Genomic DNA, 260,654 nt, shown 5'->3' with positions numbered 1-260,654 from the left:
TTTGGTCACCTGTCTGGTCTGCTCCTCCCCACAGGAGGTCTCAGATGTGACCCTGTACTCCCTTCTGGTTCTGGAGCATAAGATGTTTAGCAGAACCAAGCAGTGGCCTTGGTTCTACATAACTGTATCTATAAACATGAAGTGCTATCAGGCCTAGGGGCAGACACTGGAAAACATGCTGTTAATTTCAGCAACTGCAGCTGCTTAGAAGGGACTTATTTGAAAAGTAAAATCACAAAAACTGAATTAGTTCTATCCTGGCTCAAACCAGGACAGTTACTCAACTGGCAAAGTTCACCATGTCTCATTGTCATTTTCACATGTTAGCTCATGTGAACTTAAAAATTACACCTTTTTACCCAACAAATGGAAGATCTAGTAGCAATCACTCTGGTCCAGGGTGTGCTTGAGGTGATAGAGGAGATGTTGGGCTCTCACAGGCTCTAGAGCAGATGAGAGCAGCGCACAAAGTGAGAAGAGAAAATTTTCCCCATCATAATGAAATGAGAAATGCTCATTTTCTGGGGTGCTAGTGTGGTCCTGAAAGCAGGGTCTGTTACCAGTGAGCAAGGAGCCAGTCCACACAGAGGGTTGAGATACTTGATTTAATATCCAGTTCTACACAGAAACGGGAGCAGGGTGGTACTCCACAAAGCAAGCTCAGTGTCCCAAAACACAAGTGCTACTTTTATACTCAAAAACGTGAGAAGTAGCTTTATCTCTACCATTATTCTATCACTAGCACACACGATCAGTCGGCTAATCCCTCACATCCATTTAAAGTGGCAATGCTCAGGAATTTCACTGTGCCTGCTCAAAGAGTGAGGGTCTTGTTGTTACTAGGGGTCCCGCTAGCCTGTGGGTGTGAATTTTACTATGCTAATGTCTCATTAATATATTAATAATTTAAATTACTCAGTGTTTTTCCCCCCCAGTGCTCAAGGCTGTAACCAAGATAAGCTGTGGGGATTGCTGCTTTCTATCCCTTCCATCTGTCTGGCAGGTGTCCTTCAGGCCTGTCTCAAGGCTGGGCTGTGACTACTTGGGGAGTGTTTTTCTCTAATTGGAATCTGGTTTTGTCCAGTTTACAGTGTTTTGCTGTTATCTAAGCCCCGTTTTTACTCTGCATGTCCCGTATGTTCTCTTCTATGTGTTTTTTTCCACTCAAATTTTACTTATTTCAATTAATAACTGACATCACTAGACCCATCCTTTTCCCCACAAAAGGGAAATTTAAAAATCTAACCACTCACTGCACAGTAATGTGAGATTCCTGCAGACATAGTGGGATAAATGGAGGAAAGCTGCCTGGATGGAGGCAAAAGCAGCGGCCCTCACCAGAGCAGCTGGTGCCTCTGGGAGGAGCAGGGTCTTGGGCATCTCTGCCTAACTCCAAGGCCTTTTATTCCCCCTTTTTCAACCCAGATTGCATTGCAGCACGTCAGCAGAGAGCCGTTCCTGCTACTTTGCTGAAAGTGGGACTTCAGCTTGATAGTACAGCCATGACCACAGGCAACGTAGCTATTCATAGCCTGCTGTTTCAGATGGGCTTGGGGGAGATGGTGATTTAGGGACGCTTTAATCGTTGGCTTGTTTGAGCCGTTTTTCAGAAATGACCAACAGCCTCTGGAGGAAAACAGAAGGCATTGCATGTATTTACCACCTGCTCTCAAAGTGCTCCCTCAGGTAAAGCACAGGAGGTAAATGAGAAAGAACAGAGAGCACAGTGCGTAATGTCTTGCCTGAAATATTAGCTATGAGGTGGAGTATGGGAGAGGCAGGACCATGGCAGCTGTGAGTGCACCTTGCAAATGATACTCAAACTCTTAAGACTTTTTTTTTAAGAATACACAACAATAAATGTTTTCTAGCTTATTTCAGCTAGAAGGTCAGTAGAAAAGGTCTTACTCACTTTCCTGAGCTTTCACAAAGGGTGATGCTGGGTTTCCAGAAGACACCTACCATACTGCAGAATGTCTCTAGACTTAGTTGTATCCCTTCACGTCAGCCCTGAAGGATTTTAGACCCAGATGTTCTGGCTGTGTTTTCCAGCAGGGTCTGGTCCCGCTGGACTCTGGGTTCCAGTTCACTCCCATGTGGCTTGTCTCATACCAGGTTAGTCATGAATACCATGCAACAGCTATTGCTCCTGCTGAAATAGGGTGGCTGGCCACAGACCATAGAAAATGCTGGAGGAGTCTAAGAAAAGCTGAAAAGCCTTTCTTGGCTTGGTTTCCCAGCCCTGCTGTGACCAGTGCCCCTCAGGACCGCTTGCATGTCCCTGCTCCCAGCTTCTTGTTCTCCACACACAGCTTTTCCCCAGGAGACCAACGCTGTGCCATATGTAGGTTCATGATCATGTCTTGTTGCCAGTGTCTGCCATGGCAGCTCTCAGAAAACCCTGGTGTTGAGGGGAGGGTGGGTTCACACGGCACTGCCACGCTGGCAGCCTGCTGGGCTCTGCTTCATGTCCCCAGCTGTTCTCACGTCAGCATGTGTGTGGGGAGCTGGGGGGTGCCTGAGCTCACGGATCTCCAGCGACTCTGTCCGCATCTCTCCTAAACCATCATTAAAACGTGCAGACCCCACAGCTTGTGTGGCTTCCTTGGGGCAGTGGGTCCTGGGGGTGTCGGATCCCCCAGGAAACCTTCCTGCGGATGCCAGTGGTGGAGGTTGCCTCCGTTGCCGTGCAGGATCTCAGAAGCTGGCCCGGCCCCGCAGCGGGGGTTCCCTCACAGTGGGCTCATGTGAGAAGCATCTGTCGCGCCGATGAACAGGCCCACACGGATCCTTCAGCAAAGCACAGTTCATTTATGCTCTTGCAAGAATGGGTGACCTAAACAAGTAGGCACACCCATAGGAAGGTGTGTAACGGGTTATATTCCCTATTCCCGACGCAAAGTTCCCACCCCTCTTTCCCCACTGACTGGGTACTCCAGGGTTTACCTTTCCTTTCCTTTACCTTTGCCTTTCCAAAGCTTCTAAGTATCCTACACATTTCCCACCCCTGTTTACACATTCCATTCTAGGGGTTCACTTCTTACCTTTTAAGGTTTAATTGTGACCTGTCTTGCCCCCTTGGCTGTCTTCCCAATTAACAAAATGATCTACACCTGCTGGTGCCATCCTGCCCCGAGGAGCAAGATAGAAGTGGCTTTGTTCTGTCTTCCCTTGGGCCATAAATCCTGCTCCATGTTCGGATCCCCCAGATGGAGCCCAGTTAAGTCCCTCAGTTTCTTGAGCTGTAAACCACTCCCGGTGTCCTTGGAATGTGCAGAGATCTCACCTCTCTCTTAAACTATTACATTCCTAACAGTAGGGTATCTATATATATAAAAAAAAACCCGCAGCCCAACTCTGCTCCCAGCACTAGGGCGCGAAAACACCGCTACATGTCACCTCTAACAGTTACCAACGCCAAGGCTCAGCGGGCACGAGGGGTGCCCTCCTCACCCCCGCGCTGTGCCCGCACCGCTGGGGCTCGGGGCTTCGGAGGCGGCGGGGAGCGGTGCGGGCGGGGGGGGGGGGGGGCTCTGGCGGGCAGGGCTGCAGGTTGCGGGGGGAGGGCAGGGGTGCGGACCGTGCTGGCGGGGTCGGGCAGGGGTGCAGGTTGCGGGGGGCGGGCAGGGGTGCGGGCGGCGCTGGCGGGGGCGGGCAGGGCTGCAGGTTGCGGGGGGCGGGCGGTCACCGCAGGGGGGCAGTGCGGGGCAGTGCGGGGCGCCGGCCCGGGAGCGGTTCCCCGCCGCCGGGGAGCGGCGCGCGGGCCGTGCGGGAGCGGCAGCGCCCCCCGGCGGCCCGGAGGGGGAGGGGGAGGGGGGGGGGGCAGGGCGGGCCCGGCGCCTCGTGCCCCGCCCCGGCCCGTTCCCGCGAGGCGGCGGCGCGCGGGCGGGCGGCATGGCGGGGCGCGGGGGGGACCCGCACAGGCTGCGGCCCCGGCCGCCGGTGCGGAGCCGGGCGCGGCGCGACCTGCCCGCCGCCCACATCGAGTCCTTCAACTACGCCGTCAGCGAGGGCGTCTACCGCGCCGTGCAGGTTTGCGGGGGGGAGGGGGTTGGGGTGCGGGTTGGGGTGCGGGGCCGGGCCCTCCCGCCGCGCTGTGACTCGTCCGGTGCCGTTGCAGGATCTGCTGCCGCTGGAGTTCGCGGTGAGGGACAGCCGGGTGTCGCTGGCCGTGGCGGGAGTGACCATCGCGCCGCCCGCCGTGCCCGCGGGGACGGTGTGCCAGGAGAGGAGGGTGTTCCCCGCCGAGTGCCGCGGCCTGCGCAGCACCTACCGCGGCCGCATCGCCGTGAGTGGCCGGGGGCGAGGCCGGGGGGCGAGGCCGGGGCCGGGGGGCGAGGCCGGGGGGAGCGCTGCCCCCCCGGGGGTCCCTGCGTGCGCTGCTGTGCGCCCCGTCGAAAGCCCCTTCCCGTCCCGCCTGCCTCGGGGGGGGAGGGGGGGCGGGTTTCTGGGGGGGCCCGGGGTGCCGGGGCGGGGCGGAGGTGCCGGGTCCCTGCCGCTCGCGGTTCCAGCTGCTCCCTGTCTCGGATCGCAGCGTTGCAGCCAGCAGGGGTAAGAAAGCAAGTGTAGGTGCAGTCCCTGAACTCGGGAGTGGCGGGGGGGGGGGTCCACAGCCATTTTCTCCCTGGCTCTTAGGTTTTTCCTGAGCTAGGGATGCTTTTATTTTTCACACCTGAGTTATTTCCCATCGTGTTTTTTTTCCAGTCTTTGCTTAGTTATATTTTGGACCTGTTTCAATTACTTGGAGCAATCGGAACAAAACGTTTTGCTGTGCCTTGTGCGAGAAGGTGGTTAGTACCTTGTGCTGGGACTTGGTTGGTTTGGTCTGTTTCCCCCCCTGCCGTGAGCAGCAGGCAGCAGTGTGTGACCATTCCCTGTCTCCGCCGTGGTGCCTTCACCCATGTGTCCCTCCGGCAGACCCTTCCCACAGCTCTTGCTTCCCCGAGGTGACAAGCGGGCCTGGTCTGCTGAGCAGCTGCTCTTTCAGGACCCACTTTGTACCCTTAGTTGTTCCTTGAGCTGGAAACCAGAGCTGTGCAGAGATCTCAGCGTAAGGCTGCACCATGGATTTACAGGGGCACAGTAACTTTTCTCTTTCCTAGTAATTTTTAAGGCTCGATTTACTCTTTTAACTGTTGCCAGGTGTTGAACCAGTGCATTGCAACGCTGATGTTTTTTACCTGCATTGTAGCAGCTCTTTCAAAGTCTGTCCTTCTGCATTGAAACTTGGGTTGTTTGCCCCCACCATGCACTTTATCACCTTGTTTCTTACAGTCAAGGGCTCCTTCTGCAGACCCACTGCCAGATCTCGTTATTGTAAATAAATTATTTTCTTTCACACGTGCCTTTCTGTCTTGCTTTTCAGATCACTTGTGAATGTGTTAATTGAGCTAGTCTTAGGAAAGGTCTCTGCAGGCTTGTAGCATGGATATCTTTTCATTGAGCAGTTTCTGTTTTCTTTTTCTTACAACTCTCTGTGAACTTCTGAGGTTTCCTTTCATGTCCTTTGGCAACCTTTTTTATGTAGCCTGCTTTATTGAAGGGTCTGAAAGGCAGAGTAGACTGCATTGATTTTGATTGCTCCACTAGCAGCTTCTTTAGTTTTCACCTAGACTTTTACAGTTTTCTTCTGTAAACTCATGTTGGCTGTATCCCAGAGTGTAATCTTTATGCTTGTATCTACTAGCTATTGCCATTTTACAGTGATACGATTTTGTTAAACAGGCTGTGGTTGTATTAAATGTACAGGTTATAGAGCAGGAAAGATGAAAAGCACAGCTTAATTTGCTCACTGTTTGCCTTGTGTCAATTTAGGCTGACATCAGCTGGTCGGTGAATGGCATGCCACAAGGGACTATCAAACAGCCCCTGGGGTATATCCCAATCATGGTAAAGTCAAAGTTGTGCAACCTCTACAATCTTTCTTCACAAGAGCTCATGCAGCACCATGAGGAGGAAGAGGTAACGAGGCTTTTGTGGGTCAGAAAAATCTGCACTTTGCATGAACAGTGTATCAGGCCAGCTTCTCTTTGCACGACTTGAGCATTAATGTTTTGTTTCAAGTTGGACTTGGCATCTTCTCTGCATGTTCTCCATTGATGGTGGTTCCGTACAGCATCTTGAAAAACTGCAGCTGTCTTTGAATACAGCAGTCAGTGTGGTGCTGATACCTACAGTTCCAATACACAACTACTCGACTGCTCACCAGCAGCTGAGGCTAGGTAGCTGTGGGTGGGCCTCTATGCAGACAACAACTTGAAAAACTGGCATTAAAAGAGATGTTTTCATTCTTGTCTTCTGCAGCTATTTCCTTGTCTCCCCAGTAGCATGTCAGCTGTTGGGAATAGAATACAGAGTTATTTACTGCTGTATTTTGTATTTGCAAAAAGTGAGCAAACTATGAGAGAAAGTCAACAATGGGATACTATTTCTGCCCCCCAGTATGCTGCTTATACCTTCGCTTATCTTATTCTTGCTAGAGAAACATTTTTTGTGGAATTGCATCCTATTTGGGGAGCTGTACATTTATCAGTCTTAAACCTGTATGTGACCAGAAAGAGGTTTTCTGCACTGAAGATCCCTCTGGTCTATGAACTCCAAGTGAGAACTTCAGAGCATTTATTGAAAAAACAGTATATGTTAGCTCTTCAGAGCTATTCAGTTGGCCAGATTCTTTGGTTTCTTTTCTTTTTTCCTTTAAATTGTGGAACATACATCCTGTTCCTCGCAGTGTATAATAATTTAGACTTCATAGCCACTGGCAAGGCGTGTAGCCTTTCCAAGTGCAGTGCTGAAACATTTTCGTTATGTGTATCATACTCAAAACAGTAAATGTCTGTGAATGTATAATACAGATGGTTTTTTATTTTATTTAAAATGCTGGGTTATTAATTTCTAAGCACATAAAAATTATTTTTCTTCTTCTGCCAGGAAATGGGAGGCTACTTTATAATTAACGGCTTAGAAAAAGTTATTAGGATGCTGATTATGCCCAGGCGAAATTTCCCTCTTGCAATGACAAGACACAAGTGGAAAAACAGAGGACCTGGTTTCACAGAGTATGGTAAGCTGGACAGCTTCCTGCAGCACCCTGCCAATAACTTCTTGGGGACAAACAGGAGTGACCATCTGTAGCTGACTTTTGGTAGTTTGTTTTGGTGTAGCTCTTGTAGAAGAGTCACCATCCCTGAAAGTGTTTTACAAAAAAAAAAGTGCCAAGGTGGTATTTCAGAATATGGCTTAGTTGGCATGGTAGTGTTGAGTTGACAGTTGGACTTGACCTTAGACATCTTTTCCAACCTTCATGACTCTATGATTCTATTATGTTTATATTTTTTACTACATATAAAAGTAGAGGATCAATACCACCATGAGGGTCCAATCCTGAGGCAGGTGCTGGCCTTGTGGGAGCAGTCTGAGCCACCTGTGCTGAGTAAGGAGATTGTATTCCAGGCCTTGCAGTACATGTAACCTTTTGTTATGTGTCAGGTGTAACTGAAACCTGACCCTACAGGTGATGAGTAGAAGCCAGCGTAAAGTGCTGAACTTGTTTCACTGAATTTTTTTAACCATACTTTGAGATGGCAGATTGAATTTATATGAAGAAGAGTAAGTAGATTCTTGGCTGCCCCATACCTTTGTCATGTTGTCACGGTCCACTCCTCGGTGAGCGCGTGGTGGTTCATTTCAGCTGTGATCCCAAAGTGCAAAAATGAAATGACAACAGCCCCGGGGATTTAAGTTATCAACACACAATAACTTTATTGGTCTTGACCGTAAAGCGGCTTGTGATAGAAAGGAAGAAAGAATAGGAAGGATGAGGTAAAAAGCGGGGGAAAGAGGGTAATAGCTACCACCACAGGTCCAAAGGTGTCCCTATGGTCCCGAATCCAGCAGGCATTCTGCTGCTTCTTTGATTGTCATGATCTCTCGGTGGGGAACATCTTTGAAGTTTGGTTACTAAGGAACCATCTTTTATCCTGGGTAGCACACCTTGCTCCTCCTTGGACCCACCTCCACTCCACCTCTGTCCCATGGAAAGGTGCCCATCTCCACCTCTCTGGAGCGAGGCTTCCACGCGTGCCCAGAGAGGAATGTCTGAGGCATGGCCAACTTTGGAGGCGGGTAGCTTCTTACCAGGAGGTGTGGTTTTGTATTATAATAACATTATAATGAGGAAAGTTCAGGTGAGGCTTCCTCGGTGTTGGCACAGCAAGTGTGATCCATCTTCCTCATCAGCAGTTCTTGGCTTTGCTGCTCCAGTAGAACGGACCCGTACCAGGTACCAGCACTGTCTGTACCTCAGTCCGTTCTCCGTGGTTTCTGCATCTGCAGCAAGCCACTGCCAACTCATGTTGAGATGTTAGTCCAGTTCTTGGGGTCTAGTCGCTGATGACAATGTTGAGACTATACCGATCTGATCGACTCTTAACATGTGTATACTCAGAAATACAAGTTTAACATACAGTTAAACCAGAGAAGTTACAGTTTTAAACTCAAGTGTTAGCAGCTGCTGATTTGACTGGACTGTGGTGCTTGTGCACACACATACATTGATTTTGAGGCAATGCCAGTTTAAATTATCCCATCGGTTTTATTTTTCTTTGTCCTGCAGTGGATAGCATGGGACAGGACCAGGAGACACTGCTGTAATGGTACCGCCCAAACACAAGAGATGTGGAAACTTGACCCAGGGTGCAGATAGGAAGAGTACTTGTGTGTTTCTGTATCTGACAACCTAAGGTTACAGTCAGCATAGTTGAGGACCTGGGCTTTCCTTTTCTTAAAAACTATGTGTCTTCCAAACCTCTCTGAAAGTGTGCTGGCTGTCCTGAGATATTTGTCCTTTAAGAACTGAATTGAGCTGGTGTATTGATTTGAAATGGGAGACTGATGCCAGAACTAGTGATCTGCCTCATGTTCTCAGCTGTGAAGTACCTGACAGCGATGCAGCCAGTTGGTTTTGCATAGCTCACGTTGGTCTTTGCTTTTGTTAATTTCCATAGGAGTAGTGATGCACTGCGTCAAGGATGAGCACACTGCCATAAACATGAACCTTCACTACTTGGAAAATGGTTGTGTCATGGTGAATTTCATTTTTCAGAAAGAGTTGTTCTTCCTTCCCTTGGGATTTGCTCTGAAGGTAAATAACTAATGCTCATGCTTTCTCTGTTGTGTATATACAAGAGTTTTGTTAAGGATTTGTATGTAAATAATGAGAAGAAGCTAATTCTATTTTAAGCATTTTCAGTCATTCTCCCTATGATGGCTGAAGAACTATAGTCCAAACTGTGCCTATGCCTGTAATGTAACAGCAGAGGAAGCACATGCAGAGTGAGGAAAAGGGGAAGAATTATAAAAGGATTTCATGGCTTTTTGCTAATGAGCGATCTAGATAAAAGGCTCTTGGAGGATGTAAGAATTTGCCACCTAATATAAAAGTTTTCAGGAATCTTGTTAAAACAGAATGACAGTTGAGTCTTCAGTGAGTGAACAACAAAGTCAGGTTGTTGCACCTAAAAGTACACCAATTAACTGGCTTTTTTTTTTTTTAAGGAGAAAAATAAAATGCTTTTTCTGGTTGGAGCTAGAAACAATGAAGATCTGGAATTATCTATTTGAGCACATTTGATGGATGTAAACTGTTCTTTGGGTAGTGAGCAAAAGTTTGACTTGAGCAAAGACTCTCTACATTCTCCTCTAAAGCATACTTCCTCTAGTAGCATAGCCAGAGTCCTTCAGCCATGTATTTTACCTACAGCAGCTATGTAAAGAATCTTCAGTGAATTTGTATCTTCTTTCAACCTGCTGTATCCACGTTGTTGTTGCACGGTGCATTTCACTTTTTCTTCAACACTTTTCTTCAACTTTTGTTTCAACAAAAGTAGTTACAAAAAGTAGCTCATTACCTGTTGTTTTCATGTGCAGAGTAATAGTACTGAGTTACGGGTAGCTCATGGTGAAATCTCAGGGTAAGCAGACTGTCTTGTCTGAAGTTTGGATACTTCCATAAGTGGTCACTCTAGGGGTTTGCATCCCCCTCTGCATCAATCAAGCCCAGTTCTGTACTGGATTCCTGTGGCCTGTTCAGGACCCTTTTGGGACAGACTGCTGCTTTTGCTGCCCCGCTGCACTTCTGTTCTGGCTGCAATTCTAGTTTCTTCTTGCTGTGTCATCTCCCCAGTTTGCTCAGTTGGACAAGAGGCAGCATGTGCTGGACAAGAGGCAGCATGTGCTCTGGCTGCTTCCAGATTGTGTGCAATGTGATTACCAAGCAGCAGAACTGAGCTTACATTGCCCCCTTTTGTAAAGGAAGTTGCCCTAGTGTCTTTTTCGTGCATCCTTCAATTTTTCATGAACTGTTTGAAGCCTGCCTAAATGTGATGAACAAGTAATTTCCTTAAAGAGGAGGCACATTTCTCAGTAAATACAGAAGCCATTGGTGGATTACACGTTTGCTTAACTCTAGTGTAAAGAAACAACCAGGAAGCTATGATAACACCACAAGCTAAGAGTATTTGGTTTAAGTAAGAGCTTTAGTGTATTGAGTGCTGAAACTAAAGTGAATTCTTTCTCATGGCCTTCATCAAAAGGCTATAAATTGCCTTTTGGTTTGCTTGAGGATAAGACCTAGCTTGTGACAATGGTGAATTAATGTTTCTAGATGAGCTTGCTCTGTCAAGGCATTGGCAAATCTTACCTAAACAAGACAAACCTGTTAATTTAGAAGGTGCAAGTTGTTTTTTTTCCAAGGGTCTCACTGAGTTTGGGAGTACTCAGGATGATCATCAGGGTATGAATATACCCTGAATTACTGTCTAAGCAACTCAACCCCATGGTATTTTTCAGTTATCATGGTGCAAGAGTATCCAGGGGACTGAAAACCTAAATCAGTGCTTTTGCTTTATGTTATGACCAGATGTTGCTATGACTGTTTTTCTAAACCAATACACTTCTGTCTTTCAGGCATTAGTAAATTTCTCAGACTACCAGATTTTTGAAGAGTTGGTCAAAGAAAAGGAAGGTGACACCTTTTATGTTAACTGCGTTACTGAGATGCTGAGAGCAGTAGTGAATGCAGGCTGTTATACACAGCAAAATGTCCTCGAATACCTGGGAAAGAGCTTCAGAATAAAACTTAACCTTCCTGAGTGGTACAGCAATGAACAGGCTGCAGATTTCATTTTGAAGTATGTATGTGTGCATGTAGGAGTGTGAGATGTGGTGTAATTGTATTGAATTTATGGGTAAATTTAAGAGTACTCTGGCATATGGCATCACACTTCGTTATGGCTTTCACATGTGTGATAGCCAGTTTTTGATGGGACTCTGGGACATTATGATAATCTGTTCAGAGATATGTATTTTGACAGATTGACTCAAGTATCCCTAAAATGGTTTCAGGAAAAGTTACCAGTTGTTATTTAAACATGATTTTCTGATGCGCTTGATTAAAAAGTAAATACTACAGATTAAGGAAGAGAATGTTAAAGCTGGGTCTGTGACTGCTTGAGGCTCTCTATTGTTGAACAGAAATACTGCAATTCATGACACTTTTATCCCTTTCACACAGTCCATGGCAACCACGATGAGAATTACATTTATCTTTTAAAGCATCTAATTCATACCATTTAAAAATCTTGCTTCTTCCATAGAATAAGGTACAAATGAATGGAGGAGCTGGCTTCGAGACTGCCAGTGTGAGAGACATTCTACTAAGTAATTTATTTTTCTGGTAAAGTAGATGTTTGCTCTTACAGAGGTTTTTTAGCAAATGAAAATAATCATCTGGGATGTCCAAGCCCTTGAGCACTTGTAAATAGGGGGTTGTCAGATGGCTGGAAACAGAAAGGCAGCCTACAAAAGTCCACAGACCAGCTGGAAGCACAGAACTTTGTACTCAGAAATGTGAATGGATAACATCGTGTTTTGTCTTCTGAAGTTGTGAAGGCTTCACTAGAGGGCAATGTAGCACCCAGTGAAAAGTTATAAAAAACCTTGGGTGCTGATGGCACACTATTGCACTTGCATCTTGGAGTGGCCTCAAGTGTCTTGGGAAGCAGATGATCAGCTTTAGTGGAAATTAAGTGTGGCTTTCCTTTTTGCCTGTGCTAGTGTTGTTCAGCCCACAGTTTTTCACATGTGGATTGACAGTGGTGGAGACTTGGACTTTCTGTGACAGGACACTACTAATGTTAACAGAAATACCTTGTGATTTGCTACTAGTTTCCAGCTCAGATTTGAGTTGGGGTCCAGGTATGTGGATATGTGCAGGTATACGATTGGTGTCATAGCTACTGTAAGAAAACATGCAGACCTCATCTGTTGACTGGTCCATATCTGTGTACACAGATGTCCTTATAAGTACACAGTTTAACATGGAAGTGTGAAAAAGCAGACTTTTAACAGGGTTCACCTTCATGTAATCAACCAGGTACGTCCTTAACAAAACTAGCCCCTTAGAAAGGCAAATTAATTATTTTTCAGCTCAGTCTCCATATTTTTTTTTATTATTATTATTCTTGGAATTTTCATGTAATGAAAATTACATGAGCAATGTAATGAAAATTACATGGGCAACTGGAGAAGCTTGTGCTTTGTTAGCCTTTTTATTAAAAAAAAAAATAGTGTCTGTGGTTATTAAGGAAAACCTGAAGAGCAGCTAACATGAAGAAATGGTGTTAGTCGTCCTCTTTTCTCTTCTTCCAGCAAGTGTATCTGCATACACCTGACAAACAGAACTGACAAGTTCTACCTGCTCTGTATGATGACTCGGAAGCTGTATGCTTTAGCCAAAGGGGAGTGCATGGAGGATAATCCAGACAGTCTCATGAATCAAGAAGTGCTTACCCCAGGACAGCTTTTCCTTATGTTCTTAAAGGTAAGCACTTAAACCCCTTAAGCCTGTGAATGTAATGATTGTCCATTCCAGACTGCACAGTGACTGTGGGGACAGAAGTGCTGGAGCCAGACTGAAGAGTGGTGAGCCTGGATATGCTCTGAGGGCTGAGAGAGTGCTGTAGTGTAGCCAGCAGTGTATATAAGTAAGGCTTGGCTGCCTCAGTATAGGGTACTAAGTAGCTGACCAAAAGCCTGTACAAAACTTTGAGTAAAGAGCTTCATAGCCTTCCAGAGCAAATGGAAGTGTGAGGAAGGAGGGATATTGATCCTTCTGGTGTTTGAGGGTTTTGAAACAGCATCCTGCTGTTATATCAGTTGATGTGGGAGTGTTTTGAAGGATCTGCCTTGTGGTGGTTTCACATGGCAAATATGCAAGACAATAACTGGTCGTTTCTCCACACCCCAGTCTTCCAAAAGTGTTGACTCGTGATATTGTCATCACTCTTCCCATCTTTAAATTCATTTATTGATCAGGAAGTTGATAGAATGCTTCTGACTTACACAGTTAACTTATTACTGGTGATAAAAAAAGCAGTCTCGTAATATATTCCAATTCAATATAAATTCAGTTTCTTTCTAGGCATTCCTCATTTTAGGATGCCAGAAGAAAAGTATTCTTGTTCAGAAGCTTGACTATCCCATTAAAATCATTGTGGAACAGTAGTTCCCATCCCCAAGTAACCATACTTCCCTCTTTTTACCCTTTTCCATTTTAGCCAAAATTTTCTTTAACATTGTTTTCTTGAAAGACTAAAACCTCTCTACCACTTGAGTGGTTTCAATAGCTTAGAAATAAAATAAAAAGTGGGTTCTGTGCAGCATTTTAATGCTGTATGAAACTGCCACCAGAAACAAGACAATGTTGCTGTGCCTGGCCCAGTCAGATCAGCAGGGGAGTGACTTAACAGCCCCTTCTTTGAATGCAAAGATCCTAAATGAGCTGGAGTGTGCAGTAGGCACAATGTGGCTTTATACAGTGGGTTTCTACTAAGAGTTCAGAGCCTGGTTGGGTATATTACATCCTTTCCCCTGTTTTTATGTATTATCAAAGATGACATCAGTGATAAAATTACAGCTAAAATGAAAATCCAGGCCACTATTTTAGATTGTCTCAGTGACATGTAAATATGGGGTGACCGTGTCCTTCAGCTTTTGGTATCTAAACTTACTTCACCATGTGGTTGTACTTCATCACTGTATTTAGCAGGCTAACCAGTGGAGTTACTCTTGTGGTCAGATTATAGGTACAATTTCTGCTTTGGGTTTTCTTTGTTTCTTATGAAATTTGGTTATTGTACTTTGTTTGCCAGGCTCATCACCAGTCTGGACATAAGTGATTACTTAGTATTTTAATTGCAGGTCTGCATATGTTGCTGCCATTAGTGTTTTAATAAAATGAAATCAGTGTGGAAAATATGGTTGTGAAACTGTCAATTCAATAAAAGTTGTCCATCCTGCTGATCTCAGAGGATTTCTGTAGCACCTGCAACTGATGCGAAGTTCTGATTTGAGCCTTTATTTTTCTGTTTTAACTCTCTCACTTAAACCCTAGGAGAGACTTGAAAGCTGGTTGCAATCTGTTAAATTTGTTTTGGAGAAGAGAACAGAAAGGGCAGATATCAGCATAAATGCAGACAGCCTGGTGAAGGCATTTGGCCTGGCAACAGATTTTACCAAGCCATTTGAATATCTCCTTGCAACTGGTAACCTGCGATCCAAAACAGGTAAATATTCAGGCTTAAGAAGCCTTTTTTTTTTTTTCTTTTCTTTCCTTTCCTGCTAAACAGAAGAAGAAACAACATAAAACTGAGCTCTTAACTGAAAGTAACTGCCTGTCTGCAGATCTTGTATGCTTTGACTGAATTAATGAAAGTGGTTTGAGGGAAGGGCATAGTTAAGGAAAAAGGCAAGAGTTCCCCTCAAGTGTAGACTTTATGCATGGTATAAAACAGTTAGTTATTAAAGCAAAGCCTCTGCCTGGATAAATAGTTGAAGCTGAATTTAGCATCATCCATAACAGCAACCACATTTTGATTTTTGTTTTCAGAAACATGATTTCTTCTTAGAAGGTACAGAGTAAGACAGAGAAGGGGCTTTTGTTTATCAGGGCTGCCCCATTGGTCACATGAGCTTAAATGGAGAGGAGCTGCTTCATTAATGTGTGATTTGAGTTTAAGAGGTGCTTCTCTGAAGTTTCTAGTATGATGGTGTTGTAGTAGGATGCCCACTAGAAAAAGAAATGAGATGAGAAGGCCACAGAATTTCAGGGAAAAGTAACAGCTGCAATTCCCCAAGTCACTTCACTGGGAATGGTTTACATGTGTTTTTAAAAGGAGTTGGGTTTTAAGCAATAGCTTAGAATTCAGAGTCTCTAGGCCTCTTAGAGGTCACCGAGTTTCCTGTGCACAGGCATCAGCATGTGTGCTTTCCCTTGTTGGGATCCTGTGTGAACATCTTTAGGCCCTGTCAGTGAAAAATCGGAAACTGCCTTGTAACATGATATTTTCTTTGTAAAAGCTGGGTGACGTCCTGACATGAATCTCTGTTTTGATCCAAAGGCCTGGGCATGTTACAGGACAGCGGTCTGTGTGTGGTGGGAGACAAGCTGAATTTCATCCGCTACCTTTCCCACTTCCGCTGCATACACAGAGGAGCAGCGTTTTCCCAGATGAGAACTACAACTGTCCGCAAGCTGCTGCCTGAATCCTGGGGGTTCCTGTGCCCTGTGGACACCCCTGATGGAGAACCCTGTGGTCTGATGAACCACATGACAGCTGTGTGTGAAATAGTGACAGAGATAGTGCCTGTGACAGAGATTCCACCTTTCTTATGCTCCCTAGGTATGTTTTACTAGCTTGGTCATTTAGTGAAGCAGTCTTTCCTTCTACCTTTCTGTCCTGCAAACCTGTATGTGGGAAGGGTTCTCCAAATACCATCACTGTACACTGTTAAATTGAGAGGGTGAAATTAAGGTAAACCTGTAATTAACTGCTTCTGTTTAGTGGCAAGCAGCACGTTCCTTTTGCAGGTGTGTCAACCTCTGGGAGAGTGTAAAACTCCATATAAGTGTCTCAGTTGTGTGCTGAGTGCAGAGTGAAGGTGTGCACTCAATTTAAACACAAGGAATTGCACAGTGCAAGCTCTAAGAAATTGGACCAAGTGGTGACTTTCTAGTGCTGCTTGTGACTTGAATCAAACTGCAGCTCGCTTGTGATTAGCACAATAACTGAAATGCTTGTTTTGATCAGAAAAATGGGGAGGAGAGGAGAACAACATTCTGAGTTGTGTGGTTTATCTTTTCCTCTAAATAAGCTACAGTTTTGTCCTGTTAGGTCTGTTTTTTAGTGTCTCTGAGGGTTGTGTTTTGGGGTTTTTTGTGTGGATTGAGGCTTCCTGCAGAAATAACTTGTGTATTGTTTTCTTCTTTGGCTGTTCCTTCCACCAACCCCCTCTCCTCACAGGTGTCACCCCCATTGATGGGACACCAAACAAGCCTTACACGGAGTGTTACAGTGTTGTGTTGGATGGCTCTGTGGTGGGCTGGATAGAGTGTGAGCTGGCTCCTGAGATTGCAGAAACCCTCCGGCGCTTCAAGGTTGTCTTGTTTAAGATGTGTCTTTGCTAAACTTGCTCAATATGCAGTGGTCAAAAATAGCCATGTTTGGAACTTTTTTTTAGCTTCCATTTATGTTTTTTTAATCTGACCCAGTAAAATTATCTTTGGCTATATGTTAGTATTGGAGTGGGCTTTTCTGTTTTCCTTATTATATCCATTTGTTTGATCTGTTGGTTTTTGAAGTCTTCAGTGTTAGAACTTTTTTTCTTGCAAAAGGTAAAATAGACATACTCTGTCCTTTTCTTGGTGGAGACTTTTCTAGAAGTATTTTTTAAAAATCTCTTCTCCACCACTTTATATTGGTAGCTGCACCTGTGGTTGGCATTTTCATTGTATAGCCTGTTGAATGCAGCTTAACTAAATCAATGTTGGTTTGTGTTTCTAAATTGGTATTTCTTTGCACAAACAGATAACACAAGAAAAGAGATTTCCTGCACGGGCAGAAGTGGTCCTTATCCCAAAGACAGGAAAACCCAGTCTGTATCCTGGGTTGTTCATTTTTACTACCCCCTGTCGGATGGTGCGGCCTGTCAGAAACCTGTTGTATGGGAGGAATGAATGGATTGGTACTCTGGAGCAGGTGGGGTTTGCATATTCCCTTTATAAAGCACTGACTGTTACAGAGGTACCTGTCATCAAAAAGAATGTTTTGGAAAATGTTTGTGAGAGGAGCTCAGAATGAGACATCAGGAGTTTGTGTTGTAGAGTTAGAACAGGGGGCAAAAGTGTTTTCTGATTTCCTGCTAGTTGGTTTCCAGTAAATGCCCTGGATGGACTGTAGGGGTCTTATCAAGATATTCAAATCTGTTCTCAGTATTAATTTAGTGAAGCTTTAGAGGTGAAGGATTGCTGTCTTGTGTCTACTGTCTTGTGTTAAATCACTGTCAGGGACTTGCCCATTTGGTAGAGTTAAAAAGAGAGACAGGAAGGAGGCCATGTTACTTCAGTGTTGTATTTCCAGACTTGTTTTCCTTGTCTGTGATTATGATAGGTAGCTCAACAGCTGTCTGATATTTTTCTTGCCTGCCAATACACACAATGGCCACAGCTGAAACTGAAATGGATAAAAAGACATCAGCAGCAGCTTTGTTTTGTTTCCTTCCCTGTAAAAGGAGGAAGCCAACAAACATTGTCTGATTTGATGCTTGCAGGTCTTCATGAATGTGGCCTCACTGGAGTCAGAGGTGGTGCCTGAAGTAACCACTCACCAGGAGCTCTTCCCTCACAGCATTCTGAGTGTGGTGGCCAACCTCATCCCCTTCTCCGACCACAACCAAAGTCCACGAAACATGTACCAGTGCCAGATGGGTAAGTGCTGTAGTACCTGATGCTGCAAGACCCTGGGTAAGGAAAGGAAAGGAGGAAAAAAATTTCTTGCATGTCCAGTGTATCTTCCTGCATTCCCAAATAACAGCTTTTCCCAGCTGTTGTTTTGACATTGAGGAGCCCTCTTATTTTATGGCAAAAAGTCAATTTTTATCATCCTGGCTGCCTTCCAGCAGGCAGTTCTAGGTTGTTGCACTCACATTGCCTTCTTTAAGCCTTTAAGTTTGGGTTTTTTCTTAGTTTGTTGTTGTCGATCACATAGACAAGTGAAGGACAACTGTTTGGTGGTGTTGGTGTCTCACAGCTGTGCTACCAACAGTCATCCTGTCCCCAAAACCCACAGAGGTTAACCTACTTCTGACTGGTAGCTACTGTGGATGCTCTGGAGTAGTTAGTGTGAGGTTTCCTTGCCACCTGTTTTCAGTATGCAACTGCTGTCTTGACACTGCACCTGCTGTGAGAGGACACTTGCTGTAGGCATCTGTTGCAAGAGAGTCATGCTCAGCACTGTGGCAACTGGGTTGATGTGTTTTCTGGCAGCTATTTGACAGAGATGTAAATTGATTTCTTTGGTTGCCTGAAATAAGTTGGGATAGGGTATGTTCGTGGCATTTTAATGAGCCAAGGTGCAACTGCTTTTTCATACTTTTCTGAAAGTACCTATGTGACTTATGTTCAAAAGTTGTTTACCATGCCAGTATATTTACACTGCAGAAGCAAATGCTTTGGGGCCTGGACATACGTAATGTGTGCCTTACTATGGGAAACTGGGGAGAGGAAACCAAACAAAACTAAAAGAACCACCACACTAACTCTGTAGATTTTGAAACTGTGGAAAAGACACAATTACAAATAGTCTTTGTGAAATGGTATGAAAGGAATCATTGCGGTTCATATAAACTTGTATAGCTCAACTTAGGGCAGTAATTAAATTCCAGCAGTTTTAAGGTTGATAATCCCTCCAGATTATAAGTATTTCCATCTTTCTTCTTAACAAGACACATGGAGGACGAGACATGGATTTATTCAGGATCAATTAAAACGGAATCTAACTTTTTCTTTATTTATAGGAAAGCAAACCATGGGGTTTCCAGTTTATAACTACAAGGACCGCTCAGATAACAAGCTGTACCACCTTCACACTCCCCAGAGCCCTCTGGTGCGGCCCAGCATGTATGACTACTATGGTATGGACAGCTATCCAGTTGGCACCAATGCAATTGTGGCTGTCATCTCCTACAGTGGCTATGACATGGAAGATGCAATGGTAAGCCGCCCAAAAGAGGAATCCTGCTGTCTCTATTAAACGAATTTGGTGAGAGGGACTGAGAAGGGTGGTACTTAGCTGATAAGAGCCTGTTATCTGCTTCTGCTAGTCCACAGACTGTTAGGGCAGATATAGGAGCACAGTGGTTACCAGAGATAATGCTGGAGGTACTGAGAAGTTATTAGCAAGTCTTTAACCAGGCCTTTGTTTTTTCTGCTTAGATTGTGAACAAATCTTCCTGGCAGAGAGGGTTTGCCTATGGAAGCGTTATCAAGATGGAGAGCATTGACCTTTCCCTTAAAGCCAGCAGGGCAGGTGATAATTTAGTATTTGGCATCAGGCCTGGTGATCCAAACGTTACGGAGAAGTTGGATGCCGATGGACTGCCTTTTGTTGGCTCTATCCTGCAGCCTGGGGACCCCTTCTACAGCTTCATGAACCTCAACACAGGGGAGACCTTCACTGTGTACTATCCGTAAGTACAGCTTGTTCCTCCTGGCTCCGCATAACCAGTGGTGAGCAGTGGGAGAGGGATTGCCCCTGATGAGCTGAAATATCTTTTATGTCAGGTGTTCCCTTTTGTCCTCATGTGATAGTGTCCATTTCTTGGCAGAGAGCATGAAGGTCACATTGTAGGTGACTCTTGTGTGTGTATTGTGGCTCTTCTCTAAGCCAATAGCCTGACTTATCCCAGGAGGAGAATCTGAAGCCAGTAAAGAGAGTTGCAGAAAGGTTTTTGTTCTCTCCCAAAGGCTGTTACTCTCCCCACCCCCCCCATCATTTTCTGTAGCTTTTTGGTAAGGTGTTCTGTCGAAAAAAACCCAAATACCAAACAGAAAAACAAAGTGCCTGGTCCCAGAGGCTGGCCAGAAAACCTTGTAAGCAAAGCTGTTACAGGATTAGGGATTCAGAGAGTGTTTTTGTTAACATTGCAGCTTCCAAACTGCTAGAATGTTTAGATGTGTCAACCACATCACTCCTTCCCCCTGGAATATTTTGGGATTAAGTTTTCTAAGATTTTTTTGTACTTCAGTTAAGAGAGAGAAGGCTGCTGAGGCTTTTATTAAAATCCTCTTGATTCTTTCAGGAAAGGGAAGCAAAAACATTGACAAAACCAGATATATTTAAATGCATCCTGCACTCCCAGTTGTTCGTAGAACTTCAGGCCTTACCTGTGTCTCTGCAGCATTGCTAGAGTGAGGATAATGCTGTGTGGTTATTCACATTGTGAGGGCAGACTGGGTTTTGAAGCACTTGGACAACACAGTGACTGTCATTACGGGGGAAACTATTCTTTATTGCTTTAGAACAGATGGTGCCCTTAGCTGCGCTGCAGAGACTGGGTTTTGGTAGTTGTTTTTTTTTTTTTAATGATGGCCTGTACTCTGGTTACATTTGGACATGGCTTTGAAACAGAAGCTGAACTTAGGTAGAGGCTTTCTGTGAACACTGTTCATTGGGTCTGTACAGGAGAAGAAAAGTAACTTTGTCCTAACAGCGGACTGAATGTATTTATTCTTTAGCTTTCATCTCCAAAATGAGTGGGCTGAGAGCTGTTAAGCCTGCAGCAGATGCCTGGCATGTGGAACATTAAGCTGAGGGTTCATCTGGAGAAGCAGCACATCCCTGAACGAGGCACTTGTTGGCAAAGCCCTCTCAGCTCACACCGCACCTTCCCTTTCTGTTCTTGAGATTTCCTTTCTGCTATGCACTGAAATCTGTTCTTTATTTTGGTATCCCACCAAGACAAGTGTGAATTTATTGGGGGCAGGGAGAGGAACTGCTGCATTATCATAAAACAAGTGGCACTGGAATGCAGTTTCTCAGATAGTGTGATGCAGATGAAGAAGGTTTAAATTATCTTTATTTTAAATCATAGTTGGCATATTACCTGATCACCTGAAAGCTGTAGCTGTGCTTCTAGTATGAGGAAAAAAAAAATGAATGGCCCTTGTGCAGTGCCTTTGCATTGCTTCCTTGCCCTAATTCTTGTGCAGTTTGTTTTCCCTCACTACCGAATGGTACTTTTCAAGAACAGTGTTGTTCCCCAGCTGTTTCAAGGCATTTTTTCAGACTTCCCTTTCCTAGCTAAATATCATGAGCACACCTGACAGTGGTTGTTTTTCCACCTACACAGGAATAAGGAAGTTGGCATTGTAGACAATGTCAGGTTATGCAGCAATGACCGTGGCACTGGGAAGTTCAAGAAGGCTTGCATCACTGTGAGGGTTCCCCGAAATCCAACTGTTGGGGACAAATTTGCCAGCCGTCACGGGCAGAAAGGCATCCTGAGCCAGCTCTGGCCAGTTGAGGATATGCCCTTCACGGAGAACGGGATGGTTCCAGACATCCTCTTCAACCCTCACGGCTTTCCCTCCCGGATGACCATTGGGATGTTAATTGAGAGCATGGCAGGGAAGTCGGCGGCGCTGCATGGTGTCTCCTATGATGCCACTCCCTTCACCTTCACGGAGAAGAATTCTGCCTTGAAATACTTCGGTGAGACCTTAGTGAGCGCAGGTTACAACTTCTTTGGGACAGAGAAGATGTACAGTGGCATCAGTGGCCTGGAGCTGGAGGCAGACATCTTTGTGGGAGTGGTGTACTATCAGCGCCTGCGCCACATGGTCTCCGACAAGTTCCAGGTGAGAACAACAGGGCCCCGAGATGCTGTCACCAACCAGCCCGTCAAGGGGAGGAATGTGGAAGGTGGGATTCGCTTCGGTGAGATGGAGCGTGACGCTTTGCTGGCCCACGGCACGTCGTTCTTGCTGCAGGACCGCCTGTTCAACTGCTCCGACGGTTCCGTCGCCTACGTCTGCATGAGCTGTGGCAGCCTGACATCTCCCGTGCTGGAGAAACCGCCACACTCCTCCTCTGTGACAAGCAACAGGAGGCACTGCTGCTCTGTCTGCACTGAGGTGGACACCATCGAGGTTGTCCCTGTGCCCCACGTCTTCCGTTACTTTGTGGCTGAGCTGGCAGCCATGAACATAAAGACAAAGCTCCAAGTGGAGTAGTTCTGTCCTCGGGCACAACAAGGATGCTGCTGCTGGGAGGAAGGAAGCACCTGTCAGTCCTGCCTTTGCCCCCTGCAGCTTTCAAGCGTTAAAGTCAGTTCTCAGGTTCTTTGAATGTTTGCAAGATTCATTTGATGTTTGCATTGAGGTGGGGCAGTCCCCAAGCTGTACAACGAGGAGACGCAGCGCTCCGCAGAAGTTGATTTGCACTTCCCGAAGGATCACTTGCTATTGAGATGTGGTGTTATGGAAATCAAGCAATATCACCCATCCCACCGGGCTGAAAGCGGTGGGTGTCTTTTGTTCTCCGAGCAGCGGCTGCAGCTGCAAAGATGAAGAGGTCATAAAACGGCATGAAGCAAATGCTGGAAATGACAAAGATACATTTTTGTTACTTGAAAAATCCTTGCAAAACGTATGCCTTAATGATGGGGACATGTCAAAAGCGATTGGACGTGTTCTGGTTTGCTTTATTACCGTACCTCTGCCTTGAAACTCGTGAAGAAGGCACCAGGTTCTACCGCACGAAGCTGCAGCCTTGACCGCAAGGGACCGAGGTGGCCAAGCCCAGCCTGTCCTGCTCCCACCACCGCCCCGGGCACCTGCCCAGCTTCGGCGGCAGCAGCAGCCGCCGCCCCCCCACTCCCCGAGGCTGGGGGCAGCCGGGCGGGTGCCCCGGCCGGCAGCCCTACCCTTCTTCTAAAGAAACCTTTTGTACGTTTCTACATCACCTGTCTGCAGAGCCGTGCTGGGGCGCGGGGGGGCCGGGGCTCAGGGCGCGGCGGGGCCGGGGCGGCTCTCCCAGGGCTTGGCGGGCGGCGGCAGGCGGGAGGCGGTGGGGCTGTCACCCGTGGGCGAGCTGTGGGGCCGCCGCACGCCCGGCGGTTCCCGCCCGCTCCGCACCATCCGCAGCACATCGGCGAAGGAGGGGGTGGGCGGCGGGGGCGGCGGCGGCGGCGGGGCCCGGGCCCGCTCCGGCTCCATGGCGCGGCGGGGCGTGCCAGGGGTGCGGGGAGGAGGGCGGGGTCTTTGCGGGGGGCGGTACGACGGGCGCTGGAGGGGGAAGGCGGGGCGGGGGCGGCGCCGGGGGGAAGCGGCAGCCGGGTGCTGGGCGAGGCGGCGGGGGGGGGGGCTGAGCCCCACTGCCATGGGGGTGCCCTGCGTGCTGCTGGCGGCCGCGCTGCTGCCGCTCCTGCCCCGTGAGTACCCCCGGGAGGGACGGGGGCAGCCCCGCGCTGGGAGAGCCGGCTGCCGCCCAGCCCGAGGGGGAAGGACGCGCAGGGGACGCGGTGCCGCTGACGCCCGTCCCCTCTCAGCCGGCAGGGCCGTCGGGCCGCTGCCCAGCCTGGCCCCGCCGCTCAGCATGCTGGTGGCCGGGCAGCGTCGGCGGCTGGTGGTCTGTGTGGTGAGCGACCTGGCCCCCGGCTCCGGCCACGCTGTCTGGATCTCCGTTGGGAACGGCAGCGTCCTGCAGTCCTTTACCTACGGGGTCTCTCAGGAGGAGGGCGGCACCGTCTGCACCGTCTCCCTCCTCCCCGATGACCCCCTGGCGGAGGGGGATCTCGCCTGCCACGTGGGGCCCAACAGGACGTCCCCGGCCCGCAGCTCCAGCCGCAGCCACAGCACGGGTACGGCCTTGCCGCCCCTCCTGCCTGCTGCTGCCCTGCCTGCCGGCCTCCGAGCATGGGGCCAGCAGGGAGCAGGCGCCAGCCCCCGGGGGCCAAGGCTGCTCCCCCACCTGGCAGGCACAGGAAGGGGTTTGCGGCTGGTCCTGCCCGCACACCTGGTGCTGGGCCCCTCCTGCCTGCCCAGCTGCACTCTCACCCCACAGGGAACGAGGAGGCAGCGGAGCTGTGTCCTGGCAGCAGGGATGGAGGTGAGTCTCCCAGCAGGGAGGAAAACCTGCTGGGGTCAGCCTGGCTGAGGACTTCCACAGTCCTCTGAGTCAGGAGGCTGGGGAAGAGGGGATGAGACTCCCGTCTCGGCGAGGGGAGGTGGGTCAGAGCTAGCCCCCTCTCGGGGACAGCACAGAGGTGAGGGGAGGTGGGTCAGGGACACGCGAGGGTGACAGAAGCTCATGACAGGCCCTGGGGAGCCTGTCGGGCCAGAAGCTTTAGAAACCCCCTCTCCTCGACCTGGCCCCGGTGCAGCCCCAGAAGGGAGGTGGGGGCAGGGGGGTGCCCACAGCAGGTGTCACCCCCTTTCCTCCGTCGCAGTGCCGCCAGACCGCGGTGTGGCCGTCCTGCTGGTGGCCATCCGCGTGGTGCTGCTGAAGGCCGTGCTCTCCGAGGCCCTCCTCACCGCCATCCTCCTTGCCCGGAGCTGAGGATCCCGGGGCGGGGGGGGGAAGCCCACCCCCGAGGGGTAAGTCTCTCACTTGGCCTGTGGGCGTGGAAGGCACCCAGACTATTCTGGAGGGTGGAGAGGGGAGGAACGAGGGGGGCTTGGGAGTGTTTGGGAGGTACAGGGGCCGGATCCCGTGTGGGTGGAGAAGAGACCGGGGGGGAGCTGCCGTTTTCGTGCCATTTTCGTGCCATTTCGGGGACCCTGAAGGACTTGCGGGGTAGGAAAAGACCACGGATTACTGGGGGGGGTGGGGAGGGGGCCCCGAATGGCCCAGGGTGAGGCAGGGCAGCACCTTTCCAGGGGCAGGGCGGGCTGCAGGGGGGGGGGGGGCGGCAGAGGGTCCCCCCGGACCGGGACCCGCGCGCGGCCGGGCGACCCGGGGACCCTTCGGCCGCCGCTCCGCTCCGCCCCGCCCCGCCGCGCGCGGCTGGCTGGGGGCGGGCGGGGATTGGCCGGGCTGCCGACGTGCGGCGCCGGGATTGGCTGTCGCCGCGCGGTTGCTAGGTGACGGGCGGGGGCGGGCGGGGCGCTCCCGGAAGCGCGGCCCCGGAAGCGGAGCCATGGCGGCGGCGGCGCTGCTGCTGCTGCTGCTGGCGGCGGGGGCGGCACTGGCGGCGGGCGACGACTCCGACTGGGTGCGCCTGCCCAGCAAGTGCGAGGGTAAGCGGGGCTGGGCTGGGTCGCTAAAAGCCCCGCCGGAGCGCCTGGGCCCGGCTTGCTGGCCGGCGCCGCGGCGGCCGCTGGAGGCGGGGGTGTACCGGTGCGGAGGCGGCACCCGCAGCCCCTCCGCCCGCCCTCGGACCCCCGGGGGGTTTGGCAGCGGCTGGTGGTCTCTGCTGCTCACGGTTTGGCCTCAGCGATGCTTCCTCACTGAGCAGCCCCTTGATTCGCAAGCAGTCAGAGGTCTCACCCAGGGCAGGGCATGACGACCCTTTGCTGTCTGCCTTGGTTTCCTCTGTCTTTGATGTACAGGGATGGGCGGAGCTTGACAGCAAAGAGAAAAGGAAGAAATGAAACTCTGGAGGTCTTTGCAAAGCCTTCTCTAGCAGGGAAGTGCTTCTGGAGACACTGGTACCCAGGCTGTGCTGTGGCACCTGCATAACTTCAGAGAAGCATCACAGCGAGAAATGGCCCCGTGGTGCTCCTCCTCCTGCCTAGGCTTGGAACCCGTGTCAGGGTGCAGAGATAGCTGTGGGCAGCACCTGGGTAACTGGACCCAACAGTGAGTGCTCGTGGGGTCACTGCAGCAGGTGTGGTGGGGAGAGGGACGTCATGGAGGCCCGAGTGGCTGCAGAAAGGAGCACTGTGACCGCCTGAGAAATGGCTGCAGTCCTGTCCGGCCTCTGGTGCCAGCAGAGAAAGTGCAGGAGGTGCACACAGGGCTTCTCAGCCTGTGAACAGCAGCCCTGGAGAAGCCACCTTGCTCTCTTCCTGCTTGCAGCACATCTCTCTACTCACCTCATTGCCTGGGGGAAGATGCAGTGGCTCATCACCCTCAGACTATTCCTGCTGGGCCTTGACCCTTGTCCCCAGGCAGGGCTTGAAGAAGAGGTGACTCCTGGCAAACAAGAACCTGCAGCACAGGAAAAGGTTTCACCAGCCTCCTGTGCCTTCAGGCACGGAAGGGCCACACCATGCCTGGCTTCCCCTCCACATTTCCACTTGTAAACCCCTGAGATATTTCTGTTCTCCTGCTCTCTGTTTCTACAGTTCTATTCATTTCTTTGTTACAGAATAAATAAACCTTTTGTTTTATTATTTTTTTTTCAGTTTTATAAAGGAAAACGTGCTGTGTTTATAAAGCTGTTAGTGCTGTGGTCTCTGCTGCAGGCAGTGCCCCGTGCAGTGTTGCTGGAGCTGACAGCCCCCAGGGCAGTGACACAGTCTGTATCCCCCCAGCCTGCTGGGCCCCTGCTTGTCTGAAGTGTAGCCCCTGTGTCCCCAGGGTGCTGAAGGGACTGTTACCAGTTGGGATATGCTTGTGTCATGAGGAAGAGCTGTGACCCACTTTGGAGCTTGTGTTGCAAATAGACCCTGTCCTCATCCAGGAGAAAGGGGGTGGCTCGTGGCATGGAGGCAGAGGCTTTGGTGGCTGCAAAGTAGAGCTGTGAGGAAACCTGCAGGTGGAACTGGTGGTGTCTCTCTTCCCAGCAGAGCTGTAGCAGCTATCTGCCTGGGTGCAGATAAAGCATTAATTTGGGTATTCCTGCTCCAAGGGATCTCCAGTAGAATCAGCTGAGCCATTACTGGTTATTTCATTGGATGGCTGAGGCATCTGTTTTCTGTTCATGGTGGATCTAGTGCTCCCAGCTCCCTGGCACCGGGTTCTGCTTCTAACCTGTCCCGAGGTGCTGTGTCACTGCCCACTGGAGCAGCAAAACTTCCTAATCTGCTCGTGCTTTCCTTCCCACAGTGTGCAAGTATGTGGCCGTGGAGCTGAAATCTGCTTTTGAGGAGACTGGCAGGACCAAGGAGGTGATTGACACCAAGTATGGCTTCCTGGATGGGAAGGGCTCTGCGGTCAAGTACACACAGTCGTAAGTGAGAGCGGGATGGGTGGTCTCCCATCTGCTGTCGCTGCCTGCGGGCTGCAGAGCTGGGTGTTTGGGAGCTGCTGGCTGTGCTGTGTCCCAAGCCCTCCCTCTCTCCTGGGCAGGGACATCCGGTTAATCGAGGTGACGGAGAACATCTGCAAGCGGCTGTTGGATTACAACCTGCACAAGGAGAGGAGCGGCAGCAACAGGTTTGCCAAGGTGAGGGCTTTCCTCCAGTCCCTGGCTCCCAAGCATCCCTCACTTGCCCTGCACTGCCAGCACAACAAAACAGGGTTCATTCTTCCCATACCTGGGTCCTCTGCCATCAGCCAGTATGCAAGGCTGCACTGCCCCCCAGGTCAGGTGTGGGTTGCTATCCGTGGGGGCAGTCAGGGGCTGTCTTGCCTGGCCTGTGTCTTCCTGTTGTTTTGGGAGTGGGTTTGCAGAGAGGGACTCGCTGCCGCTTGAGCTCCCTCCTGGTAGTGCTGACATCCTGGGGACTCTGGTGTTGGTGGGCTCACACGTACCTGTGTCCCTGGTGCTGGGAGGGGAGGGCGGGAGGAGCACCACTTCACCAGGCAGCACTGCTCCCCCAGGGCATGTCAGAGACGTTCGAGACCCTCCACAACTTGGTGCACAAGGGTGTCAAGGTGGTGATGGACATCCCCTACGAGCTGTGGAATGAGACCTCCGCCGAGGTGGCTGACCTCAAGAAGCAGGTACCCAGTCTTGGTGGATACTGTGGCCTTGTGGGCTGGAGCAGAGGGGAAGAGGGAGGCTGGAGGGATGCTGCTGGGAATGGGGGTGTGGGCAGGACCTGCTGCCCTGGTCCTGGCCCTGCCCCTGCCCTGGCAGCGCATAGCTGGAACTAGGCTCTCCTCTCTCCACCAGTGTGATGTCCTGGTAGAAGAGTATGAAGACGTGATTGAAGACTGGTACAGGCACCACCAGACAGAGGATCTCTCCCAGTTTCTCTGTGCCAACCACGTGCTTAAAGGGAAGGACACAAGTAAGTCCTGGCTGCTGCCCGCGGGGCGCAGTGTGGGCATGCTAGGGAGGGTGAGGAGACTTGCCGTGGGATGGGGAGTCCCATTTCTCACTCGGGACCCCCTCTGCCCCTCTCCTTCCCAGGCTGCCTGGCAGAGAAGTGGACCGGCAAGAAGGGTGACTTGGCAAGCGTGGGGACAAAGCAGAGCAAGAAGAGCGGGAAGAAGAAGAAGAAAGGCCGGAAGGATGAGAACGAGGAACCTGCCAGCCTCCCGCCCGCAGGGGAGGCTCTGGAGGAGAGCGGGGTCCAGGAGGAGGCTCCGCTCACCCACAGTCCGGCCGATGAGCTCTAGGGCACGGCCCCTGCTCGGGCGTCTCACCCCACCCTGCCCTGCGGGTACCAAAGGAAAAGGGACTTGCGTAGCGTTCGTGCCGGAGTGTCCGGCCCGGACTTGCCAGCCCGGGTGCGATCCCGCGAACAGAGGGGCGGCACGGAGCCACCGCCCCAGCCCTGCTGCCTCCCTGCTGGGGCTCCGGAGGCCGCGGGCGCTGCCCCGGGCCGGCTCCTCCCCGGCTGCGCGCTCTGCCACGACTGTAAATAAAGACGTTTTGCCCAGAGCTGCTGCCGCTCCTGCTTCCCCCGCGCTGCGAGGCGGGCGCAGCTGCTGTTGCGGGCGGGGGCGGTGCCGCAGCCGCCCGGGGGGGCGGGTGCGTGGCCCGCGGAACGGGGCGGTGCTGTCGGGGGGACCCGCCCCGTCGCAGCCGGAGGTCGGGAGGCGGTGCGGGGGGCGGTGACGGGGATTGGCGGCGGGGCGGGGGCGGGGCGGCGGAGGCGCGGCGCAGTGGGGCCGAAGCCGGGCCGGGCAGCGGGCGGGTGCTGGTCGGTGTCGGCGGGATGGTGGACAGCGTGTACCGGACGCGGTCGCTGGGGGTGGCGGCGGAAGGGCTGCCGGACCAGTACGCGGACGGGCAGGCGGCCCGCGTGTGGCAGCTGTACATCGGGGACACGCGGAGCCGCACGGCCGAGTACCGCAGCTGGCTCCTGGCGCTGCTCCGCCAGCACCGCTGCCGCTCCGTCCTCGACGTGGCCTGCGGCACCGGGTGAGGCCCCGCTCCCGCTCGCCTCCCAGGTTCCCCAACAGCCCCACCCCGCAGCTACCCCGGGCCCCGCTGCCCCGGCCGTCCCCAGCGCGGCCCCCACTCCCCCCAACTTCAGCCCCCCCCCCCCCCCCCCCCCCAGGCCCTGTCTGCTGCCCCGGGCTCCACTGACAGCTGTGTCCCCAGGGTGGACTCCATCATGCTGCTGGAGGAGGGCTTCCAGGTGACCAGCGTCGACGCCAGCGACAAGATGCTCAAGTACGCGCTGAAGGAGCGCTGGGAGCGGCGCAAGGAGGAGCCCTTCGACCGATGGGGTGCGGGGGCTGCGGGGGCGGGGAAGGGCACGAAGACACGGACACCTCACCCCGGCACAGGGCCCTCTGCCCTGAGCTGCCCCTGCGCGGGGCAGCAAGCCCGGGCCTGCTGTCCCCAGCCTCTTCTTCTGCTCGGGTCTCTGGCATGGGTGCTGCTGTCCCACCGGCCCTGCTGCAGGGACCTGCCAATGCCAGCTCCTTAGCAAGCCCAGGCCATGGCCCTCGCCTGCTGGCCCCAGGCCAGCATCTCCAGGGGCCAAGGAAGGGCTGGGTGATGCTGAGGTGGGGGCTTGCATGCAGGGGAGGCTGCTGGGCAGGTGGGGTGTCCCTGCCCTCACCCACTCCCCTCTCCTGCAGTCATCGAGGAGGCCAATTGGCTCACACTGGAGAAGGATCTGGAGAAGCCAGGGGACGGGTTTGATGCAGTCATTTGCCTGGGCAACTCCTTTGCACACCTGCCTGACTTCAAAGGTGAGGTGGTGGTGGTGGCGGGAGCAGGGGGAGTGGTATGTATGCATGTGTGCACAGCATCTCCCAGCAGGCTAAGAATGTGCCCTAAACTCATCCCCTAACTGGGGCAGTAAATTGTGCACAGTGGACTTGCTGTGTCATGGAGTGTCTCCCAGGAGGCTGAAAACATGCCCAGTTCATGGGATGAGCGGGTCCTTTGGGTCCCATGGGAGTGGAGCTGCATGCATCTTTGTCCAGCTCCAGTAAGCCTAGACACACACCCAGACTTGTGCCACAGGTGGGGCAGTGGGCTTCCCATGTGGCATGCTCTGCCCCAGTGAGGCTGAGAACATGCCTAAGCTAATACCATGGGTGGGGCTGTGGGTTTTCAAAGCTGAGACTGGGGGGTGGGGAAGGGTGGTGGGGGCAAGCTGTTTGTGTGCATATGGGCAAGATGGGGCCTCATGGGCTGTGCCATGGGGGACAACCAGTGCCTGGGTCCCTAGGGGACCAGAGTGACCACAAGCTGGCCCTGAGGAACATTGCCAGCATGGTGCGGCCAGGGGGTGTCCTGGTCATCGACCACCGCAACTATGATCACATCCTGGCCACAGGCTGTGCACCACCAGGCAAGAACATCTACTACAAGGTGGGTCACTGGCAGACCCTGCCCTATCCCACTCCCCTCTGCCCCAGTGCCAGCCCCCTGGCCTCAAGGGGGCCAGGCAGGGCAGGAAGCACGTCTGTGCCCCAGGCTGGGGGCCACTGAGTCCCTGCAGGACACAGACAACTTCCTGCGGTTCCCAGAGTGACTTAACCAAGGACATCACCACCTCAGTGCTGCTGGTAAACAACAAGGCACACATGGTGACCCTGGACTACACAGTGCAAGTCCCCCCCACTGAGGCGGGGGCAGCCCCGGAGCTGAGGTGAGAGGTCCCACACGGGGTGGCTCTCAGTCTGGGGATGGCTGGCACCATGCCCTGCTGCCCCCCTGCCTCACCCCCGTTGCCTCCTTGCAGCAAGTTTCGGCTCTCATACTACCCACACCGGCTGGAGGCGTTCACAGCCCTGCTGAAAGGTGCCTTCCAGGGGAAGTGCCAGCACAGCGTCCTGGGTGACTTCCAGCCCTACACGCCAGGACAGGCCCATGTCCCCTGCTACTTCATCCATGTTGTGAAGAAGATGGCCTGAGAAGGCCGTGGAGACAGAACTGTGACGGTTGAGAGCTGCGAGTAGCTCTGGGAACAAGCAGTGGGCTGGGGACATTGCTGAGAGCTGCCTGGAACCTTCCACCTTAATTAAGAGCACTCATGAGAGCTACTGGAGCCTGTGGTCCGTGTATCTGTGTATGGGCAGGGTACGTGGCGCCGGGGATGCCTGCAGCTGCCTCAGGACTCCCAGGGTATGAAATACCCAGCCTGGGAGTAGTGTGATGTGGGTGCAGGCAGAGCTTCACCTCTAAGCTCCCAGTTGTGGGTGCCAGTTATGCCTGTAGTGTGGGGTTTGGGGCTGCCCTTGAAGTCGAGGCAAAGGTGAGCAGGTCCTGGGTGGTTGCACATCCCTGCCGAGCTCACCACAGCACTGCACACACAGGCCTGCTGCAGCTGGTTTTCCCTTTCACACCACTCCCCCAGGTGCAGACCCCTTTTCTTGACACTCCTAAGCCCCATCCAGGGGTGCCCACCTCCCCCCCTGGAACTCCTAGGCTGGAGGGGCTTTGCACACCCCCCCCAGCACTTTTCCTGTGGCTGCAGCTTCTTCCCTCCTTGCCCATCCCCGGGGAAGAGGTGATGGCAGCTCCAGCAGCACTTTGTGGTCAGGGACAGCTCTGCCTGAACAGGCTCGGGTGCCAAAGCCAGAGCAGCAGGGCTTGTTGCACGGAACACCTGCAGCTGCTGGACAACCAGCCCTTTGGGGAGGAGCTGGTCCTCGACAGCTACGGTTGGCTCAGGAGTGTGACTGCCAGCATTCTGGGTGCTGGCAGCAGCGAGAGGCAAAAGATCTGGCAGCAGCAAAGCCTTGAGCTGTGGCATGCACAGGCCCCTGGCTGGCTGAAGGTGGGGCTGCCTGTGAGCCACACCAGCAGCTGCAGGGACCTGGTAGAGGCAGCTGCCAGCCAGCTCGCTGTCACACATGGCTTAAGTGCAGATTTATTTGGCATCCTTGGCAAAGGCCAGGAATTGCACATGCGATTGTTCTGATGGCTGCCAAAAGGCTGCAGAGGGAGGCAAGGCAGGACTTCAGGGGGTCTGGGCCAACTCCTGCTCAGCACGGGCAGGGCAGCTCTGGGCTACTCTGGCCAAGGGTTGAAGTATTTCCAAGACTGAAGCCTTTTCTCTCCCTGTGTCAAGTCTTTCCTAGTATCTGGAGGAACTTTCCCTTGCTGCCACTTGCCCCCACTGCTTCTTGTCCCATCATCCAGTGCCTCCAGGACGAGCTGAGCTCCCACAGTATAGGCAGCTCAGCTCCCAGGTGAGCAAACCCCACTCCCTCAGCCTCTCCCTCTGCTGTGGGCTCCAGCAGTTCTGATGCCCTTTCCCAGTTGAAGGTGGCCCCAGACCTGTTCACAGGTGTGCTCCCCCACTCTACCCACACGACACCTGTTTCTCTGCAACACCCAACATATCCAGGGGCTCACAGGGATCTTCCTGAGCCCACAGCCATCATCAGCAAGCAAAGACCTGAGGCCAAGCAGTGCATACCTAGTGCCCAAAACCTCTTATTTATTCAGAGAAACCATGTTGAGCCCAGGCCAGCTGCAGCAGCAGTGCCCTGTGTCCTGCTGCTCTCCAACCAGCATCCTTCATTGAGGGGCTGACACCTCAACAAGCAGCTGTCTCCAGCCCTCTTCTTGCTGCCAAACCAGGTGCAGTTTGGGCCTTGCTCCCCCACCAATGCTCTGTCACCCATGAAGACACTCCTTACGTTGCCCACAATCATGAGACTTGGCTTGCTCATCATAGGGAAGTCACCCCAGTATGCTCCCAGCAGCCACAAAGTGCTCCCTGAGACATGAGGGACTGTTACAGAACCCACCACTAGCTTGGCTGAGCAGAGCAGCACTTCCACCAGGCTTTGGCTCAAAAAATGGCACAGCCACTTTTTCACCCAAGCTCAGAAAAAGGGTGTCCAGGAGACATGAGAGAAGAGCAAGTGGGTACCTGTGTGTGCCTGTTCTCTCGCACCCTTAACACACCACCCCCATCGCTCCTTCAGTCCCAGCTCTGCTGAACATTAGCAGGCAACAAACTTCTGCTGGATGAGTCTGTACCTGAGCAGCTCCTGCTCGGAGACTGACGGCTGCAACCTTGCGGCAGCCTGCAGGAAGTCTTCCATGGTCAGGATCAGAGCAGAGCTCTCAGTATCCAGCCCTGCATAAGAGAGAACAGGAAAAGGCTGAGAGCCAAGCACAGGGGCAGCTGGTAAGCTCCAACAGCCTCCTCTCCAGACACTGGAGACAGAAGGAAAACCTGTGTCTCTCCCCTTCCCCCTGAGGCCAAGCACTGGAGGTGAAGATCAGAGAATGGTTTGAGCTTAAAGGAACCTTAAAGATCTTCTAGATCCAACTCCCTGCACAGGCAGAGACACCTCCCACGAGAGCCCCATCCAGCCTGGCCTTGAACACTGCCAAGGATGGGGCTGCCACAACTTCCCTGGGCAACCTGTTCCAGTGTTTCACCACCCTCACATTAAAGAATTTCCTCCTAATGTCTATTATAAATCTCCCCTCTTCCAGTTTTGATCTATTACCCTGTGTCCTATCACTAAAAGCCCTTGAAAAAAAAAAAAAAAAAGAAGCCCTAAAACCCCTCCCTAGCTTTCCTGTAGCCCCTTCAGGTACTGGAAGGCCACTATGAGGTCCTAGAACCTTCTCTTCTCCAGGCTGAACAGCCTCAACTCTCTCAGCCCGTCTTCACTGGAGAGATGCTCCAGCCCTCTGATGATCTTCTTGGTCTTCCTCTGGACTTTATTCAGGAGCTCCATGTCCTTCTTATGCTGGGGGCTCCAGAACTGGACACAATACTCTACTACTCTAAGTGCGGTCTTATGAGAGCCAAGTAAAGCGGGAAAGATGATCACATCCACAGAAACTGCCTGCCTGCCAGTAACCCAGAGCCTAGTATTTAGTCATGGTCCCAAAGCCATTGAGGGTCTTCTTACAAAGCCCAGTTACCCATAGCTGTAACTCTCCTCTCTGGCCCTGTGCTGGGCCACCCCCAGCATGTGAGACAGGTGAGGGCTGGATTCCTACCTTCCTCGATCCATTCCACCTTGCGTTTGACAGCGCACATCATGGTGTCTGAGCACAAGGCATAGATGTCTGCTCCTGTCAGCTGAGCCGGGCATTTTTCTAGGATGGTGGTGAGATTCACAGAAGGATCTAGTTTAAACCTGCCAAGAGAGAAAACTGCAGTGACTGGGCAGGAGGAATCAGAGGTCCCATGTTTAACCACTTCTGGTGTGCTCTGCATGCTCCAAAAAAATTTAAGGAGTGGGTTGCTTTGTTTTTCCAATGCAGTAACTTCTCTTCGAAACTTCCCTGCAACAAGGTCCTCTCTCCTGCTAAGTAGGTTCAAAGGCAACTTGGAGTTCTCACTCAGAGAAATTAAGTGTTCCACATGCCTGGGAACAGCCTACAGCCAGGGCTGGATAGAAACATGTTTAATTACAGGCAGTACAAACCACTGTAACACCAAACCACCCCACCAGAGCCACACTGCAGACAGTGAGCTGGCAGCATGGTGCTGGAGGGCATGGCTGCCAAGCCACATGGTGTCCAGGGATGCTCACAGCTGGCCCACCCTCTCGCCTCTCCTACTAGCTTGTTGTCAAAGGCAGCAGCAGTCACAGCTCTCCATGACAGAAACTCCCTGCCAAGGCAGATTCACAGCTTCTCACCCAGATGCCATGGATGGTACTTCTGCACCTGAATGGCAGGGCTTGCTTTCCTCCCTCCAGAGATGATCTCAGGAGCTTGGAGGAGCTGGGAAAGTAGCCAAACCCTGCTGCTTGGTGATCCCACACAACCAGTGTTTGGAAAGACATATCAAGCACACAGGCCTGAACTACCCTCAGCATTGCAAGAGGAGAGGCAGCAAGACAAACAAAAGCTGCCTTAACCCTTGGACCTGGAAAAAGCAGGTGATGTGCTACGTGAACTCTTGTAGGAAGCAAATGGGAGCTTCCTGCCATGTTGGTGTGCCACAGTCTCATCACACCATTAAGATCTGGCTGAGCTCCGCAAGAAGAGCATGTGGGTATGGTGACTGCAACTGCTGACTACCAACCCCTCTGCCTGGATATCCAGCTGAGCTGTTCCCATCTTGTAGGAAAACCAGCCCCAGTTCTGCTTCTGGAAGCTGCCCCATCTTCTTCCCCTACCTGCTAGCTTTGGGTTAGCGACTTAGGTGCTCTCCAGGGCTCAGACACAAAGCCAAGCTGGACCACACTATGCATCAACCCCAGGAAAGCTGTGACCCACCAGAAGGTGGTGGAAGGCTCCTGTGAAAGAACAGGGACACTCACTTCCTGGTGATGGCACTCAGCACCTGCAGCTGTGACTCCCGGTCTTCGTTTATGCCCACATAGACCAGCTTGTCAAACCTGTTAGCAGAGAGAACAGACAGTCAAGAACATGCCAAGACAAACGTGCCACTGGTGCTCAGCCCTGGGCAGCAGAAACTGAAGGGTGGCTCCTTTTGCTGCCCAGTTCACAGATGATGCAAAACCTGGGACAGAAGCAGTCAATGTACTGGAGTGCAAGGCTGCTCTTCAGAGCGACCAGGGATGGCTGGAGAAATGGGCTGACAGGAACTATCTGAGTCCAACAAGAACAAAGTCCTGACCAGGATGGGCAAGCCACAGGCATGAGGACAGGCTGTGGGGCAGCTCTGCAGAACAGGCCTTGAGGGACCAATCCCTCCCACCAGTGTGTTGCCATGGCTGGTCCCTTAGTGCCCTGCAATGCTGCTGGGACAATAATCAAAGTGGCAGGGTAACAGGCAGTGGTACCTTGTGTTGCTGCTACAGCCATAGCCACTGACCTCCTCTTGGCTTCCTATCTCCCCCACAAGCAAGGATTAGGGGGCTTTAAGAACAGTCTCTGTGAACGGAACATGCTGAGGACAAACTCCAGCTCCTTGCTGCCTGAGGAGCTCTGGGGAACTACCCTAGAGTGAGGCAGGGTATGATGAGACATACCTGCCTGGCCGAAGCAGAGCTGGGTCCAGGAGGTCAGGCCTGTTCGTAGCTCCAATGACAAATAACTCGCCGGTGGAATGAAGACCATCAAGTTCGGCCAGGAGCTGTGAGACAACTCTGCAGGGAGCAAGACAGGACACTCACTAGGCCTTGGCAAGTCACCCACTGTCAGCCTTAGCCAGGAATAACCAAGGCCACTGGCAGGTCCATGTCTTGAACTTCAGCTCCTATTTCCCTTCCCTGAAGTGCCCTGATACAGCCATCCAGACTTCTGTGAGCACAGCCAGTGAGACTGTGGGCTCATAGCAAAGTGAGTGCAAGCTCCTGGTACTGTGACAGTCCTTCAGGTTCGTGCTTGGCTCTGAACCCTTCCAGGATGGTCACATATGCTTATACTTGCTATCAGACACCGCAGACGCTGACCAAACATGGGCAGGTATGCGTGGCTGTGGCTCAGGTTCCCCTACTGGATGTGCTGGTTAGGATGTCCTCACTCTCCCTGCTACGTGGTACTGCCCAGCAAGTTCAGCTGCAAGACTTCCCTCTCAGTCCACACCAGGGACAGTTTTGCTGCCAACCAGTCCTCAGGGCAGTGAATGCCACATGTTGCAGATCTAGTTCTGCAGCTACAGGGCTTAAGCTGGTCTGGCTGCACAGTACTTCAGTGCTGCACAGATCTACTGGAATGGGGGTGTCTCCACCAAGTTCTGGGATCAACTGAGATGACCAATGGACACCATACGCAGCACCTTCCAAAGCTGCTGGTTTTTGTGTGTGAAGATGGATGTCAAGGGCACATTATGTCACTGGAAAAGTCTACAGAACTCCTCGTAGATGGAGAGGAAGGCTGGATGGGGACTATCAGCTCAGCAGAAGAGGCCTGGGGGAAACCTGCTTCTGGGTATCTCCAAGTTGTACATACTTTGGCTTCTACCAGTGGCAGCTGAAAGATTTCCCATCACAGAGAAAGAACAGCTAATAGTAGGGGAGCACGGCAGGGGTGTGAAGGATGGCCTTGGAGAGGCCAAAGGGAGCAGCTGACAGCCATAGAGGCAGCTGGAGGAGACTCTGTCTTAACCAAATGTTTGCACAACAAGCTTGGGCAATCAGGAATCTGCAGCAATGCAAACAGCAGTACTAATGTCCAGAGAGAGGAGACAAGCCACACAGAGAAGCTGAAGGGTGCAGGTGGGAAAAAGTAGAGAAAGAGTTAGGATGGACTAAGCCTTTCCGGGCAATCCTGTGCATCCCCTCAGTTGAGGCAGCTAGGCTGGTCTCCCAAGGATGCATGATGTTCACTCACCTGTCCATGACACCCCCTGAATCTCCACTCCACCCCCGACTGGGGGCCAGAGAATCCAGTTCATCAAAGAAGATAATGCAGGGAGCTGCTGCCCTGGCTCTGGCAAACACTGGGAGAAGACAGCACAAAGGTGAGAAAGACCTCGAGGAGCAGTCAACAGCAATAGAATCTTCTACATCACCAGCAGGGAAGAGCTGTGGATGAAAACCAGCTGCCCACTGCTTCACCACCACCAACTGCTCTGCCTCAGGGACCCAGTGGGAGCAGAGACAGGCAGCACCCAGTACAACAAGCCCAAGGCTCAGCTATGTCTTTGAGGAACTGCTGTCCCATCAGGAACACCAGGGGCAAGAGTGACAGAAGCAGAGAGAGCAGGAGGGGAAGCTGCTGTGAGGCATGGAGCTTCCCTCCAGCACCACAGAAAAGTCCCATCTTCCCACGTGCAGGGGCAGGATGCATCTGCTTACCATTACGCACGTTCTCCTCACTTTGCCCAACGTACATGTTGATGAGCTCTGGCCCTTTCACACTGTGGGGCAGCGAGAAAGGGGGTCAGTTAAAACATGCCCATCCACTGCCAGGAGAAAGTCAGTCCCACTGCATGACCCCCAACTTCACCTCAGGAACGTCAAGGCACACGTGGTTGCCACAGCTTTTGCCAGCAAGGTCTTCCCTGTCCCTGGAGGCCCATACAGCAGCAGACCAGAGCGGCACAGACCCAGTGACAGTAGCTCTGGGTGCTCCAGGGGCAGCTGGATAGTGTCCAGGATCTCCTTCTTCACCTCCTGGAGCCCACCAACATCCTGCCAGGACACAGAGGGGATCTGCCAAGAGAGGGAGAGTCCATTTCAACACTTATTCCTGAGCCCTGAGCAGGCCTGGGCAGCTCTTCCTCATCAGCCTCTTGTGCTCTCAGCTGTGTCTGGCTATGAAGGAAATCAGCCCCACACTGCACCCTGCTGTGGGAACCTCCAGCACCCACACTTCCCCTCTCTTGAACTTTTGCAATGGGGAAAACAAACCGCAGGTGTCCCCAGGCAAGCCGTGAGTCTCCAGTCCTCCTCTGCACCTCCTATCACCTGTCAGCAAAAATACCACACGGAAAGTACCTACCAGGGTTGTCTGCAGCTTTGTGGGGAGAGAGCCCTGCTGCAGACAGCCCTTGGGACACATCAAGGAAGGTAAAAATAAGAAAGAAAAAAACAACAACCCAAACCCCAGACCTAGCAATTATGAGCTGCTTGTGTTCAAGGGCACCTCGTCCAGGGTGGTGAGATGGTGCAAGGGCTTCACATCAGAGCAAAAAAACCTGGGCTGCTAGAAACCTCTGTCATGTGGAGGAGGATGTGAGAGGCAGATATCCTGGAGGACACTGTACAGAAAACTAGCTGCTTTTGAAAGGGGGGATCTAAGAATGAAGTCCAGGGATGCTTACAATAAATAGATAAGGATGGAGTCAACTGCAAAGAAGCAGGGGATCATTGTGGAGAAAGGAAAGACTGCAAACTTGAGAGGGGTGAGCCATGCCTCTTTTATTATCTTATGCTGAGCAAAGCAATCTCAGAGGCTACTGCTGCTCTTCTCACAGCTTTAGAAATAGCTGGAATGCCACAAGCTGCATGATAGATCCTCCACAGAGGCAGAGCAGCTCTCCTGGGAATGTGCAGAGAAAGCGAAGTGCCTAAACACTTCCCCCAGCTGCTGGCTGGTGGGAAACAGGTGTCAGCACAAACAGGGACCTTAAAAATAGACCAGAGCCTATTCGCCCTCAGCCAATGTGTCTCTCCTTCCTTCACTACTTGAGCTGATGTTATCTCATGCTATTTCTCCAGCTGTCCAGCAAGTCCACCAGGAAAATCTGGTCAGACAAGATAAGGATTAAAAAAAAAAATTAAAAAAAAAAATCTTTTAAAGCCAAAGGTCAGGGCATTCCTTCTTCAGAGCTGATGCCCTAGCACTACCTTGCTAGAAAAAGCTCTACAGACATCAGTAAGAGAGCTGGAAAACTGCAGCAAGGTTGTTTTCAAGGGAGAACATCTGAAGTCTAGGACATGCTGTAGACACAGCCAGCAATTGGAGGTTTGGAATTAGTTCTCTCTGGGAGACTCACACTGTAACTGCGAACAAATGTGTGACTAACCAGAAAATGCAAGCAGGGAATTAAAATTTATGCATGTTGATAGTATCTAGGGTTTTCTGAATGAGAGCCAATTACTAAGAAATTGATAAAGGACTGTAAAATATAAACAAAATTAGATCCCATTCACACAGCCTGCTGCTGAGCATGCTCTGTGGTTATTATTTGTCTTATAGCAAACTTGGCAGACACACCTAAAGCAGAGCTCATTTCAGTCTCTAGTAGATTTATGAATGAAATAACTCCCAGAGTAGTTTCCTGGATGATGACACCAGCAAGATGTCATCCTGCTGGGGCAGGACAGCACGTGGGCACTGGAGGAAGGCACTGGAATAACTGCTCAAAGGCCAGGGTTTCCTGTCATGTACTGAGCTCGGTCATTTGCACTCAAGGGCATGGAGAAGGGGCTCCAATCACTTCACTCAGTCCTAACACCATGTTACCCAGCCAAACCGATCATCCCAAATGCTGTTTCCCTGGGTGCTGAGCTGCCAGGGACAGATCACGCCCCTCCCTAGAAGCTGACTTTGCTGGTTTTCTGTGACACCCCATGTCCCGTTCCCTGAAGAATTGCCAGCCCTCCAAACTGCCGGGCTGATGGAAAAGGCCATGCCAGCTCAAGCAGCATCCAAGGCCAGGGATCAAGGATAAGGCTTCTCAAACGTGGGGAAACTGCCTCATCAGCTTATGCCCCAGCTTCTCTGTTTCCATACACCAGGTGGCTGGGAGGCCTCAGCAAGGCAGCCAGTTTGTGGCTGTCTTTGCCTCTCAAAAGGCTGAGCTATGCAGCTGGAATCCCTGTGGCAGTGCTCAGTGGAGCTGTGTCCAGTTAGAGCAGTTAGGGCTTCCCTGAACAAGTTCAAAGCCAAGAAGGTGAAAAGCACTTGTGGGGGAAAGCCCACAGTGGGACTGTTTCCCATCCAAGGCTGGGGGAATATGTGGAAAGACATAGCAGGAAATCTGCAAGCAGGATCTTGAGACACACAGCTCTAGAGAACCAAACTGCCCCCGCTCTGCCCAGCATCCTACCTTTGGGGCTCCCACTGCCTGTGAATGGGCATTGTGCAGCTGGTCCAGCGCAGCACTAAAATCCTCCTCAAGCACTGGGAACCCAGCAGTGCAAAAATCTCTCTCCGCTTCCTCGCTCAGTCCGCCTGGAAAGCTGGCAAGGAAAGAGAATGGAAGGACTCAGGCTCTCTTCCACTCCTGGCATGATCAGGGTGGCTTCAGCCCCTACCCTCCCCATCTCCTGTGCTACCTCAAGGCCTGGATGCGGGTACAAGCAGCCCGGCTGCTGTGGGACAATAAGGCACAGAAATCTCCAAGCACAAAACCCTGTGAATGCAGAAACAAACAGCATCAGTTCAGTGCCTGACTACAGCTCCAGCTAGGCCATAAAAGGTGTATTAGAAATCTGCAGTTAAATATGTCTGAGGACCATGTTTAACCACTGAAGTAGCTGACAGGGCTGTGGGAATTGCCCCCTTTCTCCATGGCCAGGTAGGGGAGGTTGGCCCAGCACTCCTGGCCTGCCCATCCCCACATGCTGCTGTAGTTTCACTCACTGCAGTCCTGCGGGCCAGCTTGGATAGGCTCACTTCTTTGCCCAGAGGCAGACTGGCAGTCAGCATGCTCAGCATCAATCTCCTTTGCTCTTCTGAAGGGGCTTCGATTTTCACCTCATAAAGAAAAGCAGTCTGCACGTCTGTAGGAACATCCTGGGGCTTGCAGGTTGTGCCAATCACCAGGACAGAGTGGCTGTTTGAGAAATGTGTAACAATTCATGGTCTCAGCTCTATCACAGAATCACAGAAGAGTTTGGTTTGGAAGGGACCTTTAAAGGTCACTTAGCCAAACTCTCCTGCAACAAGCAGGGACATCTTTAACTAGGCCAGGTTGCTCAGAGCCCCAGCCAACCTGACCTTGAACGCTGGAAGCTTCACTCTTACACTGTCATCACGCACACCAAGTCACTCTCCAAAGGCTAGCCTTTCCTCTGAGAAATGTGCACATACTGGTCAAGGTATCTTGCAGCCACTCTCCCCCAGCTTGCCCTTCAACTGCTTTTTGACCTCTAAGTCAAGGCCCTTCAAGTGACATCTTATTTCTTCACTTGACATCCCCCTTCTTGTGCCCTGGTACTTGTCCTCAGCCTCAAGATTCTCCTGGGGTCCAGCTCTCTTTGGGGTTCCCTGCAACCCTTGTCATGCCTCACAGCCAACATGCCAGGTTTGCTCATCTGAACAATCAGAAATCAGCTTCAAATCAGCTTTCTGATTCCCTTTGCTACTAAGCTGGAAGAACAAGGACTATCTGAAATAAACAAAGCAAGTCTGGGAGAGACTCCACCAGACTGAAAATACAAGGGCACATTTGCAATCAGTCACCTTGATGTAACAGTGACTGCTGACCTAGGAATGGCAGAAGCAAACAATCACCTCAGATGCCCACAGAAAACATGCAGGGTTCATACCGCAGTCCTGGGTCTCTGTCCAGAAGCTGCTGTCTCAGAGCAGTGATGACCCTGGGATCCTCTCCCAGCCTGTCCCGGTCTCTGCCAAGCACCTCAATGTCTTTCAGCAGGAGTACACATGGGTGATAGTGCTGGGCCTGGGCAAAGGCCATCTGTATTTTCTCCTCTGTGGCTCCACTGGTGTCACTGCACAAACTAACGCAATCAACCTGCAAGTCAAACCACACAACACACAGTTCACAGTAGCTGCAACATGGACAGCTGGGGGACCCAGGACAACGTTCAGCTCCACAAGTTTTCTATGGGCAATTCGCAGCCGAAAGGAGATCTAGGTGGATGTTTCCCAGAGATATAAAATGGACACATTCAGGGCATATTCAAAATTGACATGTTCAGGACACTCTGGTATGGAAAAATAGCAGTTTCTAGCTTTTCTGCAGGTGAAAGGAGCAGGAGGGTGTTGTCTGAAAGAGGTGAGGCCAAGGGACCACAGAAGCCAAAACAGTGGATGTCACAGCTCAGCAACCTAAGATAGAAAGGATCGGAGAGCTGTGGAAGAGGCCAAGACAGAGAGAACAGTGTGTCTCAGAGGAACAGTGCAAAGATCAGAGTGGGAGGCTCAGGAAAATGTTCAACCCAGTGCCGCACAGGCTCAAAGTGCAAGAGGAAGGTAGAAGGTAAAGGGGGAGCACGGGGGGGAGGAGGAAAGTTAGCTGTGGCCAGAAGCCCAGACGCTGTTTACAAAGCAAACACCTGATGAATTAAACCAAAAGGGAGAGGTGACCAGTGAGCCTTGAACAGCACCTTGAAAGCTGCTGGAAACAGGCAGTGCTGCCTCCTGGTGCTGCAAGATTGTGCTTCGAAAGGGTAACTTGGAGCAGGGACAATGCTACAGCCTCAAGAGCTGATATAAAAGGACCAGGACACAGAGCAGAGGAACTCCTGTGCTCCATAGAAAAAAAAAAAAACAGGAGTTAGGGTTGTGGGAGGCATGGCCCAATGGAAGCAGTATCTGTATGCAGGTATAGAAGAGCAGAGAAAAAGGACCAAAAAATGCTGATCAAGTGGTAGAGATTACAGTGTAGAAGAATGACCACGTCCTGGCAGGAGAGCAGGCAAAAGTCAAAAGAAGGGAAAGTGGAATGGTAATACAAGCATTGCATTAAGTGAGAAAATGTAGGGGAGAGTGTAAAAGCTAGGATAGGAGAATAAGATGGATACTGAATACCTCTGGCTTCAATAATAAGAGTGTTAGTCTTTAAAAGCAGTGCACAAAGCCAAAACCAGAGTTGTAGCCTTGCACATCACACTAGAACCTGAGGACACCTGCCAGGAGTGCCAAAGTGCTCCCAAACATATCCTATGCATGGATCTGAAGGAACTGTGAAGTGTGTGCAATCTTGTACTGGATCCCAAGTGCTATGGCACATCAGCAGAATAAGAGCTCAGCACCACTAAAGATCATGTGCAGAAGATGAGCTGCACAGCAGCTGGCCAAGGCTTTATCTACCTCTCCCATGGACCCACTGTTACAGCTTTCCTTGCATGGAAAAGAGCAGTTAAAGAGAGTAATGTCAGCTTCACCTACCTTCTATTTAGAAGAAAACCCCAATACTCAAAATGCTTAGCTTGTTTTCCATTAATTTACCCTAACAATACCCATAAAAAAGGAGCAAGACTATGTTTTCTTTCTGCAAAAATGAACCTTCCAGCTCTTTTCTTTCCATCCATCTTCTTCCAAGTCCTTTCAGAGTTTCAGAAACTCTTCTAGGAAAGTTACCATGTAACAAAGGAAAACAGCAGTGGAAACTGCCCTGGTGTCCAGAACCTTCGGTGCTAGACAGTCAGGGGCCAGACCTCATTTTGGCCATGAAGCCTCCCCAGTACAATCACAGCTGTAAGAAGATGGGAATGGCTGCACTGTTTCAGACTAAGAGATCATTTAAGCCCACTATTTTGTCTCCAAACATGACCACAAGTGGCTGCTTAAGAAAGAGTCTGATCATGGTAAACACATAGAACCTCCTCCCCTCAGTACTCCTCCAAGCACCTACTATTCCCACTGAAAGGGATTTTCCCAGTCAGATGTGCTTTCCTAACTGTAGATTTCTCCTCCAATTAAGTCTTACCTACACAGAGAACCACCTCCTTTAGCTTGCCTGCTCCCACTAGCTTCACCTGACAGCCCCAGGCCTCATGCTGGCACAGAGAAAAGTAAACACTTTCCACGATCTGCTGACCATTCAATATCTTGTAAACCTCTATCAAACCCCTGAAGTTCTCTATTTTTCAATCTGAAGAGCTTGTTCAGCTGTTCACCACACAGAAACTGACCTAGACCTCTGATTTTCTCCTCTGAATTTTCTAAGTTCAGCTTTATGCTTTTGTGATGCAGAACCAGAACTGTGTGGGACATGCAAGTTGTGGCAAGACACAGATCTGCATAGCAGCAGCAGCACCTGCTCTCAAGTTTGTTTCCTAAAATACTATCTGATTGTTTACATACATGGAGAACAGAGCCCAAGTCTTCATGGAATCACTGACATAAAACCAAATTCTTTATACTGACTGGTGACAGTCAGCTTGAAACACATAATTTTCCACGTAAAACGAACTAGCTGTGCTGGTTTGGTTCTGGCATGGTTTCGGTAGCAGGGCAGGGGCCACAGGAGTGACCCCTGTAAAAAGCTACTTAAAGTTCTCCCAGCACAGGTAGCCAAGGCTGTTAGAAAAGACAATGGATGCGCCTCCGCGATTATCATATAAAAGAACTTATATAAGACCTGAATACAGAGCAAGCAAGGGAGAAAGAGCTGTGTTGGACAGGTGAAAGCAGTGCCCAGGGTGAAGATCTGGAGGTTGGTGCGGAAGAAGGGGAAGAAGGTGCTCAAGCGGAAGCTTCTCTGCAGCCTGTGCTAAGATGCCAGGCTGCCCCCGCATGGAGGAACGTGGTGAAACATTCCCTGAAGGCGCCAGGAGGGCGAATGCGAACTTGCAGCCCGTCGACTTGGTTTATGCAGCTTTGGAAAACCCCGGCGCCAGGGGAGGTGACTGTTCCCGAACCAGCCCGTGACTCTGTGGGAAGCCCGGGCTGGAGCAGCTCCTGACCTCGTGGGAAGGACTCATGAAGGAGAGGTTCCTGGAGGACTCTCTGCCATGGGAGGGACCCCGTGGGGAAGCAGGGCAGGACCGTAAGGAATCCTTCTTCCTGAGGAGGAAGGAGCAGCAGGAACCACCAGCCTGTGACCTGACTCTAAACCCCATCCCCTGTCCCCCTGTTCCGCTGGGGGAAGGAGGGAGAGAAACCGGGAACAAAGGGATTTGGGCCCGGGAAGAAGGGAGGGGTGGGGTAACATATGCAAGCCCTGCTCTGTGTGTTGTCTGTGTCCTGTGTGTGTGTGTGATTAGTGTGAAATTAAATTATTATTTTTTCCCTGAGTTCAGTCTTTTTTGCCCAGGACCTTAACTGGTGAAGAACTCTCCTTGTCCTTGTCTCAACCCACAAGCTTCCAGCTGGCCTTTATCCTTCCCACAACATGGGGGCCAGGGGCCAAGGGATGAGTTGATTGAGCAGCGAGGTGGCTGGTTCTTTGTTGTCGCGTTAGGCCCAAACCACAACGACAATGTATTTTACCTGCCATTGTACTGCTCAGTCACTTCCTTGGTAACACCTTCAAGCAACTTTCTGAAGGTTTACAGGATGTGATTTCTGTTGTAAAAACTACATGGTGTGCCTCATTCACCTCCACAGCAGATGCAACACTTCCTCATCTTGGCTGAATCTTTCTAAAGGGTAGGCTCGTGTCATGGTTGCAGCAGGGGTGTTGGCATGGCTAACATAAAAGAACATTTCCATAATTCCTTGTATGTTGTAAATCCACCAATAAACTGACCACAGAAGGAATTACCTTGAAGAGGTGGAGGTTGAGGCAGCTACACACAGCTCTGACAGCCATCAGTTTCCCACTGCCACTTGGCCCTGAGAGGAGAACGCTGCCAGTCCCGCTCAGTGCACTTGCCCTGTAACACAGAGGCAGTTCTCTTGGTGACCAGGGAGCAGGGTCTTAGCTCTCCTGTGGCTTGCTGAAGGGAATTCTAACTCACTGATTGCTCAGGTGAGGCCGAAGGGCATCACAGAGCTGCTTCACAACATCAGAAAGTCCAGCAGGAGACAAACTGCTCCAAAACTCGTGGCTGTTATAGGCTGGAGCAGATGGGACAGGACTGTTTGTTGAACCCACCTGTGAGGAAGGGAAAACAGCACTCTGTGGAACACTGTCTGAGAAAAGACAGGTACCAAGTGGCAAAGTCTGTCCTGAAATGCCATTTTTCAATGGCAGCAGACACAAGCCTCCACAGGCACTTCTGTCACCCATCGTGCAACCTCAGATCTCCTGTACACCCTGCCTGCTCTCCACTGGTATCTTACCAGATAAAGAGAGGTGTTCTGGGTGTCCACCAGGTAACCCTCAGACTGCTCGCCTTCCACCGTACCCAAGATCTTCTTCACTTTGAAGTAAAGCTCTGGCCACCTAAGGGAAAAAAAAAAACAAGCAATCTAAATTGTTGAGTCAAGATCTTGAAGGCAGGAACAAAACTGTTGCCAACAGGAAGACAACTGAAAGGCACAGGTAAGCAGAGATACCCTTGCCCTCTCCCAGGACTCACACGGATCCTTTATGGACCCTGCTGCACTGTCTGGCCAGACAGACCAACAGGACTGTCAACAGTTACAGCTTCTGCTAGTGGCTTCAATCCATAAGTAGGGCTGTGCTAACCATATTTTGTCTATCTAAGAGCTCAAGACATTCTCTTTTCTGCCATTGCTTCATTCACTACAACTCTGCAGAGATTCACCTGCAGCATATAAAACCTTGCAGTGCAGAGTCCTCTAGGCTACAGCTACAGCCCTCCATAATCCAAAACAACACTTTCCTCTTCCTCCTAAGATAGTAAGTAAATAAGCTCTAAACTTCAGAGACAGATCAGAATGGAATAAACTCCCTCATCTCAAGAGAATCAATAGTGGAAAAGTATATTTTTATCTTTCAGTACCCATGTAATAGAGTCACAGTTTGTTGTCACATACCTTAGGAATTTGTCTGCATTTACTTCTAAAAACTCAGCATGTCCAAATGTTGAAACACAAAGGATGTCTCCCTCCTGGACAAGCCTACAAGAAAAACCAAAAAAAAACAAACAGGGAAACCAGTAAGAAAAAACTGTGGAAAAACCAGTGGAAGAGAATAAATCGTTCTCATCATGTGTCCTCCCTGTCCCACATCACACGTGTTTTTACAGAAAAGAATGTAGCTATTTACACCAACTCAGTCCTTTCCTGTAAATAAAGCTATAAACAGCCACTTAAAAGATTCAGCATGCACTGGATGGGAGTAGGTGCATTCAGACTACTACAGGGAACCTCCTGGGAATGGTATAGAAGATTAATGCCATTAACAATAATCTCTTCCAGAGAAAACAGCATCCTCATCCCCGGAACAGCTGAGTGTAGTTCCAACAGAAAGCCCGGACAGCCAAACAAAAGAGGCTCCTTGACAGGTGTCATAAGAGAAGGTGGCAACACATCCAGTTTCCCAATCACCCGGCTCCATTAAAGGTGAAATCTGAAGGATATGCTCCGGAGTGGAGATGTGCAGGCAGCACTTGGAGCACGGCCCCCTAACCGCAAGGCACCTCCCGGCCGCACCGCTCACCGGGGTGCTTCGAAGTGCTGGTAGAGGACGCGCCCGTAGCCTCCCCGGCTGCTGTAGGCGGGCGAGCAGACGATCTCCAGGTGCAGCTCCTTGGCGAAGGGAGGCACAAACAGCAGGGACCGGCTGCCTGTCCCGTCCGCGGCGCCGGGCCTTTCGTAGCGCTGCAGGGTGGGGAGGGGAAAGGCCGCACCGTCAGACCCCGCCGCCGCCACCCCCGGCCCCGCGACCCCTCCGAGCCCCCCGCGGGGCCGGTCCCGGCTCACCCGCAGGCGGAGCTGTGCGGCGGCGGCGGGGTCGCAGCCCAGGTTGAAGGCCAGGGCGGGGGCCAGCAGGGCGGCGCCGTCGCTCGGGCCCCGCCGGGCGGCCCGCGGGTACTCCCAGGGCGGGGGCCGGGCCAGCAGCGCCGCCAGGTGCTCGCGGGCCGCCCCCTCGGCGCCCACCCGCACCCACTCGCCCTGGAACAGCCCCAGCGCCAGCAGCCCGCGCCGGCTCACCCACACCTCCGCCCCGCCGCCGCAGCCCGCCCCGCCGGCGGGGCTCGCCCGCAGCCGCGGTGCCGCCGCCGCCCCCCCCCGCCCCGGCCCCGGCCCCGGCCTCGGCGGCGAAGCGGGAGACGAGGGGGGGGGCGGCGGGGCGGCGGGAGGCGGGGGGGGCGGCGGCGGCCTCGCGCGGCGGCGGCGGCGGGGGGGGGGGCGAGGGTGGTGCGCGTGCCGTTGCCCAGCAACCCCTGGAGCGCCGGCCGCGCCTCCAGCACCAGCGGGCCCGGGCCCGGGCCCGGCAGCGCCTCGCCCCGCCGCACCAGCACCGCGCCGGCCGCCGGCCGCCCCGCCCGCCCCGCCGCCCCCAGCAGCACCCAGGCCAGCGCCGGCGGGCGGCGCACCGGCCACACGGCCACCCTCCGGCCGGCCGCCAGCCCCAGCCGCCGCAGCAGCGCCCCGCGCAGCCACAGCTCCGCGCCCCGCCGGCCGCCCGCCTCCAGCGCCACGGCGCTCAGCAGCACGGCCTGCGCCCCGCCGCGCCCCGCCGGCCGCACCGCCAGCACCAGCCCGCCGCCCCGCCCGCGGAGCGCCGCGCACAGCGCCGGCGGCGCCAGCAGCAGCGCGCTGGCCGGAGCCAGCTCGGCTGGCGGGGCGTCCAGCGACCGCAGCACCGCCACCGCCATGGAGCCGAGCGGGGCGGGGCGGGGCGGCGTGGGCCGGCCCCGCCACCGTAGGGCCGCGGGGCCCGGGAGGGCGCGGCGCGCAGGCGCTGGGCGGCCCGCCGGGCCCCCGCGGGCGCCGGGGAGGCCGTGGAGCGGCGGGGACGGGCCGGGAGCGGCGGCTTTCCCGCGGCAGCGCCCCGGGGCGGCCCCGCGTGGAGCGGCGGCTCCGCCTCAGGTCACCTCGGCGTGTCCCTTCGGGACCGGGTGTGGGAAACGGTTCTTGTCTTCCCCACACAAGCCTGAGCAAAACGCCTTTTAAGCCAGCGAAGGCCTCTCCTGATTATTACCCCCAGCTAACGGACTAAAACAGACTTGCTTCTCCAGGACAACTGAACCCAAAACAACAGATGTGGCCCGGGACAGAAAGGATGGGCGACAAGCCATCCTGTGCCCCTGGCAGTGTTAGAAATGAAATGTAGTGTTGATTTTGCATTCTAGTGTGAGAAACTTAGTGTCGGGTTTGGTTCACACATATATATATATGTGTGTGTGTGTGTGTGTATATATGTGTATATATATGTGTGTGTGTATATATGTATATAACACTAGAGTGTTAGGAATATAATAGTTAGTTTAAGAGAGAGGTGAGATCTCTGCACATTCCAAGGACACCGGGAGTGGTTTACAGCTCAAGAAACTGAGGGACTTAACTGGGCTCCATCTGGGGGATCCGAACACGGAGCAGGATTTATGGCCCAAGATCAGACCCAACAAAGCCACTTTTATCTTGCTCCTAGGAGCAGGATGGCACCAGTAGGTATAGATCATTTTGGTAACTGGGAAGACAGCAAAGGGGGCAAGAAAGGTCAGAATTTTACCTTAAAAGGTAAAAAGTAAACTGCTAGAATGGAATGTGTAAACGGGTGGGAAATGCATAGGATAATTAGAAGTGTCGGATAGGCTGTAAACCCAGCCAGTGGGGAAAGAGGGGAGGGAACTTTGCGTCAGGAATAGGGAATATAAACCGTTATTCACCTTCCTATGGGTGTGCCTACTTGTTTAGGTCACCCATTCTTGCAAGAGTGTAAATAAACTGCTTTGCTGAAGGATCTGTGCGGGCCTGTTCATTGGCACGACAGACGCTTCTCACAGCAGTCACTGCCCTAACGTGGGGCTCATGGACGCTCATTGGCTCTGGACAGTGACACTGACTGGACCGGTGGGTCAGGGGGTATCAAAGGCGGCGAGGGCAGCAGGTGGGCCCTTCCCTCCTCCCTGAGGCCCGTTCGGACGCTTTCTGGGTGGGACACCCCCCTGCTGCAGACACTGGTGCTGGGACCCTGCCTGCCTGCCTGCCCCGGGTCCAGCCTGAGCCTCAGCGCCGAGCGTGCCGGGGTCCCCAGCCCAGATTAGAAAGAGGGGGAATGGGGACAAAATACTGGGTGAGGCCTTTGCTGCCCTGCCCTCCCTGCACCACGCGTTAGAATAACGGGGAATAGTAGGGAAATGGCACGTACCCGTCATGGAACAGGGCAAAATACAAGCACTGGGTTTGTAAGAATGTCCCCAAATTGTGAGAAACGTTTGTCATGCCAGTGAACAGGCCCAAAAAGATCCTTCAGCAAAGCACAGTTTATTTACACTCTTGCAAGAATGGGTGATCTAAACAAGGAGGTACACCTGACAGTAAGGTGTGTAACGGTTTATATTCCCTGTTCCCAGATGCAAAGTTCCCACCCCTCTTTCCCCACTGGCTGGGTACTCCAGGGTTTACAGCCTTTCCAAAGCTTCTAATTATCCTATACATTTCCCACCCCTGTTCACACATTCCATTCTAGGGGTTCACTTCTTACCTTCTAAGGCTTAATTCTGACCTTTCTTGCCCCCCTGGCTCATCTTCCCAACCACCAAAATGATCTATACCTACTGGTGTCCTGTCCCGAGGAGCAAGATAGAAGTGGCTTTTTTCTGTCTTATCTTGGGCCATAAATCCTGCTCCATGTACCTTGGAAGGTTCAGATATCTCACCTCCCCCACTTACTATGGATGGAGCTCAATTAAGCCCCTCAGTTTCTTGGACCATAAATCACCCCAGGTGTCCTTGGAGTGCCCGGATATCTTACTTTTCTCTTCAGTTGCCATAAAGTTTAATTAAGTTTTTCTCATTGTGGCCCAAACAAACTACTATCTTCCTAACATTAGGGTTTGAAAACAACTCCGTTTCTAACATTTGTATTGGTGGTGTGGAAAAATAACTCTGAAATTTAGAATGATGTGGTTATTTTGTGTAAGATGTACTAAAATTGCAGTCAGAGAGGCACACAATTAGTACCACAGCACTGAGCAAGGACATCCTGCAGTAACTAGGCCTTGAAGAAGGTAATTAATCAAGAGGTTTAGAGACTGTCTCATGTAAATCACCAACTTGGCAGAGAAGACGTAAGGTCTCTACAGATAATTTGACCTAACGAATGCAGGAGGTGATAAAGAAGAAACAAAATCAAGAAGATTGACAGCTAAACCAGTCGTGGGCAGTTGAAGAGGTAGAAGTTGTGATACTGTGTCCTTTAGGTGAGCTTCACTCATTATAATGTCATTATAATACTAAAAATCACACCTCCACATCAAAAAGACCCTTGCCCCATTGAAGACCCTTCCCCTGAGCAGGTGTGATAGCAGAAAAAGTGATGTAACTGTATGTAAATGACTAACCAATCAGTAGAAGGAGAATGGACTTGGAAACTTACTGATTCTATAGTTTTGTGTATAAACACGTCATGAAAAACCTGGTTTGGCGTGCTTGATTTGTGGGAAGGCACCGAGCACCCAGCTTTGCACAAACCTGCAATAAATAACAATGTTATTCCTAAATGTAGTTTCTTTATCTGCTTTTCGGAAGTTACCTAAAACGGTAGTAGTGTTAGTGCTGAACTCCTTGGAAAGGAGCAGGCTGGAGGACATCAGAGCCTCTCCGGTCAGTGCCTGTGCCCTCTGCCAGACTCTGGCTTGCTCTGGGGAAACAGCTGCTTGTACCCAGCGCCTGTTGGTACATCAAAAAGCAAGTAATGAAAAACAAACCCCCATAGGATTCTTTAATTCCGCATCCAGACGCCCCTGCACGTCACAGAAGCACAGAAGCACAGAATACTAGGGGTTGGAAGGGACCTCCGAAGATCATCGAGTCCAACCCCCCTGCCAGAGCAGGACCAAAAAAAACCTAGGACAGGTCACTAAAAAAGGCATTCAGACAGGTCTTGAAAGTCTCGAGAAAAAGAACCTCCACCACCTCTCTGGGCAGCCTGTCCCAGGGCTCTGTCACCCTCACAGGAAAGAAGTTCTTCCTCATGTTGAGGCAGAACTTCCTGTGCTCGAGTTGGAATCCATTGCCCCTTGTCCTATCACAGGGCACAAATGATGAGAGGTTGTCCCTGCCTTCTTGATGCCCAGCCCTCATGTATTTATAGACATTAATTAAATTCCCCCTCAGTCTTCTCCTCTCTAGACTGAAAAGCCGCCCCGCAGGTGGACAGGGGGCTGCTGAACTGAGGGGCAGGAGTGAGGTTTCCAGTTACACCTCAGGCTCCTTCCAGCGTTCCCCCTTTCCTCAGCTGCTCGCTCTGTCCCGTCGCCCAACTCCACAGGAGGGAGCACTCGCAAAACGCTCGTGCTCTCTTCCCAACCTCCCAGTCTGAACGTAGGGCCAGTGCCTGGGGAGGATCGGCCGAGGCGAAGTGCCAGTCAGAAATCAGTGTCACCGAGCTGTACAGACGTGGCACCGTGAAGATGCTTCCATGCATGCAGCCCTGCAGCCTTCCTTGTTCTGACCTCCTCTGCCCATCACCAGGACACCCCCACCACCTTCTTGTAACCCCCAGACTTGCATACCTGTCAGTCAGCCTCCAATCCCATAAAAGGTGAGAGGCACGCCAAAACAGTCTCATTTCATACTCTTTTCGATTTCCTCGGCCCTTTCTTCCTTGATTGGTTTAGCAGATCAGTTAAGTCCCTGGCCAGTGCTGTCCGTATGGCACTGCCAAAGATGCCCGGGTGCGGCAGCACTGGCTGCTGACAGTGTGATCATGGTGTTACTGGTTCTTCCTACCCAGGCTGCATCAGAGGGACCTTCCTCCTAAGTAAATCCAGCTGTTGTGGCTGAGAGACCCCCAGGGTCCCTTGCAGAGCAGATCTCATACCAGCCAGGCCCCGGGGCAGTCACAAAGGTGGCTGCTGGGCCCCGCCTGGGCAGCTCCACCACAGCAATGGAGATGTCAGCAAGTGGCCACCACTCCCACAGTGAGGGTGTCTGCTGTCACAGTGTCGTGACCAGCCCTGGCCTGAACTGGCACTGGCAGGAGCCATGGCTGGGTTAGACTACCACTAATCTCGGGATGGATCAAATCTGAAGCAAGAGTAAGAACGTGCTGCCGTGCTCTCACTGCCGCTGCAGCCGCAGTGACACATGGAGCACAGCAAGCACTTCCCCGCCGGGCTTAGCGCAGGCAGCTAAGAACCAAGTGACTGTTCCTGCTCTGAGGATTGCCCCACCAGTCCCTGGTGGCAACCAGGCACTGCATCTTGGGCTGTCACTGTTACCCACCACCACCTCCCTTCACTCGGCTTCCCGGGTGCCGCTTGAGGAAGTGCCTCAGGCCAGCAGCCCTCCCCATGACTCCCCCTTCACAGTGTGAGGTGAGAGCTGGGAGCCCACCCGGCCCTACCAGGAGAGCTGTTGGCCTCCTGCACAGGGCCAGGGCCGTGGTGTTTCCCCTTGCAGCAGGCTGCGGCAGTGACGTGCTTGCCTTCGCAGCGCAGTACCCAGCACAAGGCGAAAAGCCAGGCCATCTGCATGCAGGCAGCACACACAAAAAATGATTGCAGGCATCCAGTGCCAGCACTGCACGGCCCAAATAAAAGATTTGCAGATGCTGCTCAGGCAGGATTAGGCCTTCAATGTGCTAAGTCTCGGCTCTTGGCAAGCCTAATTGCTGCTGCAATAAGCCCTGGCTGGTCCTTCCCTGAACCATGCTCCCCATCCCACCCCCCTCTATCCCCCCCCGTCAAACATTAGATTTTTCTGCAAAGCTTGTATTTGCCATGCATATGTTCCCCCCTGCCCAGCAGGCCTGGCTGAGTGGAGGAGGGGGAGAAAGGCAGGAAATCTGCAGATGCCACTTTTATTGCTCTGCTCTTCCCAGCCTGTCCTCCCACCTCTCTCCCCCTGCCCAGCACTGCCTGTGGCTGCCTGTGTGCAGGGAGTGAGGCCCAGGTGACAGCATTGTTACATGGCTGCACACCCCCTGAGCTGTATTAGGAAACTTTCCAAATTGGAATTACTCAGATTTTAATAAAACCTTTTGATAATTTTCTGTTATGTTTTGGCCAGCAGATGAAACTGGAAGTGTTCCAGGAAAGCTGTTCTGGCGTGCGTGTGGGCCAGTTCAGCCCAGCCATGGGATGAGGACCTGTTGAATCAAGGAATCAGGCAGTTGGATGGCCACAATGTCCTTGTGCCATGCTGAGGGTGCCTGTGTGTTTGGGACCCCGCAGCTGCTCTGTGTGACTCCTGGGGCACAGAAGGCCCCCAGCAGTACCTCTCATCATGCAGTCACCTGCCCTAAGTGAGCAGGTTCTTCTTGTATTTAACAAGAGACGGGACATGGGGCCCAAATCTGTACCTTCCAAAGCAGCAGGAGGAGAACTATGCAGAGACTCTAAAGGCAGAATGCCTTTCCTGCCAGTCAGGGCAGGAGACATTTCAGTGAAGAACCTCACACTTGAGGTGTATCAAGAAGGATCACGCCTGGGAGAATGGAACAACTTTATCCTCATTACTTTCCTCAGGAACTGGCTGAGTGCTCCATTTGGGACCGTCTCCTAATCCATCAGCCATTGTTAGGCTCTCTGACTGGCAGAAATCAATCACCTCCTTGCATACAGAGGCCACTGGATGAGACTTCAGTTCTGGGGAGACACACAAGGGCTTCACTTCATCCCTTTGGAACAAGTACTTTGCCTCAGCAGAGCTCTTCAGCCCAGTTTAGGCATGACTATGCAGAGGATCTGCTCAAAGCTACCATGAGATGTACCGAAGGAAGGTACAGATTGCAATGTAGAGCATGAAAAGCAAAGATTTACCACAATTTTATTTATGGATATGTAATAAATAAATGGTGAACAAAACAGGAAGAGCTACATTCAAAAATCCAGGTCACTAAAGTGCTTGTAGACAAATATAGGACAACCAAGAAACAGTTCTGACATTAACACTGTTTACAGACAATTACAAAATAACTTCTTATGTCAATTCACAAAATTGTACAATTACTCTGGGGTACTATGGCTTGGTTTTCAAAAAGGTCTGTTCTATTATGCATAGTATGGCAGATAACATTCAAGAGCGTACAAAATCATTGCATAAACAAAAATTACTTTACCCCCTTCTCCCAAATATGAGTTAAGGAAGCTACACAGTGTAAATCCAGTGATAAGGCTGCATTGGCAGGCCAGCTCCTCAGGAGGTATAAACCAGCATGTCTGCCAGGTTACAACCAGCTTGAGGATGAACCCCACCATGTTTAAAAACCCTGCCGCTTCTCAAGGTGGAAGAACTGTGTGTTCAAAGTGGAGGGACTCACCTTGCGATTGCTGTGCAAGAGTGGAAGTGCTCAAAGAAGGCATCTACAAACTCCTGCACCTTCTTTGCACCCTCATGTTTGAGAAGGGAGCACCTCCCATTGCATTGCTGCTCCTGGCTGGCCATGGAAGCATTCAAAGCTCTTCCCCAGCAATGGTCCACACCAACCACAATGCAGTCTCCTTCTCAAACTGCTCTTGGCCCCACTGAGACACTTCTACCCTCCACCCTGGCTCTGCTGAGAAGTGAACAGCTTAAAAGTGAGGGGACAAGGGGATGTGTGTGCCCCGTTTTAAAATGCCCTGAATTCAGATAAAATTTCCATTATTTAAGAAAAAAAATAATTATATATATATATAAATAAATATTACTATCTGGCTAGGAAGCTGTGAGGTCTGGTGTCCTCTGGGGCAGCCCAAGCTCAGTAGTCCCTGTCCTTCTGTTCCATGGGGGGGGTCCCCATTGATGCACTGTCTCAGTACACCCCTCTTCTCGTGCTTGGCTGTCCTGGAGAGGTCGATGGCTGTGTCCTCTGAATCTTTTGCAGAGTCAAGCTTGTCAGAGCCCCTCTGGGAACTGGCCTGCTTCCCTTTGAGTTCCTCCTCCTCCTGCTCTGCTCGCCAGCCATCTGCCAGCTTCTCTTGCCTCTCCGCCTTCCTGCTCACCTCCATGGACTTTTTGTGCATGCCTTGCAGAGAGGAGAGAGCAAAGCCAAGGGTGCTGGTTGCTTTTTACTTCCCAGAACCACTCAGCATCACCTTCTGCCCTCCTGCTATCTCCTTCTGCTCTTGCTTGCATCCCAAGGAAAACTCATGTTAGCTACCAGCCTTTCCCAACCCAGAGCCCTGCCACCTGCTCTCTGCAGCCTGAGAGGATGGCTTGCAGCAGAATTGCTCCATACCTCCCCTATAGCAGGGCAGACTTACATGGAGAGGGATGCTGTGATGGCCCATCCTAGCCTGGATTTAGAGCACCACCCCAGTGTAGGACCCTCTATGAGCAGAGGGTAGCTCTGAGGCAGCATCATCTTCAGTTTTGGGGGAGGGTGATGACTTCCTAGATGCTCTACAACACCCACGCTGGTTGCTAGCACTTAGAAAGCAACACCTAACCAAGCTCAGACACCTGCCTGACACAGCAGTAAAATGTTTTCCCTTTCCCAGCTGTTCTTTGCAAGGAGAGAGTGGCAAAGTCGGGGCACTTGGCAGCCTGTGTACAGCTCATGGCCAAGGCCCCATTCTTTTCTGGGAAAAGGCAAGGATGGCCATACAAAACAGGAAGGGCCACTCGCTCCGCAGCTGCCCCCTGACCCCTCCAGCCCCAAGCTCCCACTCACCCAGTAGCCACGGGGCGCAGGATCCCACCAGCCCACTCTTGGCAGAGTTGATGATGGACTCGGGCAGAGGGATGGAGTGCCTCACCATGGCCCCATAGAGGCCATACTCAGCCATCACGCTGCTCCGGCCCCAGCATTTCTCCCGCTTCCGCCACTTGGCTCTTCGGTTCTGAAACCAAACCTTCAGGGGTAACAGCCAGGAGAGCATGGAGGGGCGGGATTGGGGAGGAGACAGCCCCCATGGCCGGCGTCCAGGGCCCATCGGGCACGGGGGAGCGTGCAGCCAGGGCAAAGGGGCAGCCAGGGGGGTGTGTGGAGGGGTTTGGGTGTGCGAGTGCAGGGTGTGGGTGTGCAGGCAGCAGGAGGAGGGCAGCCAGGGCAGCGCGTGGGGAGAGGGTTGAGGGAGGGCACACACGTGGGTTGTCAGTGAGAGAGGGGAGGAAGGGGGAAAGAGGGACCACACATTACACAGAGCTGATTCTGACACAGGAGGGTGATCCCAGCCAGTCTCTCTATGCTCTCTGCCTGTCCACAGGGCCCCTGTGCTGCCTCCTCACAGGGCACCAATCTCTCCAGAAACAGGGGTCCATAAGGCAGTGACAGATGATGGCAGAGGGTGCTCAGGTCCCTGTCCCCACTCCCTTTCCTGCATTTGAAGGTTCAAGGGATGGAGATACAACCTGACTGCTGCCCAGACTACCACCCCATTCTTAAGCCAATAAGCTTGTGGGGCAGATAAGGCTCTAAAATGCCATGTATGCCTCAAAGGGACAAGCTAGTGAGCACACCGGTGTGACACAGCTTGGCCTGGCAGCTCCTGAATTGCTCTCAGCTCCTGCCTCAGTGGGGTCTCTGAAGAACAGAGCTGAGCTGCTGATGGTGAGCAGCTGGGAGGGCCAGGTCTGTCCCCTGGTTCTGCATTTCCACTTGGAGCCTGTTCAGTGCCAGGGAGTGGAAGCTAAGCTACACCCCGTGTCTTGCAGCATTTTGGTGCCACAACATTCCCACAACCTGCAGTATTCGTTTCAGTGCCACCACATTCCCACTGCCTGCACTCACCGGCCATAGAGCAGAAGAGACAGCTGGGCACCAGCAGCCTGCAGACCCCATGGGGAGAGAGGACTGGCACAGCCACCTACCTGTATCCTGTCCTCCGGCAGCTCTGTCTTCACTGCCAGCATCTCCCGGGCATAGACATCAGGGTAGTGAGCTTCATTGAAAGCCTTCTCCAGTTCCTCTAGCTGGTGAGCTGTGAACACCGTTCTGCCGAGAGGACAGAGCATCCTGTGACACAGTCCAGACTCTTACAGCCAAGCAGTAGGGCTGGAAGCCCTCTCCCTGCTGAGTCTTCCTCCAGAAAATCCTCCCCCACCCAAGCTGCAGCCTATCTCTTTCTTTTCTCCGTCTGGGGCATCCGCTGCCCCAGCACAGGGACTGGAGGGACAGCGGGAGCCTGGTGGCAGCAGCGAGGAGGTGAGAATGGGGACAGCCCCGCTCTCGGGCTCTACCTGTGCCGGCGTTTCTTCCTCTTGATCTGGGAGGTGGACATCTTCAGGTCGCTGGCGTCCCCAGACAGGCTGTCCTCATCTGGCAGCAGCATGCGGGAGGGAAGAGTCACCTTTCCGCTGGGAGCAGGGGGACCAAACCCAACTCCCGAAACACAGCTCCAGCTGCCCGCGGGGAGCGGGGCCGGCGCCAGGGTCCCCTCCCACAGCAACCGGCGGCATCAGGGCCGCGGCCGAGCCCGGAGCACCGCACCGGTGACACTGCCCCGGGACAGAGTGCCAGAGCCCTCCCTTGCCGGGGGGCTGGAGAGGCGGCAGCCCGGCGGGACGAGAGGACGATGCTCTCTCTCCGCCGCCGCCGAGCGTGCCCGGGGCCGCAGGCGAGAGGCAGCCCCGGCAGCGGCTCCGGCCGGGGTCCCCTTGCCGGGGTGAGCCGCTCCCCCCCCCTGCCCCGGCCCCTCTCACCGGAGATGTTCTCCTTGTGGAGGCGGGCGGTGGGCGGCGGCCCGGGGAGCGGGCGGGGGCCGCGGGCGGGCAGCAGCGGCAGCGGGGCGGGCAGCAGGCACGGGGCACCCGCCCCCCCCAGGCCGCACAGCAGCCCCAGCCCCAGCCCCAGCGCCCCGCCGCCCTCGTAGCCACTGGCGGGGGGCGGCCCGGGGCTCAGCTGCAGCTCGGCCTCCAACCCCAGCAGGTCGGTAATGGCGAAGCCCTTGGCCCGCAGCCCCGCGCCGCCCGGACGCGCCGCCGCCCCCGGTGCCGCCGGGACGGGCACCGCCACAGGCCCCGCCGCCGCGCGTCCCCCCGACGGCTCCGCCCGGCCCGGCATCGCCGCCGCCGCCTGGCCTGGCCCGGAGCGGGCACCGCCGCCCGCCGCCCTTTTTATCGTCCCGCCGCCGGTCCCGGCTCCAATCACACCCCTGGCCGGCGGGGGGGCGCTCCCAATCCCCGGATTAACGGCCCCCGGCCCCCCCGCGCCCCTCCCCCAGCTACCCCCGGCCACCGCCCCTGAACCCTGCCGCCCCCTCCTGCCCGCCCTCCCTCCGCTCCGCTCGGCTCCTGCCTCTCGGTCCTCCCCATCCCCTCGCCGGGTGCTCTGCGGTCCCCGCGGCCCCTCGTCGGGTCCCCTTCGGTCCCCCTCGGTCACGCCCCAGGACCCCCTCAGCCCCCCGTCTCGGATGAAATATGGCGCAAGGTGGAGGTGGGGGGAAGGGGTTGCACCGTCACTCCTTCGTCCGGTCCCGGCCACTCAACACCCCCCCATAAACCCCCTTCCTATCACCGCAGGTTCCATCCCTAGGTCTTCTCCCAGGACACCACCGACTACACCCCCTTGTCGCCTCTTCCAGGGCCCTTCAGTGCCCTCCCCAGGCTCCCTCCCCAGTACCCCCATCCCACCCCGGAGCCCTTCATCCCCTCATCCCAGATGGGGCACCCCTCTAGGCTACTCTGTCCCTCTGTGCAGCACCCTGGGGATGGGGACAGCACCTTCCCTGAGCCCAGGTGTCCTGCCACTGGGGCTGGGGCCACCTCGAGGTGCCTGGCCTCCCCACTCCCTTTTGCTCCCAGATTCTTGCACCTGGGCTGCACTTTATTTTTTTTTTTTTCCCCCCTTTCCCTTCATCTGTTGATGGAAACGATTTACAACTGGCTTACATGGGCCGCCTGATCCAGGCCTTCACTGGACGGTCAGATTAACTGAGGGTCCTTCTGATAAAGATAATTACAAGGGGACTCCGCATTAACTTTGCATTATTAAAGAAAGACCCAAATCTCCCCTCGCAAGCTGTTCCCAGGATTAGCAGAACAATAACTTTCATTTAGGATAATTGCCGTGGCCGGCGCTGGGGGCTGGCGGGGGGGACTCCCTGGGCGATCGTGCTTCGCACCAAGAAAGGCGAGTGGGTGCGAGGCAAGTGGGAGGTGTGTGGGGGGGGTCACAGACCCGAAATCACCAAGCCATTGGGGGTCCCCGTGTGCTCAGAATGCAGGGATGCTTGGGGCATCTCCACCCAGGGCTGCCACCCACCTGGGGACTGGGCACTCTGGGGTCCTCTCGAGCACCTCTGCTTCTCCGGAATGGTTTTGCCACAGTTTTGGTGGAATTGGAGACTTTCACTACTAGGCAGGGAGGATCTGCCACAGTAATTAGAAGCCATAATCCGGCCACCACCCACAACAAATTTCCTGTCCGAGCAGATATTAGTGGATAAAACCCTAATTTTTGATGTTGTCCCAGAATCAGCTTGATTTCAGCAGTTTACATTCAGGCTGAGCTGTTGGGAGAGATGATGAAGCCTTTAAATATGCATATGGCCTAGGCATTTGGAAAGTTTGGGGATAAAGCACATATAATTGCTCCTAATCAGTTTATGAAACATAAAAGCTCAAACTCCCGAGAAAGCCGATAGATGCAGAAATGGAAAGAGCGATTAAATCTCCCCGCAGTGGGGAGGGAGGTGGCCTGGATACAGCGCTGCTGCGTGGGGCAGAGGGCAGGCGTGGGGGTGCTGGGGTGAAGGGGGTGAGACAGGCTGGGGACACACACGTGCTGTGTGTGCTGTGACACCACCAGCTCCCCCGGCTGTGGCGGAGAGGGGCATCTCCACCGGTCCTTTGGACAATAAATCAGTTAAAGGATATCTTGATATATGCTCATCAGATAGGATTAGCTGGGATTAGACTAATCAGTAAATGTTTCTCTGCTCATTATTTTCTAGGGAAGATTTTCAGCTGATTCTCCCGACGCCGAAAGATTATTAATCGCTCAAAGAGCAGAACATCAAACATCGCCCCTTGCTCTAATTTCCCTGGGGTTTCCCCCCCTCTGTGGGCACAGTGCCTGTGCCAGCCGGTCTGGCAGCCCTGAGGTGCCCCAGCACCCAGCCCCTCCATGAGGGCTCTGGCCAGTGCAGACAGAGGCCACTGGACCCAGGCCCAGGTCCCTGTCTGTCCAGAGGGGGATGCTGCAGCACCCGTGTGCTCTGCTTCCCACTGCCACTTAGCAGGACTGGGAGCACAGCAAGGTGAGACAGTGTCCGAGGTGTCCCCTTCTCCTGTGGTTGCTCCAGTGCCACATCAGGCATCCACTGTGCCCTGCAGCACCCTATGTGATGGCATTGTGTGGGCACATGGGATGGGAGGGGTGCTGGGGGCTGTGCCATTCAGACACACTGGGGATGAGACTTGCAAGTCCTTGGGGAGCTACAGATTATGTGCAACATTTTGGAAGACCCTCCTCAGCCAGTGATGGCTCACCAGCCAGTGGTTGATGGCTTTTTGGGGACTCTGTCTTTGCAGGGACCCGGAAGGTTGTGCACTCGCCTTGCAACCACCTGCTGTAGCCATGAGGAGGGGGAAGCAAGGAGAAGGTCCTGAAGGGCCTGGTTTAGGGGATTAGTAATGGGATAAGACAGCTTTCACCTTCCTGGCTTAGATATGAATCAGATCAAATAATAAAGGGCCATCTGACAGTTTCAGGCAGCTCAGGGTGGAAGAGGCTCCTGTATTCCAGGCTGGACTAAGAACCACTCTCTGAAAGTTCAGCTTCTACTGCACACCCACCCGCTGGACCCGCACCAGCGGTCACAGCCCCATGCTCCCTGCCAGCTCCATTCAATGCACCTGCATCATGGAAGGGAAGTTGGAGCCTGGTCCCCAGGGATGATGTCGAAGCCATAGCCCTCAGGTGCCTGCTCTGCACAGCAAGCTCAGCTACCCAGCTGGTGGCCATGGTGGCCCTTGCACGGGTGTTAGGTGGCCCAGAAGTGGAGGACAGCAGGGTGAGCAGCCAGTCGATTGCAACACAGGCAGTTTGGCAAGGATGGGAGCCTGGGGGGAAGGTCCCTGCCTCAGTAAGCATAGATAGAAGGAAAAGGGCTTTTCTTCCACCTCCTCCATGTCCTGTCAGGAGACCAGGGCTGCTGTGAAAATGCCTCTGACACACAGGTGAAAAGGAACTGAGAAATAGCCCATTGCTGGAGGTGAAGGCAGCAAAGAGAGGGGTTGCTGCAGTGAGGCACATCTGTATTTCGCAAGGCTAAATTACAGGAGTTACAGGAGGGCCTCCTCCTTGTGATGCAGGCCATGGGACTTTTCTTGGGTTGCAGCCAGGCTGAGTGGTGGGTTATGTGTGTGCTCTTGGCCAGTTATGAGTAGATACACGTATGGGTAAATATCCTCCATTTTTGGGTGATGGATTTGCAGGGGCAGGTGGCATGGCCAGGTTAAATGAACTGGAAATCTGTGCTCCCAGAAGTGCCTGGTTGAGGAAAGTGTTTCTAGTATTTCTAGCTTGAGTTTATGAGGGTGAAGCAAAGGGTTTGCAGGGTGAGCACAGCTGCAGCTTGGCCATGCATTCCACCTGCTTAGCGCTGTAGCATCACCAGCTGAGCTTACTACAAGTGCATCAGCAGCCCTAATTTGGCACCAAAGGGGATTCCCTTTCCATGTCCCACTCCACATGCCTCAGAGACATCCCTCCTAATTCCACTGCACAGATTTCTCTCTTAAGGCATTTGCCTTTGATTAAAACCAGAAGAGCAGTCACGGTTTAAGTGGAGTTTATATGCCTATGCACAGGGCTGTCACATCTGGACGGTGGCAGATTTAATCAAACTGCTGGGAAGTGCCGCACACAGACAGCTGTCACAGCAGCCTGGAGCCCATCTCCTAATTAATTCCTAGCCAAACAGGGCAAACAAATGACCATCAAGGTGCTGCACCTTCAAGCGTGACTGGAGGCATGACTGGCAATCACTGAGCAAGAAGAGCTCACCCCGTGTATCCCCAGGAGCTATAGATGATGTAGCCCATGGAAAGCCCTGTTGCTGCTCCTAAGGAGGAGAATAGAGCTTGCCCCAGAGGTGTAAACCTTTAGGTGGTATATGGGAACATGAGGGTCAGGGTGTTCAGGAAGAAAGGTAGGTGGAGCAGGCACAACAGGAGTAGCTCTGATTTCTGGCTGCTCCTTCAGCTGGTGCTTTTTTGCTTCCCCTCCACTTGGATGTTGTGTTCTAGGCCCATTTACCTGCCTATCTCACATTCCCATGGGCAATCCCCTCCTGTCCTATGCGGTGTGTGTGTGCTGGGACACAGTCCTCCCAGGGGATGCTCTGCCTGGCAGTGCCTTGAGCCCCATGCCTGCCCTAAGTCCTGGGCAAACACCCCTTCATACTTCTGCGTAACCTGGGCAATGGCAAAACAGGGCAGGTCCAGACTTGGTTCTCCTTGGTAATCATTCACAGCTCATTAAAGCTAATTAAAATTACTACTGGAGCTGGGTCTATGTGGGTGCTTGGAAGTCCTGGGCACATGGCACATCTAGGCTCAGAATACCCGACTGCGAGGAGCCCCAAACTAGCTGATGGACTGTCCACTCCAATTAGCCCCACAGAGGAGCTATTATTCCTCTGAACTATGCTTGTCTGATTACTTTATCTTATTATTTTTTGATCATTTCTCCAAAATGTGCTAATTAAACAGAAATCATCAAGTCAATTAGAGAAACACTCATTAAAGCAGAAAAGAAAAGAAAATATCACCAGAAGAAAAATGGCTATGAGGCTCCCAAGCACACACAATAGATGCCACATTCATTAAATCAGCATCTTCCAAATCTTCCATCTTCCATCTTCCAAAAGAGGGGAAGGCATTGTCCCACTCTGGTGCACACCGTGGAAATTAAACTTCTCAAACAGTGGAGTCAGATTATTATAATATTTTTTTTAATGGAAAGACAACATTTCAGTACCACCTCAGGTTTCTTTTACATTTTGAAGAGCAGACTGGAAGATTGCCAGCCAGTTTCTTCATTCAGATGTTTAGCCTTCAGTCAGATAATGGCATGATGTGAAAATAAGTTAAAAAAAGGTAAAGCCCACTGAGGTCTTTCAGAATATCTCCACTGACATCTACAGTTTTAGCGTTTGCCATCTTGATATGGAGGCTTGGGGAGCTCTCCTGGCTTTAGTCTGAAGGATGTCAGGAGCTGCCAGCAGCTGCTCTGTGTGCTACATTGAATGGGCAAGGGGAAGGGACCTGCCCATGGTCAGGCAGCAGAACAGGGGCAGAGCTGGGTGCCAAAAATTGCTGGATCCTAGTGCAAGGCCTCTTATCCAGGTGCCCTGGGCATTGCTTCTGCTCTGCGCTCACTCTGGGTGTAACATCATAAAATACCCCAGTCTGCAATGTACACACCAGTTGCTTCCATGGGAAACTTAGTCTTGTCTCCAGACCTCTGGTCTCCTGACCTGGCTGGCCTTCAGATACCCAGCAATGTGCTGGGGAATAGGGCACACCCCACCCACCCTGAGAGCCACGGCTGCAGCTTGCAACTGCAAGGATTGTTGGAAAACTCAGAGACAACTGGGTTGGTTTGGAAGCCACTGGTCCCAGGAGGTGAAGGAGTGATGGAGAAGTGTCTGGGCTTGCAAACAGTCCTTACGAGAACTGTCTGCTTCTCTAGTGACTTGAAGGCTGATTTTATTCTCTGCCTCACTTCTTCTCTTTGTGCCACCTGGTCTACTGGGAGGTGTTCCTGCTCATAGCATCGAGGTTGGAACCTGATGATCTTTAAGGTCCCTTCCAACCTATGATTCTCCACCTCACAGCCTTCTTTCCCTCCCAGACACCTCTATCCAGCCAGTCTCTAAGCCGCCCCTTTTTTTCCAAGTGTCCAGTGCTCACTGTCACAATATCTGAACCTCTGCACTTTCTTCTTTCTGCTGCCTCTCATGGCTTTCCCAGCTCCAAGCCCAGGAGCCTATGGTGAGCCCCCAGGCAGCACCTTCTCCACATTCAAAACCAGCACCTCACCAAGCAGAACAACTGCATCCCTCCCCAACTCCCTGCCTCAACCTGCAGCTAGCTGGAATCAAGTGGCTGTCCCCACAGACACAGGAAAACCCAGGAAAACATGTGAAACAGTGATTTAAATATCTCTAATACATCTCCACTGGGGGTAGAGAAAGGAGGATTTCATTCTATTCTGACCCCAAAGTGGTGAAGAGTGCAGCTCAGCTCTGAGTGAAGGTGTTGTCTAGCCTTTGCATTTCCAAACCAGTTCAGCCATGAACAGCCTAATCGTAGGCACTACACTATGAGATCTGACAGAATTACTTCTCCTTTAATTAATCTCCAAGTTTGCTATCTGAGTGCTATGCCATATGGTATTGATTTTTCAGCTCTGTATGACAGCACTTGCCATGAAAGAAGCTAACCTAATTAAAGCAGGGGACACCACATGTGCAGACAGCTACTCTCACTCTTCTCTTTAATACCTCTTTCTAAATTGGCTCCCCTGAATGCAAAGAGGTATCTAAATGTGGCCTCTGCTGTAAGGTGAGTTTTGGCTGTGCAAAGGGGTCTGGGTCCCATTCTCAGCAATGGCCTGGGCTTGCACCACAGCTCTGGGTCTGCCATGACAAGTGACACGCTGTGCTTTCCCAGCTCCCTGCACTCTGCAGCTGAATGGGGAAATGGCATTGGCAGAAAGGCCAGGAGATGTTAGAGCACAGCTTCCCAACACCAATGTCTCCATTTCTTCTCAGACAGAGCAGACAACTCATTAATTAACTTAATGGCCTCTTCCCCCGTTCTGGTTTGGTTTGGTGGGGTTTTTGGTAGCTGAGGAAGGGCCACAGGGGTGGCTCTGGTAAGAAGCTGAGAAGCTCCCCCTGCTCCAAAACCAGCCAAGGAGCCATCAGAGGGACAACAGATGTGCCTTGGCCATTAACATATGGAAGAATCATTATAACACCTGAGCAGAGAAGCACTTGAGGGGAGAATTGCTGTGCTGCAGGAGAAGAGCGGTGTTGGTGGCTGGTGAGGAAGAAGGGGAAGAAGATGCCCAAGCAGAAGTTTCCCTGCAACCCATGGTGAGATGGCAGCTGTGCCCCTGCACTCATAGAGGAACGTGGTGGAACATTCCCTGAAGGCGCCAGGAGGGGTGAACTTGGCCAGTGGACTTGGATTTTGTGGCCAGTGGATTTGCTGCCTGTGGACTCTGCACAGCTTTGCAAGACCCCAGGCCAGGGGAGTTTGTTTCCGAAGCAGCCCCTGACTCTGTGGGAAGCCCAGGCTGGAGCAGCTCCGGACCTCGTGGGAAGGACTCATGAAGGAGAGGTTTGTGAAGGACTCTCTCCCATGGGAGGGGCCCCATGGAAAGGCAGGGGGGGACTGTGAGGAATCCTTCTTCCTGAGGAGGAAGGAGCAGCAGAAACCACCAGCCTGTGAACTGACTCTAAACCCCATCCCCTGTCCCCCTGTGCTGCTGGGGGGAAGGAGGGAGAGAAACCGGGAACAAAGGGATTTGGGCCCGGGAAGAAGGGAGGGGTGGGGTAACATATGCAAGCCCTGCTCTGTGTTTTGCTGTGTCCTGTGTGTGTTTGATGAGTGTGAAATTAAATTATTATTTTTTCCCCAAGTCAAATCTGTTTTGCCCAGGGACCTTAACTGGTGAAGAACCCTCCTTGTCCTTTGTCTCAACCCATGAGCTTTGTCCTTCTCATCCCAGAGTGTCTGTGTGTGGGGAGTTGAGTGAGCAGCCATGGGGCTGTTTCTTTGTTGTGTTGGGCCCAAACCACAATATCCCCCCCACTTAAGGACTGGATTCCCAAGAAACATAAACTAGGATCTTTCAGCTAAACAGACTGACATGTGGCCATCTCACAGACCCCTCCTGGCATTACACAAGCAAATGACTCTTTACAGAAGCAACCCTGTCCCAAACAGACCATCTGAAGGACCTATACAAATAACACAAAAATGACATCAAATATATCCCCATGAATGGATCCTCCTTCTCATATGAGCAGAGGCACATGGACTTAGCTGTCTCACCTTTGCAATCACATTATTTGGTGTTAGAGATACACACCTAAGAGGTAAGATTCCCATAGCTCATTTCACCCATTTTACCTGACCTTGCAGGACCAGTGCTGTTTAACATTTGTTGGAGACATGGACAGTGGTATTAAGTTTATCCTCAGCAAGTTTGCTGAGGATACCAAGCTGTGTGGTGTGGTTGACACCCTAGGGGGAAGGGAGGCCATCCAGAGGGACCTTGGCAGGGTCCTGCACCTGGGTCGGTGCAACCCCAGGCACAAATACAGGCTGGGGGAAGAATGGCTGGAGAACAGCCCTGAGGAGAAGGTCTTGGGGGTGGTACTAGATGAGAAGCTGGACATGAGCCACCAGTGTGTGCTGGAGCCCAGAGAGCAACTGAATCCTGGGCTGCATCAAAATAAGTGTGGCCAGTAGGGCCAGGGAGGTGATTCTGCCCCTCTGCTCTGCTCTGGTCAGACCCCACCTGGAGTGCTGTGTACAGCTCTGGTGCTCTCAGCACAAGAAAGATATAGACCTGTTGGAGAGGGTCCAGAGAAGGGCCACCAAGATGATCAAAGGGCTGGAGCACCTCCGCTATGAAGACAGGCTGAGAGAATTGGGGCTGTTCAGCCTAGAGAAGAGAAGGCTTCCAGTACTTGAAAGGGGCCTACAGGAAAGCTGGGGAGGGGCTTTTCATCAGAGAAGATAGTGATAGGACAAGGGGTAATGGTTTTAAACTGAAAGAGGGGAGATTTAGGTTAGATATTAGAAGGAACTGGAATGGGTTTCCCAGGGAGGTTGTTGATGTCCCATCCCTGGAGGTTTTTAAGGCCAGGTTGGACAAGGTTTTGTGCAACCTGGTCTAGTGGTAGGGGTCCCTGCTCATGGCAGGGGGGTTGGAACTTGATGATCTTTAAGGTCCCTTCTGGCCTTAGTGATTCTATGATTCTCTGAAAGCTCTTCATACCCAGTTTCCCCCCATGCTCTCAGGGACGTGTTTTCTGTGCTCTGACACAGAATTGCATTCTGCAATTTTCTTTTCAGACGGAGAAAGAACAGCTATCAACAGGCATGGACTTCCCCCTGCCTGCTTCTCCCGACATAGCTCTGCCCGGCTCTCACCAATGTTACTCCTGAACAATCTTTCTCTCTTCCCTTCAGCTACTTCATTAGCAGCATCTATTTGTAAAATGTGTACAGTTTTCTCGTGAGATTAATACTTCCTATGATAAAGGACAGATTTTAGCACAAAGGGCTTTCCAGCTTTCCTGCTAAATCCTCATATTTGCTTTGACATGATTCCTCCCACATAGTCAAGGTGGATGCCAATAGGGAACATATTGTCCAAAATTAACAGTTTGAGTGTTGCAGACAATGAACAGTTACTTAACCACCTCAAATTATACTTGTACTATTGGTACCGTCACACTCTGGGAAAAGTGGAGGAGGAAACAAAGTGAGAGGAAGAAATAAACCTCTCCCTTGTGGGATCATTGTCTGCAGTCTTCCTTTTGGCTGGAGGTTTTGCTGGATTTTGAAGGTGGAATACATGTATTTTCTTCCTATTTGAAAATGGCAGCAAAGGCTCTCCTTTTCTTTTGCTTAATACATAGGAAGGTCCCAGTTTCACTAGAGAAGAGAGGCCTGGCTATTGGCTTCCTTCAGCATGCCCCTGCTTACCCCCCTTTGTGGCTCCTGCAGTGCTCAGCCAGCCAAAGTGCTCCCCAGCCTCCTGAGTGGTGAACTCATCGGGTGGTGGCAGAAACCCTGAGCCATACCCTTCTCTTGGCCTTAGCTGGTCTCCTCAGCCCAGGGCAGGAAACCTCTGCACCAGCCCCATTTTGGGGTGCTCACTGCCCTGGCCCAGCAGAGCACCTTTTGGGGCAGAAGCAGCCCATCTAGGAAAAGACCCACCACTGAGGGTGTCCTACCTCCACTTCCCCTGACTTTTGTTGGCCCAGCACCATAATGGTGCAGAGCAGAGGCAACCAGGTTACTGGCCTCTCCCTCCTAGCTGGAGCAGTTGGCCCATCTTTCTTTCTCTTTTTAAGTGACTCCCTTTGTTTTTTTTAGCTCATGAGGGGAGATGAAAGGAAGAGTCCTGTGGCTCCACACAGTGTCTGAGTGTTCATTTGTTTGGCAAAGGGTGGGGAAAGCCCTGAAAGTGCCAGTGAGAACTGTGGTTGGTGTGAGCTGCACAGCAGGGTGTGGGGCAGCCATCCCAAGGGGCAACCTGAGAAAAGAGGCAATTAGTCAGCCCCTCACTAGCACAGCAGGGGCAGTTCAAGGAGAAAGAAAAGCCGAGCCCTGGTGGGAATTACATTTTTCCACATGGGTAAATGCATTGATCTGTGATGAACAATACCAGGCTGTGCCTCTGCCCATGGTGCAGAGGAGGAGGGATGGGACAGCTTCCTCATGCAAGATGTTAGGAGCTTCCCTGCAAGAAGCTGGGTGTATGTGGAGGATGGGGCTCTAAGGATGTGCCTCCAGCCCCTGCTGAAAACACAGGCCAGGTCTTGCCCAGGGACCGGCTTCCTGGCAGGTGCCAAGAGCTTCTCCTTAAAGACAAGGGCAATGCAGGCAATCCTCATACACAATCTCACCCACATCCACAGAAAGTCCTGCAGAGCAGAAAAGAAGGGTAGAAAGCACTTGAGGAAAATCTTGTAACAGAGCTATCCTGGGGTAAAACATCTATTCATTGAGGCTAAAACAGTGACAATTAAATCTGCTTCTGTCCCTGATACCTAAATGTGGTATTTGCTACACCTTAACTCTCCACTGTAGCCTTAGCTGCCTTTTAGCCATCCCCTGCAGGGCTGTGGTTGCAGGCCAATCCCATGCTTGTAGAAAGAACATTGGGGTAACACCTCAACTTATGCCTGGACGGGGGTGTCTCTCCCAGGGCTATTCCCCTGGGAAAAGCCCAAGACATCTGAAAGCTGAACACTCTGCTTTTCTTGGAGCAGTTCCTCCTACTTCCCCACTTCCGAAAACAGCGTATACATACAACTGTTCAGACAGAATTGGTGGGATGTCCCAGGAACATCATACATTCTTACAGACTTGCCATCATGCATGTCTGGGGAGCAACATACAGGGGTGTATTATAAGTGTCTTATCATTGAGTGGACAAAGTGGTTTAGGAGAGCACAGGGCAAGGCACACATCCTGCCCAAAGAGCTTAACTTCTAAGCTTTAATCAGAAGAATTAGGGCTTTACTTTTGCTCTAATTTAATCAGAATGAATTGCAGAGGTGGTCATGCCATTTCGTGGGCAGGGAGCTATCTGCTTGGGGCATTCCCTTCTGCTTTTCATTCCTCAGGCAGCACCCTTGGGTGACCAGAGTCTGACTGCCAGTGACACCATTCTGATGGCCACAGCTCAGCCCTGAGTGCCTCAAGCAGGACAACAGCCCCCTCGGTGCAGGGGGAACTGTCAGGCTTGGGTTTTCCCTCCCATTTGAATTTTAGCTCTAGATGGGCCCCCATAAGGCTGTCTGAGGTCTCAGTTACCTGAAGACACGTGCATGCACTTGACGGTAGCTCCAGCAGGTCTCCTATATCTCTGCTCACTCAGCACTCTGATTTGGACAGAAGCCATCAGGAAATGGCCCCTGATGGTAATTTTATTGCCAGCTGGACTGTAGCCTGGGACCTGGTTTAGCCCAGGACCTGGTTTAGCCCAGCTTCCAGCACCCGTGTGGTCGTGTGGCTGTGCTGTGGGTGTAGAGGAGCTGGACTGGGCCTCCCAGCAGCAATAGCAACCATAAAGGAAATAAATTTGTTCTCTTTATGGCAGGCCTCTCCACCCGTGACATGAGGATCGCAGATGCCTTGGCAGGACAGGACTTGTGCACAGGGAAAGGATCTGGTGATAAATCTGAGGCAGGCATTGCTCTTCCCCCCAACTCAGCCCCTGTCTCACCCACTGCATCATCATGGGATCTCTTTTCCTTCCTTTTAGCTGCACAATGGCACATCAGAGAGTCACATTTCACCTGACAAGCTCCATTTCAAGGCAAAGAGTGCCAAACTGTGACTAGATAAAGCAAACCACCCCATCTTTCTGATGCAAGCTGCAACAGTTGGAGGGCATTTGTCACTCACCTCTTCCATCCTCATTTTTTGGCACTCTCTTCTTTTGCACAAAACCAAAATGCATCCTTTATTGCAAAGCCAGACCCCAGCTGCCCTGGGCCATGATGCCACCCCCCTGCTCTCCTCTCTGGCCAGACCAAATTCCCAACCGTGGCAGCAGGCAAATAGCAGGGACACGCACTGGATGTGACCCTCATCCTCGTGCCCCTCACTCCTCCTTGCTGCATTTCCAGCCCGCGGAAGTGGCCTGGATCTTCCTGAGTAAAATCTAATCAGGCCTGTGTAAAAAAAATGGAGGAGGAAAGAGAAGCTCTTACCATATTTTTAAGTAATACCAAAAAGCTGTAAGTATGTGGTTGGCCTGCTTGTTCTTACTGCCTGGGATCAGCCCGATTATTCAGGGATTCATTTTTATTTCTGTGTTTTATTTTTTCTCATTTAACAGCTGCACATTAATAAAAACTCCATTTATTGGAGGATTTGGCTTGGATTGCTATAATAAAATAGAAGGATTTGTGCTGGGCACTAAAAGAACTCTCTGTAAAAAGTAGTGTTTTTCCAGTGATTAGGAGAGCCAGAACATATTGTTTTGCTGTGTAGCCCCGTCACTGCCGAGGATGGTGACAGATGTCTTGTGTTAATGTTGAATGATTAAATGCCATTTCTGAAGCCACTCCCTAGCTGTGTAGCATGGTGCTACTTCACCCACACAATCTGCCTTCAATCTGTTCCCTTCACTGAGAGCATCCCGCCTCACTGACTGTCAGGAAGCCTTGATCAAAACCCAGGCTGCACGCTGTGCCTCAGGGCCAGCCTATCCCCAGGCAAGGTCTGGACATCAGCCTGTCAGTCACCTTGTAGGGACCAGACCAATCATCATTGCCACTCTAAAGATGGAGGAAGCAGCCTGTGGAAGTAGAGAGACAAGTACAGCTCTTGGGCTTCCCATCCTGTAGTGGTGTCCACTCGTATGACTAGTGAGGGCAGGTTTGGAGGAAACGTGTGGCCAGACCAAGATGTTACTACTTCCAGCTCTAACCACTGCTTTGCTGAAAGAGGCATGCCCCTGCATGCTTGCCTCTCTTCTACCCACAGGCCACTGCTTGTGTCAGCGAGGTTTTCCTTGATCTCATTTTTAACCATTGCCTTTGAGCATGGCAAAGAACATCCCAGTCAGGAGTGTCTATACAGCCATCTACAGTCCAGCTGCACCAGGGGCTCCACAAATCCTCTAGCATTCTTGTATTCCCATGTCCCCAGCACATTTCCTTTCACTTCCTTATTCTGCTAAACTACTGTGGCCCACAAACTGCATCCCGCCCTGTCCAAAACCAGGTAGGTAGCTCAGTTCTGGAGAAAAAAAAAAAGCCTCTGCCCAGGAGGAAAAGATGGGCAGGCCAGCAGAGAGGTAGAAATGGTGACTCAGTGCTGTCCACCTGACATTTAGGAAACAGCAATGCTCCTCTTCTAAAAGCCTGCTCTAGCCACCACAAACACATGCAGAAATACCCAGAGAGATGCGTGCACACGCAGGCACACACAGATCCTTGATCAGAACATCTGTATCCTCTGAAATTATGTTGTCTTCGCAAAACCATTATCTGTTTGGCATCTGTTGCCATGACCTACTCCAGCGACAAGTCGTGCACACACACACACACACACACACCCCACTTCTGACCCACACGTGCACATGCCACATCTGAGTCCCAACACAGCCCAGAGGACAAATAAGGTTGTTTCCCCAAATAGAGCTGGTGTGGTGGGGGGAAGGGAGGAGCTGGCTGTGGAAAATCTGGCCACTCACATGCATTCACACATGTCCTTACAAGTCCTGTCAGTCAAGCAGAAAACATGGTATGGGGTACTTTGGCAAGCTGGGAGGTGCAGAAAGGTGTTAAGGAGGGTTGGGAAGCCAAGCCAAGAGGGTGTGACTGCACTCTGTGCCATCTGTGCACCACTCTCAGCGTACCCCATGGACTGGGGGGGATGTGCCCCCTTGTCCCAGGACCAAGTCCCGCTGAAGACACCTGCCTCCAGGCTGCAGTGACCTGGCTGTGCAAGGCAGCTCTTCTGCAAAGCATGAGGAAGCAGGAGGGCAAGGTGGTGCCAAACAGCAAGAGGCCCAAATTGACTTATTTCTATACCTCTCCTTTAAAAAAATATGAAACCTGCTGTCACTCATTAATCCATCTGCCTGACAGGTCAAGTAAAAGCAGGTTGCCCACTCGCTTTCACTTCCCCAACTTAATCTCTGTGCTAAATTACAAGTTCATAATGGGTTCCCATTAATTATTGATTTTCCAGATAATACTTGTTAAAGTAGAATTAACGCTATTGTTTCTGAACAAATACTGCCCAAATACTGTGTTTAGCGGGCTTGTAATCAGCTTTACCCACTTCTCCTCTAATCTGATTGAAACAGATTTCCTACCAAATCTTTTTTATCATTTTGTTGATATTAAAAGGTCACATATTTATGTGTGCTGAAAAGTTTAATTTAAGTTTCTGCAGTTGATTATCTTTATGTGTTCATGTGCGAACAGCAGAATGCTGATGGATGCAAGTTTAATTTAGACTGGGAATGAAGAAGCAGAGCAAAAACTGAAGTAGTACACCTTCTGTGGCACTCACCAAGTGATGTCAGGCATTGTACATTTTAGCTTATTTTCCCAAGCCCTATATTATGATTCTGTTCATCGTAATGCCTTTTGACCCGCTGCATTTACTCCATCATAATTATCCTTTAATACTCTTATAAATGAACTTTTAGCTTATCTTCTGTTAATTCTCAGAACAAGCAAAGCACACACGTAACAAACAAAGCCATCTAAATAAAGTGTTTAACCCTTTTGGTGGTTTTCCCTGATTACTCAATGGCAGGCCGTGCATTTTAGAGGTAGGTGGCTTAATTACACTTCCTCTCATGAAGTGCAGAACACGTGATAGCATTTCAGCCCCTCTTCAAGCCAAGCCACATTGAACGTGCCTCTGAAAATCAAAAGCAATTAATTAAAACTAAAGAAAAACTAGTTGGAAAGAGTATCAGAGATCAGCCTGGGGATTGATTCTCCAGTGTTGAGCAGCTGCTCAAGCTGAATGACACAGAGGATCCAAGATGAGCCAGTCAGAAAGGGAAGGCAGAGGTGACTTGAGGCTTCCGTTTGATTTCCTGCTTGCTCCTGAGCTCTCTAGGACATGGAGGGAATACCCCTGCCAGCACTGTCCTGTGTACCTGCACCTTGGAGCAGAGACCATCTTTCACAACACAGCCATCTAAAAGCTCATAGTACTAAAACCAACGTCATCTTCCACCTTGCCCCTCCTCCACATTCTTGCACAAGCCATAGTGGGAAGTGAGTCCTTCTATTTCCTGTGTTTCGGAGTTTGGCACATAATCACATCTCGGTTAGGGTCTCAACAGAAGTTTCTATAGATACAAATATTCCAGGAATACACACAAAGGGGAGCACAAAGACCAGCACTGGTTTGCAGCTGTAGTTGGGTGCTGGCAAGATCCTGCAGTCTGGACTGGAGACACCATCTGCCTGCAAAGCCTTCCTTGTCCTTCATAACCCAAGAGGGACAACAATCTCTGATACTCCCAGTGCCTTGGACACCTGCCACTGACCCAGCATGTCAGATTCTCTCAAACTCTTCTGCAGATGGCAAAGCAGCATCCCATCTCTGCTGTGACCTGATTTCCTTGATCCACCTTGTGATGAGTGTGAGGTAACTGGCTCCGGTCAGCGCCTGTCTCCTGAGCCAGGGGACAGGTGCCCAGGCACCCACCACCCAGACAGCCCTGCTGCCCGTGCATTCCTGAACGTCCCAGATGGGGACAAGATCAGTGAGGGATCCATGGCACAATGAGAGGTCACCCACTTGGCAGAAGATACCTGCTGCTGCTAGTGATGCAATCACAGCTCCACTTGCCTTGGTCTCTGCAGTCTCCTTGCAAAGCACGAGAACTCTTTCCCAGAGTTTGCTAGACCTGGGCAGGTAACAGCAAAGAAAGGGAGCACTGTTTTCCTCAAAGGAGCTGAGACACAGAGGTTAAAGACCAGATCCAATACAGACTTTATCTTCTTGGGCCTCAGACTTCAGGTGTCTATGTGCAACCCTGCAAACCTTAAACACCTCAGCAGCTAGACAGTGGTCAGCCTGAGCAGCAGCACATTTTCCCAGGACACATGGCAATGAGGTCCTGAAGGCAGAGCAAGGAATGGAGATGGTTGACTGCTTCCACCAGCAGGCCATTGTCCTGAAATGGCTCCACATACAGCAGGGACTCATCTGCTTCAGCCTCTCCTTCCCCGCACGCATCCTGCATCTGCCTGCTCCAAAGGCAAAACTGATTTCACTTTCCATCAGTTCTTCAGAGAGTATCTCACCTGCATAATTCAGAGGTAGCTAGAGGACAACTCATTAGAGACCATTCTTAAGATCCTCTTTTATAGACTGGGTAAACTCTACAACTTGCCAGTAAAAATCAATTTTCATGGAAATGTGGTGATATTCAGTGAAAAACTATTAGCATTCATAATGAGAAAATACCTAATTCTCCTAAAGAAGGTTTTATGCCCCTAAGTGCATCTACAATAACCTGGAAGGGTTAGATTATAGCTAGTAATGCCATGCAGACCTCTAAAGGAGATTAACTCAGGAGTTTTGTTATTAAAGGTGTACTGCTCAGGAGTCTAACTCTACTACAGTGATAGATACTAAAAAGTAATAAAAAAGGTTATCAGCCTTGAGCAGCTCTATGAGACAACTTGCCCACACTCCAATAAAAAAAGATCTCAATAAATGACAAATGAAACAGCTGTCCAATTTGGGTCCCAGCCCACCTTATTTGTTCTCTAGTATTATTTGCCCTCACAAAATCCTGTTATAGTCCTTTCCCTGGTTTTGCCAGCAAAATGATGATTCTTTCAAAGTCATGGGACTGGATCCTCAGCTGCTGTGGACTGACCCAGCTTTTTCAGTTAATGGGACTATGTTGACTTACATCATGCTGACTGGGAATCTGTTTGCTCCTCTGCTTCACGTAGAAGGAACTCACAAAGATTATCAGTCAGCTTTAAGAGTATCATGTTTTTATTGTAAAGAAATCACTCTAAAAGCATTTTTCGCTATTCAGTTTTTAAGAATCCAATCCTCTGCTATAGCTTAGAGACAAACAATTTTACGATTACCACCAGCAGAGCCAAGGCCAACTTGAGATTTTTTTATTTATTTCCTAAGAACATAATCCATATTCCATAGAATTTGCCATGTGAAATATACTCCCATGTAATACCAAAGTGTTAATGGCACAGAGTAAAACCTCAAGCTGGTTTGAAATGCAGAGATTTTGAAGGAAAAGATATGAAATCACATAATGCAGCTCCATAATCATTTGACAATAAATGATCCTTTTATCCGATTATTATTTCAGTTGCATGTCTTTAATAAAATGCAGCAGCTACCCTTTCCCCAAAGGATTTGGACCACAGTTATAACCAAAGAGCAGTGCCCTGAACCAGGAAAGATGGATTCTGGTCCTTCATAACTCTATGCACAGCCTGAGCTCCTCAAATCTTAGGACCATCAATGGGATAAGACACAGGATTACATCATTAATTGTCTTAAACTGCAGTAGCTCCAATGAAATCGTTGCACTAATGGTTACCAAGTGTTGGGAAATGGTGAGGACTGGTACGAGAATATGAAGACAGCACGGAAAAAGATGGTGACTAATAGAGTCAAAGAAATTAAAAAGGAAGTCTCTACATTCACAAGAGCAAACCTATCTCCTGCTCATTAGCTAGCTTGTTCAGCTACAATATGCTGCTTGTTCAGCTACCATTCAGGGCTCACACTAATTTTCTTTTAGTCAATGAACTTTTGCAGTTTTAAACTAGGGAAGCGGCAGTGTTCACAGCTTTTGGTGATAGCTGCAGGAAACTACTATCTCCTTAACTTTTCAAGGGGAAATCCTCCAACAGTAATAGATTACTTAACTCATCAAGAATTTGGGAAAGCTAGTGCAGCACCAAGGAAATTAGAGCTTCAGAAAAGACAAATTAGCCTTTTCCATCAGATTAGGAGTTGGGTCAAAGAATGTAAGCATGTTGATAAAAGAATACTAAGGCTTCTCAGAAGAATTTTATTTCATTCTGGTTCAAAAAGAGAGTTATGCAATATGGCTATGCCCATATTGACCCGTTTTCAATCTTTTTATCTGCTAAATCCTCAAATAAACACCAGAGTTTTCTCAGTAGGGTTTGGTTAATGACCAGGCTGCAAATAAACATAAAATGTTACTGGGTTTTCATCACATTTACAGAGGATTCAAAAATGAGCACTAAGTAGCACAGAGTCAGGTCAGATATGCAGACAAATTTAACCACCTAGAGAAATATATAAATTTTATTTATTTATTTATTTACTTATTTCCCCAAAAAAAAGCTACAGCCAAGCTACATTCCTACATAAAAAGATGGTGACTTGAGACAGTCCTTTGGTATGATGACTAAAACAGTTGAAGAAAAGTTTGAATAAAATCCCACAGTTGGAACATGTTTTCTCTGATTTAAGATGAATCCAGATTAAAAACAAGGGACATATTTTTCACCACAGATTCCCCAATGTTTATTTACAGCAGCAACAAAAATAAGCTGTTCTATGAACTTGGCTGCTCATGCATGGCGTCATGTGTACCCGAGATACAGTAAAATTATTCATCCTCATAAAAGACATTCTCAGAAACAAGGACACAAAGATATGAGGCAGAGAGAGATTTTTCTTGTTTTATTTTGGTGTTCTTGTTTGGCCTCTGGGGATTGAGTGACAGAGATGTAAAGGGGGGATCTCCCATAGGTGACTCAATCAGTGTGCAAGAAAATCCATGCTGAATTTCTGGAGGAGAAGGTCAGGAAAGATGCGACTTCTTTTGCCTTCACAAATTCTGTAACTGGAAAGGAAGAGTCCTTGCATTTTGCCTTCCAAATAGTCTAGTGGGAAAAAAAAATAGTCCTACAAAATCGCAAAACCAGCATGGGAACCCTACTGCTTTGGTCACCCCTTGCTGGCCTCACTCAGCAAGATACCAGCTGTTTCGGAAAACACCAAGGACGCTTCACTGCTGGCTACAGACCAGTTACACGGATTTGTGACATGGGTCTGATTTTCACATGAGTCCCACTCTATCCAGTTCCCACTGAAGGCTATGAACACTGCAGGCTCACAGCACCCCAGCAAATCAGGCACCATGTATCTGGACAGCAATGCCTGTGGGCTTTTTCTGTATTCTTTTTCATAATGAACAATTAATGTAGTGAGAGAAGATGTGCCAGAACACTTATGTGTCAGAGAAGAAGCCACTAGAGCCATGCTGCACAGGAACCAAGTGACCGACCTAGTCCAAATGCACAGGCTCTCATTGAAGTCAGACACTGCGCCGAATAATTCAAGAACAAATTGTTGCTATAATCTGTCAGTCTGACCTCAGTACCAGGGAAGATCATGAAGCAGATCATCTTGAGTGTCATTAGAAGACATCTACAGGATAACCAGGGGCTCAGGCCCAGTCAGCATGGGTTTATGAAAGGCAGGTCCTGCCTGACGAACCTGATCTCCTTTTATAACCTGATAAGCCAACTATTGGACGAGGGAAAGGCTGTGGATATTGTCTATCTGGACCTCCAAAAAGCATTTTACACAGTTCCCCATAGAACTCTCATAAAAAACCTGGCTGCTCATGGCCTGGATGACCATACCATCTGTTGGATCAAGCACTGGCTGGACAGTCGGGCCCAAAGAGTGGTGGTCAGTGGAGTCAAACCCAGCTGGGGCCAGTCACAAGTGGTGTTCCTCAGGGCTCAGTGTTGGGACTGTTTCTATTTAACATCTTTACTGATGATCTCGATAAGGACATAGAGTGTATTATCAGTAGGTTTGCAGATGACACCAAGCTAGGCAGGGGTGTTGATCTGCATGAGGATAGGGAGGCTCTACAGAGAGACTTGGGTAGATTAAATCATTGGGCTAAAGTTAATGGTCTGGGCTTCAACAAGGCCAAGTGCTGGTTCCTGCACTTGGGCCACAACAACCCCAGACAACGCTACAGGCTGGGGAAGTGTGGCTGGAAAGTGTCTGGCAGAAAAGGACCGGGGGGTTCTCATTGACAAGGGGCTGAACATGAGCCAGCAGTGTGCCCAGGTGGCCAAGAAAGCCAATGGCATCCTGGCTAGTATTAGAAATACTGTGACCAGCAGAAGCAGAGAGGTGATTGTTCCCCTGTACTCAGCACTGGTGAGGCCACACCTGGAGTATTGTGTCCAGTTTTGGGCACCTCAATTTAGGAGAGATATTGAGGTGTTGGAGTGAGTACAGAGGAGGGCAACAAAGCTGGTGAAGGGCCTAGAGAATAAATCTTATGAAGAACGCTTGAAGGAGCTGGGAATGTTTAGTTTGGGGAAGAGGAGGCTGAGGGGGGACCTCATCAGTCTCTACAACTACCTGAAAGGTCATTGTAGAGAGGTTGGTGCTGGTCTCTTCTCACAGGTAATTAGCGACAGCACAAGAGGGAATGGCTTCAAGCTGCAACAGGGGAGATTTAGACTGGACATCAGGAACAATTTTTTTCACAGAAAGAGTGGTTGGATGCTGGAATAGGCTGCCCAGGGAGGCGGTTGAGTCACCATCCCTGGATGTGTTTAAGGGTCATTTGGATGTGGTGTTGGTGGATATGGTTTAGGGGAGAACTTTGTAGAGTAGGGATGATGGCTGGACTCGGTGATCCCAAGGGTCTTTTCCAACCTGAATAGCTCTATGATTCTATAATTCTATTTATCAAGGTCTGTACAGCTGCCAAAGATATTTGCAGAGCAGTAAGTTTTCCTTCTTTACCTTGATCAACCAATTGAAGTTAAAGATAGTCCTACAGAGAAACTTCAACAGCAGCCTCTGAGATTTCCCAGAAGAAATGCAGATGTCCATGTAGCACATTCATGCCTCCTGATCACAACTTGCTTTTTTTATAACTTTTCACAGCCCTGGCAGTAGCCCATGTACTGCCAGCTCAGAAGGGCCCTTCTCCTTCCTTCTGATGGTGGAGAAACAGCAGGTTTAGAGCTGAATAACTGAACCCTTGGACACCTGCAGAGATTATCAAAGGCGGTAAGAGCACATACACTTTCTTTGGCACATAAAGATTAATCAAAATGTCTGACCAAACTGTCCAGGTATGACAGATAGAGCTGCACCTCATCTATATTTTTCTTCTGCTGATTAGGTAGCAGTGACCAGGAGTCTGGCATTTTGAACTGGTGAACCATATGTTGTACAACCACTGAGCAGGCCTGTTGTTTCATGTAGACTCTTCTCCTTCCAACATGACTTTTCATCAGCTCCAGAAAATTCAGACCAGAATAAAACTGATGCTGTTAAATCAGGCTGAATATATTGGTGGCTCTGGTACTTTGGCTGTTGAAATTCCAATATGGGATTTCTCCAGAAATGAAGGAGCAGTTCAGTTTCAGGATTGGGGTCATATCTCCAAGCAAAACAGCATGTGCACCAGCAATGGCAGACAAGCTGACAGCTGTCGTATATTTTCTCTAACCAGGGAAAACAAAACAAAACAAAACAAAACGATAGTAAATGAGCAAAGAACTTTGCACAACACATGCCACCATTACACCAGCATCCACCCAAAGGCTTAAAAACACGCAGAGACACCATCCCTGGGAACCACTCTTTTCCTCCCAGGGATCCCACCCATTGCCTCTCTGAAGGAAGAGGCAGCAACTGTGTGAGAGTGGGGGGAGAAAGGCGTTTGTCCAAATTACCTTATTTATTCATGGCCCTTCTTCAACAGCAATGATAAGAATAATAAATCCCGTGGAAGCACTGGAACTAATTAATGTGCGGATGTGCAAATGGACAATTTGCAAACTAATTGCCCCCACACAATGCACAGTGCAGACAGGTTGCCCGAGCACTGGCTCTGCCTACTTTTTGTGAGCGGCGGCTGCCTGGTAAGAGGCGGTTGAAATGCTTTCTGGGCAGACAATGGGCTTGCTCAAGTGTGCAACTATTTCAGAGGGAAGCTATCCCGCCCACCCTGGACGGTGAAGGTTTGTTCTGCCTGTGTCCAGCTGCCGTGTCCTGCCAGGAAAATACAGGGGCCATGTGTGGGACAAAACAGTTTTACCTTATTGCCTCTGCCAGCTTGGAAGGACGCAGAGAGCATCAGCAGCATATGGGCCTCAAGGGATTTCAGCCATTTAACAAACATTATGTGCTCCGTAACAAAACAACAATATTTCGGTACTTAGATCAACCAAATAACTAAATTAAATTCCCTAGACGGTGAGGGCTGGTATGCTAATTGGCTTGCCTCGTGGATTTTCTATGCAGCTCCCCAAGAAACAGATTGGCCCATTTTTCAGGCAACTGTTTGTTAATTGGAGTAATGAATAGCAGGCTGGAGAAGCCGATCACTTTGCTTGGTAAATTCAAACCCGCCTTGTTCATGAGGACAAGCTAGAGGTGAAGTGGTTTTAATGGGCAATTGAGCAGACAGGCTGGTGCCAGGTCAACCCAAAGACGTTTTTCTTTTGCTTTACACTGGAAACACAAGGGAAGGTTTAGCACCTGATTCCCCTGTCCCTCTGGGATGCTGTGCTCTTCAAACAGCTGAATTGCCTTCAAGAAGGGCTTCCCCTGTTGACTGCAGAAGGCCAGCCAGCACCTTTACTGAGCAAGCTTCTCCATATCTGCTGCTCTGGCTCTGCGGTCCCTAACACAGGCAACCCTCTGCTGTCCCTGGGAAAGGTCTTGGTTTTGCTACACTTTGCTTCCCTGGCTGCTCTGATGGGCTGGACATAAGTACTCAAGAGTCAGGAACAGGGTAGTGCAGCCAGGTCAGCAGGACACAGCTCCAAGGTTTCTCACTTCATCATCTTAGCTTCTGTACCTACAGTGGGCCATGCTGCCACTGTTCCTTCCCCTTCCCACTCACTCACCAGCAGTGGTTCTGGTTCCCTACTATCCCAGCTAATTAGAGGAACATAACTGAAGTGTGGAGAAGGTGAAGCCTGGGGTCTTGTCTGCTCTTTGATCCAGAAGACCAGCCCTCAAACATGCACTTTGGGTAAGGATGAAGGCTATTGCCTTGTTTCTACACTGCTCTCCCCAGTGCCCAGCTTCAATTTCAAGGGGAGTATGAAAAGGCTGAGCCTTATCTGTTCCCGCAAACTTTGCTGTAAGCCAAGCTCTCAGCTTCTCCCTGGGGCTCAGCAGTCCTCTTCAGACCAAGCTCCTGGGGCAGCATGCAAGGACACCTGCGTGCTCTCCTGAGCAAGCTTCCTCTCAACTGCTTTCTGTGCCAAGACCCAAGGTAATGATTGCTTGAAAACCACAGCCAAACTAAACCACTGAAAATCAGTTTGCTTTTCCAAGGAAGCTTAGAAATACTGGAAAACGGTCCTGCAGCTCCTGAAGCATAAATGACTGAACACTAACAGCAGGCTGCCACTGATATTTATTTGTCAGTAGTTGGTACAAGACATGAAAAAACTATCTGAGAATACTTCTTTTCTTTCAAAGGTGCATGATGATTATTTTGCAGGCAAAACTTCAGGCATCTCCTCAGAAATGAGAGGTTCACAGCGTTTCAGAGTGAAAAAGTGACTTTCTGGATCCTTCTCCCTTATGAGACTCAGTGACACAGGTCAAAACAATATGGAGAATTAGGAGCAGTGAGCTTCTCCTCAAGGAACACTAGGACAGCAGAGCATCTCCAAAAATGGCTCTTAGGGCATGAGAAGCAACACTCAGCGAAGAAGAAAACAATGCTGCACTGGGATCTGATGCAGATGTTTAAGCTGGGCAGAGTCCTCTGGATACAATATCACATTTTTTTAAGGTACCCTAAATTAAATTGAAGGTTTGTTTCTGAAGTGTTCCTCTGCAGCTTCAGAGATAAACATAAGAACAGCTACTTACATCTCTCTCTGTAAAGATGATGTGGAAGTTTCATAGAGTGAAACCCACAGAGCTAGGAAGGCTATGTAAGAGAAGGCTGTGCTGCTTCAGACAGCACTATTACATTGAAATTGGCCCCTAAAGGAGGATTTTGCTCTTAATCTGTTCCAGTCACGTTTTTGTACAATGAAGAAATGTGCTAGTAACTCTTCAGGTCAGGTTTAATTTTAAGATTGGATACCTTGAGTTATATATGTAGCCAGACTTCATTCCATATTTCCACTTCTACACATAGGAAACAGTAGAATATTATCAATATTAAGGAAAGACAGACGCTTTCAGTTTTCTGTTCTTCATAGTTTTAAATTGCTTCTAATGTGCTTAATAAATAGTCATTTAAAATATATGACACATGCAAAAATTGTCACAAAACTAAACAGTGTGAAGACAAGTGATGGTGTGAAGACAAGTGATGGTGTGAAGATGCAAATCATCACGCAAAACCCACAACTACTGCCTATAGTTGGCAGTCTAACTGGCAGTTGATTACTCAGGGCATTTTGCAGAGATCAATACTATCTAGGTCTTCAGTAATGACCTGGAATTCAGGATGCAATGTACCCTCGGCAAGTTTTCACTCTGCACCAAGCTGGAGGGCAGGGCTGCTCTTCAGAGGGACCTGGACAGGCTGGAGAAGGGGGCTGACAGGGGCCTTACAATGTCCAGCAAAGGCACAGGCCAAGGCCTGCCCCAGGACAGACAGAAAACCTGAAACAATGGGACCAGCTAAGGGGTAGCCCCAAGGAAATGCCCTCAGGAGCCAAGCTGAGCAGGATCAGCAGGATGTCCTTCAGCAAAGGTGGCCAACCATGCTCTGGGCTGTGTTAGCAAAAGGGGAGCTAGGAGGAGAGGAGAGAGACCCTACTCCTCCATTCAGTACTTGTTTGTTGAACCTGGAGAAGGGAAGGCAATGGGGAGAGCTTATTGCTCTCTGCAGCTACATAAAGAGCCAGGCTCTTCCCAGAGATCTTCAGTGACAGCACAAGAAGTGATGGGTGCAAGCTGGAACATGGCAAGTTCCCATTAGATACCAGGAAATAAATTTCACCTTATGGGATGTTCAGTCCTCAGACAGGGCCCAGAGCCTCTATCCTTGGAGATACAAAAATCTTAACTGGACAAGACTTTGAGCAAACCAATCAAACACCAGTTTGGCCCTAGTTTGAGCATGACAACTTCAAGAGGTCTGTTTGAAGGTATATTATCCTAGATTTCAAATATCATGCCCAAAACATTTTTTTAAACCAGAGTATTTTACCAAAAAGCTGCATTTTTGAACCATAATGTCACACATAGCACAGTAATAGCTCTCAAAAGCTCTACAGAAGAGGCTGGGATCGATTTTCTGCAGCGGAAGCTAAATGATAAGGTGAGAAAGGTCCTCCTTCTTCCTCAGAATATTCATAATTGATGCCAAGATTACGACAAGATCATAGACATTTTTATCAGCAACAGCCTAGTCAAGGCACAGCCTGTTTACTCAGCTAGACAGATCTGTGCCACTTGACAACCAGTTTAGCTCATGAATACTATAGAAGAAGCGCTTAGTCCACACAGTCACAGGTAGAACATACATTTTTGACTGCCTGGAAACCCATCCCTAACAGGAGACATGGGGAAAAATTCCTGCAATAATGAACAGTTAAAAATGGTAGCAATTTGTTTTCACTTGATGCATTTTCCCCACTCGTTTTTTCTTCAAATAAAGTTTCTTGCAGGAGTTATGTATAACACTCAACACAATGCTATGTGACAGCCCACAGATGGATGCATTTCTAATGAATTTGGAGAAGTTAAAAACGCACTTGGACAAAAAAAACTGGCACAAGCAGACTTGGAAAAAAATCTGAAAAATTCTCCTTAATGAGATTACACTGTGCACACCCTGTCTGTCTAAGTGAGAGCACAGCAGTAGAAACTGCCTGATGGCATTGTTAATACAACTGCTAGGGTTTGTAGTAGCAGACATCTGTTTTCAAGCTGTGATCCTAGCCTGCCCCTAGAGGCCAATCAGCCAGGCTCTGGACCTCGGTCTAAAACGTTAAAAGCGACATTCATGCTGGCTGGGAGCAGATTCAATTCCATTCAACTCAAAGGTATTACTGCTCACCACATTTCAAAATCAGCCTAGATTTCAAACAGCTCCTACAGTCTGCAATTGAGGCACAAGTGCGAGGAGAAATAAACCTGTTCATTAGAAAACCTTCAAATATGAACAGGGTGTAGTAATGCTGACTCCCAGCCTGAAAACATGTCTCAACAGAGTGACCTCAGTGCAAAGCACACTCAGTCAAGCCCTTCAAGTCAAGGGCTTGAAAATTTTGCTGTATTTTCTCCCTCGTGCTTAATTTTCTGGCATACAGACATGCACAAGGATATATCTCCTTGCCCAGAAGACAAATAAAAACAATTTAACTTTTTTTTTTTTCTCTAAAAGTAGAACCTTTTATTGCAATAAATCAATGCACAGGTCAAATATTGAGGGGGCAGAGGGGGAAAATCTGGAAATTATCCTCCCATACATCACTGCAGACAGCAGGCACACACCTCAGAATAAATAAATCACTGCTAAGCCATCCCCATTCATGTTTCTAATTAGTGCAACCTATTTAACAAATAGACACATAATATAGGTCAATTATGTAGGTCATGATAAATTTGTGAACTTCAGCTTGTAGGGCACCAAAAAGGCCACGCTGAGGCAGCATTTTCAAAGTTACAGCTCATTCTGCACGACTTGCCAACAGCAGTGAGGAACAGCCGAGACATGATTGGCTTTTCTGTTTTGTGGTACTACAGCCACAAGCACTAATGAAAACATCAGTGACATCCCCAGGGAGACACCTTCTGTGACACGATCACAGAACATGGTGGAGCACGTCCAGCATTTATTCTAGACAAATCCAAGGCAAAGCCTCTAAGATCATCTATTACACTCTATTATAGAGCAAGAGCAAAAATGTACTTACTTCACCTGATTCTAGAGTGCCTCAGTGTTTGACCTACTGCCACACAATACCTTTAGCTCAAGAAAAGCTCAAGACAAAAGGAGGTATTGCTTCAGATCACATAAATTGTTGAAGCATCACTACAAAAGCCAAGACAGAGCTAGAAAGGCAAAGCAGTCAGTGGAGGGTTTACATGTGAATATGACAAAGGCATGTTTTGGTGCAAATTTATTCAGGATAGGAGGCTAATGTAATTGTTTTGCCCATCTGCTGTGCTTCCAAATCTTTTGAACCTGTTACTAGTTTCAGCCACAAGAGCTACCAAGCTGGTGAAGGGTCTAGAGAACAAGTCATACAAGGCTGAGGGAACTGGGGATGTTTAGTTTGGAGGAGACTGAGGGAAGACCTCATTGCTCTCTACAGCTACCTGAAAGGAGGTTGTAGGGAGGTGGGTGTGGGCCTCTTCTCTCAAGTGAATAATGACAGGACAAGAGGAAATGGCCTGAAGTTGCACCAGGGCAGGTTCAGACTGGATATTAGGAAGAATTTCTATACTGAAAGAGTGGACAGGCACTGGAACAGGCTGCCCAGGGAGGCAGTGGATTCACCATCCCTGGAGGTGTTCAAGAAACGTGTAGATGAGAAACTTCAGGGCGTGCTTGAGTGGCCGAGATTGCAGGTTGTATGTTGTGGGGTTTTTTGGGGTGTGGTTCGTGGAGTTTTGTGGTGTGTTTTTGTTGTTGTTTTCGTTGTTTTATGGTTGGACTCGGTGATCTCAGAGGTCCTTTCCAACCATGACTATTCTGTGTAATTGCCAGAAACGCAGAAGCCTCGAAGATGTTTGATTTCTATGAGTCTGTCGAAAACTGGTGGGTATCCAGAGGAGATGGAGAAATATATTCTTTATGCTTTCTCTGTAGGAAAAGAAACAGGAACTCAGCATTTGCCCAGTACATTTGACCATAGCCCTCTGACCAGGGACAGATACAGCCCTGAAGTAGCCACAGTATGTGCCAAGTCCTATCTTCCTAGAAATGTTGGGAAGGAACGATGAGGAACCACAGTGGAGGGCATCAGAGAGCAGCAGGTACCATGTGGGGTTTCAGGTAAGTGACAGGACTGCAGAGCTATCTATCCTGCTCAAGGACAGAGGGAGGACATGAGAATAGAATATCACAACAAATGCCACAGGTGTGTGGTTTGCAGCAGGAAGAGAAGGGAGTGGTGAGACTCATATCCATAAGGAAACAAGCTTTATGTTCACTGTTCAGTTTCTCCACTAAAGGTCATGTTGCTTGAAGGCAAAATCCATGTGTGTGTGTGTGTGTGTGTGTGTGAAACAGGCATGTTGCTGAACAGATCAGTGTGACATGGATGTGTGGTTGAGGGGGATCCTCCCATTGAAGCCACAGGATTTCAGACTACAGCCCCTTGCCATCCAACAAACCTCATATACCGGGGTGCTGGGGGTGGCTGAGCTGCAGTCTTACATCCCAGGTCTTCATTGACCATTTATGTCTAAAGGATCACGTGTGTTTAAATGTATGACCACTCACCAACATCGTGTGTCTCTCTGTCCTCAAGCGAGGCCTGCTGTGAGAACATGTTCCTGAAGTGGCAAATACAAAGTAGTTAGAGGTAAATGTAAGGTTATTTATGAAGGTGACAAACGTAACAAGCTTGAGATAGCCATTGATAAATGCACTGACGACAACAGCGCTGCTAATAGATGTTGACGTTGCTAGCAATAATAATGACACAAAGTACAGAATACATCTGGGGATGCTTTCACCCCTACCCAACAGGTGAAAGCTGTGATATCCTACCCAAGGAGGGGTGTCTGCCTGGGGGGAAGTGGGTCAGGCCCATCCAGGAAGGTGCTCTTCTTGTCCTGAACAAGGGATTCAAAGACTAATTTAACCCTTATTGATGAGGTAGGACTTAGGTCATAACTAGCATATTGATTGGTTCTTAACAGACTAATGATGTTTATTAATCCAGAAAAAGGTAAGGGAATTCCCAGTGCCCACTTCACATGCAAATTCAAGCTTTGTTAACACCCAGGGCTTGCTTGGCATGCAAATCACCAGATGAAGTCACAGAGGCTTTGATTCTGACTGTGGAGCCTTCGCTTCACTTCACCAGCCATACACAGTCCAGCCCTGGAGCCACCAGGCACCTGGGTTTGATGATAAGCAGACAAGTCAGGATGGATTTTTCCTAGCCAGTGAGCTAGAACTGTCACAGAATCACAGAATTGTCATGGCTGGAAAGGACCTCTAAGATCACTGAGTCCAACCATCAACCCAAAAACCAAACCAACCTTGGCCACTAGAGCATGTCCTGAAGTTCCAAATCTACACGGCTTTTAAATACCTCCAGGGATGGTGACTCAATCACCTCCCTGGGCAGCCTGTTCCAGTGCCTGTCCACTCTTTCAGTATAGAAATTCTTCCTAATATCCAGTCTGAACCTGCCCTGGTGCAACTTCAGGCCATTTCCTCTTGTCCTGTCATTATTCACTTGAGAGAAGAGGCCAACACCCACCTCCCTACAACCTCCTTTCAAGTAGCTGTAGAGAGCAATGAGGTCTCCCCTCAGCCTCCTTTTCTTCAGACTGAACAACCCCAGTTCTCTGCTCCCTACCTGACATAAATTAGCCTGCTTGTTGGGTCCGAGGCCGAATGCCCAATCAGGCACTGCTCATCTCAGACTGCTCTTCACAGGTCCTTCCAAGAAAGTGAAATCAAAGCATCATACAAGTTCCGTTTTCCCACAGGTCAGCACTAGTATAATTTGTTCTTTGAGATGAAGGGAGAAAATGTATCTTGGATGGAAATCTGAGCCGTAGGTTTAGTTGGTGTTACTTTCCCTTAGTATTTCCAGAATATTTTTCTTTGGGCAATCCCAGTTTGGCCTGCTGTGGGGCATGACTTCTGGCTTCCTGGACTGCTGTTAGCAGAGCAACTCCAAAATCTTCAAATGACATATCTCAGGGAATTACCTGAGGCACTCTATTGTACCTTAAACACGCAGTAGTATCAATAGCATTATTATTTAAGTGGCTGGGAAGCATCTGGGATCCAGGACACAGCTGGGAACTGAGACACAGAGCAACAGCAGTTGGGAGGCTGGTGCCTGAGCACCTGTGGGCTGCTACATCAGCTTCAATGGCACCAGCCCTAGCCACAGGCTGGGAATAGACTCCCTGTTGATTTCTGCAAACCTGCACTGCTGCCTGGAAGAGCCAGTCCCCAGGCAGGACATAGGTAGCAGCACCAAGGGAAACATGCTTTGCACAGGGAGCCTTCATTATCTGTGCAGCTCTCAGAGGGCAGATGTTCAAATCACAGATGTGCATCCAGGCCCACATAAGGCAGCTCGAACTTTATCCCAGGTTGAACTCCTGTGTGCCTCTCTGAGGATGTGAGGAGATGGAGCATTTTGTGTAATCTCACACGTTACTACCTGGCTTGCACAAAAGAACATACCAATCGTGCAGTTCCTGACTACAGTGTGCCAAAAATACTGACCTTGTATTCATATCTATAATGTACTCTTGTTACTGTTTGCAATAGTCATGGCCACACTGGTGAAACAACCTTTTAATCCTGCAGTTTCTCAGTTTTGCACAATTTGCCTTTGATCACTGTTTATTAATTCTCATCCAGACATCCAGCACAATTGTTCTTGTAAGACTGGAGTGACAGAGATGGTTTCACAAGTAACTGCTTCCCAATGACCTGCATTCTAGCTCAGGTATTATATATATAATACATCGAGCTGGGAATCTCAGTGTGCACATATAAGTAATGTACTTAAGATGTAGACATCATTCTTAGAAATGTGTTACAAACCTCAGACAATACGGCTTGGTTTAACCTTGAATGACCACAGTGCAATGTGTGAGAAAGCTTCAGGAACAAGTGCAAAACCTTTTAAACCATCTACAGTTCATCCCAGGGCCCCGAATGAGGCAAGGGGGTTTCCATGAACAGACTGAGAACTGTTCCACATGCACATAAATTATGCTTTTCACAAGAGGAAAAAAAACCCCAGCATTACATTTTCATTGTTTGGAGTCTCTACTCCTAACTGCAGAACTGTTGAGGAGCATATATACAAGATATTTCAACTATGAGGAATAAATACTCTACTATTTTGCCCCATCCCTGGGGAAATGGTGTTCCTGATAAAATACTGCACTCTGCTGACCTGGCCTTTTCCATGAGGACCTCGCTTCAAGCAGTCTTCTGTCTTCCCTAGTGAAAATGGGAAAGACCACCTCGTTTTGCTAGCTCTTTAATTGCATCTTTTAGCAATCAGTGACAGAAGCATCTTTCATTTAGGCTTGGAAAACATTAACATTGTATTGCTAATGAAATCAATACTGGCATCACATAAGTCTTTTGTCTTGCAGAAAAAATGCCTGAACTTTGGTGAGTCTCTAGAAGTATTCCTGTTTTCTTGCAACTTGAAAGAAGAAACAGGCTGTCCATGTAGCCAGCACCACATTGTTAAGAGCTCAGGCAAGAGTGGATTTGTAAACGTAAGGGACTGAAGTCCTGTTCTGAGTTTCAGGTGGGAATTTTCACAGCTCCTAGGTGGGAATTTTCACAGCCACACAAAATCCCAGTGACAACCACAGAATTTTAGATGGGGCTCCCTGGTCTTTTAATTTAAAGGACAACTCCAGGCCTGGGTAGTTCCCTGGCCCAAAACTTGTAGCATCTCCACTCCCTGTCCCCATTTTTTGTTGTTTTACCAAAAGAGGATCACTCAGACCAAAGCTAACTGAAAACTAGCTCGTTTGCATCGAGTTTGCCTTCACCCTGTCACGAGGTATCGCTGTGCCACAAACCACTTTAGCAACACCCCTAAAACAGTTTTCAATCTGCCAGCACCTCGGGTCAGATCAGGGTGATGCCATGCTGCAGACTCACCAAGACCAGCAACCCATGCCCAGCTGAAGTGCCATCCTCCTCTCAGTCCCAGGGATAAAGGGTATTTATTCAGCAGTCAGGCTGCATGTTTGCTGAGGTTATCCTGTCTAACTTCTTAGAGCTCCCGAGGTGCTGGGTCCAATAGGAGTGCTTCAGCAGCAGTTTTGGGATTGACACCAACAGGAATCACCAGAGCACTCTCAGCTTTTGTGCTTGTTTTTTTTTTTTCAAGCTGCCTGCAGACTCTAGCAGGTTTCTGTGGAGAAACCTCACCATGTGTCAGGCTGCCACTCAGGAACTAGGAGAGGTAGAAACTAAATACAGATCCTGTTGCAACCGCACCAAGGGGGAGCAACAAATCTTAAAGACTTTAAGCATTTGTGCCTTAATTTTCCTTTGCAGGATTCTCCCATTAACGGAACGATTCTTTTAAAACCTAATTAAACACCAGAAAAAGTTAGAAAAAACGGTTGGAAAGACCAGTTTAATTTACCTGGGTGAAACAGAACAGGGAGTCTGATTTGAACAGTAACCATCACTTGAAACTCCTCAATGCCTGCTGCTCACAGGGCTGGGGAAAAAAAAACAAAAACAACCCTAATTTACTTTCCAAACGCTGTTACAAAGGAGATAATTACTGGAACAAGTTAACAACCCTGGGAGATGCTGCGCTCACTCTTCCAGGGAGGTCTCTCCGCACCGACGCCCGCACCCGCCACAGCCGGGTTCCAGACATCAGCCTCCATCTCCTCGTGCCTCGCCGTGCTGGCCGCGGTGCCCCTCGCACATCCTCCCTCCCAAACCCTCCCAAACCTACTCCTGCCGCCGGGCTGGGCGGGGCCGCGAGCTGCCGCAGGAGTCCCTCCAGCTGACGGGAAAAAGCCTAAATCGCCCAGGTGGAGGAAGAGCCGTTAAGGAAGCGACTCCAGCAGGAGAACTGCTAGAGCAACGCGGGGCGTGGAGAGAGAAATAAAAGCAGCCAAGGATGTCCAGCGCTCCGGAGCTGGACCGCACCTGCAGGTGCAGGCGCAGGGCTGGACCTCACCGGGGGAGCCGGGGGTGTCTGGCAGCCCGGCTGCCCCTCCCTGCCGCTCCCTCCACGGGCACAGCTCCGGCCTCGCTGCACAGGCGCCCTCTCCCCGCACCGCCTCTCCCCGCACCGCCTCCCCCCGCTCCTTCTCTCGCCCAGGGCACCGTGTCTCTCGCACCTCTCCAGCTTCCGTGCCGCTTCGCCCCGTTCAAAGCGCGCCGTTCCCGGGGCGCCCCGCTGAGCAGGCCTTGCGGGAGGGGGGTGGGGTGGGTGCTGCGGGGACAGCCCCGCTCCTCCTCACGGACCAGCCCCGGGCGCAACCCCGCGCCCCCCGGGCTGCGGGGCCCCGGCGCGCCCCGCGCTTGCGCAAGGGGGAGCGGCCGCGGGGCAGCGGCGGGGCCGGCGGCGGCGTGAGTGCGGGTGCGGAGCGGGCGGGGAGCCGTGCCGGGGCGGGGGGTCCGGCCGTGCCCGGTGCCGGGGGGGCTGGGCGCGGGGGTCCGGGCGGGGCGGGAGGGCGGGCGGCCCCGGGCCGGGCCGAGAGGCCGGGCCGAGGCCCGCGCTGGCTGCCGGCCTGTGCCGCGGCCGGGCCCCGACCGACAGCCGGCTGCTGCGGCGTCCCCCGCCGCCCTCGGGAAAAGCTCTTCCCGTACGGCGGATCTGACAAAGGCAGGGAAGGGTTGATCCCGATCCTGTTCGGGAAGATGGGGGCGGGGGGGTTGTACGGGCAGACGGGTTCTCCTTCAGCCCCTGCTTCCATCCGGCCTCCCCTTTGCCGCGGCTGAGAGTTCTCTCTCCTCCGTGGATCGTCTGGTCCCTGCTGCTTTCCTCTCGGGATGTGTTTCTAGCTCTCCCGTGGCTGCCGTTGAGGCCTTTCTGGCTCCAGGAAGACAGGAGCAGTCCCCCTGTGTGTGTGCAGTAGTTGCCGGCTACGTCTGCCTCTGTGCCTGGGGACAGAAAGCTTTTTCATTTCTTTTGCAACGCCGACTTCCTGATTTCTGTTTCATGACGGCCTGCCTGGAGTCCCTTTTCCCCTACACTGATTTATTCTTAGTGTATATTTGTGCCTGTCGTTCTGCTTTCCTCCATTTTTGTAAAACGTTGTCTTACCTGGTTTTGGCAGTGCATGGTCATCACCTTGCATTTGTGTTTCTCCCTCTTACGCCTTCAATCTGCCTCTTGAGTTCATATCATGAACAGATTACATATGTGTCAAAACCATGTTTAAGTCAGCTTCATCAATTCCTTTGCTTCTTCTTCTTCATCACACGATCAGAAAAGGAAAGTATAGGGTAATTTGCTCTCCATAAATCACCACTGACTGGTTTTTAATTACCTGGATGATGACATGTGAGTGCTTGTAGATGTCTTGCATTGTTCTTTGCTGTGATTTCTTTTGTTGTGTTGGAGCTGGGGAGGCAACTCTAATTCCCTGGATCTTCCGTCTTGCCTTTTAAACACTGATTTTAAATTGTCCTTGTCCAGTCTTCTCCTACACCATCCAGGAACTAACAAAGGTGACTGCAAGTGATTCGGGTTGCCCAGAGAGCTTGTGGAATCTCTGTCCTTCGAGCTTTTCAACAGGGTGGGTCCCCATAGCAGCTCATGCTTTGGACAGGACATTCGATGAGAGACCTCTTGAGGTTCCTTCCCACCTCAGTTACTGTATTTAGCTTCTCTGAACTCTAGTCCTTCTTAGGCCTCAGTAGCAAAGGCAAAAAGAAGATTTACGTGACTTCGTGTCTTAAAATTAGCTGTAGATGTCAATGACATGCTGAAGGAGCATGGATGTGTTTCTTCTGAACCATTGGGAAAGTAGCCCCCCAATATCGGCTCGTGACAAGCATGCAGTTTCACAGGCATCCAGCAGCCACGTGAGCATCTGATGGTTAGGACAAGCAACATGGGAGAGAGGGAGTTTGCTTCTAGATCCAGTTTTACAAATGCTTTGCAGGTGATTCCCAGATTTTTGAATGCAGGGTTCTAAATTTTCCTACTGGAATAAATGTAAGCATTTAACTGCCTGTTTCCCTCTGTTAGTTGAGGTAGATTTTGAGCACTGGAGACAGGAGCTGATATTTCAGCCTTACTCCAGATGCTGAAGGAGCTGCAGGCATAAATAATCAATGGGCTGCAGTGATCATGCACTAGTGCAGTTCACTGTCCTAAGGGGTATAAGGCAGATGAGAAGCTTAGTCAGGACTCTAAATTTTAAGAAAGCAGACTTCCAACTCTCCAAGGAGTTAGTAAATAGGAGCCCCTGGGAAACAGCCCTCAGGGAGAAGGGAGCAGAACAGAGCTGGCAGATCTTTAAGGATGCTATCCATGGAGTGCAAGAGATCTCAATTCCTAGGTGTAGGAAATCGGGCAAGGAAGGCAAGAGACCAGCATGGCTGAGTTGAGACCTGCTGGTCAAACTAAAGGGCAGTGGAAGCAGGGACAGGTATCCTGGGAAGAGTATAGGGACATTGCCCATTTGTGTAGGAAGAGGTCAGGAAGGCCCAGGGTCAGCTGGAGCTGAACTTGGCAAGAGATGTAAAGAAAAACAAGAAGGGCTTCTACAGGTGTGTAAACCAGAAAAGGAAGGTTAAAGAAAGCTACCCCCCTGATGAGCCACAGTGGTGGACTAGTTACAGATGAGGAGAAGGCTGAGTTTCTCAACAACTGTTTTGCCTCAGTCTTCGCTGGCATCCCCTCTCCTCATGGCTCTCAAGTTGATGGCCCACAGGATAGAGACCAGGGAGACAAAGTCTCTCCCACCGTAAGCGAAGACAAGGTTCGTAACCATCTGAGGAACCTGAACATACACAAGTCCGTGGGACCTGATGAGATGCATCCCAGAGTCCTGAAGGAATTGCCTGATGCAGTTGCCAAGCCACTCTCCATGGTATTTGAAAAGCTGTGGCAGTCAGTCCCTGGTGATTGGAAGAAAGGAAACATTACACCCATTTTTAGAAAGGGTAGAAAGGAGGATCCTGGGAACTACTAACCTGTCAGGCTCACCTCTGTGCCTGGGAAGATCATGGAACACATCCCCCTAGGAGACATGCTAAGGCACGTGGAGGACAGGGATGTGATTCAGGACAGCCAGCATGGCTTTACTAGGGGAAAATCCTGCCTGACCAACCTACTGGCTTTCTACAGTGGAGTGACTGCATCAGTAGACAAGAGAAAGGCAGTGGATGTCATCTATCTTCTACAAGGCCTTTGACATGGTCCCCCACAACTTCCTTCTCTCTTAAGTTGAAGAGATATGGGTTTGATGGATGGACTGTTCAGTGCATAAGGAATTGGCTGAATGGTCACATCCAGAGGGTAGTGGTCTGTGGCTCGAGGTCCACATGGGAAACGGTGACAAGTGGTGTCCCTCAGGGGTCCATACTGGGACCAGTGTTGTTTAATATCTTCATTAATGATACTGACAGAGACACTGAGAGCACCCTCAGCAAGTTTGCTGATGACAGATGACACCAAGCTGGGTAGTGCAGTCGATATGCCAGAGGGACAGGATGCCATCCAGAGGGACCTGGACAAGCTGGAGAAGTGGGCCCAGGTGAACCTCATGAGGTTCAACAGGGCCAAGTGCAGGGTCCTGCACCTGGGCTGGGGCAACCAGAGATACCAGTACAGGCTGGGGGAAGACATGCTAGAGAACAGCCCTGTGGAAAAAAGCCTGGGTGTGCTAGTGGATCAAAAGCTGGACATGAGCCACCAATGTATAGTTGCAGCCTAGAAGGCCAACTGTATGCTGGGCTGTATCAAAAGAAATGTGGCCAGCAAATCAAGAGAGGAGATTCTGCCCCTCTGCTCTGCCCTGGTGAGACCTCAGCTGGAGTGCTGTGTCCAGCTCTGGAGCCCTCAACACAAGAAGAACGTGAACCTGTTGTAATGTGTCCGGAGGAGGGCAAGAAGAATGATCAGAGGGCTGGAGCACCTCTCTTATGATGACAGGCTGAGGGAGTTGGGTTGTTCAGCCTGGAGAAGAGAAGACTCCAGGGGGACCTTGAGTCAACATGGTTTTACCAAGGGGAAGTCATGTTTGACCAACCTTATAGCCTTCTATGAGGAAGTAACTAAGTGGATAGGTGATGGTAGAGCGGTAGATGTGGTTTATCTTGATTTCAGTAAAGCATTTGACACTGACTCCCACAGCATCCTTGCAGATAAACTGAGGAAGTGTGCTCTTGGTCGGGTAGTGAGGTGGATCATGAACTGGTTGAGAAGTCAGAGAGTTGTGGTCAATGGGGCAGAATCTAGTTGGAGGTCTGTGACTAGTGGAGTCCCTCAGGGGTCGGTACTGGGACCAGTACTATTCAATATTTTCATCAACGACCTGGATGAGGGAACAGAGTGTGTCCTCAGCAAGTTTGCTGATGACACTAAACCGGGAGGAGTGGCTGACACACCAGAAGGCTGTGCTGCCATTCAGTGAGACCTACACAGGCTGGAGAGTTGGGCGGGGAGAAACTTGATGAAATTCAACAAGGGCAAATGCAGAGTCTTGCATCTGGGGAAGAACAACCCCATCTGCCAGTACAGGTTGGGGGCTGATCTGCTGGAGAGCAGTGTAGGAGAAAGGGACCTGGGGGTCCTGGTGGACAGGAGGATGACCATGAGCCAGCAATGTGTCCTTATAGCCAAGAAGGCCAATGTCATCCTGGGGTAGTATTAGCATGTGGTTAGCAGGTCAAGGGAGGTTCTCCTCTCCCTCTATTCTGCATTGGTGAGGCCACATCTGGAATATTGTGTCCAGTTCTGGGCCCCTCAGTTCCAGAAGGACAGGGAAGTGCTTGAAAGAGTCCAGCACAGAGCCACAAAGATGATTAAGGGAGTGGAACATCTCCCTGATGAGGAAAGGCTGAGGGAGCTGGGTCTCTTTAGCTTGGAGAAAAGGAGACTGAGGGGCGACCTGATCAATGTTTACAAATACGTTAAGAATGAGCATCAGGAGGACAGAGCCAGGCTTTTTTCAGTGATGTCTAGTGATAGGACAAGGGGCAATGGATGCAAACTGGAACATAGGAGGTTCCACATAAAGATCAGAAAAAACTTCTTTCCTGTGAGAGTCACAGAGCACTGGAACAGGCTGCCAAGAAAGGTTGTGAGTCTCCTTTGCTGGAGACATTCAAAACCCGCCTGGACAGGTTCCTGTGTGATGTGTTCTAGGTGATCCTGCTCTGTCAGGGGGGTTGGACTAGATGATCTTTCAAGGTCTCTTCCAACCCCTAGGATTCTGTGATTCTGTGACCTTAAAATGACCTTCCAATACCTGAAAAGGGCCTACAAGAAGGCTGGGGAAGATCTGTTCACAAGGGCATGTAACAATAGGACAAGAGGTCATGGTTTCAAGCTAGAGAAGGGTAGATTCAGGTTGGACATTAAGAAAAAGTTTTTTAATATGAGGGTGGTGGATCACTGGAACAGGTTACCTAGAGAAGTGGTGGAGGTCCCATCCTTGAAGACATTGAAGGTCAGGCTTGATGGGGCTCTGAGCAATCTGTTCTAGTGAGAGATATCCCTGCTTATTGTAGGGGGGTTGGACTAGGTGATCTTTAGACCCTTCCAACCCAAGGCATTCTACAATTCTATGACAAATCCAGCTAGCAGAAGTCTGTCACTCCAAGTTTTTTTTACCAGGCTGTTGATTGCAGTGATTTTCTCCTTACTTTGACTGTCATGCCCAACTTTCTTATCACAGATCTAAACCTACTAAGTTAAGTGTTTAACTAATGCTCATGTCAAGTTTGCTTCTGTACACCCCTTAGCAGATAACATCATACTCTCCTTTCAGCAGGTTTAGAAAATAAAACATATTTTTTCTGTTGGATATAGGAGTGATGTGGGACCCACCTGTTCTGTGTGAAGGACACGAAAGGCAACATTTCATAAAGGGAAGAAACAAAACATCTGATAAATGGAAGCCATGAAGTTATCAAAGCGGTCCTTTGCTTTTGGGATTTTGGCATGCATAGCTATTTATGTTGCATACATAAAATGGCACTTGGACTCTAAACCAGCCATGGGAGCAACAGAAGGAGCTGCTGAACACAGGGGAGACAAACTGAACCGTCAGGCACCAACTGCAGATCTCTCAGTGTTTTATGGAATTATGTTTGATGCAGGAAGCACGGGAACTCGCATCCATATTTTTAAATTTACACAACAGCCAAAAGGTATGTCCTACTCATTGCACAATAGATTAGTTCTTCCATAACTTATGAAGCAGATTATTGATGATTTTTTTCTGGGATTACTTGAACAAATAAGCCTCAGCTCTTTCTAGAGAGCCATCAGGAAGTAGATTATGATTCAAGCATATGGGTTTGGATGAAATTATGAAAACAAGGAGAAAAGGCTGTGGTGTCAGAATGTGAACTAAATACTGTATCTTTAGGTCGGTGCCTTGCAGAAGAGCAGTTTTTCATCACAAGCATTCTGTTTGGAAAAGACCTGTAAGATTATTGAGTCCCACCGTAACTCTACCAACCATTAACCTAGCTCTACCAAGTCCCTGTTCTTTACAGTTAGCTCATTCTCTCTGCATTGTCTGGTTGAGTGGATCCTTGGCTTCAGTGTTGGATTTAAATTGCTGTATGTTGCATTTGGACAGAAAGTACTGCTGGGAACTGGACAGAGGTTTACAAAAAAGCTCCAGTTTTCCTCTGGAGTCATAAGCTTCATTTGTTTAGGTGTTCTCTTCTGTTAGGTGTAGGTTTCTATACGGGAAAGAATAAGAGTTGCGGGTGGTGAGACGTTAGAACGGGTTGCCCAGGGAGGTTGTGGTTGCCCCCACCCTGGAAGTGTTCAAGGCCAGGTTGGATGGAGCTCTGAGGAACCTGATCTAGTAGTGGGAGGTGTTCCTACCCATGCACGGAGGTGGAAATAGATGGTCTTTGAGGTCCTTTCTAACCCAAACATTCTATGAAAGAGCCCATGTGGATGCTGTTAATAGGTGATCTGAGGATGCTTTTAAGGATTAGCAGAGTGGTGTATGGTGTGATTAGCTTGTGGGAAGCACCCTATGTTTGCAAAATGGGCTTAGCCACCAAAGGCATTAAACAACAGTCCATAGATTTCCTTCTTTCAGTGTATTCCCGAATCTTTGCTTTTTCCTTGCCTGCTTCTCTTTAAACACAATTTCAAAATATATTGCAGGAAACCTTATGAAGTGAAGTTGGACACAGAAGGAGGGTGTTGTCAAGCTTGTGTTGTCTTTCCTGCAATTATATTGGCAATTAAATTGATAATTGCCTGAGAGTATAATTGCCTATGCTGCAGGTTTCCAGAATACACTAGGTCTGGCTCCCACTGCTGCCATTGAAAATGGTGGTAAAGCTTCCACTGAATTTTGCTGGAGTCAAGTTTAGCCAGAACAGAGCATGCTGAAATGTGAGGTCTTTGTTACCAGTGTAGTTTGGAAAGCTTCATGTGGCAGGTTCAAGGGCTCAGAGAGAACTCCCACCCGTCTGGTGTTTGCCTGATGTGCCTGACAAATATGTACATAGTGGACATCAGCACCCGAAAAACAGTCATGACTGAAAAATGGTTTTTGTGAGAGCTATTTCCATAGCAAGGGCAGTATTTAAATGTTGGGTGCCTGTTGATAGTTCATTAGACAGAGGCTTCACTTGATTTCCATTAGCATATAATGGTGTAATTTGTAAAATTATTTTGGTTTTGTGTATGCAAAATTATGTGTCCCATTTCTTGTTTTGGAATTTTGCTTTTGAACAGAGACTCCCAAATTAACCCATGAGACATTTAAAGCACTGAAGCCAGGTCTATCTGCATATGCTGATGATGTCGAAAAGGTAATTTTGTTTCTGTTACTGTAGAAGTATGTGCCCCAAAACCTCCTGTACTTGTTATGCCATGCAAATCAGATCTCACTGTGGTACAGTATACTGAACAGTTTCGGCGTCTCCAAATGTCAGAAGCGCACAGTACAAGTTGGTCACCGTGCAGGGAAGCAAGGAACAGACACATCTAGTTCCACTCACTGATGTTGCTGATAAAGCACAATGAATGTTTTTCCTGTGTCTGCCTTAGGAATTTCAATGCACTCAAGGAAATGGCAAAAGAGCTGTGCTGAATTGGAGGAGAGCCTTCTCCAACAGTGACTGGAACTGGAATCTCAGGAAAATAGACTAAAAAAACAGGCCAAGTACTAAGTGACTTCTGTGCTGTCTCCCTTGCCTTCTGGCTTGCCAGGATTTAGGGACTTCCTGAGTCAGATTTACACCCAGCTCATGGTGTTTCACTAGCTCCAAGATCCTTTTTTTCCCCCAAGGATTTGTGGTATTGCCACATTATCATTTGACACATTATCTGTGTCAGTGTCCAAAAAAGTGACTCTTCTTGTTTGTTCTTGACCTATTGCTAGATAATCCTCATTATATCTACCAGGTCTCAAGCTGTAGGAGTTGGTGAGTCCTCCACCTTCTCCTGACCCCTTGTGATATTCACTTGTCTCTGTTCCACATTTACAGCAATTCGTACCTCTGATCACCCCTTTGCACTTTCAAGAACATAAAATTTAAACAGTTTCTAAGATGCCTTTTGTTGTTCTTTCTCTGCTCACAGAGTAGCCAGGGAATAAAAGAGCTCCTGGAGGTGGCGAAGAAGGAAGTTCCTATGGAGCTGTGGAAGTTTACTCCTCTGGTCCTGAAAGCCACAGCTGGCCTACGGTTGCTGCCAGGAGAGAAAGCTCAGAAGTTGCTGGATAAGGTACTATTTCTCATCTTTTTATTTGCTTTCCAGACATTTTATAGCAAAATTTGGTCCCTTCTGTGTAAAGTAGGTACTCTTTGTCTTCACGTACATGAGCCATTGCTGTCATTGAGCCCCAAAAGCAGTGCAGGGCCACCTAATCTCAGATGGGGTTGGGGGCAGAAATTGCATGAGTACAAGCGCAGAGAAATGATGACAGCTCCAAATAAGTCTGGAGATGACATAAACATAATAAGTGTAATGAGATACTTTTGGCAGTCACGACAGGCTTTATCTTACTGGGCATGTATTAATTTTGACCAGGATACTGCTATTTTGAGAAAAGCTCTGTGCTGTTTGATTGGTCATGTAACTGGCCTGTTACTGCAAGTTTGCTCCTTTATAGTGATTGGAAATTATGTACATGGTATTTATAGGCATGTAAAATATGTTTAATATTTTAAAATACTATTAAAATTAACAACATGCATTCTAGACTAGAAAAATTTATTAACTGTGCACTAAGTGTACTCTTTTTCTAACCAATAATGGGAAGAAAGAAATGTAGTGTGATGGAAAGCAGTGTCTGCATTGTACTCTGATGCCTGCAAGCTCCCCCATTCTTTTCCCACTGGATTTCAGATGGAACTGCTGCAGTTATTACTTTGGAGGACTCTAGAAACTTAGAGCTTTGCTGCCTCGTGTAGATGTAGTGAAGAGGACCTGTAACAGCCAATGTGCTCCTATTGAGTATGTCATTCGCTGGGTCATTCCTGAAAGCCAGGGTGTCCCATCCCCTGCCTCTCCTGTGGGTCACCAGTTGCAGCAAAGGAAATTGAGTTCCCTTCCCTACCCACACCCATCCCTTGGTAGTGGCATTTATGAGCAGTCTTCGTGCTTGAAAACTCACACATCCATCGCTGTCTCTGCACCAAGCTGCAGAGCCAGTGTGTAAGTCACTGACCTCTTCTAGCAGAACACAGACTGATGCTTGTGGGACTCTTAAACTTCAAAGAAACTGGTTAGGAGCAGTCAGGATCTGGTCAAAGAAGAGAACCAGTTGTGTAAAACTGGAGTTTTTTAAAGAAAACAACTTGCTTTCCAGCTGAAAAAAAGATTTCTCTGAGTGTAGCTTTTATTTGAACTACAGGTGAAGGAGATATTTCAGGCCTCCCCCTTCTTTGTGAGGGACAACTGCGTGTCCATAATGAATGGAACCGATGAAGGTAGGCTTAACTTGTGGAGACTCTTTCTGCAGTCCTGGAGATTCCTGCTGCACTGTGACAAGTCCCCACTGACTCTAGTGGGGACCCACAAGCAGTGGGTTTGACACAGTTTTCACACTGCCTCAGGCAGTGCCTGCCAAAGAGATCTTGTGCTGTTTTCCAGTTTGAAGTCTCTCTTGATTTTCTAAGTTCTGAGTGCTGGGCAGTTCCTGTGGGATCACAAGGAAGCCACTGTGCAGTCAGCACTTCCAGAAAGATTTCCAAATATCTGCTTGTTGAGATGCTGTTCAGCAACTGGTTTTGCACACCTTGCTCTCGAAAATGCTCATCAGAGTTTTCTGGAAGTATTTGCTCATCATGTTGATTATAACTGATCTAATGAGGGTGATTGTTAGTTCAGTCTGAAAAAACATTATCTGGAAAAGAAAATACATGCTGAAGTAAGTTGATGCTCATCAAAAATGCTGAGTAAAAACCAGAATCAGTCTTGATTTTAAATGATTTGAAGAAACACGTCTAAATTCTAAGTAGCCAGGTTTTGAAATGTTTCTTAAATCTGCTTAGAAACCAAACTTAAAAACAGCTAGAGGTGTTGGGAGTTGTTTATGAGTTTCTTTTTTACTGCTTAATGGAAGAAAGACATTGTAATTCTTCTTTTTGTTTTGTTTTAAAATCATTAATAGCAGGGACAAGCCTTGGTTCAGCCAAGGGTTGAACTGGACTGTGCTCCTTAGCATGCCGTGAGTTTTAACCACAGGAATAAATATTTGAATTTGTTATCACAAGACCCACTGATTCATCTAGTTGATGGAGAAAAGTTTTATAAAACAAGAAGAGGACAGTAACAGTGCAGCTCACAAAAATGCTTAAAGGAATACAGGGAAAATTAGAACACTGAGAAGATGAAAATACTTGATATTCAAAAGGAAGATCGAGTGCCTGGCATCAAACAAAAGCCTACCAGTGGTTATTTTCCTAGAAAATGAACAAATGTCAGTGTTAGTGTTTTCCTTGTCTTTTAACTAAGGACTGAAACCTTTGTGACTTCTTGCCTAAGGTTTTGACCTGTGAAACCCAGAGTTCTCTAGGCATTTCATACATGGGGCTTCTCTTCCAAAAATTGCATAAGCTCTGATATAGAAGGTCATTCTCTTTGTTCAAGACATCTAATCTTGTTTTTTTGACAGCTGTTGACAGTTGTGGGAACACTGGCTTTGGGGCAGGGTGGGTCAGAGCCCTTTTTGGTGGTCCTTTTTGCTTAGCTCTCAGCTAAGAGACATGCTTTGGAGACTTTGTGTTAGAAGACCTCCATTTGTGAAAGAGGGACATGGGAGCTTGTGACAGTCTCTGGTGTCTCTGTTGTTGGATGACAAGCTCTGGTTGGCTGATTTTTTTGTTTAGACGGTGCAGTTAAACTCTTATGAGAAAACTTAAAAATGCCTCCAGCTAACCAGATCCTAAAGCGAGAGCACCTTGTAATACAGCTGATCTTCCTTATTACTGTGGTTTGATAGAATGAAGTGGTATGATCTGATCTGAATTCTTTTCCTTATTAGGTATTTCAGCCTGGATCACAATAAATTTTTTAACGGGTATGTATACATGAGCATGTGTAGAAAGATATGACTGATGCTGTGACATTCATGCTGTTTCCTGCCCCTGCATGGGATTTGCTCACTCGTTGGGATGGAGAGTGAGAAAGAAGGATCTGGGAATAAGTCAGCAATTGTTTTTGGCCTGGCCTATTTAAGTCATTAGGATTTTGGCCATTTACTTGACAGAGTGAGGAGTTTAATCACTTTTCCTAGATGTTCAATGTAGTCTTTCTTTCAGTTCTCTGCAGAGTACCAGAGCATTTAATTCCTTTTTGGAGTCTGCCACTAGCTCTGGCTACATTTTTATGTGGATATTCTAGATGTGCTTGGCATCTGCACAGAGTAAAAGAAAGTGCTGTGCTACTTCCTTACAGATTTATAACATAGAAATACCACCAGTGTTTACACTGCTGAGTTAGAAAAGGGTAGCTAAGAGTAAAGAAAAAGCTAAGCTGGAGCCCTCTCTGACAGTAAGTAAAGCAGTTTGCCATCTGAGGATTCTGTTCAGCACACACTGTATGTGGAGCACTACCAAGTGTTCTAAAGCTTTTTATGCTCACAGGAAGTATCAGAAAGGGTAGAGATCTTCAGACTTCAGCTATGATGAGATATACCAAGGTACTTGGCACAAATTGTTCCTGTCAGGAAGGTGTATTTGAAGGATCTAACTGAGAAGAACTGGATTTACATAAGAAGAGAGGTCTGGACTGGCAGCACAAAGAATTCCAAGAGAGGAGTCTCTTCAGCCAGCTCTTTTCAGTTTGTCATCCCCTTGGCCATAGGAATCTGCAAAATATCACTAAGGGATTGGGGAGAGGTGGCCAAGAAAACCACATTCCTCTGTGTTACAAAGTGGTTACCAGAGAAGAGTTTGCAAAAGGATCCTGAAAAATGTTTAGTAATTCAATAACCAAAGCTGCTGTAATTAGAGCATGAACAGCCACCAGAGAAATAAGAAAAACTGTCACTTGAAGATTTTCAGGTCACCCTGGTAAAGCCAAAATAAATGCCCTGTAGATGATGGTATAATGTAGTGCTGGTAGGAAGCTAATACATGGAGTTAGATTCTTATCTTCCTTTACCACTGTATGTTGGGCTTTTTTCCTAGCCAGCCACCATGGTTTTCTCTGTTCTGTCATGCATTTCAGGTAGCCTAAATGATCCACAGAAGAGAAGCGTAGGGATGTTGGATTTGGGTGGTGGATCAACACAGATCACCTTCCTTCCACGCACCAAGGTAACGTGAGCGTGCACACTGTTGGGAAATGCTGCTGCAGAAGTCAGTAACTGCTCAGATTTGTTTCCTGTGGAATCAGTGTGATGTGAGCTTGCACTTCTGACAGAAAAACCCAGGTCACTTGGTCATATCTGCCTTATTCTAGTCCTCTAACTCCAACTCCATGGGTCACTGGTGCACATGGTGAATCTGCCAGGGCTGTTTTATCTTGGGGAAAACACAGTGTTCACCAGAGCATCTTAATCCTTAACTCTCATTTTGTGCTGCTTATCACAGAATCACAGCATCACAGAATTTTTTGAGTTGGAAAGGACGTTAAAGATCAACTCCCCTGCATGGGCAGGGACACCTTCCACTAGAAGAACTCAATATATTTTTTTTATATGTATGTATATAATGAAGAACTCAAAGGCAACGCTGTTAATGAATTCAAGTCCAACATTTGGCCTGTCTTGGGTTTTAAGAACACAGTAAGGTGCCTTCGCAATCCTCATTTCTGGTTTTTCTGAGTTCACTCAGTTGCAAGTGAATGCTTTTGAAGGAGCAACTGTTATCATGCAGTAAAAAAATCCTGCTGATGTTTGTCATTTCAGCTTCCTGTTGTGGCATTTTTATAGATGATCTGTGAGCTGGAAGCCCTGAGGATGTGGACTCATAAGGCTCTGGCCTGAGTGGAGAGGAGAATAGCTTTACTGTTCACAGTAAAGCTGCACGAAAGCAGAGGGTTTGGGTGCTGTATCTAGTGTCCCAGCCTGGGCTAATCAAGACATTGTGCTTTTACAGCAGAATGACAGGGAATGTGAAGAGTCTGGGATGTGGAAATTCTGGAGATGGTATTAAGATATGAGCAACATGAATAGTTGCTCGTGGCCTGAGCTTTGCTCCCCACAAAATCACTGGCTGTGCTGGTGCTTTGTGAAGAGGCTTCAAAGTGCTTTAGATAATTACCCCTGCATTTCTTCAGACCATAGGCTGGTCCTCGCTCTGTTCTTTGGCAAGAACAGTGATGTGCTTTTCCTCTGGCTTGTGGAAGTTGACAGCTGAGTTCACTGGAGTAGGAAGGCAGTGTGTGCCTGGCTTTCATAGTATTTTACACACAGTTTTCCCTAGTAGGGTTCACGTGAAGAGGCGGTTGCTGAAGCCTCCTGACAAAAGCAGTAAAGAGCTGTAATAAGGATTCCTTTATAATTAAAATAATTATTTTATACATAAATTTGATGTGGATACAAATAGAAATGTAACCAGTTTAGACTGTCATGTGAAGATACTTATTTTAGGTCCAGGTTTTGTGGTTATCTTGTGTACCAGTGGACAAATCAAAATCCTTGCAAATTCATCATTTCTCTCTGAACTATGCTAGGTTTGTTTCATGTTTTTTGTAATATTTTGGAAGATTGTGTTGTTGATGTTTGCTGCTGCTGGCAGAAACCTTGCAGTAACATCTTTTTCTCTCTCCAGGCAACTCTCCAGACATCACCAGCTGGCCATACAACTTCATTTCAGATGTTTAACAACACCTACAAGCTGTATTCATACAGGTTAGTTGTGGGAAAGAGAGCTTACTGTACAGATAGAAGCTTTCCGTGAAGCCAGTGAGATCTAGGTGTTTTGCTGTAGTGGAGTTCTTTAAGTGAGTACTAGGAAGAAGTGGAGAAGCCCAAATTATGTCCTTGTGGTGGATTGACCCTGGCTGTCCGCCAGGTGCCCACCAAGCCACTTTATCACTCTCCTTCCATCAACAGGACAAGGGGAAAAAACTATGACCAAAAACTCGTGGGTTAGCAATACCAAAAAAAAAAAAAAAAAAATCTACCTTTTCCCCACCTCTCCCTTCTTCCCAGGCTCAGCTTCACTCCCAATTCTTCTACCTCCTCACCACCAAGTGGCATAGGAGAATGGAGAATGAGGGTTGCAGTCAGTTCATAGAGCTTTGTCTCTGCCATTCCTTCCTCCTCACTGTCTTGCCCGGCTCCCAGTGTTTTGGGCAGAGGGAAGCAGCTTCTTGCCACCTATGTTGGCTGTGGGGTGTGTTTGGGCCCAAAAAGAGTTTGTTCTGTGTGCTGGAGTATGTGCTGCCTTTGAGGAGGGTAGGAGAAAGGTTAGGGAAATGCCTTCAGCATTCCCGTTTCTCCAGGAGCCAGATTAACATCAACAGGTATTGCCTGTGCTTTTTCAAAGACAGGTTATCCTTTGGGATGAGAGTAATATGAGAGTGAGTTGTCACAGTGATCCCCATATGTGCATTAGCTATTGATTCAAGCTATTTTGCTGGGACCATGTAGAGGAGACTGGCATGTCCCAGCCAAGTTGTCAGTGGAGTATCAGAGGAAGGATGTTTGTTGTTCACAGAGGCTTTTATCCCTTTGCAGTTACCTGGGACTCGGGCTGATGTCAGCAAGGCTTGCCATTTTAGGAGGAGTTGAGGGAAAACCCTGTAAGTTACGAGCATTCCTCAAGTCTTGGCTCTGAGCGTAGGGTATGTTGTGGGGGAAGGAGTTGTCTGTCCTCTTCCCACTGGGCTCAAGGTTCCTGAGTGGTATGTGGACTCCTGTCACCATGACTGGGTGCATTTGAGACAAATGCATGGGGTGACACTGCTAGATCCCAGGAGGCCTGGATTCTTGCCAGTTGTGGGGGAGCATGGGACATCTGAGCCATGACTGGGGCATGGTGGTGCCTGGCTGAGGCCGTGGGATGGTGTGGAGCAGGGCTGGGGTTGAGGGATCTGAAATTAACTCCTTATGTTTTTCCCTAATGTGACTTTTTTTTTGCTTCTGCAGTAGGAGAAGGGGAGGAATTAATCAGCCCTTGTTTACCACCTGGCTTCAAATCTGAATGGCAACATGCTGAGATAGTGTACAAAATTAAAGGACAGAAGGCAGGTATAGTGATTTATCACGCTTCCTGCCTGGGCCAGCATGCTATTAGCAGGGTAGATGTTATACTGTCAGCCTCTTGCAAATACAGTAGGATTCTCTGTTTACCATTCTGTCTGGCTCCTCTTGACCTGCTGTTAAAGAGATTCTGCAGCTCTTTTTCCCCTTGTGCCATGGTGTGTCTGTCCAGTCAGTAAAGCTGCTCGTAGTTATGCAGATGGAGTTTAGCCAGCCCTGAACAGGTCATTGAAAATCCTTCTGCCTCAAATGATGTTGTCCATCTCTGATCCATTGCATACTTAGTCCCAATCTGAGGATGGTAAGTGTTGCCACTGGAAGAAGATACAGATTTCAGTTCCCTGTGAAGAGCTTACGAAGTGCTATTATGCGAAAAGGAGCCCAGTTTCCTGGCAGATCCTAAATAAATTCATAAAATCTATGCATATTTAACTCCCTGCCGTAATTTGCTGGCTTTCTTTGCCTTCTTTTAGGTGAGCCTCTGTACGAGTCTTGTTCTAACAAAGTGGCAAAGGTGCTCTACAAAAAAGTGCATAAAGCTGAGGAAGTGAAGGACTTGGATTTTTACACTTTCTCCTACTACTACGACCGTGCAGCGGAGGTTGGTCTCATAGGTACGTTTTCATTAAATGACAAGTTGTGGGAGAAATGGTGACACTTCTACACGTCACAATCCTTTACTAAGCTCTTCTGTAACTTAGTCTTTTGTTACACTGCTCTGCAGCATTGATCTCAGCTGGATGTTGAATGCTGTTTAATTTCTATAGAGAAGGAAAAGGGGCTGTGAAATAGCACCTGCAACTTCTGGTAATGGCCTTTAAACAAACTGCGTTTCAAAAATGGTTGTTGTCTGATTAACTCTACAACCCACAAGAGAAAAAAAAGCCCTCATAATGGGCAGTGTATTGGGCAGTAAAACAGTAATGTAATCCTGGGCTGTGTGTTTTTTCTTCACTGCCCTTTTTAGATGGAATGAAGGTTTTCAGATAATTCCACCTATATTCAGAATGCCTCCACCTCTTTCCCAGGGGTATGCTGGTCTGTAGAAGGCTGTCATGTTCGGTGGTAGAAAGCAGCTGATGAGATCTCAAGCTAATTTGGATAAACATACCCCCCTCCTCAGCCACTTTGTTCTACAAATAATTTCAGATTTAATGTGTTGCAGAGCACCACTGCCCTGTCAGATCTGGTCAAAGCTGCCAACTGTGTTCAGGCATTACAGGGCAGGGCAGCACAAATATGGGGACAAGATGAGAGAGTCTGTTTCTTTAAGCTATGTTTATTTAGGAAATGAAGGTAAAGTTCTTAAAAAATGAGGCTTTTCAATCTATATGAAGAATCTTTTAAAGGTTCTTCTACCTATGAAGCATCAGTTTTGTTACTGTTTTCAGTGGCTCATGTTTTGATTTAAAAAAAAATTTATTACTTTAATTTACAATTGCCTTTGTGCAAAACCCATAAAATACTACATTTTCTTCTCTTTTAGATAAAGAAAACGGAGGAAGCTTAACTGTTGAGGACTTTGAAATTGCAGCCAAATACAGTGAGTAAAATACAATTACACACTAGTAACTGTGTGTAAATTCATACCCAGGTGGCAAATGTGTGAGATGCTAAGAAGCCTGAGCTTTTAAGTAAATACTGAGCACCTCTTTCCATAGCATCTTGCCAAGATTTCTGCTTATTTCTGAAAATCCCAGCTGTTTTTATATTAATTATTGCTTTTACACACATCTTAAAATTCTTACATTTCAAGACTCTCTCAAGAATTCCTAATAAACTTGCTAGTCAACAGTTGTCCTGGAATCATGCTTTCAAAATAGTTGTGAGAGTTCTTGTCCTGTAATGTAACCTCTTCTAATCTGGTTTAATTTTTCTTTTTGTCTCAAGATTTGTTCATATGCTTGGCTGTTAATTGGAAAAGAAAAAAAAAACATTTCATAGCTTTTTGCTTCATCAGCTGCAGAGAAAATGATCTACACAGATTTACAAACGTAAATGTTATTTTCTTAATATCACAAACTCGGGCTTTGATCAAACTCACTTGGGGCTTCTTGGTAAGCTTGATGATTGACTGCAGAATTGTCGCATTTCTGATTTCTGGGCTACCATTTGTGCAATTCATCCTAAGAAAGGAAGTGGAGTTTATTTTGTCTTTCACTTTCCCTTCCTCTTCCTCTTTCCTTTTCCCTTTCTATTTCTCTTCCCTGTTCCCTTCCCCTTTTTCTTTCTTCTTCCTTTTTCTTTGGCTTTGTCAACATCTGTTGAGTGCTTACGCTCAAGAAACATAGCACACCTGAGGCTACTGAGATTTGTAAAGGCTTGAATTAGACAGAAGGAATGTTGAAGGCCCTTTTCATCCTTTTCCAGAGAGAGACAAGAAACTCAGCTGTCTTAGGGGAGAGACACAAGGCCTTAAACTTCCTTCCAGTGTGCCAAAGCTTTTGTACTTCTGCTAACACATGCATGTCATTTCAACCCCATTGTAATAGGTGGACAAGAGGTGTTTCATGGGTTCATCTGAGGTTTTTCAAAGCTGGGCTGAGCATGCAGTGTGCATTCAGACAGTTTTCTTTCTCCTTAGTATGTAAGACCATGGAAATCAGCCCTGGAAGCAGCCCTTTTCTTTGCATGGACCTCACCTATATCACCTTCCTCTTGCAAGAACTGGGCTTCCCCAAGAGCCAAGTCTTTAAGGTAAAGCACAAAATAGGGAGAGTGGGTAGGAGTGTGCCAAGGCAGTAGTTTGTCATGCTGGTAGCTCAGTCCTTGAGTTGCCTTCACACATGCTCTGTGATTGGGGGTAGAGGGACGTTGTCCCCACGACGGTGATTAACTGGTTGTGATAACCTTCAGCACTGTATTCGCCTTGCACGCTCTTCCTTCTCCCAAGCAATTGTGGTTTAACTTTGTTGCTTTGTGTTTGTTGTTTTTTTTCCAGCTTGCCCAGAAAATTGACAATGTTGAAACCAGCTGGGCATTGGGAGCCACTTTTCATTATATTGACTCACTCAATAGACTGCAGTACTAAAGCTCCTTGAAGGTGACTTTTGGGAATTGTTTTGTTTTGTTTTGGAAGCCAAACACAGAACCTGTTGGAAGGGTCTGCTTTTGGCTTCTGGAGTCCTTTGGGAGGTCATAAGGTCCCCTTTCCTCCCACCCCTTGCCAAGTCCCCTTGATGGCTAGCTCTTTTTTACAGTGAAGAGTGCAGTATCTGAAACATAAGCCTTGATTTGACAGCATCTGCATTCAACTTGACATAAAACTTCCTAATTGTTGAAGGAAAACCAAGACTCTGCAGGACAACTGTGATCTCTATGAGAAAAACAGCTTTTTGGAATATACCTGTACGATGTGCTTGTACTGTGCTAAAGTCACTGTAGGAAAGGGTCACTCCAGAAAGAACTCTTTACTGTCCTGATTTCAGGGTGTTTTTCCTGTTTGTCAGCTGTTTTCAGTGATTATTTTTATTTTACTACTGCTGTGTTTGAAAGTGAACTTGTGCATGTGCTTGCAAAGACAGTGCATTTATAGAGATGTGCTGCTGGCAGGCAGCAGCTTTGAAGTGCACTGTGGAAGTCAGCTCTGCTTTCCACTTGCTGAACTAGGAAAGCTCAGGAGCACTCTAGAAACTGGAGATGTATTTAAAGGCATGAGCTGGAGCCTATATGCCCTGTAGGGTTAAAGCCTGCAGCCTAATGTTGGTTCCCTGGCTGTTGAGAGATGGATGGATGGATGGATGGATGGATGGATGGATGGATGGATGGATGGTGACATCAGATTTGCTGGATGAGAAAGGCCTGGGAGCTGGGTACAGGGCTAATTATGGATCGGACAGTTCTAGCGTGGGTCAGGGTAAGATTGGTGAACGAGACAAAGCCACAAAAATAAACACCAAGTACTGTTCTTGGACCTCACAGACATCTGTGCCTCCATAAGGTTGATGTGGGGGCTGGGATGAACGCATTTACGTTGTGTTTTGGGTGCCGCTTCCTCCAGACACATCTCACTGATGGATGAATGTATGGTGGTCACACTGAGCCAGGGCAGAGTACCTGCACTGTACCACTCCAGCAGCCTTGTCCATGGGCTGGAAGCAATCTCGGAAGCAACAGAAGCTGGACAGGACACACTGTGGTATTTGTAATCTAACTGTGGAATTGTGTTATATTTGTATGGATGTTTAGAGCAGATGCAAGTGATCTTTTGGGGATGCAGAAGAGCCCAGCCTACCTGGGAGCTAGCAGTGTGTGCCCCCAACACGTGGGCTTGTGGCCACAGCCTCCTTTCCTGGGGGCAGAGACGTGGTGGGGCTGCCCGCGGTGCTGCACAGCTGCCGGCCCTGCAGCCGAGTGCGCAGGGGACACTCGCACCCCACTGCACTGACAATAAAACCCCAATTTAAAAGGAAAATGGCGTGGTGGTGGCAGTGTGGCTTCTAGCGCCAGAGCCTACAGGGTGGGTGGGTGGGTGGGCTGAGAAACGGGTGCCCTGACACCATCCCCCTGTGTCATCTCGCTCTACCCACGCCACCCTGCCCTTCATATCCCTGTCCCCGCAAGCCATTCCCATCTCCTCCCACCGCCGCAGCCGCAGATGCCATCCCTGCCCGCCACAAGCTATCCTGGTGGCCACGCACCATCCCAGCCCCCCATGCCGTCCTCGTCCCCTCCCTCCCTTCCCTCCGCTCCCCAGCCCATCCCATCCCATCCCCTCCGGCCTTCCCCCGTCGCGGGGCGGGGGGCAGCGCGGCGCAGTCCCGCCCCCGCCGCCGTGTCGGGACGCGGCTGCACGGACGGGGCGGGCCGGGCCGGGCGGGCCGCTCGGGGTCCCGCCTCGTGGCGGAGGCGCAGGCGCGGCAGCCCCGGCCCCGGTGCGGCGGAGGCGGCGGAGGAGGAGGGTGCGGGACGGAAGAGGAGGGTGCGGGACGGAGGAGGAGGGTGCGGGATGGCGGCGCCGCTGAGCGACGGGGAGCGGCGGAAGCAAATCAGCGTGCGGGGGATCGCGGGGCTGGGGGACGTGGCGGAGGTGCGGAAGAGCTTCAACCGGCACCTCCACTTCACCCTCGTCAAGGACCGCAACGTCGCCACGCCCCGCGACTACTACTTCGCTCTGGCCCACACGGTGCGCGACCACCTGGTGGGGCGCTGGATCCGCACCCAGCAGCACTACTACGAGCGGGACCCCAAGGTGAGCCCCGACCGGCCCCGCGGCGGGGGGAAGCCGAGCCTCGGGGGGACGGGGCCCCGCGGGTGTCCCCGAACAGATGTCACTGCGGCTGCGGCCCCACGGGCAGCCCCGCAGCCGTTTCCCTCTTGTGCACCTCGCCATGGCCACGTCCCCTTGGGCGTCTCCGCAGCCACGGCCGAGGCCGTGTCCCTCGGGCACCTCGCCATGGCTTGTTCCCTGTGAACATCCCCGCAGGCAGGTCCCTAGCTGCACCCTCCTGTGGCTGTGTCTCCACGGGCATCGCCGTGGCCACGCACCTCACCGTGGCTGTGGCCCTCACGTGTCACTGTTGCCACGTCCCTGCAGGCATCACCGTGGCCTTGTCTCTTGTATGTGCACCTCACTGTGGCTGTGTCCCCACAGGCCTTGCCCCAGCCGTGGCCCACACACACATCTTGACATGGCTGTGTCCCTCCCACATGCTGTTTGCCATAGTTCATGTCCCCTCAAGCTCCTTTGCAGCCCGGTCCTGATGAACTTGGCTGCAGGCACGTTCCATCTCACGTATCGCCAGGACTGTGACTCCCTGCGCCTTGTTGCAGCCGTGTCCCCTGTCATCCCCCTGTGAACGTGTCTTCACACGGGCCTCTCTGCTGCCAGCTCCTCTGCACGCTTCGCCACAGCCGTGTCCTGCACTCACACCACCGCGGTGGTGTCCTCTATGGGCGTCATCACCTCCAGGTCTCAGCTGTGCCTCAGCCATGTCCTGACTTGGCTCCTGCTCAGCCTGCAGGCAGCTCAGCTTTGAGGCTGGAGGGGAGTTTCTTGCCCTTTTCAAAGCAGATGAGCTCTCCCAGGTCACCAAACCCCAGGGAGTTGGTGGTGTATGGAGACTTGGCCAGCTCCCTCCTCTTCTCCCCACTTGTCAAGTCAGGATGGTGATGCTGGAGGTGTTGGGGACTGCAGGGTTCAGCCTTAATCCTTTTGAATTCAGACACCCGTCCAGCACTTAACTGGAGACCCCAGGGGGCAGGTGTGTAACTAGAAAAGGGACACACCTCTCCAGCATGCAGGCAGCTGCCTCCCTGAGTCAGCTTTTTTCTTGGGGTTGTGAGTGTTGCCTTGACACAAGAAACACTGCATTTTTCACACCAAGTGTGGCTGCACATGCACTGGGAGTAATGCTGGTGCCTGGAGCTCTCCCTTTGATCCTTACACAAATGCGCTCTGATCCGTATTGCTGCACTAGCAGAAGGGATTGTACAGATCCCATAAAGGCTGAGAGGAGCTCAGGGTGGGTCTGTGTGCTGTCCTGTGAACTTGTATTTTCACTAGAAACACGTCCCTGCGGGGAACTCAGAGGAGTTGAGTATTTATGGCACTGTGTGATGTTTTTAGTCTTACCAATGAGCCTGAAGGAACAGATGGAGCCTTTCAGACTCCCAGCAGAGGTCGCAGAGCGGGTAATCCTGCTGCTTAGTGGTGAAAGTTCCCAGACATGAAGGAAAGAGGTCCAAGGGGAAGCCCGATTTAACATCAGGCTATTGCTCTGTTAAAAAATCCTGTTTATTAGTAAGAGTACCTATAGCGGTCGATCTGAATGAGGGCGAAGGTTTGCACAGCAGTCTGCACTGCTTCTCATTCTACAGACAGGCTGTCATTAGTATTTGTGGCACAGGCACAGCTGCTCTGGAACTTGGAAGGTCACCGCAGAGCAGCCTGTCTTGCACAGTTGTCCCAGGAGTCCTGCCATCCATGGGACAGTTTATTTGTTCAACAGGGTGAAACGTGTGTGTGAAACTTGATGCGGGGAGAACAGAGAGACCCATGTGATGGAAAATTGCTAGCAGGAAGGGGCCTAGCCTGGTGGGGGGCTTGCTCTGTCTTTCGGCAGGCTCTGGATCAGCTTCAGCTCAGCATGGAAAGACTTTAAAAGCCCAGAGTAAGCACCACCTCAGCAGAGCTTGGCGGTGTATAAATATACCATTCAGCATCCTAGATAATTCTTGCCCTGAGTTAATTAAGGCAACACTTAACAGGCGACGAGATTTTTCTATAGAAGGCTGTTGGCAGGGAGGCCCACAGCAGAGGGTTGGCTGGCATCCCACGTGAGGTCCTTCTGACAAACAAACTGGTGCGTGGTGTTCAGGAGCAGTTGCCAAGAACCACTTGGGGAAGATGTCCCTACTCTGGAAAGCACTTCAGTCTGCTCCTAATTTTAAGCTACTTTGGTGAAAGCAAAGTGCTGTGCTGTGTGTAAGCATCTTGCTTTGCCTCCCCAGCGCATTTACTACCTGTCCCTGGAGTTCTACATGGGCCGCACTCTGCAGAACACCATGGTGAATCTGGGCCTGCAGAACGCTTGTGATGAAGCTATTTACCAGGTGAAGTCTTGGGGGTGCTGGGGTCCACCTGAAGCACTGGCCAAACTTTTCCACGCAAAGACTGGGCTGGGTATCTTTATTTCTCTAGGCTTCCTTACAAGAATGTGTTATTTTGACTAAATGAAGTGAGACTTGGCTCTCTGTTAGTGTTTTTCATCTCCTAGAAGAGACCATGGGAGGACCTTGGGGCTCCTTGAGAGTTGCAGTATGGTTTTCTTAAGCCACCATTTTCATGCAGTGACTGGGAAAATCCTGAAGACTATCCAGAAAGCAACACCCAATATCCCAAAAGACAAGAGAATCCCAGGCTGCAAGTAGCTTTCCATTGCTAGGAAACATGATGGCTCATCATGGGAGGTGCAGTCTCATAGTGGAGGTTGGGCTAGAAGGGGAAACTGGAGCACCAAACCACCAGATTACAGTTCATACATGCAGGTACACATGACACTGCAGCAGTGCTGCTGGATAGAAGTGAATTACTGCAGAAGAAGGGAGGGAGGGAGGGAGGAAGGGAGGTTTGGAAAGCATTTGCTTGAATTACAGTGTCATCAGATGAGTTCAAACTGGAAAAAACCACATCTGAGTGTTACCAAGGAAATCACAAACACAAGGCCATAGTTACTGAGGCTTGCAGCCACCTCTGCAGCAGGACAGTGACCTTTTTGACAGATAATGAGTTTTTGGTCTTTCTCACCCAAAAGCTTTCTTTCCTCCCCTCCTCCCTTGCCCCACCAGATTGATCCATGTTACACTTCCTAGCAGAAGTTGGCACTGCCATTGTTTCTCACAATGAGGTGCTATGGTTGCTGATGAAGCATCCTGGTGAGCACTTTCCCTGTCAAGGGATGGAAAGGGATTTCCAGGGCGGGACCTGACAGGTTTCCTCTCTGAGATATTGTGCCTCACACAGCAGGCTGATTTTTCTCAGGGAGGATCCTCAAGTACCTTTGCAAGGCATTTTCCATGTGCTGATTTGGCCTGATGTGTGAGAGGAGGCTTCCTGGGCTGTATCCTCTGATACATGGAGCTTGTCATGGCCAGTGGCCAGCTGGGATGGGAGGTCTCGTATTCCAGCATGGCTCTGTTGCTGAGAGAATTCGCCTTGGGCTTTGTGACCCTGTCACACTGTGCATGAGACTTTCCCAGCCTGTGGTTGCAGATCCCTGAAGTGCTGGGAGAGTGGTTCAGGGAGTAGCCGTGGTGTCAGCCTGAGTCCCCACTGTCCCTGAGGTGAGATACTACTGCCCTCCAAGAGGCAACATGTCTCAACTCCTAGATAGTCCCTTGCTGCTGGCATGCTTAGCCTTCATCTGGCAGCAGCCCCAGAGCCAGGGAACAAATGGCCTGATGGATGCAGCAGAGGAGACAACCACTTCCAGACATGGACTCCAGCCAGAGAGCCTGGCGGCGGGTTGGGCAGGATGCAGGAAGACATGGACTGAAACAGCAAGTGCTACAGTAACCAGCTGCTGGTGTGGTCATGCACTTCCTCAAGGAGCGGGTGGGCGCAGGCAGAGGGGCAGCCCACACACCTGGACAAGACTGGGAGGTCCTTTGCATGCTGACTTGGCTGTTTGCCCTCCTGTCTCCAACAGGGAGGTCAGTGGAAGGGCCTCCTGGCATGAGCAGCTGCCAGGAGATAAGTGTTATGTTTGAGCTCTCTAAGGAAACCTAGCTCATGGGAAGGTGGCATTTGATGATGGGCTAAGTTGGGTTTTAATTAATTGGGCTGCCCGGGGACCATAGGCTGGTGAGATGCTTTGTGGGGAGGGAAGGGTAGAGGGATGCAGAGACCTCAATGGGTTTAATTTCCTGTGGTGTGGATTGTTTTGGGATCTGTGGTTGCCCTCTTGGGAGAGCAGCCCCAGGGCATGGGCTTCGGGTGGTGACATGTTCTGCTGTGTCTCTTTCCCCAATAGCTGGGTTTGGACTTGGAGGAGCTGGAAGAAATCGAAGAAGATGCTGGGCTGGGAAATGGAGGCTTGGGCCGACTGGCAGGTAATCTGGGGAGAGGGGAGTCCCCTCCTTGTGCAGAGTGCATGGGGACTGAGGGTGGCCTGGCTGGAGGCTGTCACACCCTCGCCACCAGCACTGCAAGCAGGACAGCAGGCAGACCTCAGCCTGCATCCTTACTCCCTACTCCTTGTGAAATCTCTCACTTCTTGGAGGCACCCAAGCAGCTCACATGTAGGAAGATTGTTGGCTTCTCTTTTAGTCTGCCTGTCCCATGGGACTCCTGGAGACAAGAGCTGCCCAGTGCGGCGGAAACACCAGGGCTGATTTTTACCAGAGCTGTTTCAGACTGAGGGCTGAAAGGATTTGCTTTGAAGGCAGTAACAGTGAAGTAGCTGGTGGAGCAGCAAGTCGGGTCAGAAGCCCTGCTTTATCAAGCAGGCAGACTTAGAGCAAACCATGGGCAGCTTGGGCTAGAAGAGCTGTCACTGCGACAAGGCTGGATTAAGGGTTTTGGTGACCTGCCCTTGTCACCAACAAATTCGGGGTGTTCATGGTGGCTTGTCAGGACGTGCATGGGGTCCTGCTGCAGGCTGTCCCCTTCTGTCCCTTCTGCACGCAGATTTTCTCTGAGTAATAAACGTTTCCAATGGTGTTGGTTGCAGCAGCTCCTCACCCCCATGCACAGCACGCTGTAGCAGGTGCAGCAAGTGAGGGGTGAGGTTCCTCTCAACATGACCATGCTCTTCTGGTCTTCCAGCTTGCTTCCTAGACTCCATGGCCACGCTGGGGCTGGCGGCGTATGGCTACGGCATCCGCTACGAGTTCGGTATCTTCAATCAGAAGATTGTCAACGGCTGGCAGGTACACTGGCAAACTCAAGTCTCCCTTTCTCCTTCTATTTCATGCTGTGGTGGCCACCTCTGCCTGTCAACAATGCACTGTGGTACCTTGAGCTGCTCAAAAGCAGGGCATTTGAGCCAGTCACCTGGACTGTCACTTCCTACCACTTGTGCTGACCCTAGGGCTCTGACTGCCTGAGCGAAGAGAAGTGGTGAGGGTGGTGGGTGTGTGTGCAGCAGGTGCACATGAGGGCCCGGGGAGCAGGGGACACATTGTGAGCTCATCCATGCCTGTCAGCAACCCAGCAAGATGGTGTTGGGGCTGAACCCACAGGGCATGGCTGGGACCAGAGGTCTCCCTGCCCGGGTCTCCATGGCATGCCTGCAACAACCCGAGAGTCCCATCCAGCCTGGATGCCAGTGGGCGAGGAGTCAGGCTAAGGATAAAGATGTGGCTAAACACCTCATGAAGGTGCCTGGTGGAGGATGAATTTGAACATGATAGAACATATGCAAGTGCTTGAGGTGTTGCAACTCTTGTGGGTTCCCTGGGACACTGGCAGCAGGGGCTTCAACAGGGCCTCTTCTCTAGCGTTAATGATCATAACAGTTTGCAAGTGAAAATAGGCTATAAAACTGCCCTAACTGTTCGTTTTCCCTAGTGTATGTTTGGAAATGCTTTCCACTGGGAGACCTGCCTTGCTTCATAGCATAAAGGACCTTTTCTTCCCCTTAAAATAGCCCTCCAAAAGTCAGGGAGGGTGAGAGGTTTAAGGGGTTTTTTTTTTGCTCCTTCCCCACAAAGAATCTGCAATGCTAGGCCCTATAAATGGTGCAAGCAGAAAAAAGCACCCCCTATATTTGGCTTCATGTTACTTTAAAAAAACAGTAGTGGTGTTGGTGCTGGGTTGTTGTTCAGACCTGCTCCCCCACCTGGCAGAAAAATGCCTGCGGGCACTGAGCATCTCTCCAGGTGCCTCAGCCCCTCTGGTTTCTGGTGCACATCAGCCTTGGTGGCTCTGCTGAATTCACTTCACTATCGTTGGTGCTGTTATGAGCAGGGAGGAGAAATCCTCTCTGGCAGAGGGCAGAGCATTTAGCAAGGGGTTGGTTTGTGGCCAGGAACAGCACCAGTGGGCTTCCCACGTACCCACTGTCACGGTCAAACTGGATGTAAAGGCTTTGAGACAGACTCTGAGTGCAGCAGTCTGTGCAGCTTGGATCGCTTTGGCCTGTACAGCTCTGCAAAGCCCATAGATGCTGATTTATTTATACCAGCTGGGATGCTGTCATCCCTGTTTCAGAGAGCCCAGCTGCCCTCTAGAGGTCTCTGCTTACCTCTTTTGAAAGCCAGCTTACTAAAGCTTTCCTTCTCAGCTGACCTCCTTTTGGAGAGCCTAGTTTCGCCTTCCCGTGGGGACACACGAAGACATCCCTTGAACCCTCTGTGCCTCTTGCAGGTGGAGGAGGCCGATGACTGGCTGCGCTACGGCAATCCCTGGGAGAAGGCCCGCCCGGAGTACATGCTCCCCGTGCAGTTCTACGGCCGCGTGGAGCACACCCCTGAGGGGGTGAAGTGGGTCGACACCCAGGTACCAACATCTGCCTCCATCGTGGGCTGGGGGAAGACAGGCCAGGGTGGCTTGGGATTCTGTCCCTGAAGGTCATCAGACTTGGCTCTGTCCCAGCCTGGCAAAACTCTCTCTGCTGCCCTTGCCATTACAAAGGTGACTTTGTTGGCTACAGCTGCAGCAGAATTTGAGGAAAGAGTGATATGACTTGTGGTATTTAGTCACAGCTGTAACTTGAGATCAGTTGGGAGACCCTTCTCTGCTGGTCTTCCCCAACCAAAACAATGCTATGATTCTATGTCCAGGGTGAAGCCCCACAGTCTTGCCTGGATTTATGTCAAAGCAGGAGCATATCCCCAGCAGCTGTGCTAGGCTCCTTCCACACTGCTCCTGGCTACCACACACTCAAACCCAGTGGTTTTGCAGGTGGTTCTGGTGCTGCTGCTATGGATGGAGATTAATACTGTGGGGTGGGCATGGAACAATCCTGTAGGTATTTAACTCCCGTGGTCAGAGCAAGCTCCCCTTTCCCAGACCAGCCTGATAGGTAGAGTGCTGTCAGGGGAGGCTGGAGGCATGGTTTCAAGTCTCCAGTCTGCCTGGAGGACTCGTTTTGTGGCATTGTGGAGAGGAAATGCTTGTTGACCCTCCCAAAGGCTGATTAACTGGAAGGCAGTGCACCCATTCAGCAGGATTTGGACAGGTGGGAAAACTGAGCAAAAAGGAACTAAATGAGGTTCAACAAGAATAAGCGTAGAGTCCTGCACCTGGGGAGAAATATCACCATTCACCTATAGAGATGAGGGTTTGCCCTGCTAGAAAGCAAATCCATGGAAAAGGACCTTTGAGACCTGGTGGACAACAAGTTATCAGTGGGGCAGCAATGTGCCCTTGTGGCCAAGAAGGCCAATGGTATCCTGGGGTGCTTTAAGAAGAGTGTGTCCAGCAGGTTGAGGCAGGTTCTCCTTCCCTTCTACTCAGCCCTAGTGAAACCCCACCTGGAGTACTGTGTCCAGTTCGGGGCTCCCCAGTTCAAGAGGGACAGGGATTTACTTGAGGAAGTCCAACAGAGGGCTACGAGGATGATTAAGGGAGTGGAACACCTGCCTTATGAGGAGAGGCGGAGAGACCTGGGGCTGTTTAATCTAGAGAAGACTGAGAGAAGAGCTTATTAATGTTTATGAGTATCTGAAGGGTGAGTGTCAAGAGGGTCCAGTCTCTTTTCACTTGTGCCCTGAGACAGGGCAAGGGGCACTGGATGCAAACTAGAGCGCTGGAAGTTCCACCTCAACATGAGGAAAAACTTCTTTACTGTAAGGGTGACAGAGCACTGGAACAGGCTGCCCAGAGAGGTTGGGGAGTCTCCTTCTCTGGAGACTTTCAAGACCTGTCTGGATGCCTTTCTGTGTGACCTGCCCAAGGTGGTCCTATTCTAGCAGGGGGATTGGACTAGAGGATCTCCAGAGATCCCTTCCAACCCCTAATATTATATGATTCTATGGATGTTGGGAAGTAATCCTGTGCTTCAGGAATGCATTTCAGTCTTACAGTTGAGGAAGGCAGGCTTCAAAGATGCACGGGTTTATTAAGAGGACTGAAGATGTTTCAGTCTCTCCTGTCCAAGCACTGTCCAGGATGGAAGAAGGAATTAATTTCTCTGGGATTCAGGGACATGATCTAGCCTTGTTCCCATGACATTCAAGGGTGTGTCAGCCTGATGTGCCAGCTCTGTCCATTTGAGGAGTGCAGAGTCATAAAGCCAAGCCATTCTCCTCAGCACCAAGGGCTGAAGCTCATTTTTGGAGTTGCCTGGGCCCACTCAGAATAGGTCCTTTTCCAGGGGTCCTGATTGTTGATGTCTGTGCAATGACCTGGGCCATTCCCAGGACAAACACAGCGCAGAGGTTCAACACCACAGAGCATTGAACTGCACGGAGGCACCATGCCAGAGCTCTCTGGGGAAGGAGACATCCAGCTGGGGACTGAGTGCCACTGCCTTTCAATGTGCTCCTCTTCTGACCCTGGCAGTAGTCCTAGGTTTCAGGGATCCCAAGCAGTGCAGTGGAAACGTTGCTTCCTACAAAGAGGTCAATTTTCAGCTAGGGCTGTTAAGGGAACAAGTTGGAAAGGCTGAAAAAATGCAAAGACACGGTCTCCAAATATAGAATCACTCAGTTCACGTGATGTGTGGCCCAGTCCCATGGCTCAGGCAGAGCAGGCTTTCTGCTGGTTTCCATGTTTGGATCTGGTAATAGCAGCTGTGAGCCTGAGCTTTTGCTCATTCCCTCCAGAGGGAAGGTGTTGCTGACGCCAGCATGAAGATGCTGTTCAGGGCCAACATGCTGAGCTGCCTGGGTTTTCCCTGCCCTGTGAGCACAGCTGCTTCAGGTCTGTGCTGCCTCTCACCTCGTTGCTTGGGGACAGCCTCTGGCTGCCAGGGTGTCATGCCAGTACACACTGACTTGTTCAGGGGGGTGCTGGCTCCTTTTGCCAGTATCAGAGAGGCAGTCTGGGCTGCAGGGTCAGGGCCTTGATCTGCAAGCACCGTTCAGCTCTGCTGGCATAAGCCCTGAGCCTCTTTGTTCCAGGCTGAGGTTGGGATGCTTTGTCTTGCTGCTCAGCATATCTGGACGCATGCAGATGTTAGCACAGAAGTGAGCTGGAGCACACAAGCTTGGAAGCACACTCTTGCCTGGCTACTGTAATCTGAGCTGGAAGCCCCACTGTTAACTCCCTGTAGCCATGTGTGCAGCATCTGATGCTGGAGCATCATCCATAGGCTGCACTAACAGTTTCGCACTCTTGTTCAGTTTGGGTGCTGGACATCTCAGTGGATTTACCTGTGCACGTTCAACAAACTTTGAACATTGGGTGGATTGCTCTGGGGGAGTAAGGGTGGGCCCTGGCAGGCTGCAGAAGGCTAATAGGTGGGATTCAGGCTGTGGAGTTTATCCCAGATAAACACAAAGATGCCAGCTGCCATGGCCCTACACCAGCATAGAGAGAATCACAGTGGGCAGCTGAGGATGCTTGCAGTACTCTGGGAATAACTAATAGGTATGCCAGTTGATATGGGAAGGTCAGCAGGTTGCTTTCAGCTCTCTTCTCCATTTCATTGATGGGCTTGTAACTCCAGTTCATCAGCAAAGCTCCAAACAGCTCAGCTTCTGCTGTAAATGCTTCACCAGTAGGTGCTCGAAGTGCTCATGACGGCAGGGAAGTCTGTGAAGCTCAGCAGGTGTGTTGTAGTGAGGTGAGATTCTTACCATGAGCAGGAGTTTTCTGTGTCTTCTGGATTCTTCCTGTAGAGGTTTCAGCTGCTTTCCCACCTTCTCTGAGGCCACCATGCCGCTAATCAGAGGGGAATACTGTCCTTTTGCAGGTTGTCCTTGCTATGCCTTATGACACACCAGTGCCAGGATACAAGAACAACACTGTAAACACCATGAGGCTGTGGTCTGCAAAAGCACCCAATGACTTCAACCTCCAAGAGTGTAAGTGCTATCCCTCCACTGCCTCTCTTCTGGTGAGGCTGGGACATGGTTGTGCCTGTGTGCACAGCACTCCCCATCTGGCCTGCCTTATCCATATCTCCTGGCTACCTCCAAGACACAGTGCTGTGGTGCACATCTGTGCTACTTCCAACCACTTCCAGAGCTCTCCTGCACCAGGACACCCATCCATCCTTCTTCCATCCCTGTCACGCTTAAGTTCTCAAAACCTGCTCTGTGCCTTTCTCAAGTGGTAGACCACCTCCCGCTGCATTCTGCACATCATCAAATGAGCTGCAAACCCACACTTGCCATGGAGGGTCATTTCTCTCATCCCTTGGTGCTGAAGAAAAAGAACAGCACAGTCCACTTTACTGTTGGTTTGCTTTGGGTCTATGTGTGACCTTTCTAGTATTTTTTTCAGGCTCTAATTGTAGTGCTGAAGAGCAGACAGGACAACTAACATACCAAATGCAGTGCTACACTGTTACAGAAGGAGAAGGTTTTAGACAAGAATGATTTATTTATTCCTCCATACTGGCGGGCACAGAGATGTGTGTGTTCAAGCAGCCTTGCCAGGAGAACTTGTGTGGGACAATGGATGATGGCTCTCAAGTCCTCATCATGTCTCCTCTATTCTTGATTTGCAGCTGCGAGCTGGGTTTCAGCTTAGGAGTTGAGTGTGGCTGTGGTCTTTGTGCTTCTTTGCCCTGCCCCATTTCTCCTTAGTCCGTAAGCAAGATGGCTGGTCACTCACTTCCTTTCTTTTGCCTTCTCTGGCTGCTATCTGTCTTCCATTTCTATCTGTCCTTCCTGATAGGTGTGCCTTGAGAAACTGCATGGAGGTACACCTTTTTCCCATCTCCTCCTCTCTCTCTCTGGTGCCCTTCACACATGTACATTCCCATCTGTATTTCATTAATACCAGCCTGAATGTTCCTGTTACTAATCTCTCCACAAGAGAAGAGGGAAAAGTGCCATGTCAGGGACCAGGCTGAACCTCTCCAGATGCTGCAGTGCTGTGTGTATTTCTGTCTTGCTGCAGTCAACGTGGGTGACTACATCGAGGCGGTGTTGGACAGAAACCTGGCCGAAAACATATCCCGAGTTCTGTACCCAAATGACAACGTGAGTGACTCTTTTGCATCACCTGGGGGTCCTGGTGGACAGGAGGATGACCATGAACCAGCAATGTGCCCTTGTGGCCAAGAAGGCCAGTGGCATCCTGGGGTGCATGAGATAGGGTGTGGTTAGTCGGTCAAGAGAGGTTCTCCTCCCCCTCTATTCTGCATTGGTGAGGCCACATCTGGAGTATTGTGTCCAGTTCTGGGCCCCTCAGTTCAGGAAGGACAGGGAACTGCTTGAAAGAGTCCAGTGCAGAGCCACAGAGATGATGAAGGGGGTGGAACATCTCCCTGATGAGGAAAGGCTGAAGGAGCTGGGTCTCTTTAGCTTGGAGAAAAGGAGACTGAGGGGTGACCTCATCAACGTTTACAAATATGTAAAGGGTGAGTGTCAGGACAATGGAGCCAGGCTTTTTTCAGTGATGACCAGTGATAGGACAAGGGGCAATGGGTGCAAACTGGAGCATAGGAGGTTCCATGTGATTATCAGGAAGAACTTTTTTACTGTGAGAGTGACAGAGCACTGGAACAGGCTGCCCAGAGAGGTTGTGGAGTCTCCTTCGCTGGAGACATTCAAAACCTGCCTGTACATGTTCCTGTGTAGTGTGCTCTGGGTGATCCGGCTCTGTCAAGGGGGGTTGGACTAGATGATCTTTCAAGGTCCCTTCCAACCCCTAGGATTCTGTGATTCTTTGATTCTGTGATTTCTTCCCTGCTGCTCAGGATCATCCTTCCTATAGTTGTATCACCTTGTTTGCAAGCATTGTGGAAGGTCATGGCCACCTGATGTTTATGGTTCTGGTTTGAGGATTTGCAGTACAATAGGTTGGCCTCGCAATGCTCAGGGAAAAGACAGAGTTCTGCTGGCTCCAGAGGGTCTCTGCTGACTGATGGCAGCTGAGAGTTTGGCCCATCTGGTATAGCTGCTTTGTTACCTCTTCAGATTCAAGGCAGTTGCCAATTTACACGGCTGACGCTTTGCAAAAGTTGTCATTTCAGAGGCGGCCATGAGGGGGGACACGTTTCCATCTCCAGTTCAAGGCGTTTCTCACTGCAGGGACTGTCCCAGGCCGTGCACTCACTGGGCAATGGAGCCAAAAGGAAAGAGTCCTCACCGTTTAGTCACGGATTAGCATCAGTGCGGGAAAAGCTCATCTCCTGCACTTTACCCCCAGTCTCTCATTCCTGCTGGTGTTTTAAAATAGACCAGCATGAAGTGTAGCATGCATGGGGAACAGCTAGTGTGTCCAGACACTATCTCCTGGCTCTTGCTGCGAGTCCAAAAACCCTTGGTCCAAAAGCCCTGCAAAGGGTCTTGCAGTGAGGGAGGGAGCTGCACCTCCTCTGTAGGAGTAGCACGGATGTGGCAGGTTCTGTTGTCCTCTGGAGGCAGATGTCTGGGATGCCGAGCCCCTTGTCAGTCCCCACAGATGCTGCCCCAACAGAAGCAGTATGAGAAACACCCATATTTGCCCTTGATGAGGTTCTGAACCTGTGAGACCTGTTGGGAATTCCATCAGAGTGTACAGGAGCATCTCCAGGGGGTTGGCTGGCAACTGGGGATGGCAGCTGCAGCACTGATGGCTGTGATCCCCTCGCTTGCAGTTCTTTGAAGGCAAGGAGCTGCGGCTGAAGCAGGAGTACTTTGTGGTGGCTGCCACCCTCCAAGACATCATCCGCCGCTTTAAGTCCTCCAAATTTGGCTGTCGAGACCCTGTGAGAACATGTTTTGAAACCTTCCCAGACAAGGTGAGTTTGTGGGCAGAGAGGGTATGGGGGCATTTCAGCCAGACCTGCCTATCGTGAGGGAGAGCAGGATGCTAGCGACCAAGTAGGAGCATGTTTACAAAGACCCTGGCAATTTGGGTTGGAAAAAAGGTCATCTCTCAGCCTATTATCCCAGGGCATATTTTACAATTTGGAGCAAAACTTGCAAATGTTGAGTAGCTCCTTGTCTGGGAGCAATGTGTGTTTCTGCAGTGTGTGCCCTGAGAACGGGCTTGGGATCGACCCTCACCCCAACCCCTGTGCGTCTGGGACACTGTCACAGTCTTCTCGTTGTCAGATCTGAGCCCAGCAAGTCTGTGTTGCAGGTGGCTATTCAGCTAAATGACACCCACCCTGCCCTGTCCATCCCAGAGCTCATGCGGATTTTGGTGGATGTGGAGAAAGTGGACTGGGACAAGGTAAGCCGAGCTGGGAGGTCCATGCTGAACCTTTCAGGGGATAGAGCTGTTGTCCTGTCCTCACACAGATGGGGTTTCCTTTCCCCGCCTGGTCTGGGCACGTATGTATTAACCTGCTGTCTGCAATGCAGGCCTGGGAGATCACGAAACGGACCTGTGCCTACACCAACCACACCGTGCTGCCTGAAGCCCTGGAGCGCTGGCCCGTCTCTATGTTTGAAAAGCTGCTGCCACGTCACCTAGAGATCATTTACGCCCTCAACCAAATGCATCTGGACGTAAGGGAACTGGGCTGGCCACGGGCTGTGGGAACGCTGGGGGTCTTGATCTGGCTGCCTTGGATGGGAATGTTCCTGGGTCCTGTGGTGGGGTTGCTGATGTCCCTCCTCCTGCCTGCAGCGGGTGGCAGCTCTCTACCCAGGGGACATTGACCGTCTCCGGAGGATGTCGGTGATCGAGGAAGGAGACTGCAAACGTATCAACATGGCGCACCTCTGTGTGATCGGCTCCCATGCAGTCAACGGCGTGGCCCGCATCCACTCGGACATCGTGAAGAACTCCGTGTGAGTTGGGGAGGCCCAAGGCACACACCCACGCGCTGGGCTTTGCCTGCAAGCCTGGGGGGCTAGCTGGAGGGATCAGGTGTCAAGGCCTGCTGGTCACGGCAGGCTGGGGAGATCATCTCACGGGCACGTGTGCAAGGTCTAACTCATCTGCCTCTTGAGCTGTGGAAACCCTCCACATTATGGCTGAGGAAAGGGGCGAGAGGCAGCAGAGAGAGTTCATGCTTGTTGCAGGGAGATCTGCAGAGACTGCACTGAGGCAGGAGTACATACAGTGGGGGACCAGCTCTGGGGTGTGGGAGCTGGCTTAGAGCTCCCTGGTATTCCAGGTTCAAGGATTTCTATGAGCTGGAGCCTGAGAAGTTTCAGAACAAGACAAACGGGATCACGCCAAGGCGCTGGCTCCTGCTGTGCAACCCAGGACTGGCTGATGTGATTGCTGAGGTGAGTTGCAGGCATCTGAAGTGAGGGGCTGAGTGCGACCCATTTGCTTCTGATCACCTCTTTTGGTGGTCTGATCACACCTGAGGCCAACACCTGGTGGGAGTGAAGACAGCTTGGGAGGAGCACGCCTGTTGTACATGTAGGTGTGACTTTAAAGTTGGTGATGAAGATTTGGCCCAAAACATTGCAGAAATCTGGATCTGGTTTCCTGCCCTTGCAGTGGCTACACACAACCTGCCAGGCAGCACCAGAGTGTGTGAAATGGGGTGTCTGCAAAAGTGCTCTGCCTCACAGGCACACAGGAGCTGCTTTGGAGCTCCAGCCCCACTTCTGTCTCCTCTGTTGAGCAAGCTCTTTAGCACAGGTTTTTGCTTCACACTGTGACATGTCATAGCTGAATAATGTCCTGCAATTAAATGTCTCTTTATGTCCTGCCCATCTGTTTCTCCAGGTGCCAGAGGGCCCTGGTACAAGTGCACCCATCCTCCTTCTAAATCTCCTTGAGAGAGAGGGACTTGTTCAGGTTTTTTGCAAGTGCCCTGTTTCCCCTGCACCTTTGGGCTCCCTGATGACATAGAGAACTAACCTTGCCATAAAAAACTGTGCCTGTTTTTCTGTCCAAAGTGCCTCTTCCAATTCCAAATTGAATTGTGGCATCTCTGTTGGGTAGGCAGAGTTTTGGACTGGGTGAGGTATCTCATGGTAGGACATCCCTCTCTTGCTTTGTCCTTTTAGAAAATTGGGGAAGGCTTTATCACAGATCTGAGCCAGCTGAAGAAGCTACTGGACTTCATCAATAATGAGGCTTTTATCAGGGATGTGGCAAAAGTCAAACAGGTAATGTGAACTGGAGGTGGAGTTGGGGGGGGAGAAGGCTAAAGGCACCCTGCTTCCAGGAACACCGCTCAGCAGCGAACGCTTGCTTCTGACACAAATCCTGGGAACCCATGCTTGTTCCTCATCAGATTGTCTTGCCAGGAGAACAAGCTGAAGTTTGCAGCCTACCTGGAGGAGCAGTACAAGGTCAAGATCAACCCCTCATCCATGTTCGATGTTCAGGTCAAGCGAATCCATGAGTACAAGCGGCAGCTGCTGAACTGCCTGCATGCCATCACCCTCTACAACCGTAAGTCCTGCCTGGGCTGGTAGGCAAGAGCTGTCTCCCCAGCCTCTCACTTCCAGGTTTCCCATGTAAAAGTATGGCAGCTGGTGACCAGGGTCTCCTGAGCCTAGCTCTGCCTACCTGTCACAAAGAGCTTCTTCCCAGGAAGGAAAAGAGAGTGTCTGAAGGGCTGTACAGAGCTCTGAGGAAAAGCTCACAGCCCAGGTCTCTGGCCCAGCTGGGTCCCAGGGCCCAGGTAACCCCCACACCTGTACTGCAGGTGTGAGGACTGACCTGGTACAAGTTAAAACCCCACTCCCAAGTGTATGCTTTAGGCGTTTTCCTAAAGGGAGGCAAGTCATCGCAGCTCTGCATCGTGATGATATGAGTAGTTCTCCAAGGACTCTGCAGCCTCTTTTCTCCCAGCACAGCCCTGGCAGGTGTCTGGTTGGGCTTCAGGTCCTGCAGGTTTGCTGGGTCCACATGACATGGGCTGGCATCCCAGCCCACCTCTGATGCAAGCTGTAAGCTCTGTCCAGTTTATCTTCACTTCAGTTGTGTTATGCCATGCTCTTTCAGGCATCAGAAGTGATCCATCCAAATCCTTTGTGCCCAGGACTATTATGATCGGAGGAAAGGTAACGTGCATTCCAGACTTGATGCATGCATGGCTCATGGGGGATGTGGGAAAGGTGCTGTCCCCTTTTTGTGGCTTTGCCAGGCCTGCCATAGGCTACCCAGCATGTGTCTGCTGGTGGGCTCTTCAGGAAATACCTTCACAAACTCATCAGACTGAACAGGGCCCCATTACCTTTCCCTGTGGCTCAGGGCTCCTCCCAGTAGGGTCTTTGTGCTGATCTATGTGAACAGCAGAGGTGCAGGGGCCCAGATTCTCCCCATGGTGAGGACCCACAGTGACACGGGTCATACTCTCCCATCCTTAAGAGCCTTCACATTTCTGGGCTGCTTTTCTCCAGGCGGCCCCTGGCTACCACATGGCCAAGATGATCATCAAACTCATCACGTCCATCGGCGAGGTCATCAACAATGATCCTTACGTGGGGGACAGGCTCAAGGTCATCTTCCTGGAGAACTACCGAGTATCCTTGGCTGAGAAGGGTATGTCTGGTCTTGTGTAAGCACGTAGCAGGAGCTGGGCATGTCCCAGCCAAGCCCAGAAGCTGGCTGGCCTGAGAGGCTGTAATGGCAGGTCACCAGGCTCTCCCTTAGGAAGGGCCTGAGGGCTCTGTGCAGGGCAGGAAGCCAGCTTCATGCAGCAATGACAGTAGCTGCATGAGGTTGAAACAGGGCTGAGCCTGGCTCTGGCCACAGAGCCACCCGTTTGGGCTGAGGTTGAGGTCGGCAGACCCACTAGCAGATGCTCAGGGTTGTTTTGCTGTCCTGGGCACAGGTCATGGATTGGAGCTGCAGCATGCCAAGGATTAATTTCTACCTCTCTTGCACCCGGCAGTGATCCCAGCAGCAGATCTCTCCCAGCAGATCTCCACAGCTGGCACAGAGGCCTCTGGTACTGGCAACATGAAGTTCATGGTGAACGGGGCCCTCACCATTGGTACTATGGATGGGGCCAATGTGGAGATGGCTGAGGAGGCCGGCGAGGAAAACCTCTTCATCTTTGGCATGCGGGTGGAGGACGTGGAGGCCCTGGATCGCCAAGGGTTGGTGCTGGGGAGAACCCAATGCATGCCAGGACGTGTCCGATGGGGATACAGGTCTCAGCCGTGGGAGGGAGAGCCATGATCTCTGGGAGGGACACCCTCCTCCCTGGGCAGCTTTGGAGCAGAAAAAAGCAGGGGGCTGGAGGCAGCCTCTGTCCTGGGCTGATCAGCGGAGGCATCGCTGTGGATGCAGCCAAGCAGCTCACCCAGAGCACAGTGGCTGTGAATTGTGAGCCTGGGCAGAAAGTATTTCAGGTCTCAGAGCCAGCAGCAGGGTGCTCTGATGGGACACGGCCCCTCACTTAGGAGCCATGTGACATCCTTGCCTGCTCTCCCTGCCCCAGACGTGTCAGGTCCTGCTCTCCAGGTGCTGGGCCTCAGGGGAGAGCATCAGTCCCTACAGCCTGTCTCTGCTGGGTGCAGGTACAAAGCGCAGGAGTACTACGAGCGCCTGCCGGAGCTACGACAGGCTATCGACCAGATCAGCAGTGGGTTTTTCTCCCCTCGAGACCCCGGTTGCTTCAAGGATGTTGTGAACATGCTCATGAACCACGACAGGTGAGGCCTGGCCAGCATCCCCTTTGGTGGGCTGCTCTCAGCCTGCCCAGGCTGCCTCCCCCACTTGCCTGGGTGCTCCTGCCCAAGGGCTAAGCCCTGCCTGAAGATGTTTGTGCTGCCCTGTCCTGCCAGGCTGGCACCCTACAGCAGGTGCACCCTCACCTTACTCTGCTTTGGGTTTCAGGTTTAAGGTGTTTGCTGACTATGAGGCCTACATTAAATGCCAAGGCGAAGTGGACCAGCTGTTCATGGTAAGAGCTGCCCACCACCAGGGGTGAGGGATGGGATCCTTGGCCACTGAGATGCAGTGGGGAGACCGCAGGGAGCTGGGATGAATGTGCTCCTGTGGGGCCCTTCTCACAGACACCACATTGTCTGGGCATGGTGAGGCAGGTTTTGCTGCTTTAGCAGCTCCACACCATGGTGTTTAAACCAGCCAAGTGCATGTAGCCAGGGCCCTGCAAGGCTGGGAGCTAGGACAGAGCTGGGTCTGACTGCTAACATTGTCTCCTCTTCCCAGGACCCCCGAGAGTGGACTAAGAAAGTCATCAGGAACATTGCATGCTCGGGCAAGTTCTCCAGTGACAGGACCATCACGGAGTATGCCCGGGATATCTGGGATGTGGAGCCATCTGCCACAAAAATCCCCCCACCCAACCTCCCCCGGGATTGATGCAAGCACAGAGGGAAGGAAAGAGGGATGGGTTCCCAGTCCAGGAGGCCTCACCTGCATTTCACCACCAATCAGATGGGCTTGGCTCTGCAGAAACAAGGCCTTTCCCTCAGTGGGGGGGCTTGGAAGGATACTCTGAGAAGGAGCCCTGACTGAGGAACAGAACTGGGGGGGAGAAAGGACCCTGTGTTTGTACCCATGTATCCAGCCTGCATGTGCTGCATAGTGCTTTTAGTGAGATGATGACAGAGAAGTCTTCCACAGCTGTGCTCCATGCTTAACAAGGGTTTTCCCACTAAATCCTCCTCTCTCCCCCTGCATGAAGCCTGATCTGGCCTCCTTGACCCTGGCCCACAAGCAGGTTTAGCCAGCAGAGAGCATCTTGCCTCCTTCTCCAGTGGGTCTGCCAGCCCCAAAGCTAGGGGAAGGAGAGGCCACCATCTGCTCCTCTGGTCCCCCTCATTCCCCAGTAACGCCTAGAGAAGTTGGGGCTGGCTGGCAAAGCAGCTGGCCCCAGTGCAAGCACCAATGTCAAATGCTACGTGCCACATGAAGAAGAGAGAGCCTGAGATCAGCAACTTCCTTGCCACAGAGCTTGCTGTAGCCACCTTCTACACTTCTTTGTTAACCAAAAGCCCAGTAACCGAGCCACTTTAGTGATGTTTAACGTCCATGTCTACATAGAGAGGGTTGTACCTGCCACTGCCATCTGAGTGGCTGACTGTGCTGGGCCCATGGGCCCCAAGCATACTCTTGGCTCTCCAGACACAGCTGTATGCTGGGTGCAACCCAAGGGGTGAACATATGTCACATCCTTTGTGTCCTTCCACAGCTGGGTCACACTGTTGTCGCTGTGTCCCTCCCAGTGCTGGGGTCAGAGTTTAACACCCATAGTGCTCTGTAGTGCACCAGTACTCCCCTGTGTGACACCAACTCATTAAAACAAGTACACATACTGGTTTGACTTTGGGTTGACTGGTGACTTACTCACATCTGGGGGTTTCAGGTTGGCACAAGTTCAGGCCATGCCACCTGAAGGCATGCTGGCCTTCCCCAGCTGTGGTTTCATGGGATCTGGGCCCCTGCAGCTGGCAGGGTGCTGGCACTGTCCTAGAGGCAACACACCCATGGCAGAAAGGTCAGTCTTGCCAGTAAATGGGGTGTGCAGGAGGGTGCTGGTACCAGAGGTTGCAATGGGCTAGCTAGGGCCAAAGCCATTTACCTGCACCCCTGGCATATCGACTATATGCACTGGGGTGGGGGTTATAGTGTTGGGTTTGCCCTGCAAATGGCACACATGGCTCCTATGCTAGAAATCCCATGGGCAGCTCCCATTTCCCCCATCCCCAGTGGGGAAGCAGAACCTTGGCTGATGTTGGACTACAGGGACAGAACCACTGGGCTCCAAGAGAACTGCTCCCTCAGCACTGGCAGCAGCCACAATGATTTGCCCGGTGCCAGCAGCAAGCTCATCTCCTCTGCACAACCCTACTGCAGCCCTGCCACACACCCAGCTAACCTGCCCATCTGGGGAAAAAAATCCCAAAAACTGCCAGGTAAAACAGGTGAAGCTGAAGTGATCAGCAGACAACGCCTTTATTAAAACAACACCACTTTTAGATAAACATTTCAGATTAAATTTCCAAGCGTATCACTGGCCTACTTAACAGGAATGACAGTGTTGGTATCACCAACACCAGCAGTTCATGTGCTGGACCCTCAGATCCATCACACAGGAGGAAGGCAGCCAGCAGCCTCTGGCTGAGCTTTGCCCCAAGCCAGCTGCCAGCAGCAGCATTAGCTGGAATGTGCACATCACTCTCCAGAGCCAAGTCAGTGTTTCTCTTCTGTCAGTGCAATAAATACAAGAGCATCAAACAATTTAAGTGGCACAGCTTACAAGTATCATGGGTCAGAAATCTCAGGGACAACCACACTATGGCAGGAGAATCTCAGTACAAGAACAAGCTACTGTCTGCTTTGCAACTAGTATGAGCCTGCAGATATAACCTGGATGCATGCTGAGCAGTTTCTACTACGCTGTACATCCTTGAACAGACCTTAAGGCAGGACAATTCACTCTGAGCACTAGAGACTAAACCTACAGCACCTGGTATTGTCCATATAGACTGATGGGGGCCAGGTCCCCAGCCAGAAACCCCAGAGTCAGCATATTACCCTCTCCCATCTCAGTGCAGAGCTTGTCAGTGGCATGAAACAGTCCTGATTCTAGCCCCAGGCAGGGCAAGGACATCTGAACCTCTCCCGGTGGAAGAGGCTCATTTTCACTTCTGCCTCCTGGACAATGTGCTCTGACCATGGCTGTGAGATGGGCCGAAACATGCTGCTGGAAATGCCTGGGATTCCCAGAGCACAGAAGGGAGGGAGAGATGGGGAAGGACACCCCAGACTTATTTTTGCATCCAGAACTGCATACCACTCACTGCCTGCTTTTAACTACAGCAGAACAGCTGAGCCACAAGGAACAGGAAAACCTGGCCTAAGGAGTTAAAAGGTAGTTGAGGAAAAAAACCTGCCCTTCCCACCCAAAGAAAGCCCATGTCTGTCTGGGTGTGTCCGAGGAGAATGGAAGACATCCCCTCCCACATTGTGGGCCCACATTGTTCATGGAAGGGGGAGACCAAGCAAAAAAGTAATCTCACTCTTTCCAGCTTAAACTCCCAAGTTTGCAATGCATCTACAGAAGTCACTTCAGTCTTAACAGAAAGTGCATGTGAAGAAGTGGAAGAGCTCCACAGAGGATAGCAGGGATGGGAGCAGAAACTATGTTCAGAAGGAAAAGGGTACAAAAAAGATAAAAGGGCACTAACCTTTTCCATTAAATAGATGTTTGAAAAGGAATTTTTTTAAAAAAAACAAAACCAAAACCCTTTCATTTTATTTCCAAATGTGTGCAGTTAGCCCAACACTTGCAATACATTGTGACTGAAGAGCTAAATAAAAATCTCTCACCGCCTGGATCTTCTGTGCATTTGTAATTGTAGCCACTTATCAAAAAGTAAAGGCAAAACATGTATTTCCTAGAAGGAGAACACTTCAAACTCAAGCAAGACAACTGTGGTATGGAGACACAGCAAAAGCCATTTGCCTATGAATGAGTCTCTACATGATCCAAAAAACAGCAGCAGTGTTTAGAAGCGGAAAGAAACACTCTTGGTCGTGACACATGTCCTAGGAATGTCTGTCCTCAGCAGTAAAATGCTGGATTGGCCAGGCTTTGTTGTGCTTACATTTTTCATGGTGTGGTACTGGCTCCTGGGCTGTTATCACCCCTCCATCCTGCCAAAAAATGCGCCAACATACTTCTTTCTTCTACCATCATGGACACTGATGCTGGGAGCTGGAGTTGTTGAGGGTACACATCAGGACTGCAGTGGGAATCCCTGACCTCCTCTAGTGCCAGGGATGGAAGAATTGCAGACTGAACCACAGGGAAGGGGGAAGAAAAGGAGAAAGAGGAGGGAAAGAAAGGAAAATCTCTGTGCTGCCAAGAAGCCAGTCTTCAGTGATGATGCTCATGTTCAGATTTTCCCAGGAATTCCCTAGGAAAGGAAACAAAACAGCAGTGACACTCAGCTCTCCTACACTCTGGTACAAGCTGCAGCCTGCAGATCTTCCCATTTCCTCTGCAAATACTTGGGCTTGAGCACTCACAGCTACAGCAAACAGCACTGAGCTCTTCTCTCACCAGTGGCTCCCTGTAGAAGAGTTAAGCAGAAGTATCTGCTCTGCAAACAACTGCTCCAGCTCACAGCAGAGATAAGCCAGGGAGAAGTGGTCCCAGGTTTCTAAGGCTCCCCCTTCCCAAAGCCTGCTTTGGAGGGAGGTGGAGAGCTCTGACTTTGCATTAAGCCAGCCCAGTATCGCCCCCACTCTGGAGACCATGGGGGTTTTCAGAAGAGCTGCGTAACACAGGGAGGTGCCTGTTACACACCCCTCTTGCTCCTGGGCATTGTCACCGTGTGCCCCAAAGCTCCATGTCCCAGCCCCCCACCCCCTCCAAGTGAGAGAAGACCCTGGTTAGCTGGGCTGTTACCGCAGTATTCGAGGTAGCTCTGGACTCCTGTAGATGTACTTGTGCCTGTAGCCAAGGTCTGTGTGGAACGGAACAAACTGCACCTTGTAGTCTCGGAAACTCCGTGATGTCGCAGCGATGTTGTAGAGCTGAGTTCAAGGGGAGGCAGGTGAGGGACATGTGTTACTCCAAACTAGCTGCCCTGACAAACGGGCAACCCTCTCAGGGGTAGGTTATGGGCTCTGGCTTGACCAGCTCTGCTCTGTTCCGCTATTGATTTGTCACCTCCAACATCACAGAGTTTGTACTCCCTTCGGGCTATGCATTTCTACATACACCTTCCTGTTGCTGACTTTTTGCCTGGCTCAGATATCATTCTATCCCCAACAGTTCCTCCCATCAGATCAGTTGGAGAACCACATATGTACCTTCTTTCCCAGATGAAATGGTACCACCGGGTCATCCTCAGCATGAAGGATAAGCAGAGAGCAGGAAATGTATTTCACACTGTGAAAGAGACAACACTGTCACAAAGGCTCAGAGCAATCCCATCACTCTCTACCACCTATACACTTGGATTTGCAAGGTAACTGTGATGACAAGCATGTCCTGTAGGTCATTATCTGCAGTTCAGATCTTGAAAACATTATTATGTAGACACCATTCATTCAATCTACAGAAAACTCACTATTGAAAGGCATCCTTCTAAAAGCTATTTGCTGCTTAGACCAGAGAAAAGTGACTCTTCCCACTGCAAAGGATCATCCCCCAAGGTCTGGTTTGGTTTCAGTACTCAAAACCAAACTTACAAAGTCTCAGGCTCTTGAATGAAAGGCTCAGTGAAAAGAGATGATCTTATTACACACAGGGTGGCTTCTGCAAATGCACAGCAGAGAAATTTCCCAAACCTTTAATGTCCTAAAGCTATTGTGTATGTGTAACATGCACTTGAAAAGCATAAATCCCATGGACCAATTAGGATATCCCCAAGTAGTCTCTGTGCTTTTTTTTGCATCTGTCCTTATTAAGAACAACTAATCCCTTAAGCAAGTGCAATGCTTCAACAACAACAAAAAAAACACAACAAAAACAAAATAACAGAGTGCAGTCTGATGTCTACCCTCCTCAATGCTTGCTGTGGCTCACTGCAGCCACAACTGAAACCCCAGGAAAGAGGGAACTCACTTCTCATCGTTTGCAAATTTAATTCCACTTGTCGTGATGGGGTCAAGGAAGAACCAGTCAAATCCAGGGAAGTATCTGTATATCTGAGAGGCAAAACTCACATTAGTGACAGGCACCAGCAGGACAGTTATACAAACAGCAGTAAAAGGGCAGGCCACTGCCACCCCAGTAGCATCCTTTGGCTGCTGGCTGTGCTCTCTGCATTGAGATGGTCCATGTTTCCACCAGCATTATTTTTCTTCTCCTGTTTCAGGCCCATCTCATCAGCCAGCTTAGGAGCAGGCTCTCTGGGCACTTGTATGGTCAGGGTCTCCAGGTATCATGCTGCTGCTAGCAATGCTCTTTATGGAAGAGAGTTTTATCCCAGGGCACGTCACCAGCCTAGCTGCATCCAACACTGTCTGGGTGTCTGCTCAGTTCAGAGCCAACTCACAGTCATGCTGGGTGGAAGAGATGGCCACATCAGAGCAAACTGTACAGAAAAGTCACACAAATGCAAAGGGGCCACATGGATGGGGTAGTGACCAAGCAAAGCCCACCTTTGCTATTGGTTTGCACACAGCCCAAAAAATAGCTTCCTGCAGCAGAGAAGCTACAACACAAGAACAGGCTGTTCACTGCTGACAGCAGTGTCTATCTGCCCCCCTACATTTACTGCCCTTTCTGATCCATTTCTGCTTTTTTTAGGCAAGCTCCACACATGGCTCTGGCACTGCTTAGTGCTCCCAGGAGTTGCCTTAAGTGTTGATCTTTACCTCTGATGCCACTGCTGCCCCACAAGTCATGCAGTTAGCTTAATTCCTAAGCATGCAATGACATGTCAGTAGTGTGAGAGCCACTGTGTACTTGCCACAGAAAAAGGGTGACTCCGTGCCTCCTCCCGTATGTTGGTGAATGGAGATTCCAGTATCAGGGCATCTGGGGGCGTTTCTGAAAAGCCAAAGGCAATGTGCTGAAATGCAGGGGTGCAGATAGCCAGCAAGTACAGGGTCTCCCTTATGAAAGCAGCTATCACCATGGTACACCAAGGACAGCCTTGTCACAACTGCAAACATATGCAGAAATCTGGTATGCCAGCAGGACCCGAGCTGGGTGGGAAGAGCATCCACCCACCAGACTTACCTCTCTCGCAAAGGCGCCTCACTAGATTTGTTGCGACCCTAGAAAGAACAACAATGAACATTTAATCTGGCACAGGCCCTCTGCAAAGCACCAGGCTCAAGAGATAGCAGGTGGAAGAGGTACAACTCCACTGCCATTAACATCAACCCCTCACACTGTCTGAGGCCTGGGCAGCCAGCCCACAACCACTTGGCTTCCCACAGGTCTCCCATACCCAACTGTCTCAAATCACATCAGGTGCCTGCATTTAGGTAAGTGAACAAGTCCAAGAAAGCACCACACCATTTAGTCACTTGGAAGGACCTTCTTTAAGCTGGCTCTCAGGCTCCCAGCATATCTGCAGCTGTATGACAAAGGCTCTTACCCCGAGACCACAAGGGCTAAGCAAGAATGATGGAAATGCAGGTGTTTGGGCAGGGAGAGCTGGTGCACAGGGCTCCATGATCACACTGCAAGGAGTTTCCATAGCTGGGTCAGAAAGCAGCAAAGTCTCCTCCATGCATCTCCCCATTGTGACAGGGATATTGCCAAAGTTGCTGATTCCTCGCAGTGTAGCATATTTCAAAAACCTCAAACTCCAGGCTGGCAATGGTCGCCAGGGAACTCAGCTTAGGACCACAGTTCCAGGCCACTCAGACTAGAGTGCATTGGGAAATGTCACAAGCATGCTCTGACCTAGAGAGGTTTCCTGAAGATGGGAAAAATTTAGAGGAAGAGTCGAAGGAAAAGCCTCTGCCTTCTCTCAAACAAAGCAGGATGTTTAGTATCACAGCAATGAAGGGACACCATCCTGAAATAGACCCCTGTCCCAGCAACACATTTGGTGAACAGCAAGGCAAGCTGTTGTGGTCTCCAACAGTTGAATCTGTACACAGCTGAACTCAAAAGTAACTCTTATGTTTGCCCTCTGTGCCTTTGCAAACCAAGGGGGTAAGAGCACTTGCTGCTTGCTGAACACAACCCACCTCCAGATAGCAATGGAAAGGGAGGAAGAAAAAGTTAAAAACATGGAGGCAAAGGCACTTGACACTTTGGACTTCCCTGTGCCAAGTATTACCAGAGAGATGTCACAGGTAGCCAGCAGTGTAGTCATGCAGGTATCTGCATAAGTACTGATGACATGCAACACGTTTGTAAGGGCAAGGCACATGCACATGCAACTGTTTGTGTGGTACTCTGAAAGAGTATCAGAGATCTTCTGCTTCAAAGGACATACAGGCTCACCACAGGGAGAGATGAGAACAGTCTCAGTTATCACCCCTAGGACAAACTGCATATATTATTCTAAGTGTCTTTTTTTCCATTGTTGCCCTCTGGGCAACAGAAGTTCAGGATCGAGTCCTGCATAGCCACCCACTGTAGCCCTTCTCACTCCATAAAGTGCAAAGGGGAAACCACCCTGCAGCAGTTATGCCACAGACCCCAAGCCAAGCTAGCCTGGGGGTTATGGCAAATAGCACCATCACCCAAGGTCAGTGTTTAACATTTTTCCAAAGCTGCTAAGTCACACTGAGATGAGATGCTTACCCCGTGCCCAAGGAGTGTCCCCATATATAGACGGGGTTGTCGCCGCTTCTTGCTTTTATCCAGTCGAAGACATGAAGGGCATCGTAGGTCATTCCTCTCTCTGATGGGCTGCCTATTGAATCACCCCAGCCTGAAACACAAACAGTCCTCTGGAAATGGCACAACCTGGTCAGCAAAGCCAGCCAGCTTTTCCCATTCAGCCCATCTGACGCTGCAAAGGGAGCTGGGATATGGACAGTTTGTGTATTTCACTGCCCACCTCTACATTTTGGGGCTGAAATTCCCCACCGATTTGCAGCCATTGAAACAAGGTAGCTGCTGGCTGCCAGGGAGTTTTATATGGATCTAGTCAAACAAAAGCAAGAGCTGGATCTCAGACACTACCACACCGTGTTCTTGCACAACTCACCTCCAACAGCCCAGCTCCCAGAGCTTAGCTGCTTGTGCATGCATGTAACCAATTTGTAACTGGAACATCTAACAGCATAAGAATTAAATGCTTAGGGTCAAAAACGAAGCACATTTCACAGAACTGTTGTGACATCACTGTGTCCATGCTGTTCAATCAATGCCCTCAAGCAATTTTCCACCCTCCTGATTGTTTTGGCTCTTGCAATTGCAGCATATCTACACATCTGCTAAGCAGCAAGCCTCCTACACCCCTTCAGATACTTAATAACCAGCCAGAGAAAGCAGCTGCCAGCAGGACTGAAAAACAGGGCAAGCTCCTACAAATAAACCTCTCCCAAATGTCTTCTTGATAAAAATACAATGGATTAATTTCTTTCCTGTATCTCCAGTGGCGTAACACTGCAGTCATGGCTTAAATACTAAGATGGGAAAAGAAGAGCAGCAGATGCTTAACTGCTGGTGGCATGGAGTTACAAAATGGTCATGGCTTCTGCTAAGGATGTTACCAATTGTTAGCAAATAATTTACTGTCTTATCTCACCTTTTAAAAAGAAATGTAAGTTCAGTTCCCCATGTGACTCCAGGGAAGTCAATTAGGTCATAACCAAAAGACTACATCTAGGCAAGCTTAGTAGCTTCCAGATGGGCACCTGAAGGATACCTGCACTGGACAGTGGGACAGCATATGTGCCTGAGTCACCCTCTTCTTCTTAGCTCCCAAATCAACAAGCCCTGCGCATGAGGACAGACAGGAACCTGAGTCCACTGAGCTGGACATCAGGAAGCAGTGCTATACAGGAAAGCACTGGAAAGCAATTTCTTAAAGTTCACGAGGAAAAAAGAAGCAGTAACCACATCTGATTAGCTGGCAGCAAGCATTTAAAAAACAACATGTCCCTGAGATCTAACAAAAAGAGCAACTTCTTTGTTGCTTCTACAGAAAGATACATCCTAAAGTCTTTAATAATAGTAGAAGCCCACGTACCTCGATAATCAAATGTCACCACGTGGTACCCAAGGGAGCTGAGAACCTGGAGAGGAGAGAAACATGCAGAAACCCATCACAGAGACTTGAACAGCTCTTGCCTCAGGCCACGTGCAGGGATCTAATTTATAACCTTATCAGCCTGACATGGTAAAGCAACAATTTATAGCTTTTTGGTGTAGCAGGCTCAGAGCTTTTCAAACACTAATCATTTCAGCCCACTGTTTTTACTGCATTTATTTTTTGGACCTCGTATCAGGCTATCTTAGATTTTGATTCTCCCTTTAACAGTTTTGTCCTTAAGATCCACAAATAGCCTATGACTGTTGCCTCTACCCTCTTCAAGGATTTCCAGAGAAATAGTACAACTGCTTCATTTATACTATTCAAATTGCCATAAATGTTAGCATAACATATAGGAGCCTGTTTCAGGTTTCAGAAGGGTTAAATGGATATCCAAAACATGTAATTGCTCTACCACAAAGATTTATGTTGCAGCCAATGGTAATCCTAACAAAATCTGTTAAAAGCAAGGAAAAATACCCAGTATTATATTAACTTGCTTGGAAAAGTGCCTTGGCTAGTATTCCAGGCTACCATTGTTCAGTATGAACCTAACAGTTCCAGAGTAGATAAAAATCAACAAAAAGTCACAAAAAGATTAAGATGAGGTTGCTCTCATCGTCTATGTGTGATACATGATTTTAAAAAGCAACCTGTTACACTGTACTTTAAGCCTTCTAACAGACTAAAGGAAATCACCTCATATGTAAAACCAACACTATTTTTAGTGTAATTGAAATCTTTAGAGCCTGAAAAATTACTGTTACTAGTTCAGAGCTCATTAGCACACAAAAAAAGAGAAAAAGGACAACATAGAAAAGTGGGGTGTTCAGGTAAGCTGGCAACTCAGCTCCATTGCTGGGAGGACTATGATGTTAATGGTTTCTCTCACTTCCCTCTAGAATCCATTTGGGGCTAATTTTAATGCATTTCAGACATTCACTGGGTGTTTGTTTCTCTTCACTGGTCTATGATTCCATGTTACATCCCGAATTACCTTATGGGGAGTGTTCAACACACATTGGACACATTCTCTCTGTGACCTCTAAACACACTTCTGCCCAGCTCCCAGGTCTGCATCTCTTTAGCTGGCCACCAGCAGGCTGTGCACAGCCCAGGGGTCCCTGGGGTCAGCCTGTGCCACCCCATGCACACTCATACCTGCAATACCTGCACTCCCTCTTCTGCCATGCCCTCCGTGTTCCCACCTCTGGAGGTCCCTGCTGTCACACCAGGCCTGTAACTCCTCTACACTGTATCACTATGCTGGCTGTCATCCGTGTTCCACCTGACACAGAGTAACTGCAGTTGTAACTTGTACAAAAAAACATTACAGCGGTTTTCTCTGCAATACCATCTGTATGAGCATTGTTACTAGTTGTGTTACAGGTATAGCCATGACATGTAATTATACAAGCTTAGCAAAAGTAACACAAGCTAACCAGTGGCTACCTGGTTGTTAGACAATTGCTTTTATGGCTAAACGAGCTCAAAACAGTACTCCAGAGAGCTCCAAGACACGGCCAGAAGAAGCCTTATAACCCTCGCCCATGTTACTAGCATGGCAATACCACATGCACTGGGTTACAAGGCTGCAGTTTCCCTTTCTGACAGCCCACCAACTGCAGGCTGTCGCTCACACATCTACCAAGGATGCCACAGCCCCTCCTGTGGCTCAAGGCTTCCCACCATGACCAAGCAGTGGGTTTTCTCAGAGGCATTTACCCTTTCAGCTGGCCTCAGGACAGCCTGCACAGGGCTGCGGGCAGCACGTGCCTCTGTGTTGTAATGTGCTGACAATACTTGGTTGCTGTTCGATTTTATAGCCAACACAGCTTGCACAACAGGTAAAACTGCTATTAAGACAGCAAGTACAGGATGCAAAGCCACGTTCAGAACTCCTGTAAGTGGCAGGACACCTTTCTCTGGGGGACTACAGGCAGGAGCTGTGCTGGATGGCCTGGACTGCACAGCACTGTGGCAGATCAGGTATTTGCTTGGTGCACAACATTTGCCTTCAGGGCTCGTTGCACCACCAGCTGGACTTCCAGCATTAACAGCTGGCTTAGCATTTGTTGCAACATTTTAAATAACACATCAGTATTATAATACTAATTAGTGGTAGAGGGACTATAATACCATGCAACTGAAATGATACCTGTAAGCTGAGTGTTACTTCTAAGGAACACTAAAATTTTAACTGTAACAGGTTACATACACAGATATCGGAAAGAGTTATAAAAAATTAGACTATTTACAACAATTTGGGGACACACAGTATGCATACAAGTACAACTGGAGCTTACACAGACAACTGGAGCCTGATTGGAAATGGAGAGATAATTTCCAGTGTCCCACTAGGATCTAAAGGGTCATCTGAAGACAGAAAGCCCGTAACTTCATATATGTATCACACAGTTTGCCCTGCTGCTTGCTGGCATCCTCACACCCCATCCTCCCCCTGTCCCTCAAGACTAACATATTATATTGCACTGGCCCTTGCTGCACCTGGAGTGCACTGTGTGCATTGCCAGGGCAAAGGCCCTTTACAGCAGAGGTATTAAATATCACAGAGTCATCAGAATAATTTAGAAGTACAGGAACAGGCAATCCTGTTGTGTTCTGATTCAAGCAAGCAGGGCAGAAGACTAGCTTGGCTGAACAGGGAACTCCTTATGGAGCTCAAAAGAAGAAAGCATTTAAGTGTTTAAGAGTCATTTGGAGAATGCCCTTAACATGGTTTAACTTTTTCCCAACCCTTAAGTGCTCAGGCAGTTGGACTGGGCAATCATTGTAGGCTCCTCCAACTGAAAACATTCTCTTCTATGATGCTGAGTATATTGAGACTGGTACCTTATGAAAGAACACTCTCAAATGGTACCTTACATTAGTATGCTAGTATAATTAATCAAATTAAGGCTGTGATTAAATAAAACATTTTTTTCCTATAAACTGTGTTGGGAAAGTATTCCTAGCAAAGAACCTGGCTAGCTCAGTTGGAGCTGACAGTTTATAACAGTAAGTATTAAAAGCTATTTGAAAGGTCTTTTAGGAAAAGGTCTGTTCACAGCTTACAGACCCCTTTCCCTATACGTGCTTCCTATCCAGAGGCAACTATAAGCCCGAAACTATCTGCCTGTTGGCAGTGGGCTGTAATGAGCTGTCTTCTGAAGTCTGTGCACATCTGATGTGTTAATGGAACTGCTTGGACAACACGAGCAGCCACTTACCTTGTAAAGTTCCACACGGTGATCCCCTCCTCTGGCAAGAGTAATTTATGAAGAGGAGAAAAAAACAACCAAACAAAAAAAAACACGTGAGCATTTAAGCTTCCAGAAACAGATTTTCCCAACTGCCTCAGGCTTCCAGTTTAACACAAACATTAACAAACAATGTAACTGCTTTGTCACAGACTTCTAGGAGAGGGCAAAGCTTTGCTGAGCTATGCAAGATACAGCTTTGAAGTCAACTTCTTCCCATTAATGTCTTATCACAGCAAGTAAAGATGAACTTTTCAATCTATCCTCCTATCTGCCTTTTCCAAAGCCTGTAATACATCCAAAACAGCCTGTCCTTGTGGGCTTGGCAGTCCCTGTGCTCCTGCCACCAGTGCTGCCCGAGTCAGTAACCACTGCTCTCCAAGACGTGATGCTCTCAGCAGAACCCACATTAACCCAAGTAGCTGGGCCCTGGATTTTCTCACCTTGTTCCAAGCACAGGGATAGAAAGGACACGTGCAAAAGACTGAGCAGAGAAAACCAGAGTTGCACAGTATAAATAAGTCCAGGGGAAGAACCTGGTTTAATGTTTTTTTCATAAATTGAAATCAAGAGACAATAAAGCAACAAGGAGAGTGAATCTGCCATTACATGCTTTAAATATATCACAACATGACATGGCTAATCCACACTCAAACTCTAGTATAGGATTTATGTAAGCGTAGATTTACTTCTGCAATCATACTAAAACTCTAAAATGTTCACACTATGATTGGTTTGATCAGTGCAGCCTCTAAACCAAAATGCCGCTTTCCAGACCTCTAAGAACACATGAACTTGCTGGTCAAAAGCTGTCAGTTCCAATTGTACTGCAAAATACCTAGGGCAGCCAAAAAACTCAGGGCAAAATGCAAGATGTTGCTTGTAGTTGATTTTGAATCATACAAGTCTGAAGAAGAAATACTCGTTGAAAAGTCATCCTTGACATGCACACACTGGTGCCTTTCATGCATTCCTCAAAATGCAACAGAGGAATGTTTTCCAAGGGGATCAAGTAAATAGAACCTCTTTGCTTCAGGTCCAGACCACTCAAGCAAACCAGAAATCCAAGGCAGTGCCTTTTACTTATGGCTAATGCAGCCTGCATCAATAAAGCAGCCCTTTGACAAGAGACCGAATGGGCAGTGTAGAAACATACAGCAATATATATTAAAAGCTGAAATAGCAAAGCCAATACACCTCTAGCTTCTGCAATACACAGAGTAAAGTGCAATGTGAAGTATGTAATTGATCCATAGCTCAGTAATTTATCTCAGCAGCTCTTGGGGGAGCCAAGTAGTAAATGTAATCAATATGCACATAAGAGAGATACTGGTCCTGAAATGCCACCATTAAGCTGCAGAATAGCTTCCATTAGTATAATTTGCTAAATCAAATGAAGGGAAGAAAACAAGTGAAGTAGCATTTGAAAAATAATGCAACAATTTGATTAAACCTTGTAATACATCAGCACAAGAAGACTAGGTCAGTTTCTAAAAATCCATCTGCTCATGTGTTTCCTGGCTCCCAGCATGCATCTCCCACACCACGCCCTTGTACCAAAAAAGTACACTGCTAAGACAATAACTTAGGTGAAAAAGGGGCAAAGTTCCTGTGATGTAAAGTCTACTGAACCTTCACTATCAGCACAATTACAACAGATTTTCTTTTCTTTATATCATGAAACTTGTATTTCTGCAATCCTCCTGCTCTTGCAGAGTATCTGTGAGCAGACATTCAGCTTCCAAAGAACAGGCACTGGCACTCAAAACTCAAAGGAGCTGATACTCATTGTAAGATGCATATTAAGTAAGGAAAAAGACTGTTCCAATAAACGAACTAAAGCACCCTATCATGCAAAAATATGGAAGTCAGAACATAATTCTGAGAAACATCCAGAAAGTTTCACACTATGCTAATGGTTTTCAGCATCCAGAAACAAAGTATAGAGAACCAACCTACTTCTTTAGGTGATACACATGGTCAACTATAAAATTACAAATTTTAGAAATGCTCCTGTTCCAGACAAGTATCCTGAACACATGAAGTGACGAAACAAGACCAGCACGTTACCTTCCTCTTTCCTTCTTCAAAATGTGTTAATTACTAAAATAATCTCACAAAAGGAACTGGAAAGTTTATTTGATGCATGTAAATCACATATACCGAAACACTAATACTATGCCATGTCTTGATTCAAACATCACTACACTGAACGGAAGTACTTCTCCCTACCTGATCACAGCCTTCTGGCTTCTAGCAGAGGATACAAGGTCAGACAGGACAAGAGGATACAACATCACATCTCTCTGATAACTGCAATAAGTCTATTCCCACATTCAATAAATGGAAAGGCATAATTTCTTAAAACATGCTTTCCTTTTAAAAAATGGGAGAAGTGCCAAACTGCGTTTAGATTTTATCTTGTTTTCAGTTATAGAATCATAGGTTGGGTTGGAATGGTTCTTTAAAGTTCACCTAGTACGACTCTCTCTGCAGTGATCAGGGACATCTCCAACTAGATCATGTTGCTCAGAGCCCTGTCCAACCTGACCTTGAATGTTTCCAGGGATGGGGCATCTACTCTCTGGGCAATTTGTTCCACTGTTTCATCACCCTCACCGTAAAAAATTTCTTCCTTTTATGTAGTCTAAATATACCCTCTTTCAGTTTAAAGCCATTAACCACTTGTCCTATCACTACAGACTCTACTGAAAAGTTTGTCCCCATTTTGTTATAAAATGTATTGAAGCTGAGGCAAGCCAGGAAAACACAACATAAAGCAAAGCCAACACTGCATATGCCTCACCTTGTTCCCGCGTTGCCATGCAAGTAAAGGATTACAGGATGGCTGGAACCCAAAGCATCTTCAAACCACAACTGGTCCTTCCCTCGGGCATTCTTCCATAAGGCTGCAGGGACAGTGTGCCTGTATACAGAAGGAAATACTACATTGTCCTGTTGCTACCCAGAGTCTGCCACTCCAAGCGTTATTTCTATATTTTCACCTCCATCACTATTGCCTTCAAAACTCAGGGCTGTGCAAGCCATCAAACCTCACAGGCATACCCAAAGCCCAATTACTGAACTTCCCACCATTCTGGAGAAAGAATCTCCATTCCTCAGCTTTTATGGAACTTAACTACTTCCATTAACATACTTAGAACACCATAAACAAGAGTCACAGCGAGGTCAGCTGATAGTCAGAATAATCTAAGGTTTAGCAAAGATTGTTCAGTGAGTAAAAGGCATATCTGACTCCACAGTCAATTCAAGGAAAAAAAGAGGCTCAGGGTCTGATGAGAAAATGAAGTATTCTGTTTTCAGATAACAGGTTCTTGAAGGTATAACATTTTAGCTGGAAAAGCTACTAGCTAGAAGAGCCAGAAATTTTCAAATCACAGCTGTTTTTCTGTAGATAATATAGATGAGCAGCCTGTTAGAAATAATTCAACACTGGTGGCACAAAGAGGAACGACAGACTGAAAAGAAGGTAGGTGTTTACACTGGATAAGTACTCTACAAAACAAACACTGAAAGCAAGTACATGCCCACAACCATCTCAAATTGTTGAAAAGGGGGAGAGTGGGTAGCTAACAGCTGTCAGATGTAACTTAAGTACTTACATGCCTTTCTTCTTGGAGAAATAGACTCCACCTACCACACCTTACCCCCAGCTGTAAAGCTCAGAGGGAAAAACAACACAGGGGGAAACAACGTAAATAGTCTACTTGCACGCAGCCAGCAGACATGGAGTTCTTGAAGAGGAAAAAAGCCCCAGTAACTGTAGGACTCTACTTCTCTCAACTGTTCTGCCTCAAGACTTTTGCAAGTTCATAAACAAAGCACAGAACCAAAATTAATGGCCCTTGCCTGGGACCAGAAAGCCTTCTTTGTGAGGGAGGGATTGAAAAGCAAGCTCTGACACTGTCACTCTCCAAACCTTACTTATGTTTTACACACAAAATACTCCTCCTCATACTCTGAACACTTTGATCCCACTTTCCTATCTTCTCCCACATTTATGTTGCAAAACAGAATATGAACAGCAGTTGAATGACAAAACTTCTAACTCCTTGGGTCTCATCTGATATGGAGCCATGATCTTTGTAGCAATGCAGGCATCTGTAACCTTTACAATTCCAAATTATGAAGTTTCTCTGAATGCACAGGTTATCCAGTTGAGTTTCATGCATTACTGATCTGAGTTCAGATGAGCTCCAGAGATCTGCATAGTTTTCAGGATTAACTCAGCCACTTGGCAGAGGAAAACACAAACATCCACAAATCAGAGCAGGCAATGGTTGTCACACACACAGCAAAAATACTAGCGTAACATCACTGAGAACAAAAAGAATGACAGAGATGCACAGCACAAAACAGGCTTTCTTACCAGACTCCAATGGTTACATCCTCCTCTGGCTGCAGGTAATAATTACAGGTGTGGTTTAAACCTTGATCCTGTGGTCTTTTCAAGTCAATGAAATATGGGACCCTCACTGAAAAACAAATCAAGGAAAAAACAACAACAACAACAAACAAACAGAATATGAAACCTTTTAATTCATACCTTTATTTTCTTACAAAACTGCCTTATCAAGATACTGGAGAGTTGTACAAACTGGTCCACTGTACTAGGAAAAACTTACTATTTTTGTGTGAAAGGATGAACTGGCTACAGCTGTGACTTAAGTATGAACATCAAAGAGAGCAAGGTAAGAAGACACAAGCAATCATCCAAATACAGGGAACAGGCTAAAATTAAGAGGTGGGGGAGACAAACAATGCAGACAGACACACATTTAACTATCTCTGCTTTGTAAATCTCCTAGACACAAGATTGTTGCTCCTGCTGGGTCAGTGGGGTGGGTTAGCTGGTTTGGCAAACCTTTTAGTATTTGTAGCTGTAATGGAAGTTACTTATGGGACAAAATCCCTGGGACAAACAGTGCATCCCAGTGCTGCAACATGTTTCAGGATGACGTGTGGTTTCAGCATCAATTATACAACAAGATACTGCATTACAGTAGCAGATACCACATTGCTCTTGTCCTGTAAGAACAAGATAAATTGTGTTAAACTCTTCTCCTGAGCCTTTGGGGAGGATATGGAGTTCATTAGCCCACTCTCCAAACACCATCAAATAATTGCCGTATCTCCCAGGCATTGCAGCACTTAAAATATACCATGTTAGGCCAGAAGCTTCATCTGTTCAGGAAGAGATACCCAATTATTACATCTCAGTTCACTCTTCCCAATATTTTATGTTCCCCAACTTCCACAACACACAGGTGTTCATTGTTTGGTATACTCAATGATTCAAACACAAGCAATATCAGGAAAGAAAAACTTCAAACATTTTCAGCATTTAGACAATCTACATCTTATAGACACTGTGCATTGTGCTAAATGAGGGGATGCACTTAGTCTAAATGTTTCCTTTTCCATCACCAATGCTGTACGGCCTCTCTAGGCAGTCTCTGACACACTCAATACCACGAGAAATGCTACAGAGATCTAGTGACAGCATCAAGCAGTTTTAAGGACTCTCTTCTCCCAATGATTCAGGCTATTCCCCTAAACTTGAGCTCCACTCCAGCAGAAACAGGAAGTCTGTCTCCTTGAAATTTAATAGCATAAAAATTAACATATCAAAGTTTTTGTGCTTTTGACACACAAAGATGCAATGATAACGGTGACAGCCAGATCTCACTTTACTTACCCCCAAAAACATCACTAAACATTCCACAAACATGAAAGCTAAGGCAGACAACAGGTAACGTTAACCTGACCAATCTAGCCCCTTAAAGCTGCAAATCTATACCTATGGTATGTCTGCTTGCTCTTAGGCAAAAGCATGTGAAAGAGTGACAGACAAATCGTGCATGCCAGCAGAGACCAGCTGGGACACTGCACTGTCACCACAGAACTAAAATGCTTTCAGGTGAAGAGCCATCACCTGGAAGAAAACTCCCAAGATTTAGTTTCACTTGCTTGCTGTCTATTCGTGCAACTTTGTTGAACCCTTCAGAAAAATGCATTCGACAGTGCCCATTTTTCCTGAAGGAGACCCTTCAGGAAAGTTGACTTCAATTTGGTCACTGCGTTTATACAAAGACATAGTACAAAGACCACTAGTGCCACAGAGAATGCTTTCCAAACAATACTCCAGAGAATTTAAAAACTCTGAAAGCTCATATCCTTCACGAGCTGTACACATGTAAGGTGAAAGTGAAGCAGACAAATGAAAGGAAGATATTCTTTCCCCTCACCCAGGCCAACAAATTTCTCACTTACCAAAGTTTAGGAAGACCAGCTTTGCCTGAATAGCAGGGCAAAGTTTGACTAGAAATGGAATGGCTATGTACACTCCCAGCAACCAGATTATTATCTTCCGCAATCGAAACCACAATCCGTATCGCCTGTATAAAAGGGGGGGACAAAAAGAAGGAAAAAGAGAAAGACAGATCTGAATACAGCAGGAATTTTATTAAGCAAGTTTCACAATGATCTGTGTGCTTGGTCTATTTGAAAACCCAGTCATGTACTCTTTAAATAAAACTAAGTTTCAACAGTTTAGGTAGTCTCAGATGTTTGAGAGAAGCAGAAGTAGCCAAACTGTCAGCTGATGATATGCAGCTTAGAAAAAGGGAATAGAAACTCCCCACACTGATTACATTTCATAACACTCTGTAAGAAGAACATTTCTGCTGATTTCATAGACTTCAGGATCTCTAGAAACGCACAACACGTGTTTGTGTACAAAAAGCAGCCTGACTGCACTTCCCATATGTGTCACTATCAGCAAGAATTTTTTGTAGTTGTATATGCACATATATTGAGGAACTATGTGTAATGAGGCTGATAAAATTACACGTGATCTTGGGTGCAGACTGGAGCAGACATTCTGTCCTGCCAGTCAAGAAAGTTCATACTCGTCAACACCCTGGAAAGCAAATCTTTCTAAGTTATAAAATGTTAAGACATTTCTTATCTGCAGAATCATTCTCTGTGAGTACAGACTGAGTTTGGAACAATTGCCCGAACACTTGATTTTTTATTTCTCCCAAGTATTCTGATTCAGAAGAGTAAGATAGAAAAAAATCTAAACCAACAGCACCAAACCCCACCCCCAAAAAAACCCCAAGCAACCCAGAAATCTTAAGGATCACACAGCAGCTAGTCAAGCAATTATTCTCAAAATACACTTTACTGTCTCAGAATAATTACTGCATACACGCTTATATGCATGTGTGTATATATATATATACACACACACACACATATGTATAATGTGTACATCTAATGATCTGGCTAATTAACCTCTTATGGGCAGAAATGCTGAGACCCTCAACTACCATCACAATCAAGAACTAAAATGTATGTAAACCCTTCAGGCAACACAACTTCCTTTGCTTTCCAGCACACAGTGTTGAGCAGGAATAAGGCTGCACGCCAGTAAGCAACCAGTGCTTGGTGTCAGGAACTGCCAGCAGCTGAAAGCAGAGATCAATTTTTCTCATTTCGCAGTTTTTGGAGCTGACACAGTAAACCTGCTCCACACTTGCGCTAAAAGGGTTTGAACACTGTCAGCTAGTTGAAACTATCAAATAGAGAGTCCAAAGACCTCTTTTTAAAGCATTTCTACAAGAAATATGAGTGCACAGACAAAACTGGGATGGAAATATTTCAATTATGCACCAAAACCTTCAAGATCTCAACATCTTTAGTAGCCCTAGGCTAAAGCCAAGGCTCTCAGAAACAGTTTTTCAGCACAGTGAAAAAAGAGACACCCCAATCCCTAAACACACACACAAAGCCCACAGCTCTGGAAAACAAACAGACAAAATTTTGCTTGGGCTAATGGCAAATGATCACAGCTCTTTACTCTCAAATTAAAATCAGCTTTCCACAACCACCCCCACATTAGCACTACTGCCTATTTCCATTGCTTGAAAGGGTTTGCGGGAAAAGGAAGGAGAGATTACTGAAGGGTAGCTGACATTTAGCTGCTGAACAATCATGGTATAATGTAGCTCTCTTCAATGAGAAAAGTGTGTATTTTTGTTAAAACTTTTTATCTCATTTGCTCAGAGTTAACACAACTTTGCAGCTTCCTCTTGCCTCACACTTAAGAGGTAACTCTGCCATCACCACCTTCCCACTAAGAAGGGTAACTCAGGTAAGCAACTAAGAAGGATGGGGCTTTTCAGCAAGCTGTCCTGCCTGAGGCCAAACTCCTTCTGCATCCAAACAGCGCTCACCTGGGGGACTTTTGCATACACCAGGATTTCAGTCCTACAGAAAAAAACCCACACTGGCTGAAAGTTAGAGTCAAGTCTGAACTTCTCCAGGCACAACCAGAGCACATCAATACACTTTTCAGTCTCTTCAAATGTCTGGGTTGCAAAAGCACTTAGCATGGTGGAGCTTCAAGCTGGAACCAGGAACAAGAAACACTAAAGAAGATATTGTTCAAGGAAAGCTGTCAGAGCTCAGGAATGCTTTTGTTTTCTCTTTTTCAGAGACTGAACTGAGACATCTCTTCCTTTGCTCTGGTACCCCACACCAAATGCTAATCTGTAATGTGACATCTACATGTCATCTCCAGGGAGATGTCTACTTAAAATGTAACCAGAGCAAAGCTGTCAACAAACAGCTTCTCTTCTCTTGATAAATCCAAGACAACATGCCAAAGTACTGACACTGCAAAATTATCAGATAAGGCTTTAGTGAGCAATTTAGATAAATTAAACTGCTCTCTATCTGCAGAAAAGCTATTTCAGGAAATAAATTGCCCTGCACAGGGAGCTTTTGGTGTGCTCAAGCAAAAGCAGCAGCAACATACTTTTCACCTGGAAACTCAGTCAGTCTTAGTTGGAAAATACAAGTGAGAGAGTAAGAAGCTTCAAACTGAAGACAGTGGAGGGTATCATAAACAGACTTCTGGAAACAATAAAAGTAGGGTCTAAAAAAAACCAGAACAATAAAACAAAATAACAGAATGAACCCACATCAACTCAAAAGACTCAGCCCAAAATCTCTGCAAGAAAATTTAAGAAGTCCCCATTGACATCATGTTTTCTCCCTTCATTCATCTGAAAAAATAAAGTATTTCTGCAAGAGTGACATCAGAAATAGAAAACCTTCCTGGTAATTTATACCTGGATGAAGGTCCTGTATTCAGTCATTAGTAACATATTTTGCATCTGAGCAGGCGATAAGATTATGTGGCTGACGAGGAGGAGCTGGGGCTCCTCTGATGGCAGCTTCCCCTGAAGGTGCTATCTTTACTCTAGCAAGAGAACTGCAGGCACGAACGTCCCTTATGTCACCATGGAAAACAATCACAAACCAAAATTTAAGTACTGCACACTCATACAACAGGAGTTACAACTTGTGGTCCACAATCACAGTGCATCTGCAAAGAGCAACTGAAGCAAGCAATTTCACTATGGGCATCTTTCAATTCATGGTACTTATGTTCCTCCCTTCCTTCCAGCAAACTCAAGAGGTTTTGTGAACAGAGAGTGCTTGATAACCACATTACTGTGACACATTTTGCACACAGATTCAGATTAAAATAATTTCCCCTGGAGAGCACCTGAATCACTTCTGCATCAGAAGTACATCATAGGGGTTTCCATTAGGATCAGCTTTTCAGCTATTCTGTAAGGGTAAAAGGGCAGGCCAAGGGTGAAACAAGAGACTGATATCATCAGACCTGCAGTCAAGTAAGAACAAAATTAATCAGAAATACACACATGCTGGGCTAGCAGTCCCAAACCGACCTATAGACAAACACACATATGGACCACGAGGCCTTTGTCATCTAGCATAGGCAACAGTAAAACACAATGCTCACAGACACCTGTGTATGAGACTACACTTGTTCAGTGAATGCTGTTCTCTGGCTTGCTCTGCTGTCCCTCAAATCATCAGCTGTTCAAACTACAAACTAGCAACCCCTTCCTGGTAGGAATTCAGAGCATGGAATGTGGAGAGCCAAAAAATTTCTCCCCACAGAAAAGGATCAAGAGCAGCTGTGAAGGACCCCAGCACCAGGAGAGGCGACTGCTCCTGAACCAGCCCCTGACTCTGTGGGAAGCCCAGGCTGGAGCAGCTCCGGACCTCGTGGGAAGGACTCATGAAGGAGAGGTTCGTGGAGGACTCTCTCCCATGGGAGGGACCCCGTGGGGAAGCAGGGAGGACTGTGAAGAATCCTTCTTCCTGAGGAGGAAGGAGCAGCAGGAACCACCAGCCTGTGACCTGACTCTAAACCCCAACCCCTGTCCCCCTGTGCTGCTGGGGGGAAGGAGGCAGAGAAACTGGGAACAAAGTGATTTGGGCCCGGGAAGAAGGGAGGGGTGGGGTAACATATGCAAGCCCTGCTCTCTGTGTTGTCTGTGTCCTGTGTGTGTTTGATTACCCTTAAATTAAGTTGGTATTCTTCCCCAAGTTGAGTCTGTTTCACCCAGAACTGTAAATGGTGAGAGAACCCTCCTTGTCCTTTGTCCTGAACCATGAGCTTCTAGTTGGCCTTTGTCCCCCCATCCCACTGTGTGTGTTTTCTGGAGGGGGGAGGTGAGCGAGCAGCCGCATGGCTGGTTTTTTGTTGTTGTGTTGGGCCCAAACCAGGACAGAGGTAGACTGGGCTGGGTTTTGATAGGCTGGAGTTAGTTTTCTTCACAGTAGCTGACATGGGGCTGTGTTTTGGTTTTGTCCTGAAAACTGTGTTGATAATGTTTGAAAATAACTCAAATTTAGAATGATGTGGTTATTTTGTGTAAGATGCACTCTGTATATACTTACTCAAATTGCAGTCAGAGAGGCACACAATTAGTACCACAGCACTGAGCAAGGACATCCTGCAGTAACTAGGCCTTGCAGAAGGCAATTAAGAGGTTTAGAGAGTGTCTCCTGGAAATCACCAACTTGAGGTCTCTACAGATAATTGGACCTAAGGAATGCAGGAGGTGATAAAGAAGAAACAAAATCAAGAAGATTGACAGCTAAACCAGTCTTGGACAGTTGAAGCTGAAGGACTTGTGATATTGCGTCCTTTAGGTGAACTTAGCTCATTATAATGTCATTGTAAGACTAAAAATCACATGCCCTGTCCAGGTGAAGACTTCCCCTGAGCATGTGTGGTTGCAGAAATACTGATGTAACCATATGATAACTACGTTAATCACTAACCAGTCACTATAAGGAGAATGGACTTCGAAACTTACTGACTTTATAGTTTTGTGTATAAACATGTCATGAAAAATCTCCCTTGGTGTGCAGGATTTGTGGGAAGGCACTAAGCACCCAGCTTTGTACAAACCTGCAATAAATAACAATGTCTCCTTCCTAAATATAGTCTCTTTGTCTGCATTTAGGGAGCTATCTTAAAACAGTAACAATAATACAAGGATGTTTTCATCATTGCTGAGCAGTGTTTACATGGTGTCAAGACCTTTTCTGCTTCTGACACCACCCCAGCAGCAAGCAGGTTTGGGCGCACAAGAAGTTGGGCAGGGACAGAGCTGGGACAGCTGACCACAACTGACCAAAGGGATATGCCACACCATCTGATGTCATGCTTAGCATATAAAGCTGGGGGAAGGAGGAGGAAGGGGGGACATTTGGCCAAATGGTGTCTGTCTTCCCAAGTAACCATAACATGTGATGGTGCCCCATTCTCATGGAGGTGGCTGAACACCTGCCTGCCAATGGGAAGATCCGTTTTGCTCGTGTACAGTTTTTGCTTTATCTCAACCCACAAGTTCTCTCACTTTTATTTCTTACTTACTTTACTTACCAAAACCAGTACATAGACAAAGACATGGGCAAAAGCCTAAAACAAACCATCAGAGGACCAAAGGGAATTTAAAGGATTGGGATTAATTTCTTTGGCTAAACAGGGTTGTACCTAGAATGACCTATTCTACAACCTGGAAACTGCAACCGAGCCTTCAGGCACACAGCAGTGTACAGAAACAACACAGCAGCCACACACAGGGCAGGACAGCCCACACATCAAGTCACTGGCAAGAATTCCAGCCTTCCTTGTTAGCCTTGCTTTAGACAAAAGATGGTTTCCAGCCCAGGTAGAATCTTCGAGAGCATTCACCTTCCCTTCCTACAGGAAAGTCTGGTAGCAGCACTGCACAGGTTCTTACAGGTCCTGATGGGTAGAAGGATCACCCAATCTTTCTTCTCCCTCCACACATGCCATCTGAGCCACCCAAGCTGATTAATGTTTTATTTCACTTGTTTCCTGCCAAATAAAAAATAAAAATAATAAAAACAAAATAAAATTTAAAAAAAGAAAAAAGAAAAAAAAATGCCCCATCAGCCTTTGAACTGTGTGAAAACACATTCGGAGAGAGCACCTCAGCTCCTGAATGGGAGCTGGCAGGCAGGGAGCAGGTCTCATCTCTACACCAAAAGGTTACCAGCAGCTTTTGGACAGCTCGTGCAGTGACATGCAACAAAGTCATTTTCCACTACAAGATTAATATAGGTCTTTTTCTCCTCTGGTTTGCTGCAAAACCTGCTATACGTGCAGCCAAATGCAAACTGAGAAGATGCTCATATCAAAGGGTTTATCCCTTTCTGGTTTCTGTGCACAGTGAATGAAGCTGCATGGGCAAACAGGCAACCACGTGATTCTTTTATTTCGAGCCCAGCTATGCAGAATTCTCCTCAATGAAAAGGTCTGCAGCCAAGCCTTAATGCTGCATCACTGTAGGCACTGTACAGAGAGCCTACAGGAATATAGAAAATATTCTAGAGGTTGGAATATAGAAAATTCATCCAATCCTGAAAACAGATCTTCTCAAATCCATGAAAGCCAGTGGGAAGACAGCAATACTAGCCAGAACTCTAAGCATCTGAGTGACTGATCCTACCCTTTGGTGTTACGATTCTTTTTAACAGGATCAGCTCACTGCAATACAACTCAAAAAAGAAAAGTCAAATGCCCCAAACTGATCTTGCAATTCTAGGGATTAAGCAATTATCTAAAATATCAAAAACCACAATCCTGGAAACAAGACAAATGTAAAGGCTTTATTTTTATATTTTTTTTTCCATAGATTGTTTCATAAAACAACCCTCAAAAATAATTCACATAAACTGCATGGGTATCTGCATCCTCAGAGACTTCCAGTTTGAACCAATTCCTAAGAGTCTTTACTCTTGGAAAGATTTGAAAAAAACAAAAGAAAATTAGCTCCAAGTCCTTTGTCACCTCCTACAAAAAAATTCCTTAGTATCTTGAGCCTTTGGTTTTGCTGAAGAAATGCTCTAGTCTCTCTCTCCAAAACTGAAGTGCAGTATAGTATCATCACTTCAGCACTTCTTCAAAAGAACGAACATACTACATTGCAAAGAGCCATGCAGAGCATGTTTTTGCAAGGGTAAAGGATTTAATGATTTTCCAAGCATCCAGTAGCAGAATAAATTGTTACTGACACATGCCATGACTGTGAAGGACACAATTTACTTTTTGATGTTGCCACAGACAACCCAATCTTTCAGCTCTTAGGACACGGCAGAAAGGGTTGGGTATCTATTCTTTGACAGTCACTATAATTCAAGTACAAATCCATCAGCACATAAAACCAAGCATTAACAGCAAGAGTTGTTAGATCTGTTACTAGGAAGTAACAGTCAATTAATACAAGGTAAATTTCCATTCTGTCCCATCAAAGGTACAGAATGTGAAACAGGCAAATTTGTACCTGATCCTATGGCTTTCATTACTGTAGCATTTAAAAGAATAATAATTCAACTTAAGCATGTGAAGTCACATGCTTATGACATTTTAGTCATGCCATAGATACATGAACAGCAAAGAGGTTGTAAGAGATCTATAGAAGTCACCCAGTCCATTCCCTCATCCTACAGAGGACACCACCTAAAACAGGCATTTTGATTAATTCCTCCCAGGACCCCTTGCAAAGTGCAACAGCCCTGAATATCCTTTCATGAATGTCCCTCTGGCAATGAAGAGATGAGCTAGATGGACTAAAGTTTGCCAGGTTCACACAACAAATTAAGCTAGCTGACTTGTCACTGAACAGTGATTTTTCCTAGAAGAAGAGAAGGATACCATAGTACTCCAGAAGATGAAGAAAGATCTATACAGTAGGCAGAGATAGGAAAAGCTATCCAAACCTCAAAATCCAGCTAAGCTAATAAATGGTCCTATTTACACCAATGAGAAAGTTGGAGAGGGATATGAATAAAACACTAAGCACACCTTCTTAAATATTTGCCTTAAAAAGCCAGGCTGGAGCAAGGTACTCAAGACTTCACTGGCAGAGACCCAGCTCAGGAAAAGCTACTCCATCACTTAGTTCCCACCAGCCAACTTAGTTCATACTCGGGAGCAAAGAGTTATTTTTATTGTCCTATTAAAAGACAGATTAACAGGAATAATGGGCTTAATAAGGCAGCAGAAAGGCCACTAATTTAAAGCCTGCTGGTTTTCATTAAAAAAAAAATCACAACAAAAACAAAACAACAAAAACACCACACCAAACAGGAAAGAAATGCAAGCTGAGTTTTTTAAGAATGTCTTTGAGCACACAAACTCCACCTTCAGATTCCTCAGAATACATGACAGCTTATTTTTTAAACAGACACGCCACCAGGGATGGAAAGTGAAGGTGTTCCAACAGAGACAGAAGGTCAAAAACCAGCACTGATAAGACGTCAGTAAACCCCTAAAAACTTCTGAGCTAGCATTTGGCAGGAAATTCAAACTATTCTAAACATAGAAAAACACCACCAGCTACTGAAATGCATTATTTTCTTTGCTGCTACTGTAGTAACAAATGTTTTTGGTCTTTTGTTTGGTTTTTTTTGCTGAATAGTATGTTGTATTTCTAAAGCACAGCAGAAAGCCACCATAAGCACTAGCTTATTTCTCTGTTCATAGCAGTATCACAGAAACACAGTGAAAGTTGCAGACACAGCTCCAGAGAAGTGCTGCATGTCAGCAAACAGAACCAGAATATTTTGTCTATATGCTAACCAGCTCTTCTGGCATCCCACCCCTTATTTTCCATTAATGTCCCATATAACAGCAAGTTAGCATACTATGTTAATGAACAGCAATAATGGAGCAGCCTGGAGGTAATGTATGGGTCTTTGGCAACAAAATATGTTTGCAGAAAGCAGAGCAAATGAAGCAAGGTAGGGAAAGGCTCACACAAGCATTTACACACCCCACAGGTTAGCTACAGCTAACTTTTTCCCTTCCCAATGCCATACTTTGGGCTCTCCTCTTCACACCACTTCACACAAGGGTGACCACCCTTGAAAGGTAGTAACAACACTGCTTGTCTAATTAAACCACTGTGAGTATCGGCACTTCCTTTGAAGGACACGAGTTTGGAACATCAGTCCTAATAACTGAAATTCTAATTGTGTGAAATCTATATATGTATCACAGACTAGGAGTCATGAACAAACTGAACATTCAGCAATATAGCACTGATTTATTTAAAATGTATACTGATAGCATGGCCTAAGCAACAGCTATGTTCCTTCTCAATTCTGAGGTAAAAAGGTATCAGCATTAGCGTGAATTGTGTATGACAAGATTAACTTGAAAGCTGTGTTTGAAGAAGAAAGGAGAAGAAGCTTCTGCTATTTTTAAGCAGGTAGCAAACAATGAATAGTTATACCCTAGGCAACTGAACAATTGACTTTTGGGACAGAAAAGCAGGCTTGGGACTTAGGGTTTTAAGGTTGTTGACCTGCCTTGAATGCATATTCTGCAACAGCCATTTTGCTTGTGCCAGAACCTTTCAAGTATGAACCATTTGTTTCAATTCTAAGAATGTTTTCTCCAGAGCTCCACAACAATGCTGCTGACACGACTCAATCTGAAGTCACCCACACTAGATTTTAGTTGAGCTTAGCACTGACATACTACAGTGGTACACTCCCTTCACAGTGTTTACTGAATTCTCAGGTTTTCCACTCATTTCACAGCTGACAGCTGGTTCATATTAAAGGCACAGTCCTCTCATTAGTCCATGAGCTGCGCAACACAAACACGTCTGCAAAGGAAAGAGGAAAAAGCAGAACAAAAATGCAAAAAGACTGAAACAGTGCTGCAAGTGCAGAACAGGAGCTGGAGACCCGCTGAGTGGGATTCTTCTTGAAGCATTTCTGAATGCACAGCATTCTGTTCTTCTGAAGTTCATTTCTCTCTACCACACCCTCTTTCATGAGGAGGAATATCAAGGTGCACAAGCAAAGGTTCAAAAGCAGAACAATTTAGACATGCAATATTCCACCACAGTTCCTAACTGCTGTTTTACATAAAGCCACTTGACAGCTGAATGCACAGCATAACCAAAAAAGCACACCGTGCAGCCAGTCCAGTTCCCCTACTTAAAACTTGTTAACATACTGTGTGTGACCTGCCAGACTTGCATTGTCTGTGTTAGCCTTGCAGCAATAACAGGAATCCATAGATCGAGACTTTGTTCCTATAGATACACATGCATGAACAGGTCTGTATTTCCAAGCTGCACAACTTTGTGAACAGGAAATCTTCTCTTCACACATTAGTTTTCCTGAGACAAGTCACCAGCCACCCAGCTTGAAAATTACCACTACTCACAGGCTCTGTAGCTCCGGCTCTCTTTTAAACCACCTGAGCAAAAGTTTCATTTGTGTATTGTAGGCCTTTTTCCTTTTAAATGCATGAAGATACTAGTCTTGCATTTGTCCAACTGCGATGGTTCTGCTTTTGCTGGCAGAGATCAGAAGCCATTCCTCTTTGGAAGCCTGAAGAAAGAAAATGCTTTTGTGCTAGGAGCGATACTGCCATCTTTTAGATGCAGAATGCATCATTAGTAAGACAATTTGATTACAACGAATCAACAGTTCCCTGTTAGAGGCCTACAAACAAACAAGAACATTAAACTATGCCAAAACATTACATATGCTGGCTGTCAGCTGAGCACAGTTAGATACAGCTGGCAGTCACAGTGCCCTCTGTAATTGTGACCTGTTTAAAAAAGGCAGGCTTAACAAACAGTGCATGTTCATAAAGCAACAGCCATGGTTACAGAACAGATGTATGAGCAGACAGAACCACTGGCAGCCTCTGACATACCTTGAACAGAGGGTTATTTTGCCTACAGCCAGGAAAATTAATCTGTTCCTGCTTCTATCTGTGCTTTATTCAGGGATTCCAGCTTTATCTATCATCTTGTTGAAGAAACAACTTCAAAAGGGCAAAGCCTTGAAAAAAATAATGACAAAACCAGTATTTGCTAATACTACAAAACTCCGAAGACCAAGGAAGAAAACATATATTCAAATAAAGTGAAAAGCAGGTGTCAGAGCTTCTACTTAACTGCTTGGAAATGGAACATTCTGTAGCTCTGCACATCAGCCTGTCACCTAGTTTCAAGTAAAATGTGGTCCCTACCCTGGCAGTCAAAAGGGGAGAAGAATGCTTTCTTAAGAGACAGCACAAAGCTATCGGAAACTGAAATAAAAGGTTATTCACTGCATTTCTGCTGGATTTGCAAGGACAAGAGAATGAAGTATTTCCAACAATTGTGTCCAATTCACAGTTTTCATATTCAGCAGTATAAAACTGACATTGTCAGCTTTACTCCTGCTTCCTAAAGCTGCTCTGAAACAAATCAGAACTTTACAAAAAGACAGGATTACTTTAGGGTAGAAAACAGTTAGGCTTCCCTTCCCAGGGATTCCAAGGAAGTCTAAAAATCTACTTGATTCTTAAGTACCTTGCACACACTTTCCTCCACAAGCAAGGATGCTGCAACCTGGATGCCCTGACTCCAAAGGTCCAGTTACATCACCCTCATTTGCACAGGTTTTGCTGTCTCAGAAAGTCACACCAGGGAAAGCTTTACTGTCAGGGAAAGGCAGACTAGTCTCTAGACAGTGCAAATGCATTTATTGTTCTCTACTCTGAGCTTAACACTTATCCTGCTGAAAAGTACCTTCCAAGAGGGGCGGGGGTTTTTTTCAGTTATTCCACACACCTTTGGTAACAAGAAATACGAGGCTCCACATGACCTCATCTTACTTATTGTTCAATACAAACCTCCTTTGCAAGAAGAATTATCTAGCATTTTCAGAGGGTTCAAAGTTGATTTTAATAGAACTGTTCAGGTTCAGAACAGCAGCGCAGATAGGAAAGTATATTAGAAATCTCAGCTACGCTTCTTCGTTCTGGGCCTGATGTACAAGAAGTGTACTATAAGCGAAAGAAGCCCCATTTAAGCACACCCATTGGTTCTTCTTCACTGGGGCGGAGAAGGAACACCTGCTCTTGCTATTCATGTCACCCCTACTGAAACGCAAGAGGGAGGTAACCAAAGAATGCCTTTATCTCTTCCCAAACATGATACGAGAGAAAAACTCTGGGCTCTAAGAGATGTTCAAATATAAAATCTATATTCTGTTATCTGTGCTTACAGCCATTCAGCATTGATTCAGACATGGCCAGTTACTGAATAAAACAGCAACACTGGCCAGTCTATCAGGGGGAGGATTTTTATTTAAAAAATAAACTCCACAAAGATTTGACTACTTGCACTAGTCAATCCTATATGCCCTCCACTGGAAGGTTTTGTTTCAGCTTTTTGCTAGCTTCAGAACACAACCTCCAATGCCTGGAGTTTTCCTGTTTTTTTTGATTTCTAAAATTCTCTTTCTGTGGTTTGATAGATTGTTTTGAACGAGGAGAGGGCAGCTGTACAACATCTCAGATATTTTCAAGTGTTTGTGCTTTAAAAGTTACTTTTCTAGTCTAGCAATCTTTTTTATTGTTCTACCACTCAGTAAGAGTTACAATGTTGAAATAAATCTGGGTTAAACAAATACTTCACTTTGGAAAGTAAACACAGACATCCCTCAGTTCAACAGTCACACTTAAGTGATCAAGGCACTTTAATCCAGTGTAAAATCAGGAGATTCTGCTTCCAAGTTTAAACTGTGCTCAGTAAGGAAGAGGCAGATTTCTGAAGCTCAGTACTGTGCTGTCTTACCAACACTTCCTTTGAGAAAGAGGTGTGTGCCAACAAGGCAAAAGTGCAAAGCCTGGATTGCAGCCTTACTCCTGGAGAGGCAGTACTCGTGCCAGGCCTGTGCGAGAGGACACCACAGCTCAGAGAAGTGTTTACCTACACCAGCTTCACTCTTTGCCACAGTTCCCATCCCACAGTCACAAACCTCTACATTCTCCCCAGCTACATTTAACTTGTCTTTTGGTGACCTTTTCACTATTTCACCAGCTGCCCCAGACTGCCAACTACCCTGATCGACCCTCTCCCCCTCCCAGTATCACTAACAGCAATTGTCTAATCTTTGGGATGGTTGATATAAAAAATAATGCAGCCTTGAACGCAAGCATCAATCCCAAGATAACTCCCCAGTTGTTTCTCTCTCCACTCAGCTGGTTTTCAATGCAGAGAATAAGCTCACCATTAGCAATACAAGCCCTTTCAGTAAAATACACTAAAGTACAAAATCAAGTGCTTTGGAGAAAAAATTTTACCACTGATGCCCTCATCAGCCAGGCTGGGATTGCAACAAACTTGTGATATTTTACACTTAGACCTGCCTTCCACAGGGCAGATCTATTTTAATTAGTGCTTGTATATTTAGTTGCTAAATCTTCTTCCACTGAATTTCAAATTAACTCTTACCATTAAAACCACAGAGACTCCATCTCAGGCTAATGACTCCTAGGTCTCCTGTTACCATTTTAATACACCAGAAGTACTTTCTTTTAATCTTCTTGTGGTACCGGTTCAGTCACAGCTACATTGACAGTCCTCTCACATTACAGCCCTAGTGAATCTCCCCTGCTTGCAATCACTCACTCTTGATGTCAGAAGTTGTCCACTACTGTAACACCAATAACACAGCACGTACAGCTCAGCTATCCACCAAGTTTCCAAAACCCAGGGTTTTACAGGGGAATTGCTGAAGAAGCCTATTTACTAATTTCATATCCCGGCATGATTACCAAAATAACCTACTCCATCAGGACTGGAAGGATAAAGTAACTTAGTTGCAGCCTCCTAAGAGGACATCAAGGTGACTTTTGAAGGAAACTAGACTCAGCAGGCAGGACTCTTCATCTAAAGAGGAAGTGCTGCTTGGGTATACCATGCCTCCTGCATGCTCTGCAGCAGCAGATCCTGGAGAGGAAATAATGCTACCATCACTAGTTTTCATTAAAACACCACAACATTTTTTTCACCAAAAAGAAACAAACACCTGCAGACTCGCTGTGATGAGCTGGGACTGCACTTGCAGATTACTAGATGCCTGGCTGAGCAGCTACAAGTCATTTACAGCATGAAAGCAAGTTATCCTCTGTTTAAGCAAAAGCAGGCTGGAAATAGACATGGAGATACCAGAGGAAACATACCAGAGGCAAAAACGGTATCTAAAGGAAAAGAGCATATGGGAACCTAGGACTTGTGCTGATGTTAGAAGCTCAGTTTAGCTGGTCATCCTAACACACAGTATCACGCTGACTGACAACCCAGCCCATAACTGTACTCATTGATATGCCCAAAGGAAGGCTGTTGAGAAGACAGGACAGAAAAGATTGTGACAACACTGAGAAGACTCTGGTCTCCACAGACTTCTTCACTCCAGAGGCCATTAGAAAGTCCTCTCAGTCCCAGAAGTTACCCAGAACCACCCATATGTTCAGAACTTTGGGTACACTGAAACAAGCAGAGGTCTGCACTTCATACAGCTCTGAAGTAGAAAACTACTTTACAGGAATTACAAAGTAGAAACAATTAATAATACTGCAGTAATTAATAATTCAGGCATAAGCCATCAAAGCAGAGCAACTAAACCCAGGGGCACACATGGTGTCAGAAGTATGGCACCACAATGAAACGGGGAGTTCAAGGAGACCAACACAAAAGACAGGGACTCAAGCAGTTTTGCTCAGACACTACGAGACTGTAGGATGACATAACACAGAGCAGATGCAGCAAAAAAATGCTGTGCTCTTCCATGAAAAATCCAGAGAGACTCATGGGAAAGCTGGATCCAAGGAAAGATGTTTCAGATCATACAGACAGGCCCACAGGAGGATGCTAGGAGTCTCAAAGAGATGCTTGAGAGCATAAACCCTGCCTACTTAACACTAAAAACAAAGTCAGTGATTAACATAGCAAAAGAAGATAGGTTTTAACAGTAACACACTGAGGCCCAGAACTTTCAGCTACACATCAATATGATGGCTGCTCACATCAGTAAGGCCTTAAAAAAAAATATTAAATCCCAGATTAAAAAAAAAACAACACACCAATAAAACTATTAACTCCTCACATTACAGGGAGTCTTCCCATTTTTGCTGGATGAATTATATGGCTTTAAGAAAGAGGGAGAAGAAGATGAGCACATGGAAAGAGAATTATAATGGCTGCAAAGGGTAGATAAATTGGAAAGATGATGCAGAGACCAAAAACCTAATACTCCAAACTGGGTAACTTGGGAGCATTCAGAGGAACTCACTTAGCCATAAGCTGCCAAAATGGCTAACAATGTATAAGACAAACCAAGATTTAGACACAGCCACCAAGTTCCCATTCATAAAAGAGTCAGATATATATGGAAGTAATCACACAATCCTATTTTTGACAGATTTGAGCAAAAAATTACTGTGCATTCTCTTCAAGATAATTGTAACAAAATAACAAAACCAAAACCCACACTACAAAAAAATCCTCACACAGAGCAAGCTGCTTTTACGTATTTTACAGAAGTGAGGAACTGTGATTCAACCTGTACTTGCTATGGAAGAAAGCACTGGCAAATGCAGTAATGGCATTACTGAAGATACTTAGTTACTAGAAGATCATAATTTAGGTTAGACATTAGAAAGAAATTCTTCCCTTTGAGGGTGGTGAGACACCAGAACAGGTTGTCCATGGAAGCTGTGGATGCCCTCCACCCTGGCAGTGTTCAAGGCCAGGTTGGATGGGACTTTGAGCAACCTGGTCTGGTGGGAGGTGTCCCTGCCCATGCAAGGGAGTTGGAACTAGATGGTCTTAAAATCCCTTTCAAGCCAAATCATTCTATGATAAGTAAGTGGAAACCATTTCACAGCTCCTTTGTGAACTTTGCTCATGAACAACTATCAACAACAACTGAGATGTGGGCAGCTACCCAGTAGGAAGATGGGATTGGTGAAAAAGCTGCATGATTGAGGAATTGTCTCTATACAAGCAGCACCTTTCCTCCCTGAAGAGCACCAACATGTAAGTGGTTTAACCTGAAGACAACCATTAAGACAGACAATAGCACAAAACTCACCTGAGAGGGGGAAAAAAAAAAAAGCTTATGGAAGATACTGATGAAAACTTGTAGGAAAACTATTTAAAAATTTGTCATCTCTGCTACAACGTCCACACCGGAATAATGATAAAATATTGTGCAAATGCTTCTAGACAAAGATCAGGAAAAAAGAGACTAGGCCTGGCGATAGAAGAGGTGGGGGAGATAGATAACAGAGATGGCCACATTTTCAAGTTTTCTGTCAGAGGAAAAATACTGCTGATTAAATCCAAAGAGACAGGGGAAGGTATGGAGCATTTTGGCTGCTGGGGCAGGATTGCACTAATGGTCACCACATGCTGCATTCGACATGCCTGGACACACTCACCATTCCAGTAAAACTCAGCTGCATCAGGGTGAAAGATACCAGCTGCAGCCTTTTGTCTTCAGCACCTCATTGTATTTTCATAAAATACCCAAGAAAGGATCTTGTAAAAGCAACCTTCCACCTTTCAAGAGAAAGCTGCACACAACAAAGAAGGTGGCAAACACAGGTGACTACAATGTAACCAAGACTACACCAAATTGTAATATATTGAGACAAAAAAAAAAAAGATCTAGTTTGTGGGATACAGAGGCTGGACAGCCAGTGGAAGGGCACCAAAAATTGCAACTTGCAGGGACTTGTGCCAGGAACAGGGGGTCGCTAGGAGAGAAGATAGTTGAGATAACTGAAGAGACAGCCTGAGGGACAGCAGGCTTCTCCACAAAGGCAGAAAGACAAAAGTATCAAGGTATACAGCTTACACACATGGGATTCACAGCTCTTCAATGCTTCACAGCACAGAGACAGACATAAGTTTTAACATTTGCAGCAAACTACTGTTTATAGGAGAACAGAGAACAGCAAAATTAATACTTCAAGTCTATAGTCTGATTACTGATTTGGATTAGTGAGGCACAGATAAAGACGAGGTCACAGAAGTGAAAGGCAATACACATCTGACTTTGCCACCAGGATTAGAGTCCAGCAGAAATGAGATAGAGGAATTTGCTTAGATATCAATTCCAGTATTAAGCTAATTTGATTTTCTTTACTCTCTGTGCTCCCACAAAGCTTTTCTCTATCTAAGGCTGCTCAAACACATTTTCTCAGAACACTGCAGCCAGTGGTCACAAAAATTAATCTGAGCAACCACCCGAAACACAATGCTACCTTAGTAAGCATCTAGCACTTAAACACTGTCACCTGGAAAATGCATCATAACACAAATCTGAGAGGAATGGCCATCCACACAAAAAAAACGCATACTAGGAAAATCAAGCACTGCATGCTGCTTTCTTTAGTTCTGCATTATTGCATTAAACAGTTTCAGAAAGCACCACAGTTGCTTTAAAAAATTTATATGGACTTTTATAACAGTGAATGGTAAAGTTCTTAGATAACGACCTGTTATACTGTATTTCACTACTACCTATGGAAAAAAAAAAAAACAAACAAGAAATACCTGTATTTGTTCCTTTCTGTTGGTAAACCACTTAAGAAATGCCACACAGGCTGCAGCACACACTAACCAAAGCCACATAAATATGATTTATCAGGTATCTATCTCCATTACACACACATGCACACACACATTCTGTAACAGAGTAGTTCAAAGGCATGGCCACCTCTTCAGAATGAGTTTCAGCTACCAGCTGATTTGAGCACAGCGTGATACGACTGAACCAAAACAGAGGGTCAAATACAGTGCTAGTTAAATCCAAAACAGTGCTGCAAGAATAAGCTGCTGCTGGTGGTAAGTCATACTGTATTCTACAAACACCACCAGCGCACACACAAGCTCTGCTGCTGTTCTACAGCCCTGGTTCCCTGCTGCAGTTACAAACATCACTGCCTCTGCAGCCCCCCTGCGCTCCTGACCCACGGGATCTGCCACATGATCAGCCCTTGGCTGCAGAGCTACGCAGCCACTTCCAGCTACCGTGGGGTCAGTTTGCTTTTCTAACCAGTGGTTTGTATCGTATACAAAGAAAAGATGGAAACCCACACACTGAAGCCAAACGTGCTGCTTTTGCAGTTCTGCAGAGACTAAACAACAGGAGTACGAAACGCAGACAGCACCACTTCCCCAAACACAGAATTCACAGCCAGTAAAAGTGCTGATTTTAACTATTCCATAAATAAGCATGTTGCTAAGAACAGTTGGCTGTGGTACAAATCCCTAATTCCAGATTTTATGCCACCTCCACCATCCCAGCAACCTTCACCTGCTCACAGTTTCTGCGAGCTGCGGAGTAAAACTGATGTAACACGCTGAAAACAACAACATGATCAAACACTAATTTTATATACAGTGGTACCAAGGAATGCTGAAATAAGAACATGACTTTGTATATTAAAATATTACTATCTAGACAATCATACAGCAACTTTAAGTCCAAAATGCATGTAGGACTTCAGGCAGTCAAAGGCCTCAGGGTGGAAAAAAGTGAGGAAAATTTGCTTGCTGACCATTTTTTAATGTGCAAATGGCGAACCAAATACAAGAAAACCTTCCACAGACGGGATGTGCTTTCCCTGCTTTTAGCTTGGCTTTTATAATACTGTGTATCTAATAGCTGTGCTGTGTCTGGTTTCCACAAATACCTCCCTGCCAGACCAAGCTAATAGCTTGCACTATGTGCTCTTAGGGCTTTTGCTCAGTGCTCAACACTGAAAGAGGATTTCCACTTAAGTGAAAAGTACTTAAAAGTCATTCATAGTGTTGGAGAAGTTAATAAGCCATCATTTGATTACCACTTGTCTTAGAAGTTAACCACTCAAGAGAAGCTGAATAAATATGCTGAATTTTTAAAACGTTACAAGAACAAGGCACTCACAGAGTCTGAACTATTGCACAGTCATTGAAATTGAGAGATCAACCCAGCGCCATTTTCAGTTACCAAGAGCTTGTATGAACAGAGTGCTGACAACATCCCAAAGGTTTACCTCCAGGGCATACAATTGAAAAGCTATTACCCAATTAAAGTAGTAACATTTTAAATCCTATCTCTTCGAATATGACACAAATCCATGTCATTAACAGGAAAAAAAACCCCTCTTTTCAAATGTCAATCTTGTCTGAGAATAGAAAAAAAACGCAGAAAATCTACCAGAGAAACAGCCACATTGGCTCATTTTCTAGAAACCCACTGATGAGCACCTTTTTTTTTTTTTTTTTTTTTAATAGGCTGCTGTATTCCCGAAACACAGTAATTTGCCTTTATCTACTTAAACCACACAGCTATTTGATCGTTATTCTTCAGACTTAAACACAAAGCACTATACCAGTGTAGATGAAACCAAGAGGTTGCACCTTTTCCTCCCTAGCCCTTTGCAACTCTGGGTCAGTCTTCATCGTGTATCACATCCCCTTGAAATCCTGCACGAGGCAGGTTACAGCTTATAAACTGAATAATAAATTCTCTGGTTACAGATGTATATATATTTATATATATAGAGAGAGAGAGGAACACCAACATTTTCCCAATGTAAACACGGACAAAACGTTAACACAGCGAGCAAAAAGCAGCAGCTAAACTCTTTTCAGCAGAGCTACACAGCAGAGCTTCTCCTAATGACACCTAAATTCGATTATTTTATAGAAAAAGAGATCACTTTGACAGGCTTCGGCTTCTTCCATTTAAAAAAGAGAAAGGAAGAAAGAAAGACATCCTACCTGCAGGCCCCTGCTCCTCCACATACCATCCCTGACGGAGAGGATTTTGTGCTAGCCATTTTTTGTCGGGCAAACGCCTGCCTTTATCAGAGGGGGCTGGACGAAGCAACGCTCAGGTATGAAAATCAAATCCTTTGCTGGCCAGATCTCGGTCCGCAGGACCTGCTACCACCCCATTCTCTCCTTAGTTATTTGCACCGAGAACCCGGCGGCATCCGAGGCGGCACCTGCTCACCCGGCACGCAAAACACAAGGGCAACCGAGGCGGGAAACGCGCCGAACTCCCGCATCCCTGCCCGCCCCGGGGGGCTGCTCGGCCGCTCCGCTGCTGGCCAGGTTGGCCGGAAAGGCCCTCTTCCCCCTCCTCGCAAAACCCCGTCCCGCTGCCCCCGCCTCTCCCGCCGCCCTCCCAAGCAGGGCTGAGGGGCAGCCCGGAGGGGCCGCGCTGAGGAGGGGGCGGGCGGTGCTGCAGCCGCAAGGAGGGCCCGGCACGGGGGTCTCTCCAGCCCGGAGCGGCTGGGGGACAACGCAGCCCTGCGGCCGGCGGCTCGGCTCGGCTCGGCTCGGCACGGCTCGGCTCGGCACGGCTCACCTGCCCAGCGGCCGCTTCATGCCCGCGCCGGCGGCGGGCAGGCGCAGGCTGTGCCTCAGGCTGCAGCCCTCGTCCCGGGGCGCGGCGGCGGCGGCGGCGCGCTCATGCTCCACCGTCACCGACTCGTTGCGCTTCCTCATGCCGGGGCGGCGGCGGCGGCCGGAGGCGGCGGGGACGGCAGGAGCGGAGCGGCTCGGCGCCGCACCGCACCGGGCCCCGCACCGCGCCGGGCCCCGCCCCGCCGGGCCCCGCCCGCACGGCCGCCAGTCCCCGCCCCCGCAAAGGGCTCCCGCCCGGCAAGGCCGCCGCTTGCCAGCAGTTCGGAGGGGCCGCGGCGCCATCTTTGGTGCGGGCAAAAGCGCCGGGCGCCATTTTGTTGGCGGCGGGAGGCGGAGCCCCCCCCCGCCTCCCGCCGGGGCGGTGCGGGGTGTCCCTGTGCGGGGTGTCCCTGTGCGGCACACGGAGCCTCGGGGCTGCGGTGGTGGGCTGCGCTGGGCTGGGCCCTGGCAGCCGCGGCGGTGCCGTCAGATGGCCCCAGCGGCTCCGGGAGCGGGGCTTCAGCCCTCCGTGCCGGGGCTGTCGGGGCACGACGGGTGTGGCCGTCGCGGTGTGCGGGGCCCTGCGGTGAGGTGTGAGGTGTGAGGTGTGAGGTGTGAGGAGGCTCCTTGCTGGCCTGCGTCCCAGCGCAGAGACCTGCGCTGGGGTCATGGAAGCCTGCGGGTGACTGGGAACGCTGGCAGCCCAACACCGGGGGGAAACAAAGGTTCGGAGCCCCCTTGCTTCCTCACGCTCCTCAGCGCAGTGGGAGGCTGGTGCGGCTGGGTAAGGCTTCCGAGATCGGGACCCAATAACAACAAACAAGCTGTTATTGAGCAGGCATCCTTTATTGCAGCGCTGGGGATTCTTCACCGTGCGTGCTCCGACGAGTCAGTGAAACACCCCGACTAATATACACCAAAAACATGCATATTCAGTTCCATGTCAATGAGTTCCCAGAATTCTTTTACATAGTCATTGGCTTATCTTTGCAATTATGCGTGCTCGAGGCTCTCCTGTGGGGTCTTTGTTGATTCTAGTCCTTTGTCGTCTTTGTCCTGGTCTCTCCTCCTGGTCCTGTCTCCAGTCTCCCACTGGTAGATTGCCCAGGTGGGTCAGAGTCTACATAACTTGTCTGTAGGCAGCACAGGTTCTTAGGAGACTTGCTGTTATCACAGCCTGCAGGATGCTTGGCATAATTGACTGATAGTTTCATTTGTACAACGAATTCATTATTTTAGTAAATTTTTATTAGGCTATATTTCTATTGAATTTACTAACGAGTATCCTATGACTGTCATGGATTCAACTGGAATGGCTTGCTGACCTGCTGCTCAGAAGGGGCGGCGGGAGGGGGATGAGCCTGGCATTGTTGGAAAATAACTCAGAAATTTAGAATGACATGGTTATTTTGTGTAAGATGCACTCTTTATATATATACAGGTTCAAATTGCAGTCTAGGCACACAATTAGTACCACAGCCAGCCCGGAGCAAGGACATCCTGCAGTAACTAGGCCTTGAAGAAGGCAATTAATCAAGAGGTTTAGAGACTGTCTCATGGAAATCACCAACTTGGCAGAGAAGACTTCAGGTCTATATGGATGATTGGACCTAAGGAATGGAGGAGGTGGTAAAGAAGAAACAAAATCAAGAAGAATGAAGGCTAAACCAGTCTTGGGCAGTTGAAGCTGTGAAAGTTGTGATATTGTGTCCTTTAGGTGAACTTAGCTCATTATAATGTCACTATAATACTAAAAATCACACTCCCAGGTCAAAAAGACCCCTGTCCAGGTGAAGACTGGTTGCAAACTGACAATGTCACTAGCAGGCCGCTGGCATCAGGATTTAGTCTTATGTGGTGGGAGAAGATGGGCCGTCCTCCACATGACCCTTCCCCTGAGCATGTGTGATAGCAGAAACACTGATGTAGCTGTATGATAACTGTGTTAATCACTAACCAATCACTATAAGGAGGATGGACTTGAAAGCTTACTGAGTCTATAGTTTTGTGTATAAATATGTTGTGGAAAATCTCTTGATGTGCTTGATTTGTGGGAAGGCACCAAGAACCCAGCTTTGCACAAACCTGCAATAAATAGCAACATCTCCTTCCTAAATGTAGTCTCTTTGTCTGCATTTTGGGAGCTATCTTAAAATGGTAGCAGTTTTCTGGCAACCCAGATGGGACCCCCGATTCGGATTGGACCTTGATGCTCACCAGGGGGGTGCTCTCACTGCCTGGTCTCCAGAGTGCACCTGAGGATTTCCCGGTGACTCCACCCATGAACTTGCTGCCAGAGGCCGAGTAACAGACCAAGGCCCTTCAGAGACATTGTGATCAGGAAACTTCCATGTAACTGGGATTTGAAAATCTCCTCATACACTTGTACAGTGATGACTGGAGTATGGGGAGTGTGATTAAGTGTTTGGTTTGGGGATAGAGTTCCCTGTCTGGTTCCCTGCCTGTAAATTTGGTTTGCCACCTTCCTGGAGGTCTTCAAGATCAGGTTGGATGGGGCCTTGAGCAACCTGATCTAGCGGGAGGTGTCCCTGTCCATGCAGAGGGGCTGGAACTAGATGATCTTTAAGGTCCCTTCCAACTTTAGCCATTCTATCATTCTATTATATTATTTTATTAATCGCTGGGAGAGCCTTGTGAGTGTGGACTATAAGGGTACCCATGGGATCAAGTCTCCTTTTGAGTAAGTTCTGCTGGATGAAAGTTCAGAGAACACCCAGGTCTGGTTTGGTGTTTGAGCCCCCAGTTAGATTTGGTAACTCGGTTTCTTGAAATTTCTGCTTTGTTTACTGGATTACGGTTTCTGTCTCTCTGTATAGATTGTGATTTGATTAAAATGGGTATGAGACAGCGTAAAGGTGGAATTCTGAAAAAGTATCATTGTTTTACTGGTGTTTGGTAATTGTTAAAAGTCTCCTTGTCTCACTTGTGTCTGTTATGGCTTTTTTGTTTCACTTATGTCTATTAATGTCTCTTTGTTTCACTTGTATCATGTCTTTGTTATTAAAATGGATAATATATCCTCAGCGGGAGGTGACATTACAAAATGTTCACCTCTAGGATGTAATCTGGGAAATTGGAATAATTTTCAGAGTTTTCTCTTTCCTTACCTGGAAAAATTTGATAATGTATGGTAATGATTGGTGGCCACTTTATACCCTGAAAGATGGGGGGAAATGGCCACAGCTTGGAACTATTATTTATAATAGCATTATATTGCAGTTAATGTTTTGTAAATGTGAAGGGAAGTGAGATTCAGTACTGTATGTGGATGCTTTTAAGATATTATGGCACTAGAAGGAAATATTCAGAAAAAGAGGGCAGAACTAGTAAGAAAGGTTAAGTCAGTGAAAAGGGGTGAGAATGTAGAAGATGTGCAGTTGTTGGAACCCTCAGCTCTCCTCCTCCACCCTGGTAACACAGGGTGGGGGGTAGAGAAAGGGGAATGACTGGGTGAGTAGAGGATACAGATTTCAGTCTGGTGGCTGGGAAAGTGGGGAGCAGTGTCCTGCTGTTCGTGCCCCTTTAAGACAAGCAGTCGGGGTGGAGGGAAAACTTGTTGATGTGCATCTCCCTTTTAAAGCATCGGACCTGTAACATTGGAAACAGTCTCTGTGGCTGATCTAGAGAAAGTGTTGGAGCTACTCGAAACAATCCTGAGAATATATAACCCCACCTGGGGGAATATCCAGGTATTTTTAGAAATCCTCTTCACTAATGAGGATAAGTGAATAGTTGGAAAAAGTGAAACGTAAATACCCACAAGATTATATTAATAAGGTTATGCCCTGAGACAACCTGAACTGGGATCCTAACTCCAGGAAGGACCTAGACAGACTTAAGTGATGTCAGCAATTAATCTTGTCTGGGGTTCAGCATGGGACACAAACTGAAAAACAAACAAACCTGTATATGAGGCTGGACAGGGGTCTGACAAGGAACCTTCAATATCTTTTGAGAGACTCTGTGAGCCTGCTAGAAAATTATTATATTTGGACTCTGAAGCCTACTAGAAAATGTTCAACATGCTGTTTTATATGTCAGTCAGCCCTGGATAACAGAATGCATTGCAAGCAAAGAGCAGAGGCCAGGGCAGAGTGATACGTGTGAGATCATTGTCTATGAGGGATTGCCGAAATCTAGCCCCATTAGGGCTAAATCACTGTGCATATTGTAAATAAAAAGGGCATTGGAAAAGGATCCCCAGATCCCTGAAAGAAAGGGCACCTCTAGGTCTAAATTAGATCCTATCTCTGAAATACTGGTAATAAATCAAGATAGGGACTCAGATTGATGGGGACCAGGGTCAGAATTAAACTCCCCAGCAGAGCTCCTGGTTACAATAAAGCTGGGGAAGGAATCGGTTAAATTTTTGGTGGATACAGGAAATACTTATTCTGTTCTAAATTCTTGCAAGGGACTTCAGTAAGTTTTCTATGCCAGTTGTTGGTGTGACAGGGAAAAGAGAAGTTAAGCCCTTTTTCCAGCCCCTCTGGTGTGAGTTGGGAAAATGGACCTTCACTCACAAGTTTTTATACATACCCGAATGCCCATTGCCACTTCTAGGGAAGGATCTATCGACCAAATTAATGGCTCAGGTTATTTTTCAAAAGGGAAGACATGTGTTCACGTTCCTGAAGATAATGCCTTGGAAGTGCAAGGATTTGTTTTACAGAATCAGGAACAAGAGGAGAACCTGAACTCGGTCCCCAGGGATGCGATGAATGCTGTTAACCCCCTCGTGTACAGGCCACTGACATCCCTGGGAGAGCAAAGGTTGGGCAACCAGGTTTGAAATAACTGAGCAAAAAGATCGAGTAAGTAGGGGGTGGCCTGCTTGCTCTCCAGCAGCGGCAGCAGCAGTGATGCTAATACAAGAGGCAGGAAAACTAACTTTGGGTCAACATGTATCTGGGCATGTGCCTCACGCAGGAACTGCTCTACAGGAACAAAAAGGACACCACTGGCTGTCACCCATGATACAGTATCTAGCTGTTCTTACAGAACAGGAGGACATGGAACTGAAAGTTACTAATAACCTTAAACCTGACAACTTTGTTTCCAGCGGCAGGGGAAGAAAAGTGAACTCATGCCTGTCTGCAAACAACTGAGCAGGTATATTCTAGCCAGACAGACCTGCAGGATAGACTTTTGGAAAAGGCTGAGATAGAGCTATTTGTGGATGGCAGCAGCTTTAGGTCAGAAGGACACCAAAAAGCAGGAGATGCCATTGTGACTGCAGAGTCAGAGATGGAAGCTACGCCTTTTCCAACAAACGTGTCAGCCCAGAAAGCAGAACTGATAGCCTTAATCTGGGCATTGGAGCTGGCTGAAGGAAAAAAAAATGAATATTTGGACTGACTAAATATGCATTTGGAGTGGTACATGTATACGGAGCCATTTGGAAAGAAAGAGAACTTTTATCATCACAAGGTGCCCTTAGAAAATATGGGGAGCTTGTTTTGAGATTGCTACTAGTAATAAACTTGCCAAAGCAGGTGGCAGTCATGCATTGTAAGGCACTCCTGATCCATCCTTGGCTGTAGCTAAGCTGGTTTCTGAATGCCCCATGTTGAAATGAGCACTGCTTTTTATATTAGAGTTGTCAGTTAAGAAGTAAAGCACCTGGGAAACATTTCTATTCACCTGCTGGCCAGGGTGATTCTTCACCAGTGTGTCTGAAGGTGTCCAACAGGCATCTCTCCACAGTGTTCTCCGTGCTGACCATCTTGCATGACAGTGACAGTGGTCAGTGACAGATGGTCATGAGGTGCGGGCATGTCACTCAAACCCCTTTTGGTCACCTCTGTTTTCCATTGACTTTCTCCAGATGCTGCATATCTGGTGACTTCATCTCTAGGAATTTGAGAGTCTGTGCAGAATCATAGAGTGGTGTAGGTTGTCTAGGACCTTAAAGATAATCTAGCCCAACATTTCTGCTATGGGCAGGGACATAAGTCACTCGATCCAGGTGCTCTAAATCTTGTCCAAACTGACTTTGAACAACTCCAGTGGTGGGACATCCACAGCTTCTTTGAGCAACCTGCTCCAAGGGCCAGTGCTCCTTCTCCTCTTCATTAATGACCTGGATGATGGGTCAGAGTTCACCCTCAGCAAGTCTACAGATAATAAAAAACTGAGAGGATTGGCTGATACGCCAGAGAGTTGTGCTGCTGTTCAGAGGTGGCTGGCCAGGCTGGAGAAATGAGTCTCATGAAGTTCAACACAGGGACATGCAAGATCCTGCACATGGGTAAGCTAAACTCCAGGGACCAGTACATGCTGGAGGTATGCACTTTCTGGCCTTGCTACCTTCAGGAATCACAGGCCCCTATGGCCAAAGGGAGTGCCTAGGGTGAGGAGGAGTTTCCCTTGGGAAAGGAGAACTGGTTCGAGGAACATTTAAACAAATGGGAGAGACACAAATCCCTGGGAGCAGATAGGAAGCCCCTGGAGTGCTGAGGGAGCTGGGTGAAGTTTTTTTAAGACCACTCTCCATCACCTGTGTAAATTACGGCCATGGTGATGGGGACAGGTTCCTGGGGGCTGACAGAAAGCAAGTGTTGCTGCTGACAAGCAGCAGGATGCAGGGAATTACAGGCCAGCCAGCCTCACCTTGATCCCTCAAAAGGTGATGGAGCAAGTAATCCTGGAAACTGTTCCCAGACACATGGAGAACAAGGTGGCCATCAGGGGTAGTAGATCAGCATGGCTTTATGAAGGGGAGATAGTGCTGAAGCAACCCGATACAGAACATGCTGACGGCTGACCAACCAGCTGAAAAGCAACTAGGTAGAGAAGGCCCATGAGGTCTCCTGTGGACACCCAAGTTGGACATGAGGCAGCTGTGCATCCTTGGGGCAAAAAGGCCAAGAGCCTCCTGGGCTGCTTTATGGGAGTGTTGCCAGTGCGTGGAGGGAAGTGGTCCTTCCCCTCTCCTCAACCCTGGTGAGGCCATCTCCAGAGTGCTGAATCCAGCTCTGAGCTGCCCAGTGTGAGAGAGATGCAGACATACTGGAACAAGTGTTGCAAAGGGCCACAGAGATGAAGGGACTGGAGAAATGGTCCTGGGAGCCTGAGGGTGGCTCTGCTCATGGTGGGAACTTCGAGATTCCTGGGGCCTGACAACTCCTGCGGTCACAGAAGCTTTGAATGAAGAGATGTCCCCAGATGGGGAGGCTGCTTTGTGGGCTGGAAGGTGATGACAGTCGGGGAGGGAGGCTCCTTGCAGGGGCTCTCCATGATGGGACCTCCACCAGAAAAGAAGGAGCCAAAACAGGGTTCAAGGCTTTTATTGGTGGCCTCCTGAAGATGAAGGGACCCCAACACTGCATGTGGGTGTCAAGTGCTTGGAGGCCTAGGTGTCCAAAGGCAGGAGCCCCGGGAGCAGGAACTGAGAGACCCGGTAGGTCTGGAGGAGCTTGGCAGCTGAGAGGTGCTGGTGGGCTGGGCACAGCAGGCACGAGATCACTTCCTGGGGAGACACAGGGGTCAGTCTGGGAGACTGTCAAAACCCAGGCTGGGCAACCCAGGGAGATTCAGATTGGACCCACTTGCTTTCTGAGCTCTCTCAGAAAGAAGCCTGGGTGCAGCTGGATCTAATCTTCCTCTCAGACCTGGCCCCTCCAGGGAGAGTCGTAATAGGGGCATCCCACATGGTGGGTACAGGTAGGGTTAACCTTTTTAACAGACCTGTCCCACTCGGTGGGCACAGGGCAAGGTTAACCTTTTTAATTCTTTCTGCGGTACCGAGGAGTAAGGACAATTACCCAGGAGTTTTAAGCAAAACGCTACTTAAAATTGAGTAAGATTATAAAGTTTGTCAAAAAATACCCCACACACAAGGATATTACTCTCAAAGCATCTGGTTACAACTAGCAAAACTGGAAACAATGTTACCCTTATGTGCCAGGAATAAGGTTAGAGAGAGAGAGAAAGAGAGTGATATGAAGGGGATAGAGGAGATATCACCACCCTTGGGTCCAGTGATGATCTCAGCACAAACTTTTGGTCCTTGGATAGTGGGCATGCACTCAACAAGTGTTTCAAAGCTGCTTCTTTTATCTGCCTCTCAGTGTTGAGTTTTAGCACGAGTTGTGTGCTGATTGGTTCCTAGCAGGCTAAAGGTGCTTCATAATTAAGGAAAACGGGGGGGAAGAACCAATCTTCACCACAGCTGGCTTTGTTGATACAGCCTCTGGCTATGAGGTCTTGCCTCCAGCTTTGTTAATGCAGCCTCTGGCCATGGAGCTTTTGCTCCATTCCAGCAGTCTCACCAAAAAATTGCCTGGTCCTGTCACCGTAGTTGTCAGGTCATAAAACTTATTGTCAGGTCCTGTCGCTGTAGTTGTCAGGCCATGAAACTTCCAACATTCGTGCTATGTCTTAGCCAGATAAGCAAGTTGCTCACCCTCCCACCCCTACTCCGTGTCCAGTAAAGTAGACACGCACACAAAATTAGCAAGCACAGTAAAACAAATCAATCTGTATTTTTGTGAAGGTGGCTGTTTTGAGTCCCTTATTTCAGGGCTCTACAGAGGCCCCTGCACACTCTCACTTCAATGTCCCTGGCTCCTGTTGCCCCAGCTGCCCCCAGCGCTCCTCAATATGCCCTAGCTCCTCTAATGCCCCTATGGCCCCCACAATACTCCCAGCTCTCCCTTCGTGACACCCAGCTTCCCCTAGCTGGCCTCCAGCACCTTCCCCTTGGCCCTCAAAACTCCCCATGCCCTCTCATGGCCCTAGCTCTCTCTTAATGCTTCCTAGGTTTCCCCCAAAAGCCCCATAGGTGCTCCCCATTCCCCTGACCCCATCTTCTGCTCTCCCACCTCCCAGTGCCCTCAATGCCCCCTAGTGCACCTCCCATGCACCCCCAGCTCCAGCACTGCCCCCAGCCCCTCACCTTGCAGTCTTGGAGCAGGGGCTGCCTTTGGAGGAAGTTGGGGGGGGGTCACTGGGTCTGGCACCAGAGCTGCCACAGGTTGGTGGCATTGAAGGACATACAGCCTAGGAGCAAGGTGTGGTGCATGACCCCAGAGCTCCAGGTGTCTGCCAGGAAGGGGTCATGGGGCTGCACCTGCAGGATCGTGGGACAGGTGTAAGCACAGGACCTGCAAAAGGTCTGTCTCAGCACCACCTTGGTGGGCAGCCTCACAGGTGGGGAAGCCCTGAGGGACCCCCCAGTGACATACTGCAGGGCCACCCTCCCAAAGAAGCTGGAGATTGAGACCTCGTGTTCTCTTTGCTGGCCAGTAGAAGGTTTTCCAGCTTCAAATCCCTGTGGAAGACTGACAGCACATGTTGGGGGCAGACAAGAACAGATGGCAGGTGTGGGGACAGGGAGATCATGGGTCAAGGAGGGAGCTGTGGGTAGGGGCTCATCTGGGAGGAGGAAGACTTGGACTGGGAGCTGTGGAGCAGGTGGCTGTGTGGAGGTAGGGTAGGTAAGGGTATGGTGAGGCAGGCAGAGGTGTAGATAAAAAGAGAAACTTCCAGGAGGCCCTTCATTGCTTGGGCTGAGCGGAACGATCCAACAAGCAGCATGGCCTAGGCCCTGCAGAGCCCTCATTGCATCGGGGAACTCCGTCTCCCAGACACCAGAGCAGGGACCCTGTGCCCCCACGCTCACCCACTGATGGGCAACGACCCTGCTGTGCAGCTAGGCCTGAGTGAGCAGCAGCTGGGAGAACCGGAGTCCTGCCAGCTCCCTGGGAGCAGAGTCCTGGCTCTGCTCCTGCTCCAGGACACTCCCCATGGGGGCCAGCTCGATGAGGAGGTAGAAGCCGTCCCCCTTTCCATGCCCCTGTACAGCGTGAGGAGGTACTTGTGGTGCAAGCTCTTCAAAACCTGTGGGCAGCAGGGACTTGACGTGGAACAGGTCTGCCCCCCTCTGGCCCCCTTTGCCTTTCACCTCCTGCATCCCCGCCCCTTTTGCCACCAACGCTTCCCCGACCCCTGGCAGCTCCCCACAAAGTGCCCACCACGGCTGCCATCCTCCTGGAGGTCCCTCTGCCAATAGCTCCCTGTCCCTCTGAAGCCCCCGGGTGCCCCCAGTGCTCCCCTACACCACGGACTTCCCCGACCACTCTCTGCTCCTTCAACCCCTTCAATGTCCCTGCCATGTTGAGCCTCCCAGTAGCACTGCTCTTCAACATGCTCCCCAAAGAGTGCTCCCCCTGCCCCCTTAACCCCTGATGCCCAAGAGACCCTCCGATGCCCCCTCTTGCCCTGCAGCATTTCATGATGCTTAAGGGGCCCTCCTGCTACCCCCTGCCAATGCCTCCTGCTTGCCCTGCCTGCATCTGACAGGGCAGGACCTTCCTGAGGTCTTCCTCCAGCACCTTCCTTTTGGAAATGGACCTTGATGGCCACCTCGTGCCACAGTGGGTAGGCTGCAGCCTCATACACCTCCCAGTAGGCACCAGTGAGCCAGCAGCAGCCCTAGCTGGAAGCCCATCCTACCCAACCTCAGGACAGTTCCAGGGTCAGAGGGTACCTCCACCATGCCTGTGGGCAGCACAGTTTAGAGGAGGTCAAGCAAGGTTGAGGGGACACTGGCTGGAACCAGGTGCCCCCAGATCCTTGTGCCCCTCCCAGCATCCAGCACCACTCCCCTCCCCTGGCTGTTCTCTCCATTCCTGCTCAGGTTTTGGCCTCTGGCACAGCTCCTGCCAAGGGCCAGCAACAGCCAGCCAGCCACCAATGACCCACTGAGGTGACAGGGAGAGCAGCTGGGATGGCTGCAGAGCACAGTGGGCAGAAGCATACAAGGTCTCTCCCATCCAGCAGCTTTTCAGCAGTAGCTGGCCAGGCAGGAATGCTACCAGCAGCCCCAGCTGATGGGATGCAGAGCTTGCTCGTCGGGGTTTACTGCCAGGGCTGGACCCTGCTGTGTCCTCTGCTGAGATGCTGAGCAGGTAGCAGCAAAGGGTCTAGCGGTGAAACCTCTTCCAGAGCTTTTGGCAAGTTTGGAAAACTGCAATTTTGCTCTTTGCAACACTCCTTCCTCTGGGCAAGCACATCCTTCACAAGAAATACTAGGCAAGAAACCGAGACTGGCACAGGGAGGGTGGAAAAGGCAGCTGCTGAGCAGCTGGGGCAGCAGGATGCAACTCCTCTGCTGGCAGATTCAGGAAAACCAGGCCCAAACACCAAGCTGCTTGGCACTGGGAAGAACTCAGGGGTCCGACAGCAGCTTGGTGAAGCTGAGCTCCTGCAGCACCAGTCACCAAAGGAACTGCAAGGAAAGCCAATCCAGAACTCAGTGTGGTAACTTACGAGAGGGAGCAATGATAAGCATGAACTCTTCAAGAAAGCTCTTTTTACCTACTCACAAGTATCCAGATAGTTGTGCCAGTGCTATGGCTGCATGACACAGTAGAGGGACAACAGCAACCAGGGCCTTGCTCTGCTTCTGGGAAGCCTCTTGAGTGCCAATGATGATGACAAACATGCTGACAACAAGATGCTGGACCAATCTTTTATAACAGTCTCAGAGAATTTTTTTCCCCCATGTGCCATGCCAGATTTGTTTACCTGATGACTTTGAAAAGATTGTGCTCCAGGTGAAGCACCTCTTACACAGTCACCCTCCACTCCTTGCTGGTGTGGCACATCTCATCCAAGAGTGCACCCCCATGCAGAGTGGCCGCACAGGGCTGAGGAGACTCAGTACAGGTTTCCCAGTAACAAGCCCACAGTGCACACAATGCAGGCTGCAGCCAGAAGCTTCACAACTGGAAGTCAGAGGGATCCTTAGCAATAGCTTGGCTAAAGTGAATGCTCTTGCCACAGGCCAGCAGCCACCACTGACAATAAGCCTTTGGACTGACCTTAGAACCTGTAGGCATCACGAGCCCTAAGAGGGTGGCCCTTTGCCAGCACGTCCTGCTCTGCTCAGATCCATGAACTTGAGGGCAGCTTGCTGCCTGCAGGTTGCTCTTCCCCACGCTTGACTTCAGCCTGAAGGCAATGTCTGCAGACTGCTAGAGGCTGTCCTCCCAGCCGCCAGGACGCAGTGACATCTGCCAGGGAGCTGTCCGAGCTGCCAGCTGCCATGTGTCCTGGCACCCGCGCCCCAGGAGCAGCCTTCTAGAGGCGCTGCCCTGGCCGTGCTGGGCCTTGCAGTGCTGACACACACACGCACACCCCTGTCCTTCCACCCTTGGATCCACCCACCAGCCCGCGCTGACCCCGCCACTTCCACCAACAGCCTCCGAGCACCAACACGGGGGGGCGGGGCACGGCCCCTGGGGCCAGCGCAGGCCGTCGGGGCTCCTCCCCGCCCCAAGCGCTGCGGGGCAGCGCGGGGCAGGGCGGGGCAGGGCGGGGCAGGGCGGGGCAGGGCGGGGCGGCAGCAGCGGAATCCCCGCCGCTCTCACTCGCTCCCGCCCTCCGGGAGGCACGTGCGCGCCGCGGGGACCCAACCCCGCTGGGCGCTGCCCCCCGCCCAGCCGGCGGAGCCCAGCCTCTGCTCACACGCCCCTATCTCCGCTTCCCTAATGGGGGGGGGGCACCGCGCCGGGCCCGTCCCGCCCGGAGCCGCCGGGGCCGGGCCCCGACCGGCGCTGCCCCGGAAGTGCCGCTGCCCGCAGCCCCGCCCCGCCCCCGGGGGCGTGCCCGGCGCCGCAGGGCGCTCGGCTGAACCAATGAGAAAAATCAGCTGCGCTTGCGTCAGCGCCGCGCGGCGCCGGCGGCGGCTGTTGCTAGGCAGGCCGGCCCGGCTGGCCCAATGGGAGCGGGGCGCTGCGGCCGGGCCCGGGCGCAGGCGGCGGCGGCGGCGGGCGCGGAGCGGCTGGGGCCCGGCGCTCACCATGCCCTACAAGCTGAAGAAGGAGAAGGTGCGGCCGGCGCCGGGCTGCGCCCGCTCCCGTGCGGCCCCCGGCTGCCCGCTCCCCGCCCGCCCCGGCCCCCGCAGCCTGTCTCGGCGCGGCCCTCGGGCGGGGGCGCGCGCGGGGCTGCGGCCGGCGGGGGGTGGGGGCGCGCGCCCGGGGCGGGCGGGGCGGGTGGTGCAGGAGGGCGGCGGGGGCGCGCGGGGGGAGGGGCGGGGGCGCGCGGGGGGAGGGGCGGGGCCGGGCCCGGTGCCGGTGCCGGTGCCGGTGCCCCCGCGCCAGCCCGGCAGGGGCAGCGGGGACTTGCGGCCCGCCCCGCTTCGCTCGGGAGGCGGCGGGGCCCGAGGGGCACGGCCGCCCCGCTATGGCCCCCCCCCCGCTGGGGGAGGTGCGGCCCCACCCGCGTCCCGGCCCCGCCGCGGGGCCGCCGGCCCCGGTTACCGATGCCCCGCTGCCCGCTCTGCCCGGCGCTGCCCGCGGGCGGGGCGGGGGCCCGGAGCCGCCTCTGCCGCCGCCCGGTGCGGGCCGGGCCGTGCCCGCCGGGGCTGTGGCCTCCGCGTGCCTTGCAGCGCCGGTATGCGGCGGCGGGGCCGTGCCCCGGGGAAGGGCTGGGTGGGCGCCCGGCAGGGTCAGCCTGCGGGGGCCGGGGAGGGATGTGCCAGCAGCGCTGCTGCTTGCGGTGTGTGCTGCTGCTTGCGGTGTGTGCTGCTGCTTGCGGGAGCCATCCAGGAATGCCGTTCTCTGGGGTGGAGGGCTGGGAAGGACCCCCCGGAGCGGGGCGTGCTGCGGGCTGGGCTGGGTCTGTGGCAGCGCTCCGCTGAGCTCTGCGGAGGGGTGCTGGAATTCTGCACAGGGGGGACATTTTCTCCGAACACGTTTTCATTGTTTCAGGAGTCGCCGAAGTCTACCAAGAGCGCCACAAAGCCTGGCAGCAGCAGCAGCAGCAGCAGCAGCGGGAAGGATGGCGGGGCAGAGAACTCGGAAGAGGTAAGGCTTCCCCCCTGGGGACAGCAGCGTGCGCCTGCAACTCGTCCCTGGGGAGGGACAACATCTTTCATTCTAGCCAGTTCAGGCGGCTCTGCCAGGTTGTGTATGTCACTGCGATCGTAAGGAGTCGGAGAAGACGGTAGCAAAGACTTGAAGTTGAGATGAAGTTAGCTCCCCTTGAAAGTTGGCCCAAAGGCAGCGATGACTATGGAAGAGACAGGGTGAGTTTCATACCCCTACAGCCCTGCAGAAAGGCTTGGCAGGAAGCTGAGGGCGAGCACTGCTCACAGAGGTGGGCAGAGCACAGTAAAGCTGGCTGCAGAGAAGGAAGAGCCACGGTTATCAAGGAGGAGGAAGCTGGACAGACAGGAGCAGCTCCCTTCCATCAGAGCTAAGCACAAAAAACCCTGTTGTCACCTTGTGTCAGAGTGGGAGAGCAGTGAGAAGTAACAGAAAAGGGATTATGTTTTTTTGAGGCATTTTCTGAGGGAGCGAGGTTAGGAAGGACACCTGAAAGGAAAGAAGTAAGCTGCTCGAGATGAAATGGCTCTCCATTGGTGTAACAGCCTTGTTGCTGAACTCCACATTACTCACAAGAAGGCACAGTCTGTATTCCTAGCTCTCCGGAGTCTCTTTCACTCTTAATTTTGATGTTCCAAGATGTGTTAGAATGGCCTCAGAAGAATGTGATAATAAGATAAGCTGTGCTTTGAATTAGAAAAAAATTGGGTAAACTGGAACTTTTCCTGGTAGACTTGATTTTGTCCAGCACTCCAACAGTGTGGTTGTGGATATTGCCGTTCAGCTTAGAACAGCATTGTACACATGTCCAAGGAAGCATGCATATGTGTGTGGTCAGTTTTTACATCCTATCCTGGTCTGAGCCTCTGCCCCTTTTATTTTGTGCATACAGCTGGAAACAGCTTTCTGGGAGTGCTGTCTGCCAGCTCCAAGGGAGCGAGAGAACTCCTGCCTTGGCACCACGGGGTCAGGCTTACCTTTTATTTGTTTGGTACTCTTTGTCTGCTGAGTTCACAGCTCTGAGGAGAGGAAGGGAAAGCCAGGGTCTTGTGGTTCAAGGGTGATGGGTAGCCATCAAAGCAGGGCACTCTGATGACCCTGACCGAATCAGTGGTGCTGTTCTCCTGGTTGCAAGTGGTGCGGTAAGAAAGGAGGAATAGCCCAGGCTACAAGCTTCCTTCTGTGACCTGAAACAGCATGTATAATGTCTGGTTTTGCCTGGGTGCAGATGAAATTTAGAACTGATGCGTCTACCCTTACCTCCCACAAAACATACCCAGCCACTTCCTCATACTCCAAACAAAATCCAGCCCTCTTTAAGATGGAGGGCTGGGTCTCCTTTGATCACAGGAACAGAGAGCTGAGTAGAAAGGAGGCACCTCTGCGGCGTGCCCTGCCACAGGTCTCTTCTCCCTTTCCCTGTTGAGTTTTCAGTGAAGTTTGTTCTCCCTTGCTGCTTTCCTGTCTCTGGACTGTGTTGCTCTGCAGAATGGAAGAGAGCTCTTTGCTTGCTAAGAAGAAATGTATGCCAGTTTGAATGCGATTTTCCTGCTCTTCAAGAAGCACAGAAAGGTATTTTGACTTTCACATTGGGGGATCATGAGGAATTAGGTAACGTGCACTGGGCGTGAGACTTCTTCCTCATGTCAAAAACAGGAGGTGGTTTGACTTGTGAAACACTAGAAGTGGTGTTGCCTGGTGGGGTTTGATGGACTGAGTCTAGCCCAGATGCTTCTGCTGCCATAGTGAGAGTTTTATGCCCTGTAAATTCCTATATGGAGTTACGGTTGTTTGGTTGCCTTTTCTTGGTTGAAAATTGTGTGCACCAAAAGAGAATTTTATTTTTTTCTTTATTTCTCAATAAATCCTTAGTGGGCTTGCAGCAGAAGAGAGCAGCTTTTGGGCAGCCCTCTTGCAGTGTGCACTTTCCTCCTCCAAGGAGCCGGGGAGGACTCAGCCCTAATTTTTCCTGTTACCAGAAAGTTGTGACTTGTTTTGCGGGCAAGCTGTCTGGCTGGTGGAATGAGTAAAGCTTGTTGAAGAGCAGCTCTGGTTTGACAGATCTGAGCAAGTGCAGCAGACAGGGACCTCCTATGGGGATCCCTGTGACGGGAGATGAAGAGAGTAGGAGTCAGTCCAGACACCCTTGAGCATAATGCTTTGTTTTCTGCAGCAAAGGAGCTTTTAGAGGAGCTGATCTGAAAGGACAGATATATTCAAAAGTAGGCACATCCCCACAAGGGAAAAAAAAGTGTTTGAGCTCCCTCATAAGTACAGGGATAGTGCAGTGCTCTTTCAGATGTCCATCTCAGGGTGAAGCTCTCTGAGGTGAAAAGCTAGCAGAGCTTGGCCAGACCCTGGCTTTGGGGGGGCAGTTTTCTCAGGAGGTGACAGCAGCAGTGGAGGAAATCATGAGAGCAGGGAATGGCAAATAAAAGGTTTGTTTAGTTCATTCCCTCTGGAACATGATGAAAATAGGAACAGAACAAATTTCTGCCTGGCTGTTTTAAGGAGGAAAAAAAGAAAAAATGTCAGAGATCCAAGGCAGTGTGGAATGAGAGGATGAGAAGGAGTTACTCCTGGCCAGAAAGACTGGGAGAGGCAGCTGGGTGGGGAAAAGAGTTAATGACCTGGAAGTGGGAGCAGGGATTAGCAGCAGCAGTAAAGAGGAGTTGCTCTGCAGCCTCAAGGGCAGCCTGGAGCTTCGCTGATGAGATTTGCAGCTCTGGGAGGGGGTGCTCCTTTTCACTGAGCTGCTGTATTACGTGTTTTGCAGATATCACCATGGGGCTTGTTACTGCAGTACCTGGAGTTCATTATTCAGAGACAGGCATTACAGTGTGTTGATGTAACTTCTGAGGCAGAGAGCTTGATTTTAGTGGGGAAGCTGTGTAACAGCAGACAAAGAGAGCAGGTACTGACTTGAGGGATGGGAAGAGTCATCTGAGGAGGAGGAGCTGAGAGCAGATTTGGGCTGAGAAGCTTAGCAAGCGGGGGATGCTCAAGGGACCAGTGAGGCAGAAGGGCTTTCAGAGTGTCGATGCACCCAGCTGCAGTAGGAGTGACTGCAGAGGTGAGGTCATGCATGGGTAGGAGAGCAGAGGAGAAGCTGGCACAGCTCATGGTGGCTGAGGGAAGAGGGTCTCTTGTCTCTGGGAGCCTGGGGTGAAGAGAAGTGGCGCAAGAACAAGCCCAGGGTCTGGGGCTCATTGACTTGTGCGGGCAAGTTCCCAGCAAGGAGGAGAGGTGGTGGGAACCAGTGGGGAGGAAGCGCCGTGAAGCAGGGGAGCTTGTGCTTGGAGGAGTTTGAACGCGGCTGCAGTCTGGGCTGAAGGCACAAGTAGCTGCTCCACCACAGCAGGAAAGGTGGGGCTGCCGCGCTGTGTTTGGGCAAACAGCTTTGTGCTCCTCTCCGTCCCTTCAGCGCTGCCGTGGTGGTGTGAGCCCTGCCAGCCGGGAAGGGGCTGAGCTTGTGCAGGTAGATGTGTGCCTGCAGCCATGAAGTGGTCAGCTGGTGGTGATGTCAGGGAAAGGATCAGTGAGGTTGATACCTGTGCATTAAGAGAAAGGCTTTCAGTTTTAGCAGTCTGCTGTGTTTTCAGGGATGGCAACTTCAGAGAAAGAGGTGTTAAGAAGCTTAGCCTCTTCCTGGTTCATGTGGCCAGTGTAGGAGGTGTTAAAGGCAGGAGGACATCAGGCTTGACACAGGAAGCACCTCCTGAAAGCAAGTATTCAGCTTGATGCCAGCAAGTCCATATAGAAGCAGTCCATCCTAAAATCCTCTGAGCACTGCAGTGTAACAATTTATCTGACCTCCCCCATCACTGGATTTTCTCTAGCAAACTTGGTTGTGTGATTTTTGCATGCATATGTCTGTTTCGTAAATAACTAGCAGCTAAAGCTGAAGTTCTGTTCTGTCTCTCTTCATGCCAGTTGTTCAAGACTGTAGAAGCCAGTAGCAAGGACTTTCCAGACCCTGGTGAAGGCAGTGTGGCCACAGCCTGTTAGTGTGCAGTACACTTGCCATGCTCAGAACATTAGTCTGTGGCATTTCTAGGTGGGTGGGATGTGCACAGACATGTCCTGTCAGCTAAGAGGAGGACCCATGTGTCCTGCTTCCCTCAGTGTTACGTGTGAGGCTGCTGATGCATCACCTGTTTCTCTCCGTACCATCTTCTCTTCACAATGGCTCAGCATTCAGATTTTGCCCTTCTCCCCTGTGGAAGGACAGTGAGGTAGAGTAGGCGACTAGCCTTCCCAAAAGCATCTGGACAACATCTCATGTTACCCTGATACCCAAATATTCAGGGTGAGGAATTAACTTCTCACTCTTGGAAGGTTGCTTGAAAGGATTCGGCCTGGTTCAGCTGAGGAGAGACTGTTGTTCAGGATAAGTTGCCTCCAGTAGTCTGGGCCTGCTTTGTCTGGCAGACACAACTGTTTTCATCACAAGCTCATCTTGCTCTCTCTTCTCATCATGGGACAGTGCTGCTCAATGAAAGGAATCAGATCAAATCTAGATTGAATATATTTCAAATCTTGTCTCCACCCACCTTGGCTTGGATCTGAGCTTGAAACAGAACCATTTAAGATTTCCTTCAAGCAGAGCCAGAGCACAACCAAAATATTTCTGATTTCTGGTTCAAAGTAATAGCTTGGCAAAACAATTGGTGTTTTCATGTTTGATGCTGTTTTTCACAGGGGGTCTCTGCATTTGCTCTATAGAACCTAATCTATAGAAGAGTGTCTCTTTGTAGGCAGCTTTCCCTATTCCTCCTCGCTACCTACCCCCATGCTGCAGCTGCAGTAACTCTTGCACCATGGTACTGTGCTGCACCTCTTTGGAAACCAACAGGAATCAGTTCAGGGTAAAGGCTGTGCAGGTTAAGCTGCAGCTGAACTGTTCCTCACAAGAAGAGACTGACCATATTTCATTTGGAGTAGAGGTCTGTTGAGCTTCTGCAGTGCTGGTGCCTTCCCTCAAAATCCTGCTGGTTGGTGGTCTGGGGTGGTATATGTTTATACCACTATGCTGTATGTGGCAGCTGAAGTTTATGGGGGAAGGAGGGAGTGATATCCAAGGATTTCACATATTTCTGCTTCCCATCCATTGTGCTATCCCTTTTGTCCCCTAAACAGGTTCACCCAGCAGCTCTTGGGCTTCATGTGCCAGCAAGGAGGAGGTGGCAGAGCTGAGGAAGGGACAGTTGCTAGGCTCACACAGCAGAGCCAGAGTAGAATGGGTGCTGTCTCCAGCCAAGCCTTCTGCTATAGACTTGCTGGTGGAATGTTGCCCTCTTCCATATTTCATTTTCTATTAGTTGGGTCAGTTAAAGGGTCAGTTATTGAGCTGCTATGGCCCAATTTTGAACGAGCAAAACTTCAATAAGGTCAGAATAGAGCTGAGCTAACACTGCCTTGGGTTCCTGGTGTCCTGCTAAAAATAAGAAAGTGCCTCTGTAGGTGCTGTTTAACAAGCTTGAAGTGGAGAGGATATCTGCTGGAGGAAAGCGCAGGCAAAGGGTTGGTGTGCTTAGAAGAGGTGATGTGGAAAAAGCAAAATGACAGGAGAAGTCCAGACAGGTGTGAGGGTGAGACAAGGTGGAGATGGAAAGAGCAGCCAAGATGGGTTGGGAAAGCTCACAGCCTGGGACCTAAGGTTTGGGTATGGCCTGTGTTGTTCATAGACTAGCAGCTCCTGGTCTATGGATGCAGCAGTGATTTAGTGGTCTTCACTATTGCTTTTTCAGGGCTGTCAGTGTCTGCTTGGTACTACACCCTGCTTTGCTTTTTCCCAGGTGGTTCCCTGCACAAGGATAAGGAAGCGACCTGCTGGTTTTCAAAACTTGCTTGCTGCATGTTTTACCAAGTACTGTGATCAGAGGTGGGGGTTCATTGAGATTTCTGTTTGGATCACGGAAAGTTCTTATTTCTGCTTTTTTGTGCCAACAAACTCCTGTAATCTGTTGCGAACGTGACTTTGCTTTCCACATCGTTAGCGCCCTGTGTGCCAAGACTCTCTGGTGTCTTTGTGGCACCTTCCAGATATGAGTAAAACTGATGTTCGCTTTGCAGGTATGCTGCAAATGCAACCAGCAGGTCTAGTAGAAGCCTGCCCTGAACTGCAAGTGCAACAGTGAAAACCATGCCTGGTTTCTTCAGTCCAAGAAGCTGCTGAAGGTGTCCGATCGCTTGTGAAGCTTGTAGGCAAAAGCTTATGAGTTGTTTTACTCTCCCTCCTCAGGCCCAGCAGCCGCAGCAGCAGCAGCCACAGCAGCAGCAGCCAACTTCAAATAAGCGGCCCAGTAACAGTGCTCCCCCACCAACCCAGCTGAATAAGATTAAGTATTCAGGGGGACCCCAGATTGTAAAGAAGGAGCGCCGGCACAGCTCTTCTCGCTTCAACCTGAGCAAAAACCGGGAACTGCAAAAGCTCCCAGCCCTTAAAGGTAAGGAAGCTGTGGGGTGGGGCTGACCTGCATGACAAGCTGCACCTTCTCTGGGCAGACTGTGGTGGTGTAAGGGCTCTACCAAAAGCAACCCTGGCAGAGACACTGGTTCAGACTGCTCTTGGTTCCTACAGCCACCCATTCCTAGGAGAGGACCAGGCCTCCTCCTCCTTTTGTTTCCAGTTCAAATTGTGGTAGTGCTGTTGAACTTGTCCAAATTGCCCAGCATTAGCAGTTAGTGTACATAATGATGCAATGAAACGTGTCTTAAGTGCAGACAAGGAGAAAGCATTTTCAGCAGTCACTCCACCAGACCCATTCCTGACGTTGCTTACAGAAACAGGCAGTCCTTTTAGGAAAGGTGACCGCCTTGCAGTTCCGCAGCCGTTCTGCAAGCAAGAGGAAAGTTTGCCTGATTGACCTTAGTAGTGTGTAATTTCCAGTGTCGACGTATCAAAAAGAGAGTGCTGTTAATATAGGGCCTCTGCCACCTTGGCCCCTCTATTCTGTGCTGCTTACTGGGAGCAGGGTTAGCTTACAGTGTGCTCTGCCCTTTGTGACTGTGTGGCATGGGGTATGGAGCATGGGTGTTGCTGGTCTGTGATGGGAGCTAGTTGAGTTCCTTTTCCAATGTACTTTGTCCTGAGAAGGGATTGCTGTCTGTCAGATCAGAAACTGCTACTGCGTTTGAAATCACCTTATGGGATTGTTCCAGAGACCTTGAAATTCCTCTGCCTCCACTGTGCCATCTCCATAGCAGGAATAATACTGCCTATCCCTCTTCCCCCACCAGCTGAAGGGGGACTGTTACAGGTGTTGGGGGAATGTAGGACAGGGAGCAAACCACACTGATACCTGGGCCTGAAACCAGGAAGATGTTCTGCCTATCTGTAAGGACAGACATGCCTGCTTTCTCTGACAGATGCTCCTCCACACGAACGAGAAGAGCTTTTCATCCAGAAGCTGCGGCAGTGCTGCGTGCTTTTTGACTTCATCTCTGACCCCCTCAGTGACCTGAAGTTCAAGGAGGTGAAACGAGCAGGTCTCAACGAGATGGTGGAATACATCACACACAACCGTGATGTTGTCACTGAGGCCATCTATCCTGAGGCTGTTATCATGGTAGGGCATGGGGCCAGTATGTGCTTGTGTGCCAAAGAAGTAGGGACTCTTCAGAAGCATGAGGGGGAGGAGGAAACAGGGATTGGTCAGAGAGGAGTGTGACCCAAATCCTACCCATTCCTTATTACAAGAAAGCAAGGAAGGGAGAAGGGGGTGACAGTGTCTGCTGCAGAGAGAGGTGGAACCTATTGTCTCTGGCATTGCACTTGTGGGGTTCCCATGCACACTTTAAGCCTGTAGCCTGTAGGGAGGGATCTGTTGGTGGATACAACTATGGCAAACCACAGTATGTTGCTCTGCAGTGAAGGATTTGTTAGGGAGAGGACCACTGTGAGGTGCAGAAATGTGTCATTCATACACCTTTTCACTCACCTCAGTTTTCAGTGAACCTCTTCCGGACGCTGCCACCATCATCCAATCCCACAGGCGCGGAGTTTGACCCTGAGGAAGATGAGCCTACATTAGAGGCTGCCTGGCCACACCTTCAGGTGAGGAGAAGAAAGGTCTACAGATCTGGTGAATTTATCTCCTGGAAATCGAGAATCCATGCAGTGCTGAAGCCTGCCAGCCCTGCTTCTGGCTGCTTCCCGAGGTGTTACTGGTGTGGGGAAGGGGAGAGACCAGGCCTGCCACCTATGGGTCAGAGGTGACTTGTAGGTGATGCAGGCAGCAGGGATGTGGTGGAAGCAGGGTGATGACTGTGTGCAGCGTTCATCTGCAGATGGCTGTAGTCCCATGTGGTCTTGAGGCAGGTTGAGAGTGAACACTTTTCTGGGAGGGAGGGAGTTGTGCTGTATTGCCTGTGTAAGAAGCAATTTCTGGCAGTGTTGATGTCCCTCCCAAAGGCTCAGGAGCCCTCATCCTTTGGGCTTCAGCAGCACTGGAGATAGCACTTTTGTCTGCTTCAGCACTCTTCTCCTTGCCCAGCTTCCTGGGACACACATGGAGGAAGAGGACTGCATGGTGTCAAAGCAAAACCTGTGGTGGCACCCATTAACATGTCCTGTATGCTGGGTGTAATTCAGTTAGGGTAACTAGGAGTAAACGTTTGACCAGAAAAGATAGGGTAGGAAGAGGGAAGGGGAGCCAAGGATATTTTCATTAGGCTGTGTGCTCTGGGAAATGGACTTTAAGACAAACTAGATTAAAAGGTTATGAAAGCAACAGTGAGCATGATTTAGCAGAGTTCAGCAGTGGAAGTCAGGAGGCAAGCTTATGGGGGTCTCCTCAGGCACTTGCACAGGCACGTGTTGTCAAGCAAAAGCAGAGCAAGAGCCAGGCACTGCAGAATGAAGCAGGAAATATAGAGAGGAAATCAGGTGCAGTTCTGCAGCGATGGTTCATCACTTCTCACTGCTGCAGTGGACATACGAATGTGAGTGTTGATAGAAATGGTGTGTCCTCAGCACCACAGTGCTATGAATATTAGGAAGCATTTGTTTCTCAGAGTTAAGTCAGCAGCAGCCAGTATGGATTTGTGGCAAGTGTGTGCTGAGTTTTTTCAGTTGTCACCTCAGTTTTTTCTGTGCTGCTGTCCTTGGCAGCTGGGCCCTACCTGTGGATGGGTGCCTCTATACCTCCTTGAACTCCATAGTCAGACATTTGGGATGCAGCACTCTTGTTTGGCCTAGTGGTCCCTCAGAAGGAGCCCTTGAATGGACTTGTCCCTCTAGGAGGACAGCAGGATCAGAAGTTGCTGTCTGAGCACTGGTAGCCATCTTAAAGCAAGCTGCCCTTTTTTGTCCAAGTGGGACACAGTATGCAGCTCACATGGCTTAGTGGGGCCAAGTAAATCTGGAGTGAGTCCCCAAGAGGCAGAAGTCACAATGTGTTTTCTTGGGGTCCATTTAATTTCTCTGCTTTTCTGTTCTTCCTTGGTGTGTCTTGGGCTTCCAATGAGGCCTGAGTCTTTGCCACCTTTTCTGGAGGTTTTTGTTCTCTGTAGAGATGTGGGCTAAAGGTGGGAGAAGAGTTTCCCAGGCCTAGTGTCTGCATCTGTGTAGGTGGTTGTTGTCTTTGGTGGGACCTGAATTGAGATCTCATGCACATGTGGGTGGGCATGTGCTACCAGCCCCCTGCCCATCAGAGTAAGGGCAGCTGAGTTGATCCCACTGGGTGGGGCAAGAGAGGTTCTTCTCAGTGCTTCTATTCAGGCTTCTCAGCCTTTCCCTGAATCTTTAAGGAGAACGTGTAAAATCTGAAGCAAACACTGGTGAGAAGTCAGGGAGGGGATTTCTAAATGGTCTCCTTCTCCCTCCACAGCTGGTGTATGAGTTCTTCCTCCGGTTCCTGGAATCACCTGACTTTCAACCAAACGTAGCCAAGAAATACATTGACCAGAAGTTTGTACTATCTGTAAGTAATCATTGTCCCTGCCCCTGTGCACCACCTTTATGAAGGACATGCAGCAGATTTTGGTGTTACACAAACAGTCTGGCTTTGTCAGCAGGTGCTTGACGATGTGGGTTTTCTTTTTTCCTTTGTCTAGTCTTGAACGAGCAGCCTGAATTCTCTGTGCAGGGGAACAGCGTGTGCAAGCTGTAGTCCCTGGAACTCATCGCTCATTGTACAGGTGGAGAGGGACATGGGGCTTTGCAGGGGAAATCTGGGAACACACAGCTTTGTAGAGCATGTAGGCAATTGTTGTGCTTCCAAAGACCAAAGAAGTGCTGATGGTTCCAGCTTGTGACTAGGAGGCTGCATGTTTCGGGGAAGGCACCACTGTGCTCAGGGTGCTGAAGGCATCACTCGACTGAAAGAGCCACTTCCGCTGAGCAAGAGCAGTGTTGTTGGTAGCTTTGTCCAGACGAGCAGTATGGAGACACTGACTGAATTTCTCTCCCCACAGCTGCTGGATCTCTTTGACAGTGAAGACCCCAGAGAGCGAGACTTCCTAAAGACTATTCTGCACAGGATCTATGGGAAGTTCCTGGGTCTGCGAGCGTATGTGAGGCGGCAGATCAACAATATATTTTACAGGTGAGATGTTTCTTAGTGCCAGTGGCCTAGTGAGTGGGACAATCCAGTGAGGTGAATTCAGGCCACGAGGCTGTGATTCTCTCTAATCCAGACAGTGATTAGCTAATTGACTCAGTTATTTCATGCTACTTAGATAGGGACAGCATTCACCTGTTCTTAGAGCAATGAGGACTTTACAGCGGTGCCTTTAGCAGACAGCAAATGTTGGGACCTGTGAGCTTTAGCTGATCTGGGGGCCATGAATTTGTTTGCTTCTGTCTCAAACTGTGCCCTGTCATCTTGGAGTTCTGTTATTTGCTAGGGAACTCTCCATCTCCAGTGTTTTCTCTTTCTTTTGCTTATCAAACTATATCCAGTGTTTGGCAACGACCTCTCATTCTTCTGTTCTCTTAAGGTTCATTTATGAAACAGAGCACCACAATGGGATTGCAGAGCTTCTGGAGATCCTGGGAAGGTAAGGGCACTTTTTGAAGTCCCAGAGGGCCTACAGTGAGTGCGACCTCCCAGCCTAGTGTGTTGCATGTGCTGGCAGTGCCTTTCCTTCAGCAGTTCTTGCAGGAGCTACCTCTTCCAGAGGTTCTCAGTCTGATGAAACACACAGTGAAAATAGGCTCCAGCCTGGCAATAAATGCAGTGGTAGCCTTCTCCTCCTCAGATTTGTCTCCTGTTGTTTTGAGCCCCGTCACACTTGCTGTCTTGCCCCAGCAAGCGGTAGAAGAGTAGAGTTCCTCACAGCCCTGAGAAACTGCAGCAGTGGGCAGCCTTCTTCATGGCTTCCAATGCCCTTTGGTTTGCAGCCCTCTCTTACTGCATCATCCTCCTGCCTGTTCTGCAGTGTACAAGCTTTGAGGACTGGGTTGCCTCTGCTGGCCTTCCCCAGAGGTTCTTTTTAAGTGGGTGTGGGGGCTTCAGCCTGGAACAGGGCAGAGCAGAGCCCAGGCCCCATCAGAGGTATTTCCCTGCTGCATCTGCTGAGGAAGCACTCTCACTGAGCATGGCATGCAGCAGCCACACTTCTCCTGGTGGGTGCTTGCTCAAGTTACTAATGAGAGTTAGGGCATGCCACCGATTCTTTTGAAGTGAGAGATACTGTATTTCTCCTGGATAAAGTTGTTAATGAGACTTTTGTTTCTTCTCAGCATAATCAATGGGTTTGCTTTGCCTCTGAAGGAAGAGCACAAGATGTTCCTCATCAGGGTCTTGTTACCACTGCACAAGGTGAAGTCTCTCAGTGTCTACCACCCACAGGTGAGAAGTGCTTCAAGTTGCCAGGAGAGAATGTGATTCTTGCAAAAGCCTTTGTTCAGGCTTGCTTATAGCTATTCCCTGGGCTGCATTACTGTGTTGTACAAAGTTCTTGCTCTGAGATGTTTCGGACTCAGTAGTAGCCTGTTAGTGTGGTGGTTTGCCCCAGATTTGTGGTGCCTGGGTCTGCATGTGCATGTATATGTGTGTGCTTTTTGCCACTGGCTGATAGGACAGTATTTTGCCATTGCCTGTTGACTGAATGCTGTGGCCTTCTTTGTCTTTCTGTGCTGAAAGTATGTGAGATATTGGGGCCCTGCTGAAACCAGAGATGTAAAAATCCGAATTGCCATCATTAGCCCATGCATGTCAGCTGTTAGTCACTGCTGAGATATGTGGTGAAATCAGTGTCTTGGGTTGCTAGGCTGGTATAGAGATTAATTTTTTGCTATTTAGAATACATAATAGAAGAGGGGAGAAGATCAGGACTCAAACTAGGAAGTAAACAAACAAACAAAAAAAAGTATGGGTACTGAGCAGTGATTTCTGTTCTCTCAGCCTGGTTTTTATGGGGCAGGGAGTTGTAATAGTCAGGTTTGTTCCTTCCTGTGTGTGCAGCTGTGCTTGCATTTGAATGTGTTAACTGCAGACTGCTCTAGGTGGCTGAAGTTTTGTCCTTCATGCTACACTAATGTCCTGAGCTCAGGCTCTGCCTGCTTGGTCTTAGAGCCTTCACTTACCATTGGAAGAACTGGATACATTTGGAGGTGCAACTGTCTGCTCATCACATACAGTACAGAGGACATAATGTGACCTCCAGCCTAGGGTGGTGGTGGCACTTTAATCTCAGGTACACTTGAGGAAGCTCTAATCTTGTTGCATTGTTTCCCTGCAGCTGGCGTACTGTGTTGTACAGTTCTTGGAGAAAGACAGCAGCTTGACAGAGCCAGTGAGTAACCTTGCTTAACCTCTGTGTGTCAGTCAAGTCACAAAAAACTTCATGGCTTCCTTAGAATACAGCAAGGGTGAAAAAAGGCTAGAGAGGCTGGACGTCAGCTGGATTGTTTACTGGGTTTGCCTAGTATGCTGTGAGCAGAAGGGGCTGTGCTGCTCACGTGCAAGCCTTTAGCATTCTCTCCTGAAAGCTTCAGGAAGGTGGGCTATAGTCTTCCTTTCTGCTTCAGATCTTAGTGTAGCAGAAGGAACACTATACCAAGCTGTCCTTTCAGGGCAGAGCTTTCAGCCAGTGACAGATGCTGCAGAGAGAAAATACATGGCCCTCTGGTGCGGAACCAGGGTGAGCTCATGCAGGCTCTGAAATAGGAAGAGTTCACTCCAGACTGCCGGCGTTGTCTGGAAAACTGTGGGAATAAGATTAGAAGCCTGGGACACAAAGGTCTACTAAGGCCAGCCACTATTCCATGCTGAAAGTATTCTCCCTTCTGCTCTAGCATCAGTTTGCTACCTCCACAGTGTTAAGTCACGCTGTAGACACATTTGCCTTCAGGATGTAGCACTGGGAAACAGGTTCTGAAACGCGTGAGCAGCGTAGATGGGGACCTCACATATTGCAGATACTGGCTGTGCAGACCTGCAGCGTTAGGCTGTGTGCTGGCTTGGCAGGGGATGCAAGCAGACACAAGTGATTCTCCTCCACCCACTGCAGGCCAGGAAATGTCTTCTAGAGAGCTGAGCTTCACAGCCTCAAAACAGCAGATGGCAAAAGAACACGTACTTGTGTCAGTATAGCAGCGAGCACCAGAAAGTGTGAGCGTTCTAATGAGTAACACTAGCTGAGGTCGTGCTGTTCTCTAGCTGAAGTGTGTGTTCATGGTGAGCCTGACTGTGCTCGTTGGAAGCTGGTCAGCTGTTGTCAGCTTTCCATCAGCTCTGACACCAGCAGTGCTGAAGCAGACCTCCCAGCTTTTCCTTAAGTTTGGGTTCTCCATTTCCTGTGCTCCCAAAAGCCTGCTGTGAAACAAACTGTGTAGCTTCCTGATGAGTACTTCCTGTGGCTGACATCCAGCTCAGCAGCCTCCTGCCAAAGCACTTACTGTAAGGTAAGGGAGAAGAGAGAAACAGAATTCTGTCAATATTTCCAGGATTCATTTTGCAGCTTATTTAGATAGTAAAGCTCCATAAGTCATCACTGCTTCCTGGGAATGGGTTATTGGGCCCCTGAAGTAAAGACCCAGGTCTGGTGCTTGGGGAAAGTGGTGGGGTGGCCCAATTTCATTACCTTCAGTTGATGTTGCACTGAGTCTCAACCAGACGTACCAAGGCTGCATTGCCACAGGTTGTGTCCTGTTGAAGGATTCTGCTTGTGAAGGTTTGGAATAGACTCCTGAGATGACTAGAGTTACTGGACTCTTGAAGAATTAGAGGGCTTGTGCATCAGCAAGGCACTGAATGCGCTAGTGCTGGAGGAAGCCAGATCACTTACTAGGTCCACAGTCACTTGGAGCAGGCCTCCCAGATGCTTTCTCAGCCAGGCTTGACATGGTAGCTCTTGCAGTAACAGCAGTCTGAATGACTGCCAGGTGAGCAAGGCCTCAGATGTGCTCAGTAATAGCAAGGACAGACTCGACACTCCTTGCACCACCTTAGCTGTAGGAGAAATTATGTCTGAGTCACTGAAGCTGACTCTTGCCTGAGTGGCAGACCTGAGTAGTGGCAAGCACTGGGGATACCAAACTGTTGGCTTCTCAAGTCTCGAGTGGGTGGAAACCGTGCTCAGATGTTTCTAATCTTGCTGTGGCATTGTTCATCCACTGCTGTGAACTTCCTCTCAAGTGCTGCCTTCAAGATCAGGTAGCTGAAGTACACAGTTTGAAAGAGCAACTGCTTGTGTGTGAATCTCGTGTCCACAGAGCTGGCGTTGCTGCAAATGCAGAACCAATGCCTCCAACAGAGTGAAGGTCTGCAGGTCTCTGCCTTTGACCATGTCTAGAAGCAGATAGGTAGGGAAGGAAGCAATATTAAAAATAAATAACATTAAATGGGATATAGGCCTTCCCCTGGTATATTCTTCCACTATCTTGTAAGGAATAGTTTACTCAGCTAGAAGTTGTATCTGCATTGTCGTATTTAATTATCACGATTAGGTGTAACCTCTATGAACTTGTCTGCTCCCTTCTGGAGTCTGTTTGGACTTTGAGACTCCAAAAAGTCTTGCAAGAATAAGCTCTGTGATCTAATTACTTTTGTGTGAAATGGTACTTCCTTTTCCTTGTCCCAAACCCATCCATTGCTTTTTTTTTTTAATACTTGTTGTGTTCTGCTGTGTATTGAATAATGATTCCTCAGTGACCCTCTTCATAGCATTTCCAGTATTATTCATTGCTCTTCCATAGTTGCTCTGCCAGCCACTGCTCACTCTGGTTTGAGCCTTCCATGTTAAGCTGAAAAAAGTGGTTCTAAGCTTTGTGCATGTAGTACAGACTCATATCAGTCTGGACAGTGCTGCTGTCCTGTGTCTTAACTTTGCAGAAGTTGGGCTTTTCTTTCTTCCCCAGTAATCCACCCTGACGTTCTGAGAAAGCCTCTTCTGCTACTTCCTCCACTCTGCTGTTGTGACCAGAGCCTTAAAAATGTGTTTTGCAGCTGGTGTTAACTTTCAGCTTCTAACGCTGTTTCTTTATCCTCTGTAGGTGATTGTGGGCTTGCTGAAGTTCTGGCCAAAAACTCACAGTCCCAAGGAGGTGATGTTTTTAAATGAGCTGGAGGAGATCCTGGACGTGATTGAGCCATCTGAGTTTGTCAAAGTTATGGAACCCTTGTTCAGGCAGTTGGCCAAGTGTGTCTCCAGCCCACACTTCCAGGTGGGATGCAGCTCAGGGCAGGGGTAGGGGGCGTAGGGCACTGTCTTGTGAGGGTGACAACACAGCTTTTGGATTTGTCTTTGTGGATCAGTGGCACATGGAGGTCTGACCAGGGTGAGTATTGGGGTGATGTGGTGGGAGGCAGTGAGAATCCTCTCTACAATCACAGAGCAAACTCATACAAAGGGAAAGCAAAGTGGATTGGTGGAGCCCCTCCTGCTGCACTGTACTGTTCAGCACCACGTATTGCAGCAGGGTGGAGCAGGAGCAGAGGTGCTTTGCTATCTCCTGTTTTGGCTAGCAAAGGTAGAGGAGATCTATCCAGTATCACCCTGTTATAATAAAACCAGGATGGCTGCAGTGTTGGAAGGAGGCCAGCTGAAGAGACAGTGTGCAGAGAAGGTACTTTGTATTATTCTGGTGTAGGTTGTAAAGAGTGAGGGGTATGGAAAAAGTGCTAGAATCTGCTTCTTTCTTGTTCCCACTGAAGTGAAGCTGGCTATAATAACAGGTTAAAACAACCTCTGTGGCTAGTTCTTGTAAGGTTTAAAATGTTCAGGGTTGTAGGACCTGCTAGTAGATCCTGCTAGTAGATCTTGGCTCACTGGTTTAGGTTGCCATGAAGAGTGCCCAGGAGGAAGATAGCTTGCTGGTGAAGCATATGGCTGACCCTGGTAAGGGTGGGGTGTTAAACAGTGACATAGCCCTACCTCAGAGTGAGTGTGACTGCACAGTGAGGCAGACTGGCTTCAGTCTGTCTTTTGGGACAGAGAGGTACAAAATCATGTGGTTACAAGCCAAAGATGAGGTCAGTCAAGATCACATGTGTATGTAAAAGATCACTGTTTCCTGGAAAGGACTGCAGGAACCTGATGGAAACCAGCTGGACATGGATTACTGGTGTGGTGATGGGAACCAAAGGACTAACATGAGCTCTGGGTGTGGAAGGGGAGCTACCATAGGTAACTAAGGAGCTTGAATAAAGTAGAGTAAAGGCTGGAGGAAGGGCGTCCTGTACTTGATAGCAGCCTTCATCTGCTGCCAACTCTTTGAAAAACAAGATTGAAAAACCTGGAGAAGGTGCAAACATTTTACAGCCTAAGAAAACTATCTCCAAAAGTGTCCTATACATTCAGGTTGAACAGTCTGTGTCTGCAGCTTGTCTAAGAGCAAAAATAGGAATTGAGTTCTTGTTAAGTCTGACCACTTTGGTGGGGCAGAGTTTTCTTTGAATGGATTGTGTGTTAATCTAGCAGAAAAAGGCTTAAAAAGATCTAATAACTGGAAACCAAAGCTAGGTAAGTGAAATACAAGGTGAGTTTCACTTTGTTTACTCATGTTTAACAATACACTAGGGGGATATAGTGAGTTCTCCATCACCTGAAATACAAAACTGAGAGTGGATGCTTGTCTTCCTAGGCTTTTAAGCCATTCTCAAGCTAGTGCTAAATGCAGAAATTAGCCTGGTGATCTGCATTGCCCAGATTTGTGGTTAAATATAAAGAATTGTGGTGGAATCTATCACTAAGTAGAAACCTGTTTGTCTTGTTTGTCTTGTTAGAGCAGGATGACTGCCCCAAGATTTTCCATATTTTCACCCTTACTAAATCAGGGGGATGAATTGTGGGCCTGGTGACTGAAGCATACTCCAAAGCCCGGAGGCACTTTTGTCAGGAAGGCCAGGGAGGAATGGAAGGAATGGAGCTCTACAGATGACAGTCTGAGGGAATGAAAGAGGCTTGGAGCTAGTCTGAGCTGGGACCTGGAGTGGATGACATCACTGTCCTCAAGTGTTGTGTAAAGGGTGTCGGAGTCATCAGTATATCAATGGTAGGCTTGCCTAGTGAAGAACATAAGGTTTTCCCCAGGGAAGTGAGAAGTGTCTGGCAGATGCTAAGGGAAAGAAAGCTGGGCAGCAGGAATGAATGGCCTTGCAGAAGTTGGCAAAGGTCAGCCCTGCTGCTGGAGCTGTGGCAGGAAGCATGTGCTCCTCGGCTGGGTGGTGGCAAGCTCTGGTCTCAGTACTCCACAGTTTCCCTGTGCACCACAGGTGTTACTGGAAGGAGCCTCTCCAAAGGTGGCTTTCTCTCCCACTGCAGGTGGCAGAACGGGCGCTGTACTATTGGAACAATGAATATATCATGAGCCTGATCAGCGATAACGCAGCCAAAATTCTCCCGATCATGTTTCCAGCACTCTACAAGAACTCCAAGAGTCACTGGAACAAGTAGGTCTTTCTGCATGCCCTGGCACTTGCTGTGCACCCAGGATTGCTCGACCTACTAGCCATCTTGGGGCATGCTGCTGCAGTGCAGTGATGCATGGTGCTCTGTGACACCAGGTGCTGAGCCAGAGGGGTTGTTAATAGTATCAACACGGAAAAGTACCACTGCAGACCTCAGTGGCCTTCTTCTCAAGGGGTAAGGCACCTGCAGTGACCCACCTTGGGGCCGTTGAGTCTACCCAGAGTTTGATACCTGCCTACCACTAGTGCTGCTGATCTCTTGGAGATGTGCATTTGGTTTTCCAGCAGGCTTCTGGCTGCTTTTTAACTAACAATCACTCATATGCTCTTCATGACCAGAGACCTTAGCTAATGCGTTGCCTGACTCATTGGGTACAGGAAGAAGGAAGACAGCAGAACTAACCAGGCACATGTCCCATGTCAGATTACTGTCCTCTGATTCCTTGATACTGGTCTGTTTTGTGGTTCTCCCCTTGAATTCCTGTCTTCCAACTGCTTCTCCAGTTGATTCTTTACCTGTTTAATTCAAGTTGTAAAGCTCACTTCCTTTTAATGGATTAGTTAAAAAAGTACTTAGTGCACATCCAAGATAGTAAAATCTTCCAGCAAAAAAACACAAAATTAAAAAAAGTAATTTTTCTCTATTCTAGAGGGTGGAAAAAAAGCAAAATAATTAATTCTAGGGAAGCTGGGTGAGGCCACAGCTTAGGAATATACTGTGGTACTAAAGACAGGGTTGTGAGGTGGAACTTGTTTCCAGGGAACCACCAGTTGGATGTGCTCTAAAGACTGTGGTGGACTCAGATGCACAGACATAAATGCACACAGACACACCCAGATACACACACTCCAGCAGGCACATGTATGTGCAGATGGGCACATACACACATGCACACATGTATGATGTGTGTGCGCACATGCACCTGTGTGTGCAGAAAGGTACACACTGACACACTCAGTGTTTCTGCCCTTCCTGACCAAAGTTCAGAAAAGGACTTTATATTCCTGTCTGAAACCCTTCACCAGTTCTGTTTCCTTTTCGCAGCAGTTAAGATTCATGATTCTTCTGTTTCTGTCTGTTCTTCTTGTCTCTTTCCCAATGGTATGGCAGAAGAAGTCCTGAAGGAGTTTTTCTTTTATCTCTCATTGCCTTTGTTTTAGCACTAGCTGCATCTTCTCAGGGCAGGTTGAATACCTCAGATTCTTTTTTTCCTTCCCACAGCTTGTCTACTCTAGCACTTTGTCAGACAGCCTGCGTAACTCCAGCAGGGTTGTATCTCTCTTCCTTATTCCATCTGTAAAGCTTGTGAGGCACAGAGCTCAGCCTATTGAGTCTTTTGCCCCTGGGTCAGGTATTTGAGAGACAGCTTCAATACTTACTTTTATTCCCCTGGAGAGTCCTTGTCCCAGAGAGAGTTCACACACAGCACAACCTATCCATAAACTGCTTATACAAAGTCAGATTTTCTTCTCTGGTATTCTTTGTGCTGGTTCCCAGCCCTACAGGGCTGCTGAATGTCTGTGTTTTGGGTTCCCCAGTGACAAGGTTCATGACTGAATACTGGGCAGCCCAAGAAAAGTTGTGAAACCAAGGTGAACTGTGGGATGCCCAGAGATTAGGTAAATCCCCCTTGGGAACAGCCCTAAGCAGGTCCCTAGCAGCCTTCCTTTCCAGTTTCTAACTACAAAGAATAAATGTGTGAATGCATATTTTTGCACTCAATAGTCTTGCTCCGTGGTGGAGCAGCACTGTCCCAGTGATCTTCTCTTGTCTCATCTTTTCATCCCTGTGCAATAGTCACTGCTGTGTTTGTGAAGGGAGATTTCATGTGTTAAGCGCTAAGACAATGGGAAAATCTTTTGTCACATTTCTGTAGGATGCGAGTTGCTGCTGGTGCTAACTCAGGGCTGAAAAACCTGGAGAATACCACCATGACTTGTTCTCCTTTCCTCATTCCTTTGCAGGACAATCCATGGGCTGATCTACAATGCACTGAAGCTGTTCATGGAGATGAACCAAAAGCTTTTTGATGACTGCACGCAGCAATACAAGGCAGAGAAGCAGAAGTAAGTAACAGGTTCTTGCCAAGTAACTTGAGCTCATCCTAGAGTTTCCTTGGTGTACAGTAACAGATGGTAGATACCAGTAGGCAGAGAGGAAATGGAAAGGTTGTGCAAATAATTTTGTCAAAAAGTAGGATTCCTCAGTGTAGGATGGGAAGAGGCAAAGTGTGTGCCCCAACAAAAATCCTTGCAGTTCTGCTGAAGCGGGTACCTTGGAAAAGAGTAACAGTTTGCTGGGTAATGGGGAAGTAAATTGCAATGTAGAGGATACTCAGCTTTGCAGAAGTGCCTGGTGCTCTGCCTTGGAAACATTTACCAGGTTGTATGTGTCGTAGTGAAGCCAGTGGAATATTGCTGCTTTAGAAATATTTTTCTGAAGAGCTTTCATGCCACAGGATGCTTCCAGTTTTCCAGTAATAATTCAATAATATTTGAAATTTCAAATGGCAGATGGTGGGGATAAAATCTGAGCTCAGCAAGTACCTGTGCCGTGATGTTGTAAAGAGGAAAAAAACTCTACATTTTCTGCTTCCTTGTGCTGGTTATGGTGCTTGTATTACTTTCATTGGTGAGCTGAGTCACTTCAGTAAGCTAGAAGGAAAGGTTTGTGTGTTTTTGTTTTTTTTCCCTGGTTCTGTTTTTTGCTGACTCACTGACATAAAATAGTGCCTTTCATTCTTGGATGAGCTGGGACTGCCACAAGGTTGGTGGTGGGGAGAGCAGGACTAACCTTTGCTGGCAGTGGGGAGCTCTGGGATACATTCAGTTGTTTTGTGAAATAGTAATAAATAACACAATTGTGATATGAATCAGAGCTTGGGGATGGGCAACCTGCATCTGGAGAAATTAAAGTTTTGTTGATATCTAAACTGTGAACAAGCAAAATATTTTTGTTCCACATTCTAGGGAATTTGTGAAGCCCACAAATTTCTGCCCTTATATTTTACATCACACTGACAGCACATTTACTACAAGATCTACCTGGTGTTTCCATCAGGAGCTTTTTCTACCTGTTTCTACCTTCTATGCATGCTGACTTGCTGAGTGTGACTGCTCCAGCATTGGTTTGTGGCTGATGTAGGATTTTTCTGGAAAAGGTCAACAGAGCAGCTACAAGCTGTAATAGTCAGTTAAGTCAACGTATCAAAATAATGCATCAAATGCTAATCAAAATAAGTCAATGCATCAAAATAAAAATGAAACTTTGTTTCATTCTTTTGAAATACTTGTTGGGCAGAAGAGAGTTATCGGAGTTGTAAAGCTTTCGGATTTTTAGAAGCACTGTTTTTAGATTGTGTTTTCTCTTTGCAAGATACAGCATCAGCTGTATTTTTTGCAGTAACAGCTGAGCACATGATGGATAAACTGGTGGATCTCGAAGCACAATGAGGAGCTGAGTGCTTCCCTGATTCTATTCAGACTGCTTTGGTGATCTGAAAGGAAAGAACTGGTGATAGAGATGCATGGATCTGAATGAATGGACAAGTTCCCTTGCTCACTGTGTAACAGACCAGTGAAATTATGTAGTCTGGCCAAAAAAAAAATGAGCTGTTACACCATGACATGGCATAGTGGTAGACAAAAATACCAGCAAGGTAGACATTGCTTTGGAAGGGCAATGGCCTTCAAGATAGGAGGCCTTTGTGGACACACATGTTGGTCTACATTTCCAGTGGCAAGGCTGAAGTAATATGTTTATTTCTGTTTGCCATACACTTAAAAGTATTCTGGAGAAATGGGGGATGAGGCAGGAAAGAACTAGGGAAGATCAGTGTTAACTCCTGGTCGCAGTCCCCTGCAGAGTTCTCCAGAGCTCTGTCAGAAAATGAGGTGTGGGGTTTTTTGTTTGGGGTTTGGTTTTGTTTTTTGCTTTTTGTTTTTCTCTGTTCTCTCATTAAGTAGTCTGCTGCTTGAATGCTTGGCAGCTTCATTCTCAGCTTTAGCCTCCTTTCTTACATGTATTTCAAGAGTGTGAGATGATTAGAGAGTATAAGAACTTCCTTAGAATGGATAGATAGGACATTAGAGAAACCAATAGCTGAGATGAAAGTCAGATAGTTAAAATCAGAAAAAAGGAGAAATTTTAGTGCAGATGTTTAAAATGTAGAAAAGAATAACAAGAGTGGTGGTTGCTCACCTCTTTTTGCAGGGAATGTTCATTGTCCTGGGATTTACAGGTGGCCCAGCTGAATGGTCACTTAAGGTCTGTGCCAAAATCTGCCAAATTCAAGAGCTGTGCCTGGGCATTTGGGCAGCTCTCTTGTGTGTTATGGCCAGAGAGAGGGGGAGCTGTGGGCAGTTGAGCCCCAGCTCTATTGGAAATGACAGTTTGACCCTCTGCATCTGTGGGGCACCAGGAAAATGTGTGTTTGACATCCAAGCTGGTGTAATTGCTTTACTCCAGAAACCAGTCGCTCTGGTCCCCTCCCGCAGTGCAAAGCCAGGGAGAAAGTACCTGTGCAGCCCACTGCTGCCACCCTGTGCTCTGAGGTGAGTGAGGACTGTGCCTGCCTGCCTCCTGCTAGCTGCACTGTGTCCTGTCTTCTTGCTCATAGCAACTGTAGATAGAATGAGGGGTCTCTGGAGGACAGAGCAGCTCTTCCCCTTGCCTGCATCTTTCTGCTGTCTCTTGCTTTTGTCTTCCTGTGAGTGAAAGCTGCTCTTCCCCCGGGAGTTCACACTTGCACTCTCTCTGTCTCTGCAGGGGAAGGTTCAGGATGAAGGAACGGGAAGAAATGTGGCAGAAAATAGAGGAGCTGGCCCGGCTGAACCCCCAGGTGGATAACAGCAGGATCTAGAAGGAATGAGACAAGCATGTGCTTGGGGGTCTTGACCTGGTTTCTCAGCTCATGAGAGCAGGCTCTAGCACCTGATCACAGTCCTGTGCACACAGCTGCAGTGGTGGTCTCTCCCTCCCAAACCCCTGTCTTGGGGACTCTGGCAGTGTTTTACCAGCCTGGCCCTCTGTAGCACTGACCTCTAGGTCATGCTGTATAGAGAGCATATATGTGTTTGTGGACTCCTCTGTCATCTGTGGCTGCACAGGCAGTGTGCTGTGGCTGAGAGGACACAGATAGGAATGGGTAGGAGAAAATGCTCCTTTCCTGTCTGTGTATCTGCTGCTACTTCTGCGGGTGCCAGAGAGGGCAGCTGGAAGAAGTGTGCTATTCTGTGGTGGGATGCTGGTGGAGGAGGCTTTGTGTTGGGTGGTGTGCTGACTCTCCAGCTATCTTTCTTGTCTGCAGTACCCCATGTATTATGCACCTCCATCATTGCCCTCTGTCTGCTGTATGGAAACGGAGACCCCAACTGCAGAGGATATACAGCTACTGAAGAAAACAGTGGAGACAGAGGCTGTGCAGGTATGTAGGTGACTACGGTCCTTCCACAATTACTCTCAGAGCAACCAGCACATCAGCATGGTCAGTCCAGGGTCCAGCAGCCATCCAGGTGTTCTGAGGGTAAATGCCCCTACTCTCATCCCTGATTGTTAGAGATCAACCTGTAGTTTGAAGTGTGGAGTTTATCTAGCCTTCACACTTTGGAAAAAGTGCAAGTGGGACTTGTCTATGTCCTTTTGATCTGTGTTTGGCTCCCAGCCTGTTCTGCAGCATGCTGCAGTGTCACCCAGCGTATCCTAGAGCAGTTGTAGTCAGAGAATGTGGAGGCTGCAGGGGTGAAGGGGTTTACTACTGATCCCTGACTCGTTTGGTTTGTCTGTAGATGCTGAAAGAGATTAAGAAGGATAAAGTTTTGCTGCGCCGGAAATCTGAGCTTCCTCAGGACGTCTACACTATAAAAGCCCTGGAGGCCCACAAGAGAGCAGAAGAATTTCTCACCTCAAGCCAGGAGGCTCTCTGACGGGCTCAGGAGCTGGCCCAGGAAGCTCTGCCCCATCCCTTTCCCCCAGGGGTCATGGAAATGCACTCGGTTCTCATGTATAAATTAAGGAATGAACATGGTGAGCTGTGCCTGTCCTCCACTCCATCCGCATCCCTCCAGGGTAGATCTGTTTTTACGTTATAACTTGTATCTCACCACTGTCATGTCCTCCTGCATTTCCTTCTTTCCTCCTGCTTTTCCACCTTGGATATGCATGTGTGAAGGAAGCCTGCCTGACCTGCAGTTGCATCAGTCCAGGCAGGAGTTGCTTCATTTCCAGATTCTGCCTGGGAGCCAGAGCCTGGCTGCCCTGCAGTGCAGGCTCTGTGTAGCCGTAGGCTACCGCGTGTGGCACAGTGTGCTGCTGCAAGCCCCAAGTGCCCATCTCTGCCATGCCTGTGCCCATGCTGCCTGTGCAGCCAAGCCCTGCAGTGGTCAGAGATCAGGCTGAGCTGGGGGCAGGAGCCTGTGACAGAGTTTCTGGGGGCTCTGCTGCCTCTCCGCCCTGCCTTGGGGTGCTGCTTCGCAGCCGGAGGGTCTCGCATACAGCGGAGGAGACGTTTACTTCCACCTTTCTTTTGCTTCAAGCCCCTTGTTCTGTTCCCCTGTCAGCGGAGAGGGGGTTCAGTGCTTCACCACCCCTAGTAAAGCTGGGTGCAAGCACTAGATACTATTGCAGCCCTTCCTTTAGAGCATCCTTGGAAGCTCTCTTGGGGGAAAGTTAATTCCTTCAGCTGTTTGTGTTGATCCATGCTGACTTGTCTCCATCCCGGTGTCTTGGGTTAATTGTGGGCCCAGAATTAACTTCCTTGTTTGTAGCAGGTGTCAGCCACTGACTTCTGCTTTCTTCCTCTAGCTGCTCTATTAAAATACTCCTGCAGCTCTCCATTTGTCGCTGTATCCCACCCCTAGCTCTGCAGTGGCCAGGGTTTTTAAGAAGCTTGTGCTGCTAAAGTAATTTCTGCAAACTAGTGGAAGCAATGGATACAAATCGTAGGGCCAGGCTGTTTCTGAGTGTTGTCTTCTCTTCATGGTCAATGGCTAGGTGCTACTGCTGAGTTGCTTCCATGGGTGCTCTGAGCAAAAGTTTGCCTCTCTCTGTTACTTTGGCACCTGCTGTGGCTGAAGGCTCTTCTTAGTTACCATCAGGGACTTGTGCTAATTTAGCATTTTAGAGCGCCCTTGCTGATAGCCCAGGGGCTTGTGCAGCATTTGGGTTCTACTGTGATCCCAGCTTTCTCCCCTAACTTTTGTGGTGCAGATTCAGTGCCAGGCCAAGGTGCCACCTCAGAGAAGCTGGCTTGTGATAGAAAAGGGAGTCTTCCTTGCTTCTTACCTGCTGTGCTTGCTTTCTTGACACCAAAGCTTAAGCGGGCTTGCAATAGTGCAGGGAGCTTATGGGGTCACTGCTAGTCTGACACTGCTTTGCAGCATCATGGGATGTTGCAGAGGGTCCTGGTGTTTCTGCTCATCCTCACCAGTAAAGCATCCCCAGGTCAGACATTCATCCTCTCTAATCTTACTGCCGGTGTACAGCACATCTTTTCTCCAGCCCAGACAGAGCTGGTTTTGTCCCGTGTATCCTGAACCCCCTGCCCTATTTAGCTCTTTCAGTTTGGCCTTCGTTAGGCATGCCACCATCTCTTAGGAGCAGCTGGAAAGTGTGACTGTGTGAGATCACCCACGGTCACGAAGGACCCTGTCTCCCCTCTGCTTCATGCAATGGCCCAGTTCATCAGGAGACTTACGAAACACCTCAGGGAGGTTATTGCTTATTTTGAACATTAGTCCAAGCTCATGGTCAGCTGCCAATCAATTACCTCATGCCTGGCACAGCATGTAGATGTGCACTGGGTGATGCCAGCTGGCACGCAGGAGTGGCAGGTGTCTTGGGGCACAGCGGAAACGAGGACTGCCGAGCGACACCCACAGCAGAGCTTGGGAGGATGTTTCTTCCCCTGGCAGTACAGGGAACAGTACAACTCTTCCAGTACAACTTGTCTGCTTAGAGTTGCCTTATAAGCTGCCACCTCATTCTCAAGAGTGCTACAGTGTGTGTGCCCTCACTCAAACCTGCTTGCTGCTGGGCAGCGGCTGCCTGCAGAAGGAAGAGAGACTGGTGGTTCGCAGAGGCTGCTGCTGTCCTGCAGATGATCTGTCTCTGCCGGCAGTCACCTGGCGTGGCCGGAGGAACGTCGCTGGGGTTGTGCCACCTGCAGGGGCAGGGCTGTAACGGGTCACAACTACGTGCTGTACAGCTTCGGTGTTCTCATAGCTTTTTGTGTCTTGTTCCAAGTCAGGGATCCGATGCTTAGTACTCTCACATTGCCATTAGTTTGCTGCCTATTCATTCCAGTGTCCTGGACATGTAAGAAGGGGACCATGCGAGAAGGGGGAACGTATTCACCCTCTCCGCCACACCTACTGCTCGTCTGCAGACCTGTGTCTGCCACGCTACAACTGCCCCTTGTTCAACACTCAGTTTCTGGCATTAGTGCTGCTCATTTCTGCCTATGCCTTTCCCCACATCAGCCAAATGGACAGAACTGGAGCTGCCTCTTCCACTTCACCTGGTTCCCTCCTCCGGAGGGAACAAGCAAAACTAAGTACTGCATTCACCCCCTGGACACAAGTATTAAGCTGCTTACAGTTCATATGTACATATGGTGTACTTTATTTTCAGTAGAGCATTACATAGTATGAAAGTGTTGGATTTTGTACAGATGTCCCTGTATGTACAGAACTAAATAAAACTGACCTCTTGGAAAGACAAGCTGGACTCCACCTCTGCTATTCCAACACACAGCTCCTGGGAGGAGCCCTGGTGTGGAGAGGGACTTCTCTGACACTCTTGCACAGGGACAAATCCAGTGTTTTTCCCAAGGGAATCTGGGCAAAGCTAAACAAGCTCCCTCCACACACACACACACAAGTATGGAAACTGGTAGGGCTCCTCAGAGGCAGAGGAAGCCAGCAAAAGGACATCCCAGCAGCTTATGTGCCAGCCAGAACCACAAAAGAGGAGCAGGAAAGGAAGCCTGACAAAGGTCAGGGGGAGAAACTGGGAGGTCGCTGGCAGCAAGTCCTGTCAGCAGCCAGCCGCGGGGCAGTGGAAGCCTGCCGGGCCTGTGCGGTGGAGGGGAGGCCTGGGTTAGCAGCCCCGGCACCGCAGCTCGGCCCTCACTGCCACTCGGGCCTGGGGACGCCCAGGCTCTGCCGGGCCTGCAGCGTGCGCTGCACCACGTCCTTCCACTGCTCCTCCGAGATCTGGCTGGCCCAGGCAGGGATGCCCAGGGTAGGCAGCTTCACGCTGGCCATCGTCCTCTTCACCAGCTCCACATGCTCTGCGAACAGAGAGGGCGTTGAGGCCGCGGCCGAGCGGGGCGGCCCGGACGGCGCGGCCGGGGACGCCGTTACCTGCATCCATGGGGATGGAGCTGCGGCTGCTCTGAGCCGCCGCGCCTTCCGCCCCCTCCTCCTCCTCCTCCTCCTCCTCGCTGTCCGCCGGCGGGTCGGGAAGGTGCAGCCTCAGCATCTGCGGAGAAAGGCGGGCAGCAGGGGCTGGGGCCCGACCCCCGCCAGCGGGGCCGTGCCGCTGGGCCTCCCCGGCCCGGCGGGCGCTGGGCGGTACCTGCAGCCGCTCCTGGAGGCCGGGGCCCGTCTCGGCGAAGCCCGCTGGGGCGGAGGAAGGGCCCGCCTCGCCGGGGCCCTGCTCCGGCTCCTGCCTCAGCGGCTGGTACAAGTACCCCCCGCCGCCGCCGCCCTCCTCTTCTCCTTCCTCCTCCTCCTCCTCCTCTTCTTCTTCTTCGTCGCCGCTCCAGCCCGCCGCTCCGTCGGGGGCCTCCGGCGGCCCCGGCTCCTCGGGACACACCCGCTCCGGCCCCATGCTCCGCGCCACCGCCATCCGCCGGGCGCGGCGCCGTCGTTGCGGGGCGCTCTGGGTGCTGTAGTCCCGGGGCGGGGGAAGGGGCCGGCACGCCCCGTCACCGCCCTCCCCGGCCGCTCCGGGCGCCGTCACCGCGGGGCGGGGGCGGTGCGGCGGGCCCGCGGCCGGGCGCGGCATGGCAGGGCAGGGCAGGAGCGAAGGCAGCAGCCCAGAGGGAGGGCCCGGGCCCGGCACCCTCAGGAGGGCTCCGGGGGGGCCGCGCCAGCCCCTGGCTTCCCGGCGGGGCCGGGCGGGGCGGGGCCGGACTACAAGTCCCAGGGAGCGGCGGGGGCGGCCGTCGGAGCGGGGCTGTTGTTGGGCCGCCTTTCCGCCGTCAGGTACGGGGCTGGGGCTGCGGGGGAGCGGCTGCTCGGTGCCCCGCTCTCCCGGGGAGTTTTGCTGGGGCCGGCGGCGGGGCGGGCCGGGCCGGGCCGCGACGGGCTGGGGCTGCTGCCGAGCCTCTCCGTGGGGGCTGGGTGCGGGGGCTGGGCGCGGGGCCCGGTGCCGCCGCCCTCCCCGGTTGCCACAGGGGGGGCAGGGCAGGGCGAGGTCCCCGCACAGCGTTCGGAGGTGCGGGGCGGCCCTGCGGGGCCCGTGTCGGGGGTGGCCCCCAACCGCCCTCCCCGGCGGGGCCCTGCCGGGGGGGGCTGCGCTGCTGCCCCTGCCGCTGCTGCAACACCCGCTGGGTCTCCCCTCTCCGTCCCCGGGGCCTTGTGCCGTCTCAGCCCGGCGATGCTTTCAGCCGGGCTCGGCCGCCTGGGCACGCTTGGCGCTGCACGCCTTGCTGCCCCCCGGCCCGGTGGGCCAAGGCAGGGCAAGGACCGACACGGGGGAGGCACAGGCGGCCGCCCCCTCGGCCCCCCCCGAAGGCGCTGGTGTCGGTGTGACAGCGGGTGCGGGGGGGAGAAAACGGCGCGGCTTTGTGTCAAGCAAAACCCGCCGCGGTCGCTGTCACCTCGGCCTTCCTGAGCCTGCTCCCTCCCGAAGGCTGCGCTTGGCATGGCAGAAACAGCTTGGCTGTAGCCAGGGGCTGAGTTAAATTCCTGGCAGGGAGCAGGGGGTCAAGGAATACCTCCCGAGCTTACACTCGCTCTGTAGACAAGCAGCAGCGGGGCTTGGGAGGCCAGGTGAGGGAGAACTAAGCTCAGTAGGGGCAGAATCTTAGCTGAGCTTTGGGCAAAAGTAAGTCGACAGTGGGCAAAATATTTGGGCAAAAATAGGGAGGCCGTGCTGCTGTCTGCAGGGAGGGACGCTGGAATAAATGTCTGCCTGTGCAGTGTGATCTGTGTGATTCCTGTGTCTAACATGAACTTCCAGATGGGTCTCAGTTAACAAGCTCAGGGGCTATTCTAGCTTCATCTAGTTTACTGGTGCTGGAATTGTGTTCTGGGTGTCCAAGCTGCTGAATGTGCAAGCTTGCAGTTTCACACTGCATTAGCATAAATGGTCAAAGCATCAGTTAAATGTCAAGCGTGAGTGAAGAAAGTGGGTTGTTCTCATGCTACCTCTAACAGTAAGTTGGATGTGCTTGAAATAGAACTGTCTATATGATGGCTATGAGCTGGCTGGGCTATTTTAAGTGTTACTAAACCTTGTGGCTGGGATCTTTTGGGACACAGTACTGAGGCAGCCACACGGTAGGATTTGCTCTCCGGAGCAACTTTGCAGGGATGATAGGCTGCTCTGCTTGGGGTGGTGCTGTAATTCTGGGGGTGACGGAGTGAGCCCTTGAAAATCTAGGCCACTTTCTGCTGTGTTTCTCTCTCTAGCTCTGGGAATTGACTGCAGCAAGGTTAATCTGAGCAGCTTTCAGGAATGGCTCTAGGTTTCTTTCTCTGTGCACGGAGGAATGAGGCAGCCCAGTGAACTCTCTTCACAGAAGGAGGTGGATCCAAGGTTATATATTTTTGTTCTGAGATTATAATCTGGGTGCTGTATTTGGAGATAGTCAATAGCTTTCTGTCTCAAATGTTTTCATAGTTAATTGTAGGGATTTTTTCACTGTCTGTGGCATTTTGCTAAAATCACTCCAACAGTTTGGAAGGTATGCTAGTGAGAAATTATTGAGTGATATTTCTGGTGATCTCAGATGACTTTGTGCAGTGCTGGTAAGCTCTTGTTAAGTGTAAGGTGGGGCAGTTAGGATAAAGGTTGTGACTATCTTCAGACAAGACCACAGCCAGAGGTGTGAGAGTGTTGTCTGTAGGTGCTGTATTTGAAGAATGCGGAACTGCCTTAAAGTCTGGTTGTTCCCTTGCTTAGCAGTGGAATGCCCCAGGTGAACTGCTGTGCTCCCTTTTCTGGGTGTCAGCATTGACGAAGAAGAGGGGAGGTGTTGAAGGGCATCCATAGCTGTGTCTCTGCTGGCAGACTTGTGAGCTTCCACTTCAGGTGTCACACCTGACTTCAGCCACAGAGCCAGTTTGCAGTCACCCCACAGCAGCTGTTGCACCACTTAGTCTGGAAGTGTGGAGCTGGGCTTATGGTGCTGTGTGCCAGTCAGTGGAGGACTTCAGGCATTTCTGTGGAGTCACGGAGGGTTATTTTGTGCACTTTTTAATTTTAGCCTCCCTGTGCTTAGAGGGACAGGAACAACTCGTTGTTGTGCTCACTCATTCCTGGCAATTAGTGACAGGACCTACCAGGGTTTCAAGCCAGTTTTCTCTGAGTTCTTTGTGCTTGACTCTAACTCTGGATAGATTATGTCAGGCCAGAAAAAATGGGGAGTTGTGAAGATTGCATGATTGCTGCCTATGTGAGTGCAAAATGAAGTGAAAAGAACTGTTGGTTTTTGGAGAGGTGGAGTGGGACCTGATGTGTGTGTCAAGCAAGTGGTGCCTTGAACATGTGCCCTGCTGCAAAGGAGACCCTGAGTGCACAAGTGCTCAGCATATTGTCAGAAAGCTCAGCACATCACTTCTCCCAACTGAGGCTAGGGGAAGAGGCAGCCAGAGCTTCCTGATCTAAGGTGAGCTGAGCTAGCAGAGCATGTGGGAATGCAGTTTCTTTGGTTTTGTTTCATTCATAAAATATCTTCTTTTGCTGTGTAAGAAAATGGTGCTTGTTTTGATTGAGCTTTTTGAGCTCCCTATAAGTATATAGTCATAGTTCCTGGGGATGTTGGGGCACAATTTATCTGGATGTGTTGAATCGGTCAAAAGAAATTTCTCAGACCTTCAGCCAACTTCTGTGGGTGCAGATGACCTGTGGAGGCTGCTCTAAAAGAGTTACAGCTCTGGGGAAGATTGGGATGGCTCAGGAGGATCCAGAAAAGAGGATCACACTTAGATCAGTATCTGCACAAATCCTTGTAGAAGTCAACCCTCTTGTTATCCTGCTGGCTTTTGTCAATAGCAATAGCTTCTGTGATTTAAACCATTCAAGATTAATTTTTCTGTGGTGTGAAAGCCCTTCCTCTGATCCTTAATGAATGTTAGTATTGCTAACTGTTCCTTTGATGTGCAGTGAAGAGTTACAAAGCATCTGGTTTGCCTGAGCTTGGATGTGTACCCTCCTGCAGCCAGTGCCCTCTCTGTGCTCTGGCACAGTTTGCCTCTGTTCTATCAGTATTTCTGTGTTTTATAACCTATACCCTAGTTGCTGGTGTCCTACATGAGAAGTCACAGAATGTATTTTGCATAACTTACTATTGTACAGTTGGGGGAAATTGTTACTAAATTGTTTAATATTGATTTTGCTGTTCCCCTCTTCCCCAAGCTGTGCCTGGTGTTATCTTTGAAGATATCTTAGGCACACTGCCTACTGTGAAGTGTATTATGTAGTAAGAAATCCTCATAGGGATTAGGTTGGAAAATTGTGTATTTATGTCTTCATATAATATAAATCATATAAATTATCATTGGAAATCAAAACCTGAAATGGAACTTAACATCATACATAGTTGTAGGACAGAAAATAACATTTAAAAAAATAAATGTGTTTAATTTCTATTTGCAGATAGGGCAGAGAGGGGAATGGGAGGAGGAAAATTGACTTTGGGGCAGAAGACTGCTCTAATGACAACATTCCAGAAAAAGGCAGGAGAGGAGAGAGGCTGGAGCTGGATGCAGAAAGCATGGGGAGGAGTGAGGGGTCCTTGGGAGACAGGGCTGCGTGGCTGTGCAGGAAGGAGAGGGGGAAGGACCTGTGTGTGGCAAAAAAGGGGAGAACAAGTGCTTGGCAAAGGCAGGAAGAGGTGATAATTTTGGGTTAGGGTTGTGGCTAGTGGCAGAAGAGGAAGATGGAGTCTGGCTGGATGTTTTTGTTATAGTGCAGAAAAGCACACTTGGGTTTGGAAAAACCCTGGCAGCTTGTTAAATCCTTTGTTTTCCTTTGTGTTTTAATGCATGATCCTGTAAGGATCACTTCATGTTTCCGATTGTTTTCTTTTCATAAAGTGAATGAGTGTTCGTGCATGCCCTGGGTCTGATGAGAGGCAGCAAGAGGCTGTGCTGGCTAAGGTTTGTGTTTGCTCTGAAGGGGTATCACTGTCCCCAGCCAAGGTGAAGTGCAGCTGTCTTCAAACTCATCACTCCCCTCACCACCCCCCAGCCCGGGGTACAACCGCCTGCCTCCTGATAAAGCCTGATCTTTGGAAAAACCTTTCCCAGTAATTTTAAATTTTGGAAACAGCATTGCAATGTTGTTGCTACATCAACATCTGTTTCCTTCAGTGCAACCAGCTGAGCCCTGAGCTGCCACCTCTCAGTTGACCAGATTTACTTCTTAGGATGTGTAGCCCTTGTTTCCTGTGTTCCTATGACTGATCTTAATTATGAAACTGTTCAGGCAGGGTAGTCAGCTCCTGTTGGAGTGAAAGGACTAGCGTCCTGCTCTGGTAGCAGCATGCTTCTCAGTACACAACTACAGTGAATTCCCAAGAGTGAAGAAGAGTTTTTCCAGCCTTGCTGTCAAAAAAGACAAAGCAGCTTGGTATGATGTCTGCCTGCCACAACAGGCTGCATGCTCCTCTACCCCAGGAGGAACCCCATGGAGAATATGGAAGTAAGATTAATCCTCTTAATCTTCCAGGATCAGGCCCAGTCTGAAGGATGTTGAAAATACTGACACTGGCATGAAAGTCTAGTTAAGCTCCTTGAGGAGTCTCCTACAGAATCACTTAATCAAGAAGCAATTTTGAGGAAAATGTTGGTTAGATTTTTTCAGTGATAACTCATGACTGTGGCAGGAAACAGATTTAGATATCTGAAGCCTTCAAAATTGCCTGAAAGATGACTTTGGTGGTCTCCATGGAAACCCATCTATTCTGTAGCTTTGTGGAGGACTTACACAAGAGTTGCTGCCTGGCTTAAAAAAACCCCAAAAACCAAACAAAACAAAAACAAAAAATCAAACCACAACAACAGCAAAAAAAACCCACAACACCCTAAAACCAAAACCAGACCTGCTAGATCTGAATTTGGGGTGGTCCCAGGCATAAAGAGAAGCGTGGCCTGTAGCAGTGGGGAGCTGTTCCTGGGCCCTTCTGGAGCAGCTCTGCTGCAGAAAAACTTGACGTGACTTTCTGGGTTGCTGACTGCAATGTAGGCTATAGTGGTTGCTGCAGCAAGAAGTGGCTTTGCAGGAGGGACTCCTTGGTCTGTACTTATCTGTTACAAGTGAGACTGCAAAATGCTCTCTGGACTTTGCACATGTCCTGTTGCTGTAACTTTCAGGTACAGAGCATGCTCTGGCTGCCAGTCTCTATTTGGGGAACAACTTGAAAAATAAATAACTTTTAAAAGAAATAACTCAAATTTTGCTGACATTTAGGAGTTCTGGAATAAGGGAACTGGTTTCTGTATACTTTTGAACTGTCTGTAGTATGTATGGCTGGAGCTGGAAGCCTGAGCTCTTCTCCATGTCACGAGTGCCCTGTTGGGTGGCATCTCTGACTTCCCCCAGGTGGGAATAAAATCGGAGTGTGCAGGTGGGCCAGATGCTGCAGTGACCGGGTTGCTGATGTGCTGTACAGGTGGCCAGTTGTGAACAGTGGTTCTGCTTGGCTGAGGGGCTGGGAGAGGCCAAGTGGAGCAAAGCACCATGGTACTGGCCCTTCTTGCTGTTCTCCAGCTACCTCAGAAATCTTAAACAGAAGGAAACTTCTCCATGAGAAAACACACTACTTTCCAAAAAGAAAAGGAGCAGAGAAAATGTGTAGGAATTTTAGTTCTCATTCTAAGGCATCTATAAATTTCTTTTGAGTTCTGCAAATGCAAAAACTAGGTGTGGGGTGGGAGCACTCTGACTGCATCTTCCAAGAAGCTGGAACCAAGCAATAAAAAAGAAAATTTTCTTTGGGCTGTCTGGAACAGTAACGTCTTCTCTTAGGGCTGTTTTTCAGCTGGGGGAAAGCTGTTAAGGAATTGAACTGACCTGCTTTTTCAGAAGCACCCAGGCAAGAGTGTGTTCCTGATCCTTAGATCCAAAGGAGATTCTCTGCAAAAATCAGCTGTGGTGACTTCTCTAAGAGCTGATCTAAGCCATCTGTTTGAAGTGTGAAGCATATTGGTTTTATAACTGAGATATTATGTTGCAAAATTTTTGCAGTTATGCCTGGATTCATTGCTGTAGAAAAAGGCCTTATTTTGATCATTAGCAATGAACTTTCTCCCCAGACTAGGGGGCTTCTGTTTGCTGGTGTTTAATTAAGCTGGACCGTGGTGCCCAAAATAAATAAGTCCATATTGTGTTGTTGTCTCAGGGACTCTGTTGCTTTATGTGGGGGGTGGTTCTTTGGGGGGTTTTGTTGTGTTGGTTTTTTTTTTTAACATTCCTCATGGCTGACCTGGAGAGCATGCTCTTTTCCCTCTGACCCGGTTCTCCTCACCTTCACCATTTGCTCTCGCTGTATGTTTTCATTCATGTAGACAAATTGTTCCAGCATGTTCCTTATGTGTACGTGACTAGGGCACAGCTGGGCATGCAGCACTTGGCTACCTTTGCCGAAGATGCTTGGCTTGGGTGGTCTGTATGACTGCCCTGAGGTTTTTTGTATGTGAGGCCATCTCTGTTTGCTCTTCTGAACCTTGCTCAGGTTACAGTACCTGCCTTGCGTCTCCTCCCCTAGGGCAGAATAAAACCATCTCCAGTTGGGAGGCAGATGAGTGAGGATACAGCAATGTGACCTTTGTAGTTGGCATTCAAGGAAGAGAGGAAGACCTTCAAGATGGGTCATGTTATTTTAGCGTTCTGTCTGTGTTGCAGAGCCAGGTGACATCGTGGTGGCCCAGGAAGCATGCAACTGTGGCTCTGGGGGCCCTGAAGACAGTCTGGCTTGCAGGGAGGAATGCTACGGTGGGCAGTGCATTTGGAAGGTGGGCCCCGGAGAGTGAACCACGCGGCTGTGGCTGTCGGGCATAAGGTCTATTCCTTTGGTGGATATTGTTCTGGGGAAGACTATGAGACTCTGCGACAGATTGATGTCCATGTTTTTAATGCAGGTAAGCGTGTCCTGCGGTGCACAAAAGACTGGCTTGCTGGGCTTGGTTATTAGTTTTCTCACCTGCTGCTGTTTAACATGTTACACCCTACCAGGCTGGCTGGCTCCGATCTCCAGAAAAGTTTCCAGTCCAGGTGGGAGCCTCTTGCCTTGTGCAGCCCTGTATTTTCAACTTCAGGGGCACTTCTTCAATACACTGCTTCAGTACACTGCTAGGATAAAGACTCTCTGGGAGTAAACACATAGCCAATGGCTTGTTTTGTTCTCGTTTTCTGTCAACACTGGCTTAACTAGGTGCAAAGAGGCAATGTTTATCTTGGTTCATGTCCCCCATCCAGTTTGCAGCATGGCCAAGCTCAGCTGCACCGGTGTGGAAGTGATAGGGGTGGGGGCTAGTACACTCAGTTAAGCTTCCAGGTTTAGACTCCTGTGTTGTTTCCCTGTGGGGGCAGCTGAGAACTGCTGCCAGCATGATGGAGTCAACAGGGATATGTGGATAGAATGGAGACCTGCCTGTTTTGGTAGCAGCTATCATGCAGATTCACAATGTGGCTTAGCAAAGCAACTGGAGCTGGAGCCATTTGTCTAGAGTAGCCAGTATCTGTCAGAAGGTTAAGCTGAAGCTGTGACTTTGCTGGTAGAGGCTGTATTTCTTCATTTGGTGCTCTTTGAACTGAAGAGGTTACTGAACTGGTCCATGAAGTATTTTCCTATAATTAGACAGGTGACTGAAAAACTGCACAGATTCTTGGATGGTTCCAGCTGAACAGAGAGTTTTGCAGACTAGACAGCATGCTGAATGCTCTCCTTACACACAGGTGCCTTGTAGATAAAACTAGTTTGTATGTAAGACTCAATGAATGCTCTCCTCTAAATCTAACTGTGGAGAAGCTTGATATGTGCAGTGGTGGATAAAGGCATTGGTTACACAGGGCTGCCAAGGTGACCTCCTCACAGTGTAGAGAGGAGCGTCGCTGAGGATCTTGTGAACAAAGACATTAATCTCTATCCGTTCAGACTGGGCTCCAACAGTCAAGACAGTTGAACATTGTAGCTTGTAAAACATGCCAGTAGAGCACCATTATTACTGTGGAAGCATAATTACTGTGCCCGAAGGAATGCTCTTGCATTGTCTTCCCTTCTTACCACTCTCAAATATTAAAGGGTGATGATGCTGCAGCCACCATGTGAGAGTTGATACTGGCTTGCCAAGCCCTTGCTCAGTTATCATTGCCAGGTTCCAGTGCTAAAGCTAAGATAGCAGATTTTGAATTATTTCTTTCAATCTTCCAACAAGGCATACTGTGTTTTAGGTAGGGAACATGCCATCTAGCTTGAGTTTAGCATTTAGTGTCCTTTCTGCCTCTGGGGTGGATGCTCACTTTTTAATATGCCTGACCCTTTCCATTAGTATTTCAGGAGAACTGCAAACTCTCTTCTACTATATTTTGTGTTGTCTCTGTGTTAAACAAAACTAGAGCTGTATGTGTGGTGGGTGCCTGGGTGCTGTTATATAATGGCCATGTAACAAGTGGCGTCTGTATTCTTTAACCTCTGTGTTTGTTCCTTTTTCTTTCTCTTTTTTTTTTTTGTCTGTGTGGGTTTGCTGTACCTTCACTCACAGTCTAGGATGAGCCAGAGTAGAAACCTCTTCAGTGTAACTGATGCAGAATACAGCCTATTTCTGTAGAAAGCTTCTTCAGCTCCTCCAGTGCTTGCTCTAGTCTCCCCTGTGGCACGGGTCTGTGGAAAACTGTGCTTCCCTGTTTCTTAACTGGCTATTACTTGGGGTCAGACACAGCTTTGTCATGCTTACTAGACTGCTTCTGCATCTTGTCATAGGGGGAAAAAGAGATATGCAGGATGGGTTGTGAGACTGTGAGAACATGTGGTGGGCTTAGCGTGTGTCTTGGGCTCAAACTTGTTCTTTCAGTGTCTCTGCGCTGGATCAAGCTGCCTCCAGTGTGGACAAACAGCCGAGACCATGTGAGAGAGGTGCCCTACATGAGGTATGGGCACTCAGCAGTGCTCATAGATGACACCGTCTACATATGGGGAGGTCGCAACGACACTGAGGGAGCCTGCAACGTGCTCTATGCCTTTGATGTCAGTAAGTTCCAGCTTCTCAGTCTTCCTTGTCAAAACTGTTCTTGATGAGACCTTCTCTCTGGACCACAACACTGCTCCCTAACTTGTTTTCCAGTCTGTCAGGCTCTCTACAAAGTGACAATCTGGAGGAAAAGGTGCAAATGAGCAGCTGGTGTCACTGGCTGTTTCAGCAGGTTTAGAAGGGGAGTAGGGTGGCCAGTGTGTGTCTGCATACTTGACTTTCTGTAAAAAACCTTTGACCAGAGACTACTGAGTTTGTCTAATAGTCAGACTAGTTTTAATTTTTCAATCAGCTTTGTGTGCTCTCTTTGATGGTAGCTACAGCTGAAACACTTTCTGTATAATGTATTATTCCTTAACTGTGGCTGCAGGTTGCAGTGAGAAGGGTCTAGAGCTCTCCAGAATTACAGTTCCTCTCCAGGGTGATCCTTCTTTCTGAAAGCATGAAGCAGAGTAAGGAATAAAACACAGAAGTATTCAGGGACAGGATGGCAACATAAGGGAAGGCTGAGACATGTTAGATAAACCTGAAAGATAAACTCTTTGAGAGTTTTGGTTGACTTCTTCATGGTGCTGCTGGAGCACGTGGGGAGAACAGAACCATCAGGAACTAGATGAATGGGAGTGTCAGGAGAGCAAGGGAGTAAGTACATCTGGATTCTGGAGGAAAGTCCTTTTAATTACTGACCAGTAAGTGGCTTGCTGGACTTGCAAGGAAACTGCTTGCTCTAGTGCTTGGTCACAGGTTCCCTTCTTCAGCGGAAAATGTCTCACAGCTTGGAGCTGCTCTCTGGGCACAGGGTTTCCCCATTCCTCTGACACGTGCAGCTGGGAAGCCACCAGTAAACCTCTGCCTACACAGAGGCGTTGTAATGGGAGCTGCCTGGTCTCCCTGCCAACTTCAGCACTTTAGCATTAAGTGAAAATTAGCAGCAAGGCCAGACTTCAATCCTGATCTGAACTCTCTGCAGCTGTCTGTATCTGCTGTGCCTGTCCCCTGCCAATCCTGGAAAGTGAGGCTGGCAGTCACAGTTCTGCAAGTCCCACTCTAGGAATCACATCAGGCTGGATAAAGTCCTGTCTGAGTGCAGTTTTGTCCCCTGGGCTGCCAAGCAGATTACAAGTCGAGGTCTTTTCCGTCTCTAATTTGACGTGTTGCAGTTGGGTGAGCTCTTGTTGCTACTGTGTAACTGAGTTCAGAAGCAGCCCCAGGACGAAAAATAGTTTGATAGCTACTGCAGCTTTCTCAGTAGAGGCTGTGCAGGATTCTTTTGACCTTGCAAGCCCCTTTGTGTGGTTCCAGCTGGAGTCTAGGTGGGTAGCTGTGGCCACTGGCCAAGTTCAGAGTAGTTATCCTTGTGAAGAGTATTGCTTTGGCTCCAAGGTTACCACTTCCTGAAATAAGCACCGCTCTTGGCATCTTGTAGCAGTTAAGGAGGGTGGGGGGAATGTCTCCTGCTGCCTTGAGGCTTATCTGTGCCTCTCTAGGCTCTTGGGACAGGTGCCTGTTAGTGCTTGGCAGCAAGTCACTGGCTTGGCTCCATGTTGATCTGGTATGGGGAGCAGCTCTGGCTGGATTAGAGTGCTCCTCTAAATTAAGCCAACCCGTGGAGCATGTAGGCTAAGGGGCAGAATCTGGCTGGTGCAGGCTCATGAGGAGCAGTGTGAAGAGAATTGTGAAGGGTGGAGAGTGGGAAAGGCTCCCCTCGAAGAGAGGTTAAGAAGGCAACAAGAGAAGCAGATAAGATAGGAAGGGCTGCACTACAGAGATGGGGATGTGCACAGTAGCTTTGTTGACATGGTGAGCTTAAGTGACTTCTGCCTGGATTTGAGAGCTGTTTTTCCTCAGTAGGTTAGCCAGCATCTCCACACCCTGAGGTCGGTTGGGCTAGTTAGCATCATTGCTTCATTTTAGTTGCAACTGTAAAAGCAGAGTTGATGAGTGACTGACAAATAGTCTTTGCAAGAGATTGAATACAAATACGATTGCTCAAGCAGTGTTGTACTACTCACTTGAAATGTGACCTGTTTGTCAGGTCAGGCAGAGTCAGCAGCCATGCCCAGGATCTGAGACCTCTGTCACCATTCCCCTCTGTGGAGGCTCAAGCAGGTATATAACCCTGCCTGAAGAAGCCTGCAGCCTCTCCAGAGAACTAGGTGCTGTGTGTGAAAGAGAAAAGGATTTCTGTATTAGAAGTGAAGAACAGTAGTAAAGAGCAATCCTATCCCAAGATCTACTGTATTTTTAATTAGTACTGCCTCCTGTTTTGTTGCAGACACACACAAGTGGTTCACACCAAAGGTGTCTGGAATGGTCCCAGGAGCGAGAGATGGGCACTCAGCTTGTGTCCTGGCAAAAAGCATGTTTATTTTTGGAGGCTACGAACAGCTGGTGAGTTAGTCTCTGTAACTGTTATTTGCCTATCCCTTGGGAAAGAGGGTGTTCCTATCCAGGACACTGGTAGAGGCAGGATACAGGGGCATGTGTGTATGCATAATTGCTTTTGTTTTATAACTCAGTAAAGTTATGACATTAATTACCCAAGTTATACTCATTGTTTTGCAAAGAAGGTGGTTGGGAAAGTGGGCCTAAAAGAATAATGGTTTTCTTTGTTTCTTCCCCAAAACATATAGATATAGAGGTAAACCCAAATATTTTCATATATATTTTTTTTTTCTGGCTCATTCTTCAGCTAAATTTAGATAGATAAATACATAACATTTTTAGTATTTAAAAATATATATTGATGTACATATATTTTAATTTGGCTGAGAAATGAGCCACAAAAACCACTTTCCAATGTCTGCAGTGTAGGTGTGAGGTTTTGTCCTAATCTGCTGCATGTTCCCTGTATTCTGTACCTGCTCTCACTTCTTGCTGATCCACTCCAGCAAACAATGACTTGCCCTCCCCTGAAGTATAACTTGAGCTGATGATCATCCTGCACTAGCTGTCAATGTGCCTAATGCTCCTTTGAGCAAATCTTTATTTGCTCAAGCCTTCACTTCAGCCTATCACCAGGCTCTAGAAAAGCTGGGCAAAGTCACATCTGTTTACCTGGAAGAAAGGTGGGTTCTGTTGCAGCAGTCCTTGGGTTATTCCCCTCTTCTGAGGACATCAGCATGCCAAATCCATGATTTTGATTACAGTAGTAGGAGCAGATCAAATACGGCTTTTTTTTTTACCAAGGCCAAACAAGCCTGTAGCTGTCTCATTGCTGTCTCACCTGCCTGGAGGAGCAGGAGTCTGTGCTGTTTGTGTGAATGCAGGCTCTTCCAGGCAACTTGCTGCAGATGAGTTTTGTGGAATACTCAGAATCCTGACTGTATTTGTTCCTGGATGTTTAGCTTCCTAGAAGTAATCTTAGCTTCTACCTTTCCTCAGGTGGCCTTAGCAGAACCAGTTTGTCTGTCCCCTTAGAGCCCCTTTCTTCTGTAGCTGCATGAAGTGGAGGGAGGGTTGTGCTGTGAATGTATCTATTGTGTGCAGGGCAGCCTTGGGGAGACCAACTGGGCACCAAACAAATGGGAGAGCTGCAGGAAGAGACAGGACACCTTTAAGGAGAAATGGGCTTTGCTTCCCTTTTGTTAAGTGATAAATGTGCTGCCTACCCTGACATTTTGGAGCAATCACCATGTAGGATGTACTGACTGCAAAGGGATTCTCCAGGTCTGTAGGACAGTGTCCTTCCTAGGGCCAAATGTGACCAGGCTTCTCAGTCCCTTTTTGACCAGGGTGCCATGTTGTCTTCCAGGCTGACTGCTTTTCAAATGACATCCATAAATTGGACACCACAAACATGATGTGGACCTTAATCTCTGCCAAGGTCAGTGTCTGCTTTTCACTCTAGTTTGCGGAAGAAGTCTCAAATCTGCTATTCTCTGGGGCAGCTGCCGATGCTGATCTCACAGATTCTGTCTGGTGTGCTTGGGATCTGCAGGAGGGGAAGTTCTCCAGGAGAAGACAGGCCCCCAATTTCCCCATCAAGATGTGTCATCTCCCTGTGTCATCTGCATTCTTTCCCTTTTTCTGTTTGACCTTGTCCCTGCAGGGTACACCAGCTCGCTGGAGAGACTTCCATTCAGCTACCATCATTGGGACAAAGATGTACGTATTTGGTGGCAGAGCTGATCGTTTTGGGCCATTTCACTCCAACAATGAGATCTACTGCAACCGCATTAAAGTATTTGATACAGAAACAAACTCCTGGCTGGACTGTCCTCCAACTCCAGTACTTCCTGAAGGCCGGCGGAGCCATTCAGCCTGTGAGTGTGGGTCTGCTGAGGGAGGAGGACAGTGGAAGGAAGTTCCCAGCTGCCTCAGAGGGGATGTCTGGTCTGCTGGGTGGAGACGTGGGTTAGCATGGGGTTCATAGAGCCTGGCTTCTGTGGAAAGCTGCCACCCACCAAGAAGCCTCACACAGCCCTGCACATGAAGGTGACAAAAGCAACAGGGGACAATCCATGCCACCTTGCTTTGTGTTTGATGCTGGGACAGGGACCTGCTGGGCAGTACCTTGGGTGGCATACTGATATCTATGCTTACTCCCCACAGTCAGCTACAATGGAGAGCTATATGTGTTTGGTGGCTACAATGCACGCCTGAACAGACACTTCCATGATCTCTGGAAATTCAATCCAGGTATTTATGCCTTTAACTTGGGGTGTTAGTGCTCAAGGCCCTCAACTGAGCGAGTGCTCAGATGAGCTTACTCTCCAAGGACAAGGAGCCTGTGTGGAGGGAAATGGCTCTTCTGGCAGCATTGACAGGAACTTGTTACTCTGTTTGGGACCCTTGTGCCTCCTCAGACTGTCTCCGACTCTCAGTTAGAAAGTGGAAAAGGAAATATTGTTGAAAGACACAGCTAATCAAAGGGTGGTTAGCAGAGCATTGTCCTGTTTTTAAATATGCAGAAGTGTTGGCAGAAAAGAAGATATGGGGAAGAAATGGAGTTACGGGAGCAAGAGACCATAGCTGAGCAAACAGCTCAACCATAACCATAGCACACTCTCTTGATACCAAATCAAACTGTGCAGCAGAAGGGGTGGTTCTTGAGCTGATATCCTGAATATCAGTCAACTGTGAGCTGTTTTGGGGTCCTCGGTCCTCAGGCACTTTTCACACTCCATTAGACTCATTTTGTTTTGTTTGTTACTTTGCATAGTAAAGTTACCTGAGAGCAGCCAACTGTGTGCTCCCCAGGCTGATCTGAGCTAGTGTGAGAGAGCTCCTGAAGGTTTCCGTGCTGTGCATTAGTGTTTAATCATCCCCCAGCATCCTTGTCACAGAGAGCAGCGAGGACAAAGGCTGCTGTTTTCTCTGCCTGGTTCAGTTCCCCATGCTCCCACAACTAGGCTGTCCCAGCAGTCTTTGTTCTGCGAGGATGCTCTGCATTCAGCGTGGCTGCCAGCAGATGGAGCTTGTTCCTGGATCTCCTTCCAGATCTGGATCGCAACAGGGCGCTGAGGAAAGGAGGCTGCCTGCCCTGTCCTGGAGCTCTGCCCTGTACGAGCTCCCTGTGATGTCCAACCTGCTGCCGTGGCAGCCCGTGGATCCTGGCACTCAGGCTATGCACGTGAAATGCCTTGTCCTGCAGTCAGAGCTCCAGGGCTGTGCCTGTCATTTAAGTGACACTTCAGCAGCAACCTCACAGAAGTATCTGATTTTGTTGCTAGCTAGAAGAGATGGGCAGGGAGGATGGATGTTGGCCAGTTGGTGGCTGTGGGGCAGTGGGCCTCTGGTTTTGCTGTGATCTGTTTAAATCTATAGCCTGCTTATACCTGGATCTTGGCCAGGCTCTTGCAACAAGCTGGTGCACTCTTTTTCCACCCCTTAGTTTCTTTTTCTTGGAGGAAGATTGAGCCCAAGGGGAAAGGCCCATGTCCTCGACGCCGGCAGTGCTGCTGCAGAGTGGGGGACAGAATTATTCTTTTTGGAGGCACCAGGTGAGTTGTGTGGGGTGGCTCTGTGACAGGGTTTGTCATTTCCTTCAACAGAGTGACTTCCATGCCTTGGCACATGCTGTAGCCATATGCACTTTAGAGGCACATGGCAAATATCCATCTACCTTAGAAGTGCAAGAAGTCATTGTAGAACAGGGCTCTTCTGGAAAAAGGCCAAGGAAGAGACTGAAGATGTCATGTAAGCTTGTAAAGCACCTGGTGACAAGCCTTCTTGTACAAGTAAAGGCAGAAGTATGTAACGCAGTTCAGGAGGGGTTGTGCAGCAGTTAAGCTTTCTGTGAAATAGGTGGTGGGGAGGGAGGAGGAGATCCTGCCATCAGAAGGATAAGTCTCTAGTGTGCTGTGCTGCAGCATATCTCAGACTGACCCAACCTCCCCTACATGCTGCTCTGCTTCTCCCACCAGAGTTTTTCTTTCACTGACAGAACATCTCCCTTATGAGGAAAGGCTGAGGAAGCTGTGTCTCTTTAGTTTGGAGAAAAGGAGACTGAGGGGTGACCTCATCAATGTTTACAAATACGTAAAGGGTGAGTGTCAAGAAGATGGAGTTAAGCTTTTTTCAGTGATGACCAGTGATAGGACAAGGAGTAATGGATACAAATTGGAGCATAGAAGGTTTAAGGTGAATATCAGAAAAATTTTTTTTACTGTGAGAGTGACAGAGCACTGGAACAGGCTGCCCAGAGAGGTTGTGGAGTCTCCTTCTCTGGAGACATTCAAAACCCTCCTGGACGCCTTCCTGTGTGATGTACTCTAGGTGACCCTGCTCTGGCATGGGGGTTGGACTAGATGATCTTTCGAGGTCCCTTCCAATCCCTATGATTCTATGATTCTATGACAGGTGTGGTGTCCAAACCTGCAGTGGCATGTCAGCTCAGCTGGGAGCTGTTTGAGGAGCCCATACATATGTCAAAGCAACATTTCCTTCCATGCCAGTATTCCTTAGGAAAATCACAAAAGGGACCTGGTGCAGGGCAGCTGGATGTGGCCTTAATAGCTGCTAAAAGAAAGGAAGTGGCCCATCAACAGGACATGCTCTCTGCTGTCTGGAATGACAAATTGCAGCTCTGGAGCACAGGCCTGTTTGCCAGCATCTACCTTGCAGACATCTGAAGAACTTTCAGCCCTCCACGTGATTTGGAAAGCTTGGGGGCATTCTGTGGGACCCTGCCAGTGGCTTTTTGTTGATACTTCTGGAGACAGAGGGCTGGGGGCAGAAGGCAAGGCAGGGCAGGTTCTGCTAATGAGCTGACCATACCAGAGTGTGATGGAGAGAAGGGCCTTCTGGCCTCTGGAGTGCTGGGTGTGTGTGCTTAGTTGTAGGAGGTCTGTGTGGACATGAAGGAGTGCTTAGTGCAGGTGAGTTATGCTGAAGGCTTTGTAGGACTTGAAGGTAGTATTGGATGATCTCAGATGCTGACATGTGGATTTGTGTTACAGCAGCAGCTGAACTCTGATGTTAAACCTATGCACCCCTAGGAAATGCTAGCAAACCACAACAAATTTGACACCAGCTTTTTGGAGTTTGGTCCACCTCTGCCAGACAGTGCAGCAGTGCCTTGTCTTGTCCACCAAAAAACTTCAGTATTCAGCTTATTCCTTAGTCCAGGCTCAACCCCAGTCCAGGCCACTTCATCAGCACTAGTTTGGGATAGGAAGAGCTACTGGCAGCCAGGAGTGCAGCTTGCTTGGACTGGATAGAGGGTCTTGCAGGCTGGGGAAGGGAGAGACAGACACGATGGTGGGGACCGTCCTCACTTCCTGTAACAGTTATCAGGTGTTTTCTGGAGCTGCCTGGCGAGATAACAAGTTTTCCAGGAAGTTGTTGTAATGGAGAATTCCCTGTGGTCTGTCTTCTGACCTGTGACCCCCTGCCTGGGAAGGAAGGGGGGGAAGCACAAAGTGCAGGGATCCATCAAGGCTCCTTGGAGGATGAGCCAGCAGGCTCAGCTTGCGAGGCTGCAGCACCTGGGGATGTGTCCTCCCTTCCCTTGCAGAATTCACTGTAGACTTTTCAAAAGGCACATCTACAGGTTGCCTGCTGCTGAGGCATCCACATGTTTAGTTTCTTTGTAGTCCTGCACAGAGCATGGTCTTTTTCCCCAGCCGTTGTTTCTCACCACGGCCAGCAGCAATCCAGTCACTTGTGTCCCATTTAAGTGACCAGTAAGTCCTATGCTGCTAAGCTCAGTGTTCCCATTACCTGTGTCATGGTCCGGTTTCTGCCCACACCCACCAGCACTTCAGCTTTCAGAGACCATCCACAAAGGAGAATGAGAGGGAGAGGGAATGATATAAAATAGTTTAGCTGAACAGATGCTAGTCTGGGTTTGGCTTGAAGGCATGTTTTCCATGACAAGGCTTAGAAATGCCAGGCTCTGATGAGGAAGTAGGGGCTCTCACTGGGTGCTTGGTGCAGGGACCAGGAGCATTCACCAACACGACAAGTTGTGATTGCTGGAATGTAGTTTTGCTGGGCTCTGGCTGGAAAAAGAGTGCCCTGCACCCTGCTGTCTGGGAGTTGTAACTCCTCTGGTCTTGACCTCCAGGCTTTCCTTAGCTGCTTGCACTTTGGTGATTAACACCACAGACATGGTGCCTGCTGGCTTTTCTTTGAAAGATAAGGGATGGTCTGGGGTTTCCTGTGACGTGGATGTGAGATTAGATTGTGGTGTGGTGAGCACACAGGGATGGAATTAAAGGGGCTCTTGCCTGTATCTGGGCAGATGGGACCAATCAGCAACAGGTCTTATCTGCCAGTTGTGAGCTATGCCCTGCAGTTTGTGCTGGCTTTATGGGAACCTGGAGGGGTCAGGTACTGTCTCATGTCCTATGAGGTGTGAAGCTTAGTGGGTCACAGATGGGGAAGCAAGTGACCCTGGGGTGAGAATTCACTGCATAAGGTCCCAGTTAAGCAGTGAGGACATGCTGAGTTGCCTTGTCACAAACCAAACTGGGACTTAAAACACCTTTCTGTTCTTTCAAATTACCTAAACAACCATCAGCTATTGGAGTGCTTTCCCCTGGTCCAAGCACAGACTGGCCTCTCTGTGCTAGGGGATGTGGTGACCAGTCTCTCAGGTGCTTTGGCTGTTCCATCAAGACCACAGACCATAGGTGAAGATGTCTGTTCCCTAAAAATGCCTGAAGTCATAGCTACTCACTAGCATTCCAGGACCAACATCAGATAGGAGTATCAGTGAATTTGGATTGGCTTAAAATTTTGCTGCACTGATCAGTGCCTGACATGTATCCAGTTATAGTCTTCTGAAATGCTGTCCCCCTTTTGGCACTGCCAGGGAGCTTTGGCTGGAGCCCACAGTGATTCCTGCAGTCAGAGGAACGTCTGTACTTGCACTGCCATGCAGATGTTTCCTAGCAGCTTTCTCTACACTTCTCTTATAACATCTCAATGGCCATGCTGAAATAATTTTAATAGATCTTACCTGCAGTTATTCAGTGTGTGGCTGGGCAGAATCTGTTTTAAACCTTGTGCTTTGTGCTTGGTACACAACTTCAGCTCATGCAGCAGAACTCAAAAGCAGTCCAGCTGCTGGCCTAGTCTAAGGAATGTGACCTAAGAAAATACAGAGTTCTCTGGCCTACAGGTTGCTAACCTGTGAGCTTTTGCTGGGGAGTTTGTGCTAATGCAGCAGGTACATCTGGCTGTTGCAGAGAAAGAGGGGAAAAAACTGCCACTAAGCCAGGTGAAGATCTCAGTGTCTGCTTCAGGTGCTTATTCTCTGCTGCTGCCTTCACTCCTCTATAAAAAAAAGTTCTGAACTTCTGAAAAGCACCTTCCATATTGTCCTCAGAGGAAACAGCTTGGCTTATCACACCCTGGTCTGCTGCACTGCCAAGGCAATGTGGTGTGGGGTGGTGTAATGCGTGCTGCCTCTGTGCCTGCAGCATCAGGGCTCCTGAGAGCTTACAGACAAGAGAATCTAGCTCACAGGTTCCCATGGCATGGCTCATGAGTCACATATGGCAGTCTGCAGGTGTTTCATGCAGCCCTGGGAAGCTAGAGCTGAGGTGAGCTGGGAGAGTACAGCAGTTGCCTGTAGGATGTGGCTCCTTTTATTGTCTCTCCAGGTTGCAGAAAATTTGGATGGTCACTAGCTACTTGCTGAGTGTGCTCTGGAGACAGGTCATGGCTCCTGTGACCTGCAGCCCTCCAGCACAACTGGAGCACCTTGCAAAAAGTCCTCTTGGGTCTCCAGCTTCCCTCGCCTACCTCACTGGGGACACCAGCACAGCTTTTTGAACATTGTGTTGTGCAATTCTTTGCTGCCTGATTCTTTCTAGACAGCTGACTGTCCCATCTGATGTTCTCCCAAATCCTTGTACTTCCTATTTTGTGCCTTCCCACTTGGCTGTGAGGTGAAGCTGGCCTGAGGTCTGTAAAACACAGTGTGGACTGTGTCATGCTGCTCCATGCAGTGTTTGGGGCCAGGTAGGGATGAGCTGACCCTTTGCCTGCCCAGGCAGTTTGATCTGTATGTGTTCCCTAACGTGTTACTAGGGCAGCTTTCCATGATGCAGCATTGCTGTGAAGCTGGCTAGTGTCCAGCCCTGCACTGGGTTCTCCAGGTGATGCCAGCCTGCCTGGCCCCACCTGCTGTGGGGCAGCCTGTGGGGCCTGTTTATCACACAAAAAACAGGACAGATGCTTGCCCAAACACATCTGCCTTCAGGAGCTGCTGTAACATCACTTCTTTAGCCTGCTCAGAGTCATCCTCAGCATTGTTGCAGGGCTCAGCTTTGCCTTTCTAAGTGGAGCTCTTTGGAGGAGCTGAACCACTGGAATTGCTGAGCGAATAGAGCCCTGAAACAAGCATCAGCTGTTTGCCAACACCCTCCTCGTGCCCAGAGGGTGGGTGCCACAGTTCTAGGGGATGCCCAGTTGTTGGAAAGCAGTTTGGGAGGTACCTGGAGAAGGAGGAGTGTGAAAGAGCCAGAGGCTGGTCGATGTACAAGAAGGGAAAAGATGTCCTCTGCAGAGTGAGACCTGTAATTGGAGGTACAGCAAAGTAACAGAGGCAGGTGAGGTGAGAGGGAGGCTCACAGCTGGAGTCACTGTGGCCACGTGTGAGAATGAAGCAGCTCCCCCATTCCCCTGCTATGTCTTGCTAGGAGATGGTGTATTTCTGTCCAGCTGCTGGAGCTGGGCCAGCCAGGTGGCCCTGGCTCTGTGCATCTCTGCCTACTTTCTGAGGAGCCAGGAGAGCAATGGCTTTGGGTGCTGCTGGGGGAAGCAAAAGGACAGGAGGAATCAGAAGGTCCCGGCATGGGGCAGGCAGGCCAGGAACTGTCTTGACCTTGCTCAACCCTTGGGAGCCCAAGGGACCATAACTGATGTACAAGCATTTTGACACTGACTGACACGCTTTCCTTGGCTTCTGCAGCCCATCTCCAGAGGAGGGAATGGGTGATGAATTCGACCTGATGGATCACTCAGATCTCTACATCCTTGACTTCAGTACGTGAGCATCCCCTGCCCAGCTGGTACCACTAACCACAAGGTGCTCTGTGAGCAGGCCCTGCTGTGAAGTGCCATACTGTGTCCTACATGGCTCCAGGTGCCTGCCTCTTTTGAGTCAGGCACCTGTCTCTGGCTGGCTCTGCTTGAGGTGGACTAGCCAGAGATGCAGTTGTGCTTGCAGGCCTGAGCTGAGCTCATGGCTCTTCATGCTCTCCTTTCATATAGACTTCTGCTTTCTGTGGCACTGATTGCATGATGTCTGGGCCCCCAAACCCTGTAGAGCCCAGTTGAGGACTGCTGTGGTTAACTGCCCTCTTTCCACAGGCCCCAGTCTAAAGACGCTGTGTAAACTAGCAGTGATTCAGTACAGCCTGGACCAGTCTGGCCTTCCCCACGACATCAGGTACTGCCTTGCTGGGAGGTCACCCCATGGGTGCACCCTGTCCTTGGGATGCTTCAGCCCTGGCTGAGGGCTGCCTGGGGCCCTCCCTAGCACTGTGCAGCTTCAGGGTGGCCTGGAGACCACAGCAGAGGCTGGCATTGTGTTTGTGCTTTCTCTCAGTGTATCCTATTGGTGTATTACAGATGGGAGCTCTCGGCCATGACAACAAACAGCACCATCAGCCGCCCCATTGTCTCTTCTCAGGGCTGACACCGGCTCATCCCTCTACCAGCCTGTCCTCACCCCTCCATATACTGATCTCTTGCTCTATTACCTGCATGAGTTTTTAACCCTTTCAAAAAAGGAACATGTGAACTCAGTTTATCTTGCCCAAGCCAGGTCTCCTTCTGCCCTTGTCATGCTTTGGGCAGCATAAGTGTGAAGGCAGAGCAGGCTGCCAGGGAAGAAATTGGCTTGCCCTAGCAGCACAACGGTGAATCCTCTTTGCTGGTGGCTCCAGTGTTTCTGCGTTCCTTCCCTGTGCCTGTGGAGCTGCAGCTATGCTGACCTGGTCTCCAGACATCTTCCAAGGGCCTGAATCAAATCCTACCACCAGCCACTGCCCTGGGATTGCCTTGGGCTATGAACTGTTCCTGTGCTGCCTAGAGAGAGCAGGGACCTCCATGCCTGCACCCACCAGCGCTGACCAGCTTCCTGGCACTGGATGGCAGGCTCCAGCCTGAGCTGAGCTTCATATGGGGGCCTGGGCCTAGCTGGACTCTCTGCCCAGCTCCCATTGTAAAACAGCAACTGGCAGGAGTTTTATAAATGCTGAGGAAGTCATGGCTTCTGCTGCTTTGTGTGTCCTGGCAGGCAAACTGGGGGAAGAGGAGGTGTGGGAGGGGTTTGTGGTGGCAGTGGCTGGTGTGAGCTGCAGCCGTGGCTGGGGTGGGAGAAGGGGAGCTGGACCCCGGAGCCTGCCCCTGGCTTGGGTTGTGCTGTCCTGCGAGAGGGCAGAAGGGAGGATGGTACATGTCTTCTGGGCTGTGCTGCCTCAGGAAGGCAGGAGCCCCACAGCTCCCTGCCCCAGGGAGGAATGTCTGGAGCAGCCTTCCCAGGTGGTGCTGAGGGCTGTGCCCAAGCCCTTTTCTGTGAAAAAGAAGTGTCCAATGAGAAGAGGAGCTCTGGTGGCAACTGTAGCAGAGCTAACATAGGGAAAGCTAGGGAGCTGCTCAGGATATTTCCTGGGATGTAGTCACAGGGTAACCACCAAAATATGGTGGTGGCTGTGTGCTGGGAATGGGTGGCAGAGGGCCCTGGCTGGCATCTAGCCAGGGTCAAGTACTAGTGCTCATACAGCAGCATGGGTTTGCAGAGATGCTTGGGTTCCTCAGTCTGTGGGAGGTGGACAACATGGGTGCAACAGACCAGCCTGGAGTGGCATGAGAGCCTGGAAAACCCCATGGCAAGAGAACAGAAGGCAACTTGATTGTGGCAAGAGCTTGTTCTTTGCATACTGGCAGCACCTTGCTGTGGCGGGTAATGAGCCTCAAGGGCAGGGCTGAGGCCTGAAGGCAGCCAGGGTGTGCTGACAGCACATCTGCCGTAGGGAAAGCACCCGCAGCCTTAGCTCCCACCTGTGACTGCTGACTCCTGCAGGTTACCTGTGAGGACCGTGTGGGCATCTCCCATGCATTGTCCATCAGCTCCAGCTCCCCTGCTCAACCAGCTGCCCCACCCACAGGCGCACTCTCAAGCCATGCTGCGAATGGGTGAAGTTTTTGCTATGGCATTCCCTTCCCCAGCGCTGAAGCACCAAGCTTACTCTCCTTGTAGGATGCCAGACACCAGGAAACACCTACAGGCCACCCAGGCTCACTGTGCTGCGCAGCATGGCGCTGAGCACAGAAGCTCCGCAAGATGCTGCTGGCTCTGACTATGACTGGCTGTTACTGGGGCTTCTTTGGGGAGAATCACCATCTCTGAAACACTGGGTGGAGACAACAAGCCCTAGAAAGGGTCAGTGCCCCATGCCAGCTGCCTTGAGGAGAGCAAACCTTTAGTAGGGAGCGGGCTTCTCTGGGAAGAAAGGAGGAGGCTCACCAGGGAGAGGGTCACAGGCACCCCATTCCCCTTCAAGGGTTCCTTCTGGTTCAGGGGTACTGTGGCCCTGACATCCCTCTGCAAGGACCCTCCTGTAGACTCAGGGATGTGCATTTTCTTGGCATATCAGCTCCCTCTCCCAGCAACCAGCCCAGTCATCAGTGATGCTGGAGAGCAGCTGCCAGACAGGCAGACTAGCCACAGGTCTTCAGTCCATCATGGACCTTCTGCTGGGCTGGCAACAATGTGGGCCAGGAGCTGGGCGGATGTGTGCCCCACAGGGAGATCCCTGCTACCTTCATCATCACCCCCTCCTGAGAGGACAGGTTTGTTTTAAAGACCCTGGCTTCCTTTTATTGCTTCCCCTCTCAGATTGCAGCCAGCTGCAAGGGCTATTTTTAGCGGCCTGCCTTCTAAAAATAGCCCCGAGCTGTTTGGAGTTGCGTCACAAGAGGTAACTCTCTCCATCTGCGGCTTGGCCTCTGTGCCCTGGCAGGGTACAAAAGGAGACTGGGAGCAGCAGGGTCAGCAGGTTTAGACGGCAGCCAGACAGAGACAGGAAAGGCAGCGGAGTGCTGCTGTCAGCTTCAGGCATCCTAGCGCCGGCATCATGACCATCTTCTGCAGCCACTGCCACAGGCCACTGCAGGCAGAGATGAGCTACCTGCCCAGAAGGGGCAAGCAGGCACCCGCTACCTTGAAGCCATTCAGGTGAGCTCCCCTCTGCCTCCCACCTATGGGGCTGTGATGGCACCCTGGCTGGGGAGAGCCCCAGGCCGGCTTGCCTAGTGGCCAATGGCCCTTGCAAGGGGCTATGGCACTAGCTTGGAAGAGTGAGGCTGCCAGCTGGTGCCTGGGGAGGAGGTGTGGGAGCTTGGAGGGGCAGAGGGATTTCAGGTGGTTCAAGAGTTTCCAGTCTTGTGGGGTTTGGTGGGGAGCTTGTGTCACTCATGTTCCCCCCAAACCACAAGTCATTGTCCAACTTTGCCCCCAGCAAGAGGGTCACCAGCCCTACCAGCAGTGTTCCTCTCTGGGTGGCCACGAGCACCTATGCCTGCTGCACCAAAAAGCCACTAGAGGTTTGCTCTCCGAGACGCAGCTGGCACGGGCACTAAGCCTCTCTGGGGAAGCGTGTCCACTCCATGTCCCTGAAATTGCAGTTCCCCCGTAGGGGTGGGCAGGGAATGCTGTCCCTCTCCCAGCCCCTGGACAGGTCTCCCTAGCAGCTGCCTTTGCAGGTCAACCAAGAGTGCCTCCAAGGCTCGCCGGGACCAGATCAATGTGGAGCTGCAGGCACTGCGCTCCCTGCTGCCCATCTCCACATGGGAGAAGGAGCGGCTCTCCTACCTCCACACCATGGCCCTGGTGTGCCTCTGGCTGCGAGGAGCTCAGCTTTTCCCTCCAGGTACCCATGGTGCTGCTGTACCCCATGCTGGCTTGGCTCTGCATGGGACACTGCTCCTGCCCCAAGACAGCACTTCACTCCATGCTCACCCAGCAGACTCTCTTCATCCTGTGGGACCAGTCCTCAGTGTGGAGCTGCTCTCCCTGCTGCCAGGGTTTCTGCTTGTGCTCTCAGCCAATGGCAAGCTGGTCTATATCTCGGAGAATGTGGCCGAGGTCCTGGGCCTCTCCATGGTAAGGCCTGCCCACCGGGCATTTTACAGTCACTCTTCCCATACCTGTCCTGGTGCCCTTATTGTGTGCACAGTATGCTCCCCCAGCAGATCCTGGCCTGTAGCACCAGTGGTCTGGCATTCACAGTGACAGTGCATGGCCCACCAGGGTAGGCACAGTCCATGAAGACAGCCCTGTCTTTATCAGGTAGAGCTGCTTGCCCAGGGGGACACGGTCTTTGACATCCTAGTTGGGGGAGCGCACGAGGATGTTCGCAAGAAGCTCCTCTTTGCCCAGGAGCATCCCAGCAGGGGTAAGGAAGGCCTCAGCTGGAGTCTCAGAGGTGCTGCCACCCTACTCTGACCCTTGGCAGCTGCGGTTAGAGAGCCAGGGCCAGCCACCCCTGCAGGGAATGAAGCAAAGGAGCTCCTGACCCGCTCCGGCTGGTTTGTTTCCCCACAGAAGTCACGTTTGTCAGCGAGATGCGCACATCCAAGGCTTTCCGGCTGCAGCACGGAGGCAACCGGGCTGTGGCAGTGCGTGGGCACTTCACAGCCCTGCACGGGCCAGCCACCCCCTCCACAGCAGCCTTCCTGGCCCTCTGCACGCCGGTCACGCAGTTCCCTGCTGATGGCAATGCTGGTTTCCAAGACGACCTCTTCCAGAGCATGCACATCCTAGACATGACATTTGCTGATGTCACGGAAAGGTGAGGGGTGCCTGCTTGCCTCGCAGCCCCAGCTGTACAGCTCTGACAGCAAAGGTCCTTTCCCTTCACCCAGCCCGTGTGTGGGACACTGCCTGAGCAGTGAGACTCTCTGAAACACTTCCCAAGCCTCCTTCCCCTCTGGTTTGCAACCCATTCCTGTGGCCCTGTTGTTTCGCTCTCTCCTCCATCGTGCCACAGCTGCTCCTTGCTGACGCAGTGCAGACCCTGCAAAGCTTTCAGTCCCCACTCCCCTTGCTTCCCCCAGTGTCATCTACCACCTCGGCTACCGCAGGGAGGAACTGATCGGTCAGTCCTGGTACAGCCTCCTGCACCCTGAGGACACTGACCGAGCAGCGGCCCAGCACAGGGCTGTGGGTGAGTGTGAGGCCTGGGAACAGCTCTGTCTTTCTTCAGCTACGTGCTCTGGCTATGCCTGAAAGGGGGCTGTCCAGGACAACAGAAAAGTTAATTTAGTCTTGCCTGCTGTGGCTCCCTGCTTGAAAAGGACAAAGCAGAGAAGCGTTCACATGCCCTACACACTGTCTATAAGGTCACAGGTAGCTTCTAAGCTGGAGAACGTGGGCACGCTGCTTTGCCTCTGTGCAGAGACAAGCCTGCCCGAGCTCCCGCTTTCTCAGAGGGCAGGACCGTGACAGACCCGGCTCTGCCACCCGTGGCTGGGGCCAGAGCCGCAGGCTGCCCGCAGCCCCCTCGGGGTGCCACGCAGGGGCGAGCCCGGCGCTTCGCCCTGGCCACCCGGGGGTGCCGCGGGCTCACGCCGCCGCTTGCCCGCAGCGCTCGGGACCGGGGCGGCGACAGGGCCAGCAGTGCTGCGGGTGCTGCGCAGCGACCGGACCTGGGCCTGGCTCCGCGTGTGGGCGCGGCGGGACAGCGGCGGCCGCGCCATCACCTGCACCAGCCGCTGCCTCAGGTGAGGGCTCCAGCGGGGCGAGGGGCGGGGCCGCGCCCCCGGGGCCGCCCCTCACCCCCGTCTCCGCCGCAGGGAGGAGGAGGCGGCCTATCTGCGCGCCCGGGAGCACCGCCCCGCGCCCCGCTCCGCGGCACCGCCCGCCATCCCGCCGCCGCCGCCGGGGCGGGAGCTCAGCCTGCTGGCCGCGCAGCTCCGCGCCCTGGCCGACAGCCTCTCGCCGCCCGCCGCTGCTCCCGCCGGGCCCGGGGCTCCCCCGTTCTCCCCCCGCTTCCCGGGAGAGGCTCCGCCGGGGGCGGGGCCCCCCGCCGCGCACGCGCTCGGCCGGTCCCGCGCGCCCCAATAAACGCCCCTTCCTTTCCCGCCCGCTTCCGCCTGGCTCCGTCTGCGCGCGCCGCCGGCACCGGGAGCGGGCGGGACATGCGGCGGCTTCGGGGGGGCCCGGGGGGCCGGGCGGCGGGACGAGGAAGAGCAGCAGCAGCCGCCGCCGCCGCGGAGGAGGAGGAGGAGGAGGCGGTAGGGCGGGCGCTGCGCCGGAGCGCGCGGGAGGCCGCGGGGCAGCCCCTCGGGGGGCCGGAGGCAGCGGGGGGCGAGAGCTCCGGCAGCGGCAGCAGCGACGACGGCGACAGCGACAGCTCCCCGGGGGCGGAGGGCAGGGAGGAGGAATGTGGCGAGAGAGGTGAGGGCCGCGCGGCCCCGCGGGCCCGGAGCGGGAGCCGCCCCGTGGCGGGGTGCGGGCAGCGCCGTCGGCGCGGGGCTCCGGGCGGGGCGGGGCGCGGGCGGCAGCGCCTCTGCCGGGGCGTCGGGGCAGCCCCGTCGGTGGGTGACGGACCGGCTGGGGCTGGGGCGGGGGCGGGGGCCGCTCCGGCTCCTTCGTGCTCCCGCTCTCCGCGCCTTGCGCAGGGGACGAGCTCGGGGTGAAGCGCAGGGTTCCGGCCGGAGCAGTTTGAGAGCCCCGGGACAAAACCTTGCAGGGGCCTCTTTCCATTCATCCCAAGTCGCCTTCGCCCTGCGTGGAGATCCCTTACGTCTCGCGAAGGACAGTTGCTCTGTGCGAATTTAGATGTGCAGTGGCTTGGAAGGTCCCGGCGGGGCAGGTGCCCACGGGGGGAGCCGGGCAGGGCCCACGGGGGGGGCCGGGCAGTCACAGCTGTGGCAGTGGCGGGGGTGCTCGGGCTCAGCGTGTTGCGGTAGTTGTTGGCATCCGCAGCAGCACGCACAGCGTCATTTCCTTGTCTTTAAAATGGTCAAGGTGAGAACGAAAGCTGTCTCCGATAAATAAGGCCCTTGAAGGCAATTGTGAGGGAATGTGCACAGCTGGGTGTGAATGGAAACAGTAGTTTTGCTTTTACCTCCTGTCTGGGCCCTCTGTAATCTTGTTTCTGGAACAGAAGCAGCTTTATTTGAGTCCAGCACTAAGTTTGTCTCTGGGACTGTTCACTTCTGCCCCAAAACAGGCTTCTTTTCTTGTGCTGATGTCACATGATTTTTGTAATCCATGTCAGTGGCTAATTCAGTCCCTACAAATAGGTGGTAGGATGTATTTCATGGACTGATGCTACTGTGTGGAAAGCACTTCCCCCATTAGGTTTTGGGTTGTCAAGTCTTGTCCAGTGTCCCATATCTGTATTGAAATGTTTTCTCAGTGGAAGCTCTGCATGCCTTCGCTTTGTCTGATTTATACCATATGTATTTTCTAGTCCTTTACTAAATGTCACATCTTTTTAGATAGTGTCTTTATTGTGTTTTCAACTGACATCTTGTAAGCCTTTGCTGTTTTAACAGTATTTGGATTTGAAGCCAAATGGAGTATTGTAGTGCAAGTGATGGTTTCTTATCTGCCTTTGTGAAATTGTTAGAGCAGCTTCCATGTAATTCTTGCTCTACTTTAATGCTTTCTTTGCCTTTTGGACTGTTGTTGTTCAGGGTCTTTTGCTTGTCTGTCCTGTAACGTTTTGAGTATCCAGTGATACTCAAATATTTCCCTATATACTGATTAATTGCTCTGTATCCCTGTGATTTGTGTCATTAGCACAGATTTTTCGCATAGTGCAGCATTCTGAAGCTACCTGCACTGAATTTGGACAGTGTGGTGGCAGATGCTCTTGGTCAAGTCCTAGAATTCATTGGTTTTCTGAAGAAAAACTTGGGTTTCCTGTGAACCCCAACAGTGTGATTACTTTAAATTGCTGAGCTGCTTGGCACTTGGCTCTCACCTGAACAGTTCTTTGGGCTGAAGGTGGTTTCATGCTCTGGGCAGGCAGGAGTGCACAAGAGAGACACTGGCACAGATGGAGGTTGTGAGGGAGGTCAGAAAGACTGACAGTGCTGTCAACCCTAAGAAGACAGAGGGAAAGGGTGTTTGTGGGAGCCCGAGCAAGAGAGGACAGGAGACTGCAGTAAGATAAGTGAGAAGGGTGTTTTGGGGGAAGCAGTGCAGTGAAGGAGTGCTGGGCAAACTGGGTAAATGATGTTCCCTTAACTGTCCTCACTCACCAGTGTTGTCACAGCAGGGTTCCTTGGTATTCAGAAGAAGCAGAAAGACAACATTTATTGAGGCAGTGCTTGGATATGCTCATGTTTTCTGGATGGTGTGAGTAGATTCTGAAGCAGAAAGTCTAGTTTATTGCTGAGATGAGGGTGACTGGAATGACGAATCTGTGCTCTGAGCCAGTGTGACTAACGTCATGTTGCTTTCTGTATTTGACAGCAGATTTGGGCAGAGTATGCAGAAAACTTGTGTCACGGGGCAGTGTATTTTGGTTTGTGTGGCAAGGTTTTGGTAGTGGGAATGCTACACAAGTCTGTGGCGAAGGGGAGGGGGAGGAGGTGCTCCAGGCATCACAGCAGAGATTCCTTCCCATGGTGAGGTAGGCTGTCCCCCTGCAACCCATGGAAGCCCATGGTAGAGCAGATATCTATCTGCAGCCTGTGGAGGACCCCAGGCTGGATGGGATGGAGCAGGTGGATCCCCAAAGGAGGCTGTGACCCCATGGGAAGACTGTGTTGGAGCAAGCTCCTGGCAGAAGCTGTGGACCTGTAAAGAGAGGAGCCCACCCTGAAGCAGGTTTGCTGGCAGGACTTGTGACACTGCTGGAGCAGTCTGTCCCTGAAGGGCTGCACCCTTTGGAAGGCACCCATGCTAGAGCAGTTCATGAAGAACTGCAGCCTGTGGGAAGGACTTGTGTTGGAGAAGTTTGTAGAGGACTGTCTTCTGTGGGAGGGTCCCCACACTGGAGCAAGAGAAGAGAGTGAGTGGCAGAGACAACGTGTGATGAACTGACCACAACCCCCATTCCCCATTTCCCTGCACTGCTGGGGGAGAGGAGGAAGAGAAATCAGAAGTGGAGCTGGGCCCAGGAAAAAGGGAGGGGTGGGGGGAAGGTGCTTTAAGATTTGGGTTTTATTTCTCATTATCTTCCTCTGATTGGATTGGTAATAAATCAATTTTCCCCACATCAAGTCTGCTTTGCTGTGTTGTAATTCGTGAGTGATCTCTCCCTGTCCTTACCTTGACCCACAAACCTTTTGTTATATCTTCTCCCCTCTGTCCAGCTGAGGGGAGTGATAAGAGTAGCTGTTTCAGGCACCTGGTGTCCACCAAGGGTCAGCCCGCCACAGGCAGGATATGGTGGCTTTTGCTAGGCCACAGTTAGAGTGTTTTGTGCCAAATCCATAGTGTACTGCAAAGTTTCAGAAAGACCACCTGCCTAGTGCTGCTCAGAGGTGTTGAGCAGGCAAATGCCACCCAGGTGGTGCTTGCTAAGACTTCCTCCTTCAGAAGGGAGGCAGTGCAAACCCTGCTCTTCCTTCTTGCATCTACCATCATCCAGAAAACAGAACAAGCATATTCAAGTGCTGCCTTAAGAAATGTTTTATGATTGCTGGTCCTGAACACCCAGAGGTGTAACTTCGGAAATAATTGTTGATAATACTGACGCTGAGACATATTAAAGAAAATCTAGCAACAGAAAATTCCAGAAGAATACCTTGCACATTCACCAGCACTTTGGGTAGAACTGGTTTTGCTGTTTCTTGTTGGTCTTTTAGTCGACAGTCAGGGGGGACAAGGAATATTTTATCAAACACAAGGTGCAAATAACACTGTGGGGAGCTCAAGGCAGGGCTGGAATATGAAACTGCTTATTAGAGTTGTGGAGTTTTTTTCTTCCTACAGCACATCAGGCTATAATCTGTTCCTATTGGTAGCGAGATGGTGGAGGTTGAATGTCTGCATTTCAATAGTTTACAGGCCTCTGAGGTGCTGAGGAGGCTCTGCCTTGCGAATCACTTTGTTGCAGTTTGAGCAGAGATATCAGAGATGTGCAGTGGGGAGAGTGTCTTAACAGACAGGCCGTATGGTTTTCCTGCACCTTCTGGCCGGTCTCATGGTGCGAGAGATATGGGGATGGTCCTCCAAGGTGGTGGGACAAGATGAGTCTGCTAAAGTGAAGGAGTGAGGACTCCTCAGAACTTGCAATGTGACCAAATTATAGCCCAGTGCAGAGCTCATGCTGCTCTTTGTACCAGGTAAAAGCTCTGAACTGATCTTGTGTGTGCTACTGAGAAAGAAGCAAAGACACACTGGGGAGACGGGGACACTATTCTCGTGCTGAAGACTGCTGTGATTAATGAGAAAGAGGTCAAAGGCTGAGAGATGCAGTGGCTTCTTTCTTCTGTGCAGTTGTATGGCACCACTCTGCTTGTGTCACTGTCTCAGATTCCAGGACATCCCTCTTGGTGCAATTTGGGGGTGGGAAGTGCTTTGAGAAGCTGTTTGGTTCAGGTGTGTCCTGCACTCTCTTCCAGATGAATCTTACATGTCTTTTGAGGAACTACTGCAGGTGCAGAGTGGTATGAGAACAAGAGTGTGCAAGCAGATGACCAGTGGGAAGAAAACTGCAAAACCTACCAAAGCCACAGTGAAGCAGCAACAAAGCAAAAAGGGGTAAAGAGGTTCTTTTGTGATCAGAAAAATGTGTACATTTGCTCTCTGCACTCCAGAAGTAATGCTGGGAGTTCCTCACAGTATTGCCATTGCTTTGGAGCTGGTGTAGATCTCCTTTAATGTGCTACATGACAATGCCTTTTGCCATAGTATTTCATTTAGGAATGGTTTTTGCTGTTTCAGAGCTCTTAATATCCTATCCTGTTCAAATTCCCAGCAGGCACCTGTTACTTAATTGGCATTTAATTCTTTTACACCCTCTGTATTAAGATACTTCTAACCCATGACATGATACATTGCTCTCTTAAGCTGTATGATAGTGATTTACTTGTGTCCCCTGGGCCCTGAAATAGTTACCCTACTGTTTCCTAAACCCCTTCCAGCTTATTAGCATCTTCTGCTTGGCTCCCACTGGCTGGAATTGCAATGACAGCCAGTTGTTCTGAAAAGTCATTAATCCTTCTGCCGTTGTCTCTGCTGTGGCTTGTCTGTGTTGCACTTCTTTACCCCCCTCTACAGTACTTAAGGTCACAGACCTTTCCTATCCTTAGTGGTCTTTACATCTCCTATTTGAATATGCTGTAGGTGCTGTTTATGTGGTTACTGTAAAATACATTCAACAGAACAAATGCTATCAGATCTTTTTACAGTCCTCCACAGGCCTCCACTGGTCACAGCTGTTATACCATTACCTTTTATTTGCAATAGTGAGATGGTTTTCAGTCCTCAGAGTTGTATCTAAGTTATTTGAACAGGCTTCCTCTGTCACATTGACATTCCCTAACCTGTTTCTGAATCTCTGCTGGGTACATGTTTCTTCTGCCATAAACAGTTTTATTAGAGTCTGGGGGATACTGTGTAGTGCAACATCTTCATGCAGTGTCTCTGTTTTTCCCACACAGTTTGCATAATGCTATTTTTATTTCACTCCCCTAATCCTTTAAGTGATGCTTCACTGTAAATCCTACATGCTGTTTCTCTCTTTTTTTTTTTTTTTTTTTTTTTTTTTTTTCTTAATGGAAGTGAGCTTCTTAAAAAAAGGACTTCAGGGAAATTCACTAGACCTGAGCTAGTTTCAGCAATGCTATATAAAGCTGACTGGAGAGCATTGTACAAGGTTGTAGCTGCATCTGCAGGCATGAAAATACACTGAACACTGTCCTAAGTGGGATTTGAAAAACTCTCTTGTGCCTGTAGGGTTGTTTATGTTCCCACCCCAGTGTTACTGAATGGGGATATAATACTCATACTGTGGGTACTCTCAGTGGGTGGTTCACCATTCTTTTCATGTTTGTGATAAGTTACCCGATGTACTGACAAATCACAGGACACAGCACCCAAGTAATATGGGGAGAGTAATACCCTGTTCTCCCACCTTATACTGTCCCCCTTTTACACCTAAAGTATCAAGCTCTAAAGGCAAGAACTTGGGCCACAACAATCCCATGCAACAGTACAGGCTTGGGGAAGAGTGGCTGGAAAGCTGCCCTGCAGAAAGGGACCTGGGAGTTCTGACTGATAAGTGGCTGAATATGAGCCAGCAGTGTGCCCAGGTGGCCAAGAAGGCCAGTGGCATCCTGGCTTGTATCAGAAATAGTGTGGCCAGCTGGAGTAGAGAGGTGATCATCCCCCTGTACTCAGCACTGGTGAGGCTGCACCTTGGGTACTGTGTTCAGTTCTGGGCCTCTTAATACAGGGAAGACATTGAGGTGCTGGAGTAAGCCCAGGGAAGGGCAGCAAAGCTGGTGAAGGGTCTGGAAAACAAAACTTAAGAGGAGTGGCTGAGGGAACTGGGGCTGTTTAGTCTGAAGAAGAGGAGCCTGAGGGGAGACCTTATAGCTCTCTACAAATACCTGAAAGAAGGTTGTAGCAAGGGGGGTTGGTCCCTTCTCACTAGTAAATAGCAGTAGGACAAGAGGAAATGGCTTCAGGTTACACCAGGCGAGGTTTGGGTTCAATGTTAGGAAAAACTACAGAAAGAGTTATTAAGAACTGGAACGAGCTGCCCAGGAAAGTGGTTGAATCACCCTCCCTGAATGCGCTTAAAAAACCACTTAGATACGGTGCTTAGGAACCTGGTTTATTAGTGGGCTGGTAAACCTAGGTTAGTACAGCTAGGTTAAAAGTTGGACTGGATTCTCCAGCCTGAATGATTCTATGATTCTATAACTTGTTCACTGGATTGGTTGTCACCGTGGTCCTGATTCACTATGAAGTTTCTTTTGGGATATATACCATAAGCTGTATGGCCCTTACTCCTGGGCTCTGACCTGTTCTTTACTTGTGCTATGATACACTTTCTCACTGACCACTGTAAAATTGGTCTGTCTTTGTAACTGCCAGGGCAGAAATTCCCAACTTTGGACTCCCCTTTCAGTGTAAGTATTAGTCAAGAGTGGATGAGTTGGTGGGCCAGGAATAGAAGAGGGTTGCTGCATGATGAATGAAAACATGGAGAGGAAGAGGGATAATTGAGTTTGGTGCATTTACTGATGCAGGTGGTGGTTTTTCACTTGATACAACAGTGCTATATCAAGTTTTCTGTAGGATTGTTTTAACCATGCACTTATAGATCATTTTGTTGTAATAGCCTTGTGTGGCTCTTGACCAAGTCACCTTTTTGTTCTCTGTAGCTATCATGGTGAGGATTGAGTGGGAGAGTCTGCTGTTTCAACACTATGCAATAATGTTCTCCTGATGGTCTGGCTAACCTCCTGATATGTTAGCCTGGGCCTCATCCTCTTCTCTGCTCCTCTTAAGTACATTTTCCTCTTTTTCAGGCCATTGGAGTTGTCTGCCAAGAAGCCTGTACCTTTTCTGCGACAGGTTGTCTCTGTTAAAAAGAAGGTGGGTGTTCCCCCTCCCCAGCTCAGGAGCTGGTTTCCCTTAGTGATGCGAATAGAGCACCGACATGGTAATGGGACTGCTGAGGATGACACAGGCTGTTCCTGGAGGATAGGGCCTTGACCACTCTCTGGTGAGTGCAGGTAGTGCTAGCTCAGGAGAGCATGAGACCGGTGCAGGAGCAGTTGCTCTCTGTATAATGTACTGCCCTGCAGAGTGCACAGCTTGAGGAGTAACTTGAACATTTGGGACCTAAATGTTTCTAGAAGATGTCGTGGCTGCCAGCGATGACAACTGCACTGCAAGCTATGGTCATTGTTCAATTCTAATCACATTGAAAGTTCAAGGGTCCATCTAGCTTCTAATGTGAACATGACTTATCATTGCTGGATCATCTTATGTTAATTTCCAGAGTTAGAGATCTCATTTTGTCTCTTTATTTTTTTTATATGACCCGACTCAGCTAATCTGTGGAAATCTAGATAGATTTGAGTTCCCAGATCCATCACCTTGACAACACATGTTCAGCCAGCTCTTGGTCTGGGAGTTGCAGGTGGTTGGAGGCAGCAGTCATGCTGCTGTTCCTGAATTGTCTACTCCCTGGGAGGTAAACTTGCATATGAAAATTGCCTGTTACTTCACAGACTGGATGCAGGTGTGATTTTGTGAGGGACTGCCACCTTGATTATCAGATTCAGTCTTTTCCAACTGTAGGTATTTTCAATGGTGAATGCATAATATTGCTAGGAAAAAAAAAAAAAAAAAGGCAAGATCTGATCCATGGAAGAGGAGTAAGCAGGCTGTTAACAGGGTAATCCTGGCCACAGCTCTTACCTTTGCCTTCCCTGCCTTCAGGTCCACAGAGACCCTCGATTTGATGACCTGTCTGGAGAGTATAAGCCTGAAATATTTATGAAGACGTACAGCTTCCTGGACAGCATCAAGAAGCAGGAGAAGGAGGTGATCCTGTGTGCCTGTCCTTGACTAGAAGAACTTTGCTTGGCAGGGACAGCTTCCACAAAGGCCTTTCACAGTGGAGGTGGCAGGCAGTCATGCAGCTTTCTACTCTCTTCTTCAGATGATTCAGAAGCAGCTGAAAAAGTGCCGGAACATGGAGCAGAAGGAGAAACTCCAGCAACTCCTAAACCGAATGGTGAGTTCAGTGCAGCTTCTCCTCTCCTGTGAGACAATGCATAAGAAGAGATGATGTGCAACCTGAGGTCTGCCTAGACATTTGCTGACACAGGCTATCTTTTCTGTACAGACACAGCAAGAACAGGCACAGAAAAACCAGCAGAAGTTGAGGGAGAGGGAGCTGTCTTTGAAAAGACAACAGAGGGAATTGGCCAAGCAAGGAAAGAAACCCTTCTTCCTAAAGAAATGTAAGTACTCACTGTGAACATGCTGCAGGAAGACCTAGAGGGGAGTACTGCTGACAGGACTTCAAGCACAGGAAGTCAGTTGTCCATAATATTCCACAGAGCTGTGGAGGGATTGTTCTAGTGCTGGTACTTGAGGGACAAGCCAGGCCTGGAGCCAGGGAGGTGAGAGGGGGCTCATCTGTAGAGTTTATTTGGGCTTCAGTTTAAAACCTTGCCCCCCTCTTCTCTGCAGCTGAGAAGCGGAAATTGGAGCTAGCTGAGAAGTATGCAGAGCTGAAGAGGAGTGGAAAGCTGGAGAGCTTCCTGAGCAAGAAGAGGAAGAGGAATGCCATCAAAGACAAGCGCCGTCTGCCCTCACAGAAGAACTCGTGACTGCAGGCATACTGTTGTCTGGCACCGGGTCTTACTCTGTCCTTGCCAGGCCTGGAAGGTGGCTATTCCTCTTCCAAGTATCTGCTTTTCAGTTGAAATGTCCTCTTCACTTGTGGTTTACATCATGTCTGTGTGGTGACAAGTCTGCCATGCAGATGCACATGGTGTGTGCAGACAGCTGTGTCTGTCCTTGCACCTGCTCATCTCTTCCTCTAGTCAGGAGAGCACAAGCCCTACCCTGCATTGCTGGCTCTACTCCAGGTCTTACCAGACACCAGCTGAGGTGGGAAAGGCCCTCAGGTGGGAGTTCAACATCTGCACAGAGCAGGACTAGCACTGACTTCAAATCAGGTTGCCCAGTGCTTCTTCAGTTGGGTGTGGGACTGTCCAAGATGCCATCACCTCTGCTCCTTTGCTTCAAGTTCTCAAGATTAAACTTTTTTTTTCCCCCTCCTCCAGGAAACATGCCAGGAAACCTAAAATTGGGTTTTAGTCCATAATCATTTTCTTGTTCTCAGTGAAGTGCCTGTCTCGGTCCTCTCAGTAGCCTTGTTATAGGTTTGGGGGATGTGTGGGAAAGGGATCCTTTTAGGTCTCCCCAGAGCTTTCTGTTCCTGAGGGTGAATAAACCCTGTTCCCTTCCTTTCCTTGCAGTGCTCCAGCCTCTGACAATTTTAACATCCTCAATTGAAGTCAGCCCAGAGAACCAGCATCTTTCTTTTGGGTGCCCAGCCTGTATGAAATATCTGGATGTAGTCTCAAAAGTGCTGAGTAAAGGAGAGATGATCCACCCCTCTGCATGGGCAGATACTGATTCTGTATGAAATACCTCAGTTTTCCTTTATTCCCAGTGTTGGTATTGTTACAGTCAAAAGTGTTTGAACTTAAAGGAGTTAATGCCTCTCTCCAACTGCATCACACCCACCTGAGGGAGTAGCTGAAGCATCTGCCTCCACTGCTGTTCCTGTGGGTGATGTGAGTTCAACTCTGGTGACAGGTTTTGGTGTTACTGGGGGAAGGCAGTAGAGATGGGATGTGCTAGTTTGGCTGCAGATTACATGGAAATCCTCAGCTGCTTTTAACCTGCATGTGGCTTATTGCTTTGGACTGTGCTGGGCTTCTTCCTCCTCCCTGCCTCATGTGGAATGCAGAGCCTGCTGCATCTTTGTGTCTTCAGAGGAGAGTTATCTTGGGAGAGGTGTGTCAGCACCAAAGCCTAGGATTATCCTGGTCCCTTTGTGGCATTGGTCTGCTGTTCTATGCTCTCCATTTTTAAGTCAAAGCAGATCAAATACCCTGCTGTACTTTAAAGCTAGAATAGAAGGCGGGGCCTGGCCAGGCTGGAGATGGCTCACTGCTGTCACTGCTGCCAGGGCCTTGCGTTCCTTGGTCCATGTGTCCTAATCCCCAGCTGCTGGTAGATCCTGCCAAGCAGGGAGCAAACCCGGTGCACCCCCAAAGTGGTCCCGCTTTCCCATCTGGAGCCAGATGGCTACTTCCTGCAGAGTCCTGTGTGCCTGCTTGTAAGGGGGACATCCTTCCAGGCATCTTGCCTGCTTCTGCTCAGCATATTAGCAGCAAGGAGCAGGTCTGCTGACCTACCTGTCCTTGCCAGCTCCTGGGGCAAGTACCTAGCAGCAAGGGAAGCCTTGGAACATTGCCCAGCTTAGCCAGGCTTGTTGCACTGGATGTTGGGGCAGGCAGAAGCATGGCAGCAACAGCTCATGGGAGGAGATGCTTTCAGAATCTTCAGAGAGCTTTCTAGCCTCCTAGGCATCCTAGCCTCAGGAAGTTATTTTCCTCCTGTTTCTAATTCTATGTTGGACATTAGGAAAAAGTTCTTTCCTGTGAGGGTAGGTGAGATGCTGAAACAGGTTGCCCAAGGAGGTTGTGGATGCCCCCTCCCTAGAGGTCTTCACATCAGGTTGGATGGGGCCTTAAGAAACCTGATCTAGTGGGAGGTGTCCCTGCCCATGCAGGGGGGGTTGGAACTAGATGATCTTTAAGGTCCCTTCCAATCCAAACCATTCTATGATTCTAATGCTGCCCTGACAGGTCATCTGCCAGGCTAGCTCTGATGTCCCTCCAGGTGAAGTGTGGGGACTTGCTCCGGGTGTTCTTGGGGAAGGCAGCCATTGGGCTGGCACTAATTGATGTAACTACAGCTAGTTGCACAGGCAGTGTTGGCTGACAAAGCCTCCACACATACCTCCCCAGTGACACCCTGAGAACCCACCAGACTCTCATAAGGACCTGACTCTCCTAACTGTTGGCCAGGAGGAATGGCTTCAGACCCAGGCAGGTGCCTGGAATGGTCTCCCCAGGCCTGGGTGGTCACTGAGCAAGCCCCCCACCCCAGATGTGCTCTGCAGCTGGACATCCAGGCTTGCAAGGGACCAGGTGCCCACAGGAGCTGGGGCGACCCGCCTCCCAGCAGGGACACACACATGAGGAGGCTGCAGGGCTCAGGCTTTTTATTGCAAAGTGGGAGATACAAAAAATGAGTCAACCCCTCTGAGCCCCCCGTGCCTGCAGCTGGCTGAGAGGGCTGACTGGCAGGGGGAGGCCCTTGCCTAGCTCCTCCAGCATAGGGACCCTGGCTTATGCAGCTGGGGAGGAGGTGGCTGCCAAGCACTGAGCTGGAGCCAGGGCCCCCAACAGTGGAGCGGGTGACCTGCAGTGTCCCTCTGCAGCCCTCTGGCCCGAGCCCTGGCTGGCCATCAGGCAGTGCTGCATGGGGAGCACTGATGGGGGAAGCCCTGCACAGGCTCAGGCTGCCCGGGCTCCGTAAGATACAGCGTGTGGTAGGCAAGCCTGGCCTCCTCCACTCTGCTGCCCATCTCGGTGGGGTGCCAAGGTCCCAAACTGCTCTGCAGCCTTATGGAGGCAGCTACAGGGGGGCCCTTACCATGCGACCCCTGGGGACCACAGCAGCTTTGCTCAGGGAGGGAGAGAGTCAGATCATTGTCTTTGTCCAGGTGAGGAGCTCAGCAGCCCACCTCATGTTTGCAGGTTCAGCCAGGCATGGTGGTGCCCAGTCTGGCTCCTGCTGACTTATCATGTGTTGTCCTGGGCTAGCTTCTCAAGACAGGCAGGCTGGTTCCGGGACTTGTGCAGTCCTGAGGAGGGCTGGGCCTGGGTGCTGTGCTGCAGGGCCAGGTCCAGCCCCAGGGGTGCGTGGTTCTGGTGCCGCTGGTACTGCACAAACATACAGACCTTCAGCCCAATGGCCAGCATGTTCTTGCCCATGAAGATGCTGGAGACCCGGGCATCCCGGAAGAAGACCATGTTGCTGCCTCGAATGAAGATGGTGGTGATGTTGACAGTTAACATGCTCAGCATGGGGTACAGCATCATGCGGTGCGGCATGATGCTGATCCCTTGCATGCTGATCTCACAGAGGGACACGCAAGGGAGGACCAGGAGCAAGATATAGCAGTAGAAGAACATGATGCCCTCAGCCCAAAGTGGCAGCCCCTTCTTCTGGGGCTCCCACAGGTTGGCCTGGATGTCCAGCACATCCAGCATGTCCACAATGACCCAGAAGAGGCGGTTGCGGAGATCTTCTTTCTTCTTGAATGTCCTGACATACTCCATGTGCTCTGTGGCCACCAACAACACGTAGAGGGCTGGGATGCAGATGGACAGCAGCAAGGTCAGCGCTTTGCGGGCTATGAGATCCAGGCTTTTTCGGTCAGCTTTATAGTTCTGGTATACAAAGTAGACTTTGATCTCCAGAACAAAGACGTAGAGGAACCAGAGGATCATGGCATAGCCCCGCTTAGCTGTCTTTACCTCTGCTCCGACCCACATGGCCATGTAGCGCAGCACCAGCAGGAAGCACATGTCACCCACTGCCACCATGATGGAGATGCCCAGCTTCCTGGATCCCTGGCTCTGCTCCACCAGGTAGGCATCCATGAGGACAAGGCTGGTCATGATGAGCACAGTGGAGATGCACACATGGGGCTTGCTGACAGGTGGTGGGGGAACCATCCTGCAGAGGAACAGGCAGGGCCATCAGGGAGTTGCTGGGATTCCCCATACACACCCTTGGGCAACCTTCTGCTCCCATCCCTCCCAAACAACTGCTGATGGCTGAAAGAAGACGTGAGGGTTCATAGACTCCCATGCTGTGTGCCTGGTTTGTTCCAAACCCACAGATTCCTAGCAAAAGTGCTCCTGAGACTCCTGGCCAGGTGGCACATGGTTGAAATCCATCTCCTAGGATGCACATGGGAATATGGGACAGCCTTCAAGCACTTAGGCTGCTACTGCCCCTTCCAGTAGTTCATCACACTGGTTAGTCTGTGTCACTGTGAAGGATATATGCCTTATTTTTCCACGGGACTTCCCTGTCAGTAGCACTGGTTATATTCTCCCCTGACACATTCCAAGGCACACAAGACTAACTATGCTTTTAACCCAAGCAGGCCCTTGACTGCTGTGATCCAGGACTACCCTCTTTTTAGGCTCATTTTCATGCACAGCATGAGGCAAAGGATTATTTTTAGGCTGGCTGTCCTGTGGGGAGGGAAGAAATCAGCCCAACATCTTGAGTTTCCTTCATTCAGCCTCTCACTTGCTAAGAGCTCTGCCTACAGTTGTTTGCCCATGCCCATCCAGCTCCAGCATGATAAACCAAAAGCATGGAAAAGCAGCATCAGCCTACAGCTCCAAAATGCAAGGAGCTCTGCAACAGGCCCTCAATTTCAGCTGGATGCTCAGCTTTCCCAAGCTGGGGCAGAGCAAAGCATGGTCCCCAAAAGCACCCTGCCTGCCCTGGGCAGCACTGGAGCTGTCAGGCTGACTCTCATTGGCTGCCCACAGCTGCAGGCAGCTGCTGCCAGAGATGGAGGGAGGAGAGGGCCAGGGCCTCGCTGGGCATAGCTCAGCAGCTGCTCTGGAGGGGAGCCAGGCTTAAAGGAGAATGAAGCTGGCCCGTTGACTGCACACTGCTGCACCATGGCTGCTAACAGAGCCTGCTCAGCCACACCTGGGCCATGCAGGGGCCCTGGGACACCATCCTGCTCACCTGGTGGGCAGCGTGCTGGTGGCACTTGACCACGGAGCAAGTGCTGAGGAGCAGGATGGAGGCCACGTGGTTACAGGTAACCGATGCTTTTGGTGCTGACAGCACTGGGCCCTGGGATCAAGCTACCCGAGCTCCTGCTTTCTGGCTGAGGGAGCAGGCATCCTGCGCTGTCCTGCATCCCTGGACCCAGGAGCACCCTGGGACGCTGAGGGAGGAAGTGAAGCATAAACCTGCCAGACACGGGTGCCTCAGAGGGAGAGAGAGGAGATGCTGGAGGGGGTGGGGGAACAGGTGGCTGTGGGGTCTCTCCCGCCTTCCACCCCACGGCCTCCCGCAGCCCCCGCAGGCCGCCCCGCCCGCTGCACGGGGCCTGGCAGCCCCCTCGCTGCCCCGGGGGCAGAGCGGGGCCACCCCACACCCTGCCCCCCGCCACGGCAAAGCGCGACCCACCGCGGCTGCATCCCCTGCGGTGCCGAGGGGCACACGGACGCCCCCGGCCCCCAACCCCGCGGAGGGGCGGCAGCCCGCACCGGCCGGGGCAGCCAGGAGGGGAGGGCAGGCGCTGCCCGCTGCCCTTGGGGGCTCGAAGAGGGGGCCCGGCCCGGCCCGGCCGCCCCCCACCCGGGCCGCGCTTACCTCGGACGGCTCCCCGGGCAGCGCGGCGGTGGCGACGGGGCCCCGGCGGCGGCCCCGGGCCCGGCACGGCATCGCCCGGCGGGCCCCGGCGACAGCTCTGCGGCGGCTCTTGGCCCCTCCCGGCGGACGGGCGGGGACTGCGGCGGCCCCCGCCTCACCGGAGCGCCTGGCACCGCCGCCGCCCCCCGCTGCCCTCCTCCCCGCGACAGCCCCGGGGCTGCAGCCGCCCCTTGCCCCCTCCCTGGGGCCGCATCCTGCACACCGCCCTCCCCGCCTGCCAGCCAGCCTCCTGCCCAGCACCTCCTCCGACCCCACAGAGCCCTGGGTGCTCCCTACCGCAGCCCAGGAAAGGTCCCAGGAAAACCTGGGGCGCCCGGGGAAGCCTGGGCTGGCAAAGGTTCTGCCCGCTGGCTGCCCATCTGGAGGGACCAGGACTCCCACTGGTGGAGCAGGCAAAGAAACGCACGCACCTCTGTGAGCTGGCACCCAGCTGTGCCCGTCTGCGGGGTGCTGGGGAGCCCCAGCTCCGCAGGACGCTGATAGAGCTGGGCTGGGCACAGCCAGCAGGTTGTGTGCGTATAAACTAGGCCAGTCGAGGCACCAGGTTTCCCTTACCTAGGCGGACATCCCTTTCTGCAAATGCTTTTAGCCTGAGAGCTTACTGCATGAAACTCTGAGCTTGTTTCTAACCGATTTAAGGTTTTTATAATTTATTTCCATTTTGTAAGCATACGGTGTTTTGAAAGATGCTCACATCTCTGGAGGTGGGCTAAGAGCAAAACCAGGCATCGACCTGAGTGACAGGACAAGTACTAGTCACAGTCACAGGGTGTCAGGAGAAGTGCAGCTCACCTCACCTCCTACTCCTGACAGAGTGGCCAGAAGTCCTATGTTGTATCTGATGCCCTGAGGCATTTTGGGCGGCACCAGGAACACGAATCCCACTTGTAGTGTCCATGGCAAATAGAGACACTGAACCAGCATCCAGGTTCAGCTCACGTGTCCTGCAGTGAGCGTGGGCTGGTATATGCAGGCAGGCAGAGAGCCCATGTGAGGGGAGCAGAGCTCTGGTTTAGAGAAATGCAAAAAGCTAAAGAATTTGGCTGTGGCATCATTCTCCTAGTACACAAAAATCCAGCAGTCTCCACAAGGGGCTGAAACAGTGGGGAAACAAAACAGTCAGAGCAACAAAAAGGAAAGGAGGTCTTGCAGCTCAAGCTGAGTGGAGTGCCCAGTGAAGCATAAGAAGGAAAGCCAACATAGAAACATAGATCTTTCCTACTGCACACAGAAGTGTCAGCTGTCAGTATCAGTCTTTTGCAGTCTCTAGGGATGGAGCAATGGGTCTCTGTCCATGGAAACACCCAGGGGGTGAACACAAAGATACCCCCATGACAGAGGCAGAAGAGAGGTACTGAAGGGAGCTACAAAGCAGTAGGGCTAAAGACAAGATTATTCATCCCTGGGCTGGAATCATAAAAACCCCAATGTTCATGTGGGAGGCAGTAAAGAGCTGCTTTAACAAGGCTCATAAAAACAAGCAACCAGAGCAAGAGCAGATACTTAGATGCTTCTCTAAAACATGATGCTGGAACCAGGATGCCAGGGTTCACATGTGGATGCAGCCATGACCAGAGACAAAATGGAAGGAGGAGGGCACACAGCCAGGGTTCCCAGCCAGATACCTGCTCCCTGGCTGCTGTTGCCTCCAGACCTGGGAGGAACAGCATCTTCAGCTTAGCCCTGTGGATATCTACACCACACCATTATCACTGAAGAGTCACTCTAGGGCAGTGACTGCAAGATTCTCAAAGGCTGCTGGGAGAGCACCAGAGAAATCCACCAGTCACATTGAACATTGTCAGAAGGGAGCTGCAGGAAGTGAGGGAAGTTTGTTAGCAAGGGACAGCAAGCAGTGGCTGCAACAGGGAAAAGCTGGAAGTAGCCTGGGAACCACACTGGGAGCTTTAACTGATCCAAAAGAGCTTTGTGGCCCCCCAGAGCCTGGCCACAGAGGGCAAGAAGTGGCTGGAACTGATGGGCATCTTTCAAGAAGACAATTTAAAAAAAACAGACTGGAAACAGCTTCTGAGTGAAGGATCACAGGGAGATGAAAGGTACTTGAATATCAAAAAAGGCCTAAGGTGGGCAAGGTGCTGGAAGGTGACATTAGAGTGGAGAAGCAAGAAATTGGGGATGCCATGTAGGAAAACAAAGGAATGAACATACAGAGTGAATCCAGATAACCATTTGTCAACATACAGGATGGAGGAGATGGATGCAATGGTGACAGCATCCTTTGGGGTGCAGGCTGGGCCTCTGAGAAAATGGTGTCTATTGAAAAACCTTCATTTCAAACACAGCCACATGCAGCATCACACACCTACTTTTGCTGGCAGCAACTTGGAGGAGGAATAAATGGATCATCATTGAAAACAATGTGATAAAGAGGTATTTGGTACAAAGCTGTGGCAGCACACGTGCTGGACCACCTCCATGCACCCAGAAGGGAAGGCAGCAGCTGCTAACACAGGCAGTCCTGGCAGCCTGGTCTCAAAGGATTTTGAAAATTGAGGCTTGTGGCATTGAGTCTGGAGCACACAAATCCTGGAAAGTCTGCAGACAAGATGTCTATGCACAAAACAAATGGTTATTGCAAACAGCACCACTATCTTAATGATTGAACTAAAATAGGCACAAGCACAACAGGATTGTATGGGATATTGGGGTAGCAGAACAGATCGTTAAAGTAATGATGCAAAAAGGTATCTTAACAGTAACATGTGTCAGTTGGTTGACAAAGGTTAACTATTTAAATGCCAGCAACTTACTTATTAATAGGTGTTACACTAGATCTGTAACAATTATTAAAATAATATCTGGCCAGGTCATAATACAATAGTAAGTGCACTTATCTAAAGGATCCTAAAGCCTTAAAAGTTTAAAACTTAAGAATGAAAGAGTTCTTAATATTCAAACTAACAAAGATATATAGGGAGTTGATATCTCTCCCCCTAGGATGGCCACAGCCAGGTGTCCCTTGTCTCATTCAACTCTGGAGAAGTAATCCCTCGAGAAGGCATCCCTGCTGGAGAGGAGAAGGTCCAGCACACCTCCTGGAAAATGTACAGGAGTCTCTCTGATCAAAGATGGGACCAGGCTTTTATAGACTGAAGTGGATTGATTGCTGTCATTGAACTATTTAGCCGTACCTCCAAAATATCTCATTGAAGAAGCAAAGGAAAATAGTGGGAAAACTCAAGAAGGCCCTTTTCTCACCGAGCAAACTTTTCTTTATTTGCTCGTTCTTGTTTTGTCTCCGTTTTGGGCCTAGTTGTGGCTAGGTTGGGCTCCGTGTTCTTCAACACAGAGATGAGCTGTTGTTATGAACATCAACTTGGCCCTCTGTTTGCACTTTCAAGGTTGTTACCAGCTCAGAGCTTGCTAGGCCCTTTCCTTTCCCATGGGAATCCTTTCACTCCAGGCCTGGGCCCGTAAAATTGAGAGATAAAGCAATTGAATCATGGAGGGAAACTGCAGCAGGCACACTGAGTGATGGAGCATCCTGCTGTAAGCAGTCCTAGCAGCACTCAGTTGAGCTCCTCTCAGCCCTGTATTGCCCAAGGCACAGCCAAATGTGGCTGCACTAGGCCTGGTGCCCAAGAACAACACTCTTTCCCACCACTCTGGGCTGGGGCTGCTGGCAGCAGGGGCCTGCAGTTGTGGTCACATGCGAGAAAACATGGCTCTGCTGCTCTTACAGCTGAAACTAGGGCATTTTGAGAGAGACGTTTGCGTTTAAGAGAAATGCTCTACTTTTGAGCAGCTTTGGTGTCTTGCTGCACCTCAGAATGGTCCAGGATGCAAAGGTGAAGGTGGCTTTAAGACATGGCTTTTCCAGAAACAGTGTGGTTGAGAAAAGTGCTGGCCCAAAGGCATCAGGTGCCCTGTGTGGGCCTGACCTACACACAAGGGCACACTGTGGTGCATTGTCTGCCAAGTACAAAGATGCTGCCTGCTATGAGGTGACCAAATACTGCTGAAGTGCTGGGAAAAGGCTGGTGGGCATGGTCCATTTGGATAGCAGTGACACGTTACAAAAAATAAGGGGTTTTCTAGAGGTACATTTCAAGCTGGTTGCCTGAACACTAAAGACCAAGAGTTCCTTGGCTGCTTTCCCTGATGTGCTCAAAGATCATACCCTCAATGAAGCAAATCTCAGCTAGTACTTGGCACACAGAAAGGTCTCAGCTTAAGTGGAGGTGGGGAAGCAGCTGAATGAGATGATGATGCTGCCAGGTTCTGTTTAAAATGAAAGATAACCAGGCTTTGGTACTTAAAATGAAAAACACTGGAAAATGTTGACCCTAAAGACAGAGAAAAGCCACCATTTGTAGAAGAGCACAGCTGATCCTGTAGGCACAAAGTAAATGTAACACTGAAGGCAGAAAAAAATGAAGGGCAGCCTGTAGCCAAGCCCCCAGATAAACAAGGCCCATTGAAACTGCCTGAGAACAAAAACATAAATTTGTCTGTAGAAAAGTCAGAAGGCTGAAACAAACAAGTGAGCTGCAGTAGGCACAGAGGTACTCAAACAAACAGGCTGCACAGAGAGAGACAGAGAAACCCACTTCAATCGCATTGAACATCCCTTCAGGGGAAACACAGGAAAAGGAGGAAGCTCATCAGCAAGAAACTGCAAGTGGTGGCTGCATAGGGGAAGGCCATTTGTGAGCCGGGGACCATGCTGAGAACTTCAAGAGCTCTGAAAAAGCATCCCAGGTAGAAGAGCATGGCACAGCCACAAAGTAGAGGTGGCTGGAAGTAATGGGCAGGGGAGAAGCACCTCTCCCAGGCCAGAGAGATGGACCAGGAGAGTTGCAGGACTGCCAGCCCTTGGGGACCTCTGGGAAGGCAACATGCAGGGGCTGTCACTTCAGCAGGCTGCCTGGGGCTAAGCAGAGAGGTGCCTCTGTCCTCCTCAAAGTTGAGGGCACCCCTAAAAGCCTGGAGCAGTCAGTGCTTATTGAAGTACGACAGCTGGGAATGGTGACAAAGACTGGAAGGCAAACAGACCAAAGCAAACAGCTAGGGAGGTGCTGCAATGAGTTCTCTAGGGGTAAATCAACCCCCAGATCGAGCAGAGTCCTCTGGAGCAGTCAGCTGCTTTTGGGGTAAGGCAATGATGCTACACCACTGAGATCAAACCATGATGGATGGAAATGCTGAGATAAGGCCAGGCCAGCATGACCACCACATGACTCTCTCCCACTGCAAAACAGGGGTTTCACATTCATCTGCAGAATGGCATGAAAACACAGCTCATTCTTGGTCCAGTTGGACTTCCTCTGCAAGATGAGCAAATGCTCTCAGAGAGCACAGGCTGTCAAGGATGAAAGGAAAGGTCCTCTCATGCATTAATGACTTGCCTAAAGGAAGGAAAATGCATCAAAGCAGCAAAAAAATCTATTTTGCAAGCACGACAGGAGGTCTGGGCAACTCTGTGCTGGGATCCACGCTGCTCACCAGACACAGAAACAGGCTAGGAAAGGGGGCAGAGAGCAAAGTGCAAAAGTTTTATGATGTTTCAGATAATTCATCTTGTCAAATCTTATAGGAATACCTGTGTGTTACTGAGCTCAACAGCAGTAGAAACACAGAACTGACAAATGCAAGTAAAAATATAAGGTCCAAGGGACAAATGTTCAGGAAAGTGACCCTGAAATGTTTACTTATAATGTTCTGAAAACACCAGTGCTGTGCTCAAGAACTCTAGTAGAAACTGGATGTTTTATACCGCTTTGCAAGTTTGTGCTGCTCCTGCTTCTCACATCCTAATCCCTCTGCTGTCATGTGTCACATTTTACAGTCTGCTTGGAATAGCACTGCTTCAATGGAAAACTGTCACTGCCAAGCATACTGAACAGCACAGGTTCTGGCATGGTCCCTACAGAAGCCGGGGCCCTCTCTCTTATTTTGTGGTTTGGGCATCATTGACTCTGCCACTTCTTTCAGTCAGCTTTAAGTGAGGAGCACGGCAGCTCCCAGTTAATCTCTCCCTCCTTGCAGGATCCCTCAGCTGGCACCATCCCGTTCTGATGATTCAGGACTGTTTTCCGTTTTTCCAGAGGCAGCACCATTTCAGACAGATTCTCTACTTAAGGCCCCGCTAAAGGTGAGGTGCAGTAGGGGATCCCTGCTAGAGCAGCACCAGGGCTCGTTCAGCGGCCGCGCCACAGGCTCGCCCTAAGCTCTGCCCCTGCACACCGGCCCTACAGCTGCTC

General features: G+C 49.6%; 14 protein-coding genes and 2 long non-coding RNA genes across 23 annotated transcripts; 9 read left to right on the top strand and 7 right to left on the bottom strand.

Annotated features, from left to right (window-relative positions):
* The first annotated feature begins 3,897 nt into the window (after window positions 1-3,897).
* Window positions 3,898-22,854, top strand: POLR1B (RNA polymerase I subunit B). The gene is made up of 15 exons (XM_051614970.1): window positions 3,898-4,032; window positions 4,121-4,288; window positions 5,815-5,961; window positions 6,931-7,063; window positions 9,006-9,142; window positions 10,966-11,189; window positions 12,709-12,880; window positions 14,453-14,624; window positions 15,459-15,740; window positions 16,362-16,495; window positions 16,926-17,096; window positions 17,668-17,824; window positions 18,913-19,109; window positions 19,331-19,584; window positions 21,247-22,854. The coding sequence occupies exons 3-15, from the start codon at window positions 5,842-5,844 to the stop codon at window positions 22,127-22,129; spliced, it is 3,036 nt and encodes a 1,011-aa protein (XP_051470930.1). The 5' UTR covers window positions 3,898-4,032; window positions 4,121-4,288; window positions 5,815-5,841; the 3' UTR covers window positions 22,130-22,854.
* Window positions 22,855-23,222: 368 nt separating this feature from the next.
* On the top strand, window positions 23,223-28,614 carry CNPY3 (canopy FGF signaling regulator 3). The gene is made up of 7 exons (XM_051614691.1): window positions 23,223-23,757; window positions 23,961-24,005; window positions 26,889-27,012; window positions 27,132-27,228; window positions 27,606-27,728; window positions 27,901-28,018; window positions 28,141-28,614. Exons 1-7 carry the CDS (start codon window positions 23,277-23,279, stop codon window positions 28,347-28,349), a joined length of 1,197 nt encoding a protein of 398 aa, XP_051470651.1. The 5' UTR covers window positions 23,223-23,276; the 3' UTR covers window positions 28,350-28,614.
* Window positions 28,615-28,805: 191 nt separating this feature from the next.
* GNMT (glycine N-methyltransferase) lies at window positions 28,806-31,186 on the top strand. Its single transcript, XM_051614690.1, has 6 exons — window positions 28,806-29,097; window positions 29,281-29,408; window positions 29,766-29,879; window positions 30,365-30,507; window positions 30,666-30,787; window positions 30,881-31,186. Exons 1-6 carry the CDS (start codon window positions 28,892-28,894, stop codon window positions 31,050-31,052), a joined length of 885 nt encoding a protein of 294 aa, XP_051470650.1. The 5' UTR covers window positions 28,806-28,891; the 3' UTR covers window positions 31,053-31,186.
* Window positions 31,187-32,562: 1,376 nt separating this feature from the next.
* Window positions 32,563-48,854, bottom strand: PEX6 (peroxisomal biogenesis factor 6). The gene is given in 19 exon segments (XM_051614919.1): window positions 32,563-33,232; window positions 34,114-34,253; window positions 35,388-35,465; window positions 36,063-36,179; window positions 37,366-37,474; window positions 37,833-37,894; window positions 37,984-38,189; window positions 40,532-40,664; window positions 40,761-40,837; window positions 41,068-41,260; window positions 41,976-42,184; window positions 45,884-45,995; window positions 46,080-46,216; window positions 46,405-46,507; window positions 47,065-47,148; window positions 47,690-47,850; window positions 47,953-48,285; window positions 48,287-48,379; window positions 48,381-48,854. Coding segments are annotated over 19 exon segments (2,955 nt in total). The 5' UTR covers window positions 48,852-48,854; the 3' UTR covers window positions 32,563-33,095.
* Window positions 48,855-55,849: 6,995 nt separating this feature from the next.
* On the bottom strand, window positions 55,850-59,131 carry VSX1 (visual system homeobox 1). The gene is given in 6 exon segments (XM_051615640.1): window positions 55,850-55,918; window positions 55,920-56,152; window positions 56,801-56,981; window positions 57,940-58,063; window positions 58,309-58,387; window positions 58,771-59,131. Coding segments are annotated over 6 exon segments (1,011 nt in total). The 3' UTR covers window positions 55,850-55,885.
* A 26,570-nt stretch (window positions 59,132-85,701) lies between these two features.
* LOC127382412 (uncharacterized) lies at window positions 85,702-92,436 on the bottom strand. Its single transcript, XR_007888947.1, has 4 exons — window positions 92,368-92,436; window positions 91,653-91,730; window positions 87,773-87,825; window positions 85,702-87,130 (listed from the first exon to the last, which is right to left on the bottom strand). It is a non-coding gene; the product is annotated as an uncharacterized LOC127382412 (long non-coding RNA).
* An 84-nt stretch (window positions 92,437-92,520) lies between these two features.
* Window positions 92,521-111,767, top strand: ENTPD6 (ectonucleoside triphosphate diphosphohydrolase 6). Of its 3 annotated transcripts, none has more exons than XM_051613986.1 (14): window positions 92,521-92,609; window positions 98,019-98,359; window positions 99,921-99,997; window positions 100,770-100,913; window positions 102,046-102,121; window positions 103,678-103,713; window positions 104,865-104,953; window positions 106,412-106,491; window positions 107,323-107,387; window positions 107,734-107,835; window positions 108,321-108,461; window positions 109,334-109,390; window positions 110,432-110,544; window positions 110,789-111,767. In XM_051613986.1, the coding sequence occupies exons 2-14, from the start codon at window positions 98,101-98,103 to the stop codon at window positions 110,876-110,878; spliced, it is 1,329 nt and encodes a 442-aa protein (XP_051469946.1). In that variant the 5' UTR covers window positions 92,521-92,609; window positions 98,019-98,100; the 3' UTR covers window positions 110,879-111,767. The 3 variants fall into 3 exon arrangements, with proteins under 3 accessions (XP_051469946.1, XP_051469947.1, XP_051469948.1); XM_051613987.1 differs by having other exon boundaries at window positions 92,578-92,599; XM_051613988.1 differs by lacking the exon at window positions 92,521-92,609 and adding an exon at window positions 93,699-93,771.
* Window positions 111,768-112,694: 927 nt separating this feature from the next.
* On the top strand, window positions 112,695-132,542 carry PYGB (glycogen phosphorylase B). The gene is made up of 20 exons (XM_051613985.1): window positions 112,695-113,038; window positions 115,300-115,401; window positions 117,321-117,399; window positions 118,115-118,218; window positions 119,657-119,788; window positions 123,150-123,261; window positions 124,304-124,386; window positions 125,988-126,131; window positions 126,476-126,568; window positions 126,700-126,846; window positions 126,968-127,131; window positions 127,461-127,575; window positions 128,311-128,412; window positions 128,554-128,701; window positions 129,257-129,315; window positions 129,655-129,796; window positions 130,149-130,356; window positions 130,780-130,914; window positions 131,099-131,165; window positions 131,435-132,542. The coding sequence occupies exons 1-20, from the start codon at window positions 112,796-112,798 to the stop codon at window positions 131,585-131,587; spliced, it is 2,532 nt and encodes an 843-aa protein (XP_051469945.1). The 5' UTR covers window positions 112,695-112,795; the 3' UTR covers window positions 131,588-132,542.
* Window positions 132,543-133,159: 617 nt separating this feature from the next.
* Window positions 133,160-171,012, bottom strand: ABHD12 (abhydrolase domain containing 12, lysophospholipase). 2 transcript variants are annotated; one of them, XM_051613994.1, is made up of 13 exons: window positions 170,793-171,012; window positions 150,471-150,595; window positions 148,567-148,672; window positions 146,983-147,102; window positions 144,147-144,177; window positions 140,854-140,899; window positions 139,458-139,587; window positions 137,931-137,968; window positions 137,659-137,738; window positions 136,809-136,891; window positions 136,052-136,130; window positions 135,645-135,772; window positions 133,160-135,150 (listed from the first exon to the last, which is right to left on the bottom strand). In XM_051613994.1, exons 1-13 carry the CDS (start codon window positions 170,930-170,932, stop codon window positions 135,111-135,113), a joined length of 1,146 nt encoding a protein of 381 aa, XP_051469954.1. In that variant the 5' UTR covers window positions 170,933-171,012; the 3' UTR covers window positions 133,160-135,110. The 2 variants fall into 2 exon arrangements, with proteins under 2 accessions (XP_051469954.1, XP_051469955.1); XM_051613995.1 differs by lacking the exon at window positions 170,793-171,012 and adding an exon at window positions 170,201-170,290.
* A 7,112-nt stretch (window positions 171,013-178,124) lies between these two features.
* On the bottom strand, window positions 178,125-183,333 carry LOC127382411 (uncharacterized). Its single transcript, XR_007888946.1, has 2 exons — window positions 182,680-183,333; window positions 178,125-178,322 (listed from the first exon to the last, which is right to left on the bottom strand). It is a non-coding gene; the product is annotated as an uncharacterized LOC127382411 (long non-coding RNA).
* A 15-nt stretch (window positions 183,334-183,348) lies between these two features.
* PPP2R5D (protein phosphatase 2 regulatory subunit B'delta) lies at window positions 183,349-209,381 on the top strand. Its single transcript, XM_051615021.1, has 16 exons — window positions 183,349-183,687; window positions 184,570-184,665; window positions 190,931-191,135; window positions 192,058-192,257; window positions 192,635-192,745; window positions 194,520-194,612; window positions 195,106-195,236; window positions 195,631-195,690; window positions 196,376-196,484; window positions 197,377-197,430; window positions 200,132-200,302; window positions 202,402-202,529; window positions 204,513-204,614; window positions 207,316-207,388; window positions 207,857-207,973; window positions 208,335-209,381. The coding sequence occupies exons 1-16, from the start codon at window positions 183,349-183,351 to the stop codon at window positions 208,470-208,472; spliced, it is 2,127 nt and encodes a 708-aa protein (XP_051470981.1). The 3' UTR covers window positions 208,473-209,381.
* Window positions 209,382-211,143: 1,762 nt separating this feature from the next.
* MEA1 (male-enhanced antigen 1) lies at window positions 211,144-212,438 on the bottom strand. 2 transcript variants are annotated; one of them, XM_051613997.1, is made up of 3 exons: window positions 212,125-212,435; window positions 211,911-212,028; window positions 211,144-211,837 (listed from the first exon to the last, which is right to left on the bottom strand). In XM_051613997.1, the coding sequence occupies exons 1-3, from the start codon at window positions 212,395-212,397 to the stop codon at window positions 211,674-211,676; spliced, it is 555 nt and encodes a 184-aa protein (XP_051469957.1). In that variant the 5' UTR covers window positions 212,398-212,435; the 3' UTR covers window positions 211,144-211,673. The 2 variants fall into 2 exon arrangements, with proteins under 2 accessions (XP_051469957.1, XP_051469956.1); XM_051613996.1 differs by having other exon boundaries at window positions 211,911-212,438.
* A 223-nt stretch (window positions 212,439-212,661) lies between these two features.
* On the top strand, window positions 212,662-234,639 carry KLHDC3 (kelch domain containing 3). 4 transcript variants are annotated; one of them, XM_051613989.1, is made up of 11 exons: window positions 212,662-212,756; window positions 219,625-219,860; window positions 221,793-221,969; window positions 224,245-224,360; window positions 225,724-225,795; window positions 226,021-226,234; window positions 226,524-226,610; window positions 227,806-227,914; window positions 233,338-233,411; window positions 233,739-233,817; window positions 234,000-234,639. In XM_051613989.1, exons 2-11 carry the CDS (start codon window positions 219,707-219,709, stop codon window positions 234,064-234,066), a joined length of 1,149 nt encoding a protein of 382 aa, XP_051469949.1. In that variant the 5' UTR covers window positions 212,662-212,756; window positions 219,625-219,706; the 3' UTR covers window positions 234,067-234,639. The 4 variants fall into 4 exon arrangements, with proteins under 4 accessions (XP_051469949.1, XP_051469951.1, XP_051469952.1 ...); XM_051613991.1 differs by lacking the exon at window positions 212,662-212,756 and adding an exon at window positions 214,032-214,055; XM_051613992.1 differs by lacking the exon at window positions 212,662-212,756 and adding an exon at window positions 214,111-214,314.
* Window positions 234,640-236,509: 1,870 nt separating this feature from the next.
* On the top strand, window positions 236,510-239,499 carry NPAS4 (neuronal PAS domain protein 4). Its single transcript, XM_051615020.1, has 8 exons — window positions 236,510-236,610; window positions 237,138-237,304; window positions 237,401-237,537; window positions 237,724-237,829; window positions 237,979-238,225; window positions 238,491-238,600; window positions 239,021-239,156; window positions 239,229-239,499. Exons 1-8 carry the CDS (start codon window positions 236,510-236,512, stop codon window positions 239,497-239,499), a joined length of 1,275 nt encoding a protein of 424 aa, XP_051470980.1.
* A 74-nt stretch (window positions 239,500-239,573) lies between these two features.
* Window positions 239,574-249,489, top strand: RRP36 (ribosomal RNA processing 36). Its single transcript, XM_051615019.1, has 7 exons — window positions 239,574-239,832; window positions 243,963-244,101; window positions 246,882-246,948; window positions 247,801-247,905; window positions 248,024-248,098; window positions 248,210-248,327; window positions 248,560-249,489. Exons 1-7 carry the CDS (start codon window positions 239,574-239,576, stop codon window positions 248,697-248,699), a joined length of 903 nt encoding a protein of 300 aa, XP_051470979.1. The 3' UTR covers window positions 248,700-249,489.
* Window positions 249,490-251,201: 1,712 nt separating this feature from the next.
* Window positions 251,202-254,455, bottom strand: LOC127382658 (transmembrane protein 121-like). Its single transcript, XM_051614571.1, has 2 exons — window positions 254,371-254,455; window positions 251,202-252,696 (listed from the first exon to the last, which is right to left on the bottom strand). Exon 2 carries the CDS (start codon window positions 252,693-252,695, stop codon window positions 251,757-251,759), a length of 939 nt encoding a protein of 312 aa, XP_051470531.1. The 5' UTR covers window position 252,696; window positions 254,371-254,455; the 3' UTR covers window positions 251,202-251,756.
* Window positions 254,456-260,654: the final 6,199 nt, after the last annotated feature.

This window comes from Apus apus, chromosome 3, assembly GCF_020740795.1.
Source record: "Apus apus isolate bApuApu2 chromosome 3, bApuApu2.pri.cur, whole genome shotgun sequence".
NCBI lineage: Eukaryota > Metazoa > Chordata > Aves > Apodiformes > Apodidae > Apus > Apus apus.
Note: the sequence above shows the minus strand (reverse complement) of the source record. Positions and strands in the feature narration are given on the sequence as shown.

Bases quoted from the DNA above. Each gene is read 5' to 3' on its own strand.
- POLR1B (XM_051614970.1), top strand. From the start codon at position 5,842: ATGCCACAAGGGACTATCAAACAGCCCCTGGGGTATATCCCAATCATG. The intron at 11,190-12,708 runs GTATGTATGTGT...CTCTTCTTCCAG, and splicing joins GCTGCAGATTTCATTTTGAA to CAAGTGTATCTGCATACACC. The intron at 14,625-15,458 runs GTAAATATTCAG...TTTGATCCAAAG, and splicing joins TAACCTGCGATCCAAAACAG to GCCTGGGCATGTTACAGGAC.
- CNPY3 (XM_051614691.1), top strand. From the start codon at position 23,277: ATGGGGGTGCCCTGCGTGCTGCTGGCGGCCGCGCTGCTGCCGCTCCTG. The intron at 23,758-23,960 runs GTACGGCCTTGC...CTCACCCCACAG, and splicing joins CAGCCGCAGCCACAGCACGG to GGAACGAGGAGGCAGCGGAG. The intron at 24,006-26,888 runs GTGAGTCTCCCA...TCCTTCCCACAG, and splicing joins TCCTGGCAGCAGGGATGGAG to TGTGCAAGTATGTGGCCGTG.
- GNMT (XM_051614690.1), top strand. From the start codon at position 28,892: ATGGTGGACAGCGTGTACCGGACGCGGTCGCTGGGGGTGGCGGCGGAA. The intron at 29,880-30,364 runs GTGAGGTGGTGG...CTGGGTCCCTAG, and splicing joins ACACCTGCCTGACTTCAAAG to GGGACCAGAGTGACCACAAG. The intron at 30,788-30,880 runs GTGAGAGGTCCC...GCCTCCTTGCAG, and splicing joins GGGGCAGCCCCGGAGCTGAG to CAAGTTTCGGCTCTCATACT.
- ENTPD6 (XM_051613986.1), top strand. From the start codon at position 98,101: ATGGAAGCCATGAAGTTATCAAAGCGGTCCTTTGCTTTTGGGATTTTG. The intron at 103,714-104,864 runs GTATGTATACAT...CATGCATTTCAG, and splicing joins CACAATAAATTTTTTAACGG to GTAGCCTAAATGATCCACAG. The intron at 104,954-106,411 runs GTAACGTGAGCG...TTCTCTCTCCAG, and splicing joins CCTTCCTTCCACGCACCAAG to GCAACTCTCCAGACATCACC.
- PYGB (XM_051613985.1), top strand. From the start codon at position 112,796: ATGGCGGCGCCGCTGAGCGACGGGGAGCGGCGGAAGCAAATCAGCGTG. The intron at 113,039-115,299 runs GTGAGCCCCGAC...TTGCCTCCCCAG, and splicing joins ACTACGAGCGGGACCCCAAG to CGCATTTACTACCTGTCCCT. The intron at 124,387-125,987 runs GTGAGTGACTCT...CCTCGCTTGCAG, and splicing joins TTCTGTACCCAAATGACAAC to TTCTTTGAAGGCAAGGAGCT.
- ABHD12 (XM_051613994.1), bottom strand. From the start codon at position 170,932: ATGAGGAAGCGCAACGAGTCGGTGACGGTGGAGCATGAGCGCGCCGCC. The intron at 137,969-139,457 runs GTAAGCATCTCA...TGTTCTTTCTAG, and splicing joins GGACACTCCTTGGGCACGGG to GGTCGCAACAAATCTAGTGA. The intron at 136,892-137,658 runs GCAAGTACACAG...TTTGCCTCTCAG, and splicing joins GGAGTCACCCTTTTTCTGTG to ATATACAGATACTTCCCTGG.
- PPP2R5D (XM_051615021.1), top strand. From the start codon at position 183,349: ATGGGGGGGGGGCACCGCGCCGGGCCCGTCCCGCCCGGAGCCGCCGGG. The intron at 194,613-195,105 runs GTAAGTAATCAT...CTCTCCCCACAG, and splicing joins ACCAGAAGTTTGTACTATCT to CTGCTGGATCTCTTTGACAG. The intron at 197,431-200,131 runs GTGAGTAACCTT...TATCCTCTGTAG, and splicing joins ACAGCAGCTTGACAGAGCCA to GTGATTGTGGGCTTGCTGAA.
- MEA1 (XM_051613996.1), bottom strand. From the start codon at position 212,397: ATGGCGGTGGCGCGGAGCATGGGGCCGGAGCGGGTGTGTCCCGAGGAG. The intron at 211,838-211,910 runs GTAACGGCGTCC...CTCTGTTCGCAG, and splicing joins CTCCATCCCCATGGATGCAG to AGCATGTGGAGCTGGTGAAG.
- KLHDC3 (XM_051613989.1), top strand. From the start codon at position 219,707: ATGCTACGGTGGGCAGTGCATTTGGAAGGTGGGCCCCGGAGAGTGAAC. The intron at 225,796-226,020 runs GTCAGTGTCTGC...TTGTCCCTGCAG, and splicing joins GGACCTTAATCTCTGCCAAG to GGTACACCAGCTCGCTGGAG. The intron at 233,818-233,999 runs GTACTGCCTTGC...GGTGTATTACAG, and splicing joins GGCCTTCCCCACGACATCAG to ATGGGAGCTCTCGGCCATGA.
- NPAS4 (XM_051615020.1), top strand. From the start codon at position 236,510: ATGACCATCTTCTGCAGCCACTGCCACAGGCCACTGCAGGCAGAGATG. The intron at 237,305-237,400 runs GTACCCATGGTG...CTCACCCAGCAG, and splicing joins AGCTCAGCTTTTCCCTCCAG to ACTCTCTTCATCCTGTGGGA. The intron at 239,157-239,228 runs GTGAGGGCTCCA...TCTCCGCCGCAG, and splicing joins TGCACCAGCCGCTGCCTCAG to GGAGGAGGAGGCGGCCTATC.
- RRP36 (XM_051615019.1), top strand. From the start codon at position 239,574: ATGCGGCGGCTTCGGGGGGGCCCGGGGGGCCGGGCGGCGGGACGAGGA. The intron at 239,833-243,962 runs GTGAGGGCCGCG...ACTCTCTTCCAG, and splicing joins GGAGGAATGTGGCGAGAGAG to ATGAATCTTACATGTCTTTT. The intron at 248,099-248,209 runs GTGAGTTCAGTG...TTTTCTGTACAG, and splicing joins AGCAACTCCTAAACCGAATG to ACACAGCAAGAACAGGCACA.
- LOC127382658 (XM_051614571.1), bottom strand. From the start codon at position 252,695: ATGGTTCCCCCACCACCTGTCAGCAAGCCCCATGTGTGCATCTCCACT.